The sequence below is a fragment of the Cheilinus undulatus genome, linkage group 17 (assembly GCF_018320785.1).
Source record: "Cheilinus undulatus linkage group 17, ASM1832078v1, whole genome shotgun sequence".
Taxonomy (NCBI): Eukaryota; Metazoa; Chordata; class Actinopteri; order Labriformes; family Labridae; genus Cheilinus; species Cheilinus undulatus.
Genome location: NC_054881.1, coordinates 1,032,883 through 1,280,382, shown reverse-complemented (window position 1 = coordinate 1,280,382; position 247,500 = coordinate 1,032,883). Strand labels below are relative to the sequence as shown.

Below are 247,500 nucleotides of genomic sequence, written 5' to 3'. Positions count from 1 at the left end.
AATTTAAAGTATCTTCTTGAAAATTTGATACATTTATTTTGGGAAATTTGGTTCAAATTTCTGGGGGAATTAGCTTTGAAACTTTTAGGTAATTTCATGAAAATTTTAGAAATTTATTTGTAAGTTTTAAAGGAGTTGCTTTGATTTTAATGAAAATTTGTGGAATGTATTTGAAATTTGGGGGGAACTGGGTTTGATTTTTTTGGGTGGTGGGCAGGTTTTTAATTTTTGGTTATTGTCTTAGAATGTTTGAACATTTATTTGTAGATTTTGGGAGACTGGATATAAATTTCTGGGGGAAATAGCCCTGTGTGTTATTATATAAGAGGAGGAACCTGAAGAATAATCATGGTAAATTGCAATCACAATGTTGGGTGAAAAAATCTCAGATTATTCTCCTAAATCTTTCAGCCCTAATAGCCAACAGGTGAAAGGTGAAATATCAGGTAAAGCAGGATAAATATGACTCAAACATGATATTATCTCTACCTTAAATCCAAGCAGAGTAGCAGCGATGGCGCTAACAGCTAGCAGGAACTTTCCAGAAATCTCCATCCAGTCTCTACAGAGTCCCACACGGAGGTCTCATCCATTCGGGACCGGGTCCAGGATCGCGTCAGTCCCGTATGGTCGGGGTCAGAAAGCTAACTGATGCTAGCGATGCTAACCATTATAAAGCATTTAATTAGCAGCTAAGCTGTTAGCGTCGCCACTCCCGTTAGCTTAGCGGCTACTACACCTCCATGACCAACGTCTGATTCAGACCCTGGTATGACGAAGAGCACAGTCACAGTTAGCATCCTCCTCCTCCACCGTGCGTTCACACCAAGCGCGAGTAAATTTAAATGTAAAGTCAATGTAAAGACGCGACTTGACGCCCCTTCGCCTCGGGCGGCGCGGATTGCGCGAATACGCGGCGCGTGACGCGATCGTTCGCGCTTGGTGTGTACGCACGGTCGGTCCGCTCCTCCTGCTCCTCTTCCTCACCTGCTATCAGTCACACAGGTGTTCCAGTGACGTCAGAACCAGTGCAGAGTAAAGGGATGAAATAAAGGAGCAGTCTGTGTTTTATCTTAGACATCTCCCTGATTAAAGAAGCCTGTAGTTCAAAGCTCTGAGGTAAATTGTGGCCATTTTAATCCTTCGTCAAGCTTTTCAGTAAATTTAAGATTTGAGGTCCTTTTAGTCATTTTCATGGTAAACATCAGCATGGGTATCTGACAAAAGGCCAGGGACGCTCATGGTAGGGGGAAATTTAATGAAGGGGCCCATGGAGGTCAGCAAACACATACTTCATCTTTCTTTCAGACAAAGACACATCATACGTAATCATTTTACCAAGGTGCTCCAAAATAAGAAGAAGATTATGGTGAGATACAACTTTTTATAATAATTATTCAGGTGCAAAAAGTGGAAATTCTGACTTAAATGTCAGAACGCCAACTTGTTTCTTCAGAAATCCGACTTCAATCTCAGAATACTTTGATCCCACAATTCCAGTTTTGATCTCTGAATTCCAACTTTACCTCAGAAATCTCTGACTTTGACCACAGAATTCTGACTTTGATCTCAGAACTCCAACAATATTTCTGAATTCTGACTTTGATCTTTTGTTTAAGATTTGGAAAAGACAGTTTGACCCATAACTTCTTTAAGTGGCTCTTAATTCTCCCCCTTAATTAGAGTGTGTTAGCCAGTCATTAAGTATTTATGCATTGGGGTTATATAACCTGCAGTATTAAAATTCCTCCAACAAGGCCTCTAGTTTTTGTTTTTCTGATCATTGAAGCTCCTAAAAATCAAAAACATTCAACAGAGTCGTCATAGTCGTCTGTGATGCTCAGCTGGGTCAGCGACAGGGTCCTGGTCCCTGAGTCTCTATGGGGGCCTGGGCATGGCAAAGCTTAAGAGCTCCTTTGTTTGGAGGACTATATTGATGAAAATCAGCTGAAGCTGTCCTTAAGTCTGTCATTTCCCACCTTTTAAACCAGTGCAGATCTGAAAACCACAGGTATCAGCAGCATCCCTCTGTTTCCATGGAGATGAGTGAGTGATGATGATGCGGTGATGTTTGTCTCAGTGTTTAATGTTGTTTCTCTGCTCCATGGTCTCATGTGTCAGACGTCTATATTCAGGGCTCTCCTCTCTGTTTATCTTGTGATGCGTTCAGGGGAGGAACATTGTGTGAACGATTCATCCAGCTGCATTTGTCATAACCGACCGTGAGTGCAGGCTAATGATCCAGGGGAAATTAATGAGTCCATAAAGGAGAGAAATCCTGCCTTCACACATGACGGCATCGTCTGACTTTGATAAACCGTCAAACAGCAGATAATCAGGAGGGGGGGTCATCAGTGCCTGACGTCTCGATGTACCCGCAGACACACGGAGGGTTCATGATGGTGCAGAGGAGGGCACCATGTTTTACTGCGATCACTATTATACTGCTGATCTGTTTATGTTATTGATGATTTATCAGCATTTGGACATCAACAACTAATAAACAGCACCAAGGAGGACAGGGACACAGTTATCACTGTAAAAATCAAAGCAGCCACTCCAGAACATTCCTCTCGTTGTCTTTAGACCATTTCTGTGTAGCTTTCTCTGGATGCTTCGGCTCATTGTGTACCTGTAAAATGAATCTTCTCTAAGCCGTAGTGTTGTGTTCTGAGATCTATTCCTTCCCAGGTCAGTAGGTGGCGCTGAGCTACTGTGTGTCACTGATGTTACCCAAGTGAAGAAGTGTTATGTTTTTTTGAGAGAAGCACCGAATAAAGAAAAAGATGAGAACGTGGTCCTCTGTCCGGTGGTTCTTCTACATGAGTTAATACAAATACATAACATGTAGTTCTCTGTCAGACTGAAGAAGAGTGTTCTCCAGGATTCATTTTACCCTCTACTTTTACAAGCCTTCCAGGGCCGGGTGCTGAGAAGCATCCTCACAGCACGATGCTGCTGAGAAGCATCCCCACGGCATCTTGTTTGATGGTCTCAAAGCTCCATCCTGGTCTCATCAGACCAAAGAACTTTCTTCCTCTTGACCATGGAGTCTCCCACAGTCCTTCTGGTGAACTCTAGTCCAGACTGAATCTGAGTTTTCTTCAACAGTGTCTTTCTCTTTGCCACTCTCCCATAAAGCTCTGACTGGTGAAGAACCCGGCGTGCTAAATAAAGACATGATAATGCAGTGTTTATGTAATATTGTAATGCTTAAAAAGGCGTGATTATGCAGTGTTTATTAGTGGAGATGCTGAGTAAGCATCCATGTCAGCCATTTTCTTTTTTCCGTACGTTTTTTGGACCCTATCTCCTCTTTCACTCTTTGAACTATACTCATCATTCTAATATCATCCTATTCAGCTCTTTTAGGGCATGATGGCTTTGACTTTTCTAATTTCTAACTTTTATCATTCTAAAATAAACTCTTCTCCCAAATTTTTCCCATTCAAATGAATGGGGCTTTTCATTAAAAAAAAAAAAAAAAAAAAAAAAGTACTTTTTAAACTCATAACTTTGACATTTCTTGGGCTATTTTCACTATTCTACTATGATACTCTTCAGCTTCTTGTGCTCTTTTCAGGTATTTATAATACTTTTTATACTATTTATACTTTTTTAACTATTTTGCTTTTTCTAAAACTAAAATAACATTATTTCAGATGGGCCAGCTCTTTAAATCCTCTTAAACTGTTTCAACTTCTAAGGCTTATAACTTTAGCTCACTTCCACATACAGACTTCATTTTTGATTTAAAACGTAGACAAACTCTTCAGCTATCTAGGACTGATTCACATTATTGATATCTTTTACCAGTTATTTATAATCACTGATCAAACTTCATGAATATCTGAGCTCTCTCAGACGTTTACAATGGGGTTAAATGGAGAGCCTTAGAGTGATGATGTCACACTTAGAGCACAGATGCTGTGTGAAGTAGAGGTTGAACTTCCCAAACAAACTGCTCTCCTGAAAAAAATATTTGGTCCACGGTTATAATATAAACAGCAAAACGTAGCCACACATCTCCTCTTGCTTACAAGAAAGATTTGAGGTCAACAGGATCAATGGTTTTGGCAAAGTGAGCTTCAAAGCGTGACCAGCATCCCTTCAGTTCCCCATCTGCAGCAATACAATTGTTGAATGAAGATTCCTGAGTGCGAGCTTTTGGAAACACTTTTTTAACTCGCTCTTGAACCATGGTTTTTCACTTCCCACTCATAAAAAATATATCACCGCGTTCAGCAACTTCTGCTGATTCTCACAATACCTTTGGTTTTCTGCTAGGTTTCACAAGTTCAGCTTAAATTAACTTTGTTTGAGTGCATGCTCTGGCCACTCAACTCAGTTTTCTGAGCTGTTTTTTACAGAAGCTTTCACAGGTGTTACTAATTAGCTTTGACCCCAGCTGTGACTGATTAGCTATGATGTCATACGGCATTGATCACCATAGCAACCTGAGAGTCTTTCAGACACACACAACACGTCACGCATCAACACTCTCTCAAACTGTCTCATACAAGTGGCTTTAATTTATCATTTTTAAAGCACTCACCTCAACAATATTATAAAACAGTGTGCTTTAGTGGAACTCTGGAGACAAAGGTCTAAATGGCTCTCTTTTTAATTTTTTTATGTACATTTTCACTAATCAGCTACTGCACTCTTCAGCTTTTATGCAATTTTCAACCATTTTGGCTTTTTAGATATTTTAAGCCTTTTAGCAATTTCTATGCTCTTTATATGCTATTTTTAGCTATTTTATTTTTATATGCTATTTAGCTACTTCATACTATTCCAACTATTTTGAGAGATTTTTTATTATATTTTCAGCTATTTTTCAGCTATTAAGCTATTTTATGCTATTTTCAGGAAATTTTTACTGCTATTTTCAGCTTTCTTTTTGTCTTTTTCAGCTATTTCAGCAGTTCTTCCACAGTTCAGCTCTCAGCATCCCCATGCAATTTCAGGTGAAATTCCAATTTATCTAGTCTATTATTATAATGCTAATAAAGGTGTGATAATGCAGTGTTTATCTATTATAATAATGCTAATAAAGGTGTGATAATGCAGTGTTTATCTATTACAATAATGCTAATAAAGGGGTGATAATGCAGTGTTTATCTATTATAATAATGCTAATAAAGGGGTGATAATGCAGTGTTTATCTATTATAATAATGCTAATAAAGGTGTAATAATGCAGTGTTTATCTATTATAATAATGCTAATAAAGGCGTGAATGCAGTGTTTATCTATTATAATAATGCTAATAAAGGCGTGATAATGCAGTGTTGATCTATTATAATAATGCTAATAAAGGCGTGATAATGCAGTGTTTATCTATTATAATAATGCTAATAAAGGTGTAATAATGCAGTGTTTATCTATTATAATAATGCTAATAAAGGTGTAATAATGCAGTGTTTATCTATTATAATAATGCTAATAAAGGGGTGATAATGCAGTGTTTATCTATTATAATAATGCTAATAAAGGGGTGATAATGCAGTGTTTATCTATTATAATAATGCTAATAAAGGGGTGATAATGCAGTGTTTATCTATTATAATAATGCTAATAAAGGGGTGATAATGCAGTGTTTATCTATTATAATAATGCTAATAAAGGTGTAATAATGCAGTGTTTATCTATTATAATAATGCTAATAAAGGTGTAATAATGCAGTGTTTATCTATTATAATAATGCTAATAAAGGTCTGATAATGCAGTGTTGATCTATCATAATAATGCTAATAAAGACGTGATAATGCAGTGTTTATCTATTATAATAATGCTAATAAAGGTGTGATAATGCAGTGTTTATCTATTATAATAATGCTAATAAAGGCGTGATAATGCAGTGTTTATCTATTATAATAATGCTAATAAAGGTGTAATAATGCAGTGTTTATCTATTATAATAATGCTAATAAAGGTGTGATAATGCAGTGTTTATCTATTATAATAATGCTAATAAAGGCGTGATAATGCAGTGTTTATCTATTATAATAATGCTAATAAAGGTGTGATAATGCAGTGTTGATCTATTATAATAATGCTAATAAAGGCGTGATAATGCAGTGTTTATCTATTATAATAATGCTAATAAAGGTGTAATAATGCAGTGTTGATCTATTATAATAATGCTAATAAAGGCGTGATAATGCAGTGTTTATCTATTATAATAATGCTAATAAAGGCGTGATAATGCAGTGTTTATCTATTATAATAATGCTAATAAAGGCGTGATAATGCAGTGTTTATCTATTATAATAATGCTAATAAAGGCGTGATAATGCAGTGTTGATCTATTATAATAATGCTAATAAAGGCGTGATAATGCAGTGTTTCCTTGGTATATATGCAGTGATGAGCATTCTGCAGGCCTCCTCCTCATCTCCATTGTTTTAATTTGATTAAAGGCCTGATGCTCTTTAGCACCGTTTTACTGTCCTCTCTCTTTATGACAGTCTGACGCTCTAACACCAGCCACTAGAGGAGGGGGTTCGGAGCAGTCAGCCCCCACCCAAATGAAGTCTAATCAGGCTTTGATTTCCAGGTCTGCACCATCTATTACTGCGCTGCCATTTCCTAAGTGTTTGCCCCCACCGCTGACCCTGCCACTTTATCTGCAGCCTTTTATTTGCAGAGTGCATGCTGTCCATATGTTAGCCTAATAGTTGCTATAATTCTTGAGCAACAGGCCTGGTGTTTTATAAGTGGTGAGGGGGAAGAGATGCATTTTAATAAAAGGCTGTAGCAGCACTCTAATGGGCTGACAGACACATATTTGCATAGAGATGAATTACTGCGGCCGCCTGACGTGACTTTTAAAATATGATTGAGGAGGTTATTATTGCTGCACTATGATTCGTGTTAACAGGTTATTTTAGCGCGGCTAGTGCTAATAAAATTCTGAACAAAAGACTGAGGTGATGAGGGCAGGCTTTTTCATTGCCAGAGTCTACTGAAGGTGCTCATTTTGTCATTACTTAGCCCCCGACCCCCAAACCCCTCCCCATCCAGAGGAGGCAGACTTTCACCTGCATCCATCCTGTAGGATACCGTGGTCCTCTAAAGACCCAGAACTAATCAGAGATCACATGGGCCCTGGATGGAGATGGAAGCTTAGAAAGTTAAACTTGTCAATAATTCTGCCTCTTTTTATAAAATCATGGTAACACATTTGTAAAAATACTTCAACTCTCCTCAACCAAATCATCAACGCCTCGTAAAGAGCTTTGGAACAATCTGAATCCTAATGCCTGTGGGTTGAAGCCTAAAGCCTAAAGCCTAAAGCCTAACTCCTAACTCCTGACTACTAAAGCCTAAAGCCTAACTCCTTACGCCTAACTCCTAAAGCCTAACTCCTAAACCCTAAAGCCTAAAGCCTAACTCCTAACTCCTAAAGCCTAAAGCCTAAAGCCTAACTCCTAGAGTGTAACTCCTAAAGCCTAAAACCTAACTCCTAAAGCCTAACTCCTAAAGCCCAAAGCCTAACTCCTAAAGCCTAAAGCCTAAAACCTAACTCCTAACTCCTAACTCCTAACTCCTAAATCCTAAAGCCTAACTCCTAAAGCCTAAAGCCTAACTCCTAAAGCCTAAAGCCTAAAACCTAACTCCTAACTCCTAACTCCTAAATCCTTAAGCCTAACTCCTAAAGCCTAAAGCCTAAAACCTAATTCCTAACTCCTAACTCCTAAATCCTAAAGCCTAACTCCTAAAGCCTTAAGTCTAAAACCTAACTCCTAACTCCTAACTCCTAAAGCCTAAAGCCTAACTTCTAGAGTGTAACTCCTAAAGCCTAAAACCTAAATCCTAAAGCCTAACTCCTAAAGCCCAAAGCCTAACTCCTAAAGCCTAAAGCCTAAAACCTAATTCCTAACTCCTAAATCCTAAAGCCTAACTCCTAAAGCCTAAAGTCTAAAACCTAACTCCTAACTCCTAACTCCTAAAGCCTAAAGCCTAACTCCTAAAGCCTAAAGCCTAAAACCTAACTCCTAACTCCTAAAGCCTAAAGCCTTACTCCTAAAGCCTAAAGCCTAACTCCTAAAGCCTAAAGCCTAACTCCTAAAGCCTAAAGCCTAAAACCTTATTCCTAACTCCTAACTCCTAACTCCTAAAGCCTAAAGCCTAACTCCTAAAGCCTAAAGCCTAACTCCTAAAGCCTAAAGCCTAAAACCTAACTCCTAACTCCTAACTCCTAAAGCCTAAAGCCTAACTCCTAAAGCCTAAAGCCTAAAACCTAACTCCTAACTCCTAACTCCTAAAGCCTTAAGCCTAACTCCTAAAGCCTAAAGCCTAACTCCTAAAGCCTAAAGCCTAAAACCTAACATCTAACTCCTAACTCCTAAAGCCTTAAGCCTAACTCCTAAAGCCTAAAGCCTAACTCCTAAAGCCTAAAGCCTAAAACCTAACTCCTAACTCCTAACTCCTAAAGCCTAAAGCCTAACTCCTAAAGCCTTAAGTCTAAAACCTAACTCCTAACTCCTAACTCCTAAAGCCTAAAGCCTAACTTCTAGAGTGTAACTCCTAAAGCCTAAAACCTAACTCCTAAAGCCTAACTCCTAAAGCCCAAAGCCTAACTCCTAAAGCCTAAAGCCTAAAACCTAATTCCTAACTCCTAACTCCTAAATCCTAAAGCCTAACTCCTAAAGCCTAAAGTCTAAAACCTATCTCCTAACTCCTAACTACTAAAGCCTAAAGCCTAACTCCTAAAGCCTAAAGCCTAAAACCTAACTCCTAACTCCTAAAGCCTAAAGCCTTACTCCTAAAGCCTAAAGCCTAACTCCTAAAGCCTAAAGCCTAACTCCTAAAGCCTAAAGCCTAAAACCTTATTCCTAACTCCTAACTCCTAACTCCTAAAGCCTAAAGCCTAACTCCTAAAGCCTAAAGCCTAACTCCTAAAGCCTAAAGCCTAAAACCTAACTCCTAACTCCTAACTCCTAAAGCCTAAAGCCTAACTCCTAAAGCCTAAAGCCTAAAACCTAACTCCTAACTCCTAACTCCTAAAGCCTTAAGCCTAACTCCTAAAGCCTAAAGCCTAACTCCTAAAGCCTAAAGCCTAAAACCTAACTCCTAACTCCTAACTCCTAAAGCCTTAAGCCTAACTCCTAAAGCCTGAAGCCTAACTCCTAAAGCCTAAAGCCTAAAACCTAACTCCTAACTCCTAACTCCTAAAGCCTAAAGCCTAACTCCTAAAGCCTCAGAACTCAGTGATGTTAGAATGTGATTTTCCAAAAGGTGGTCCCTGATCTGCTGATGAGACCTGAAACCATCTGTGGGCCTCTATGGTCAGCTTTGGCTCTGCTCAATATCTATCTCTCCAGGTCTTTCTGTCCTTTTGTTCTACAGTATGAAATACTCCTCACAGACTCAGACTTGGATGGTATTAAAACGTCATGGTTACAGAGATGTTAAACAGGAAAGCTGCTCTGTTAGCGGCGTAGACGTCCCATCATGCACCCTGTCTGGGATTATCTGTGGTATGTTGTTGCCGTGTTATTGTGAACACGTGTTGATAATCCAGCAGAGCAGCGAGGTGAGACATGATTAAAGGAGATTATCTCTGAATAAATACTCCACCGAGCCGAGGAGACCAAACATCTCTGCCTCCACATCATCATCATCACCATCATCGTCATCATCGTCCAACCACAGGAGAGATCAGCCTGCAGGTGAGACAAACACCTGCTCTAACACCCACAGCCTCCTCATGCTGTGAAGCTGCTGGAGCAGATCGACCAATCAGCAGACGTTATCCTCCAACCCAGAGAGGCTGATTATCAGACGGATGAAAGATGAATCCATGGCAAAAAAAAAAACCCCACAAACATAGAGTAGGAAGAGTAAAACACAGCGCAACGTTTAGATCTGGGAGAGGACAAAAATAAGACAAGAATATGATGCATCAAGCACAGAGAATAAAGCAGCAAATGTTTGGCATGAATCATGAAGCTGAAAGTCTGAAGAGTGGAGAGTAAAGCTAAAGTACAAACCTAAACGAAATACCAGACAAACAGGAAATTAAAAGTATGGAGTGTACATTATACAGGTGTAAATATAAAAGCACTGATGGTAGAGCTTAAAGCCCTCAGCAGATATACAACATTACACTTTAATCACACAGCAGAACCCACAGGAACACAAAGTCTAAACAATATTTACAGTCAAGCCAAGGACAGCGTAAAATGTTCAACTAAACAAAGAGCTGAATATAAAACCAAGTGTGAACTTTAAGAGTAATGCATGGACTGTAAATGTAAAATGATGTGTAATGCATGAAGTGTTAAAAACAGAACATGAAGCATAGAGTGTAAAGCATTGAGGGTGATTCTAAAGAGAGGAGCAGTAAGAGTTTCACATGTGTGTAAACAGGAAAACGTACGGCATAAAAATGTAAAGTGTAAAGTGAATTTCTTTATAGCTGTAAGCTTAAAGAGTAAAGCATGCAGGGTAAACATGAAGCATGTAGCATGATGTATGAAGTGTTTAGTGTGGGGTGTAAAAGGTAAAGGGTAGAGCGTAAAGAGGTGAGTGTTAAGTGTAAAACATGGAGTGTAAATCTTATGTGTAAAGAATTAGGTGAAAGGTGTAGAGTGTTGAGTGAAAAGCATAAAGCTCACAGCTTAGAGCCTAAATCTTGAGGCTGTAAAGATTAAAGTGTAAAGATTAAAGTTTAAAGATTGAAGTGTAAAGATTAAAGTGTAAAGATTAAAGTATAAAGATTGAAGTGTAAAGATTGAAGTATAAAGATTGAAGTGTAAAGATTGAAGTGTAAAGATTGAAGTGTAAAGATTAAAGTGTAAAGATTGAAGTGTAAAGATTGAAGTGTAAAGATTAAAGTGTAAAGATTGAAGTGTAAAGATTGAAGTGTAAAGATTAAAGTGTAAAGATTGAAGTGTAAAGACTGAAGTGTAAAGATTGAAGTGTAAAGATTGAAGTGTAAAGATTGAAGTGTAAAGATTGAAGTGTAAAGATTAAAGTATAAAGATTGAAGTGTAAAGATTAAAGTGTAAAGATTGAAGTGTTAAGATTGAAGTGTAAAGTTAAAGGTGTTAAGATTAAAGTATAGCAATTAAAGTTTCAGGTGTGAAGTGTGACATTCTGTGTGTAAGGCTTCAATCTTAAAATGTTAAGGGTAAAGCATGGTTTGTAAAGAGGACTGTAAAGCTTTATGTGTAAAGTCTAAAGCTTCAAGTGTTAGGCACAAAGTTTATTCATTCATTCTCACACTCCTGCTCCAACACTCTCACACTCCTGTTCTAACACTCTCACACTCCTGCTCTAACACTCTCACACTCCTGATCTAACACTCTCACACTCCCGCTGTTACACTCTCACACTCCTGCTCTTACACTCTCACACTCCCGCTGTTACACTCTCACACTCCTGCTCTAACACTCTCACATTCCTTCTCTAACACTCTCACACTCCTGATCTAACACTCTCACACTCCTGCTCCAACACTCTCACTCTCCTGATCTAACACTCTCACACTCCTGATCTAACACTCTCACACTCCTGATCTAACACTCTCACACTCCTGCTCTAACACTCTCACACTCCTGATCTAACACTCTCACACTCCTGCTCTAACACTCTCACACTCCTGCTCTAACACTGTCACACTCCTGCTCTAACCCTCTCACACTCCTGCTCCAACACTCTCACTCTCCTGATCTAACACTCTCACACTCCTGATCTAACACTGTCACACTCCTGCTCTAACCCTCTCACACTCCTGCTCCAACACACACTCCTGTTCAAACACTCTCACACTCCTGCTCTAACACTCTCACATTCCTGCTGTAACACTCTCACCCTCCTGCTCTAACACTCTCACACTCCTGCTCTAACACTCTCACACTCCTGCTGTAACACTCTCACACTCCTGCTCTAACACTCTAACACTCGTGCTCGAACACTCTCTCACTCCTGCTGTTACACTCTCACACTCCAGCTCCAGCACTCTCACTCTGCTCTAGCACTCTCACACTCCTGCTCTAACACTCTCACACTCCTGCTCTAACACTCTACACTCCTGCTCCAACACTCTCTCACTCCTGCTCTAACACTCTCACACTCCTGCTCTAACACCTCACACTCCTGCTCTAACACTCTTACACTCCTGCTCTTACACTCTCACACTCCTGCTCTAACACTCTCACACCCCTGCTCAAACACTCTCACACTCCTGCTCTAACACCTCACACTCCTGCTCTAACACTCTTACACTCCTGCTCTTACACTATCACACTCCTGCTCTAACTCTCTCACACACCTGCTCTAACACTCTCAAACTCCTGCTCTAACACTCTCACACTCCTGCTGTAACTCTCTCACACTCCTGCTCTAACACTCTCAAACTCCTGCTCTAACACTCTCACACTCCTGCTCTCACACTGTCACACTCCTGCTGTAACACTCTCACACTCCTGCTCTAACACTCTCACACTCCTGCTCTAACACTCTCACACTCCTGATCTAACACTCTCACACTCCCGCTGTTACACTCTCACACTCCTGCTCTAACACTCTCACACTCCTGCTCTAACACTCTCACACTCCTGCTCTAACACTCTCACACTCCTGATCTAACACTCTCACACTCCCGCTGTTACACTCTCACATTCCTTCTCTAACACTGTCACACTCCTGCTCTCACACTCTCACACTCCTGCTCTAACACTCTCACACTCCTGCTCTCACACTCCTGCTGTAACTCTCTCACACTCCTGCTCTAACTCTCTCACACTCCTGCTCTAACTCTCTCACACTCCTGCCGTAACTCTCTCACACTCCTGCTGTAACTCTCTCACACTCCTGCTCTAACACTCTCACACTCCTGCTGTAACTCTCTCACACTCCTGCTCTAACACTCTCACACTCCTGCTGTAACTCTCTCACACTCCTGCTGTAACTCTCTCACACTCCTGCTCTAACACTCTCACACTCCTGCTGTAACTCTCTCACACTCCTGATCTAACACTCTCACACTCCTGCTCTAACACTCTCACACTCCTGCTCTAACACTGTCACACTCCTGCTCTAACACTCTCACACTCCTGATCTAACACTCTCACACTCCTGCTCTAACACTCTCACACTCCTGCTCTAACACTCTCACACTCCTGATCTAACACTCTCACACTCCTGCTCTAACACTCTCACACTCCTGCTCTAACACTGTCACACTCCTGCTCTAACCCTCTCACACTCCTGCTCCAACACTCTCACTCTCCTGATCTAACACTCTCACACTCCTGATCTAACACTGTCACACTCCTGCTCTAACCCTCTCACACTCCTGCTCCAACACTCTCACACTCCTGCTCCAACACACACTCCTGTTCAAACACTCTCACACTCCTGCTCTAACACTCTCACATTCCTGCTGTAACACTCTCACCCTCCTGCTCTAACACTCTCACACTCCTGCTCTAACACTCTCACACTCCTGCTGTAACACTCTCACACTCCTGCTCTAACACTCTTACACTCCTGCTCCAACACTCTCTCACTCCTGCTGTTACACTCTCACACTCCAGCTCCAGCACTCTCACACTCTTGCTCTAGCACTCTCACACTCCTGCTCTAACACTCTCACACTCCTGCTCTAACACTCTTACACTCCTGCTCCAACACTCTCTCACTCCTGCTCTAACACTCTCACACTCCAGCTCTAACACCTCACACTCCTGCTCTAACACTCTTACACTCCTGCTCTTACACTCTCACACTCCTGCTCTAACACTCTCACACCCCTGCTCCAACACTCTCACACTCCTGCTCTAACACCTCACACTCCTGCTCTAACACTCTTACACTCCTGCTCTTACACTCTCACACTCCTGCTCTAACTCTCTCACACTCCTGCTGTAACACTCTCAAACTCCTGCTCCAACACTCTCACACTCCTGCTGTAACTCTCTCACACTCCTGCTCTAACACTCTCAAACTCCTGCTCTAACACTCTCACACTCCTGCTCTCACACTGTCACACTCCTGCTGTAACACTCTCACACTCCTGCTCTAACACTCTCACACTCCTGCTCTAACACTCTCACACTCCTGATCTAACACTCTCACACTCCCGCTGTTACACTCTCACACTCCTGCTCTAACACTCTCACACTCCTGCTCTAACACTCTCACACTCCTGCTCTAACACTCTCACACTCCTGCTCTAACACTCTCACACTCCTGATCTAACACTCTCACACTCCCGCTGTTACAATCTCACATTCCTTCTCTAACACTGTCACACTCCTGCTCTCACACTCTCACACTCCTGCTCTAACACTCTCACACTCCTGCTCTCACACTCCTGCTGTAACTCTCTCACACTCCTGCTCTAACTCTCTCACACTCCTGCTCTAACTCTCTCACACTCCTGCCGTAACTCTCTCACACTCCTGCTGTAACTCTCTCACACTCCTGCTCTAACACTCTCACACTCCTGCTGTAACTCTCTCACACTCCTGCTCTAACACTCTCACACTCCTGCTGTAACTCTCTCACACTCCTGCTGTAACTCTCTCACACTCCTGCTCTAACACTCTCACACTCCTGCTGTAACTCTCTCACACTCCTGCTGTAACTCTCTCACACTCCTGCTCTAACTCTCTCACACTCCTGCTCTAACACTCTCACACTCCTGCTGTAACTCTCTCACACTCCTGCTCTAACACTCTCACACTCCTGCTGTAACTCTCTCACACTCCTGCTGTAACTCTCTCACTCTTGTGTACGTCGCTGTGACGCTCTGGGAGCAGACAGAACAATTAGAGAGTCTTTTTCCTCCGACCCACCCAGGCTGACTATCAGACGGATGAATGACACTCAGAGGCAGCGTGCTGCGTTCAGGGCCCTCCTCACAATGATTCCACTCATCCATGAACGTGTGTGGAGTAGGAAGAGGCGCTGCTCACCATAATGAAGGGTCCCCGGCGGAGCTCCTTATCAGGGTCCTGCAGGAGGGCTGTTCACAGATAACACCCCCCACACACATGTCCTTGTTGTAATCTCTTGTAGTAACACGGCGAGCTGAGAGCCGTCAATGGGCTCTTTATAAAGACGAGCTAACGCTAACACATTAGTCACGCCGGAAAACAGGCGGCGAGGGCCGAGTCAACAGGTAGAGCTGAGAGACAACAGGTGGGACTGTGTGAGCGGTTATCACTGCAGATTATTTTAATCCCAGACACAGGGAGAGTGTAATCTCAGCGTGTTTCTCACACTGATAAAAACTTCACCTTTAATCCTTCAAAATAAAAGCCTCTGGTCTAATTTTACTGCTGTTTTATTCTGATACAACAATCTTTAAAACTCACTGTCCCACCATTAGAATAAAAGCGTCTGGTCTGATCTATCAGAGGTGTTTCTACAGAGGAGCTCGTACCGGAGCACACAGCAGGTGAACAGATGCTGCCGGGGCTCCCTGGGGGCCGTGTTCGGGGCTGGGGGCCATGTTGAACACACCTGGAACATAAATAGTGATGTTTCCTCACAGCTGGAGTCACTGAGAGCTCGTTACCTCGGCGCTGACGGCTGCAGATTACAGAGAGATTAAGCCTCTAACGATGATCATTACGGCTCTCTGCACCGACGCGTTGATCCTGCTGTGATTATCGTCAGAAATGAACACAGATATTCTTTTACCTACAGCCCTGACTTCATCTTAAACCACAGCTACCTCCTCATGGTCACACGCCACTGAAGGATAAAGAATTATGGAGGTCAAGATGAAGGGCTGGGTGACCTCAGCTGACAGCGTCCCCATTATTCTGAGCTAGGAGGTCTGGACTCTGAAGAATTCTGACCCCAGCATCCGGGATGACACACCCAACCAAAATCCTGAAATTTCTAAATTCTGGGATCAACTGGAGCACGCTGGTAGCAGTATTTTCCCCACCATACATTCCTATATATTCTTCATTTCCCTCGTGGTCACATGGATGAGGAGGAGGGAAAGAGGGAGATGACACGGCACCAGGAGGAGAGATTTCCTTCACTTCTCCTCACTCCAGAGCTTCTGAGCTTGTTTTATAAGTGCTAGATCCTCGTCTCTGTTCGAAATATTCTACTCTGACTTCTGTTAACAGAGTCAACACTACTGATCTCACAGCGCCACACTTCTACTGTCTTCTACTGTCCCGCCAAAATAAAAGCTATCCTATTTCTTACAAAGGGAAACTGAATTTGGGGTGCAGGTAGAAGAGCGGGTAAGTCGTCCTGCACACACGGAAGCAGGCAGAGCACCTGTGGCTCCTTACCTGCATGTCCCTCCCTGCTCTCCTCGCTGTCCTGTCCTCCCTGAATAAAGTCCAAAATATACGGAGCTACTTTATTTTAGCGGCCCTAATTACGAGTCATTTTAAACTAAATAGCTGTAATTATCTATGTATTTCTAAATATAGTAATAACAATAATTATTACCAAGTAATAACATGGTTTATCAGGAAAGTATTTACCCAGTATTAACGTATTAATTTACTAATTCCTTGTAATATTGTGGCAGTTCTCTGGTAACTAGGTGGTGTTTTACCCTAATCCTAATGATTCAGGAAGGACTCACTTTATCAGGCCAACATAAAGGAATACTGGGGAATTATCCAGCAGCTGATAATGAAAATATTTGGTAAAATACCACCTAATTATCAGAGAAATGCTGAAACCTCATAGATCCTGGTTTCAGACCTCACTGAAATAATCAATAATCAATACATACTCCGTAATCAACTACAAAGTCCTCCTCCTCACATACAAATCTCTCCATGCTCTGGCTCCCCAGTACTTTTCTGATCTCCTCCATCCATACACACCATCCCACAACCTTCCATCTTCAGACACCGGCCTACTTTCCATGCCCAAAACCAAACTCTGAACCTATGGAGACAGAGCCTTCAGTGCTGCAGCCCCCACCCTCTGGAACACTCTTCCTGCAGACATCCGTAGAGCTCCATCTCTGGACATTTTCAAAAAACGTCTCAAGCACCACCTGTTCACCACAGCCTACAGTCTTCACTAAACCACCCTCACACTCATCCTACCCTCACATAGTTTGTCCATGTCTATGAGTTCCTGTAAAGCATCCTTGGGTTTCTTAAAAGGTGCTATATAAATTCAAGATATTATTATTATTATTATTATTATTATTATTATTATTATTATTCAGTAATCAATATGTACTTAACCATCAAATACTCCGATCAATAATCAATAAACACTCCAATCAATAACTATCCAATACTCCAATTAATAATCAATAAATACTCCAATCAATAACTATCAATAACTTCAATCAATAATCAATAAATACTCCAATCAAAAACCATCAAATACTCTGATTGATAATCAATAAATACTCCAATCAATAACTATCAAATACTCTAATCAATAATCAATAAATCCATCTCTGACTGTATTTGATTCACAGATCAATAACTCTTAATTAAATGTCGGCGTGACACGTTTGTTTTAGAATGCAAAATGATCCGATTTAAACAGGATTAAAACTGTGATTAATTAAGATTAATTATGATTAAATTCCCTCATTAAGAGCTTCTGACAGCGTGGATGTATCGTTACATTTCAGATGTTTGAATCTTTTCCTCTAGTTCCTGTGTGCTCAGTTAGTTTAATCTGATTTTATCTGAACTCTACTGTCATCGTTTCTCATTTTACACTCAATAATTATATTTTTAAAATGATTTTATTAATATAAAAATATAATAATAATAATAATAATAATAATAATAACAATAATAATAATAATAATAATAGAAATAATAATAATAAATAAATAAATAAATAAATCCTTCCATTCAATTATCAGTCTTCTACGCTGGCCCAGTGTACAAATATTTTATGACTGACAAAAATTTGAAAAAATGTACCAAAAATATTTTACAATTTGCAAAAAACAAAATTCAAAAAAAAATTTTATTTTAAGAACGGTCAAATGTACATCACTGTATGCATACATATTCTATCTACCTGGAGACAGTGAAACATTTTTTATATATATATATTTTTCTGATTTTTTAAGAAGTCTAATATTTTGGTGTAGTGACGTGTTCTTTATGTCAGGATAAATCATTTTGAATCAAATATTCCTGGATTTGGTGGAATATTTTTTACAGTATTAAATATTTTAACATCATTTAGTTTAAAGTGTTGTCGTCTCATTTTCCTCTTTGAATTAAAAATGTTGAATCAAACATTTTTTTATGTCACAGACCTTCGAGCTGTTTATCCTGTAATATTAGAATAAATCTGTCCTTTTTAATTTCATTAGCATTAAAGATTCATTTCTGTTTTTGACAGAGAAAATATCATTGATATCAAATATTAAACATATTTATTCCACTAAAGCCGATTGAATGTAATCTCGATTCCTCCTGTTTTATTGAGTTTATTTGCTGACATTCTTCCAAAAAAAAGATTTTATTGTCTGTTAAATCATAAATAATCTTCTAACATTTTTCATAATAAAGGCCAGAAGGAGAGAAAAACTGTGTTCAGGGTTTTAATGTTCCAGACAGGAGATGAGGAGATCGTCGCTGCTCTGCAGCAGGAGAACATCTCTGAGGATGGACGTCAGCCCCTCAGGACCTCTGCTGCTGACAACAGAAGCTCCTGGATGGAGGGGGGGAGATAAATGTGCCGCTGGTGGCTGGAGTTTGTCCGCACACTGAGGCACATAGTGCGGACTAAACCTGCGCTAAAACAGCGGCAGAACCGGATCAGAACCGGATCAGAACCGTGTCAATCTGCGGATCTTCCGGTCGTTCATTAAATAAAAGTCGTTAATTCTCAGCAGTTAACTGATTCCGTGTTGAATGAGAAAAAACGAGCTAAACGTAATAAAGAGTCCAGGTGTGTTTATTAAATAAAAAGTGCATTAATCTCAGCTTTGATTTAACTCCTTAACTGTCTTTTGAGCAGACAGGAGTGTGTAGAAGAGTCCAGGTGTGTTTATTAAATAAAAGTGTGTTAATCTCAGCAGTTAACTGATTAACTGTGTTAATGAGCAGACAGGAGTGTGTAGAAGAGTCCAGGTGTGTTTATTAAATAAAAGTGAATTAATCATTAAAGACTAATTAACTAACTAATTAACTGTGTTAATGAGCAGACAGGAGTGTGTAGAAGAGTCCAGGTGTGTTTATTAAATAAAAGTGTGTTAATCTCAGCAGTTAACTGATTAACTGTGTTAATGAGCAGACAGGAGTGTGTAGAAGAGTCCAGGTGTGTTTATTAAATAAAAGTGTGTTAATCTCAGCAGTTAACTGATTAACTGTGTTAATGAGCAGACAGGAGTGTGTGGAAGAGTCCAGGTGTGTTTATTAAATAAAAGTGCATTAATCTCAGCAGTTAACTGATAAACTGTGTTAATGAGCAGACAGGAGTGTGTAGAAGAGTCCAGGTGTGTTTATTAAATAAAAGTGCGTTAATCTCAGCAGTTAACTGATTAACTGTGTTAATGAGCAGACAGGAGTGTGTAGAAGAGTCCAGGTGTGTTTATTAAATAAAAGTGCATTAATCTCAGCAGTTAACTGATTAACTGTGTTAATGAGCAGACAGGAGTGTGTAGAAGAGTCCAGGTGTGTTTATTAAATAAAAGTGTGTTAATCTCAGCAGTTAACTGATTAACTGTGTTAATGAGCAGACAGGAGTGTGTAGAAGAGTCCAGGTGTGTTTATTAAATAAAAGTGCATTAATCTCAGCAGTTAACTGATTAACTGTGTTAATGAGCAGACAGGAGTGTGTAGAAGAGTCCAGGTGTGTTTATTATATAAAAGTGTTAATCTCAGCAGTTAACTGATTAACTGTGTTAATGAGCAGACAGGAGTGTGTAGAAGAGTCCAGGTGTGTTTATTAAATAAAAGTGCATTAATCTCAGCAGTTAACTGATTAACTGTGTTAATGAGCAGACAGGAGTGTGTAGAAGAGTCCAGGTGTGTTTATTAAATAAAAGTGTGTTAATCTCAGCAGTTAACTGATTAACTGTGTTAATGAGCAGACAGGAGTGTGTGGAAGAGTCCAGGTGTGTTTATTAAATAAAAGTGCATTAATCTCAGCAGTTAACTGATAAACTGTGTTAATGAGCAGACAGGAGTGTGTAGAAGAGTCCAGGTGTGTTTATTAAATAAAAGTGCGTTAATCTCAGCAGTTAACTGATTAACTGTGTTAATGAGCAGACAGGAGTGTGTAGAAGAGTCCAGGTGTGTTTATTAAATAAAAGTGCGTTAATCTCAGCAGTTAACTGATTAACTGTGTTAATGAGCAGACAGGAGTGTGTAGAAGAGTCCAGGTGTGTTTATTAAATAAAAGTGCGTTAATCTCAGCAGTTAACTGATTAACTGTGTTAATGAGCAGACAGGAGTGTGTAGAAGAGTCCAGGTGAGTTTATTAAATAAAAGTGTGTTAATCTCAGCAGTTAACTAATTAACTGTGTTAATGAGCAGACAGGAGTGTGTAGAAGAGTCCAGGTGTGTTTATTAAATAAAAGTGCGTTAATCTCAGCAGTTAACTGATTAACTGTGTTAATGAGCAGACAGGAGTGTGTAGAAGAGTCCAGGTGTGTTTATTAAATAAAAGTGCGTTAATCTCAGCAGTTAACTGATTAACTGTGTTAATGAGCAGACAGGAGTGTGTAGAAGAGTCCAGGTGTGTTTATTAAATAAAAGTGTGTTAATCTCAGCAGTTAACTGATTAACTGTGTTAATGAGCAGACAGGAGTGTGTAGAAGAGTCCAGGTGTGTTTATTAAATAAAAGTGCATTAATCTCAGCAGTTAACTGATTAACTGTGTTAATGAGCAGACAGGAGTGTGTAGAAGAGTCCAGGTGTGTTTATTAAATAAAAGTGCATTAATCTCAGCAGTTAACTAATTAACTGTGTTAATGAGCAGACAGGAGTGTGTAGAAGAGTCCAGGTGTGTTTATTAAATAAAAGTGCGTTAATCTCAGCAGTTAACTGATTAACTGTGTTAATGAGCAGACAGGAGTGTGTAGAAGAGTCCAGGTGTGTTTATTAAATAAAAGTGCGTTAATCTCAGCAGTTAACTGATTAACTGTGTTAATGAGCAGACAGGAGTGTGTAGAAGAGTCCAGGTGTGTTTATTAAATAAAAGTGCATTAATCTCAGCAGTTAACTAATTAACTGTGTTAATGAGCAGACAGGAGTGTGTAGAAGAGTCCAGGTGTGTTTATTAAATAAAAGTGCGTTAATCTCAGCAGTTAACTGATTAACTGTGTTAATGAGCAGACAGGAGTGTGTAGAAGAGTCCAGGTGTGTTTATTAAATAAAAGTGCGTTAATCTCAGCAGTTAACTGATTAACTGTGTTAATGAGCAGACAGGAGTGTGTAGAAGAGTCCAGGTGTGTTTATTAAATAAAAGTGCATTAATCTCAGCAGTTAACTGATTAACTGTGTTAATGAGCAGACAGGAGTGTGTAGAAGAGTCCAGGTGTGTTTATTAAATAAAAGTGCGTTAATCTCAGCAGTTAACTGATTAACTGTGTTAATGAGCAGACAGGAGTGTGTAGAAGAGTCCAGGTGTGTTTATTAAATAAAAGTGTGTTAATCTCAGCAGTTAACTGATTAACTGTGTTAATGAGCAGACAGGAGTGTGTAGAAGAGTCCAGGTGTGTTTATTAAATAAAAGTGCATTAATCTCAGCAGTTAACTGATTAACTGTGTTAATGAGCAGACAGGAGTGTGTAGAAGAGTCCAGGTGTGTTTATTAAATAAAAGTGCATTAATCTCAGCAGTTAACTAATTAACTGTGTTAATGAGACAGAGTGTGTAGAAGAGTCCAGGTGTGTTTATTAAATAAAAGTGCGTTAATCTCTGACTTAACTGTGTTAATGAGCAGACAGGAGTGTGTAGAAGAGTCAGGTGTGTTTATTAAATAAAAGTCGTCAATCAGAAGAGTCCAGTGTTTATTAAATAAAAGTGCATTAATCTCAGCAGTTAACTAATTCAGTCCAGGTGTGTTTATTAAATAAAAGTGGTCAGAACTCCAGGTGTGTTTATTACAAAATAGTGCCTCAGCGGTTAACTGATTAAATGAGGACAGAGAGAGGTGAGCACAATAATAAGTCATAGACACGGCCATTAGAGCCAGCTGATAATAATTCATTACAGAGGGCAAAATTGATCTGAGGTTAATCAGAGGATCAGAAAGAGGGGGATGATGGAGCAGAGAAAACTGAGTGGAGCCCGAGATCAGATATTTATTAACATTTATTAATATTTCAGCAGCTCATTCTATTCACTCAGAGAGGAAGATCTTCTGCTGCTCTTCTTCTGGTCTCCAGAGCTTCAGCCTCAGGGTTCTGGAACCACACCTGAGGACAGAGCACGCGCGTGAGCACACACCTGGGCACGAGACACGGCCAGAGCCACCGTAGAGGGTCAAAATTCATCAGAGGGCAAAATTGATCCGAGGTTAATCAGAGGAAGAAAGAGGGGGATGATGGGAAAAAAAGGCCTAAAAACTGAGTGGAGCACGAGATCAGATATTTATTAACATTATATTAATATTTAAACACGAGCTCATTTATTCACTCAGAGAGGAAGATTTCTGCTGCAAAATAAAAACATTTAAATATGGAATAAATCAGAGAAACTTCAGCCTCAGACCGGAAATATCAACTCTGAAAAAAACAAAATAAAAACAAAATAAAACAAAAAAATAGAAACAAAATAAAAACAAAATAAAAACAAAATAAAACAAAAAAATAGAAACAAAATAAAAACAAAATAAAAACAAAATAAAAACAAAATAAAAACATGGCACGATTGTGATTTCTACAGAAATATCAGGATGTAAAAACAGCAGCAGAGAGGTCAATAATAATAATAATAATAATAATAATAATAATAATAATAATAATAATAATAGTAATAATAATAATAAAATCAAAGATCAGAAATAAGAATATGATCTGTTTCTACAGAGAAAATCTGCTGATTATTTACATTATTATTTAAACAATCATTTTAATAATTATTTAATTTATTAATCATGGTCATTTATCTCTCAGAGAGCTGTCTTCTTCTTCTTCTTCTTCTTCTTCTTCTTCTTCTGTTTTAATGTTTTTTATTTTCTTACTTTTTATTTATTTCAGTGATGAAGCGAGTTAGAAATAAAAATGTTTTATTGGTAATATTAAATTAAAATAATGTTTTTATTATTTCTGTAATAGTTTCAGAGATTTTATCATCAGAATTGAAGCGTTTTATGGACAGAGCTCAGATTTAACACCTTTAGACTCTTCTAAATAAACCTGCAGAAATATTTCACAAATCCTGGGACGACCACATTCTCTGGATAATTTTAGACAGAAATGAGAAAAACAAACGAAGCAGAAATCCACATCATGCTTCTGTAAATGACATAATAATAAATAATAATTATATAATGATAATAATAATAATAATAATAATAATAATTTAATAGTAATAATAATTATAATAAATGAATACAGACATGAACTGATCTTAATTTAAAAGTACTGAATCAAATCAAACACGTTTCTGTCATAGAAGTCAGGGCTGTGTTGACGGTAGAATTATAAATCTAAATCTGATTTTTCTCTGCAGAAACAAAAGTTTTAAAATGCTCAGAGAGTTCTAGAGATTTATGCCGAAACATCCAGAGTTAAAGCTGATTTATGGACAATTTTAAACTAAAATATGAAAAATACACAAAAATGAAATCCATGAATTAAAGAGAATTCCAGCAAAGTATTTTAAAATAAATCCTGTTTTGGGCTGAGTGAAAAAAGTGAAACATTACTGTAATGTCTTTATCACTGCTGCAACAACAAAAAGATTTTAGGTCTGAGAGAATAAAGTTTGGCTGATTTTGCTCTCAAATTTCTGCAGGATGACAGAAATAGTTAAATTTATTTTTATTCTGCAGAAATAGAAGCTGAAATGCACGAATACTGACACAGTGATGGATCCTTATCTTAAATAAATAAATAAAGTAATAATAATAATAATAATGTAATAATTTAATAATAATAATCATTTTATAATAATAAAATAATAATGATAATAATTTGATAATAATAATGATAATATTATAATAATTTAATAATAATAATAATAATAATAATAATAATAATACCAAATTTAATAATAATAATAATCATCATTAAAGATGAATTGTGGAGCTAAAATTCAGGAGAAGTGAAGCGTTTGAGGGTGAAGCTGTACTTCTGTGCGGATAAATCCATAAAAATATTAAATCTTATAAAAACTGAAGATTTAAAATCGCAGTCAGTGATAACGGTGTTTCTGTTGTTTTTGTTCTTTAACTCCTGCAGGATGACTAAAAATAAATAAATAAATAATAATGGCAAAGCTCTGATGATAAATCTGATCATTGAAGAGGATTTTTGACTCATTCAGGAAACAAATAAAAGAAGCAAAACTGTTCAAAAATCTGCTAGAAAGATTTTATCCTACAGAACATGAATTCTTAAAGCGTATTTTTACTCCTCACTGAAGAAGAAGGCGCTCGCTGCCGTCCGTTACCATGGAAACTGACTTAAATGTTGAAACTCTTCTCATAAATGAACCTTTAGGATTCTCTGCAGATCCAGATGTCTGAACTGAGCATGCTCAGAGAGCTTGTGTCACGGGGTCCCGGTCTCACCTTGACCTGGCTCTCGGTCATGCCCAGGCTGTAGGCCAGCCTCGCCCGCTCCGGTCCCGCCAGGTACTTGGTCTGCTCGAAGGTTTTCTCCAGGGCGAAGATCTGCTGGCCGGAGAAGGTGGGCCGGGTGTGTTTGCGTTTGCCGTCTTTGTCCAGCAGCACCGAGCTCTGGTCTGAAACAAGGGGGACAGGGGGGCACGGGTTAGACCGGACCAGGACCAGGTCTTCATCCTGACCCTGTATGTTTATTTCCTCCACACGCTGATAAACAGAGGGAAACAGCTCTGACCTCTGACCTGGCTGAATAAAGGTTAAAAACATGCAGGAAGAACTAACTGGGCAAAGTGGGGGTCCTAGCCCCTTCAGGGGCCATCATGGGGCCCTTGGGGGGTCCTGGAGACAGGAGCCAATCCCATCTGTCATCAGGTGAGAGGCGGAGCTACACCCAGCAATGACTGCAACAACCAGACACACTCACATCTACGGGCAATTTAGACTCAGTCCTGTTTTTAACTTTTAGACCACGCCCCCTTCTCCTGTGTAAACACAGCTACAGGTGTAGTGGTGGAGTCTGCTACCGTGTAATGTGATGACCCTGATCCGTCAGAGCGGGACGTTTCTACAGGACCAGCAGCAGACCATGGTCTAAACCTGCCTGATGAAGACCAGGGCCTGGTCTGGAGTGCTCCTCCTTCTGAGGGTCCATGTAGTACAAGGCCTCATCCTACCCCTCTATTCAACAGGAAGCAGGACACCCTAACACCAAACGTGACAACACGGGGGGTCGGACTAAGTGGGGGACTGGGTCTGAGCCCTCAAGTCACCAAGAATCGATCCTCCAGCAGGTTTCTGGACTGTAGGAGTCCTGAAGAGACCTGGAGAGCACACAAGCTCCACACAGGACCAGAACTCAGACCAGGGACCTTCCTGCTTCTCTCTTTTCTATTTCATTTTGTTTTATTTTACTTTATTTTATTTTATTTTATTTTATTTTATTTTACTTTATTTGATTTGATTTGATTTGATTTTACTTTATTTTATCTTATTTTATTTTACTTTATTAATTTTATTTTTTTACTTTATTTTATTTTATTTTGTTTTACTTTCTTTTATTTTATCTTATTTTATCTTATTTTATTTTACTTTATATAATTTTTATTTTATTTTATTTTATTTTATGTTATTTTACTTTATTTTCAGTTTTTACTGAGCTTTCACAAAAATAAAAATAAAGCTGCAGAGAGAACAGCGCTGGATTCACATCTAAAACGTTTGTTTTATTCCCCTGTGTCTGTATATACATATATATGTATAAATAAATATATATTTATATTTATCTCTATTTCTGCTATCGCTGCAGGAGTTAGTGTGCAGTAATGATCAGACGGGACGTCCTGTAGTCTGCAGCTCCAGTCTAATCCATGAATGCGGTCCTGACTCTGCAGGTTTTCAGTGAAAATCAGAGAATAAAGAGAGTTCAGGAGTTTTATCTACTCTGAACATTTAAATGTTAAAACATAAAAACAGATTTTACAGCGCTGCTTTAAAATGATTTCCTGAAATTAAAAGTTTTTCATGACTGAATCCAAAGCTTCCTCTCCAAAGGTCAGAGGTCAGAGGTCTCTGCAGACGTTTCTGTGATCACTGTCAGGGTTACAGACTCAGAGCTGGGATTATTACAGTCAGATTATTCTGCAGCACTAACACACACACATGCATTTATAAATATGCACACACACACAGGAGGAGTGTGTCAGTCTCTCTGGTAATAAACAGACTTTTTTCCTCTCTAGGTCTGCTCTGGTTCCTCCTGTGAGGCGTCAGCGTTAACCACTGCTCCACCGTGCAGCAGGAGAGGATATGATCTAATCCTGAACCAGCTGTGACATGACCGACAGGATGATAAAACATGAAACCAGAAGTCTGTGCAGGTTCTGGTTCATCCAGTCAGAGTCCCCCAGAGCTGGACCTTAAAGAGGAACCTGGATCTGGTCTAAGGACGTCTCAGACCATAGAGGGAAGATCTAAACCAGGACCAGGTCCAGCTAGCATCCCATCATTAAATCACAGAAGAAGACTCTAATAAAGCTAAAAACACACGAGCACTGATTTAAAGGTCTGGGGTCTGTGAGGCTGCTGGAGGTCTCTGCAGACCTGCAGCAGGTTTACCCTGGACTACATGATGATATTCATAATGAAATATAAATGCAGGGTGTGACAGAGGGCGTATGTTTACACTCTAAATATAAAAGACATCGCTGCAATTTAATCTGAGAATAAATCTCAGTCACTGACTCTTCACTAGTCTGGATTAAAACATTTAGATCTGATTACAAAAGACACCAACTCATCAATAACGGGGGTTTATTTTGATTATATTTATGTAAAATAATATAAAGATATGAACTTTATTTTTTATATTTGTAACAGATAATTATTGGTGTTTCTGTCTGCAGAGCCTCTTTCTAACTCTGAATCCTCCGAGGCCTGTTCAACAGTCTGCATGATTATTTATTCATAAATCTGCATTAAAAAACATCACTGATAGATTTACCCTCCTGGATGTCCGTCTCATTCAGACAGATAATTATTATAGTAAAAATGATAATAATAATAATAATAATAATAATAATGATAATAATAATGATAATAATAATAATGATAATAATAATGATAATAATGATAATAATAATAATGATAATAATGATAATAATAATAATGATAATAATGATAATAATAATAATAATGATAACAGTAATAATAATGATATGATAACAATAATAATAATGAAGCAGGAGTCGGTGCAGTGAAGGACCTCCATCTTGTGTTTGATTTCAGCGATCAATAACCTCAGAGTGATCGATCAGAACTGAAAATAAAAATAATCCAGTTTCAAACGTTCAGATTGTGACACTCCAGAGATCTGGATTCAAACTGAATTTAATGAAAAAATCTGTATGGACGTTTTAGACTTTTTAAAGGGACCATCAAAAACGGATCCACGGCCCACTTTAGGGTCCTGACCCACTGATTGAGAACGTCTAAATGAGGCCGTGATGCCTGACTTCACTTTAAAGAGTCTGAGGAGCTGCTGCTCTTCTATTTCAGACTGTACGGTAATTTAGGCAGATTTAGGAGTGGGCGGAGCTTAGAGGTAAAGAGTTCATGAGAGGGTTATTTAAGTTTATCATTTTATTTCTGAGTCATTTCCCTGGACTCTGACCGGAACATCAAAGGGTTCAGATTCAAACAGACCGGACCATTAAAGGGTTCAGATTCAAACAGACCGGACCATTAAAGGGTTCAGATTCAAACCTAAATGTGGAGAGCTGCCTGAGTCCAGCTGTAGATCGAGAGTTTTAGCTCCACCAACCCCAGAATGAGCTGTTACTGTCAGCTCCGAGCGAAGCTTTAATCCAGATTTAGAGCATTTCAACTCTGACCTCAGCAGCTCTCTGCTCCGCTCTGTTTATTTCTACATTAATTTAATTTAACCCCTAAAAGCCTGTTGTATCATATTTGATACACACTTTTATGATACCTCTGTGTAATCAATATTATCGATAAATGACTAAAAAAAAACTCCTGAATACAATCTGATAAATGATAAAAATACCCTCAGGTGGATTATCAGTTACCAAAAAACACCTACTGAAGAAAATGAGATACAAGAAGTATATATATATATATATACATATATATATATATATATATATACATATATATACATATACATATGTGTGTGTGTTTTAAATTTTATGGAAATGTGGATTTTTTCTTTTGGATTCAGTAGAAAGTGAAATAAACACTTCAGTTCCAAGAAATGAGAATTTTCTGGCTATAATTTGTGTTTCCAGGCTTTATCATCTGAACCCCTTCAGAGCTTATTATGGGATGTTTGACTGAAGCAGCGGTCCAGCATCAACTCTAAAACAGAATTATCAGATTAGATTATAATCCAGAGAATTACAGAAATACGAACAATAGGCTACCACGAAGACTCTAATAATAATAATGACAATTACTATCATTATTATCATTATTATTATTATTATTATTGTTATTATTATTATTATTATTATTGTTATTGTTATTATTATTATTATTATTATTATTATTATTATTATTATTGTTATTGTTATTATTATTATTATTATTATTATTATTATTATTATTGTTGTTATTATTATTGTTATGTTTTTTTCTCGACGTAATTTAACGGTTTCGGCCTTTAACGGTTTTCTGTCGTTCCGTTATTTTTAAAGTTGTTGCAGTGATTTCAGCAGTAAAGGCGGGAGCCAGCCTCACAGTTTTCTTATTTTTGTTGTTAACAGACCGATCTTTGTGGTCTGGATCTTCTACATTTGTGTTTGCATCCAGCAGTCATCGAAATCTTTATTTTTCAGGTACTTTGCCGTACCTCAGCTTTTATGGTGACTGAGTCTGTTTGGATTATTGAGTCTGTTTCTGAATGTGTAGTTTGAATGTTCATGTGCAGTTTCGTTGTATTTATGCAATGACAATAAAGGTTTCTATTCTTTTCTATTCTTTTCTATTTTCAGCTTCCGTTTATTCACAAAATCAAAACGTATCAAAAATAATCGATCCTGATTATTGGTAAAGCTCCTCTGTCAGACTTGGATTCTGCTGTTGATGTAAAAGCTTCATTTACTTGAATAAATCTGAATCTGTGATTTTATTTCTAACGGAAGCAGAAAAAAAAGCTGGAATGTTGGGACTAAAGATGGAAAAGCGGAGGAAGCAGCTCTGTCCGATCAAGAAATCAAAAAACACGACAAAATAAAATATTTACGGTAAAAACCGAGTTATTTTATATTCTTATTACCTGGAGTGTTCTCCACAGTCTCCATATCTTTATACTTTTCTACACCACTTCATACAGAAATATTGGTTTTAAATGTTGGAAGAATTTGAAAAATTAAAGGAACTTTAAAAAGAACGTTTTCCTTTAAAACTGAGCTGAAGACGTAACCGATATTTTTATGCAATTTAAACAAAAGTAAAGGCCTGATTACCGGAAACTAGAACCAATAATTATTCAATAATGATTTTAGTTAATTTATTTTAATTTTTAAAGCCTCTCTGGTTTTTATTAAACGATTTTTCTGACTTTATTTGCCGTTTTCGGCCCTTCGGAGTAAAACCAGAAACTTACATTTTTAAATGATCCTAAATCTTCCCGCGCTCTCGCAGATGTTTATTTCAGATAAATATGAATTTATTTGAATTATTTAAGAAGGTTCTGGACTGTCCCCCCTCCCTCCGTCCCGCACACACTCACGCGGCGAGCACGCGAACCGCGCGTCCCTCCACGTCGGGCTCTGCATCACTCCGGGCCAGAAGAGTCCGGGAGTCCTCCCGGGAAGCTCCGTCAGGGGCTTCGGGTACCGGGCCACGGCCACGGCGGCCCCGGGCCCGAAGTAGAGTCCCGGCGGAGGCGGCGGGCTGAGACTGCTGAAGCGGGGAAGGCTGGACAGGAGCCCCGCGGGGGACGAGGCGGCGGCGGCGGCGGCGACCACCGAGGCTGCGGCCGAGGAGGCGGCGGAGGGCCGGCTCAGGATGTCGTTAATCCCGTGGGGGGTGGCGGAGGAGCTCTGCTGGGGGGACGACAGCCCCACGGAGCTCTTTATGCCCGGGGACGAGGCCGCCATGCCGCCCGGGTTCGGAGAGGTGGTGGCCGGGGAGGTGGAGGAGGCGTGACCCGGGGAGGAGAGCGGGTAGGCCGGGTACAGAGGGGTCTTCATCTCCGTCATGGTGTGCAGGGCCGCTAAGGGAGGGGGGCTGAGGAGGAAGGCGCTCTGTCGGGACCCGTCCATCTGGCCCACCGCTAACATCCCAGACCGGAGAGGATGGGGTCTGACAGAGTCTCTGGGGGGGTCGGAGAGGGACCGGCTCTCTTCGAGGGTCTCTGCGGGTCAGACCGAGTCTTTACCGGACAGACCAACTTCCTGCGGGGCTCTCCGAGGGGCCCAGCTCCACACAGTCCGGACTAAAGATGGACCCTCTCCGCTCTGGACCTCAAGGCCATCTCATCCTGGAAGTTTCTTTCAAAATAAAAGTAAAAAATAAAATAAGATCTCCTTCAGGCGGAGGCTCCCTGTCCTGGTCTCTCAGGCTCCCTGTCCTGGTCTTTCAGGCTCCCTGTCCTGGTCTCTCAGGCTCTGTGTCCTGGTCTCTAAGGGTCTGTGTCCCGCTCCAGTCGGGGGTGTGTGGGTAAATCTCAGTGTGAGTCGGGGTCTTGGTCCTGTTCTGGGGTGCTGGTCCCGTCCCCTCCTCTCCTCTCTCAGAGATAATAAAGAAGATCAGCTCCTCGATGATCTAAAGTCCAAACTTTCAGAGAGCAGGAGGGCTGTCTCTCTCCTGATTGGCTGGCCTCTTAGTGATGTAAGAGTGTATAGATTTAGGGCAGCCTCCTGATTGGCTGACGGGCTCGGAGCATCAGGATGGGACCGAGAAGCTCCTCAGATGTTTGAGGGAGAGAAATAAACATGACGAGTGATTATCAGAGTTAATAAACCACCAACAGCCTGGATACATCCCATAATATTCACATAATAATTCAATAATAATTAAATGATAATAAAATAATAATTCAATAAAAAAATAAATGATAATAAAATAATAATTCAATAATAATAAAACAAATAATTAAAAAATAATAGTTTAATAATTAAATAATGCCAAATTGATAATTAAATAAAAATAAAGCAATAATTTAACAAAAATAAAACAATTATTAAATAATGACAAAATGATAATTAAATAATAATTAAATAAAAAATAACATAATAATTCATTAATAGAAATAATAGTTCAATTAAAAATTAAATAATAATTTAATATTAATAAAATAATCATAAAAATGATTGAATAATAATCAAATAACAATTGAATATTAATGCAAAGTTTTATTGGGGGGGGGGGTGTTTATCAGGATCCTGTTAACCTGGTTTAAAAAAATAAACTTCATTTTTTTAACTTTAAAGCTGCTGCTCTGATTTATCTATTATTTTTCATCCAATCAGATTCAGAGAATTATTTTATTCTAATCATGTTTAAAATAAAGATGCAGGATTTATTTTCCCTTGAACCGCTGCAGTAGAAGAGAGCATTTATCATAAAGAATATCTGATCAGTCAGGATCAGGACTGGTCCGTGGTTTTAAGCAGACTGGTCCTGAACCAGTTTAACTGGTCCTGATTTAGGCCCCTGAGCAGGAGGACTGATCTGGATCATGAATTTAATCACAACATGCTGAAATGAAGGTTTCTGTGGATCTGGGTCTGAGGAGGATTCTAAAGACCAGCAGAGAGGAGAACTCAAAGTGTGGGTCGAGGCCCACTGGTGGACCCCAGAGGAACTGTAGGTGGTCTTAAAGAGTCCATCTAAATATAATCCCTGGAAATGAAGAATAAATAATCCCATTAAAATGATGATAAACTCCAGATTACAGCAGGAAGTAAACACAGACGCTTTAAACCATAACACCTTTGATCTTTATTCTGTCTGACCGGTGTCATGGTTTAACTGGTGTCGGATTAACTGGTGATCACTGGTTCCAGATTTTCAGGATTTTTCTGGGAGCTCTTAGAGGTCCACGATCATGCCGGCGTGATTCATCATTGACTACTTAGTCACATGACCGCCTGAAAACAAAGACAGTTTACACCACAGTCACTTCCTGTAGAAGCATATTATAATTCATTTTTTAAAATGACAATATTCATTTAAAGAACAATTTTTAAAAATACATTAAAGTACTGTATTTTCAAATACAGTAATTTAAACTTGTCTTTTTTCTGTTGCCAATAAAATAGATTTTAAAAAAAGGAAATGAAATTTGAAAATAATAAGGCTTAGATGATATAAAGTTGAGTTAGAGCTGATGAGCGTGGTTTACATTTTCTGTTTTATTTTGACAGAACAGTGAAATATCCTGTGGCGCTCCAAGGGTTAACAGAGAGAAATATTAGAAATTAAAACCTCAGCGTCTGTGCAAACGTCAGAGAGAAACAGAATAAATGTCAGAGGCTCTTTACGTCATCTGTCTGCCTCCACCAACACTCCTGAAACTTCCTATTTATAAAATAAAATAGAGCCAAACACGTGAGCGTCATGTCCTGGATCTATGAGGGTTTATCAGCAGGATCAGAGGTCTGCAGGTCTCTGGTCTCCCCCCAGAGTACCGAGGTTTAGTAAAGTCTGCTTCAGGACACCCATCAACATCTCTGTGGTTTCTGAGGGTCTAGGGATCCTAAAGGGGGCCCCTGGCCCCTACAGGGGCCTCAGCACGGCTGGATGTGGCAGGTCCTGCACGATTCAGTAATTTGAGATTAAACTGGACAATAAAGCGACTGTGATTGTGATCTCATCCATAAACAGGTTCATTTATTTATTTATGAATTATAGGGGCCGGAGCATGACAGAACAAACAGACTCAGAGCAGTAGAGGCTGCAGGAGGAAGCTGAAGACTTTCAGAATAAAATCACCTGCACAGGTGAAGTGTGAGGCAGATGTGTGCAGATGATCTGAAATGTGATTGCTGCACATCTGCCCTCGGCCTGTTTATTCATTATTATCATTCATTTATTATTTTAATTTGTAGTGCTGGAGTGATCGCACAGATTTGGCAGGCGTGTTCCTGAGTGCCTGACATGCATCAGTGTTTCTGCACAGATGAGGAGCTTTAAACTCAGCGATGTTTCTGATTGGTTCAGATTTTAGTTTGTTTATTTCAGGATCCTTGGCCTTCAGATATGAAGGTGGATTAGAGACCTAAATACTGGACCTGTAGCTGTGAGGGGGGCTCTCAGGAACCCTCCGACCCCTCAACTAAAGGACCAGGACAGAAGGGAGACCAGGGTAAGGCGGCTCGCTCAGTTCTCTGAAGATTTCCTGTCATGAAAGACAAACACAGAGGCAGTGACCAGGGGCCCCGGGCTCCCAGGGGCCTCATTATAGGTGTGTTTATAATAAAAAGGACTTTGAATGGTTCAGGCCTGAGCTTCTGTTTGAAGTGTTTTTAGTTTCTCACTGATCTCAGGACAGGAAGTGTCTGATCAGTGAGAACATCAGCCTCACCTCTAAACTGGAATTCATTTTCTCCTCTCCAAAATCCAAAATATTCAGAGAAAATTCTTCTAAACATGATTTTAAATATCGCTTAAAAAGAGGCCAACATTTCTCCAACAGTCCTCAAATCTCCCAGAAGAACTTCTGATTATGAAGCCTAAACAGCGATCATTCTAGCAGCTGGTTTTAGTTTGAGTCACATTTTATTCCAGTTTTACTCCGAGCCTTTCTTCTCCTGCCTGTCTCTGACACCAGACCATGGTAGAAAGTTCCTGTCTAGCTCTTGCCTGTCTCTGGTACCAGACCATGGTAGAAAGTTCCTGTCTAGCTCTTGCCTGACTCTGGTACCAGACCATGGTAGAAAGTTCCTGTCTAGCTCTTGCCTGTCTCTGGTACCAGACCATGGTAGAAAGTTCCTGTCTAGCTCTTGCCTGACTCTGGTACCAGACCATGGTAGAAAGTTCCTGTCTAGCTCTTGCCTGTCTCTGGTACCAGACCATGGTAGAGAGTTCCTGTCTAGCTCTTGCCTGACTCTGGTACCAGACCATGGTAGAAAGTTCCTGTCTAGCTCTTGCCTGTCTCTGGCACCAGACCATGGTAGAGAGTTCCTGTCTAGCTCTTGCCTGTCTCTGGTACCAGACCATGGTGAAATGTTCCTGTCTAGCTCTTGCCTGACTCTGGTACCAGATCACGGTGGAATGTTCCTGTCTAGCTCTTGCCTGACTCTGGTACCAGACCACGGTGGAATGTTCCTGTCTAGCTCTTGCCTGACTCTGGTACCAGACCACGGTGGAATGTTCCTGTCTAGCTCTTGCCTGGCTCTGGTACCAGACCACGGTGGAATGTTCCTGTCTAGCTTTTGCCTGACTCTGGTACCAGACCATGGTGGAATGTTCCTGTCTACCTCTTGCCTGACTCTGGTACCAGACCACGGTGGAATGTTCCTGTCTAGCTCTTGCCTGTCTCTGGTACCAGACCACGGTGGAATGTTCCTGTCTACCTCTTTCCTGACTCTGGTACCAGACCACGGTGGAATGTTCCTGTCTAGCTCTTACCTGACTCTGGTACCAGACCACGGTGGAATGTTCCTGTCTAGCTCTTGCCTGGCTCTGGTACCAGACCACGGTGGAATGTTCCTGTCTAGCTTTTGCCTGACTCTGGTACCAGACCACGGTGGAATGTTCCTGTCTAGCTCTTGCCTGACTCTGGTACCAGACCACGGTGGAATGTTCCTGTCTAGCTCTTGCCTGGCTCTGGTACCAGACCACGGTGGAATGTTCCTGTCTAGCTTTTGCCTGACTCTGGTACCAGACCACGGTGGAATGTTCCTGTCTAGCTCTTGCCTGACTCTGGTACCAGACCACGGTGGAATGTTCCTGTCTAGCTCTTGCCTGGCTCTGGTACCAGACCACGGTGGAATGTTCCTGTCTAGCTGTTGCCTGACTCTGGTACCAGACCACGGTGGAATGTTCCTGTCTAGCTCTTGCCTGACTCTGGTACCAGACCACGGTGGAATGTTCCTGTCTAGCTCTTGCCTGGCTCTGGTACCAGACCACGGTGGAATGTTCCTGTCTAGCTTTTGCCTGACTCTGGTACCAGACCATGGTGGAATGTTCCTGTCTACCTCTTGCCTGACTCTGGTACCAGACCACGGTGGAATGTTCCTGTCTAGCTCTTGCCTGTCTCTGGTACCAGACCACGGTGGAATGTTCCTGTCTACCTCTTTCCTGACTCTGGTACCAGACCACGGTGGAATGTTCCTGTCTAGCTCTTACCTGACTCTGGTACCAGACCACGGTGGAATGTTCCTGTCTAGCTCTTGCCTGGCTCTGGTACCAGACCACGGTGGAATGTTCCTGTCTAGCTTTTGCCTGACTCTGGTACCAGACCACGGTGGAATGTTCCTGTCTAGCTCTTGCCTGACTCTGGTACCAGACCACGGTGGAATGTTCCTGTCTAGCTCTTGCCTGGCTCTGGTACCAGACCACGGTGGAATGTTCCTGTCTAGCTTTTGCCTGACTCTGGTACCAGACCATGGTGGAATGTTCCTGTCTACCTCTTGCCTGACTCTGGTACCAGACCACGGTGGAATGTTCCTGTCTACCTCTTGCCTGACTCTGGTACCAGACCACGGTGGAATGTTCCTGTCTAGCTCTTACCTGACTCTGGTACCAGACCACGGTGGAATGTTCCTGTCTAGCTCTTGCCTGGCTCTGGTACCAGACCACGGTGGAATGTTCCTGTCTAGCTTTTGCCTGACTCTGGTACCAGACCATGGTAGAATGTTCCTGTCTAGCCTGGGTTCCTTCTTTTCTACAGCATAGAGACACAGATGTGTTCTATCAGACAGATTTACCCAGAGAGGAGAAAAATCAGGGATTTAAATGTCTGAGAAAACTAAATTATGTTTTAGTCTAGTTTCAGTCATCCTGATGAAAACTAAGCTGACTTTTATAAAGATCTATTTTCTTTCTCATGGATAAAGGGCTGTGGATGAACATTCTCAGTTTTAACTGACGAAATCAAAACTACAGTCCAATAATAAAAACATCATAAATTTCATACAAACTCCTGAAAATATTAAAGCCATAAACCCCAAATATCACAGCTTATTCATTCTTAGAGAATCCTCAAAATGTACTAATACATCCTCCAAAACTCCATGAAGACGGAAACATCCAAACATGAAAAAATTCCCTGAAATTTCTGTGAAAATTCCTGAAGATTTCAAACAAACTCCAACCCAAAATTCCCCAAAAATATAGATAAATCTCCCACATTCCCATGAAAAAGCCACAACAAAAACCTTCCAAGAATTTTCTCCCCCCATTTACAAATCTCCTTTCTTTAAAAAATAACCGACCGTTTCCAGAAAATTCCCCAAGCAGCAAATAATCTGACATCTGTAGATAATTCCTAAACTTCATCCCAAAAATTCCAGCAGCAGAAACGATTCCTGACAGCTGACGTCCTCGTGTGTACGGTCTGAGGAGGAAATAAGAAAATAAATAAAACATCTAAATAGATTCTGAGGATCCAACTAGTCCTTGACGAGGGCCCCGGGTCCAGTACCCTTAAAGACCCCAGATATCCTCATACCAGTCTATGGTAGTCAGTAGACCCCTACAGTCAGGCTGGACCATGGACCTGGATCGCTGTGATAAAACAGATCAAGACATCTGATCAGAGTCTGATGAACACATCAGTCTCTGTCAGTCAGCATCTAGGTTTAGTTTTCTACCTGGACCAGAGACCGGCCCACATAGGAGTATGAATTCTGAGTCTAAGTTTAGGTCTGTGGATCTGGGATACTTCAGTCTCTGTGCCTGGTCTTATTTAGAGAGGGAGGCCTCATACTGGTCTGTACCTGGGCCCCCTAAATGACTAAAATAATCCATTTTTAATTCATGACCTCTATCCCGCTCAGTGACCCGCTGTAGTCCGGCTCTGACAGTTCTGGTTCTCTTCCTCTCAGTGGTTTTCCTCAGAGATGGTTTGAGGAGTCTGAACTCAGCAGGGGTCCGGGTTCTGTTCTGATGGTCATTATTCACTCACGGCTCTTTTTTTACGTTCTAGAGACAAATCTTGATTATTGACCCCATCATTGATGTTTACCTCACATCTGAAGACCTCTGTCCGGGCTTTGGGGCCCCTCAGTGCACCGGCTCTCCCTGTCCGGGCTTTGGGGCCCCTCGGTGCACCAGCCCTCCCTGTCCGGGCTTTGAGGCCCCTGCAGACGTAACCCTGAAGGTGAAACCCCGTCTCCACCTGCTCCGACCCTGCTGGATCTATGACAGCATTAATAACAGAATAATCTGAAGGTTTATTTCACCATCAGGATTCTGACTCCAGCCAAAGCTGAAGGTTTAAACTCTTTCTGCAGGATTGATGATTCAGAGGTGATACACAGTCGCCACCTGGTGGACGAGGGCAGAACTACAACCACAGATATGAAGGCAGGAAAATAAATAAGAAAATAAGATGATCAGTTATACATAAAATAAGTGAAAATATTAGGAAGTTAAGAGTTTAATTTCTGATATTTGATTTTTTTAAAGCAGGGGTTCATGTAAACGGTGAATAATGGGGGTCTAGACGGGGTTTGGGAGACCTGGTCTGGTCTGGCATCAGAGTTAGACTTCTATATTCACTGATAGCTAACATGATGGAGCCTGGGTCATTAACTCAGGTGTTTCAGTGAGGACTGTTAGAGCTGAGGAGAAGCTTCAAACTGATCTAAACACAGGACAGTCTGCTGATAACTCTTCTATTAACCCTTTAACTCATCTATTAACCCTTTAACTCATCTATTAACCCTTTAACTCATTAACCCTTTAACTCATCTACTAACCCTTTAACTCATCTATTAACCCATTAACTCATCTACTAACCCTTTAACTCATCTATTAACCCATTAACTCATCTATTAACTCTTTAACTCATCTATTAACCCATTAACTCATCTATTAACTCTTTAACTCATCTATTAACTCTTTAACTCATCTATTAACCCTTTAACTCATCTATTAACTCTTTAACTCATCTATTAACCCTTTAACTCATCTATTAACCCTTTAACTCATCTATTAACTCTTTAACTCATCTACTAACCCTTTAACTCATCTATTAACCCATTAACTCATCTATTAACTCTTTAACTCATCTATTAACCCATTAACTCATCTATTAACTCTTTAACTCATCTATTAACTCTTTAACTCATCTATTAACCCTTTAACTCATCTATTAACGCTTTAACTCATCTATTAACCCTTTAACTCATCTATTAACTCTTTAACTCATCTATTAACCCTTTAACTCATCTATTAACCCTTTAACTCATCTATTAACTCTTTAACTCATCTACTAACCCATTAACTCATCTATTAACTCTTTAACTCATCTATTAACCCATTAACTCATCTATTAACCCTTTAACTCATCTATCAACTCTTTAACTCATCTACTAACCCATTAACTCATCTATTAACCCTTTAACTCATCTATTAACCCATTAACTCATCTATTAACTCTTTAACTAACCTGAGGCTGCAGGTGAAAGGTGATTAAATGTTGGTACAGCTGTTTTTATTCACTTCATCTGAAATCTGTTTATTTTGTGAGAATAAAGAGAAAAGGTCCTTTACCAGACTAAAGCTCACTGCAGACATTTAAAGTTTAAAACCCTGAACTACAGAGGAACAGACTGTAGACTCTGTTCTCCTGTCAGAGGAATGTCTGACCCTTCATCTTCAGTTACAGGAATATTCAGCATCAGCTCTGATGGAGATAACCAGTCTCTCCTACACAGACGGATTACTTCTGCTCAGATAATCCATAACCAACAGACATTTACCAACACAGCTGCACTCACAGCAGCCGGCGCCCCCTGGTGGGCCTCTAGAGTATCGCACTGAGACTTCATTCATTTAGATTCCTTGAACACTGATAACCTCTGGCTCTGTTGTCTTCATTTGAAATATTCCCCCAGAAAACCCTAAAAAAGGGAAACTTCAACCTCAGAAATTATCCATTACAAGTCACATTCATCAATTTTTTACCCATCCTTGCACAGTCAGCTTTAACCGTCAATCTTTGTATATTTCCACTGCCCTTACTTGCATTTCCCCCTTTTGATACTTTTAATCCATTTGTGCTGCTCTTTAAGCCCAAGTTTGACACTTTTTTACCAGTTTTCGTCAGTCTTTTGTTCTCTTTGCCATTTGCGTTTTTTTCCCCTCTAAGGCCTCTTCTCTCTCGTTTAAGCTGCCTTTTCCATTGAATGACACTTTATTTCCCATTTTAGTCTCTTTTCACTCATTTTTAATTTTTTGACCATTTTTGCCCCCTGTGACTCATTTGTTATCCATTTTTACCACTTTTCCTCCATTTTCATTGTAAAGGTATTTTTCAACAGTTTGGCTCTCTGGCTGAGCGGGGTTAATCCTGCTCTAGCTCGTCCTTCAGCTGAGAGCAGACACTTTTAACCAGGACTGATCAATACATACAAATATTTATGATCTTAGCCCAGAATGATCAGATTATAATCTGATTAGGAGACATGAATGTAAACTGGAGTTAACAGAACCAGGACAACCAGGAGACGGATCATCCAGAGTCTGACTTTAGTTCCTGCTGCAGTTTTGACTTTAAAATTCATTTTCAGGTTTACAGTCAAACAGGGTTTACACGGGAATCCTAGTTGAATTTACTACCTTTTATACTACCCCGCGGCCACCCTGGTCAAATATCTGTCTTTTTAATCAGTCCTGAGTTTGAATTTTATAATTTACCTTCATAATCTCAAAAGTTCAGGGTTTTTCCCCCTTAAAAGTGAATTTAAAATGTTTTGAAAGGCCTAAACCCACCTTCATACATTACTTTGTTATTCAGAGTTCCTTCTAAACACTTTAAATCAAATTTAATACTTTTAAATCCTGAACTGAGAAAATATTAACACCAGATACCATTAATACCAAATTTGATGATTCTGCCTCATTTAACACCTCTACCAATAAACTCTAGTGACATCTGAGCAGGTCTGAGCTGTTTCTAAACACAGAAAAGATTAAATAAAAAAATTAAGTTAGAAATCTAGATTGATAGAGTCCAAGGTGTATTCTAAAATTTAAGACCTCTAAAAGGTAAAAATAAGACTTTTACGGTCTTGCTTTACATTTTAACCTTCAAAATAAAAGCCCATAAAGTAAAAAACCTGGAGAATTAAACATGCCACCACCTTATTGACTGTGATTCAGTGAACCGGTGTCATGGTTAAAATGGTGTTAGATTAACCAATGACACTCAGACATTCCTGGCTGCTCCCGTCATGATTGTAAGGATTGATCAGAGTTTTTAGAAATATTCTGTCCCTAGAGAGGATCAAATGATGCTGAGCACTCTGAGAATAAAGTCAGACCTCACTGGACACATGTGGATCCTGACTCTCTACGCAGAACCACGTATCGCTGAGTTTGTCAAACCAAACTTCATTAAAAGGTCTTAACCAGAGATTTCTCGCCTTTAGCCCGTATGCTGTGTGGTTTTCTCAGATCTGAGGTCTGCTGGAGTCCATTAAGGCTTCACTTCATCACCAGAGTCTTGATTCTCTAATCTAATCTTCAGTCCTGGTCTGAAGGCCTCTAACCCCAAAGTCTGCTGAACATTCTCCCAAAGTTTCTAGACTCTCAGAAAAACCTCTGATTGTTCTTAAACTGGTGTATGACCAGTCCCTCTAAGCTAAAGCTTTATCATCTTAACGCTCCTCCATCCCCTCACTGCTGTTCTTCACTTCCTGCCTTTACTCTGACATCATCAGGATCATGTGACTGCAAACCTCCTATGAATGATGTCTGATAGTGTAAATAAAGAGCGAGCAGACGTGCTATAATAACAACTTTGATGGTTTTATTGACGTTTCTACTCCCGTGCCATGAGCTTCTGCTTCTTCAGCTTCTTCTGTGAAACCTGAGGAGACAAACAGACCGTCATGAAGCCGCCACACGCCACACATCACAACATGAGAATCAGCCAGAGCTGCTCAGAGTTAACGTTTCTTTTCATGGTTCATCCAAAGGTGTCCTAAGCTGTCATCAGTGCAGCTCCGCGGTGCGTTCAGGGACATGAAAACAGAGTCGTACCTTCTTCTTCTGAGCCACCTCCTCCTCTGGTTTGGGGACGATCTGCTCCTTCTCCGTCAGGATCATCTCGATGTGACACGGAGAGCTCATGTACGGGTTGATGCGGCCGTGGGCGCGGTACGTACGCCTCCTCATCTTTGGCGCCTTGTTCACCTGGATGTGCTCGATGACCAGAGAGTCCACGTCCAGACCCTGAAAACCCGGACAGCAGAGACCCGGATCCATCAGACATTTTAAACTTTAGACTACATTTATATGAGAGTTCCCCTCTGCTGCTGGTAAGAATGAATGAGGGCTAACTAGCCACCAGCTAACAGGCTAGTGGTGCCTCTTTAACAGCTTTTCTCCCTCATGCTTTAGAAAGCTACACTCAGACTATTTAGACTATTGTGGAGTACTGGATAGACTGGAACGACAACTGGAGGGCTGGACTGGCCTGTACACAAAAGATAAGGACGGAATGTTGGATGGGCTTTAAAGGATGAAATGTTTAATAAACTTTAAAGGATGACATCATCATCAAAGGCAACGATAAAATAATTAACTTTAAAGGATGACATCATCATCAAAGGCAAAGATAAAATAATTAACTTTAAAGGATGACATCATCATTAAAGGCAAAGATAAAATAATTAACTTTAAAGGATGACATCATCATTAAAGGCAAAGATAAAATAATTAACTTTAAAGGATGACATCATCATCAAAGGCAACGATAAAATAATTAACTTTAAAGGATGACATCATCATCAAAGGCAAAGATAAAATAATTAACTTTAAAGGATGACATCATCATCAAAGGCAAAGATAAAATAATTAACTTTAAAGGATGACATCATCATTAAAGGCAAAGATAAAATAATTAACTTTAAAGGATGACATCATCATTAAAGGCAAAGATAAAATAATTAACTTTAAAGGATGACATCATCATTAAAGGCAAAGATAAAATAATTAACTTTAAAGGATGACATCATCATTAAAGGCAAAGATAAAATAATTAACTTTAAAGGATGACATCATCATCAAAGGCAAAGATAAAATAATTAACTTTAAAGGATGACATCATCATTAAAGGCAAAGATAAAATAATTAACTTTAAAGGATGACATCATCATTAAAGGCAAAGATAAAATAATTAACTTTAAAGGATGACATCATCATTAAAGGCAAAGATAAAATAATTAACTTTAAAGGATGACATCATCATTAAAGGCAAAGATGAAATGTTTTATAAACTTTAAAGGATGACATCATCATTAAAGACAAAAATGAAATGTTTAATTAACTTTAAAGGATGACATCATCATCAAAGGCAACGATAAAATAATTAACTTTAAAGGATGACATCATCATTAAAGGCAAAGATAAAATAATTAACTTTAAAGGATGACATCATCATTAAAGGCAAAGATGAAATGTTTAATAACCTTTAAAGGATGACATCATCATTAAAGGCAAAGATAAAATGTTTAACTTTAAAGGATGACATCAAAGGCAAAGTACAGAATGTTGTGAAGCTGGGGATGTTGCGGGCTCTTTCCCTCTTTTTGCAAAATAGGTCATAGTTGTCAACTTTTGGTAAAGTAGGTGGAACTGGCAGCTCCACCCACTTTCCCAAAAGTTGCCAACAAAGGATAGAAATCACAGGGAATAGATTGTTGGTATATCTGTGCCCTTATGATGAAACTGAAATAACTCAGTCTAAGACAACAAGTTACAGTGCAGTTGTGATGTGTTGTTTATGGATGAGCTGGTTCTGAGAGCTGGCTCCTTTAGTCAACGACGGGAGCCAGCTCCTGTTCAAGAAACAGTTTGTTCTTGAACAAACCCTGAACTTTTGAGTCTGTAAGGCATGCCAGTACTCTACACAACCAATCCAGTCCAGACAAAGATATTCCAGACCCCCTCCGTTTGCAGTCTGAGCTGTCAGATGTGGTTTCATTGAAATGTGTCTATAAAGCATTCAGGACTAGCCCTTAGTACCTGAATGATGAAAACAGACATAAATCTGTAGAGCTCTGCACATCAGAGCATCTGTGTTTAGATCCATGAACGTAAACCAGGATGAGTCACAGTGAAGAGGAGATCGCTCAGACTTGGTTTTATTTTCATGGTTAATACAAAGGTGTCCTAAATGGTCATCACTGCAATCTCCTTCAGTCTAACAGGATCATTCCTTCATTTAAAGACAGATTTATTCTCTTTCAGCAGGTGAAAGAACTGAAGCATGATTTAAAACTGCAAAAATAATCTCAGCCACATAAGCTACACTCTTAAAAACATCTACAGCCACTTAAAAACACCAAAACTGTAAAGGTCAAGGAGCTTGTTTCATTTTGAAAACAGACCCAGAACCCCCAAAGTCTGGACTCATCCCAAACAGACGATGCTGGGGGGGCGGTCTAAGAAACCAGTACAAGTCCTCAACGCCCCCGCCCTCTCCTCTACACAAATACTAACAGAACAAAGAAATGAAGAATCACTATGGTAAAGGTTGTCAGTCATACCTTGAGCTCAGCGTTGCTCTCGGCATTTTTGAGCATGTGCAGGAGGAACTCGGCGCTCTTCTTGGGCCAGCGTCCCTGCGTCCAGCCGAACTGTTTGGCCTGAAAACACAAACATTCTTTAAAAAGCGTGTTTCTGCTTTAAACGTTGAACACATGCTGTTAAAATACCGCTCAGATTCAAAGGTTTGTTTCATGTTTAATCTAAAGGTGTCCTAAGATGGTCATCACAGCAGCTCTGTCACTAACGTGATTGGTCAGAGTCCAAGCTCACCTGGGCACACCTGCCGACTCCTCCGTTGTAGCGGCGGAACGGGACACACTGGTGCTTGACGATCACGTCCCTCAGGTACTTGTTGGCCTTGCGGATGTGCATGCCTTTGATGGCCTGGGCTGTCTCACGGGTGTTCTGGTGAGGAAAACAAACGCACACTGAACATCAGCGGACAGGTTAAACAGACATTTAAAGGCTCGGAGGAAATGAAAATCAGGCGTTACAGCTGCTGGTTTTTAAAGGTTTACTGCACAAAGAACACACAAGAACAAACCAGAATCTCAGGGAGAAGCAGTGTTCATTTGGCAGCCATTTTTAATTTTAGTCTTAGTTTTACTCTTTAAATGACATGCATTTTAGTTTTAGTCACATTTTAGTCATCGCTACCCTTTTTAGTTTTAGTCCATTAAAGTCCTCACATTTTAGTCTTTACTTCTAGTCCAAGCATTTATTCTCTTGTCTAAATCTGGTACCAGATCATGGTAGTGTGTTCTCTGTCTAACCTGGGGTCCCTGCTTTCTACAGCTGAATAGATACAGATGTGTTTTTGACAGATTTACCCACATTTGAGAAATATCACAGATTTCATATGTCTGACGTAACCTACGTTAAATTTTAGTCTCGTTTTAGTCATCCTGATGAAAACTAAACTTAGCTTTCGTCAGTTTCAGTCATCACAGATCTATTTTTGTTAGTCTAGTTTTAGTCTCGGAAAAAAGGCTGTCTAACACTTTTAGTCATAGTTTTAGTCGATGAAATTAACACTGGGGTGTAGCAAACTCATTTTAAAACATCACCTCTAACCGGTTAGCTACAGTAGCTTTAGCTGCGTAGCTCTAGTGCTAACATTTAAATCCCCACAGCCTACCCAGACTTTCCCTGAGGCTCACCACATGGACCTTATCCCCACATTTATCATTTTATTGTTGACAGTTTGAATAATAGCGTACTAACAGGTCCCAGCTAGTGTTTAGGCTGCTTCTTATTACAGCAGCATGGCTGTTGTCATTAACGGGTGTACACAGAATCCAGACTAAAACTGCTGGTACGCCAAAACCCAGATTGGTGTGCAGCATATTTCTGATGTATTAAACGCTGTGTACACATTAACATCATGTTTCCTTTCTAAACTCTGACCCATCTGGTACTGTGTGCATGTAGATCCTCCTGTTCTGCCCTACTCGCCTACATTCAGCCTCAAACGCTCCTGAATGAAAATTTACATCAACAAGCCGGCAGACCAGATTTTTACATCCATGAACCCCGCCGGAGACTGGGGGGCAGAAAACCTGAGGTTGTTGTGAATAAAAGGACGGTTCAGACAGCGGGAACAGTCACAAACTAAAGAACAGATTATCACCATGGGGGCCAAATCCGGTCCGTGGTACTGTTGTACCAGACCAGACCATATTTCTATTGTAAGGGTCCTGCTGGTATGACGTCTGCAGAGTTACTGCAGTATATTCATGTATACTTAACCTTTAAAGGTGAAAAAATAAAAATACTTAGATCAAAAGTCAGGAATGCGGAACAGAAATCAATTTTGTTTTAATTTCACATTTTCAACTTTTCATCTCACAATCAAATTTATTGTTTGACTTTTCATATACTGACAGTTTAAATTTACAATTTTGACTTTTTACATCAAAATTCAACCTTTTAAATTCACAGTTGTGAGTTTAAAGTCACATTTGGACCTTTTCAGCTCCTAATTTTGATTTTTAATCCCACATTTTGACATTTTAGACTCACAATTCAAAACTTTAACTCATATTTTTACCTTTTTAACTCATGATTTTTAGTTTTATGTAACATTTCCATTCTTAATTGTCCAAACTTTAACTTTCTCATATGTCTGCCCTTTAAAATCATTATTTTGACTTCAAATTTTGTGTTTTGATCGATTGCACAAATACGTTTGACGTTCATCTCAGATTTTGAGACGTTTAACTTGTAATTTTGACTTTTTTTTTTTTTTTTAATCTGACCACCATCTATCATCAGTACTCAGTTAGTTTTCCCCATTTTTCTACTGGTGACAATGACGGTTTCTGGTTAAACGTCGACCCTGGTAGGTCCTCAGGTTAGTCCTGGATCCAGAATCTGGCCCCTGCTGTGACTGAGTTTGACACCTCTGCTTTAGAAGAATCTGAGTGATCACTAATGGATATTAATACACAGATATATTTAATATACATTTAAACTATTAATAAATAGAAGTTTGATCGGCGTACAATAGCATCATTTACTTTATTTTACATTCTGTTCAGCTCAGCCTGAATTTTGACTGATTATTATGATTATTTGGTAAGAAGGAGGAACTCAGTGACGAGAGGGCAGAGATGACTGAGGAGCAGACGTCTACTCTGATTACTCTGAGCATCGTAGAGAAATTTATTCAGACAGAAATCAGCCCAATAACCTAGAAAATATTCTCAGTACTGGCACTATAAGATACCGTTTCATGCTCACTGAATGAAGGAGAGTTTAATATTTAAATGCGCGACTATTTTTTAAATAAATATTTAAACATCTTCATGTTAGGAGGTAAAATATGGCTGACTGGTAGGGCTGAACCATTTGGGGAAATAATGTAACCGCAATTTTTTTACCCAATACTCCAACTGGGATTTCATACGCGATTATTTCTTAAGGTCCCCATCTCATGTATTTTCCAACAGAAACAAGCAATGAGTCGTTCTAAACTATTACCAACACAATATTAGTTTATACTAGGGCTGGAAAAGTCTGAAAAAAAAAATCTTGATGATTTTGACTCATTTTGTAAATTAAGTATGAACTGTTGTATTAGAGGGAATGTTAATCTTTTATTATTCTCATATTTAACAAGAAATACATTTAAAAAATGAAGAAAATAGGATTTTTTGTACACTATTCTAAAAATCCGCCACTGGAATGATTGCATATGTAACGCGTAAGTTTTGAACCGCTGTTTTAACTCAAATATCAAGTAAAACAAATATTGCACCTTCTGCGCTTTGAAAATTGCAGCAGGCCATATTGTGATTAAATCTAATTTGCGATTAATTGCCCAGCCCTACTGACTTTGTTCATAGTTGCACACATTTTACAGAGAAAATTCTCACTAGTTATTAAAACTAAAGAAAACTAATCCAACACATCTTAAAGGGAGATTTCAATCATTTTCAACTCATCACTATTTTGTAACACAAGAGCACAACTGGTAGCCAAAGCCTGCAGACAATGACAAAAACACATCAACGCTTTCTGGGTCCAAAATAAAATGCTTCCACTTTTTGACAGTGTTTACGTTAAAGCCAACATTGTTTTGTGGGTAATTTTTGCCATCTGTTCTGCTCTATAGCTCAGCTTTCATCCTTAAAGGAGCAATGCTCACTAAAATCACTGCAGGCTAATGCCACTACTACCGCCAGGTACCTCACATGGCTCTACTACAAAAACACTGAACTATCACTATCGATATTTCTGTACCCCTATACAGCAGAAATCTTATTCTAATCAAACTGATTGTTGGAGATGCTGTGGAAACAAAGAAGCAAACCATTTCCATACATTTTGGAGTTGCCCTGCTGTGGTCCCATTTTGGTTAAAAATTCATACGATATTAATCTTTATAACAAAAACTCCTTTGAGTTTTAGTTTCTTGTATCCGGCAGACCTAAGGGAACTTGAATGGAGGAAGGACAAGTATCTGTTAAGAATATTATTGGTGGCATGTAACCAGAAAATGGCTGAACGGGGAGATACCCAGTGTAAATGAATGGGCTGACCTGGTCCATAACATCTTTGTAATGGAAAGAATAACTTTTAGCTTGAGAACACAAAAACATGAGTTCACTGAAAACTGGGCAAAATGGATTACACACATCTCTACTTCCAGACTCTGTGTAAACTCTTCCTCTAAACATAACATAATTCCTCCTAGATCTTTGAATTTACTCTTTTTTCCAGTTTTTTTATTTATCTACTTTTTCCTTTTTTTGGGCTCCCCTTTCAAACCAGATCAAATCTGTTTGGTCTTCATGTTCTTGTTACCTGTTTGTGTGAAGTGACACCACATAGATTCGTATATTTTTTCTAATGTCATTTAAAACAATAAAAAAGAATTACAAAAAGAAATGTCACTTTAAATCCAAATTTAAAACATCAAAACTATAGGCGGAAAAACCTAGCATTTAAAGACCTGATATCTTTACAAACCTGAGTTTTTGCTTCATTGATTCGTCCACTAATCAGACCCTGCAGACTCGCTGGTTGAGCTCTGTGTAGAGTTTTATCACGCATCTTTACCCCCCGTCTATTCAGGAGCTACACACAGGGATCTACCAGTTTACCCTGCTCACTACCACAGCCTCATGTTTAATCTTGTTCTTTAATCCTGTTTCTACCAGTTTAACCTGCTCATTACCACAGCCTCATGTTTAATCTTGTTCTTTAATCCTGTTTCTACCAGTTTAACCTGCTCATTACCACAGCCTCGTGTTTAAAACCTCATCTTTAATCCTGTTTCTACCAGTTTAACCTGCTCATTACCACAGCCTCATGTTTAATCTTGTTCTTTAATCCTGTTTCTAACAGTTTGACCTGCTCATTACCACAGCCTCATGTTTAATCTTGTTCTTTAATCCTGTTTCTACCAGTTTACCCTGCTCATTACCACAGCCTCATGTTAAAAACCTCATCTTTAATCCTGTTTCTACCAGTTTAACCTGCTCATTACCACAGCCTCATGTTTAATCTTATTCTTTAATCCTGTTTCTACCAGTTTGACCTGCTCATTACCACAACCTCATGTTTAATCTTGTTCTTTAATCCTGTTTCTACCAGTTTAACCTGCTCATTACCACAGCCTCATGTTTAATCTTATTCTTTAATCCTGTTTCTACCAGTTTGACCTGCTCATTACCACAACCTCATGTTTAATCTTGTTCTTTAATCCTGTTTCTACCAGTTTAACCTGCTCATTACCACAGTCTCATGTTTAATCTTGTTTCTAACCGTTTTACCTGCTCATTACCACAGCCTCATGTTTAATCTTATTCTTTAATCCTGTTTCTACCAGTTTGACCTGCTCATTACCACAGCCTCATGTTTAATCTTATTCTTTAATCCTGTTTCTACCAGTTTGACCTGCTCATTACCACAACCTCATGTTTAATCTTGTTCTTTAATCCTGTTTCTACCAGTTTAACCTGCTCATTACCACAGCCTCATGTTTAATCTTGTTCTTTAATCCTGTTTCTACCAGTTTAACCTGCTCATTACCACAGCCTCATGTTTAATCTTGTTCTTTAATCCTGTTTCTACCAGTTTAACCTGCTCATTACCACAGCCTCATGTTTAATCTTGTTCTTTAATCCTGTTCCTACCAGTTTATCCTGCTCATTACCACAGCCTCATGTTTAATCTTGTTCTTTAATCTTGTTTATCAGGATCTTCTCCTACCTTGAAGTGAACCCGGAGGTTGGAGCCCCTCGACTTGCATGCTGAAATAAAACAGAGATGATCAATAACCTGATCAGCTGTTCATGCAGACAGGTTAACTTCAGGGCCAGGTGTTAGCTCGGGTGTTAGCTCAGGTGTTAAACCGGGTTGTTTTCATCATTTATCCAAAGGTGTCCTAAGGAGTCATCACTGCTAACATCACCAGCTTTAACACAGAAATAACCCGGGTTATTTCCGGGATTACTCACATTTGGTCGGGTTCTCAGGGTCGAGAGAGTAGCGGACCATTTTCAGAGATCTAGAGGAGAATAAAATCACCATAGAAAGAGAAACATGAGGATAAATGAGGGCAGGTTTACTGTTAAGGCTGCAGAGGCTACGTTAGCATTAGCTCCGGGTAGCTTTGGTTTTAGCACGGATTCATTAACAGCGACAGGCTGGACATTAACCCGAGATAAAAACTAACGTTAGAAACACATTAAACCCCACTACATGCAATAAAGAACCACTTCAAAGCTCTAATTTAGTCCAGAAACACCGTTAAACGGAGCCAACATGGCCGCCATGATGAAACAGCCACGAAACCGGCGTCTTCAGAAACATCACATTAACCTTAAATTACCGGCTCCATTTATTAAAATCTACACTGGGGTTAATGTTTAAATGATAACTTTTAAAATAAAGAAGGTTATAAAGCAGGATGGAGGAGATTTAACAGAGATTTTAGTCAGATTCTCCTCTTCATATGAGGATGAGCTCTCGTACCTCTGAGGCCGCGGAAGGAAGAGGAAGATCCGGGGACAGCGCCGCTCTTCTTCTGCTTCTCTTAAAGGTTACCGCCCCCTGCTGGTGAGGAGGACAGGCCTGCGCAGCTGCGCAGTAGTGTAATGGTGTGAGTTTGGACGGCAGGTGGCGCTGTTCGACGGCTCACAGCTCCTCCATGTTCAGCCGGGAAACATAATTCACCAGCGGTGTTTATTTAACGTCTGTTGTTTTATGTTTTATAGTTTTTTTTATTGTTGCTGAGGCGTTAGAATCTGTGACCCCTTTAATATTTCATGTTTTCATTGTTTTCATTAAAAACCACAGATACAGCCATTAAACACGAGGAACATGTCTATAATTACTGTTAAGCATTAAGGCAGTGATAGGCAAGGCAAGGCAGGTTTATTTGTATAGCACATTTCAGCAACAAGTTAATTCAAAGTGCTTCACACAGGTCATTAAAATACACTGACAAGAACCACTTCAAAGCTCTAATTTAGTCCAGAAACATTTTAAACGGAGCCAACAGCATGATGAAAAGGTGATTAAAAACATTAACCTTAAATTACCCACACAAGATAGACACATCCCTAGTGTCATTTGTCTGAACTTTATATGTATAAAATCCAAAAAAGATAAAAACACAGATACTTAACGTGATACTAAACGTGTGGCTCTTTTATGTCCTAATTTTAGATAATATTTACCCAGAAGGAAGAGGAAGATCCGGGAAACTCTTCTTCTGCTTCTCTTACCCATTTCAGCTACCTCGCTGGTGTTAAATACCACGCAGTTGTAATGGTGTGAGTTTGGACCAGGTGGCGCTGTTCGACGGCTCAGCTCCTCCATGTTGAAACATAATTTTGTGTTTCTTTAACGTCTGTTGTTTTATGTTTTATAGTTTTTTTATTGTTGCTGAGGCGTTAGAATCTGTGACCCCTTTAATATTTCATGTTTTCATTGTTTTCATTAAAAACCACAGATACAGCCATTAAACACGAGGAACATGTCTATAATTACTGTTAAGCATTAAGGCAGTGATAGGCAAGGCAAGGCAGGTTTATTTGTATAGCACATTTCAGCAACAAGTTAATTCAAAGTGCTTCACACAGGTCATTAAAATACACTGACAAGGGGAAAAAGAGACACAATGAAAACATTTTAAACAAAGCATGTAAAAGGTGATTAAAAACAGTAAATAAGACCCACACAAGATAGACACATCCCTAGTGTCATTTGTCTGAACTTTATATGTCCATTTTAGTCACTTTTCAATCATTTCTTGCCTTGTTTTTGCCACTTTTTGCCATTTTTTCCCACCTGTAACTCATTTTTTTCTAACTCCTCACCCAGTTTTGCTACTTTTTAACTCTTTTCCACTTTTTCTCCCCATTTTTGCCCCTTTCCTTCTATTTTTGCTGCTTTTTGACCATTTATGCAATCTTTATTTATTTTGTTTGCTACTTCAGGCCGTTTTTGCCACTTTTCCCCTCGTAGATTGTGGCTCTTGCAAAGGTATTTTTCAACAACTTGGCTCTTTGGTTGAGCAGGGTTGAGTAACACTGCATTAAGGCATGCATTAAGCTGTAAATTCGGGGCCCAGTGTGAATTGAACAGTTACAGAAATAGATTTTGATGAACCAGTAAAGTCCACAGGAGGGACCCTGGGAAATCTGGAAAGGTCTGGAAAACAGAAACTCCTATCCAGATCAGCCTACTTACTGCAAACATTAAGACAGAGGTCCCTCATCTTTTAAATTTATCACAGAAGATCAGTTTTCTTTTGAAGGTTTGCTACTTTGACACTACAGACATTTCTAAGACTTTGGTGAGAGCCATTACCCACAAATGGAGAAAACTGTGAACAGTGTCGAACCTTCCCAGGAGTGGCCGGCCTACCAAGATGACTCCAAGAGTGCTTGGACGGCTCATCCAGGACGTCCCAGAAGATCCCAGAACAGTTAAAGACCCTCGATGGAATGTTTATAAGCTTGACGGCATCATCTTCAAAGGCAAGGGTGGCATGTTGGTGAAGCTGGGGATGTTGGGGCCATTTTCTCTCCATTTTAGAGGAACAGTTGACCATAGTTGACAGCTTTAGGAAAAGTAGGTGGAGCTGGTGAGGAGCAAGGGTTTCCCTCGCTGCCAACAAAGGACAGTAAACATAAAGGGAAAGTTATTGAGGAGATTAGTGAACCTTTAAAGACATTTCTGATTGTAAATGTGGGTAAAAATCTGAAATAAAATGAGGAGCAGAGGCAGTAGGGTGGTACTAATGCCAGCAGTCGCTTTATTTGGTTTTTCTCATCATCCTGTGACATGTAGACAGCAGCTACATAGAAACCCCGTGTGCACCCTCACCGTGAGTCATGCACCACATTGCACTGTAAATAAAGTCAAAGCTGAGTGTCAACATATAAAAATAAAGATATTATTTACATCAGAAACAACACGGATCAGTATTTTCATCAAACAGTGAAACAGAGAGAGCACAGGGAGTGACGCGGACCTGATGTTCTTCATCTGTGGTTTAAATACACGCAGGGATGATGGCATGGAGATAAATATCTGTACACATCTCGCCCCCCTCGCTCGTCCTTGGCATTAAAAATCATCTGTTATCTTCACAACATCTTTACTATATCATGCTGCACCAAACGACTGTACAAGAAAGAAACAACCACCCCATTAAACAGAGCTGTGGCCGATATACCGGGCTGCAGAAGATATACCAGGCTGCAGACAATATACCGAGCTACAGACGGTATACAGAGCTGCAGATGATATACCGGGCTGCAGACAATATACTGGGCTGCAGACAACGCCCACTACGTCGTCTGCAGACAATAAACCAGGCTGCAGATGACGTACCGGGCTGCAGATGACGTACCGGGCTGCAGACAATGTACCAGGTTGCAGACAATGTACCGGGCTGCAGACGATGTACCGGGCTACAGATGATGTACCAGGCTGCAGACGATATACCGGACTGCAGACGATATAATGGGCTTCAGATGATATACAGACCTGCAGACGATATACTGGGTGGCAGACGATATACCGAGCTGCAGACGATATACCAGGCTAGAGACGATACACCAACCACGGACAATGTACTGGGCTGCAGACAATATACCAGGCTGCAGACGAAATACAGAGCTGCAGACGATATACCGGGCTGCAGACGATATACCGAGCTGCAGATGATATACCAAGCTGCAGATGATATACCGGGCTTCAGACGATATACTAAGCTGCAGACGATATACCGGGCTGCAGATGATATACCGGGCTGCAGACGATGTACCGGGCGGCAGATGTTGTACTGAGCTGCAGCTGTGTCATATTTAGCTTTAAAGGGCTCATTTAAAGGAAAAATGTCAGGGTGAATCATCATGTTTTTACCAAATTTAGCTCTTTTTCTGCTATCCCAGTATCATCAACATGTATAGATGTATAGTCGTCAGGAAAGAAAGGTTGTCATGACAACAGACTATTAAAGATTATTAAACACTTGTTTGACACCACAGCAACAAGAACAACTTCTGTGAAACCAAATATTGGTGAATTTTCATTTTCAGTGAATACATTTTGAATAAATTGCAAAAATATGTCGGCCACATTTTAGCAAAAGCTGAAGGATGAAGGTTCTTTGTGTTTATGTATCTCTTTATGGGAAGAACTGAGCAGGTTTCTGATCACAGCACAGCAGAGAAAATGTTAGTTTTCTTAAAAAAGGTGACCATATTTGGACATGCGGGCTGGGCTTAGCTAGCGCAAGGGTCCCTCTAATGAAGAAGTGACCATATTTGATATTGGGGCGGGGCTTAGCTAGTGCAAGGGTCCCTCTAATGAAGAAGTGACCATATTTTGACATGAGGGCGGGGCTTAGCCAGTCCAAAGGTTATTCTAATGAAGGAGTGACCATATTTTGACATGAGGGCGGGGCTTAGCCAGTCCAAGGGTTATTCTAATGAAGAAGTGACCATATTTGGATATGAGGGAGGGGCTTAGCCAGTCCAAGGGTCACTCTAATGAAGGAGTGACCATATTTTGACATGAGGGCAGGGCTTAGCCAGTCCAAAGGTTTTTCTAATGAAGGAGTGAATATTGGGACATGAGGGCGGGGCTTGGGAGAAGTCAGGGTAATTTTAATTCATGTTTGGCCACAATGGAGGATTTAAGTTGTAGCGGCCATATTAGGACAGGAAGGTCAGGCTAAAGAGGAAGAAGGGCAAGTTTGGTAATAGTAATGACCATATTTGGTCAAAAAGGCAGGATATGGTCAGTGTTTAGGAAGGAATAACTGTTTTTGGCATAGGAACAAAGAGAAGGTTTCACTTTTGTAGGAAGTGATCATAAAAGGGCAAGAGTTCCTCTCTAGCTCTGCCAGCAGTTTTGTACAACTTAGACAGCGTGCAAAGGTTAGTTTGGATTGCTAAAGCAAAGGTTTCCTTTTAATTGTCATAAATTGCCATTAAAGTCTTACACAAAGTCTAAATTGCACAAATTTGTTGGCAATGAAGTGCAATGTAGGAGGAGCTAAAGAATAACGGGCTCCCCTCCAGGTTTACACTCTTGGTAAAAGTTGCAAACACATTTCTGCAATTCAGACGTTCTTTCTGTGTGACTGAGGATGTGAATATTTAAATTTTTGACTGATTTTTGATGCTGTTGATGATAAAAATCAGAGATTTTATAATTATCAGACCCGTGGTTTTAAAAACATCAACATCCTGCAAAAGATGAGCGTGGAGCAAACATTCCCCCAGCCTAGTCAACATTTCTAAACACCTCACCAAACCCTCGGAGCCATTTTCAGCTGATGTATGAAGTGCATAAAGACGATGGAGAACCATCAGAACCTCAGAGATAAAGAGAAGAATAGAAGCACTCAGACTGAAGATGTCTGGAGATGTTTTTGTCTCCACAGGACAAAGAAACCCTGATTCATCTGAAGTCAAAGCGTCTGACACAGCCACAGCTCCGACATGTCCCAGCTCGCCTTTAAAGCACAGGCACAGACAAATATTTACACCAGCAAACATTTAAAGATCCTCTCTAGTCCCACACGTCGTCCTACTGCTGCTGGCAGCGTCCTCCTGCAGAGGCAGAGCTGGGGAGAGATGCTGCAGCCGGGTCGTCAAGATGCACAGGGTTAGACTTCGATACCGTTCCAGTAAACTGATCCTGGATCCTTTCATCAAGGACCCAGAGGACAGAGAGCTGCACAAGCATGTTTTCACTACTCCAGAGAAATTTAATGAAGGTTTCCTCTGCTGACGTGTGATTCCACTTGCGTGGAAGTTTAACATGAGCGTTAGCAGGTTTTTTTATCTGTGCATGAGAATGTTTCTACAATAAAGTTTTACGTGCACATTTGAGGTTAAGCAGAGAAGTGTACAGGGATTAAAGGCTCAAACTGTGAGGCTGAAAGGCAGGAGTGTTCTGGTGCACATGTACGTTTTTCCTCTGAGCACAGGAGACAGTCTCGTGATCCTCCTCACATGGTTTCCTGTGCTCATGAGAAAGTTCTGCATGACTTTAACACATTTTTATGTTCATAAGAGAGTTGTTCAATGCAACAGGAGGCAGAGACAGTTCTGCATGTGCACTGCTGAGATCTGCAGCTCATGTGAGGGTTTGACCTGGTTATTAAAGGGTCTGTATGCTCATGAGAAGTTTTTCATGCTCAGGAGAAAGTCCTGCATGTGCATCTGATCTGCCTAACAGAGATGGTGGACATGGTTCTGTTCAGGGAAGAAACTCTTTGTAAACATGCATACATGAACCCTACTTCCTTCCTCTGAGTATCAGAAACTTTCACATGTTCAAAGAATTGTGTTTGTGCTAATGTGTGAATTAATTTCCTCGGCCCCTGTCCTCTATACCGTATTAAACGGTATTGAAGAATAAACCAGTGACGACCCGGTACTGCAGAGCATTCCAGTCCAGTAAAGATCCTCTCCTGGTCCCAGAGATGCAGTGATGTGGCAGAAATGAGGCTGACAGTTAAACAGGTTTAAAAAGGTGTTTTTTTTTACAGTTCTCCTGAATTTGATTGGGGATTTATCCATCAGAGTTCTTTGAGATTTGAGCTACAGTATTCCAGAGTAAAAAAGTGGAGAAGTGTTGGAACATTAGAGCCATGAAATGAAGAGATGCTACTGAGTGGATCAGGCAGGAATTTGTGCTCATCAAAGTCCTTAAATACGGTTCATGACACGTCTGAGAGGCCCGGCAACCTGCAAGAGAAGAAACACCGAGGTCAGGATAATACTGCAAATATAAGACAGGATACGTGCTAATGCTTCTCATCATAATTTCAAAATAAAAGCTGGAGTCCCTGACATTAGTGCTAGGCAATTATCATCCATTTTTAGCTCCATGATGGTTTTAGCTTCCCAAAAGATAATCAGGATTAAAAAGTTCCCGTATTCTGCTCATTTTGATAAATGTTTGAGAGTAAATTATGATATCCTGACATTAAGGTAAAAATTTTGACTTTAATCTTAGAGTATTCCTCTTGTTGTCTCTAAACCATTTCTGTGCAGCTTTCTCTGGATGCTTCCAGGTTTGGCTGCTCAGAAGCATCCCCACAGCACAATGCTGCTGAGAAGCATCCCCACAGCACAATGCTGCTGAGAAGCATCCCCAGGTTATGATGCTGCTGAGAAGCATCCCCAAGGTATGATGCTGCTGAGAAGCATCCCCACAGTATGATGCTGCTGAGAAGCATCCCCAAGGTGTGATGCTGCTGAGAAGTATCTCCACAGTATGATGCTGCTGAGAAACATCCCCAAGGTATGATGCTGCTGAGAAGCATCTCCACAGTATGATGCTGCTGAGAAGCATCTCCACAGTATGATGCTGCTGAGAAGCATCTCCACAGTATGATGCTGCTGAGAAGCATCTCCACAGTATGATGCTGCTGAGAAGCATCCCCACAGCACAATGCTGCTGAGAAGCATCCCCACAGTACGATGCTGCTGAGAAGCATCCCCACAGCACAATGCTGCTGAGAAGCATCCCCACAGCACGATGCTGCTGAGAAGCATCCCCACAGCACGATGCTGCTGAGAGGCATCCCAAAAGGATGATGCTGCCACCACTGTGCTCCACAGTCACTTTAAATGGGTGAATATTTATGCATTCACTGATTTTACATTATATTGTACTAATATAAGGGTCAAACCTCCATGGGGCCCTGTAGTTGATAAGGAAAAATAATTTTGACTTGTTTAGAGCTTGTTGTTAAACAAAGTTTATCTCATTTTAGTAAATTATACTGAAATAAGTTTAAAAACAATAATCACTTTAATATTGAAGTGTAATAGTGGACTATTCTAATTCATGGATGGGCCCCTCAGCATCTCTTTAAAGGCAGATTGTGAGGAATGACATCAGCATGGACCAGAACCTCTGAGTCTGGTTCCTGGAGGCTGACAGCAGCTCTGGAGGTAAAGGGGACATGACCCAGCAGTAGTCAGGTGTACCTAATAAAGTGGCTGGTTAGCGTAGAGCAGACGTACCTGTGAGGCAGTGATCCCGTGAGCTGCAGGTTTGGGTTTTGGGGAGGAGGAGGAGGATGGTGAGGGAGGTGCAGCAGGAGGAAGAGGAGGAGGAAGAGGAGCAGATCACTTGAGGCAGGGGCTGAGCGCGGTGGGCGTGGGGGGGTAGACCAGGGCCACATTGACCCGCTCGGAGCCGTTCTTTGGACAGACGATCTCGGTCAGACCGTCGGGCCTCGGCTGGCTCAGCAGTTCACCTGGAACACAAACAGGAAGAGGAGGAGTCTGGTTAGAAAGGACGCCTTCAGAATGTCAACACGGACAGACGTGACTAACAGGAAGTAGATCTACTCTGTTAGACAGGATTCATGCTGGTCTGAACTCTGTAGAGAACACTAAAGAGGGAGAGGGAGCAGCTAAGCTGTATGAGGTCTGACCACTAGGGGGCAGTGTCTGCACACTAAGTCCTTCAATGCAGGTTACAGAGACAGCCAGCAGGGGGTGTCAGGTGTTCCTGTCATTCAGCAAGTAGAGAGGAAGACTTCCTGAGTAAATGATCAGGTGTTTTAGATATTTTAGTTTTCTGGATCAGTTTCACCGACTCTGAAGGAACACAGAGAAAAGAGGACGACTGAAGAAAGATCCAGAACCAGAAGCAGACCAGGGAACAGATCTGAGGCCATCCTGGTCCAGGACCATGACTGGGACCGTCCTGTTCCTGCTGTTCTGTTCCTCTTAGTTTTGGTCAGTCAAAGTTTTATTTCTTATTCTCAGGTTCCTCTAGAGCAGTGGTACTCAGCATGTGGCTCTTTAGTCTTCATCTGAAGTATTATTTCCTCAGAAAACTTTAAAAAAAGGGAAACTCTGACCTCACAAAGTCACATTAATCAGTTTTTTTTTCCCTACACTTACAGTTGGCTTTATATGTCAGCCTTAATTTTCAGACTGTATATTTCTATTGCCCATGTTTGCCATTTTTTTGCACCTTTATTGCCACTTTTATATCAGTTTTTACAGCTACAAGCCCATTTTTGCCACTTTTTGCACAATTTTTTGCACAAAAATCTAAAAGAAACTAAGTAAAAGATGAATTTGAAAAGGGTAGGTGAAATAAGCGAAGGCTTCAGCCTATACCTTTTCAGTCCTGTTTTGTTATTTGTTTTGTTGATTTTTTTTTGTTGTTGTTGTTGATTGTTTGGTGTTAATGCAGAAATAGCATTTACCCAACGTTTGTTCACTTATAAATTTTCACTTTATGTGTGTAATTCAGTCTTCATGTTTAAAGTTACCGAAATAAACTAAACTAAACTAACAATTTTGTCACTTGTTTTTGCCACTTTTTGCCCATTTTTGCCACTTTTATCCTGATTTTTGCTATTTGCAATTTCTTTACCCCTTTTTTGTAATTTTTTGGCACTTTATGCTATTGAATGCCGCTATTTTATTCACATTTTTGCCACTCTTTGGTGTTTTTTACCCATTTAAGTCACTTTTCCCTCTTTTTTTGCCACGTTGTTGCCGCTTTTTAACCTTTTTGCCACCTTTAACTTAGTTTTATTACCCCTTTAACCCATTTTTGCCACTGTTCACCTCATAGATCGTGGCTCTTGCAAAGGTATTTTTCAACATTTGGCTCTTTGGTTGAGTAACGCTGCTCTATTCTAACCTGCAGGTCGGTTTGTTCTACAGAGTGAAATCTATGATAACAGACAGCGTTCAATAACACTTTAGATAAATACTGTTCTAAAACATACTCAAAGTTTATAAATTCATTAACAAATTTCACTATAAATGGTAAATTGATAGTTCTCATGGTTCCTTCATAAAGGTCATAAAGCAGAGTCTGGACAAAGATCTACAGGACTGACTGGGCACACATCTGTCCTCAGCAGCCACGGTCAGTGGTGTCTCTTTGGTCCCGGCCTTGTCACCCCTGGTGGTCCGCCCAGGGACCAGCAGAGGATTTCAGGCCTTTGGGACATCACCAGCATGACCATGAGCTGGTGGAAACCCTACCACCCACTCAGACTGAACCCTTAGCTGTGCTGACTCTCCATATCCTCTGGCTCCGCCCTAAAGGTGTGGACTCCCCACACCCCTGATAACATGCAAGGACACCTAGAGAATGGCCCGGGTGATTTTAGTCTCTTAAATCTGTTGAATTACAAAGACTGACTAGAGAGGGAGTGGTTGGCTCCAGAGTCCCCTTCATGTGGGTCACTGTCAGACCGAGTATGTGCACTTAGAGGGTCAGTCAGCTGAACACGCTGACATGAACAGGATGAAACTGGTCCAAGAGCCCCCGGGGGCCAGCTGCCCACTTTACAGGACAGAAAAATAAAAATCTAGAAGCGTTCTTAAATAAAACAGACTGTAGCGGTCCTGCTAACACCCTGAGAGCAGACATCTGCCTGTGAGTCCAAACTGAGGGCCAACGGCCCGTGCAGCGTTCGTGGTGTTTCTCGTTTCCCGTGTTTGGTGCCAAAACATTGTTCCTGGCTTCGCCCCCTCACACACACTAGAGAGCACACACACCATGTCCTGTTTCCTCTATGCACAGGAAACATAAAAAAACACACTCAGTGACCTCTATTCTCCGTCCTTCCTCATCACAAAGAGAGGAATAAATCAGATTAATGTTTAATCCTCAAACTGCTGGGTCACTGCTGCTCTCCAGGATGTAGACACGTCCTAAACCAGGGAATATAGAGCTGGGACTGCCGGGACGTAGACCGATCCGACAGGCCGACAGCTGGAGAATGACGTTTATGACACACCTATAGTGAGAAATGAGACGGGTCTGTGACAGTTTAAAGACCAACGTTAACATCAAATATCTGGTTTATGTCCTTAAAAACACTCAGAGGAATAAAGTCACAGCTGATGTAGAGAAAAACACTGTAAATTTCTGTGCACCGGTGTTAAAAAGTAGAGTTAGCAAAAAAGAATGCAGATTAAGGCTTTATTTGAAAAATAATAAGTGAATATCTGTAAAAAAAAAAAAAAAAAATTCAGATCAGAAACAGGAACGGATACTTTCAATGCAAAATCTGCAGAATGTTTAACATGAATATTCTCTGATTATATCAGAACTCTAAGCTTTGACTCTGGTCAGGGTGGCTGCAGCTATTAGAGATTTAAATTGAAGAACTGTCCAGTTTGGGCTTTCTACAGCTTTTAGATGTAAGTATGAGTCTCTATCAGCTGTAAATATCAGTCTGTATCAGCTATAAATATCAGTCTGTATCAGCTATAAATATCAGTCTGTATCAGCTATAAATATCAGTCTGTATCAGCTATAAATATCAGTCTATATCAGCTGTAAATATCAGTCTGTATCAGCTATAAATATCAGTCTGTATCAGCTATAAATATCAGTCTGTATCAGCTATAAATATCAGTCTGTATCAGCTATAAATATCAGTCTGTATCAGCTGTAAATATCAGTCTATATCAGCTGTAAATATCAGTCTATATCAGCTGTAAATATCAGTCTGTATCAGCAGTAAATATCAGTCTGTATCAGCTGTAAATATCAGTCTATATCAGCTGTAAATATCAGTCTGTATCAGCTGTAAATATCAGTCTATATCAGCTATAAATATCAGTCTGTATCAGCTGTAAATATCAGTCTGTATCAGCTGTAAATATCAGTCTCTATCAGCTGTAAATATCAGTCTATATCAGCTATAAATATCAGTCTATATCAGCTGTAAATATCAGTCTGTATCAGCTATAAATATCAGTCTGTATCAGCTATAAATATCAGTCTGTATCAGCTATAAATATCAGTCTGTATCAGCTGTAAATATCAGTCTGTATCAGCTGTAAATATCAGTCTGTATCAGCTTTAAATATCAGTCTATATCAGCTATAAATATCAGTCTGTATCAGCTGTAAATATCAGTCTATATCAGCTGTAAATATCAGTCTATATCAGCTGTAAATATCAGTCTGTATCAGCTGTAAATATCAGTCTCTATCAGCTGTAAATATCAGTCTATATAAGCTGTAAATATCAGTCTATATAAGCTGTAAATATCAGTCTATATCAGCTGTAAATATCAGTCTATATCAGCTGTAAATGTCAGTCTATATCAGCTATTAATATCAGTCTATATCAGCTATTAATATCAGTCTATATCAGCTATAAATATCAGTCTTTATCAGCTGTAAATATCAGTCTGTATCAGCTGTAAATATCAGTCTATATCAGCTGTAAATATCAGTCTGTATCAGCTATAAATATCAGTCTGTATCAGCTGTAAATTTCAGTCTATATCGGCTGTAAATATCAGTCAGTATCAGCTGTAAATATTAGTCTATATCTGCTATAAATATCAGTCTGTATCAGCTGTAATTATCAGTCTATATCAGCTGTAAATATCAGTCTCTATCAGCTGTAAATATCAGTCTGTATCAGCTATAAATATCAGTCTATATCAGCTGTAAATATCAGTCTATATCAGCTGTAAATATCAGTCTATATCAGCTGTAAATATCAGTCTGTATCAGCTGTAAATATCAGTCTTTATCAGCTATAAATATCAGTCTATATCAGCTGTAAATAACAGTCTGTATCAGCTGTAAATATCAGTCTGTATCAGCTGTAAATATCAGTCTTTATCAGCTATAAATATCAGTCTATATCAGCTGTAAATATCAGTCTGTATCAGCTGTAAATATCAGTCTTTATCAGCTGTAAATATCAGTCTGTATCAGCTATAAATATCAGTCTTTATCAGCTATAAATATCAGTCTGTATCAGCTGTAAATATCAGTCTATATCAGCTGTAAATATCAGTCTATATCAGCTATAACTGTCAGTCTATATCAGCTGTAAATATCAGTCTATATCAGCTGTAAATATCAGTCTATATCAGCTATAACTGTCAGTCTATATCAGCTGTAAATATCAGTCTGTATCAGCTATAACTGTCAGTCTATATCAGCTGTAAATATCAGTCTATATGTCTGGCCTTCAGGATCAATACTGGGATCTGCTAAAATGAATTAGTAAATATTGCTGAATCAGACTTTGGCAGAACTCCAAACTCTCACACCCTAAACTGTAACAACGGAGTGATAAACTGGTATTTATGGTGTTTGAGGCTGCTGTAATCAGGAGAACGTCTGCACTCCAACTGAAACCATAAAACTGCAGATTAAATATATAAATATAGGTTTACAGTCTGATGATGGCCTGATCCACGTTTTCATATCAGTGCTTGGTCTGAAAACAGTGGTGTTGGTACATCCCTATCATTTTAACACCACTACATTTCTCCTGTATTATATCAGCAGAGTTAATCTGCATCATTCTGGAGTCAGCAACCATCAAACGTTTGTTCTAGACATGTTGAAGTCTCTCTGTCAGCGGCTCGGCCACAGCATGATCCACAGAGATGTGGGTTTCTGTCACACCCTCTGACCTGCTTCCACGCCCGTAAATAACACGATAACGTGCTGGAACATGACACAGACACGGCGGGGACAGTCTAAAGACTGAAACAGAAACCATCATGAACCCTGCAGAGGACTCTGTGTTTTTATCTCATCAATAATCAGCTCACACTGAACCGTCACAGATTATAGTCTCTGAAATCTAACCTCTAAAACCATCAGCAGGCATCTGTCTGTTTTAATCCCATCAATGCTGAATCCAAAGAATTATTAGTGATCAATAAATCTGGATTATGAAGTCTGCAGAGCCACTCAGATTTGTCTCTACTGCTGTCACTGAAGCAGAAATGTTCACTAAAGAAGAATCAGCAGCTCTGAGACGGTTACCTGGCTTCTTCTGAGCTGAAGGCCGGTGTGTGAAGTAGTAACATAAAATCATACAAACACTGAGAGAACATCACTGTCTGCTGCCACAGCTACACCCTGAAAACAGCTGACCATGGTGAAACAGAACCAGTACAGGCGCCATCCTGCCCTTGAAAGGAGACACTGTACCGCCAGATCATTTTAACCACACACATTTGACTGCTTCTGTTTCACAAAACCATGCATCGCTTCCAATCCCCATCTTTACCCCACCCACGTAGTCCAATTCTGATATGTCACATGGTCTCATCGAGGTGAAGGTCTAGAAATACATAACCCTGCAAGAAATATTTATGGCGCTGAGATCACCTCAACTGACACTAATTCATCATGAAGGAGCTGCCAATGCCTGCATAAAATGATCAGCCTATATCAGCTATGATTATCAGCCTAAATCGGCTGTAAATATCAGTCCATATTGGCTGTAAATATCAGTCTATATCGGCTGTAAATATCAGTCTATATCGGCTGTAAATATCAGTCTATATCGGCTGTAAATATCAGTCTATATCAGCTGTAAATATCAGTCTTTATCAGCTGTAAATATCAGTCTATATCAGCTGTAAATATCAGTCTATATCGGCTGTAAATATCAGTCTATATCAGCTGTAAATATCAGTCTATATCAGCTGTAAATATCAGTCTTTATCAGCTGTAAATATCAGTCTATATCAGCTGTAAATATCAGTCTATATCAGCTGTAAATATCAGTCTATATCGGCTGTAAATATCAGCCTATATCGGCTGTAAATATCAGCCTATATCGGCTGTAAATATCAGTCTATATCAGCTGTAAATATCAGTCTTTATCAGCTGTAAATATCAGTCTATATCAGCTGTAAATATCAGTCTATATCGGCTGTAAATATCAGTCTATATCAGCTGTAAATATGAGTCTATAGCAGCTGTAAATATCAGTCTATATCGGCTGTAAATATCAGTCTAAATCGGCTGTTTATATCAGTCTGTATCAGCTATAAATATCAGTCTATATCAGCTGTAAATATCAGCCTATTTCAGCTGTAAATATCAGTCTATATCAGCTGTAAATATCAGTCTATATCAGCTGTTAATATCAGTCTATATCAGCTGTAAATATCAGTCTATATCAGCTGTAAATATCAGTCTATATCAGCTGTAAATATCAGTCTATATCAGCTGTAAATATCAGTCTATATCAGCTGTAAATATCAGTCTATATCGGCTGTTCATATCAGTCTATATCGGCTGTAAATATCAGTCTATATCGGCTGTTAATATCAGTCTATATCGGCTGTAAATATCAGTCTATATCGGCTGTAAATATCAGTCTATATCGGCTGTAAATATCAGTCTATATCGGCTGTAAATATCAGTCTATATCGGCTGTAAATATCAGTCTATATCGGCTGTAAATATCAGTCTATATCGGCTGTAAATATCAGTCTATATCGGCTGTAAATATCAGTCTATATCGGCTGTAAATATCAGTCTATATTAGCTGTAAATACCAGTCTATATCAGCTGTTAATATCAGTCTATGTCAGCTGTAAATATCAGTCTATATCAGCTGTAAATATCAGTCTATATCAGCTCTAAATACCAGTCTATATCAGCTGTTAATATCAGTCTATGTCAGCTGTAAATATCAGTCTATATCAGCTGTAAATATCAGTCTATATCAGCTCTAAATACCAGTCTATATCAGCTGTAAATAACAGTCTATATCAGCTGTAAATACCAGTCTATATCAGCTGTAAATATCAGTCTATATCAGCTGTAAATATCAGTCTATATCAGCTGTAAATATCAGTCTATATCAGCTGTAAATATCAGTCTATATTAGCTGTAAATATCAGTCTATATCAGCTGTAAATATCAGTCTATATCAGCTCTAAATACCAGTCTATATCAGCTGTAAATAACAGTCTATATCAGCTGTAAATACCAGTCTATATCAGCTGTAAATATCAGTCTATATCAGCTGTAAATATCAGTCTATATCAGCTGTAAATATCAGTCTATATCAGCTGTAAATATCAGTCTATATTAGCTGTAAATATCAGTCTATATCAGCTGTAAATATCAGTCTATATTAGCTGTAAATATCAGTCTATATCAGCTGTAAATATCAGTCTATATTAGCTGTAAATATCAGTCTATATTAGCTGTAAATATCAGTCTATATCAGTTGTAAATATCAGAAAAAGAACCCTGACAGTGAAATGTGGTGATATTATCAGTGTTTCTGTAAAGATGAAATCATGAGCCATCAGACCTCAGATATCATCATGGTGTGGTCATTCTCTCAGCATAATGGATCTTTGTGATATCAATCAGATCTGGCGAGCTGTGAGGGATGTCTGAGTGAGTGTTAGCGCTGTGCTAAGCTTACGAGATCAGAGATGGAGTGAAGCTCAGCAGCATTAGCATCCACTCACACAGCCTCTCTGTGTCCGCAGCACTCAAACCATTAAGGTTATTGATCCTGAAGTGTTACTGTCAGAGTCCTGAGACATTTGGACAGCAGACCGTCTCCTTCAGTCAGAGATTGGCTCAGACTGTTCTCATGTTTCAGGTTTATATACCACAGATTTTAAAATGATAACCTCAGGGATATTTGAAGGATTTTTAGTGTTTAAAATACCAGAATATATGAGTCTTCAGTCATATTTTCATTTAGAAGCTGCTGCAGGCAGACAGCACAAAGACACTGGAACATTTCAGACCTTAAACCCAGTTGGACCATGATTTCCATGGTTTGGTGCTGACATGCAGGTTAGCTGACTGACCGTTGGACTTATTCTAACGTATTTATTGATGACTGCTGGATAAACGTTTAGTTCCTAACTGCAGAACAAACTGACCTTTAACAGGGATAATAAAGATGACCTGGAAAACATTAACCACAGAAAGAGCAATGACTGGATGGCATAAAAACACAAGAAACTCCACTGGCTCCCCATACCATACCGAATCCAATACAAGATCCTCCTCATCACCTACAAGTCCCTCCATAACCCGGCCCCTCCTTATCTCACCGATCTCCTTCAGCAGCACTGCCCCACCCGCCGCCTCAGATCAGCCAACACCAACCTCCTCACTCCCACCACCAGGACAAAGCACCGGACCTTGGGGGACCGAGCCTTCGCTGCAGCCGCCCCCACCCTATGGAACTCACTCCCACAAAACATCAGGAACTCAGACTCAATACAAAACTTCAAATCACTACTCAAAACTCACCTGTTCAAACTTGAATTTTCTTCAGCCCCTTTGCTCCTTTGTTTTGTTTTGTTTGTAAAGCGTCTTTGAGTGTCCAAAAAAGCGCTATGTAAGTGTGATGTATTATTATTATCATTATTATTATTAAATCTCTGATGGGATTCAACCACAAAGGTCCTGGACTCCCAGCACTGGGAAATCCATCCTCTCTGATTCAGACTCTAACTAACTGACTAAATCATGCAGGAACACTGTGATTTCTAATCCAGCCTCTCTGAAACATCTTTCTATGTCCTTACAGCCTGGTGGTTGCCTGAGGGTCCAAACCCAGGGCTTACACTCCTCATGAGGCTCAAAGAGGTTTAATGTTTTTATCAGACAGCCTCAGATGATCCTGGACTAAACTGAAACTGCAGAGATGCCCGGTCAGACAGAAGCACATTTCTCCTGATGAACCCAGGACTTTCCTGACTGCTCCGAGTTTCCTGCTGCTCTAAATCAGACGTGTTTTTCACTGAGCAGCAGCTGACGCTCAAACATCCAGCTGTGTGTCCTGAATTAGGTCAGAGCCCGGCTCCTCCTCCTCCTCCTCCTCCTCCTCCTCAAACAATAACCTCCAACAACCACACACTCGGACAGGAATGTGCTCCTCCCCCTCCTGGCCCAGGTAGAGGAGTCTTCACATTCCTCCTCCTCCTCTCCCTGGAGTTTTGGCGCTCCAGGAAGCGGAGACTGAGGAGTCCTGCAGGAAACTCTCAGTGGGACTTGTCAGGGAGCGTTCAGGGTCAGAGCTTTGTTCAACCACCGTTCCTAAAGTCAGACATCCGAGCTCACTTCCTGTTCAACGAGAGCGGAAAACTGAAGGACGGCTGGGCTACGAGGGAAACGGACTCACTGAGACCAGGGGCCACATGGACTTGGATCTAGAATGAAGAAATATGAAACCGTTGACATGGCAACAGGACAAATGTGACTCTGGGCAAAACCAGATCTCAGTGAATCCTGGTCAATCACAACAGCAGACAGCCACTGCTTTGTTTGAGACAAACTCCCCCGTCTGAATCGTACAAAACGCCTCGGTTGTCCCCGTGTTCCCTCCTCTTCAGTCACAGGTGTCTGAAAATGATCTACTGTCCATGATTTCATCAATCAGTGTGATCAGAAGGTCAGAGACGTCCTGATTATCGGTCAGGTTTTTAACAACAGAGAGAGAAAGCGCTGGTGAAATTGCACAAACATGTTGACAACATTTGGAACAATGTGTACGGGTAAAGGAGCAAAGTTTCTCTGATTTATGAGATCTGTTTTAACAGACGCTCTGGAAATTCATCTTTAGACCAAATCCTGTCTGGAGCCGATGCTGGCAATATTTCTGATACTTTAAAACACGTTACAAAAACTATAATATCTCTGTTTGAATTATCATCAAAACGAACAGAAGCCATGGGGCGCAGGTAGGAGCGCCCCATGTACACGGACGGCCCGGGTTCGAATCCAGCCTGAGACCATTTACCTGAGTCTCTCCCCCGCTCTCATCCCTGTTTCTGACTCTATCCACTGTCCTCCTCTATGGAATAAAAAGGCACAAAAATGCCCAAAATAAATCCTAAAAAATTAAATATATATATACAGAAGCTGTGAAAAGAAGGCATCAGTTCTCTAAAGAAATAATAATTAAATAATAAAATGACAAAATAATAAAATAGCAAAATTAAAAAACAACAAAATTATAAAATAACAAAATAAAAAAATATATTAATAATAAAATAATGAAACAGCATAATTACAAAATAACAAAATAATACAATAATAAAATTTAAAAAAATCAAAATCATAAAATAACAAAATAATTTTAAAAAATTATAATAAAATGACAGGGTTTTGGGACAGAAAGCAGGAGTTTGCTTGTAATATAAATAAAAACAATAAATCGTCTAGTACTGGGTGACTACCACTTCTGTTTTTGTTGGTGTGAAATCAGGATGATATTAAAGACGACCTTCCTCTGGATCTTCAGAGAGTGTAAAGAGGCGTTTTAGTCCATTTCTAAAGCTTTCACACACTAAATTCATGAAGTTTAGAGAAGTTTCTGGTCTGTTTCTCGTCAAACTAGAGACAGATACTAAAGCCAGCTGTGATTATCATCTCCTCCTTCTGCATCAGTCTTCATCCTGCAGCCTTTCTCCGTTTAAATATTTACAACCTTCAAAAATAGAAACGGTCACTGTGCAGAAACCTGCATGAGGAGACAGAACCACAGAAGAAGAAGAAGAAGAAGAAGAAGAAGAAGAAGAAGAAGAAGAAGAAGAAGAAGAAGAAGAAGAAGAAGAGGAGGAGGAGGATGCTGTCAGAATTTTCACTACATCAGTACCATGAGTTCTACGGTTCATAGAGGAGGCGTGTTGGAGAGGAGTAATCCATGCTAACCTGCAGATCTGAACCAGCAGATCTCAGCTGGTCCACCCTCAGGACTCAGACCAAGTCCTCAAAGAGGAACCAGGACCGAACTAACCCTCAAACACATTTACTGAACCGGTTTCTATGGGACCTCAGAGAGACCAAAAAACAGTCATGACTACAGAAGCCCAGAGAGGACATTTGACCTTTGACCTGACTGTTTCCTGTGAACACATGGACATTTGAGATTTTTCAGGAAACATCAGCTGTAGAGATTTTATCAGAGAGTGGAAGAGTTTAGGAACAGCAGCAACTCAGCCACTTTAATTCCTCTCCAGGCCACTCCCCCTACCCTGACCTCCATGCTCCAGGACCCACCTTTGGATCCCAACCCACCAGCTGAGAACCGGCAGCTCTAAACAGAGCGTCAGCAACATCTATGAGAAATACTGACAGGTGTGCAGGTGTTGGCTGGTTTTCTGATAATAAAATAAACAGATGTCTCTGTCCTGGGGGTCTGGTTTATCTTTGGTCCTGTAGTATCAGACTCTAGTCTGGTTTTTCTAGAACCACATGAACGTTTAAAGCCCTAAATGAAGAGCTGGTGCCTGTGAGAGCAGCGCCGCACTGAATCAGACGGAGAACAAAAGATCATACATGAGCTGAAATCAGCTTATGTGACGGAATCTGCTCTAATCTGTCAACCTGCTGCTCCCATCATGCACTGGGGCAGACATGGGGGGGGGGGTGTCTCCAAAGTCCTCCAGGTGATTCTTCTCCATTTCCATGGTTACGCCTCAAACAAAGAACACAAACGACTAATCCTGCTAGTAAATAAACAGGCTGCACAAACAGCTGACTTACTGTCGCCATGGCAACACGCTCATCCTGACTGCATCCCCCAAAGCATTGGCAACCACTCCACCGCTCTCATACTCTCTGTGCTGACATCATGTAGGGCTGACCACGGAAAAAAACCTGGGATGGTTTCTCCACAACACCGTGATTTATAATTAGATCAGCTCTGATCCTGGAGGAATGGTTGACCAGGAATAAAATATAACAGATTATAATCTTATCCTCAGCAGAGGGATGTTTGACCAGGAATAAAATATTCCAGATTATGTTCTGATCCTCAACAGAGGGATGTTTGACCAGGAACAAAAATATTACAGATTATAATCTGATCTTCGGTGGAGGAATGGTTGACCAGGAATAAAATATTCCAGATTATACTCTGATCCTCACTCGAGGAATGGTTGACCAGGAATAAAATATTCCAGATTATAATCTGATCCTCAGCAGAGGGATGTTTGACCAGAAATAAAAATATTACAGATTATAATCTGATCTTCGGTGGAGGAATGGTTGACCAGGAATAAAATATTCCAGATTATACTCTGATCCTCACTCGAGGAATGGTTGACCAGGAATAAAATATTCCAGATTATAATCTGATCCTCAGCAGAGGGATGTTTGACCAGAAATAAAAATATTACAGATTATAATCTGATCTTCGGTGGAGGAATGGTTGACCAGGAATAAAATATTCCAGATTATACTCTGATCCTCAGCAGAGGGATGTTTGACCAGGAATAAAATATTACAGATTATAATCTGATCCTCAGTGGAGGAATGGTTGACCAGGAATAAAATATTCCAGATTATAATCTTATCCTCAGCAGAGGGATGTTTGACCAGGAATAAAAATATTACAGATTATACTCTGATCCTCAGTGGGGGAATGGTTGACCAGGAATAAAATATAACAGATTATAATCTTATCCTCAGCAGAGGGATGTTTGACCAGGAATAAAAATATTACAGATTATACTCTGATCCTCAGTGGGGGAATGGTTGACCAGGAATAAAATATAACAGATTATAATCTTATCCTCAGCAGAGGGATGTTTGACCAGGAATAAAAATATTACAGATTATAATCTGATCTTCGGTGGAGGAATGGTTGACCAGGAATAAAATATTCCAGATTATACTCTGATCCTCAGCAGAGGGATGTTTGACCAGGAATAAATTATTCCAGATTATAATCTTATCCTCAGCAGAGGGATGGTTGACCAGGAATAAAAATATTCCAGATTATAATCTGATCCTCAGCAGAGGGATGATTGACCAGGAATAAAAATATTCCAGATTATAATCTGATCCTCAGTGGAGGAATGGTTGACCAGGAATAAAATATTCCAGATTATAATCTGATCCTCACTCGAGGAATGGTTGACCAGGAATAAAATATTCCAGATTATAATCTTATCCTCAGTCGAGGAATGGTTGACCAGGAATAAAATATTCCAGATTATAATCTGATCCTCAGCAGAGGGATGTTTGACCAGAAATAAAAATATTACAGATTATAATCTGATCTTCGGTGGAGGAATGGTTGACCAGGAATAAAATATTCCAGATTATACTCTGATCCTCAGCAGAGGGATGTTTGACCAGGAATAAAATATTCCAGATTTTAATCTGATCCTCAGTGGAGGAATGGTTGACCAGGAATAAAATATTCCAGATTATAATCTGATCCTCAGCAGAGGGATGTTTGACCAGGAATAAAATATTCCAGATTATAATCTGATCCTCAGCAGAGGGATGGTTGACCAGGAATAAAAATATTCCAGATTATAATCTGATCCTCAGCAGAGGGATGATTGACCAGGAATAAAAATATTCCAGATTATAATCTGATCCTCAGTGGAGGAATGGTTGACCAGGAATAAAATATTCCAGATTATAATCTTATCCTCAGCAGAGGGATGGTTGACCAGGAATAAAAATATTCCAGATTATAATCTGATCCTCAGCAGAGGGATGATTGACCAGGAATAAAAATATTCCAGATTATAATCTGATCCTCGGTGGAGGAATGGTTGACCAGGAATAAAATATTCCAGATTATAATCTGATCCTCAGCAGAGGGATGATTGACCAGGAATAAAAATATTCCAGATTATAATCTGATCCTCAGTGGAGGAATGGTTGACCAGGAATAAAATAATACAGATTATAATCTGATCCTCACTCGAGGAATGGTTGACCAGGAATAAAATATTCCAGATTATAATCTTATCCTCAGTCGAGGAATGGTTGACCAGGAATAAAATATTCCAGATTATAATCTGATCCTCAGCAGAGGGATGTTTGACCAGAAATAAAAATATTACAGATTATAATCTGATCTTCGGTGGAGGAATGGTTGACCAGGAATAAAATATTCCAGATTATACTCTGATCCTCAGCAGAGGGATGTTTGACCAGGAATAAAATATTCCAGATTTTAATCTGATCCTCAGTGGAGGAATGGTTGACCAGGAATAAAATATTCCAGATTATAATCTTATCCTCAGTGGAGGAACGGTTGACCAAGAATAAAATATTTCAGATTATAATCTGATCCTCAGCAGAGGGATGGTTGACCAGGAATAAAAATATTCCAGATTATAATCTGATCCTCAGCAGAGGGATGATTGACCAGGAATAAAAATATTCCAGATTATAATCTGATCCTCAGTGGAGGAATGGTTGACCAGGAATAAAATATTCCAGATTATAATCTTATCCTCAGCAGAGGGATGGTTGACCAGGAATAAAAATATTCCAGATTATAATCTGATCCTCAGCAGAGGGATGATTGACCAGGAATAAAAATATTCCAGATTATAATCTGATCCTCAGTGGAGGAATGGTTGACCAGGAATAAAATATTCCAGATTATAATCTGATCCTCAGCAGAGGGATGATTGACCAGGAATAAAAATATTACAGATTATAATCTGATCCTCAGTGGAGGAATGGTTGACCAGGAATAAAATAATACAGATTATAATCTGATCCTCACTCGAGGAATGGTTGACCAGGAATAAAATATTCCAGATTATACTCTGATCCTCACTCGAGGAATGGTTGACCAGGAATAAAATATTCCAGATTATAATCTGATCCTCAGCAGAGGGATGTTTGACCAGAAATAAAAATATTACAGATTATAATCTGATCTTCGGTGGAGGAATGGTTGACCAGGAATAAAATATTCCAGATTATACTCTGATCCTCAGCAGAGGGATGTTTGACCAGGAATAAAATATTCCAGATTTTAATCTGATCCTCAGTGGAGGAATGGTTGACCAGGAATAAAATATTCCAGATTATAATCTTATCCTCAGTGGAGGAACGGTTGACCAAGAATAAAATATTTCCAGATTTTGTCCTGATGGACTCAGCCTCCTGCACAGGGGAGGGCTTGTGAGGACCCCCTGCTGACACCTCTCAGAGGAGAGCTCCACTGTCGGTAGTTCTAGTGACTTCTGAACCCAGATTGATCTATCTGGGGATTTAATCTCAGTCTGAAATTATGACTCATTACCAGTCTAGATGTGGCTCTAGTGAGCATGCTCCTCAGCTCAGAGAGCCTCTGTCCTTCTTTAGACAGACTGAATGAGGATCAGTCATGAATGAGGATCAGTCATGAGTGAATCTGAGGAGAGTGATGGAGATGAACTCAGAGATGTATCTGTTTAACTCTTCTGTTCCCAGCCAGCCCACAGAGCCGACTCTAATCCTTCAGAACTCCATATTTATGAAAGGCAGTCTTCCATTTTGAATCCAGACACTGAATAAAAAGGCCTTCTGTCTTCTTTCCCTCTAATCTCTCCCACAGAGAGTTCTGGAACAGACGAGTGTTCGAGATAAGAACAGGATGTGTGAAATGGAGCAGAATCAGCCGACAGGAAGAAGCTCCAGGACTAGACCGAGGAAGCAGGAAGACCCCGAGATCCTGACCAGTCTGTGAAATCATGCCACACTGCACTGATATATCCACTATAGATTCTAGGGCTGGGCCAGACGGACCAATCACAGCAAACCCTGATGCTTAAATATCACTGGGCATGCTTCAAAATGTTCACGAATAACAAACCGAAGATTATAGCACATTCCAAACCTTTCCTTTGAAGATGATGTCATAAAACGCTAATAAAACATTCTATTCTGCCTTTAAAGAGTATATTACCACAGCTAATAACACATTCCATTCTCTGCCTTTGAAGATGACTCAGTGAATGCTTATAAAACATTCCATCCTTGCCTCTGAAGATGACCCAATGTAAGCTAATAAAACATTCCATCCTTGCCTCTGAAGATGACTTAATGTAAGCTAATAAACAGTCCATCCTCTGCCTTTGAAGATGGCTTAATGTAAGCTAATAAAACATTCCATCCTTGCCTCTGAAGATGATTTAATGAAAGCTAATAAACAGTCCATCCTCTGCCTTTGAAGATGACTTAATGTAAGCTAATAAAACATTTGATCCTTGCCTCCGAAGATGACTCAATGTAAGCTAATAAAACATGCCATCCTTGCCTCTGAAGATGACTCAATGTAAGCTAATAAAACATTCCATCCTTGCCTCTGAAGATGACTTAAATGAAGCTAATAAAATGTTCCATCCTCTGCCTTAAAAGATGACTTAATGAAAGCTAATAAAACATTCCAGCTTTTCCCTTTAGGACGAAGTCATAAAAGCTAAAATAAAACAATCCATTCTTGTCTCTGAAGATGACTTAATGGAAGCAAGTAAAACATTTCATCTTTGCCCTTGAGGACAAAGTCATAAAAGCTAAAATCAAAAACATTCCATTCTTGCCTTTGAAGATGATGTCAAAGCTTGGAAACATTCCATTCTGCTTTAAAAGAGGAAGTTATTGAAGCTTATAAAACATTCCATCCTCTGACTTTGAAGGTGTTGTCATCTAAGGCTACAAAACATTCCATCCTCTGACTTTGAAGGTGTTGTCTTCTAAGGCTATAAAACATTTCATCCTCTTCCTTTAAAGATGACATCATCAAAGCCTATAAAACATTCCATCCTCTTCCTTTAAAGATGACATCATCAAAGCCTACAAAACATTCCATCCTCTGACTTTGAAGGTGTTGTCATCTAAGGCTATTAAACACTCCATCCTTGCCTGTCAAGATGAACTCATCAACTCTTATAATAAAACATTCCAGTCATTCCAATCATGTCCCACTCCGGCATGATTTCTAACATGAACTCTGAGTGTGTTGCTCAGGGACAGCAGTGGCTGGGGTTTGAACCCCTGACTTTCCCACAGCTGTCAGATATCAAGCCGCTGTAGTATCAGTATGTATGCCTGCAGGCGTAGAGGGGGCGGAGCTTCATCCCCTGTAGTATTTCACAGTAAAACCCCTCCCACTGAGCTCTTGCCCGGCCCTCGCAGTCAGACAGAGGGATCCTCAGGAATGTGTGGCCTACTTCACCACAGAGGAAACACCAAAATAACTGAGACAGCTCTCACAGTCAGCAGATACCTGAGCTGATTCACACACAGGGGAGGGGGGGGCTGTTCCTGCAGAGGGGGGAGTGAGGCTGTCTGACAGAATTATTTAACTTCTGATCCAAAAATAGAAACTTTATTTTTAATTGTCAGAGCTGAGTCAGAGCAGCGGGATTCCCTCAAACGTCTGTCGCTGCTGCTGCTAACATCTGCTGAGTAATGAGATAAAGCGCTGAGTGGAGATTTTTCTCTCTCTAAAGCCGTCTGAGCTCAAATTTAAAAAAAGGCAGAGCCGCTGCAGCAGACGCATCCATCAGCTGTAAATATATCTATCAAAGGAGTCAGAGGAGTTTATAATAATCCCTCTGTAACCTGGATGAACCACAGCTGATCAGTGTTCACTCAACGATCAATCAGGGCTTCACTAACACAGTCAGACTATCCTAACGCAGCCTCGCCCTTCAGGTGGCGTCTTGCTTCAGGTAAGACAAGAAACATGATCCTGTTTGAGAAAGCGGATGTTTGAACAGCAGGATTAACATCAGCAGGAGCTGGAAGAAAAGTCCGGCTCTGAGACGGATCGATGAACAGAGAAACTTTCCATCAGACGTCTGAGATCAGACTTCAGGAATCCCCATCAGCGCTGGGAAATGACCGTGGCTGAAACTTTATCTTAAAACAGCAGGAAGGTTTCTGCAGACGAGGACGTACCCAGACATCCTGAAGAAGACCAAATAAAACCAAGGGAAGAAAATCAGCGACTGCATCAGAGAACCACGATGAGGGCTAAAGATCAAAATATTAACCCTCAGGCTTCACTTTCATTTACGACCCTTTAAAGCCATTCAGGACAAAAACGTCCACTTCCAACAAACTGCTATAAAAACTTAACAGATTCAAATTTTTTCTGCTTTTTCTTGCATAAATCTCTGAAACAACTTCAGCTGTGCTCAAAACTACCAAACATTCAATCATTTTGAGGATTTTAACCCTTTAAACGCCAGTTTGACTACTTAAAGTCAGTGTTGTTTTTTTTATGAAAAAAGTGAAATGTGAAATCCTCCTCAAACCAAATGTTGGATGGCTGGGGCATTATTTCTAAATCCAGCTTGGACATGTCAATGATTATCCAAAATACTGACTTTGATGCATTATTAGTTTCTGTGTAGCATCTGATTTCAAATTTACTACCCTTTCAAGTCATTAAGGACAAAAACGTCCCATTGACTCCCATTCAAACCACATTTTTAGATCTCATAGCCATTGCATGATTCTGTAATGTTGTGGTTTCATTTCTGAGAAAAATAGTCAAATTTGTCATTTTTACTGTTCTTCACATTTTTTCATAAAAAACAACGTTGACTTTAAGTAATCAAACTGGCATTTAAACGGTTAAAATCCTGAAAATTATTCATTATTCGATTGTTTTGATTAGAACTGAAGTTGATCCAAAAATTTGACCAAAAAAAGCAGAAAAAAATGAATCTGTTAAGTTTTTATAGCAGTTTTTTTGGAAGTGGACATTTTTGTCCTTAATGGCTTTAAAGGGTAGTAAATTTGTTTCACAGTGTTCCTCTGACCTATGAGAGCAATTTAAATTTGAATTTGAAAATTTACCAAGAAAGAAACTTTGTCACAAAAAATGAGGCCGTATGCACTAACACAGCCGACATGGTGAGCAGAGAAAGAGGAAAATTAGCCCAAATGGACAGAAATGTCCCTGGTGATGCCTGAGGGTTAAAGCAGATGTCCATTAATAAGAAGGTCTGCACAGCAGGAGCAGTCTGAATATTCAAGTCTTACTGTTTAAATCTAAAAACAGGAGAGGAGATGCAGCAGGATGCTCCTGGTCCGCCTTCACATCAGAAACATCGCTCTGCTAAAGCAGGAGTCCATCCTGCTACTGTGGGCGTGTTTATTATTCTAGAGACGCCTTCATCACCCCCTCCTCTTCATCCTCCTACAGCTCAGAGGATCACACGGACCGCTGCTGAGAGGAAACCATGGAGACGCCCAGGAGGATCATACTCCAGCGCCGTACGGGTCAGCGGGGCCGAGAGTGAGTGAATCCTGTGACTGAAGAATGAGTAAGTGGGCGGAGCTTTCTCTAGTCCCGCTCAGGTGGAGTCAGTAAATCCTGGTGTGTCACATGTGTGAGATAATGCAGCGGATTAGAGCGGTGATATAACAGACTCACAATCACACGTAAAGAGATGGCCACACAAGCACGTCCTCCTTCAGGTCCTCTACAGCCGCCAAACAACAGTTTACAAGCACAATTCCAAAAAAGATGGGACACTGTGTAAAAAATATTAGCTCAAAATAGTAGGGACAGGGCAACAAAGGGCTGGAAAAGTAAGAGGTACTAATAATAATAATAATAATAATAATAATAATAATAATATCTTGAATTTATATAGCACCTTTCAAGAAACCCAAGGACGCTTTACAGGAACTCATAGACATGGACAAACTATGTGAGGGGTAGGATGAGTGTGAGGGCTGGTTTAGTGAAGACTGTAGGCTGTGGTGAACAGGTGGTGCTTGAGACGTTTTTTGAAAATGTCCAGAGATGGAGCGCTACGGATGTCTGCAGGAAGAGTGTTCCAGAGGGTGGGGGCTGCAGCACTGAAGGCTCTGTCTCCATAGGTTCAGAGTTTGGTTTTGGGCATGGAAAGTAGGCCCGTGTCTGAAGATGGAAGGTCTCGGGATGGCGTGTATGGATGGAGGAGATCAGAAAGGTACTGCTGGATGACTTGGTATAAAAGGAGAGTTTTAGAGAGGCAGAGTCTCTCAGAGGTAAAGATGGGCAGAGGTTCAACCATCTGAGAAAAACTGAGTCTAAAAACAGGAATGATTCTGTAGTGAAATCCCTGCATGGGCTCAGGAACATTCCAGAAATCATCGTCTGTCAACACAGTTGGCCGTGCCATCCACCAATGACAGTCAAAGCTGGATCATGGAGAGAAGAAGCCATATGTGACCAGAAACAGCGTGGTCCGTCTTCTCTGGACCAAAGCTCATTTAACATGGACTGAGGAAACATGGAAAACTGTTCTGTGGTCAGAGGAAACATGGAAAACTGTTCTGTGGTCAGAGGAAATATGGAAAACTGTTCTGTGGTCAGAGGAAACATGGAAAACTGTTCTGTGGTCAGAGGAAACATGGAAAACTGTTCTGTGGTCAGAGGAAACATGGAAAACTGTTCTGTGGTCAGAGGAAACATGGAAAACTGTTCTGTGGTCAGAGGAATCATGGAAAACTGTTCTGTGGTCAGAGGAATCATGGAAAACTGTTCTGTGGTCAGAGGAATCATGGAAAACTGTTCTGTGGTCAGAAGAATCAGAGCTCATTTAACATGGACTGACCTGTCCCTACTTTTTTGAGATGTGCTGCTGCCATCAGATTCAAAATGAGCTCATATTTTCCCTGAAATGGTAAAATGTCTCAGTTGTTTCTCTTCTATTGTGATTTAAAAATGGGTTTAGGAGATCTGACAATCACTGACCTCTGTTGTTATTCATGTTTAAACAGTGTCCCAGCTTTTTTGGAACTGAGGCAGATATTGTTCTCTTTAATAATCATGCTGTCCTCTATGATCCTGTGATTTATCCTGATGTTTTCTCAGAGTAAACAGACGTGTCTGATCTCGTCTCGTTGGTCCTGCTCATCAGGACCAGCAGGATTTAACCCCGTCAGCGCCGGATTAGACCGGCCGTTACGCCAGATTGATCTGATGTTGTTGTTCCTGCTCTCTGCATGTCTCGTGATTTCAGATTTATGTTTCAGAGCGTTTGGCCGTCAAACTGGGATAGATCAGCTGATAGATGATAATCTGTCCTGAGGCAGAGACATGTGATCATCAGATTATTAGATCTGGATTATTCTCTGATTCATGGACCCTATAACCAGCAGGGTCCAAGACTGACCCACTTTCCAACCAGGCATGCACATTTCTGCTGTATTGTCTTATTCCTGCATTATTCCTGTCTTATTCCTGTGTTATTCCTGCATTACTCCTGCGTTATTCCTGCATTATTCCTGCATTATTCCTGTGTTCTTCCTGCATTATTCCTGTCTTATTCCTGCATTATTCCTGTCTTATTCCTGCATTATTCCCCCATTACTCCTGCGTTATTCCTGCATTATTCCTGTGTTATTCCTGCATTATTCCTGTCTTATTCCTGCATTATTCCTGCATTATTCCTGTCTTATTCCTGCATTATTTCTACATTATTCTCCCATTACTCCTGTCTTATTCCTGCATTATTCCCCCATTACTCCTGTTATTCCTGCATTATTCTTGCATTATTCCTGTCTTATTCCTGCATTATTCCCACATTGCTCCTGTGTTGATCTTGCATTATTCCTGCGTAATTCTTGTGTTATTCCTGCATTATTCCTGCATTACTTTTGTGTTATTCCTGCATTATTCCTGTCTTATTCCTGCATTACTCTTGTGTTATTCCTGCATTATTCCTGTCTTATTCCTGCATTATTCTTGTGTTATTCCAGTGTTATTCCTGCATTATTCCCTCATTATTCCTGCATCATTCTTGCATTAATCCTGTGTTATTCCTGTGTTATTCCTGCATTATTCCTGTCTTATTCTTGCATTATTCTTGTGTTATTCCAGTGTTATTCCTGCATTACTCCTGTGTTATTCCTGCATTATTCTTGTGTATTCCTGCATTATTCCTGTCTTATTCCTGCATTATTCCTGTCTTATTCCTGCATTTTTCCTGTCTTTTTCCTGCATTATTCTCATGTTATTCCAGTGTTATTCCTGCATTACTCCTGTGTTATTCCAGTGTTATTCCTGTCTTATTCTTGCATTATTCTTGTGTTATTCCAGTGTTATTCCTGCATTTCTCCTGTGTTATTCCTGCATTATTCTTGTGTTATTCCTGCATTATTCCTGTCTTATTCCTGCATTATTCCTGCATTATTCCTGTCTTATTCCTGCATTATTCCTGTCTTTTTCCTGCATTATTCCTGTCTTTTTCCTGCATTATTCCTGCATTATTCTTGTGTTATTCCAGTGTTATTCCTGCATTATTCCTGTCTTATTCCTGCATTATTCCTGCATTATTCTTGTGTTATTCCAGTGTTATTCCTGCATTATTCCTGTCTTATTCCTGCATTATTCCCCCATTATTCCTGCTACAGACTCAGCAGTATTCCGGACTGGTGTCGGTCCCTGGCGTCTCTTTAAAGCAGAAATGAACCATCAGATTAAACGTTAACGTATCAGCAGCATAGATCTGTGTTCATCTCAGCTGTTGAACATGATTTAATATCCGTCCGACGAGTTCTCGCCGCTCCCTGATGCTGCTCACGTTTAACCTGGGGCCAGATCTATGAGTGGGCGGGGCCTGAGACACCTGGGCTCCAGGTAGGTCTGCTGCTGGAGTGACTCGGCTGTAATCTGACTGATCCCGTAACGGGATTATCGAGGGCAGGGAGGCCGGCGAGAGCGAAAGTAAACACTCACACAAACGGCCTATAAATAACAGTGGCATTGATTAGCTCATCAATCGATCTGTTGATTGATAACGAGAGGGAAATCTGGGCTATCGTTTCTAAATGAATGAATCTGAAGGCTTTCCTCCATCCTCCTGTCCAAACAGTTCCTACACATCTCTGAAATTTAGACCTTAAAGTTTCCTCCAATCTCTGGGAAAAAGGAGACTACACTGGCATAGAGATGAGAAAAAGATGTTAAAGTACAAATTATCCATCGATACTGGCAGAAATGAACATTTCTGCTAATACTTCCAAACATCTTATCAGCCAGTTTAAAAACATGTCAGTTTCAGTCTACAGAGACCAGTCACAGCAGTGAATATCAGCCTGAGTCTGTTTCTGAGTCCAGGGTCTGAGGAGAGGAATGACCCCTGTCAGTTCTAAAGATGTCTAACATGGATTTCCTTCAGACCAGGATCTCTGCTGCTAGAGAAGACCTGATCCACTACAGGATGCATCCCGGTCTAAACACGATCCGTGCACAGAGAGCAATCTGTGTTTAGTCTGCAGCTGTGGAGCCTGCAGACTAAAATATCATGTCCATAAAAGGCCTGCAGAACCTCGGAGCTCTGGAACATGCTGCTGCTGTATTTTCAGACCGTTCTGACGGCCCGCACTCAGCCGAGGGGATCAGGACAGAAACGCAGAAACACGCCAACAGAGCCAGCAGAGGAGGAGGAGCTAAAACGCCTCAGAACAAAGATTTATTAACCATTCATGAGGAGAAATCACTGCAGGATGAATGTCAGGAGGCACCATGGTCCCTGAATGCAGGAATAAGAGCTGTAATGACTCCAGCTGCATCATGGGTAATGTAGTATCTGGAGGTTTTGTGCAGAAATGTGGGACACATCCACCTCTGCATCTCTCAGTCTGCATTCATATTTAACCAATGATTCTGCATGCATGATCCACGTTTCTCAATGTTCTTCATCTTAACCACTAAAAGCTGCAGAAAACTCCTGATGTTGACAACTTAATACAAAAACAGACAGCCTCTCTCTTTCAGCAGTATCTAAGCGTTGAAATGTTGACAACTTTATCGCTCTGATTCCAAGCACAGTCAGAGAGCCGTGAAATGAATCCAAATCTCTCTGTAGAGGAGGAAATTCCTGCTCGGCTGGCTGCAAACAGCGCCAGATAAAAAGCTGTTTTCTTTATTCGGCCCCCCAGGGAGAGAAAATCTGAAGCATTTCCTGATGTGGTCGATCGCCCGGGCACTAAACCCTCCCTCATTCTCTCTCTCTCTCTCTGTTATCAGGCTGCAGAAACAATCCTAGCCATGAAATGATTCACTAGGCATCAGTGCTATGATCACACCAGGAGGATGACATCACACCAAGAGGATTAGCGACGTCATCGCGGGCTCGTTAGAGCGCCAACTAGCCATCATTCCTGATACCAGTGATGTCACTTAAGCCTGATCCTATAGAAGCGGAATGTTTTAGACTTTTAACTGTGGCACCAACAGAAAGGAATGTTTTAGACTTTTAACTGTGACATCAACAGAAAGGAATGTTTTAGACTTTTAACTGTGACATCAACAGAAAGGAATGTTTTAGACTTTTAACTGTGACATCAACAGAAAGGAATGTTTTAGACTTTTAACTGTGACATCAACAGAAAGGAATGTTTTAGACTTTTAACTGTGACATCAACAGAAAGGAATGTTTTAGACTTTTAACTGTGACATCAACAGAAAGGAATGTTTTAGACTTTTAACTGTGGCACCAACAGGATGGAATGTTTTAGACTTTTAACTGTGGCACCAACAGAAAGGAATGTTTTAGACTTTTAACTGTGGCATCAACAGAACAGAATGTTTTCGACTTTTAACTGTGGCATCAACAGAAAGGAATGTTTTAGACTTTTAACTGTGGCATCAACAGAAAGGAATGTTTTAGACTTTTAACTGTGACATCAACAGAAAGGAATGTTTTAGACTTTTAACTGTGACATCAACAGAAAGGAATGTTTTAGACTTTTAACTGTGACATCAACAGAAAGGAATGTTTTAGACTTTTAACTGTGGCACCATCAGGATGGAATGTTTTAGACTTTTAACTGTGGCATCAACAGAACAGAATGTTTTAGACTTTTAACTGTGGCATCAACAGAAAGGAATGTTTTAGACTTTTAACTGTGGCATCAACAGAACAGAATGTTTTCGACTTTTAACTGTGGCATCAACAGAAAGGAATGTTTTAGACTTTTAACTGTGGCATCAACAGAAAGGAATGTTTTAGACTTTTAACTGTGGCATCAACAGAACAGAATGTTTTCGACTTTTAACTGTGGCATCAACAGAAAGGAATGTTTTAGACTTTTAACTGTGGCATCAACAGAAAGGAATGTTTTAGACTTTTAACTGTGGCATCAACAGAAAGGAATGTTTTCGACTTTTAACTGTGGCATCAACAGAAAGGAATGTTTTAGACTTTTAACTGTGGCATCAACAGAAAGGAATGTTTTAGACTTTTAACTGTGGCATCAACAGGATGGAATGTTTTAGACTTTTAACTGTGGCATCAACAGAACAGAATGTTTTCGACTTTTAACTGTGGCATCAACAGAAAGGAATGTTTTAGACTTTTAACTGTGGCACCAACAGAAAGGAATGTTTTAGACTTTTAACTGTGGCATCAACAGAACAGAATGTTTTCGACTTTTAACTGTGGCATCAACAGAAAGGAATGTTTTAGACTTTTAACTGTGGCATCAACAGAAAGGAATGTTTTAGACTTTTAACTGTGGCATCAACAGAAAGGTTTGTGTTAGACTTTTAACTGTGGCATCAACAGAAAGGAATGTTTTAGACTTTTAACTGTGGCATCAACAGAAAGGAATGTTTTAGACTTTTAACTGTGGCATCAACAGGATGGAATGTTTTAGACTTTTAACTGTGGCATCAACAGAACAGAATGTTTTAGACTTTTAACTGTGGCACCAACAGAAAGGAATGTTTTAGACTTTTAACTGTGACATCAACAGAGAGGAATGTTTTAGACTTTTAACTGTGGCATCAACAGAACAGAATGTTTTAGACATTTAACTGTGGCACCAACAGGATGGAATGTTTTAGACTTTTAACTGTGGCAACAACAGAAAGGAATGTTTTAGACTTTTAACTGTGACATCAACAGAAAGGAATGTTTTAGACTTTTAACTGTGACATCAACAGAAAGGAATGTTTTAGACTTTTAACTGTGGCATCAACAGAAAGGAATGTTTTAGACTTTTAACTGTGACATCAACAGAAAGGAATGTTTTAGACTTTTAACTGTGGCACCAACAGGATGGAATGTTTTAGACTTTTAACTGTGACATCAACAGAAAGGAATGTTTTAGACTTTTAACTGTGACATCAACAGAAAGGAATGTTTTAGACTTTTAACTGTGGCATCAACAGAAAGGAATGTTTTAGACTTTTAACTGTGGCATCAACAGAAAGGAATGTTTTAGACTTTTAACTGTGGCATCAACAGAACAGAATGTTTTAGACCTTTAACTGTGGCATCAACAGAAAGGAATGTTTTAGACTTTTAACTGTGGCACCAACAGAAAGGAATGTTTTAGACTTTTAACTGTGACATCAACAGAGAGGAATGTTTTAGACTTTTAACTGTGGCATCAACAGAACAGAATGTTTTAGACATTTAACTGTGGCACCAACAGGATGGAATGTTTTAGACTTTTAACTGTGGCAACAACAGAAAGGAATGTTTTAGACTTTTAACTGTGACATCAACAGAAAGGAATGTTTTAGACTTTTAACTGTGACATCAACAGAAAGGAATGTTTTAGACTTTTAACTGTGGCATCAACAGAAAGGAATGTTTTAGACTTTTAACTGTGACATCAACAGAAAGGAATGTTTTAGACTTTTAACTGTGGCACCAACAGGATGGAATGTTTTAGACTTTTAACTGTGACATCAACAGAAAGGAATGTTTTAGACTTTTAACTGTGACATCAACAGAAAGGAATGTTTTAGACTTTTAACTGTGACATCAACAGAAAGGAATGTTTTAGACTTTTAACTGTGGCATCAACAGAAAGGAATGTTTTAGACTTTTAACTGTGGCACCAACAGGATGGAATGTTTTAGACTTTTAACTGTGACATCAACAGAAAGGAATGTTTTAGACTTTTAACTGTGGCACCAACAGGATGGAATGTTTTAGACTTTTAACTGTGGCATCAACAGAACAGAATGTTTTCGACTTTTAACTGTGGCATCAACAGAAAGGAATGTTTTAGACTTTTAACTGTGGCACCAACAGAAAGGAATGTTTTAGACTTTTAACTGTGACATCAACAGAGAGGAATGTTTTAGACTTTTAACTGTGGCATCAACAGAACAGAATGTTTTAGACATTTAACTGTGGCACCAACAGGATGGAATGTTTTAGACTTTTAACTGTTGCATCAACAGGATGGAATGTTTAAGACTTTTAACTGTTGCATCAACAGGATGGAATGTTTTAGACTTTTAACTGTGGCATCAACAGAACAGAATGTTTTCGACTTTTAACTGTGGCATCAACAGGATGGAATGTTTTAGACTTTTAACTGTGGCATCAACAGAACAGAATGTTTTAGACCTTTAACTGTGGCATCAACAGAAAGGAATGTTTTAGACTTTTAACTGTGACATCAACAGAAAGGAATGTTTTAGACTTTTAACTGTGACATCAACAGAAAGGAATGTTTTAGACTTTTAACTGTGGCACCATCAGGATGGAATGTTTTAGACTTTTAACTGTGGCACCAACAGAAAGGAATGTTTTAGACTTTTAACTGTGGCATCAACAGAACAGAATGTTTTCGACTTTTAACTGTGGCATCAACAGAAAGGAATGTTTTAGACTTTTAACTGTGGCACCAACAGAAAGGAATGTTTTCGACTTTTAACTGTGGCATCAACAGAACAGAATGTTTTCGACTTTTAACTGTGGCATCAACAGAAAGGAATGTTTTAGACTTTTAACTGTGGCATCAACAGAAAGGAATGTTTTAGACTTTTAACTGTGGCATCAACAGAAAGGAATGTTTTAGACTTTTAACTGTGGCATCAACAGAAAGGAATGTTTTAGACTTTTAACTGTGACATCAACAGAAAGGAATGTTTTAGACTTTTAACTGTGGCATCAACAGAACAGAATGTTTTCGACTTTTAACTGTGGCATCAACAGAAAGGAATGTTTTAGACTTAACTGTGGCATCAACAGAAAGGAATGTTTTAGACTTTTAACTGTTGCATCAACAGAAAGGAATGTTTTAGACTTTTAACTGTGGCATCAACAGGATGGAATGTTTTAGACTTTTAACTGTGGCATCAACAGAAAGGAATGTTTTAGACTTTTAACTGTGGCATCAACAGAACAGAATGTTTTAGACCTTTAACTGTGGCATCAACAGAAAGGAATGTTTTAGACTTTTAACTGTGGCATCAACAGAAAGGAATGTTTTAGACTTTTAACTGTGACATCAACAGAGAGGAATGTTTTAGACTTTTAACTGTGGCATCAACAGAACAGAATGTTTTAGACTTTTAACTGTGGCACCAACAGGATGGAATGTTTTAGACTTTTAACTGTGGCATCAACAGAACAGAATGTTTTCGACTTTTAACTGTGGCATCAACAGAAAGGAATGTTTTAGACTTTTAACTGTGGCACCAACAGAAAGGAATGTTTTAGACTTTTAACTGTGACATCAACAGAGAGGAATGTTTTAGACTTTTAACTGTGGCATCAACAGAACAGAATGTTTTAGACATTTAACTGTGGCACCAACAGGATGGAATGTTTTAGACTTTTAACTGTTGCATCAACAGGATGGAATGTTTTAGACTTTTAACTGTTGCATCAACAGGATGGAATGTTTTAGACTTTTAACTGTGGCACCAACAGGATGGAATGTTTTAGACTTTTAACTGTGGCACCAACAGGATGGAATGTTTTAGACTTTTAACTGTGGCACCAACAGAAAGGAATGTTTTAGACTTTTAACTGTGGCATCAACAGGATGGAATGTTTTACAGACTTTAAAGAAATATACCTTTAAAGGCAAGGATGGAATGTTTTGTAAATTTGAAAGGAGGACATCATCTTCAAAAGCCAAGAGGGAATGTTTTGTATGCTTAAGAGCATGACATCATGTTAGAAGGCAAGGATGGAACGTTTTAGCTCATATATATATATATATGTTTCATATATTTTGCTTAAACATCCCTCTGGAGCTAAGGTTGACAACATGTTTGACGTTTCCTTCACCAGGTCCGTCACTTTTCTAAGAGTTGTCATCATAGGGGAAAGATTGGGGGTTAGTTAAAGGTTCTCAACTGGTGGGTCAGGACCCAAAGTGGGTCACAAACATGTGGAGCTGGGACAAAAATGCTGTAATGCAGTCTAATCTTTGAATTCTAATAAACTTCTAGTTAATTCTTCATCAGGTTCACTTAAGTGGTTAAAGATTTTGAATATTTGGTTTCTTATGAAGGAGGCAGTGGAAGGTCCTGAAGACAGACATGTTGGTGTAAACGACCTCTGACCTATCTGCTGCAGACTCTGCAGACTCCCGCTAAAATATGCAAACATCTATAAGAACATAAATGCTCCACCCAGGACTACAGCAGCATCTCTGACTCTTCATAAAACCAGTGCATTAGTCATTAAACTCTCTAAAGCTCCTCCAGACTTCCAGGAATGAAAATCTGCTGGGATAAACATTGAATCAACAGTTTTCATGTTTGATTTAAAATGTGGTCTAAAAATAAAGCCTAAATATTGTTTTCATCTCCACAGAAAGGCTGCAGACTGAAGAGCAGCGAGCAGAGACACTGACGGAGCGCCGGGTCGAAGAATAAATCAGGAAACAGCAGAGACATTGAGGAGGAATCAGCTGACAGTCAGGAGGAGCACAGGCATCCTCGGCTGATTTTACACTCACTCTCAGTCTTCCTCTGAACAGATAAACACTGAATTAATCTGCTCTCCTTCCTCACAGCGGCCTGACCTCAGGTCTGAAGGAAGGATCTGGATCATACACAGTTATCAGACCGCGTGTCCTAAAGCCAAACCAGAACTCTCTGACAGATCTCAGACTCTCTGACACCGGCTCAGATTTCATCGTTTCTGCACGCTCAGAAAAAACATCATATCACCATCATCAGCTGGAACCAGGACCAGGACTTCCTCTGGTGGGAGGGTCAATGTGCCCCCTCACAGATGTGTGCCTTTAAAAATGTGTGGTAAAAGTCCATACTGTGCTCTTACTTTGAAGGATTTACCTCAGAGTCTTCAGTTTTTAATCGTCTTGTGTTCCACCTCAGGTCCAGACTGTCCTGTTTCATTAAAATCGTGGGGTTGGGATTGAAAATGTTCAGAAATAAGGGGCGCCATTGGTGGATGAGGAGGAGGATCCAGACTCCAGTGAGAACCCCTGATCTGGATCATCACCCGTCCCCGACTCTCTGTGTGGCATTTAAACTAAAGAAATAATGAAATCTAGCGTTTGTTAAAGAGACTCAGGAGGAGGAAAACTTTATCTAAGCGTCTGTGTCGCTGCCTCGCCACGATGGCGGCCACGTGAAGGCCACGCTACTGGAAACCAGACCACTGATACTGGTTTCTGATCCAAAGCAGGACAGACAGACCACTTTAGGGTTTCAGAGTCAGACGGTCCTGCAGACAGACTCCCTGCTGATGGTTCTGTGTGACGAAGACGTCAGAATCTTTCCTTTTAAAACCCAGTTTAGCAGCTTTTGGCCTTTTTTATGGTTATGGTTTTATGGTTTTTGTCCATTTTTTGCCACTTCTTTTTGACATTTTTGTCACCGTTTTACTAGTTTTCACCCACATTGCCACTCTTTATCGCCGTTTTTTCCACCCGTTTCCTATTTTTCCTTCTTTATTTTCTTCCATCCTGGTGTTTTTGCTCATGATGGCCCGTCTCTGAAGTCTAACATTACTTTCCTGGTCCTCAGGTCAGAGCCCGTCCTCATTGTTAAGAATAAACCTCTCTAAACGGGTCTACCTGCTGTTAAAGGTCTAGATGGTTCTAAATGATGTTTGTTCTTTGCTCAAAGAGGTTCTGATCCAGGTTTATTACAAAACATGGTGATCACAGATTAGGTCTACTCTGGACCACGACTTTGCAGACCTCCATGGACCCCCCAGATCTCTGGGCCCCAGTACCCCCCCCCCCCCCCCCCCATGTGCGGCCTTGGTGGGAGTGCAGGTGTGCTTACCTGGGAAGGCGTGTGGGTTGCTGGACCCTCTCTTCAGGCACTTTGAACACAGGATCTCTACGGAGTAGTGCAGGCCGGGCCACTCCTGCAGAAGCACGTTCAGCTCCTCCACCAGCGGCGTCACGGCCTGCCACGCCGTCCAGATGTTGGGCAGGGAGGCGTGGCTGGCGATGGACAGCATCTCAGCCACAGGCTTCCCTTTGGCGGGCCGGTGTGTGATGACCACGGGGACTTTGCCTCTGTAGGCAAGGATCTGATGGCGTCCGTCGGAGCGCTGCACCACGTGGCTGTTGATCTGGACGCTGAAACGTGTGAACAGACCCGGGGGGAACAGAAAGGGAAAGCTGTACTGGATGTGCAGCTGCTCCATGGACAGGAAGTGGCTTAAAGGCTGAGGACTCGCCCCCGCCGCCGCCTCCGCCCGCGGCTCCTCACTGCTGACGTAGCTGGGGAACTTGTACCAGGCGGTGGCGCCGTTGAGCGGGCGGCTGCGGGGCTTGTTGATGCAGTAACAGACGCCCATCTTCTCCAGCAGCTCCATGATGAGCTGAAGGTCCTGCTGAGTCTCGATCAGCGGGCGCAGCAGCAGCCGGATCACGTTGGAGGGCAGGAGGCCGTGCTGCAGGAAGCCCTCCACGTGGTGCTGCAGGTGAGTCACCCTCAGGCTCTCCCCCTTCTCGTCCTCCATCGCCAGACTCACCCTCCCCTTGTCCCCCCGCTCGCCCTCAGAGAGCAGCCGGTCCAGCAGCGAGGACTCGTCCCGCTGGAAGAACACGTTGAGGATCCCGATGAAGCGCGGCAGGTTGTGGAACACGTACTCCTTCAGGGTGGGGCTGTCCTCGAAGTACAGCAGCTTCCCGCTCTCGTGCAGGTAGGACAGGGCGCTCTGCAGCCGGTCCTCGGTCAGACCCGCCTGCAGCCCCAGACGGGCCGAGTCCCACCACGACAGCCACAGGTCTTTGGGCTTAAAGTGCAGCTCCTCCAGCATGTGCCAGGACTTGGGCAGGACCCGGTGCAGGTTGGGGAAGATGTCCCTGTGGTCGGCCACCGACATGAGCTTCTCCCTGAGCCGCTGGACGTTCCTCTGGCTGTGGGTGCAGCTGACGGCCAGCAGGGGGGACAGGATCTGCAGACGCTGGTTCAGCATAAACTGCAGCTGGTTCTTCCTGCGCCTCAGGTTCCTGTCAGAGACGCCGTAGAAGAGGACATGGGGGCTGGAGGAGCGCACGCTGAAGCCCTGCTCCAGCGCCTGGTCCACCTGCAGAGAGTGAGGGGGGTCAAACCAGGACGCATGAGAACTGGGGATGGGGATCGATCATTACTATTGATAATAATACCCTCAATGGTACTCTTTATCAACCGGGACCCTTCAGGATTGCTAACAGTACTCCATCAATCCATGTTTACCAGGGCTGAGCCAGCGGTTCTCAACTGGTGGGTCAGGACCCAAACTAGGTTGCAAAGCTCTCGCCAGAGGGTCAGGGGAACACGTGGTCCAAAAGTCTGTTTACGGAAGCCCAAAGTGGACAAACCGTACATTTCTGCATGCATTTTTAGGTTTTCTGTGATGATGAGGAAATGTAAGTATTCATCTCTGTATTTCTGTTTACTGATCTCCTTTTTCTGTAGATAACTCTGCAGATTTTCTAAAGATATCAACAAAACTCCTCTAAAAATACCAAATGTACGTGCAGTCTTAGTAACTTTAGTGAAATAAGATGCATGCTTGTTCTTCTGTAATAATCTGACTGTTTCATCCTGTGTCTTCAGTGGAGAAATGTGAGTGGTTCTTAAATATTCAGGTCTCCTCAGCAGGCGTGTTGGGTCCTGATTCCTGACCAGGTGAGAACTACTGGTCTAATCTGAGTAGATCTGGAGTTAAGCAGGTCAAAGGTCATGATTCCAACAGATCTATTAGTTTCTTATCATATACAGCAGTGGTTCTCAACGTTGGGGTCGGGACCTCCATGGGGGTCGTGAGACGCTGAGAGGCGGTCATAAGATGCCCTAAAAAACCTACGAATATTTCTAAATTACACTGTTGCCTACACTAACTTTGCCCATTTAACACATTTCTGCCACTTTAAAACCATTTTTCCCATTTCAAACCCTTTCCAACTCTTTTTTTCTGCCTGTCAGCGTCACTTTACACCTGTTGTTGTTGCCTCTGTTGACCCATTATTTCCTCTATTAACCACTTTTTACCACACTTCACGCCCATTTTAACCACATTTCACTATTTGATATGCTCATTTTTGCCAGTTTAACCCATTTCTGCCCATTTTTCTCTTAACCAACCCTTTTTGCCAGTTTATATCAATTTTCTATCCCATTTCACCAAATTTTCCACCCATTTTTGCCACTTTAAAGTCATTTCATCCACTTTTTAATTCACCAATATCTATGCCTGTTTTTCTCCGCTTCATCAGATTTGCTCCACTTTTTGCTTATTTTTTTGCCAATTTTATCAAATTTTTGCCACTTCTAACCAATATCTGCTACTTTTAAATCCAGTTTCATTGCCTTTTCCACCAGTTTTTGCCATTATTAACCTATTCTAGCCATTTATTTTATTTCTGTTTTTAACAAAAGGGATTCAAACTCATTTTTAAGAAGGCTATCTACCACACAGATGAATAAAAATATGCTTTCTTCTTTGGTGAGAGTGGTTATTTTTCAGGTTAAAGCTCTCCCCTTTATCCCCTAACGGGCGGCCTTGTCTCCACATGACTATTCTACAACCTTCATGGCTGTTCAACCACCTTCAGGTCCAGTGGGGGTCCCTGGTCTCTGGCACCTTTATTTTGGGGGTCCTGGACTGAAAAGGCTGAGAACCGCTGGTCGAGCATGAATGCTTATTTAAGGAGCAGCGTTTCCTCTGAAACATGGCGCTCATTTTAACTTCGTTTTATTCTGCAGCTATCCGTCTCTAACGCCCTGAACTCTTCCTGCACACATGCAGAGCACAAAAATATAACTAACTTATAAAGCTACCTATAAACCTATAAACTAACTTAGACAGGTTGGATGACCCCATCTACCACACCCACCACCACAGCATCTACACCAGTGTTACTCAACCCTGCTCAACCAAAGACACACAGTTTTGAAACAAACTTTAGCAAGAGCCATGATCAAAGCGGTGAAAAGTGGCAAAAACAGGCTAAAGAGGAAAAAAAAACATTAGTTAAAGGTGGCAAAAATGGTCAAAAAGTGGCAAAAACAGGTTAAAGAGGTAACAAACATTAGTTAAAGGTGGCAAAAATGGTCAAAAAGTGGCAAAAACAGGTTAAAGAGGTAACAAACATTAGTTAAAGGTGGCAAAAATGGTCAAAAAGTGGCAAAAACAGGTTAAAGAGGTAACAAACATTAGTTAAAGGTGGCAAAAATGGTCAAAAAGTGGCAAAAACAGGTTAAAGAGGTAACAAACATTAGTTAAAGGTGGCAAAAATGGTCAAAAAGTGGCAAAAACAGGTTAAAGAGGTAACAAACATTAGTTAAAGGTGGCAAAAATGGTCAAAAAGTGGCAAAAACAGGTTAAAGAGGTAAAAAACATTAGTTAAAGGTGGCAAAAATGGTCAAAAAGTGGCAAAAACAGGTTAAAGAGGTAACAAACATTAGTTAAAGGTGGCAAAAATGGTCAAAAAGTGGCAAAAACAGGTTAAAGAGGTAACAAACATTAGTTAAAGGTGGCAAAAATGGTCAAAAAGTGGCAAAAACAGGCTAAAGAGGAAAAAAAAACATTAGTTAAAGGTGGCAAAAATGGTCAAAAAGTGGCAAAAACAGGTTAAAGAGGTAACAAACATTAGTTAAAGGTGGCAAAAATGGTTAAAAAGTGGCAAAAACAGGTTAAAGAGGTAAAAAAACATTAGTTAAAGGTGGCAAAAATGGTCAAAAAGTGGCAAAAACAGGTTAAAGAGGTAACAAACATTAGTTAAAGGTGGCAAAAATGGTCAAAAAGTGGCAAAAACAGGCTAAAGAGGAAAAAAACATTAGTTAAAGGTGGCAAAATGGTCAAAAAGTGGCAAAACAGGTTAAAGAGGTAACAAACATTAGTTAAAGGTGGCAAAATGGTCAAAAGTGGCAAAATGAGGTTAAAGAGGTAACAAACATTAGTTAAAGGTGGCAAAAATGGTCAAAATGTGGCAAAACAGGTTAAAGAGGTAACAACATTAATTAAAGGTGGCAAAAATGGCAAAAGTGGCAACAACAGGTTAAAGAGCTGTAACAAACATTAGTTAAAGGTGGCAAATATGGTCATAAAGTAGCAAAAACAGGTTAAAGAGGTAACAAACATTAGTTAAAGGTGGCAAAATGGTCAAAAGTGTGTGAAACAAACCCATTAAGAGGTAACAAACATTAGTTAAAGGTGGCAAAAATGGTCAAAAGAGGCAAAACAGGTTTCTGGAGGAATAAAATTAGTTAAAGGTGGCAAAATGGTCAAAAGTGGCAAAAACAGGTTAAAGAGGTAACAACATTAGTTAAAGGTGGCAAAATGGTCAAAAGTGGCAAAACAGGTTAAAGAGGAAAGAGGTAACAAACATTAGTTAAAGGTGGCAAAATGGTCATAAAGTAGCAAAACAGGTTAAAGAGGTAACAAACATTAGTTAAAGGTGGCAAAATGGTCAAAAGTGGCAAAAACAGGCTAAAGAGGTAACAAACATTAGTAGGGATGAGCAGCAGAGCTGAGGTGTGTCGACCCACATCTCCACAGTCTGGGACTGGACCCTGTCCTCATAGCTGGTCCCCCACAGCGGGCTTCATCAGAGACTAAGGCTGTTTACATTTCTAAACTGAATCTGGGAGACGGCCTGTCTCTTAAATTTCTAAATCCAGATCGAAAACCAGCTAGCTCTGAAAACCCTGACCCACCTGCCCCCGTCTATGAAAACCGCCCCGTCCTCACCTGCAGAGCCAGGCCCCTCAGACCCTCCATGTCCCTCTTCTCCTGCAGGCCGATCTGTCGGTGGATGTCCAGCGTCTTCTCCTCCAGCTCGTCCTCGCCGCACACGTCTGCGTGCGTGCCCACCAGACACACCACGGCGTGGGGCACCTTGGCCCCGAGGAGGTGCAGAAAGTACCCCACGTGGGTGTAGAAGTTTTTGGGTGAGTAGGTCTGGAGGTTGACCACCAGGACGTAGAGAGCACCGGGGGACAGGAAGAAGGGTTTGATGAGGTCGTAGTTTTGCTTCCCTGACAAATCATGAACCAGAAAGGTGAGACAGCGGTCGGCGTCCGCCACCCAGTGCGTCACTTCGATCCCCCGGTTTCCCTGCGGCCCTTTAAAGTCCTGCTGGGTGCTCACCAGGCTCCGCCTCAGGCGGGTTTTCCCTGCGTTCTTGGCCCCCATCAGGACCAGTTTGAGGCGTGGTTTCACGGCGAGCTGCGAGTGAGCGAGCTCCTTCTGATAGGCGGCGATGTACGGGATCCCCTTCATGCAGACCTCATACGGAGGCTGGATCAGAGGGTTGTCCTTCACCTTCCAGATGTTCACCTTGGACAGCTTTCCAAAGTCATCAGGAAGGATGGCGATCTGGTTCCCCTGCAGGACCAGCTCCTCCAGCTTCTCCAGCTCCACGATGGCGTCCGGCAGGTACGTGATGCGGTTGTTGTCCAGCCACAGGTTGGCGAGCGACACCAGCTGACCGATCTCCTCGGGGACGTGGGTGAGCTTGTTCCTGCTGAGGTACAGCTCCTCCAGGCCCGCGATGCTCAGGATCACCTGGGGGAAGTTCTCGAACTGGTTGGAGGACAGGTTGACCATTTTGAGTCTCTGTAGGCGACCGAAGGCGGCAGGGAGAATCCGGAGGTTGTTCCCGTCCAGCATCAGACTCTCCAGGTGAGTCAGCTGACAGAAGGACTCGGGTAAGGTGCTCATGTGCAGGCTGCTGAGCCACAGGATCTTCACGGACTGCAGCTTCTTGATGTCGGCCGGCAACACCTCGAACTTGTTCCCGGAGCAGTCCAGCTCCTCCAGCTCGCTCAGGGCCAGGATCTCCGCAGGGAACTGGTTCAGCTTGTTGTGATCCGCATCCAAAGTCCGCAGCCTGCCGAGGCTGGAGAAGGTCTTCGGCAGATCTCGTAGATCGTTGAAGCTGATGTCCAGTTCCTCCAGGAGCTGCAGAGCTCCGATGTGAGGCGGCAGGCTCTGGATCTTATTGTGGCTGATGCAGAGCTTCTTCAGCCCCTTCAGCTGGCCCACCCCCTCAGAGAGGCTCCTCAGGCAGTTGTGGCTCATGTCGAGCTCCACCAGCTGGCCCAGCTCAAACACCACCCAAGGAACCGCAGAGAACTTGTTCCTGCGGAGCACCAGGATGCGCAGGTTGTTCAGGGAGGATCCCAGCCCCTCCGGGAGCTCCTGCAGGGAGTTGTTCCCCAGGTTGAGCACCTCGATCTCCGCCATGTCCTCCGGCAGGATGATCTGGTTGTCTTTGGAGCACAGCGTGAGCTGGCGCAGGTTGCTCCGCAGCTTCCTGGAGCGGAGGGCGGCATCCCTCCACATCCTGGCCGTCTTTAGATTGTTCTCCTTGTCCTCCATGGCGGAGCCCCCCTCCTCCTCCTCCTCCTCCTGCTCCTTGTTTTCATGGAGAGTTTTCATGGAGACGCAGCGGCCAGCATGGTGGACGGTGTCCTTCACTAATCAGCGCTGTCCTCGGAGACAAAGGGAAGGTTCTCACGGTTTAACGGCGGCGGGAGGAGCGAGCGTGTCCACGGAGGCATCCTTTTCTCCTGCGCCACCTCGCACACAATGAAGCCCGAGCAGCGCGTCACACAGCCCGGCCTGACCCCCGACAGGAGCTCCGGAGCCGCGGGTTCGCTCTCTCCATCACGGGCGACGTCATCGCCTCGGCACGCCGGCCTACGGAGACATATTCCCGGGGTAAAAGTCCGACTTTGATCCGCCGAGCGTCTTCCTAGGAGCGGGCAGTGGAAGTGAGGCAGAGCCGCTCACACTGCGTCAGATCTCTGAGCCCTCCTCCGTGGATCTCCTCCCTTCCTCCCTTTCTCCTCCCTCCTGCTGCGTGGGGAAGAGTGGTGGGAAGTTCGGCTCAGTTTAGTGATCCGGATCATTTGGCTCAATAACAAGAACCGACTCTTTCAGATCCCAAAGGGCTCTTCACTTGGAACAAAGTACTGGGCAAGATGGAACAAAATAACTCATGTGCAGGCTGCTGAGCCACAGGATCTGCACGGACTGCAGCTTCTTGATGTCGGCCGGCAACACCTCGAACTTGTTCCCGGAGCAGTCCAGCTCCTCCAGCTCGCTCAGGGCCAGGATCTCCGCAGGGAACTGGTTCAGCTTGTTGTGATCCGCATCCACAGTCCGCAGCCTGCCGAGGCTGGAGAAGGTCTTCGGCAGATCTCGTAGATCGTTGAAGCTGATGTCCAGTTCCTCCAGGAGCTGCAGAGCTCCGATGTGAGGCGGCAGGCTCTGGATCTTATTGTGGCTGATGCAGAGCTCCGGCAGGATGATCTGGTTGTCTTTGGAGCACAGCGTGAGCTGGCGCAGGTTGCTCATTCCGCAGCTTCCTGGAGCGGAGGGCGGCATTAAAGCACTCCACATCCTGGCCGTCTTTAGATTGTTCTCCTTGTCCTCCATGGCGGAGCCCCCCTCCTCCTCCTCCTCCTCCTGCTCCTTGTTTTCATGGAGAGTTTTCATGGAGACGCAGCGGCCAGCATGGTGGACGGTGTCCTTCACTAATCAGCGCTGTCCTCGGAGACAAAGGGAAGGTTCTCACGGTTTAACGGCGGCGGGAGGAGCGAGCGTGTCCACGGAGGCATCCTTTTCTCCTGCGCCACCTCGCACACAATGAAGCCCGAGCAGCGCGTCACACAGCCCGGCCTGACCCCGACAGGAGTCCATCACGGGCGACGTCATCGCCCGGCACGCCGGCCTACGGAGACATATTTTGGCTCTTTCAGATCCCAAAGGGCTCTTCACTTGGAACAAAGTACTGGGCAAGATGGAACAAAATAAATAAATAAATAGATAAAAATCACATTTCCATATTTATTTATTTGGCCTAAATGTAAGGAAATTACATATTTCAGGACTGAAAACATTTAATGTTTGGGCTCAAAAATGGACCAAAAAGCACATACATCTATTTATTTATTCTTGTTTTATTTGCTGTAATAAATTTTCTACATATATACAGTGCTTAACAAATGTATTAGACCACCACCCAAAGTAAGGTTTCTGCCACAGCTGTCCTAAATTAACAGCATTGGTAATTACCAAAATCTTTTTTATGTTTCTGCAATGGTTAATACACCAATATGTAGAAGCTCTTTAACCCAAATGATATTTTTAATGCTAAAATAAAATAATTATTGTTATCCATGAATTTTCCAATTTACTGATTTACAAAAAAACTGAAAAAATAGTAAAGCACATGAATATTTCTTGATTAATATGTCAAATTATAGTTATTTACTGTCATTCCTGAACAGAAAAATGAGTTTTAGTGGTTGAATGATATGCTTGATTCATTTCTGACTTCTCAGAGAAGCCCAGTGAGCCGGCTCAAATTTGGGTAAATTCAGTTTGAAATTCCTCATTCCTGTTCAAAATGGTAAAACGTGGAGAGCTGACTGAAAATGAAAGAGTCCGCATTAAAGCACTTCATGATGCTGGATGGTCTCTGAGACAGATATGACAGGTGGTCTAATACATTTTTTAAATATATATATATATATATATATATATATATATATATATATATATATATATATATATACTTAACACAGAAAGTAAGGACATTTTTGTTTGGTAGATTATTTCTTTGTTGTAACCATGCTTCTTGGTAATAAATCTTATACCGTTGAAAGCCTATTTATTACCCTTTTAGATGGAGCCACATTTGTAAGGATCATGCATTTGTGGGATGAGCAGCAGAGCTGAGTATGTGGGTTGTGCCCATGAAAAATGTGCCAAATCTTCCCTGCCTCCACCACATCTAAAAACATCCAGAACATCCAGACTCAGAGTTTTTAGATGTATGATGCTGTGAATTAAACATGAAGGAGGGTTAATATGATATGTTTTTTTTCATGGACACAGTAAACATGTCCCTATTTTACTGAGCACTCCTAGAAAAAACCTGGAGGGAATCAGCGTGTAGTGAGATTGTAGTGACACATTATCCTGTAATTTAATCTATTAAATAATAAAAGGAAGAAAAGTCTCCTTTGGGTCATGCAACAGAGTCAGCTTTTTGAACCGACTCGTTCATGGACAACACATCTCTGCTGTGTGGATGTGAGGAGAAGTGAAAGTGTTTGTTCCTTTTTTAGTAAAAATATCTACAAAACAGCACAGAAACAGGAAAATAGATACTAAAAATCATTTATGACTCTATGAAGCGTTCAGTAGGACCATCCAGACTCACTGAAAACACAAACTCAGAAAATAAATAAACCAGTGTCTCACTGCAGAGAGGGTAAAATACCTTAGTAACATGTTTTAATGAGATTATTACAACACTGAAAACAGTCTGAAATGATTACAGAGAAATCTCGGTTTCCTTTCTTCTTCAGCCCAGTGAACATGAACAAGCGGAGGACTCTGTCTCCATCTACAGGACAAAACCAGTAAATGCAGAAAATTTTGATTTATTTTCCTTAAAAACACAAACGTGGAACCACAACAACATACAGCAGACAGAAAAGTATTCAGCCCATGGAGGATTTACTCTTTGGTGTTTTTTTCATAGTCAGTAAAATGTGTGTGTTTTTACAAAAGAAAAAAAAAAAAAACCCTCTTTAATGTCAAAGTGAAAACACATTTCTACAAAGTAATGTCATTAAATAAAAATCAGTCAGTGCATAAATATTTCTCCTTCAAGTCAGAATTAAATAGAGTCTCTTTTGTCTGCAGGTACAGATGAACATGAAGGTCTCCATGTTTCTGACCTCAGTCTGCGGGTACAGATGAACATGAAGGTCTCCATGTTCCTGACCTCAGTCTGAAGGTACAGATGAACATGAAGGTCTCCATGTTCCTGACCTCAGTCTGAAGGTACAGATGAACATGAAGGTCTCCATGTTCCTGACCTCAGTCTGCAGGTACAGATGAACATGAAGGTCTCCATGTTCCTGACCTCAGTCTGAAGGTACAGATGAACATGAAGGTCTCCATGTTCCTGACCTCAGTCTGCAGGTACAGATGAACATGAAGGTCTCCATGTTCCTGACCTCAGTCTGCAGGTACAGATGAACATGAAGGTCTCCATGTTCCTGACCCCAGTCTGAAGGTACAGATGAACATGAAGGTCTCCATGTTCCTGACCCCAGTCTGAAGGTACAGATGAACATGAAGGTCTCCATGTTCCTGACCTCAGTCTGCAGGTACAGATGAACATGAAGGTCTCCATGTTCCTGACCTCAGTCTGAAGGTACAGATGAACATGAAGGTCTCCATGTTCCTGACCTCAGTCTGCGGGTACAGATGAACATGAAGGTCTCCATGTTCCTGACCTCAGTCTGAAGGTACAGATGAACATGAAGGTCTCCATGTTCCTGACCTCAGTCTGCAGGTACAGATGAACATGAAGGTCTCCATGTTCCTGACCTCAGTCTGAAGGTACAGATGAACATGAAGGTCTCCATGTTCCTGACCCCAGTCTGCAGGTACAGATGAACATGAAGGTCTCCATGTTCCTGACCTCAGTCTGCAGGTACAGATGAACATGAAGGTCTCCATGTTCCTGACCTCAGTCTGAAGGTACAGATGAACATGAAGGTCTCCATGTTCCTGACCTCAGTCTGAAGGTACAGATGAACATGAAGGAATCTCTGCATGTAGAGAGAATCTTCAGAAATATAAGAATGCATTTACAGGCATATGTCAGCATATTGTCACAAACACCAGCTATGACGATGGATCTCCCTGGTCCCTCTCAGTACCCTCTCTCTGCTGCAGGGTGTAATAGCAGTCATTATCAGTGTTTGTCTGTGAATATCAGCTTGTAGAAAAAAAGGTTCCTGTTGTGCCAAACATGGACCTGACTGTGATGGAAGTGTCTCACATTACAGAATATATCTGATAAAACACAAATATGCACGTAACCACCTGTGCTGCATGTACTTGAATCGCACTTTAAGCCTTTTAAAATTAAATTTTCCTAAAAATGTTTGGATTTTTCCTGTAAAAAGATCACATTCTTCAACACTAGTAGCTGAACAGGGTAAAAACCAGAAAAAGATTTTAGGAAGGGAAGAAGGGAAGTGTCAAGGGATGAAGAGATGGAGGTAAGGGCTGAGGGATGAAGAGATGGAGGTAAGGTCTAGGGATGAAGGGATGTAGGTCAGGGTCTAGGGATGAAGGGATGTAGGTCAGGGTCTAAGGATGAAGGGATGTAGGTCAGGGTCTAGGGATGAAGGGATGTAGGTCAGGGTCTAGGGATGAAGGGATGTAGGTCAGGGTAAAGAGATGAAGGGATATAAAGTTCTTGGTGTACATATTACATATGAAAAACCTTGCATATCAATGAAGAGAATACAGAAAAATTTGAAGATAATTTAACAAGATGACGGGGGAGCAGAGCTTAGATGAGGAGCCCTTTTTAAGGCAAGCTCAAAGAGCAATCTGTTCCTCTACATCCTTTTAATGCCATGAAATTAACACTACCAAATTAAATAGTTCCTGGTTCAAATGGATTATTTTGTGGCCAATAACTATCTTACTTTTGGCAGGTAAATTCTGTTAACAAAAATGACTGTCTGATCCAATCTCTTATTTCAAAATAGGCAGATAAATCTTGAAAAACTTGACTACTTTTTTTTTTTGCTTGTCCTTGAACTCAAGAACTTTATATACAAAATGTTCTGAAATAGAAAAACCTACTTGAATTCTCACAGCCTTATCCCTGTCCACTAAAATAAAATAACTGCACAAAACTTTAAAATGTTGGACTTTATTCAGCAGCATTTCTGTAAAGACTTCACAAAAACTCAGACACACTGATCCCTGACAGGAGAACATGGATATGAACATTACAACAAAATGACATAAAAACATAAAATACATGGATCCTTCCTCTAAATCCACATTTACACCATGATGTGAGAGGATTAGTGTGAATCTAAAGTGTACAAATATGACAGTAAAATGTGCAAAGAGAAGTTCACCCAGCGTGCAGTGAAGGAGAACTCTTGAAATGAGACGGACAGTGAGAAATAAAGACTCAGTACTATACACTTAAAAATAACACTGATTACACCTTATGATTATACACAGTTAAAATCTCTATGCTGTTTCTAATGATCACATGTAAAGTCCTGCTCAGCTGTCAAAGAAAATCAGAGAAAAACTGTAGTAGAAAAGTGTGAACATGTCATCAGGAGGAGGGGCGGGGGAGATTTAAGGCAAAGACATAAAAAACAAAGATCTGTGACAATAAAATCCTCTAGTTATGGATCCAGACGTTAGAGTTTCTAGTGACAGTTTTTGTTCATGTTTTTATTCTCCTCTCAGTGGGGATAGTTGGTTTGATCAATGATAGATGCAGAGGTCACGTCTAGACACTAAAATCTGACTTTAAAATATCAGCGTGATGTCCAGTGGTCAGTGGAGGTGATGAGAAATATAGTTATGGTTTTAGAGCAGCTTTTTCTGTGTGATGACACACCTGGATGTGGACAGGTGAGGAGGACTAGTGGTGCTGTAATAACAGGGCTGATTTTCACAGCTACGTTTATATTTTTCTTTAAGGAAATCCCACTCAGAAAACAACAAACTGGCAGCGGCAGCACCTGAAGACACGACCGTCTGTCCTCTAATGTTGTGGATTAAAGTTAGAGTCATAAGTCCAGACCCTCCCTGATTCTGATTAGTCGGCTAGGGAGATTTTGACTCATTCTTTCAAAAGCAGAACCGTTTCCAGTTTTAACTCTCTCTTCTAAAGCCCTAACTTTATGCTCCGAGGTCCTAACTTTCTTCTCTGATGTTCTAACTTTCTGTTCTAATGTCCTAACTTTATGCTCTGATCTCACAACTTTCTAAGCTGATGTCCTAACCTTCAGTTCTAATATTCTATTACCAGTTCTAATGTTCTGTTTTCAAGTTCTAATGTTCTGTTTTCCAGTTGTAATGTTCTATTACCAGTTCTAATGTTCTGTTTTCCAGTTCTAATGTTTTGTTTTCCAGTTCTAATATTCTATTTTCCAGTTGTAATATTCTATTACCAGTTCTAATGTTCTATTTTCCAGTTCTAATGTTTTGTTTTCCAGTTCTAATATTCTATTTTCCAGTTGTAATATTCTATTACCAGTTTTAATGTTCTATTTTCAAGTTCTAATGTTCTGTTTTCCAGTTGTAATGTTCTATTACCAGTTCTAATGTTCTGTTTTCCAGTTCTAATGTTCTGTTTTCCAGTTCTAATGTTCTATTTTCCAGTTCTAATGTTCTGTTTTCCTGTTGTAATGTTCTATTACCAGTTCTAATGTTCTGTTTTCCAGTTCTAATGTTCTGTTTTCCAGTTCTAATGTTCTATTTTCCAGTTCTAATGTTCTGTTTTCCTGTTGTAATGTTCTATTACCAGTTCTAATGTTCTGTTTTCCAGTTCTAATGTTCTGTTTTCCAGTTCTAATGTTCTGTTTTCCAGTTGTAATGTTCTATTACCAGTTCTAATGTTCTGTTTTCCAGTTCTAATGTTCTGTTTTCCAGTTCTAATGTTCTATTTTCCAGTTCTAATGTTTTGTTTTCCAGTTCTAATATTCTATTTTCCAGTTCTAATATTCTATTACCAGTTTTAATGTTCTATTTTCAAGTTCTAATGTTCTGTTTTCCAGTTGTAATGTTCTATTACCAGTTCTAATGTTCTGTTTTCCAGTTCTAATGTTCTGTTTTCCAGTTCTAATGTTCTATTTTCCAGTTCTAATGTTCTGTTTTCCTGTTGTAATGTTCTATTACCAGTTCTAATGTTCTGTTTTCCAGTTCTAATGTTCTATATTCCAGTTCTAATGTTGTTTTCCAGTTCTAATGTTCTATTTTCCAGTTCTAATGTTCTATTTTCCAGTTCTAATGTTGTTTTCCAGTTCTAATGTTCTATTTTCCAGTTCATATGTTCTGTTTTCCAGTTCTAATGTTCTATTTTCCAGTTCTAATGTTGTTTTCCAGTTCTAATGTTCTATTTTCCAGTTCTAATGTTTTGTTTTCCAGTTCCAATATTCTATTTTCCAGTTCTAATGTTCTTTTTTCCAGTTCAAATGTTGTTTTCCAGTTCTAATGTTCTGTTTTCCAGTTCTAATGTTTTGTTTTCCAGTTCCAATGTTCTATTTTCCAGTTCTAATAATCTGTTTTCCAGTTGTAATGTTCTATTTTCCAGTTCTAATGTTGTTTTCCAGTTCTAATGTTCTGTTTTCCAGTTGTAATGTTCTATTACCAGTTCTAATGTTCTGTTTTCCAGTTCTCATGTTCTATTTTCCAGTTCTAATGTTGTTTTCCAGTTCTAATGTTGTTTTCCAGTTCTAATGTTCTGTTTTCTAGTTCATATGTTCTGTTTTCCAGTTCTAATGTTGTTTTCCAGTTCTAATGTTGTTTTCCAGTTCTAATGTTCTGTTTTCTAGTTCATATGTTCTATTTTCCAGTTCTAATGTTGTTTTCCAGTTCTAATGTTGTTTTCCAGTTCTAATGTTCTGTTTTCTAGTTCATATGTTCTATTTTCCAGTTCTAATGTTCTACTTTCCAGTTCTAATATTTTGTTTTCCAGTTCCAATATTCTATTTTCCAGTTCTAATATTCTATTACCAATTCTAATGTTCTATTTGCCAGTTCTAATGTTCTGTTTTCCAGTTGTAATGTTCTATTACCAGTTCTAATATTCTGTTTTCCAGTTCTTATGTTGTTTTCCAGTTCTAATGTTCTATTTGCCAGTTCTAATGTTCTGTTTTCCAGTTGTAATGTTCTATTACCAGTTCTAATATTCTGTTTTCCAGTTCTTATGTTGTTTTCCAGTTGTAATGTTCTATTTTCCAGTTCTAATGTTGTTTTCCAGTTCTAATGTTGTTTTCCAGTTCTAATGTTCTGTTTTCCAGTTCATATGTTCTATTTTCCAGTTCTAATGTTGTTTTCCAGTTCTAATGTTGTTTTCCAGTTCTAATGTTGTTTTCCAGTTCTAATGTTGTTTTCCAGTTCTAATGTTCTATTTGCCAGTTCTAATGTTCTGTTTGCCAGTTCTAATGTTCTGTTTTCCAGTTGTAATGTTCTATTACCAGTTCTAATATTCTGTTTTCCAGTTCTTATGTTGTTTTCCAGTTGTAATGTTCTATTTTCCAGTTCTAATGTTGTTTTCCAGTTCTAATGTTGTTTTCCAGTTCTAATGTTCTGTTTTCCAGTTCATATGTTCTATTTTCCAGTTCTAATGTTCTGTTTTCCAGTTGTAATGTTCTATTACCAGTTCTAATGTTCTATTTTCCAGTTCTAATGTTCTGTTTTCCAGTTGTAATGTTCTATTACCAGTTCTAATGTTCTATTTTCCAGTTCTAATGTTCTGTTTTCCAGTTCTAATGTTCTGTTTTCCAGTTCTAATGTTCTGTTACCAGTTCTAATGTTCTATTTTCCAGTTCATATGTTCTATTTTCCAGTTCTAATGTTCTATTACCAGTTCTAATGTTCTATTACCAGTTCTAATGTTCTATTACCAGTTCTAATGTTCTATTACCAGTTCTAATGTTCTATTTTCCAGTTCATATGTTCTATTTTCCAGTTCTAATGTTCTGTTTTCCAGTTGTAATGTTCTATTACCAGTTCTAATGTTCTATTTTCCAGTTCTAACGTTCCCTTTCAGACGATGAGCAGCTCAGAGGTATGTTTTCAGACCTGCTCTGATTCCTGTGCAGAGCGGATCAATACTGACGTTGGTTTTCAGTGACATAACCTGATCCTTATGTAAGGTTCAGATCTGTGTCAGACTGGATGTAAAGCTGAACTCTGATCTTTAACAGAGAAAGTTGTTTGTTGGGTGAAGCCGGTAGATGAAGATAAAATACAGCTGTAAACATTTCTGAGATGTTTTAGTCTCACAGACTTTAAATCGGGAAATCAGATGCTGCATATTTAATACTGCTTAGAAAGCATTTTACATTAAATTAAACTTTGAGTATTTATTTCTGCTGAAACTATCCTGGTGCTGTCCTGATCTTTTTGGCTCATATTGATTAATGATTATTTGACATTTTCACAGTTCCTCTGACCGCTCGGCCTACACCCATGTTTAAAGTGCAGCGTTGCTGAGGTCTACATTATTTACAGATTTTAATCATTTTTAGTTTTGTCATATTTTTAAATGTATGCTCTGTCTGTTGAAAACATGAAATCTTACAAATGAAAACATAAAGTCCACCTATCCTTGGCCCAGCTGTCCTTTAGCTGACCTTTGACCTCACAGACGTGTTAAAGAACTAAGAGGCGGCTTTTATTTTTTTGTATTAGTTTTAGACGTTTCTATCCATCGGCCAATAGAATAACAGATTCTACCGCTTTAACGGCATAATGTCATAAAAGTGTTAGTAGTGACATGTTCACACTTTCTACAGAAACTGAGAGCAGTGATGATCTTTATCTGTTAAAGATGAGTGATTATTGATTATTGATTGTTCAGCAGCAGGTAACACCAGGTAACCTTTAACAAACAGGAAGTAGTTTTGGTTTCCCTCTCAGCAGGACGGACGGTAAACGCTGCTAAAGTCTGAAGTTTGTTCGAGCAGCAGTCATTAAAAACCAAAAGTGCGTCTACTTCTTGACATGCTCAGTAGTACGGGCCGCTGTTCTCGTAACCTGCGTAACTCGGCCAATCAGGGAAGATCCCATGTGAGCATGTGGGACTGCCGTAGCGGTCGAAGTGAATCCCAAGGTCAAAGGAGTCCTTGCGGCGGCTGCAGGGGTCCCAGTGCTCCCTCTTCATGGACGACCACACGATCCGGTAGTTGTCCCCCTGGTTGCTGTCCCAGTACTCCGCCCCTCCCACCCGGTAGCAGATGGCGAACTCGACGCGCTCCACGGGGCCGAGCTGGTCCGGCAGAGACACGGTGAAGGAGAAGGTGTCGTAGTGCGAGCCGGGGTACGTGTCCTTCACGTACGCGCAGTCCACGTCCGTGTGGCTCTTCCAGGTGTCAAAGGTCACCCTCAGCTTCACGCTCTTCTCAAAGGAAACGTTCTTCACCTTCACGGTTCCCGCCAACGCCTTCTCCTTCAGCACGCAGTGCTCCAGGCACACCAGGTTCTGCTCCAGGTGCTGGCGGAAGCGCAGGTAGTCCGAGGACGGCTGCGTGAAGTCCAGAACCAGCTTGTCCTCCTCGGGGCTCAGACACAGAGACGAGCTGAACATCTCCTGGATGCTGACGGGGATGTCGATGGGGTCGTTGAACTGAGAGAAGATCTTCACCTTGGTCAGCGACAGGCCTCTGTGGTCGGCGAACGTCACCTGCTTCTTCTGTTTCCTGGAGTCTCTGCCGGACGGCCGACCGTCCTCGGGCTCGGCCTGATCCACGCGGCGAGGCCGCTGAAACCTCAGACAGGAGCTCAGAGTGGGTTTACACGAGTTAGGGGACGTCCTGTAGACAAAGTCGTCTTTGGACAGGTAGAGAGGTAACGCCATGTCGATCGGCATGGTGATCTCTGGACGCCAAACGCACAGGATGCTGAAAGAGAGAGAGGACGTAGAGATCCACTGTTAAGAGGTTTGAATAGAAAAACAGATTATATGAACCTGAATGTAGGGCTGAGGCGTTACCAGGATTTAAACCATGCCGGGATTCTAGTCAGGGTTTTAACAGTCATCGCTCAGATCTCACTGATCAGAGTCAGAGGAGTTTACAGCCGTCACATTTTATTTAAATTAGAAATCTAAAATCAAAGAGCGAGCTACTCCCATCGAAAAATCCTCTCTTGGCCTTAAAGACCTTCAGATTATTTAGGAATTAAGACAGAAACAACGAGCCATTATTTGGTTTCCCTTTCTATTTTTTTGTTTTCCAAATAAAGAGGAATGATTAAATAAAAATAAGATTTTCATTTTTTAACTTTGATGTTCTAAAAAAACAGTAAAAACCCAAAACTGGTGATGTAACATTCTTTTCTTCCTATTTGTGTGACCTGCTGTAAGTGTTGTGAAAAAAGAATAAGATAAAAAAAATAACTTTACAACTCTTTTTATGATAAATAAAAACATAAATAAACAGAAACAAAACAAAGAGAAATGGGAAACTATAACAGGAGAAATGGAAAAAAGACAAAAAAGTGGAAAACTACGACAAGGAGGAAAACAAAAATGGAAAATAAAAAGTCAATAAAAGGAAAATGGCAATTAAAAAGATGAAAAATTAAAAACAAGAAATGGAAAACAAAAACAAAAAGAAAGAAAAAGACAAAAATAAAAAAATAAAGAAGAAAAAAACAAAGCATACAAAAAATGAGATGGAAAACAAAAAAGAAAAAGAAAGAAAAAGACAAAGACATAAAAAATAAAGCAAAAAAAAAAAAGATAACGAAGGAAAACCAAAGGGAAAATGGAAAACAAAAAAGAGACAAAAATGACAGAAGTGGAAAATTCAAAAGTGACACAAGAAAAAAAAGACTGAAAAAAACCAAAAAGGAATGGAAAACAAAAAACAAAGAAATTAAAAACAAAGCAAAACAGAAAGAGATTTAAAAAAAAATAGAAATGGAAAACAACATCAAACAGAAGATAAAAACCCCTGAATGTCGTGGACCGCCTGGATGGCCAAGGACAGGTTCTTGTTCCCTGTTTTTAAAGGGTTCACAGGAAACGGCTCGTTTCTTGGTTTTGGATTTCCCATTTGACCTTCAAACATGCAGCCACGTGATAAAAACGTCTGAAACACACGGCCTCTGTGCAGTACCCACACCCTGATCCAGGGGGCAGTAGCGCTCCTGCCTGTTTTCTAACACATGAAGAAGAAGCGAACACAAAAACAGGAACGTTAGATTCACCAACACAAGACAGAACGAACCAGAACTACAGACCCCAACACTGAGGTTTAGGACCCCTCTGAACCGTGACCCCCCTATGCAGGACTTTGGCAGCATCTTTAGACCATGAAGACCAGAATCTGGTCCTGTACCAGGAGTCTCCCCCAGCTTTAGCTGGTCTGGTTCCAAACAGACCCTGAGGATGTTTGAGTCTAAAGTTTAGATCCTGGTACCAGGATAAACGTCAGCGGTTAGTTAACTAACAGGAGAGATTATGAACATTAACGCTGATGTATGATGGATGAAGGTCGTTCACTGACGCCGTCTGTCTTTGAGAAGTTTAAGGGTTAAATGTCAAATACAGCTGTTACCACGGCGACGACACTGCAGGTTAGACCTGAATAATAAAAGACGGCTATCTTTGTCTCCACATGCATCACATGATTCACACTCACAAATATTCAGGTCACATTATCTAAACGGCATCACGACCATATAAGGGATTTACTTCCTGATTCAAGTATCAACAGAGCACAGCGCCCCCCTCAGGCCACACTGGAACCAAAATACCACCAGAACTTTCCAGTGGAGCTCTCAGACAACCTTTGAGTCTCTGTTTATACGTCACGTGAACAAAAACAGGCACCGGTCTGGTAGGGCAGGGTTACCTAAACTGTCATTAAACCTCCACAGATCATCTAAACGTCACAGAAACAGCAGAACAACTCTGGCTAAAACACCTCATATCACTTTTGGATTATTTTTTTACTTGTTTTTATTTGTTCTGTTCATAAAAGGAAGATTAAAGGACACAACTCTGACTATAACATTCTACACAAAATTCAATTTAACATAATAACTCAGTGTTACTCAACCAAAGAGCCAAACTGTTGAAAAATACATTTGCAAGAGCCACAATCTAAGAGGTGAAAGTGTCAATAAAATAAGTTAAAGGCGGCAAAAGTGGTCAAAAAGCAGCAAACACTGGGAAAAAGAATGTTACACACCAACTGTTCCTTTCTTTGATCTTCCTTTTATGATCAAAACACAAAATTTAATTTAAAAAAAGGCAACCAACACTCCTTAATGTGGAGATTTATGTTAAATGATGATTTTAAAACCATGATTGAAGACAGAATGTATGACAGGATATCAGGGGAACTATACAAAAACATAAATAAATAAATGGAGAGGATTCATCAGTTAAAAAAAAAAATTCTACAGCATAATAATGTTGGATTTTAAAAAGAAACCAAACTCAGAGTTTTTAAAAAAAATTGCAAATGTATAAAGAAAAAACTAAGTTTCCAAGTTTAAAAAGTCAAAACTTTTAGCATAATAAACTCAAAAATGTAATGTTTTTAAAGTCATAAATTCATGGCAGTATAGAGTTAGAAGCGAACTAAAACAGTGGTTGGATAACCCCAGTTTACAGAAATATCTCCTCTAAGCCCCAGTGATAATGATATTTATTTAAATCTGGCCTAAAATTAGAGCTAATTCATCACTGATCAGTCTCTGTAAGAACTAGAATTTATCAGCCTCATATTTATTTATTTTAATAAAATAAATAAATATGAGGCTGATCTGTAAGAACTAGAATTCATCAGCCTCATATTTATTTATTTTAATAAAATAAATAAATATGAGGCTGATCTGTAAGAACTAGAATTCATCAGCCTCATATTTATTTATTTTAATAAAATAAAATAAATAAATATTAGGCTGATCTGTAAGAACTAGAATTTATCAGCCTTATATTTATTTTATTTTATTAAAATAAATAAATATGAGGCTGATCTGTAAGAACTAGAATTCATCAGCCTTATATTTATTTTATTTTATTAAAATAAATAAATATGAGGCTGATCTGTAAGAACTAGAATTCATCAGCCTCATATTTTTTATTTTAATAAAATAAAATAAATAAATATGAGGCTGATCTGTAAGAACTAGAATTTATCAGCCTCATATTTATTTATTTTATTAAAATAAATAAATATGAGGCTGATCTGTAAGAACTAGAATTTATCAGCCTCATATTTATTTATTTTATTAAAATAAATAAATATGAGGCTGATCTGTAAGAACTAGAATTTATCAGCCTCATATTTATTTATTTTATTAAAATAAATAAATATGAGGCTGATCTGTAAGAACTAGAATTTATCAGCCTCATATCCTCCTGAGACCCACATTAGAGGACATCTCTGCATTTTCACTTTCCTACAACACAGTAACACTTTCTGCTATTCCAACTTTAGAGGTATTTGTCCAGAATTTTTATAAAAGTTTAAAGTTAATTTTAGGTACTTTTATGGGAATTTAAAGAATTTATTAGTAAAAATTTGGGGATTTGATTGGAAATGTGTGTAGGGGATATTCTTTGAAATTTTCCTAATTTTTATGGAACTTTTAGGGAATTTGCTTGGATTATGGAGGGAACATGTTTGGAATTTTTCCTGGAAAATGTGGATGGAATTTATTTGTACATTTCTGTTTTATTTGATTGGAAATTTTTGGGCAATTTTCTTGATTTTTTTCAGGAATTTTATGTGATTTTATGTGAAAACTTTATGTAAATCTTTAGGCCTTTTCAGAAAACATAACTGAAACATTTGGGGAATATTTGAGGAGATTTGGGGAGAATTTGGAAAGAATTTTTAAATTTTACAGATTTTTTTTTTTTTTTTTTGTAATTCAGGGAATTTTTTTATGTTTTGAGAATCCTTCATTATTTTAAAGGGAATTTTTCCGGGATCTCCAGAACTTTTGGTGAAAATTTAGTTTATACCTGGCCTTAAATTGTTAAGGCCAGTTATCAGGTCCATTATCAGAAAAAGGAGTTTACTGTATTTCTCTGCATGACTAATGCCATTTCTACCGACTGAACCACCTCCTATCAACTAGGGCTGAACGATCTAGGAAAATAATCTAATTGAGATTTTTTTCACCCAACATTGCGATTGCAATTTAACGTGATTATTCTTCAGGTTCCTCATCTTATAAACCATTCTAGATTATAACACACAAAGAAATTTATATCCAATCTCCCAAAATCTAAGACAAACTTCTAAGACAATGACTAAAAATTAAAAACCTGCCCACCACCCAAAAAATCAAATTAAATTCCCCAAAAATTAAAAATAAATTCCTCAAATTTTTATAAAATCAAATCAACCCCCACCCCCCCAAAAAAAACAACTTCTTAAAAATTTACAAATAAATTTCTCAAATTTTCTTGAAATTACCTGAAAGTTTTAAAGCTAATTCCCCCAGAAATTTGAAACAAATTTCCCAAAATTGACAAATAAATTAGTCAAATTTTCAAGGAGATACTTTAAACTTTTAAAGCAACCCCCCCCCTCCCAAATTCAAATCAAATTTCTAAGAATATCAAAATAAATTTCTCAAATTTCTGCAAAAATATCTAAAAATTTCAAAGCAAAAATCTAACAAATGTATTTTTGCAATTATTTGTCCTTAATTGCAAATTTGATATGAATTGTATTGAAAGGAGTGATGACTTTATGGATTTCTTATTTTGAAGCAGACAAAAATGTACAAAAACAAGGAAAGTAGGAACTTTTGTCAATGACTCTAGAAAATATGGACACTTGAATGTTTGCATTATTTACACCTCTGCTTAAAAAAATGTATTCAACTGGTATTTAAAAACACATTTCAGGTCACAGAGGTATTGCACCCTCTGAGATTTGAAAATTACAGTGGGTCTCATTGTGATTTAAGCTACATTTGGATTAATTGTCCAGCCCTACTATCAACTGGTCAAACACTCAAAATGTACACAGTTTTAAAAATCTATATTTTGAGTCTGTTCCTCTGTAAGGTAAGCCTGTTGCCTTCATTTGCAGACATGATTTTTTGGTAAAAACCATCCTGATCAAAGACAAGACTGAATAATAGTCAGATCATCTGACTGATAAACCACAAACAGGTGAAACTAAAAATGAATTTCAGATAAACGCTCAGGTTTTAGGAGGATTTCTGCCTGACAACCTTCAGCTGGAGAGGTTTTTACATTTAATCAGCTATTTTAGACTTTATCTACTACATTAAGTCTATTAAAGTAAAATAAACTATTTTATTATAAGTTAGGTTTAGTTTTTTCTTTATTTTCAGGGTTATCTTAATTAAATAATCTTAATCATCTTTATTTAATACCTGCTAAAGTTCCTCAGATTTATAATCATCTTTATTTAATACCTGCTAAAGTTCCTCAGATTTATAATAATATTTAATACCTGCTAAAGTTCCTCAGATTTATAATAATATTTATTTAATACCTGCTAAAGTTCCTCAGATTTATAATAATATTTAATACCTGCTAAAGTTCCTCAGATTTATAATAATATTTATTTAATACCTGCTAAAGTTCCTCAGATTTATAATAATATTTAATACCTGCTAAAGTTCCTCAGATTTATAATAATATTTAATACCTGCTAAAGTTCCTCAGATTTATAATAATATTTATTTTATACCTGCTAAAGTTCCTCAGATTTATAATAATATTTATTTAATACCTGCTAAAGTTCCTCAGATTTATAATAATATTTAATACCTGCTAAAGTTCCTCAGATTTATAATCATCTTTATTTTATACCTGCTAAAGTTCCTCAGATTTATAATAATATTTATTTTATACCTGCTAAAGTTCCTCAGATTTATAATAATATTTATTTTATACCTGCTAAAGTTCCTCAGATTTATAATCATCTTTATTTTATACCTGCTAAAGTTCCTCAGATTTATAATCATATTTAATACCTGCTAAAGTTCCTCAGATTTATAATAATATTTATTTTATACCCGCTAAAGTTCCTCAGATTTATAATAATATTTATTTTATACCTGCTAAAGTTCCTCAGATTTATAATAATATTTAATACCTGCTAAAGTTCCTCAGATTTATAATCATATTTAATACCTGCTAAAGTTCCTCAGATTTATAATCATATTTAATACCTGCTAAAGTTCCTCAGATTTATAATCATCTTTATTTTATACCTGCTAAAGTTCCTCAGATTTATAATCATATTTAATACCTGCTAAAGTTCCTCAGATTTATAATAATATTTATTTTATACCTGCTAAAGTTCCTCAGATTTATAATAATATTTAATACCTGCTAAAGTTCCTCAGATTTATAATCATATTTATTTAATACCTGCTAAAGTTCCTCAGATTTATAATCATATTTATTTAATACCTGCTAAAGTTCCTCAGATTTATAATCATCTTTATTTTATACCTGCTAAAGTTCCTCAGATTTATAATCATATTTATTTTATACCTGCTAAAGTTCCTCAGATTTATAATCATATTTATTTTATACCTGCTAAAGTTCCTCAGATTTATAATAATATTTATTTTATACCTGCTAAAGTTCCTCAGATTTATAATCATATTTATTTTATACCTGCTAAAGTTCCTCAGATTTATAATAATATTTATTTTATACCTGCTAAAGTTCCTCAGATTTATAATAATATTTATTTAATACCTGCTAAAGTTCCTCAGATTTATAATCATATTTATTTAATACCTGCTAAAGTTCCTCAGATTTATAATAATATTTATTTAATACCTGCTAAAGTTCCTCAGATTTATAATCATATTTATTTAATACCTGCTAAAGTTCCCCTGGTTTCTCCTCGGCTGATAACACGGAAGTGGCTCCTCGTGTCCGCTCAGATTTATAATAAAAAATGCGGGTTCAGATTTATAATAATATTTATTTTACCCACCTGTCCATGTTGCCTGGTTTTACTCTTTAGACCTGGTTTTACTCTTTAGACCTGGTTTTACTCTTTAGACCTGGTTTTACTCTTTAGACCTGGTCCTACCGTCTGGTTTTAGTTTTTAGTTTCTGTCCTGACTCCATGGACCAGCTCCTAACTTGGATTCTGGACGTTTCTAAATCCTCCTCTGATCCCGGCGGACTTACCTGAACAAAGACCCGGTCTGAGCCGCTCCTCTCGGTCCTCGGTAGCCCCCTCTTGATGCGGACTCAGCAGACTTTAGTGGACTTGGTCTGGGTTCAGCTCCTCTATCATCTCCTGAAGTTCCAGATTTAGGTCCATCCAGGTCTGCCGCTCGCGCTCCTCTCCGGAGAACCAAACAAATGGCTCATCTCCCTCTCGCGGCTTCAAAGAGCCACACGGCCTTCACGTGAACAGCAGCAGGCAGCCAATCAGAGGGCGCGCTGACGGAGTGATCGTGGGTCATTAGGGTCTTTGGACGGGATGGACCTGTCTGTGCGCGAGGAGACGTGTTCCATGTGCAGGTACCTTCTAATGGGGTCGTGTTTACAGAGTCCACATGGGGGGACCACATGGATCCAGACCTCCTGGTTCACTGAAGACCAGCGGTAGAAGAATGTTAGAATGAGTTCACCTAAAACTCCAGAACATTCCTCTCATGTTGAGTTTTAGGTGAACTGGACTCGGCCACTACAAGATCAGGGGTTCTCAGATGGTGTGCCAGGGCCCACTAGTGAGCCTTGGGGATCTGGCTGGACCCCTGAAGACCCAGAGACTGTTCCCTCCCCAGCTGTGATTTACTGATATCAGAGTGTGTGTGTGTGTGTGCGTGTGTGTGTGTGTGCGTGTGTGTGTGTGTGTTGGACCAGTAGCATTTGTGCTAGCATCCTGGCTAACAGCTACCTCATTAGCCAGATACTGTTGGGTTGAAATTGGTGTTAATAATATTTATTTTATACCTGCTAAAGTTCCTCAGATTTATAATAATATTTATTTTATACCTGCTAAAGTTCCTCAGATTTATAATCATATTTATTTAATACCTGCTAAAGTTCCTCAGATTTATAATAATATTTATTTAATACCTGCTAAAGTTCCTCAGATTTATAATCATCTTTATTTTATACCTGCTAAAGTTCCTCAGATTTATAATCATATTTATTTTATACCTGCTAAAGTTCCTCAGATTTATAATCATCTTTATTTTATACCTGCTAAAGTTCCTCAGATTTATAATCATCTTTATTTTATACCTGCTAAAGTTCCTCAGATTTATAATCATATTTATTTAATACCTGCTAAAGTTCCTCAGATTTATAATAATATTTATTTAAACCTGCAAGTTGCCTCAGATTTATAATCATATTTACCAATTTTACCACGATTTATACAACATTATTTAATACCCTTTTTGGCCACTTTATAATAATATTTATTTTAACACCTCAGATTTATAATCATATTTCAACCTGTTTTTGCCACTTTTAATACATGTTTGGCCATTTATACCAATTGTTTCCCAGATTTTTAATCTATTGTCTTGCCACCATTTGCCCAGATTTTTGCCATGTTTTACCTGCATCACTTTATAACTATTTTTGCCCACTTTTGCCACGCCCTGATAGCTCTCCTCTTTACCCCTAACCCTACCCTGGTCTTTGGTTGTCTCTAAAGTGGTATAGATTTGATGGTAGAGGACTTCCTGGTTCATGGTTCCTGGTCTTTGGTTGTCTCTGAGTGGTATAGATGATGGTAGAGGACTTCCTGGTTCATGGTTCCTGGTCTTTGGTTGTCTCTGAGTGGTATAGATGATGGTAGAGGACTTTTCATGGTTCCTGGTCTTTGGTTGTCTCTGAGTGATATAGATGATGGTAGAGGACTTCCTGCTTCATGGTTCCTGGTCTTTGGTTGTCTCTGAGTGATATTTTATAATCATATTTATGGTAGAGGACTTCCTGGTTCATGGTTCCTGGTCTTTGGTTGTCTCTGAGTGATATAGATGATGGTAGAGGACTTCCTGGTTCATGGTTCCTGGTCTTTGGTTAGATTTATAATCATATTTATTTAATACCTGCTAAAGTTCCTCAGATTTATAATAATATTTATTTAATACCTGCTAAAGTTCCTCAGATTTATAATAATATTTATTTTATACCTGCTAAAGTTCCTCAGATTTATAATCATATTTATTTAATACCTGCTAAAGTTCCTCAGATTTATAATCATATTTATTTAATACCTGCTAAAGTTCCTCAGATTTATAATAATATTTATTTAATACCTGCTAAAGTTCCTCAGATTTATAATAATATTTATTTAATACCTGCTAAAGTTCCTCAGATTTATAATCATATTTATTTAATACCTGCTAAAGTTCCTCAGATTTATAATAATATTTATTTAATACCTGCTAAAGTTCCTCAGATTTATAATCATATTTATTTAATACCTGCTAAAGTTCCTCAGATTTATAATAATATTTATTTAATAAAGTTCAGATTTATAATCATCTTTATTTAATACCTGCTAAAGTTCCTCAGATTTATAATAATATTTATTTAATACCTGCTAAAGTTCCTCAGATTTATAATAATATTTATTTAATACTTAAAGTTCCTCAGATTTATAATAATATTTATTTTATACCTGCTAAAGTTCCTCAGATTTATAATCATATTTATTTAATACCTAAAGTTCCTCAGATTTATAATAATATTTATTTAATAACCTAAAAGTTCCTCAGATTTATAATCATCTTTATTTAATACAATCATATTTATTTAATACCTGCTAAAGTTCCTCAGATTTATAATCATCTTTATTTTATACCTGCTAAAGTCCCTCAGATTTATAATCATATTTATTTAATACCTGCTAAAGTTCCTCAGATTTATAATAATATTTATTTAATACCTGCTAAAGTTCCTCAGATTTATAATCATATTTATTTAATACCTGCTAAAGTTCCTCAGATTTATAATCATCTTTATTTTATACCTGCTAAAGTTCCTCAGATTTATAATCATATTTATTTAATACCTGCTAAAGTTCCTCAGATTTATAATCATCTTTATTTTATACCTGCTAAAGTTCCTCAGATTTATAATCATATTTATTTAATACCTGCTAAAGTTCCTCAGATTTATAATCATATTTATTTAATACCTGCTAAAGTTCCCCTGGTTTCTCCTCGGCTGATAACACGGAAGTGGCTCCTCGTGTCCGCTGTAAAAAATGCGGGTTCAGGTAAAAACGAACACACCCACCTGTCCATGTTGCCTGGTTTTACTCTTTAGACCTGGTTTTACTCTTTAGACCTGGTTTTACTCTTTAGACCTGGTCCTACCGTCTGGTTTTAGTTTTTAGTTTCTGTCCTGACTCCATGGACCAGCTCCTAACTTGGATTCTGGACGTTTCTAAATCCTCCTCTGATCCCGGCGGACTTACCTGAACAAAGACCCGGTCTGAGCCGCTCCTCTCGGTCCTCGGTAGCCCCCTCTTGATGCGGACTCAGCAGACTTTAGTGGACTTGGTCTGGGTTCAGCTCCTCTATCATCTCCGAAGGTTCCAGAAGGTCCATCCAGGTCTGCCGCTCGCGCTCCTCTCCGGAGAACCAAACAAATGGCTCATCTCCCTCTCGCGGCTTCAAAGAGCCACACGGCCTTCACGTGAACAGCAGCAGGCAGCCAATCAGAGGGCGCGCTGACGGAGTGATCGTGGGTCATTAGGGTCTTTGGACGGGATGGACCTGTCTGTGCGCGAGGAGACGTGTTCCATGTGCAGGTACCTTCTAATGGGGTCGTGTTTACAGAGTCCACATGGGGGGACCACATGGATCCAGACCTCCTGGTTCACTGAAGACCAGCGGTAGAAGAATGTTAGAATGAGTTCACCTAAAACTCCAGAACATTCCTCTCATGTTGAGTTTTAGGTGAACTGGACTCGGCCACTACAAGATCAGGGGTTCTCAGATGGTGTGCCAGGGCCCACTAGTGAGCCTTGGGGATCTGGCTGGACCCCTGAAGACCCAGAGACTGTTCCCTCCCCAGCTGTGATTTACTGATATCAGAGTGTGTGTGTGTGTGTGCGTGTGTGTGTGCGTGTGTGTGTGTGTGCGTGTGTGTGTGTGTGTTGGACCAGTAGCATTGGTGCTAGCATCCTGGCTAACAGCTACCTCATTAGCCAGCTACTGTTGGGTTGAAATTGGTGTTAAAATTATGAATTCATGCTACTTTTAACCAAGTGAACCATTTTTTCTACTCATTTTGCCACTAATTTGACAACTTAAACACATTTTGCTGCTTTTTTGCAATTTTACAACTTTTTCAAAATACTTTTTATCCATTTGTGCAACTTATTTTTTGGAACTTTTTGCCACATTTAACCAATTTTGCTTCCTTTTTTGCTGTTTTTGCCTACTTTTGCTATTATTTGGACATTTTTTTGCCATATTTTTCACCACTTTTAACCCCTTTTTACCACCATATAGCAACATTGAACCCTCTTTGCCACTTTTCTTCCACTTGTAACCTATTTTGCCACCTTTTTGACAATTTTCACTCACTTTGCCTTTGTCTGGCCGCTTTTTAACCCAATTTGCCCATGTTCTAAATCACTTTTTACCAATTTTACCACGTTTTTACAACATTGAACCCTTTTTGGCCACTTGTAACCCATTTTTAACACCTTTTTGACACTTTCAACCTGTTTTTGCCACTTTTAATACATGTTTTGGCCATTTATGCCAATTGTTTCCCATTTTTGACTTTGTCTTGCCACCATTTGCCCAATTTTGCCATGTTTTAGCATCACTTTTAACTATTTTTTGCCCACTTTTGCCACGCCCTGATAGCTCTCCTCTTTACCCCTAACCCTACCCTGGTCTTTGGTTGTCTCTGAGTGGTATAGATGATGGTAGAGGACTTCCTGGTTCATGGTTCCTGGTCTTTGGTTGTCTCTGAGTGGTATAGATGATGGTAGAGGACTTCCTGGTTCATGGTTCCTGGTCTTTGGTTGTCTCTGAGTGGTATAGATGATGGTAGAGGACTTCCTGGTTCATGGTTCCTGGTCTTTGGTTGTCTCTGAGTGATATAGATGATGGTAGAGGACTTCCTGGTTCATGGTTCCTGGTCTTTGGTTGTCTCTGAGTGATATAGATGATGGTAGAGGACTTCCTGCTTCATGGTTCCTGGTCTTTGGTTGTCTTTGAGTGGTATAGATGATGGTAGAGGACTTTCTGGTTCATGGTTCCTGGTCTTTGGTTGTCTCTGAGTGATATAGATGATGGTAGAGGACTTCCTGGTTCATGGTTCCTGGTCTTTGGTTGTCTCTGAGTGATATAGATGATGGTAGAGGACTTCCTGGTTCATGGTTCCTGGTCTTTGGTTGTCTCTGAGTGATATAGATGATGGTAGAGGACTTCCTGGTTCATGGTTCCTGGTCTTTGGTTGTCTTTGAGTGATATAGATGATGGTAGAGGACTTCCTGGTTCATGGTTCCTGGTCTTTGGTTGTCTTTGAGTGATATAGATGATGGTAGAGGACTTCCTGCTTCATGGTTCCTGGTCTTTGGTTGTCTTTGAGTGATATAGATGATGGTAGAGGACTTTTTGCTTCATGGTTCCTGGTCTTTGGTTGTCTTTGAGTGGTATAGATGTTTAACATTAAAGTCTGACAGAAATAAAAGAAACCTGCAGTGGATGAAGAACACTTTCACATGTTTTTTAGTTTAATTTAAACAGAATTTTAAGTTTCCGCAGTGCAGTTTAACTTAACCTTAACTGAGTTAATATAACCTAAACCCTGTTTCTAAACTAATCCTGTGTCTTTTCAGGGATTATTACTTAATTGTAAAGTAATCAGTTTCCTCTAATTCAGGGATGTCAAAGTCAATCTCAGCAGGGGCTGGATTCTGAATTTGGGTCTAACCTGAGAGCCTGACAGGATCCACATTTAACCATAAACTCTAAACCTTATTTTCAACAGTAATGATTTATGGGGGGATTAGCACTGATGATAAAAGATTTTGAGATTGAAAGAAGTCAAAATGATAAGTTTAAAGGATCTGAGATAGTCAAACTTATTAGTTAAAAAGGTCAAAACACAAAATGAAATGTCAAAAATAATGATTTACAAAAGGAAAATATGAAAAAAAAAGTCAGAATTATGTTTTAAAGGTCAAAATATGGGATTAAAAGTCCAAGTTAGGAGTTGAAAAGGTCAAATCATGACATAAAACTAAAAAGTTTTAGTAGAAATTTTAAATATGACTTAATATACTAAGTCAGAGTTCTAGATCAAAGTCAGAATTCTGAGATCAAAGTCAGAATTCTGAGATCAAAGTCAGAATTCTGAGATCAATGTCAGAATCCTGAGATCAAAGTTAGAATTCTGAGATCAAAGTCAGAATTCTAAAATAGAAGTCAGAATTCCGAGATCAATGTCAGAATCCTGAGATCAAACCCAGAATTCTGAGATCAAAGTCAGAATTCTGAGATTAAAGTCAGAATTCTGAGATTAAAGTCAGAATTCTGAGATCAAAGGCAGAATTCTGAGATCAAAGGCAGAATTCTAGATTAAAGTCAGAATCCTGAGATCAAAGTTAGAATTCTGAGATTAAAGTCAGAATTCTAAAATAGAAGTCAGAATTCTGAGATCAAAGGCAGAATTCTAGATTAAAGTCAGAATCCTGAGATCAAAGTTAGAATTCTGAGATTAAAGTCAGAATTCTGAGATTAAAGTCAGAATTCTGAGATCAAAGGCAGAATTCTAGATTAAAGTCAGAATCCTGAGATCAAAGTTAGAATTCTGAGATTAAAGTCAGAATTCTAAAATAGAAGTCAGAATTCTGAGATCAAAGGCAGAATTCTAGATTAAAGTCAGAATCCTGAGATCAAAGTTAGAATTCTGAGATTAAAGTCAGAATTCTGAGATTAAAGTCAGAATTCTGAGATCAAAGGCAGAATTCTAGATTAAAGTCAGAATCCTGAGATCAAAGTTAGAATTCTGAGATTAAAGTCAGAATTCTAAAATAGAAGTCAGAATTCTGAGATCAAAGGCAGAATTCTAGATTAAAGTCAGAATCCTGAGATCAAAGTTAGAATTCTGAGATTGAAGTCAGAATTCTAAAATAGAAGTCAGAATTTCGAGATCAATGTCAGAATCCTGAGATCAAACCCAGAATTCTGAGATCAAAGTCAGAATTCTGAGATCAAATGCAGAATTCTGAGATTAAAATCAGAATTCTAAAATAGAAGTCAGAATTCTGAGATTAAAGTCAAAATTCTGAGATCAAAGTCAGAATTCTAAGATTAAAGTCAGAATTCTGAGATCAAAGTCAAAATTCTGAGATCAAAGTCAGAATTCTAGATTAAAGTCAGAATTCTGCGATCAAAGGCAGAATTCTAGATTAAAGTCAGAATCCTGAGATCAAAGTTAGAATTCTGAGATTAAAGTCAGAATTCTAAAATAGAAGTCAGAATTCTGAGATCAAAGGCAGAATTCTAGATTAAAGTCAGAATCCTGAGATCAAAGTTAGAATTCTGAGATTAAAGTCAGAATTCTAAAATAGAAGTCAGAATTCCGAGATCAATGTCAGAATCCTGAGATCAAATGCAGAATTCTGAGATTAAAATCAGAATTCTAAAATAAAAGTCAGAATTCTGAGATTAAAGTCAAAATTCTGAGATCAAAGGCAGAATTCTAAGATTAAAGTCAGAATTCTGAGATCAAAGTCAAAATTCTGAGATCAAAGTCAGAATTCTAGATTAAAGTCAGAATTCTGAGATCAAAGGCAGAATTCTAGATTAAAGTCAGAATCCTGAGATCAAAGTTAGAATTCTGAGATCAAAGTCAGAATTCTAAAATAGAAGTCAGAATTCCGAGATCAATGTCAGAATCCTGAGATCAAACCCAGAATTCTGAGATCAAAGTCAGAATTCTGAGATCAAATGCAGAATTCTGAGATTAAAATCAGAATTCTAAAATAAAAGTCAGAATTCTGAGATCAAAGTCAAAATTCTGAGATCAAAGTCAGAATTCTAAGATTAAAGTCAGAATTCTGAGATCAAAGTCAGAATTCTAGATTAAAGTCAGAATTCTGAGATCAAAGGCAGAATTCTAGATTAAAGTCAGAATCCTGAGATCAAAGTTAGAATTCTGAGATTAAAGTCAGAATTCCAAAATAGAAGTCAGAATTCTGAGATCAATGTCAGAATCCTGAGATCAAACCCAGAATTCTTAAATAAAAGTCAGAATTCTGAGATTAAAGTCAAAATTCTGAGATCAAAGTCAGAATTCTAGATTAAAGTCAGAATTCTGAGATCAAAGGCAGAATTCTAGATTAAAGTCAGAATTCTGAGATCAAAGGCAGAATTCTAGATTAAAGTCAGAATTCTGAGATTAAAGTCAAAATTCTGAGATCAAAGTCAGAATTCTAGATTAAAGTCAGAATTCTGAGATCAAAGGCAGAATTCTAGATTAAAGTCAGAATTCTGAGATTAAAGTCAAAATTCTGAGATCAAAGTCAGAATTCTAGATTAAAGTCAGAATTCTGAGATCAAAGGCAGAATTCTGTAACCTTGCAAAGCAGATGGATACGCCCGTTTCCCTGTTTTTCACTTGCGAATCCATCTTGTTAAGCTCCCGTCTGAACCGTTAGGGCCTTGTTAGCCAGTGACAGGACCAATCAGCAATGAGGGGCAGTACTTTCAGGCACGGCAGTGTCGTGACGTAAACAAGCAGCAGCAAGAGCTGGTGCAGTTATGGAGGAAGAGATTAACGTGGATGCTGCGAAAGCGCCAGTTTTATCAGAACTTGATGACATGTCTTCGTGAAAAGAAGAACAAAGATCAGCAGTGAGTTGTTTTCTTTCGAGTACTGACATGTCTGTAGTCGCCATGTTTCGCGTTAATCCTTGGTAGCAGCGCAAGTGCCGCTCGATAGCTGCTAAGTCATGTGTTTTGTTGCTCTGATTGGCCCGTGGAAATGTGACCGACAGGACGTTCATCCAATCACACTCCGAGTTTTTTTCAAATCCTCTGCCTTTTCTCAAACGTTTCCTATTGAAGCTTTCCCGTGTCAGGTTAAGAATTCTAAGATCAAAGTCAGAATTCTGAAATCAAAGTCAGAATTCTGAGATCAATGAATGTGTGTTGGATCAGTAGCATTGGTGCTAGCATCCTGGCTAACAGTTAGCCCATTAGCAAGCTATTATATAGTTGAAATTGGTGTTCAAATTATTAATTCATGCTACTTTTAACAGAGTTAACCAATTTTTCTACTAATTTTGTCACTAATTTGACTACTTGAACCATTTTTGCTGCTTTTTGTGCAATTTTGCAACTTTTTAAAAATACTTTTTACCCATTTTTGCAACATTTTTTGAACTTTTTGCCACATTTAACCCATTTTGCTACCCTTTTTGCTGGTTTTTGCCTACTTTTGCTATTATTTGGACATTTTTTGCCATATTTTTCACCATTTTTAACCCCTTCTTACTACCTCTTAGCAACTTTAACCCTTTTGCCACTTTTCTGCCACTTGTAACCTATTTTGCCACCCAGATTTGTAGGTCAAAGTCAGAATCCTGAGATCAAAGTCATAATTCTAGATCAAAGTCTGAATTCTGAGATTGAAGTCCATATCCTAAAATCAAAGTCAGAATTTTGAGATCAAAGTCAGAATTCTGAGATCAAAGTCAGAATTCTGAAATCAAAGTCAGAATTCTTAGATTAAAGTCAGAATTCAAGATTTAAGTCAGAACTCTGGGATTAAAATTGGATTCCTCAGGTTCAAGGTCGTTTAAAAATATCCTTGTGAGCACAATTTAGCTGATTTTCAACCCGTTGACGTGATTGGTCAGTTGTTCTTGGCCTAAAGCGATCCAGAGTATCTACAGACCTTCTGATGGATGTTTCTGAGGGTTTGTTTGACTGTTGATGTTTTCAGTCACGTCTGTCTTTATGATCTGCTCTCTTCGCTGCTGCGCTTCGGTTCATGGCTGTTAATCATTATTAGAACAGTCGTAATGCTGTGTGGTACTCGTGGTTGTGCTCTGACAGAAAAAAACAAAGAATGATGATCGTGGATCATGATAGATGGACTGGACGTGCACAGACACCGTGTCCTCAGGAAGATCGGATCAGCTGATCTGATCCTGGATGTGTGACCAAGCTGAAGGTACAAACTGTGACAGATGAAAACATGAAGCACAAATAGAGGCAGAGATAAATGAGCCTTTATTGACAGGAACAGACAGAAGCTTTGATGGAACCAGAATGAGAACTAACCATTTTTATGTCTTTATCATCTTTATGTTGGAACAAAGACCTGCCGTCAGGCACACTCGTGTGCTTTGCCACTCCATTTGAGAACCACTGAATTATATTATAGCTTGGTTCTTGGATGGAAAATATACGACTAAAATAAGAAAACAGTCACGTGTTTTACACCCAGTTTTCCCATGACAACAGGTCATTTTTGCCCTTGCTATCATGGAAAAATCTGCTTTGTTGCTGCACAGAGGAGGAGGTAAAAGAGTGGAAACAACATTTAAATGACAACTCAGTTCATGACAGTTAGGGCTGATGGCCATAGATGAACCACAGACTGATGGGTGGGCCGTTGCATGGTGAGATCCAGGCTCAGGTCTTTAACGGGGATGTATCGTTATAGTGGTCTGAAGGCCGGTCTCTTGGTATGATAATCCCACAAATGGATGTTAGCGTTCATGTAAACAGGGTCTCTAAAGTTCCTCTGTGCTGCTGTAACTCAAACCTGTTTGAACTCAGAGACCAGTATAAACCACCTGATGACCCTCTGACATGAAGACCTGATGACCCGCTGACATGAAGACCTGATGACCCGTGAGGCCCTGGAGCTTCAGATGATAGAGTTCTCTGTGGTGTATTTTTGTCCTGAAGCTCAGAGACGTTTATGGAACAGCAGGAATTCACAGAGCTGAGAGACGGAGCAGGAAGAACCGATTATATCAGGATATGTTTCTGTAATCCAGAAGATTTAGTGGGCAGATTTTTACAGGACCATTTTCCCCTCCATTGTTGCCAAATTGTACGCCATGGTTGGCAACTTTGATCAACATCAGTTCTGATCAAAACAATCAAATATGGAACAATTTCCAGGATTTTAACCCTTTAAATGCCAGTTTGATTACAGGATGGTCATATTTTTCTAAAAAAACATACAAAACAGTAATTATTTTCCAGTAAACTAATGTTGGGGGGGTGGGGGGTGTGTTTTAAAATCAGTCCTGGGTATGTCAAACATTATCCAAAACATTGACTTTGGTGCATTTTTAATTTTTGTGTAACATCTGATTTCAAATTTACTACCCTTTCGAGTCATTAAGGACAAAAACGTCCCATTGACTCCCATTCAAACCACATTTTTAGATCTTTAAGTAATCAAATTAGCATTTAAAGGGTTAAAATCCTCAAAATGATTGAATGTTTGGTAGTTTTGACCACAGCTGAAGTTGTTTAAGAGATTTATGGAAAAAAAAGCAGAAAAAATATGAATCTGTTAAGTTTTTATAGCAGTTTTTTGGAAGTGGGCGTTTTTGTCCTTAACGGCTTTAAAGGGTAGTAAATGAAAGTGATTTCTGAGGGTTCAACTGAACATAATTATGTTGACAACTATGAAAACAGAGAAAACGCAGATGGACTTTTTTCAGTATCTCTTTTTCCAGTATTGTAGGTTTAAATTTTGATGACCGTATTTCCTAGATGTTTGTTCAGACAAAAGTTCCACTATTACTAGATTAAGAAGATAATAATGATAATTAAAACAGTATTTTTTGACAAAGAAAGTCATCAGGAGCCATGCTGACAGTCCTGAGTACGGTATTTTCCAAGCATAGAAACCGAATATCTGCTGGTTCTGATATTCGTTAGCATATCTGTCAGAGCTGAATAACTGGACTTATTTAGACATTCACAGACTAAAAGATGAACTGATACTGAACTGAAACTGTAAAAACATCCAGGTCTTTGTCCAGGTCTTTATCCGGTCACTAGTCCCTCTCTGATCGAGCCTCAGCGTGGCCGCCGTTATGTAAGAGCGCTGAAAGTCTGTTTTGGCCTCCACTGACCTGGAGGCTAAAATAGACCAGAGCGGGTTTCTGTCTGATCATGTAAATATTTGTTCAGGAGGGAGAGGGATGAAGTTCAGAGGAGAAAGACCTGGTTTCAGGACTACCACGAAGACCCTGTCCCTGACTGCACCAGCTGGCCTCAGATTCAGGACTGTGCTCGTCCCGATGGTCTCAGGTGAATCATTAATCACAGGTCGGTCGGACTGGATCTTGTTTTTGACGGCGAGCTCATATCTGAACGTTCTGGATGCTCTGAGAGAGCAAAGGTTGGAGAAGTTCTCCTGGGTGGAGTTTTAATAGCGCCACATAGACGTAGGTTTTTAGAGAGTAGGGCCGTCATCACGTCGGGATTTAACATGAGTCCAGTGAAACCATGAGAATGAAGTCTGTTTGGTACCAGAGGACAGCCTTTGTCTACAGGGGGCCTCAGAAACACTTCACATGTACCCTAGACCAGCGGTTCTCACAGGGTGTGGCAGGACTCACCAGTGTGCCTTAAGGCAGGTCTGGGGGTGCCGTGGGAATTTGTACAATCCGTTATTACTACAACTTTACATCAAGTACAGTAGCCAGGCCTGCCCACAGATCTGGACCCCTGAAAAACCCCAGAGACTGGGTCCTAACCAGTTGGGATTTGTTGATGATATCAGTGTGTGTGTTGGATCAGTAGCACTGGTGCTAGCATCCTGGCTAACAGCTACCTCATTAAGCGCTGGAAAGCATGGCGAGCTAATTTTGGGTTGATCTGATTGGTTCTTTAACAGCTTAAACCATTTTGATGCTATATTGCATTTCTGCCACCTCTTTCTACCACTTTTTGGCCACATTTAACCCATTTTTACAACCGTTTTGCCACTTCTGTTTCGCTATTGTTTGGCCATTTTTTAGTCCTTCTTAATCTCTTTTAATCCCGTTTTACCACCTTAGTGCAAATTTAACCCTTTTTGCCACTTTTTCTGCCAATGTGATCTATTTTACCACCTTTATGACACTTTCAACCCATTTATGCCACCTTTTTGCCAATTCTCACCCACTTTTGCCTTTGTTTGCCCAATTTTGCCCTTTTTCTTTAATCTTTTTTCACCCATTTTTACCACTTTTTCCAATATTTAACTCTCTAAGGCCACTTGTAACCCCTCTCTGCCACTATCTGGACGCCTTCAACAAGCTTTTGCCAATTTTAACCCATTTATGGCCACTTTTTAAAACCAATTTTCACCCATCCTGACTTTGCTTTGCCACCTTTTGCCATCTCCATGATCCCCAGTTGGTCCCCTGAAAGCTCTCCCCTTTATCCCCCTCACAGGCCACCGTGACTGTAACTTTGTTTAAAGTCTGTTTTGTATTGATTTGAATATGGTGTGCCATGAGATTTTAGCGTAACCTTAGGTGTGCCTTTGGTGAAAAAAGTTTGAAAACCACTGATCTAGAATTATCATGAGCATGCAGATGCAGAGCTATCCCTGCATCAGTTTGTGCTTCATGGGGAGAAATGCATTAAAGGGATGTTAAGGTCTGCACCACCACAATGCATTTCATGCATTTTCTTAGTAATTCTATTGCTGCATAAATCCTTTAGCAGCCACAGGGATGTAAAATGTTCCTTTTCTTATTACTTTTTCACGGAGTTGACTGAAGATTTTCTCATTTTTAGGGGACCTTGACAGAAAGAGGGTGCAGAAAGGCTGCCACAGTGTGTGAGAAGACAGACCGTCACCAGGTAATTCAACACCAGTTAAACCATGACACCGGTCTGTACTTCAGACAAACTAAAGAATGAAAAGGTGACAACAGAGTATTTTATGATCATTCAAAACACAGATTCATGTTTTAAAATAATGCTTATGGGGCCCTGCGATTGACTGGCGACCAGTCCAGGGTGTACCCCGCCTCTCGCCAAATGACAGCTGGGATAGGCTCCATCCACCCCCCCCCCCCTCCCCCCCAGCCCTGAACGGAATAAGGGGTATAGAAAATGGATGGATGGATGGATGCTTACGGGTTTAAGTTAATATAAGAGACTCCACAGCCGTCTGCGCTGCCTCAGGGCCGACCAAGCTTTGGGAGGAAGAGGGATGATGGGAAGGAGATATCAACAGGAATTCTTCTGCTGACAGCAAACTCAAACAGATTAATTTATTTTTGCAACTAATGAGGCTGATAGCAAACAGGTCAGTAACATGACTGGGTATAAAGGGAGCATTTTAGAGAGGCAGAGTCTTTCAGAAGTAAAGATGGGCAGAAGTTCACCAATCTGTGAAAAACTGAGTCTAAAAATGTGGAACAATTTAAGAAAAATGGTCCTCAAGACTTTGAATCTCCTCCATCTATAGTCCATAATATCATCAACAGATTCAGAGAATCTGGAGAAACCTCTGAGAACAAGGGACAAGACTGAAGGGGCCCTCAGGGGCCCTCAGGGGCCACTGCATTAAAAACAGTCATGATTCTGTAGTGAAATCACTGCATGGGCTCAGGAACATTCCAGAAATCATCGTCTGTCAACACAGTTGGCCGTGCCATCCACCAATGACAGTTAAAGCTGATCATGGAGAGAAGAAGCCATATGTGACCAGGATCCAGAAACACCGTGGTCCGTCTTCTCTGGAGCAAAGCTCATTTAACATGGACTGAGGAAACATGGAAAACTGTTCTGTGGTCAGAGGAACCATGGAAAACTGTTCTGTGGTCAGAGGAAACATGGAAAACTGTTCTGTGGTCAGAGGAAACATGGAAAACTGTTCTGTGGTCAGAGGAAAGCACAGACGCCGTGTCCTGTGGACTAAAGAGGATCTGGAGCATTCAGCTGGTTCTCCTGGCTCAGCTCTAAAGCCTGCATCTCTGATGGTATGGGGTTGCATTAGTGCCTATGGCGTGGGCAGCTCTAACATCTGGAGAGGAACTGGAAAGTAGAGAGAGCTTTTAGAGACGCATTACTCAACCCTGCTCAACCAAGGAGCCAAACTGTTGAAAAATACTACTACAAGAGCCACAATCTAAGAGGTGAAAACTGGCAAAAATGGGTTGACTGGCAATAAATTAAGTTTAAGCTGACATTAAAGGTCTAAAGGCATTAAAAAGGGTCAAAATGGGTGAAAAGTGACAAAAATGGGGATAATAAGTAGCAGATATGAGTTAGAAGTGAAAAAAGTAAGTAACAGGTGGCAAAAACAGTCAAAAAGCTGCAAAAATGGATGGAAATGGGCAAAAAGCAGCAAAGGGTGACAAAAATGGGCAAAAAGTGACATTTAATGGAAGCTTGAATGGGCAAAAATGGTAAATAAAAAAATGAGGGGGAAATGCAAATAGAAAAAAGCAGAATAAAAGAGGCGAAAACTGGCAGAAAGTGGCAAAAAGAAGCAGCAAAAATGGGCTATAAACAGCAAAAATTGCTTAAAAATGGCAAAAAAAAAAACTGCAAATAAGGGCAATGAAAATATAAACAGACAAAAAATAGAGGTTGAAAATTAAGGTTGACAATTAAAGCCTTCTGATCAATGTTACCTTTATCGGATAATTTCTGGGGTCAAAGCTTCTCTGATTTAAGGTTTTCTGGGGTATAATATTTAGAACTAAGACATAAAAGAGCCACATGAGGCTCAAGAGCCCATCCAGACAACGTCTCTGTCAGGAACGATGCTAAACCACATACCACATCCATCACAACAGCATGGCTTCACAGGACAAGAGTGAGGGTCTGCAGTCCAGGCCTTTAGCAGCCAGAATCCTACATCAGACAAGAATGGGACAACATTCCTCTCCGATCAATTTTTGAGATGTGTTGCTGCCATCAAACTCAAAATGAGTTACTGTTTTTCCTGAAATGTTTAAAAGTCTCAGTTTAAAATCTGATATAATGTTTATGTTGTATTGTGAATTAAGTATTAGTTTATGAGATTAGACAGTCGCTGTCTTCTGTGTGTATTTACATTTTAAACGGTGTCCCAGCTTTTTTGGAACTAGTGTAAGATTGAATGTATTGAGACAAAAGTACGCAGGTGAAATGGAGGTACTGTGGTGGCGCTGTTGATCCACTAGAGGGCAGTATTATTCTTCCTTCATATCAGTGAAGCAGGTCTGGACCACACGCCCTACCGCGCATGCTCGTAGGCTGTGTCGGGTTAGCTGTGACGCCATCCTCCTCCCGGTAGAAAAAAACCAGGATGTGAGTGATGTTTCTAACGATCCAGCCAGGAAACGGAGGGTTTTCTCTGACAAACACGGAGGAATATAATCTCACGGTGTTCCTCAGAGATTGTTGAACGGATTTTATTCCTCAGAAATCAACGAAAACACGGTAATAAACCCCGGTAAGCGCGGACACGTCATGACGTTTGTGCTGTTATTGTGTTAGCCAGTGTTTGCTAGCTGTAATATGAACGCAACCTAGAGATGGTAGATAGGGCTGTTATTAGAGGGTTATTTTACCCATTTAAAGCTTTAATTTAATGATTAGTGTGTGTAAATGAGGGCTCAGCTGTCTGTGTGTGTGTGGTCACACTAACATCAGTCACATTACAGCACATGACCAATAATGACATTTAAACAGGGCGGCTACAGCAGGCAGCAGGCTTCATTTAAACTCTGTTTATCCATCATTATGTCTCATTATTATTTACTACACCAACCAGGACCACTGTAGTGGGTTAAAGGGTTATTCCACCGATCTGGGGACACGTCACGAGGTTACTGACAGCTGTTTGACAGATACGGTGGCCCAGAGGGGGCTAATTTCTAGAAAAATCTCCAGTTAAATGATCTCAGAAGGACTGGACAGTCTTCAAACATCAGAAAAGGAAGTCAGGGGATTGTTAAGAAGAAGGATCCAAGGAGAGGAAAAACATTCATACACTTTATTGTACTTCGTTTCCACTAAACCGGACATATTGGTGATTTTATTTAACTCTAGGTTTATTAATCCGGTTATAATGCTGGATGGTTACAGAAGGATGAACAGCTGTTCACAGAAATGACCAAAATCACTACAACACCAGTGCAAGGAGCCTAAAGATAAATGCAAGTAGTCACACCATAAATGCAATTAGCCACAACTTGAATGTAAGTAGCCACAATGTAACTGCAGATACTCAGAGTGTGAACATAAGTAGTCACAGTGTACATTTAAATAGCAACAACATGTATGTTAAAAGCAACAACATAAATGCAGGTAGACACAAAATAAATGTAAGTAGCCACACAAAATAAATGTAAGTAGCCACAACATGAATGTAAGTAGCCACAACTTGAATGTAAGTAGCCACAATGTAACTGCAGATACTCAGAGTGTGAACATAAGTAGTCACAGTGTACATTTAAATAGCAACAACATGTATGTTAAAAGCAACAACATAAATGCAGGTAGACACAACATGAATGTAAGTAGCCACAACTTGAATGTAAGTAGCCACAATGTAACTGCAGATACTCAGAGTGTGAACATAAGTAGTCACAGTGTACATTTAAATAGCAACAACATGTATGTTAAAAGCAACAACATAAATGCAGGTAGACACAACATGAATGTGAGTAGCCACAACATGAATTTAAGTAGCCACACAAAATAAATGTAAGTAGCCACAACATGAATGTAAGTAGCCACAATAAAAATGTAAGTAGCCACAACATGAATGTAAGTAGCCACACAAAATAAATGTAAGTAGCCACAAAAAAAATGTAAGTTGCCACAACATGAATGTAAGTAGCCACACAAAATAAATGTAAGTAGCCACAACATGAATGTAAGTAGCCACAACATGAATGTAAGTATTCACAATAAAAATGTAAGTAGCCACAAGATAAATGTAAGTAGCCACAACATGAATGTAAGTAGCCACAATAAAAATGTAAGTAGCTACAATGTGAATGTAAGTAGCCACAATGTAAATGTATATAGCCACAACATAATTGCAGTAGTTCAAACACAGTTACAACCACCTACAACACCAATGCAGGTTGCAGCAACAAAAATGCAGATGGCAGTAACCTGGTTGAAAATGGCTGTAAGAAAAATGTGAGTATTTGTTACACAAATAAAAGTCGTTTCAACATGAAACCAAATCACTGCAACAGAAATGCAAGCAGATTGGCCACTGTGGCCTCCTGTGATAACTCCATGACTTTAGATCTTTAGAAAAGCCTTTAATGGTATCTAACTGGTGACAGGACCATTTCAACAATGTCTAAATTCCACAGCAACAAAAATAGAAGTTGTAGGCTCCTGATTCTAGGTAATTTCTTTTTTTTTATTTGCAAAATTGCAGACAGATTTTCTGCACAGAAACACTGGTGATGTTTGGTTCTGTTGGCAAAGTTAAGTCCGTTTTTATTTTTATTGTCAGATTTTTCTTGATAATGCTGAATAGCCAGTCCATGTGGTCCAGAGCTACAGTATGAGCTACAGTATGAGCTACCTCCTGGTTTATATGACATCTCTTTGACATAACTCCAGTCATGAAAGTCCAGTTCTCCCTCTATAGCTGTGATAACTGGTTTGTCCTGCTCCATCTCTGCCTGAATAAAAACACAAAGAGCCTTTCATGGCTACCGGGTCGGCGTGCTTCAGTGAGCTCTGTCTTTAATGAGTCTGTGAAATAAAGGTCCTGTTCTCATGTAGAGCAGCAGTAATTAGAGGTCTGTGTTAGCGGTCTTCATCTCTGCTGTCTGAGCCAACATCATTTCAAGTTTCAGGCCTCCTGTCTAAACTTTAGTCTTCTCAGTCCGCCTGTGCCGTATCTACGCCGTAGCTCACTGATCAGTCAGGTTCACATCCTTCACCCACTGCTGCTGTGATTCTGATTTAAACAGAGCTCAGTTTTGATGTTTTCTGAACTTTACATGGGTTAACTACATTCATTTATTATTCTAAGATTAGTTTTCAGGGTTTTGCCTGTATTTAGAGACCTGGAGATGCATGGACCAGACAGCGCTGGGAGCAGGAACCAATCCTGTGACCCGTGTAGGGGTGGGAATTGATAAGATTTTATCGATATTGATGCCGTTGTCAATTCTTCTTATCAATTTGATTCTTTATCGATTCCCTTATCCATTCCTTCCTGTGAATTTTCTTTTTGGACTGCCAAAAATGTTAAACATCAAGTGTTTGGGAGGAGAAAATGCTAAAAGAGACAAAAAACCTCTTTTTTGTTGGATATGTCTCGGTTAAGACAAACTGCTCTCTGGAGCTTTAATCTGTGAACTTGAATTAGAATTCAGTACTACTGCTCATTTTCTTTAAAAGACGAAACTTTAAGATAAATTTAAAGCTGATCTCTGGATTCTAGATCTCCAGAGATATCAAATTACATTGAACCTTTGCAAAATTAACAGTTCTTGGTCAAAAAGAAGCATGTCATGGATCAGACATCAGTGTTTGACAGACATTTTCATTTCCCTGTGTGTGTCATTTTTGGAGAAATGAAGCCACATTTGTGACTGCTGTAGTCTGTGTTTGTGACAGGTCAATAGTAATGGATGGTAATACAGTACTACTGTATCCTGGGGAACTAAAAATAGCCACGGTGTTGCTTTGATTACCATCATGAAGACGGTGCTGTGGAATTAGCGCACATTAATAATAAATTCCTCGAGAATTTATGTATATTTCCACCCTCAGCACCTCTGCCTGTGTGTGATGACGCTTTAAAAGTGATGACTGAACTCCCGTTAATCATGTCGGGACAGTTCTGCAAAAGATGAACGCTCGCACATATACCGTCGCACAGGTACTCGCGCTATGGCGCAAGCACGGGCGGTTCTGGCGCCGCCCTAGTCTTCTCTAAAGTCAAACTGTTAACCGTGCCCCGCTGGCTCTAGTGTGATCTAAGACATCAGTGATGACAAATTATTACGCACACCCGTCCTGCTGCAGACATGCCAGGTACAACAGAAGCCACTGAGGGGTTTTAAAACATTTAAACTTATCTTTACCCATTTAATGTGAAATAGAGATGAGATTATTCACTGCTTTGTGCACTTTATCCCTGCCCTGATTTAACCAGTTTTACTTAAATAATTTACTTCTCCCGCTCCTGTAAACGTCTCCTTATGAACATGTTTTATTTTAGACTTGAAGCATTTTGATAAAGGGTTAGATGAAGCGCTGCAGAGACGTGCGCTCCACTCGCTTATACATGCACCCCGACAAGAGCTTGTAAAAATGTGTTTTTAAACACCTTGCGGCGACACTGTACAGCCCAGTAAATGTTTATTTTCTCAGCTTCTCTGTTTAGCTGACTGCCTCATGTGTTTTATGGCACGCGGAGGTGAGGCACTGATAAGGGAATCATTTGGGTAAAGTGTAAATGATGTCGATTGATCGAGCCAATTGGAACCAGTTTTCAACGGGAACCGGGTCTCAGTTCCCACCCGTAGACCGGTGTGTTGAGGACTCCAGCCTCTGTAGACGGGCGCCTGCTCTACCCACTGAGCTACACCAATGCCAGACTAAATGCAGTCATAATTTGTGTGTAAATAGGTGTGAAATCACACATCTAGCGGCTTCACTACATTAGACAAGAGAGAGACATACATCTGAGTGTCGTCTGCATAGAATGATAGTTTCTCTATTTTTTTGTCATTATCCTGCTGAGCAGAGATTGAATAAAGTGTTCTCAGTATGGGGCCTCTGGAACTCCAGATGAAAGGAAAAACTCATATTTATCACCAAGGTTTTACATTTATTTTCTGCATAAAGCCCAGTTCAGACTAGAGCGTCGCTATGCACCAGGCTGAAACTTGAAACTGCTTGTGATTGGTTGCTCTATATTGTTCAAAACGACCTCCCAGTTCACACCCCTGGGACTGCATCATTTCCACAGCAGCTATTGTCACATTTACTCAATTTAGGGAGATTTATCTCTAAAGTTAATGTGCAGGCAATCTCTCTCTGCATGGGGTCTACCCTGACACGCAAGATGGATTAGTTTCACACATCCATCTGGTACACCTCTCATAGACAGCGTTTGGGAAAGGGCAGAGGATTTGAAAAAAAACTCAGAGTGGGATTGGATAAACGTTCTGTCTGTCACATCTTTACGGGCCAATCAGAGCAACAAAACATGTGATGTAGCCGCCATGGAGTAAACTCCATGTAGAACTGCATAACGGTAACCATGGCGACTGTAGACATGTCAGTACTCGACTTTTGTGGTTTTTGAAAAGAAAACAACTCACTGCTGTTCTTTGTTCTTCTTTTAACGAAGAAATGTCGTCAAGTTCTGATAAAACTGGCGCTTTAGCAGCGTCCACGCTAATCTCTTCCTCCATATCTGCACCGGCCTCTTGTTGCTGCTTGCTTATGTCACGACTCCGCCGCGTCTGAAAGTACTGCCCCTCGTCGCTGATTGGTCCTGTCACTTTCTAACCGGGCTCAAACGGTTCAGACGGGAGCTTTTAAGATGGATTCGCCAGTGAGAAACACGGAAACGGGCGTATCCATCTGCTTTGTAAGGTTACATGGGGTCAGTATTACACATGAAAATGCACAGGCTTTGCTAGCTCAGGCTTGCTTTGACTTTATCTAATGAGACTGGCATTTCAAACCTTTCAAAATGGGATTAATGTTTCACCTTTGACATTTGTCTGCTGTCCTGTAATCAGCTGAAACGTAGGCGACGGCTACATTCAAGCTGCAAAGGCTTGGCTCAGACGAGGGGTAGACTAGGTGTCGGCCTGGCTGATTACTGATGCAGATGTTTGGCGTTTAGCCGATGATTGGTATTAGCTTTTCATTTTTCAGATCATTGGCCAAAATCATCAGTCAGATGCACAACTAAAAACCAGTCCAGGACCATCTACGGGGTGTTGTCCAGATGGATGTGAAATACATCCCTCCCTATGAGAATACTAAACTGTTGCCTCAGCGTGTCTGGTCTTTTTCTCTGGGTCTGGCCTTAGTTTGGCCCACATTACCACAGGTGTAAACGTGCTCACCTGGAGCTGCTCGTTGCAGGTTCCTGTCGGCGGCTGAGAGGAGGGCGGCAGGATGAGTGGGGCGGCTCTGGGGATCGAGATCGTGGTGGTGTTCTTCCTGGCTCTGTTCCTGCTGCACCGCTATGGAGACTTCAAGAAGCAGCAGCGCATGGTGCTGTTCGGCACGCTGCTGGCCTGGTACCTGTGCTTCCTCATCGTCTTCATTTTACCTCTGGACGTCAGCACGGTCAGTAGAAGAAGGCGTTTGAACGCCATGATTATGGCACTGGACAGAAGCCTGAATGTGTTTGTGTCCTTTTCTTACAGACCATCTACAAGCAGTGTAAGATAGACCATGAGGAGCATGCCATTCCTAGTGTCACCCCGCTGCCATCCAATCACACGGCTGCAAACACATCCGTCAAGCCCACTAAGAGGTATGTGCACTCCCTTAACAGACAGCAGTGTTTCTGTTATTTTTATTAAGAAATATCTGTAGAAACTGAAACTTTAACCTACAAAACAAATCAAAGATAAAAATGTCCAAATATTTGAACAGTACATAATTTAACTAAAACTAGTACCTGGTGGTGAAAAGTTCCCAGTTCTCAGCAGTGAAAGTCCAGTGTGGGTCAAGAAGCTGCAGGGTGTTTTCTGTAGTGATTTTTTTTACAGGGCTTTACTATGAGGCTTAATGACCTAGACCAGTGGTTCTCAAATGCTGTGGCAGGGCACACTGGTGTGCCTTAAGGCAGGTCTAGGTGTGCCGTGGGAGCTTGTACAACCATACGTTATTACTACAACTTTATGTCAAGTACTGTAACCAGGCCTGCCCACAGATCTGGACCCCTGAAAAACCCCAGAGACTGTTCCCTCCACAGCTGTGATTTATTAAAGATATCAGTGTGTGTGTGTTGGATCAGTAGCAGTGGTGCTAGCATCCTGGCTAACAGTTACCTCATTAAGGGGTGCAGGTGGCCGAGTGGTTAAGGCCTGCCCCATGTACGCAGACGGCCCGGGTTCGAATCCGGCCTGAGGCCCTTTACTGCATGTCTCTCCCCTGCTCTCGGCCTTGTTTCTGACTCTATCCACTGTCCTCCTCTATCAAATAAAGGCACAAAAAAATGCCCAAAAAATAAACCTAAAGAAAAAGAACAGTTACCTCAATAAGACCTGAAGCGTGGCAAGCTATTTTGGGTTGAAATTGGTGTTGAAATTATTAATTCATGATATTTTTAACCAAGTTAACCAATTTTTTTTACCCATTTTTGCCACTTCTTTTGACAACTTAAACCATTTGGCTGCTTTTTTTTTTTTTTTTTTTTTTTTAGCATTTTTGGCACTTCTTATTACTACTTTGACCCATTTTTGCTACCTTTCTGCCACTTTTCGCCCAATTTTGCTATTGTGTGGCCATTTTTCCCATTTCTTTTAACCCATTTTTACCACCTTTTTACAACATTGAACCCTTTTTTGCTACTTTTCTGCCACTTGTGATCAATTTTGCCACCTTTTTGACACTTTTAATCCATTTATGACACTTTTGCCAAATTTTGGCTCACTTTGCCTTTATTTGACCACTTTTTTTGCTCAATTTTTCCCTTTTTATCACTTTTAACCCATTTTTACCACCTTTTTACAACATTTAATCCTTTTAGGTTTACTTGTAACCCATTTTTACCACTATTTTGACACTTCTACAAGTTTTTGACAATTTCAACCCATTGTTTGGCAACTCTTACCAATTTTTGCCCATTTCTGAGTCTGTTTTGCCACTTTCTGCCTAATTTTGCCATGTTTTTTTCATCACTTTTAACCCATTTTTGCCACCTTTTGCCATCTCCATGATCCCCAGTTGGCTGGGACCCAGAAAGCTCTCCCCTTTATCTCCTCTCACAGGCCACCTTGACTGTAACACTATTCAAAAAGTCTAGTTTGTATCGATTTGAATATGGTGTGCCATGAGATTTTGGTGTAACCTTAGGTGTGCCTTGGGGGAAAAAGTTTGAAAACCACTGATCTATACCTTTAGCTCCCAAAATGTTATCAGCTGTTATTTGTGTGTCAGGATGGTCAGAACATTTGTGCAAAGTTTGTGGAAAATCCCTTAAAGTGTTGTAAAGATATTGTTTTCACGTGAACATCCTGGAAAGCAACTGGTGAACAAAAGGCCCAATCAGTTCATTCCAGGGTAAAGGGGAACATTTGAGCAGAACTTGATGAAAATGATCAGTTAATTAAACATAATGCCAGTGTAGATGCATAAAAATGCAGAACTGCACCATCATTTATTTATACAAGTATATCAAATAAGCACTGCATCTTTACTTCTACATAATCTCAGGGTATTCTGATGCAGGGTTTTTAGGTTTATAAAGATAAAGGCGGTGCAGAGGACTAACCAAACCCTACCATACTGTTTCCCTCACTGCTAAAATCTGTTAAAATTTCTAACAAAATTTAGATCAGTGGTTTTCAAACTTTTTTCACCGAGAGCACACCTAAGGTTAAGGCAAAATCTCAAGACACACCATATTCATATCAGTACAAAATAGACTTTTTAAATAATTTTAACAGTCAAGGTGGACCATAAAGGGAGATAAAGGGGAGAGGTTTCTGGGGTCCAGCCAACTGGGGGTCGCAGAAGTGGGCAAAAGGTGGCTGAAAGGGGAAAAAAGGGTTAAAAGTGGCAAAACAGGTGGAAAGTGACCAATGGGTGGCAAAAATGGGTAACAAGTGGCCACAAAGGGTCAGATGTTATAAAAAGGTGGTAAAATGGGTTAAAGTGATTTAAAAAATGGGCAAAATTGGGCAAAAAGTGGCCAGACAAAGGCAAAGTGAGTGAAAACTGGCAAAAATCTGGCAAAAAATAGTTAAAGTGATAATAAAAAAAAATGCAGAATTGGACAAAAAGTGGTAAGACAAAATGGAGTCAAAATGGACATAAATTGGCACAAGGGGCCAAAAAAAGGGTTAAAAGTGTCAAAAACTTGTAGAAGTATCAAAAAGGTAGCAAAACGGGTTACAAGTCACCAAAAAAGGGTTAAATGTTGTAAAAAGGTGGTAGAATGGGTTAAAAGTGATTTAAAAAAATTGGGAAAATTGGGCCAAAAGTGGCTAAAATGGGTTGAAAGTGTCAAAAAGGTGGAAAAATAGATTACAAGTGGAATAAAAGTGGCAAAAAAGGATTACAGTCGTGAAAGGTGGTAAAAATGGATAACAAGTGGCCACAAAGGGTTAAATGTTTTTAAAAGGTGGTAAAATTGGTTGCAAGTGGCAGAGGGAAAAAAAAGGGTTTAGAAGTGATGAAAAAAATGGCAAAAAAATGTCCAAATAATAGCAAAAGTAGGCAAAAATGTAAAAAAAAGTTGCAAAAATGGGCCAAAATTGTTAAAAAGACTTGAAAAATTGCCAAAAACCAGCAAAAATAGTTTAAGTTGTCAAAATAAGTGGCAAATGGGTAGAAAAATACTTGGTTACAAGTAGCATGAGATAATAATTTCAACACCAATTTCACCTCAACGTCCCCGTCCTTTCACAATAAAACATCTCCAGGTCACTAAACTGTTGGTGGGTAAATGAAATCACAAGAAACAAAGAAAGACACCGGCGTTTATTTGCCAAGTACAGATCTTCCTCCATCAGTGAAAAGTTCCAGCAGCAGACGTTGAAATGTTGGTGAAGCTGGGGACGTCTGGGCCTTTTTGCCAGATAGTAGGCCATAGTTGGCAAGTTTTGGAAAAGTGGGTGGAGCTGGTGAGGAGCGAACCCTCGCTCCTCACCAGCTCCACCCACTTTTCCAAAACTTGCCAACAAAGGACAGTCGATCCCCAAGACTTCTGGGAATTAATTTTTTTGATGATCCTTCAGTGTACCGACGCCGTGCTACAAGCCGTGGAGCTACATCCCTGATGGCATCATGCCCGTGTTCTGGAGGGTGGTCTACTGGACGTCCCAGTGCCTCACATGGTCAGTTTGAGTCCACATGAACCCAGAAGTGTTTTTTCATACATAAATCTATCACCAACACTATCCATCGTGTGTTTTCAGGCTGCTGCTGCCCTTCATGCAGTCGTACGCTCGTTCAGGAGGCTTCTCCATCACCGGGAAGATCAAAACGGCCCTGATAGAGAACGCCATTTACTACGGGACATACCTGCTCATCTTTGGCTCTCTGCTCATATACGTGGCTGTTCATCCTGCTTGGCAACTCTCCTGGTAAGTGGACCAACAGTAAGATCAGAGATTTCTGATTTTGATAGTGTCTTGTTGCTTTCTCTTCATGTCTGGGTTGTTGTTTTCAGGTACGAGCTCCAGACCATCGGGATCACGGCGGCCAACACCTGGGGTCTCTTCCTGCTGGTCCTCCTGCTCGGTTACGGTCTGGTGGAAATCCCTCGCTCCTACTGGAACGCTTCCCGGCACGGACACTTACTCATCAAGACGTACTTCAAGGCGTCCAAGCTGATGACGGAGAAAGCTGACGCAGAGGAGAACCTGGAGGACGTCATGGAGGTAGGAGTCAGGGGGACTCCTTGTGTTTGAGGTTCAGCTCGTTTTATTTTTCTGACTGTCAGCTTTGGTTTCCTGCAGGAGGTGAGAAAAGTCAGTGAATCCATCAAGTATAACCATCCACTGAGGAAGTACATCGATACGATCCTCAGAAAGGTAAGTGGAGGAGAAGCAGACAGCACTCAGAGATGTGGTTTATGATCAGACTGATTGACCTGACCCGCTCCCTCAGTGCCCGGTGGACTACCAGGAGAAGATGGGCAGGAACATGGACGACTACGAGGACTTTGATGATAAACAGAACACCTATCCCAGCGAGAGGAGCCTGGTGAAGCTCCACAAACAGGTGAGGGGGAACAAAGGATGCCTTGGTAGTAAATAAAGGAAGGAGATCACAAATACAATACAAGCAGCATATGTAGGGATGAGTACTGAAGTCCAGTCCCAACATGTATATCTACTAGGATTTAATACAACAAGGATTTTAGTGCTTCATTTCAGCTCCCCACAACCCCAACTTGACGCCACACCACTCCAGATGAAGAACACAAAATATGATACACAATTAACCCTCAGGAGATCCTTAAAAATTCAACTTCATTTGTTCCTTCTGGCAGAAATCAGCCACCTCCCCAAAACTGCTGTAAAAATATAATATATTCATATTTTTTTCCACTTTGAACGAGTCAAACTTGTAAAACTGCATCAGTCTGAAATATACATATCAAATAAAAATGATATTTTGGAAATTTTAACCTTTCAAAGCAGTGATTCCCAACCTTTTTTACTCAGGGCCCCCCTACTCACATGGATGAAAGCTAAGCCCCCCTCGGATCACTTGGAAAAAAGTACACATCATTTGAAATTGTTTTTATTGACAAAATCCCAACATAACAGACCTATGTAGACTTGTTCTTGACAGAAGATCTATATCCAAACTATCTATTATTATGACAGTGCATTAGGACCACTCTTGGAAAAAAGACTAAAATCAAGAAAAAAAAATCAAGTTTAAAAAATTATTTCATTTTTTTAAAAATTACATTTTTCTGACTTTAAAAGCAGTAAATGTCCCAGATCCCCGGATAAGAATTTTTTAAGATTATAAACCCCAAAAGTCAAAATCTGACCACTGTTTTCAGTTTGGTTTCTTGTTAATTTTTGAGGTAACACTGTTGTAAAATTAGGATTTATAAAAACTTTTAACCTAAAAACAAAATTGAGTTTCTAATGTCAATTTAAGACTTTTTAAATTCTGAAATTTAGATTTTTTTTCTTGTAAATTTGTGACTTTTGAAACTCCGAAATGTTGTAAATATAAGACTTTATAATCTCAAAAATTTTGACATTCTTGATTAGAAATCCACTGATTCTTCTTATATTTTAATCTTTTAGGTTGGCCCCTATACTCTATTGTACGTGAGGTTTGTTAACATGATTTTCTTTAAATGAACATCTAATTTTGACCCCAGGTTGAGAACCACTGGTTTAAAGGCCAGTATGGTTCTAAAACCCCCTCTATTTTTTCATTGAAAAAAAACCTAAAATCTAAAATAATTTCCAAAATAAACATTTCAATTAGTAATTTCTAATTATTAATATAAGGCCCTAAGATGGAATAATGATTGGCAGCAGCACTGATTTTCATGCATTTTAATTTTTTTTTCTGTAGTTTCAGATTTAAAGAAAAACTCACAGTTTTGTTCCTTCGGGCAGAAATCAGCCACCTCCCCAAAACTGCTGTAAAAATATGATACGTTAGTATTTTTTCTACTTTAAATGAGTCAATGTTGTAAAACTACTTCAGCCTATATGAAATAATGATGATACTTTGGAAATTTTAACCCTTTAAAGGCCAGTACGGTTCCATAACCCCACTGTTTTTCATAAAAAAAACCCTCTACTGCTATAAACTGCTGTAACATGTTTTTATTATTGAATAAACACAGAGTGTGTGTGAAGATGGACATGAAAGAGACACATACACGCACACACACACACCATTTTCCAACATCAAAAGTGACACACCCTAACATTTCAGCAGCAGTGTACCCTTTTAGAAAACAGTAAAAAGTGTGAGATTTTGTTGCACGCTTAGATTGGGGAAAAAGTAGCAGCATGGTTGACTAATGTAAAAATTAAAAACCTAAGGCCAGTAGTACAAAATTAAATCTTAATATCAAGGAATGCATTAGTTTAAGTTAAGATAAATGTGGGATCAAAAATGTCATTTTCAATGGTTTTCAATGGGGCCGTTTTTGTTCTTAGGAACAAATGTGTTGGTTTTTTCATAGCTTAGCCATTTTAGGCTAATTTAACAAAAATTAAAATAATATCCTCTGGCATATTTAAGCTTTATTCATTCAACACAGTTAGGAGTAAGTATGTTGCTCAGTTTGAAATTCAGAGTTCCTTTGCTCTTAAAAACTGTCTGCTCTGAGATTGTCAAAATTGGATGTACAAATATATATTTTTATTGAATCATCATTAGCAATACAATGTATTGAGGCCAACCTTACACATTTTTTTCTTATTTTTTAAGCAGAAAAGTCAACATTTTAGGGGGAAAATGAGATTATGAAGTTGTTATTTACAAGAAAAAAACTCAGAATTTCAGTTTGAAGTGTACTTGCAGTTTACAGTTTTATAAAGTCTTGAATTTTGACAATAGAAACTCGAAAATGTCAAAATTTTAAAATCCTACATTTTCAGTTGTGTGAGGCCACAAATTTACAAGAAACCAAACTAAAAATAGTGGTCGGATTTTTGACTTCATAATCTCCAAAACGCTACATATTGGTTCACTTACATTCACAACTTTTAAAGTATAATATGTCTAATTTTTCCTTGCTAATTATTGACTTTTTAAACTTGAGAATTTACAGATTTTTCTTAAACAAATCCTCTTTATTGTTGTTTTCAAGAGAGGTCACAATACACTCATAATAATGGATAGTTTCTACAACACTTTTGGCATGAATACGTGTGTGTTGGCCTATTCTGTTCTGATTTTGTCGATGTAAATTGACTGGAATTTTTCCAAGTGGGTGCTGGGAGGGCTTAGCTTTTCTTAGACCTTAGTAGAGGGGGCCCTAAGGAAAAGGTTGGGAACCACTGTTCTATCCCATCTGGCCTGGTAACACCAATGCATTTCTCTGGAGGAGCTGCAAATGGGTTCAGATGAGGAATTTCTGAGTTGAGTTCCTTAATCTGCTGCCATTGCAGCCCAACCCTAGACAGACCTGAGGAAAGATCTGGATCTATATCTCCTGTTTGCTGGAACATGTCTGCAGCAGTTGCAGGAACCTAACCCTCCAGTGAGAAGTTCAAAGCTGCTTACACAACTTTGTAGTGTTAAAACCTTTGCTGCCACGTTTTAAACCGGCTGCATTCGAGGAACAGAACTGTGCCTGAAACGGGATTAAGTGGATTACAGAGGAGTCAAGCCGGGTTTTACACTCCCAGACTGTAGAAGTTAATGAGTTTTAGTCAGACAGCGTCAGGACGAAAGAATAACGGGACCCTGAGACGTGGTCCAGCTGCAGAACAGAGGGTCCAAAACTGGGCCTTATGGGACACCATAGATAAACTGAGCAAAAGGTTAAAGGGTGTCAGACTGACCAACAGAGGGCGCTGTAATGCTGATTTTAACCAGAGTGTTTTTTAAGAAGTTGCTTTGATTTTTGTGTGTTTATATGAAAATTTGAGGAATTAATTTCTAATTTTTTGGGAATTTGATAAGATTTTTTGGGTGGTGGGGCAGGTTTTTAACTTTTAGTTATTTTCTTAGACTTTTCAGTCCAAGCCGTGCCCTGTTATCGTTTACATTCAAGGCTCCTGGATACCTGACCAGCACAGGCATGAACTTCCACATGGTGTTGTGTATTTCAGTGCTGAATTATGCATTTGTCTGTATCCAGGTGATTTACGCGGTTCAAAGACACAACAGGACCCGTGTCCAGTGGCAGATCCTCCTGCAGCAGGCCATCCACCTGGAGGACGTGGCCAAGAATGAGACCAGTTCCACCCACCAGTTTGTCCACAGCTTCCCATCATCTGAGCCTGCCGGCTGGTTCAGCAGATACGTGTACACGCCGACTGTAGGTGAGCCAATCAGACACGAGCATCACACGGAGACAGCCGACTGTAGGTGAGCCTATCAGACACGAGCATCACACGGAGACAGCCGACTGTAGGTGAGCCAATCAAACACGAGCATCACACGGAGACAGCCGACTGTAGGTGAGCCAATCAGACACGAGCATCACACGGAGACAGCCGACTGTAGGTGAGCCAATCAGACACGAGCATCACACGGAGACAGCCGACTGTAGGTGAGCCAATCAGACACGAGCATCACACGGAGACAGCTAATTGTAGGTGAGCCAATCAGACGCGAGCATCACACGGAGACAGCCGACTGTAGGTGAGCCAATCAGACGCGAGCATCACACGGAGACAGCCGACTGTAGGTGAGCCAATCAAACACGAGCATCACACGGAGACAGCCGACTGTAGGTGAGCCAATCAGACACGAGCATCACACAGAGGCAGCCATCAGGATACATGAGTTCTAACACGCTAACATGTTTTCATTTGGGCTGGAACTAGAACAGTCGGACCTGGTCTTGATCCAGTACTATCAGTCTGACCTGATCCAGTACTCTCAGTCTGTCCTGGTCCTGATCCAGTACTGTCCCATGTGTTTACAGAGTGGTACTGGGAGTGTCTCCTGAAGCGCTGGTTTTACCGGCTGCTCTCCGTGGTCCTGACGTTGTTCAGCGTGGCCGTGGTTTGGTCTGAGTGCACCTTCTTCAGCACCCGGCCCGTCCTCTCTCTCTTCGCCGTGTTCATCCAGCTGGCCGAGCGAGACTACAACTACCTGTACATCGAGGTGAGGCTCAGCAGTGATGAGGAAAAACCAGTTCTGGGTCCAGTTGATCTGACTGGTATGTGCTGACACTCCTCTCCACCAGATGGCGTGCTTCATCACCATCTTCTTCCTGTGTACCTGTGTGTACTCCACGGTGTTCCGTATCCGGGTGTTTAACTACTACTACCTGGCCTCACACCACCAGACCGACGCCTACAGCCTCCAGTTCAGTGGCATGTGAGTCAGACCAGTTTTATTTGAGACCACAGACCCAGAACCCAGGATTAGATGAAACATGAACATGTAAAGCACAATAAGGTCCTAGGAATCTAAAGATGTGAGGAGCCCAGAGAGTGTCTGTGGAAGAACATTTAAAGGGTTATCTGATGCAGACCGTGTCTCTTTGACCCACAGGCTGTTTTGTCGTCTGACCCCTCCTCTGTGTCTGAACTTCCTGGGTCTGATCCACATGGACTCTGCCATCTCCCACCAGCAGAAGGAGCAGACCGCCTACACCTCCGTGAGTCTCTGCTGTTCAGGATGTTAGATACTTGGATGCCAGGTTTTTAGTGACTCAGTCCTGATGTTTTAATGACTGAAATGCCCTGCTGCAGCTGATCTGACAGTCCTGTTTCTCCTCCTCAGATCATGGGCTCCATGCGTGTCCTGTCCTTCATTGCTAATGGTTTTTACATCTACTACCCCATGCTGATCGTCATCCTCTGCTTCGCCACCTACTTCAGGTCAGTCCCACCTACGTTTATAGGACGCTTTACCTGTCACTGATTCAGTTACTCAGCATTTTCCCCACTGTCCACTTATAATGCATTTTTAAAAATACAACCAAAATTCCAAAAAAGTTGGGATGCCTTGTTAAACGTGAAACAGAATGACAGAGCCACATCGACTACTGTGTAGCATCCTTTCTTCTTTTGGTCTTGCTGAAATAGTCGCAGCCTTCCCTGACAGAGACGTGGTGTGGATGGGCTCTTGGGCCTCATGTGGCTCTTTTATGTCTTGTTCTAAATATTATACCCCAGAAAACCTTAAATCAGAGAAGCTTTGACCCCAGAAATGATCCGATAAAGGCAACATTGATCAGAAGGCTTTAATTGTCAAACTTAATTTTCAACCTTTATTTTTGTCTGTATATATTTTCATTGCCCTTATTTGCAATTTTTTGCCACCTTTAATAATTTTTTGCTGTTTTTAGCCCATTTTTGCTGCTTCTTTTTGCCACTTCCTGCCACTTTCTGCCTCTTTTATTCTGCTTTTTTCTCTTTGCGTTTTCCCCCTCATTTTCTTTACCATTTTTGCCCATTCAAGCTGCCTTTTGCCATTAAATGTCACTTTTTTGCCCATTTTTGTCACTCTTTGCTGCTTTTTGACTATTTTTGCCACCTGTAACTCACTTTTTGTCACTTCTCACCAATATCTGCTACTTATTATCCCCATTTTTGTCAATTTTCACACATTTTGACACTGTTTTTAACACCTTTAGACCTTTATTGTCAGCTTAAACTTAATTTATTGCCAATTTAACCCATTTTTGCCAGTTTTCACCTCTTAGATTGTGGCTCTTGTAGTAGTATTTTTCAACAGTTTGGCTCCTTGGTTGAGCAGGGTTGAGTAATGCGTCTCTAAAAGCTCTCTCTACTTTCCAGTTCCTCTCCAGATGTTAGAGCTGCCCACGCCATAGGCACTAATGCAACCCCATACCATCAGAGATGCAGGCTTTAGACCTGATCCAGGAGAACCAGCTGGATGCCCCCTCTCCTCTTTAGTCCACAGGACACGATGTCTGTGGTTTCCTCTGACCACAGAACAGTTTTCCATGTTTCCTCTGACCACAGAACAGTTTTCCATGTTTCCTCTGACCACAGAACAGTTTTCCATGTTTCCTCAGTCCATGTTAAATGAGCTTTGGTCCAGAGAAGACGGACCACTGTGTTTCTGGATCCTGTCCACATCTGGCTTCTTCTCTCCATGATCCAGCTTTAACTGTCATTGGTGGATGGCACGGCCAACTTTGTTGACAGACGATGATTTCTGGAATGTTCCTGAGCCCATGCAGTGATTTCACTACAGAATCATGACTGTTTTTAATGCAGTGGCCCCTGAGGGCCCCTGAGGGCCCTTCAGCCTTGTCCCTTGCTCTCAGAGATTTCTCCAGATTCTCTGAATCTGTTGATGATATTATGGACTGTAGATGGAGGAGATTCAGAGTCTGAGGAACATTTTTCTTAAATTGTTCCACATTTTTAGACTCAGTTTTTCCCAGGTTGGTGAACCTCTGCCCATCTTTACTTCTGAGAGACTCTGCCTCTCTAAAATGCTCCTTTTATACCCAGTCATGTTACTGACCTGGTGATAACTGATGAATTATTGATGAGTGAATAAATCATGGCTTTATGAGTTTTGACATGTGTTAGTTGCCGTAGCTCTAGAATATTCTCAGTGATACCTAACGGCTTGTGCTGGACTCTTTCCTCAGCCTGGGAACTCGCTGCCTGAACCTTCTGGGCTTCCAGCAGTTCATGGGCGACAGTGAAATGACCTCTGACCTCATTGACGAGGGCAAGGAGCTGATCAGACGAGGTAACAGCGGTGTGATCAGAAACAGGATGACAGCGTGTGTTAAAGACGAGGTTAAAGTTTGAGTCTGGGCTAATGATTAGTGTTTGTTTTACAGAGAAGAGGAAACGGCAGAGGATCGAAGACGGAGAGAACAGACGACGGGTGAGTCACTCCTCCTGGACCTGATCTGATCTCTGTCTCAGACATTACTAACAGAGCGAAGATAACAGAAATACTAAAGACTCTAAAGATTTAAAAATGCATGGTCAGCCTTAACAGAACACACAGAGGAGGTTTAAAAGCACTGAGTCTGAGGAGTTTATCTGTGCAGGAGTGGAAGGAGCGTTATGGAAACCCGAGGGAGGACTACGCGGCGAGGAACAGGAGCAGCCATGAAATGAAGGAGACCAGCTACTCCGACACGGTGACGCCCAGAGACAACAGACGTGAGTGCTCCCCTCTCTGAGGTTTACCGCAGATATATCAGTAAAATGACTGTATTTTATACCAGAGTAACAGTGAAACGACTGTTTTATACCAGAGTAACAGTGAGATGACTGTTTTATACCAGAGTAACAGTGAGATGACTGTTTTATACCAGAGTAACAGTGAAACGACTGTTTTATACCAGAGTAACAGTGAGACGACTGTTTTATACCAGAGTAACAGTGAGATGACTGTTTTATACCAGAGTAACAGTGAGATGACTGTTTTATACCAGAGTAACAGTGAAACGACTGTTTTATACCAGAGTAACAGTGAAACGACTGTTTTATACCAGAGTAACAGTGAAACGACTGTTTTATACCAGAGTAACAGTGAGACGACTGTTTTATACCAGAGTAACAGTGAAACGACTGTTTTATACCAGAGTAACAGTGAGACGACTGTTTTATACCAGAGTAACAGTGAGACGACTGTTTTATACCAGAGTAACAGTGAAACGACTGTTTTATACCAGAGTAACAGTGAGACGACTGTTTTATACCAGAGTAACAGTGAGACGACTGTTTTATACCAGATTAACAGTGAACGACTGTTTTATACCAGAGTAACAGTGAGACGACTGTTTTATACCAGAGTAACAGTGAGACGACTGTTTTATACCAGAGTAACAGTGAGACGACTGTTTTATACCAGAGTAACAGTGAGACGACTGTTTTATACCAGAGTAACAGTGAGACGACTGTTTTATACCAGAGTAACAGTGAAACGACTGTTTTATACCAGAGTAACAGTGAGACGACTGTTTTATACCAGAGTAACAGTGAGACGACTGTTTTATACCAGAGTAACAGTGAGACGACTGTTTTATACCAGAGTAACAGTGAGACGACTGTTTTATACCAGAGTAACAGTGAAACGACTGTTTTATACCAGAGTAACAGTGAAACGACTGTTTTATACCAGAGTAACAGTGAGACGACTGTTTTATACCAGAGTAACAGTGAGACGACTGTTTTATACCAGAGTAACAGTGAGACGACTGTTTTATACCAGAGTAACAGTGAGACGACTGTTTTATACCAGAGTAACAGTGAGACGACTGTTTTATACCAGAGTAACAGTGAAACGACTGTTTTATACCAGAGTAACAGTGAGACGACTGTTTTATACCAGAGTAACAGTGAGACGACTGTTTTATACCAGAGTAACAGTGAGACGACTGTTTTATACCAGAGTAACAGTGAGACGACTGTTTTATACCAGAGTAACAGTGAAACGACTGTTTTATACCAGAGTAACAGTGAAACGACTGTATTTCATACCAGAATAATAGTAATTGATGGTAACGGGTAAACTCTGTGTTGAACAGAAGCCAAGTACTCTCGTTCAGGAAGTCGAGCAGAGAGGGACTGCATTGAGCTGCTGCAGGACGCCGAACCTTTAGACTTCAACGCTGATTCTCTGACAGACGACCCTCTGGACTCTGAGTCAGGACGGTAAAGACCACGTTAATGTTTTTAAGAAAATCTGAGTGGATTTTAATGCAAGGATTAAATAAAGTAGAATACCCTGGTCCTATTGATGATGGTTAAATCAGGGTTTTTTAGATGTTGGGTGTTAGAATACCTGTCCCAGTGGTTCTCAAATGGTGTGGCAAGGCGAGGGAAGTCGAGGTGTGCTCTGGGGATCTGGCTGAATGAATGTTCCCTCCCCAGCTGTGATTTATTGATGGTATCAGTGTGTTGGATCAGTAGCATTGGTGCTAGCATCCTGGTTAACAGTGACCTGAGTTAAAATTGGTGTTAAAATTATGAATTCATGCTATTTCTAACCAGGTTAACCAGTTTTTCTACTCATTTTGTCACTTATTTGACAACTTAAACAATTTTTGCTGTTTTTTGCAATTTTACAACTTTTAGAAATACTTTTTACCCATTTTTGCAACTTTTTGCCACATTTAACCAAATTTGCTACCTTTTTGCTGTTTTTTGCCTACTTTTGCTATTATTTACAGTGCCAACTTTATACCAGGGTATCATTGTTGGATCAGTAGCATTTGCTAGCATCCTGGTTAACAGTGACCTGAGTTAAAATTGGTGTTAAAATTATGAATTCATGCTATTTCTAACCAGGTTAACCAGTTTTTCTACTCATTTTGTCACTTATTTGACAACTTAAACAATTTTTGCTGTTTTTTGCAATTTTACAACTTTTAGAAATACTTTTTACCCATTTTTGCAACTTTTTGCCACATTTAACCAAATTTGCTACCTTTTTGCTGTTTTTTGCCTACTTTTGCTATTATTTGGACATTTTTTGCCAATTTTTTCCTTACTTTTAACCCCTTTTTACCACCTTTTAGCAACTTTAACCCTCTTTGCCACTTTTCTGCCACTGTAACCCATTTTTGCCACCTTTTTGCCACCTTCAAAATGTTTTAACCTTTTAAACCCATTTTTGCCCCCTTATACCAATTGTTATCCATTTTGACTTTGTCTTGCCACTTTTTGCCCAATTTTGCCATGTTTTTTTTTTTTCCAACATTTAATCCTTTTTTACGCTTTTATCCCATTTTTGCTTTTTTGCTGGTTTTTGCCTACTTTTGCTATTATTTGGACATTTTTGCCAGTTTTTTCATCTCTGTTAACCCCTTTTTTCCACCTTTTAGCAATTTTAACCCTCTTTGCCACTTTTCTGCCTCTTGTGACCTATTTTGCCACCTTTTTGCCAGTTTTCACTCACTTTTCCTTTGTCTTTTTTATCCATTTTGGCCACCTTTTTTAACACTTTCAAACTGTTTTTGCCTCTATTAACCCATTTTTTGGCCCCTTATGCCAGTTGTTACCTATAGTTGACTTTGTCTTGCCACCTTTTGCCACCCCCAGTTGTCTGGGCCCCAGAACCCTCTCCCCTTTATCCGCCCTTATAGACCACCGTCACTGTTATAATATTAAAAGTCTATTTTGTGTTGATTTAAATATGGTGTGCAGTGAGATTTTGACTTAGCCTTAGGTGTGTCTTGGGTGAATAAAGTTTGAAAACCACTGACCGATCCTGTCCTGTGGGAATAACAAAGTTCTATCTTTATTCTAGTCTGGCGTTAATGTCTGCCGTCTACTTTGTGTTTCGGTCTCTCAGACACGCTGGAGGGCGCTACCTGTCCATGTCGTCGTCCCGGAGCCGAATATTTGACGACGTCTGACGGGGAGAAGGAGAATGAAGGAGATCCATGAACTGGAACACAAATGAACATTTAAAGGAAGTGAATGTACCACATGACCTCCATCTCCTGGGATGCATGGTAATTTAAAAACAAGGTTACCTGTTCCAGTGAAGTTCTGTCACCTGGAAGTATCTCCATAATCACGTCTGCACCAGGGTTCCTGTCCAGCTGCAGAAAAATGAAGGAATATTAAAGCTAAACCCTTGAATGAGTCCCTGCATGTCCTAAAGGCAGGGGGCGCTCTAACTGTCTGAGCATGCTCCAAACACGAGTCACACCCAGCTGCATGTTGCCACTTTAATGACAGGTACATGAAGGACGGTTATTTATGTATTTTATTCTTCTTAGTTTAAACCCAGACTTATTTATTTCACTGTCATCAATGAAACACTGACTTATTATTTTGATTTAAACCCAGTCAGTCTGATCTCTGAAGACCTGGATCTAGTCTTTGTTAAATTAGAACTACTGAGAGCTCCATCCATCCATATTCCTGTTTATCTGCGGTCAGCTCACATAGGCAGCAGGTCAGCTCAGTCCACCCAGCAATGACTGAGTCCTGCTGCAGGATCCTAACGAGCTGTATGATCCTCCAGGGAGTTCTGGGCTCCACCCAGCTGGACGTACCTGGAGGACCTCCACATGGAGGTGATGAAGAGACCTGATACCCTAACCACATTAACAGGGTGTGTGCTCTCTATATCTGACAGATAAGAAGAACTTTTACCCTCCAGAGTCTCAGAGACTTTCTGACACTGAAGTATGACACGTGTGTCTGTAACGGGCTGTTTCATGTGTGGAAGGAGAAGAGAGAGAAAATAGAGAATTGGTTTTATCTCATACAAACATACTCAATCTGGCATATAAACACTGAGTGGCTAGTAACTCTGCAAAACCATTAACCACCGTGGCTGGTGAGCAAAAAACCTATTCAGTCAGGAACACTCGTCATACATTTTACCTTTTTATTGCAAAATGGATCTACAGTTTTACTTGACGCAGAAGGCTCTGCTCTAAAGATGCTCCCTGGGTTAGTCAGCAGCATGCTCTGACTTTCCATGACTAGAAACCTCCATATGGAGAATCAATCTAGGGTGTAACAAGCTTTAACCCTTAGAGCTCACAGCTGTTTTTTCACCATCATGTCTCGTCTGGACCTTTTCTCTTAAAAACCTTGTAAAACATCAACCTTGTGGTTCACAGTCAAGTTCTATACATCCTTTTTTCAGGACTACCTGGGCTTTAAGAATATATCTACTACAGTAATGTCACTACATTTTTGAAAAAGTTACAGGACTCAAACAAAATAAAAAAACAAAGCTGAATTTGAAACTCAAAGATTTTTTTATTGATAACACACAGTAAACAATAGTGACAAAGCATTTTCTTTGCACAGACTTGTTCTCCATTTCTTGGGGACAAAACAGTGAAAAAATAAACATTCTGTGACTAAAGGCTTCCAGAATATCTACATATATACAAACAAGTCCAGGCGCTTTTTTGCAGTTAGACTCATTTGTGCCGTTCCTTTAAGCAGTAGAGATGCAACTGGTCAACCCAGAATACACTGCATGTAAAACATTGCCCTTGACAAATATGGCGCTACCCTCCGAAGAAAGCCAAAGAATATGATCGAAAATGGTTAAAATGGACAAAAAGATGCTTATTATCTGATCTAACACCGTGGATTTAATCTTTAAAGATCCTGAAAAGTCACAGAAGTTCTGGGCTCACTAGAACGGCATCCTTAAAGGGCTACGGAGACATCAGGAGAAGCAAACAAATGGCAAAATGGTCAGCTTTCAGAGGAAAAAAAGAGGGTCTGTGACTTATGGTTCAAAACTTCATAACGCTTTTTCTAAACTGTGTCACTTCTTGTTGTATATGACAGTGCTGTTCTCAGACACCTCGGGAAGTCAGTCAAGTTCCAGGCTCACTATTAAATGTTCTGTGGGAGCGAAGAACGCATCAAGAACATATTTAGAAAGGCACAAAACAGAGCTTTCACAGGAAAAAACAAGTAAGGGTCTACAACTTACAGTGCAGAAGTTACCAAACAATTTACAAAGGGGTGTGCCTGCAGCAAAGATCCATGCCACCTGAGCTCAAAGGGTTAGTCTATAAAGGAGGAGGCTGGGGTGGAGGAGGGAAAGCTTTAGTCTATAAAGGAGGGGGCTGGGGTGGAGGAATGAGTTTTAGTCTATAAAGGAGGGGGCTTGGGTGGAGGAGGTGAAGTTTTAGTCTATAGAGGAGGAGGCTGGGGTGGAGGAGGGAAAGCTTTAGTCTATAAAGGAGGAGGCTGGGGTGGAGGAGGTGAAGTTTTAGTCTATAGAGGAGGAGGCTTGGGTGGAGGAGGGAAAGCTTTAGTCTATAAAGGAGGAGGCTGGGGTTGGGGAGGTGAAGCTTTAGTCTATAAAGGAGGAGGCTGGGGTGGAGGAGGGAAAGCTTTAGTCTATAAAGGAGGAGGCTGGGGTGGAGGAGGGAAAGCTTTAGTCTATAAAGGAGGAGGCTGGGGTGGAGGAGGTGAAGCTTTGCTAACAGCAGCAGAGTGGTGCATCAGCATTAATGAGAAATACGTCATATTTAAATACACTGCTGTGTTCAGAGAGAGAGCTGTGATTGGCTGTGGGAGCTGGGAGGGGATAATTAGGATCAGCTGGCCATCAGCAGATCACAGTTGGGCGTTTGACTACGGTGTCCTGCATGAACTAACGCTGAGCTTAACATGTCAGTCCGTGCATGTATGTATAAACTGACAGTTTAGAAACAAAACAGTCGAAGGAGTCTAAACCTTTCAGCTCAGATTCATTCATCATTCATCTATTAATCTACACTCCTGCTGTGTGAAACAGGTCGTTTTTGAAGGCTCTGGCACTTTTTGGTTCAGTTTGTTATGTAAAAGATTTTGTTATTTAGAAGATGTGATATTGAAAATATTCTGGCAGCCTCAGCTTCTATAGCGCCACTTAACATCCAAATACAGTTTTCATCAGAACTGACATTACACATGTCCAGCTCTAAATATAAAGAAAACACATGTTTCTGTGTGAGTCTTAAATTCAGCAGGATAGAGAGGAGAATTAAAAAGATAACTTACTCAACACAAGTTTCTCTGGACCAAGATTGGTTATGATTGCTTAAAATGTGTAGGAAAGGCGTGAAAACTCTGTTTCAACACTTTCAAAAAAGCTGGAAATAAAAACATCTCAAAAGTTTGGGCTTAAATGCACATTCTTATATCACTCTGAGATCCAGGACTTCACCGTAGACCTTCAGGCTCAATCCTGTTCCTCACTTTCACCCCACTTCTCAAATTCAAGGGTCCTCCTTGAGTCTAGAACCGGACTATAGGAGGTACCGGTGGAATAATCTTAGAAAAGGGACGACTCTGGGAAACCTGATTGTAGTCGTCTACAGCAGCGGTTCACAACCTTTTCCCCTCAGACCCCCCACTCATGTCTAAGAGAAGCAAAGACCCCCAGGAACCACTTAGAAAAATTAAACATCAATTTTAACTGTTTTCATTGACAAATCACAAAATAACAGACCTCTAGACACGTATTTTAATTATTTTAACAGAAGATCTATCTATAAATACTCCATCATTATGACGGCGTTTTAGGGACTCTAGAAAAAAAGGGGATCCATGAATTTTCTAAAAAAAAAAAATCTCAGAATCCTCAAGTTTGAATGGCTGTTAATTTACAAGAAAAAAGTCTTTATCAGTTGTAAATGAACATGAATCAGACTGTAGAGTTTTGAGACTATAAAGTTGAAAATCCAGCTGTTTCTTGTAAATTTGAGACTGTACATTGTTGTAAATTTATGATCACAAAAACTGGACTTTTTTGAGTTTCTAGTGTCTTAATTAAACCTAGTACATCTATTTCTAATCGGGGTTTTAGAAACGTATTTAAATCTAATTTTGACAGCGTCACAGCAGACAGTCTTGCACACCCTCTGAGATCTCTGGCGCCCCCTATGGGTGACCTGAGCCCAGGATGGGAACAACCAGACTGCAGCATTTATCAAACAGAAAACAATGTCAGAAATTTCTACCGTGGTCCTTTTAAGACCAAGAGTACCATAATGTAGTCCTAGACCTTCACCCCGCCCCTACATTCAACAAAAACCAGGACTCTCCACCTCTGCATGGGGGGTAGGAGGGAAGGCCAGGGTTGTTTTGGGACTGAGCACCAGTCCTTGATAATTAGAGAACCATTACTCTGTACTGGTAGCTGTGGTGTTGGGGATCTGCTGGCCGGTTCAGCTGAGCTCTTTAGTAACTGTCTCCATCACGCCCCCTCCTGGCCATGTCATGTATCTGTATATACTGTACCATATCTTTTGTATTATATGGGCTAATTATTGATGCACAGGAGAATTAAAGTGACTTTGTATTTATTGTGTTTCCTGGTAACTCTTCCTCACACTGTATTTCTGAGTCTCATCTACTGCTGATTCTGGTTTGTGAGTATTTATGGTCCTTTATGATCTCGGCACACTTTAATGGAGAAATCATTAGTTATTTACTGTAGTCAGGTATTCAGAGAAAATAATGTTTTATTCTGCTGCCAGTGTTGTGTCAATAAAAACCATGAGTTACAAATGCTGTAGTTCTGTAGTTAATCCTGAATTAACTCTTTCCCTCCCTTAAATAGAACCTGTCTGACAAAGAGAAGCAGGCCTAAAGACCTCCAACACACCATGGAACCATCTAAAGCAGGGGTGTCAAACTCAAGGCCCGGGGGCCAAATCCGAACCATGGTACAGTTTTACCCGGCCTGCAGGATCATGTCATATTTTTATTGTAATTGTCCCACCAGTATGAGGTCTGCAGATTTCCTCCAGTATAAAAATCTAAATTTGACCATGTTGGTCTGAAATATCCTTGTTAAGTCCAAATTTGAAAAAGGAAAGAAAAAAATGATGCGTTTAAAAGCCAAGAAGGTAGGATTTTTTTTTTCATGTCAAATTTTCATTCTGCATCTCAACATTAGACGTTAAACTTATGATTTTGGCTTTTAATTTCATATTATGACCTTTTAGAAGGACATTTTGAAATTTTAAGTGACCTTTTCAACTCATGATTTTGAATTTTATCTCACATTTTGTCCTTTTCAACTCCTAACCCAGACTTTAAATCTTGTATTTTGCCCTTTAAAAACTCAGTTAAAAATTTAGAACCCATGATTTGAGTTTAATCTAATATTTTTACCTTTAAACTCATTATTCAAAATTGTATCTCATATTTAGACTTTTAAAACGTGTTTAGGCTTTTATCTCCTGTTTTTTTTTCCTTTTAAACTCATGATTTAAATTGTTTTTCTCATATGTTTAACTTCAAACTCAGAATTGTGTTTTTTTAATATCATTTTGACCTTTTAAACTGATTATTTTGACTTCTATATCTTATTTTTTACCTTTTCAACTATTCAACTTTTCAACTAAATTTTATTTTGTATTTTGATGTTTAAAACTTGTGTTTTGTATATAAAACTTGTGATTTTACATTTCTATTTAATATTTTTGCCTTTTGAAAACTGAATTTTAATTTCATGCTTTGACTTTTTTAACTATGTTTGTCTTTTTAGCTCTGATTTTGTGACTTTAAATGTATAATTTTGACTTTTGTTGATGTCAGAATCATCCATCTTCAGTTCTTTTTTCCATATTTCATTAGTGGTGAAAATTATGTTGACAGTTTCTGGTTAAATCTTGACCCTGTTAGGCCCTCAGGTTGGACCTAAATTCAGGATCCGGCCCCTGCTGTGGTTGAGTTTGACTGCCCTGATCTAAAGTAATTCAAGAACAGATGAGAAACGGAGTCATGACTCCAGCAAACCACGGTGAGAGTCATTACCCACAAACCAAGAAAACTGTGAACAGTGGTGAACCTTCCCAGGAGTGACTGACCTACCAACATGACTCCAAGAGAACATGGATGACTTATCAGGAGGTCCCAGAAGAACCCAGAACAACATCTAAAGACCTGCAGGCCTTACTGATTCAGTTAAGGTCAGAGTTCATGATTCAACAATCAGAAAGAGACTGGGCAACAACGGCATCATGGGAGAGTTCCAAGGCCAAAACCACAGCTGACCAAAAAGAACACAACGGCTCGTCTCACAATTGACTGAAAACATCCTGATGATCCTCGAGACTTCTGGGAAAATATCCAGAGGACTGACCAGACAGAAGTTCTGGAAGTCAAACACAGCAGAAGGACATGAGACCAACAGCCACACATGGTGGTGGTCGGCCGGCCACTCCTGGGAAGATTCACTGCTGTTGCAAGTTTTCTCCATTTGTGGGTAATGGCTCTCAGCGTGGCTGGCTGGAGTCCTAAAGCCTTAGAAAAGGTCGGCCACTCCTGGGGAGGTTCACTACTCTTGTATATGCCAACAGTCTTCCCCTTCTGTTGACCTATGCTCTACTTTTGGGCATAAACTGATAGTTTGATGGTCTGAAACATTCAAGTGTGACAAGTATGAAAAAAGGAATCAGAAAGGAGGACAACAGTTTATCACAGCACTGTCTACAAGAATCAGGATGGTAGGATTTTCTCTGCAAACTATTCTAAAACAACACTTTTCCTTTCACTTTCCTCTTCAGATAAAGAGGTCACATGATTTCAGAGAGACTGGGGGTCTTCTTAGAATCAGTGAAACAAAGTAAAAGGGTGGAGACGTGTTCTGTCAGATGAAGTATTCTGTTCTAAAAGTAACACTGGTTTACAATGGAGGTCAGGGAAACAACAAACAGTGTTTTTATTACTTCACAGCAGGTTATAAAGAGAATCATGTCCGTTTATGTCTGGGCCATTTCTGTGAAATCATGTGACCTCTGATCGCCCGCCCTCTGCTCATATAAACGCTGCTCTCTCTCTCCTCACCATCAGAGATCTTCAGAGACTGAGAGCTGAACACCAGGTAAGAACTCTCATTTTATAAAACTATATTTACGGTTTGTGACACAGTAACACCAGATGTAATATGAATGAGAATAACGTTGGAGGTTAAATTATTTTTAAACCAAATGAAGATTGTGTTCTGAATTTAAGTCAAAATCCATCAACCTCCAGAGTCCTGAGCTTCTGTCTGAATGTGTTTTAGTCTGTCCCTCTTCTCTGGGATCAGTAGGACCTGATCAGTCTAAAACCTCAGTCTTGTTTTTAACAAGTAGTTTAGACCAAACACAAGCTCCACATATCTCCTGAAGGTCAGCATAAGTCTCCCTTCATGGCAATAGCTTCATTTTAAAATGCACTAATTTTAAGTACATATTTTAAACATAAGTAAAATGTGCAATCTAACATCATTTTAAAATGTTATTTATTTTCTGGGAGGCATCCTGTGACCCCCTCTGTGTCTTGCGGCCCCCTGGGGGACCCGCCCCCAGGGGGAACTCAGGAGTTAAGCTACAAGAATAAAGTTTAATTTGTGAGCAGCAGGGTCCGTTTCTATTTTCATGTTTCTATCATCACATTCAACAGAAATCTACCTGATACCACCCTTAACCTCCTAAGACCCTCACGCATGTGAGGACATTACACTTTTGATTTCCTACATCAGAATAATTTCTTCCATTTGAATTTTCACATACTTGTAGTTGAGTAATTTGCTTAAAATGTTGGGATATTATGCAGAGAAATTTACAGGGAAATTATATTGAATTTGCTTGGATTTTTCTAGCATTTTCACTGATTTCTTTCTTTTTTGCAGTATATTTTATTACATTTCAGAGAATTTCACTGGAACTTTTGGGGAAATTTTGCTTTGAATTTGTTTTTGTAACTTTCATGGGAGATTAGGAAATTTGTTTGGATGTTTGGGGGAACTTGCTTAAAAGTTTAGGAATTTTCATGTAAATTTCAAGGAGTTTATTATTTGGATATTTGGAATTTTCATAGAAATGTGGGAAACTTATTTGTTAATGTTTGTAGGGGGGTCCTTTAAATTTTTAAAAATAATTTCATGGAAATTTTAGGGAATTTGCTGGGATTTCTCCAGTATTGTCAGTGAAATTTTGATGATATGTTTTAATAATCTGCATTCAACATTTTGGGGAAAATTTGCTTTAAATTTTTTGGGTCATTTTTATGGGATTTTAGGAAATTTTGCTGGATGTTAGTGAAATTTGTTTTGAATTTTCATGGATATTAATGCTTGGAACTTTGACAGGGATTATTTTTTATGGGGGAGAGTGATTTAATGGAAATTTAAGGGAATTGATAAGAATGTTGGGGGGGGGTTTGCTTTGAAATTTGATGGCATTTTTAATGTAAAATTCTGAAATGTATTGGTTAATATTTGGGAATTTTGGGGTGGTGGTCTCCTTTGGAATCTTTATAATTTTTCTGTTTTTTCATTCACATGGAATTTTAGGGAATGTATTCATACATTAAGAAAATTGAAGAGATTTTCTTGAAATTTTTCAAGAATTTCCATGAAATGTTGGGGGAAATTTTATGCTTTATGATCAGGTTTTTCAGCTCAGGCCTCAGGTAGTTGAATATTTGGTCCTTTTGAGAAAACTTTAGGGTCCTGGTTTCTGTAAAGGCCTGGCCTAAATCTCTGAGAGGCTGTTTGACTTGAACTTGGTGAAAGCTGATGCTGTCTTTAGCATTTATCTCTCTCTGTCCCTCATGGATCCATCTGTTCTGTCAGAGCTCTCGTTTTAGTGAAGCAGTTTAAAATGCTCACTGTCTCTTTAACTCTCCATACACAGATCCAGAAATCTCCGTCCTCCATCTCCTGAAGAGACATCACCATAGCAATGTGAGTAACACTGGAACCTTCTCTGGTAGAAACCTCTTTTCTATGTCATGTTAAGACACACCCAACATGCTGCTTGATGTGTTTGTGTTTTCACATCTCATTCAGAAAGTTTTCAGATGTCCTTCATGGTTTTCAGTCTGACGCCACAGAATTAAACAGATTTTATGTAAATTTATCAAAGACAAAAACTGAAACCTCTCACTGACATCTGTATTCAGAGCCTTTCCTCAGCTCTTGGTTGAGGCTCCTTTAGCAGTAATTAGCCTCCAGGCTTTCTCAATATGAACCAACAAGTGTTCACATCTGGACCGGGAATTTTCCCCCATTCTAGACTCCAGTCAAGGTGTAGAAACATCTCAGCAAAGACCAGAGACATGGAGGAGCTGGATTTACTGTGCTGTTGGACAGGCTCTGAATACTAAATAATGTTCAAGAGACAGATTATATGACAAACATATGTAAATACATGCAATACATAACTTCATAGATTTCATCCTGAGTGGCAGGCAGTCAGCTTGGAGGAATAAAAGGAGGTCAATACCAAGAGAAACACTTAATTCATCTAGCGCTGAGGCTTATTATGGATATCATAAATACATCCCCCAAAATAATTGGGACAGTGAGGCTAATTCCTTTATTTTTGCTGTAGACTGAAAACATTTGGGTTTGACACAAAAAAAGATGAATATGAGACAAGAGATCAACAATTCAGCTTTTATTTCCGGGTGTTTACATCTGGATCTGATACACAGCTTAGGAGATAGCTCTATTTGTAACAGAACACCACATTTTTAAGTGAGCAAAACTATTAGCAAAACAGATTAAAGTGAAAAAATCGACTGACTTCATATTTAGTTGTAAATCCTTTGCTTGCAGTAACTGCACCAATCCTGTGACCCACTGACATCACCAAACTTTAGCATTCTTCTTCTGTGGTGCTTTTCAAAGCGTTCATCACAGCCTCTTTCAGTTTGTTTTGGAGGGTGACTCCCTTCAATCTCCTCTTTAGCAGGTGAAATGCTCTATAGGGTTTAGGTCTGGAGATTGATTTGGCCAGTCTAAATCCATCCACTTGTTTCCCCTGATGAACTCCTTTGTTGTTTTGGCAGTGTGTTGCTGCATGATAAAGAATCTCCCAATCAGTTTGGTTGAATCTTTCCTTAAATTGGCAGACAAAATGTTTCTGAGTTCATTTTTCTGCTACCATCATGTGTTACATCATAAATGAACATTAATGAGCCCGTTCCAGAAGAAGCCATGCAAGCCCAAGCCATGACATTACCTCCACTGTGTTTCACAGATGAGTTTGTATGTTTGGGATCATCAGCAGATCCTTTCTTTCTCCAAACTTTAGTCTTTCCATCACTTTAGTAAAGGTTCATCTTTATCTCATCAGTCCATAAAGTCCACAAGGTTGGTGATCCCTTCACTCCTGTCCTCTGAGGGTCATTGATGATGTCACTAACAGTAGATGGTGATCCCTTCACTCCTGTCCTCTGAGGGTCATTGATGATGTCACTAACAGTAGATGGTGATACCTTCACTCCTGTCCTCTGGAGGTCGTTGATGATGTCACTTACAGTAGATGGTGATACCTTCACTCCTGTCCTCTGGAGGTCGTTGATGATGTCACTTACAGTAGATGGTGATACCTTCACTCCTGTCCTCTGGAGGTTGTTGATGATGTCACTAACAGTAGATGGTGATCCCTTCACTCCTGTCCTCTGAGGGTCATTGATGATGTCACTAACAGTAGATGGTGATCCCTTCACTCCTGTCCTCTGGAGGTCGTTGCTGATGTCACTAACAGTAGATGGTGATACCTTCACTCCTGTCCTCTGGAGGTCGTTGATGATGTCACTAACAGTAGATGGTGATACCTTCACTCCTGTCCTCTGAGGGTCGTTGATGATGTCACTAACAGTAGATGGTGATACCTTCACTCCTGTCCTCTGGAGGTCGTTGATGATGTCACTAACAGTAGATGGTGATACCTTCACTCCTGTCCTCTGAGGGTCGTTGATGATGTCACTAACAGTAGATGGTGATACCTTCACTCCTGTCCTCTGGAGGTCGTTGCTGATGTCACTAACAGTAGATGGTGATACCTTCACTCCTGTCCTCTGGAGGTCGTTGCTGATGTCACTAACAGTAGATGGTGATACCTTCACTCCTGTCCTCTGGAGGTCGTTGATGATGTCACTAACAGTAGATGGTGATACCTTCACTCCTGTCCTCTGAGGGTCGTTGATGATGTCACTAACAGTAGATGGTGATACCTTCACTCCTGTCCTCTGGAGGTTGTTGATGATGTCACTAACAGTAGATGGTGATACCTTCACACTCTTCACTTCCTGTTACAGAGGAATGTATCTGCCATTTGCTTTATTGTGAGATTCTAAGAGCTGTCATTAACATACTCCATTAGAAACTCTGAGTCTGAGTTCATTAATTGATTTCATGTCTTTGTCTCTCTACAGGTACAATTCAAACAGGTTTCACCACATCAAGTGCAAACAGCTGATCAGTCAAGGATCTCCTGAGGTCTACCAGCTGACACCACCAAAGGAGACTATTGGGACTCTAACCAGAATAACTCTGGGTGAAAGAAATGTAAAAGAGACAAACAAAACCATCTTACTTGTTGGTGAAACAGGAACAGGAAAATCTACTCTGATCAACGCTCTGGTCAATTACGCCATGGGAGTGAGGTGGGAAGATGATATCTGGTTTAAGATTGTAGAGGAGAGAAGCAATAGGCAGTCAGAGAAACAGGAGAAAGATGAAGGTCAGTGTGTAAGTCAGACCTCAGAAGTGATCGTGTACCAGATCTTTGGTTTTGAGGATAAAACTCTGCCCTTCTCTCTGACCATCATCGATACTCCAGGATATGGAGATACTAGAGGGGCTAAACAAGATGAAAAAGTGAGCAAAAGTTTACTAGACTTGTTTCGCTCAGAGGGAGGAGTCCATGAGATTAATGTGGTGGGTCTGGTAGTGAAAGCCAGTGACAACCGTCTGAGTGACCGGGTGAGGTACATCTATGATTCTGTGATGTCTCTGTTTGGGAAAGACCTGGAGGAGAACATCGTCTCCCTCGTCACACACTCAGACGGAATGATTCCTAAGAATGTTCTGAAAGCTCTCGAGGTGGCAAACATCAAGTGTGCCAAAGATGAAAAGGATCAGCCGATCTACTTCCTGTTTAATAACTGCCTTGATGAAAAAAGGACAGAAGACACCAGAGAAGACCTTGAATATATATATAAAAAGACAATGAAAGGATTGAGACAGTTTGGAGAATTTCTGGATGAAAAATCCCCCCGAATGTTGGAGGGAACGGTGACCGTTCTGAAGGACAGAATCACTCTGGAAGCCTGCATCAAAAATCTGAAGGAAAGAATCGAGTTTATCGAACCAAAGCAGAGAGAAATCCAACAGGTGCAGGAGGCTCTGAGGAGACATGAACAAGAGAAGAAGAAGAACGAGAACTTCTATGAAACATTTGATGAGCCCTACAAAGACAAGGAATACTTCAACGGTTGGAGGAAGGGCGATCAATTTGAAGGAGTCATCTGCTGTTTAGTGTGTGAGGAGAACTGTCATGATCCATGTGAGCGCGTCTCTAAACCAGGCAGCTGTAAGGTCATGAAGAGAGGTCGCTGTGCCGTCTGCACCAATAAATGTCCTGTATCGGCTCATGTTAAAGAACAGTGGAGGTACGTGATCAAGACGAGGAAGGTTCAGAGGACTCTTCAAGATGTGAAGAAGAGGTTTGACATGAGTCAAGCAGAATGTGAGAAAACAGCGAGCCAGTTAGAAACCCTTCAGAAGAAAATGAATAAACTCCAAGAGGAAAAACATCGTTGGCTGGAGGATGCCTACCAACATATTCTCTCTCTGGAGCAGATCGCCCTGAACACCAAATCACTGTCCACTCACATCCACCTGAAGTTCCTGATTGAGAAGATGAAGGAGAAAGGAGACACAGAGAAGGTCAGGAGACTGGAGGAGATACAGAAACGAGAGGATGAGGGAACCAGAGCAGGACTGAGCTACATGGGTCGGTTCACAGCTGCTGCTGGAGCGGTAATAGATATGTTCACGAAGTAAGATCAAGGATCAAGGATATCTTTAGGATCCCAGAGGGGCCTCAAAGCCAGAAGAACCCTACAAACCATTCCTCAACTAGAGGCAAAAAGTTCAGACAATAAGACACATTTCAACCCATATTTTTTGCCCTTTTTAATTCTAATGCACCACCTTTTGTAACCATTTTGCCAGATACTAGCCATTGTGCCCCTTCCTGAACCCTTTCCACCAGTGTTTCTGCCCATTTTGCTTGTCTTAGCCCATTATGGCCCATTTTTTCACCCTCTTCACCACTTTTAAGTATTTTTTGTGACATTAAAGTTTTCATTTATGTGTGAATCAAGAATAAAATGTTTTTCTAGTAAAGTGTGATTTGATTTGATTAAACTGCAGGCTGGAATTATTCTAAAACCTAAAACTAAAATCATAAACACTATCTAAACATATTTTCCTGCTGATGAAGTGTGAAGAAGTGTTAATTATTTACCCTCCCATGTCCTAGCAGCCTCATATGAAGACATTTTAGGGCCAGGTTAATGTAGCTGAGCTTAGACCTGTTAGCCTCATTCATGCACGCTTTGTCTGCCACCTAGTGGTCAAAAAGCACATTAAAATAATCAGTGTTCACTGGAGATGATGGATGGAGACTATTTTAACTTAAATGCTCTACAGCTCTAACCCTCTCAGCACAAAACTGTTCAAGATGTAAAAACTCCTCGTATTTTATGATATAAACGTGTTTATTAATGTTTGGTCATGCTTGTAGTTTGATATGGCTGCAAATTTAAAAACGTTACCAACAGTAACGAGCGACACCACCGCTAAACAGGAAGTAGTGGTATGAGGACACTGGGACTAAAGGAAATATAGCCTGGGCAGACTTTGGAAAGAAACCAACAGTTAACACATTAAAGTGACTCTGAATGCTGATTACATGTACTACACATTTAGTCTACACTGATTTTTATCAGTATGGGAGACATTTCCAGGGGAGATTTTATTTTCACACAGCCATGTTCAAAAACATGTTCCTGTAGACTAAAAGGACATTTAGGAGGTATGGTTTATTATTTACTTTAGATTATGTGGCACAGCCTTGTTTAGGTGTTTAAATAAAGTTATAAATGGGCCGTTTCTCCAAAATGTTTACTATGTGGTCTAAAAAAGTGTTTTAATCCTGCATATTTAGCTATGATGTCAGGAAACAGTTATATTTCAGATCATTCTCAGCCACATTTATATTAAATACTCATTTATGAGCCTGAATCTGAACCTCTACATTTCTGTACATGAGAATAACACTGTCACAATTTCTGCACATTTTTCTGTTGCATTATTCAAACATAACACTTGGATATATTTAAAAATCATTATGAAAACACACTGATAAACTTTATGGATTTCTCTCTCCTGTAATGCTGCTGTCACCATTAAATGTGTGCTGACATAAATTTCAATTTATTTAGGATAGCCCCTTGAGATGCAGCATCTCGTTTTCGAGGGGTCCCAACACAGATACAGAAAACAACACAAAACATACATTATAATAATCCACCACAAACATAAAACACACTGCTCTACCACTTCCACAGCCCCCACATCCCACCCACCCCATCACCAGCTCATAAAAATAGTGCTCACACACATACACATAACCCCATTGCAATACAGTACAACATCAGGAACAACAGAATACCACAACAGTTTTAAAGTAACAAAACAAATAAAACACAAAGACAATATCAAAAACATGAACTGCTTGTTCGTAGGGGGGGAATAAATTTGATCTTTAAATAAAAAAAGAGGTGATGGACTTTAAAGAGGAAGGAAGGCTAGTCCAATCAGATGGGGCTTTGAACTTGAATGACCTGCGACCTATTTCTTTATGGATTTTTGGGACTGTGAAGAATGGATAGGTCATATGTCTAAGAGGATATGGAGCTGTAAACTGAACCAGGGGCTGTTTTAAGTATGGTGGAACATGCAAGTGGATAGATTTAAAAAGAAACAAGACCCAATGAAACTGACGCCTGGATTTAGGATGGAGCCAACTGAGGGCCTCGTACATGAGGCAGTGGTGAGTTCTGAATGGACCTCTCAAGACAAATCTGCATAAAGAGTTATTTAAAATATTGAGAGGTTGGAGGATAGAGTCAGTGGTGTTTTGGTAAATAACATCAGCATAACTGAGTATGGGAAGCAACAGCTGTGTAATAATTATTTTCCTGACTTGAAATGAAAAACACTGGATTGATCGGTAGAGGGAACCCAGACAGCCTTAAATTCTTTTACAAATGTAATCCATATGCAGTTTAAAAGTAAGTTCAGGGTCCATCCAAAGACCAGGGTATTTAAATACATTAACTCTCTCTAGTGGAGTTCCATCACTAAAATTAACAAGCAGCTCAGGTGAGTGTGATAAACCATGTTTTGTACCAAACACCATAGAGCATGATTTTTTTCATATTAAGAACAAGCCTGTTGTCATTGAACCAGTGTCTGACAGTGTTAAAGTCTTGTTGCAAGCTATACTGGATTTGTGATCTATCAGGATTGGAGTGGTAAATAACAGAGTCATCAGCATAAAGATGAACGTGACAGGTTGCGCACAATTGAGGTAAACCATTAATAAAAATGGCAAAAAGAAGTGGACTTAATATAGAACCTTGAGGAACACCTGTATCAACTAACATTCGACTAGATTGACAACCATGGACATAAACATATTGATGCCTACTGTGAAGACAAGAGTTGAACCAGAGGACAGCATTCTGATTCAGTCCAAAATGATGGAGTTTGTCAAGGAGCAGATAATGGTCAACCATGCCGAAGGCCTCGGAAAGATCAATGAAAATTGCACCTGTAAGTTGGCCAGTGTCAAACGCAGAAAACAAATCATTTGTGAATTAAGAAGAGCTGTAGTTGTTGAGAAATTAGGTCCAAAGCCAGACTGGTATGGGGATAAAATGTTAGCTTGAGTGACATAATGAAATAATTGATGAAAATTAAGTTTTTCAAAGATTTTTGCAATTACAGAGATTATAGAAATGGGTCTATAATTATTTACATCTGTTGGGTCTCCACCTTTGAAGAGAGGAACAACTCGAGCGCACTTCCATATGGAGGGAAAACAATGTGTGGACAGGGAAAGATTAAATAAATCAGCCAAAGGAGCTTTTACTGCTTTTGTTAAGAATATTATTCAGGTGACTCCAGAATTGCTGGGGGCTATGGAAATTTGGGGAAAATTTGTCATTATAGAAAACAGATTTAGCATTCCTTGACTTGGTTTTACATTGATTTCTTAAAAGTCTATATGTTTCCCAGTCGTTGGACTGTTTGGATGAGCGATATTTCGCCCAAGCCATATCCCTCTCCTTGAAGAGGCTTATACGATCAGAGTTTATCCAGGGTAGGTGTGAACCTTTAACCCTAATGGTTCTCATGGGAGCATGTGTATTCATTACATTAGCCACTTCACAACAAAAAAAGTCACAAGCATCATCAACATAGGGGATTAATTAAAATCTGTCCCAATTAATATTGATCAGATCACATATGAAGAGATCTAAGTTCATCTTTTTGCACTGCCTAAATTCAATATATTTAGGGGGAGAACAAGGAATCTTAATTTTCCAAACACAGTATATAAGACAATGATCGCTAAATCAGTCAGACATTACACCAGATTTGATTATCCTTTCAGAATTTGTAACCAGTTTCCAGTCTAATAAAGATGAAGATCGAGGGTTAACTCTAGTAGGTTCCCTGAATAACTGGGTGAGGTTTGCACCATTAAATAAGTGCCTATCATTTGTAGAGGATTGGCTAAGCCAGTTACTATTAAAATCACCCAAAATAATCAATTCATTATGTTTCTCTAAAGAGTCAATAGTTGACAAAATACACTTGGTAGAGTCAGCTGGGGCTGAGGGAGGTCTGTATATATTACCAATAGTTCATATTTTGTTTTCCTGAAAGATGATACTGGTAAAAAGACATTCCAAATTAACTGGTTTGACATTAGGAGTGATACATTTTGAGTTAAGATGAGAAGCAACATAAGTTGCCACACTGCCACCTTTGGAGCCCCATCAGCTCTATAAAGCACAAAGTTATCTATCATTAACTCATTATCCAGAATTCTATCGTGCAGCCACATCTCAGACAGAGTAATAATATGTGGCTCATAGATTTTGACCCAAGTACGGATAAGATCAATTTTTGGTGCAAGGCTCCTAATATTAAGATGAATGATCTTTAGACCTTTTATGTGATCAACTGTACCTTATATAAAGAGCAGGAGTAAGGGAAATGGGTGAATGTGGGGGGACAGAGAGAGCAGGAACAGATGGGACAACCACACACACACGCACACACACACACACAGACGAACAAGGAAGACGGACAGAGTGACACACACATACACGAACAGAATAAAAATAAAAATAGAAAAAAAAAGAAAAAAGAAAAATAAGAGGCAGATTAACCAACAGAGGACAAATAGCCACAGGCTCAGGTTGCATGAAAAATTAACATTTTCTTAAGAAAAGGGCCATCAAAGCATCGCCAGCCAAACAACAAAGATCTGCAGAGCATATAATGCACAGAAATTAACTACAGACAAACAAAATATATGACGCAGTCAGTAGGGTAAATTCTTTAAGCATTGTAGTTTGCCAGATTTACCCACTGTGGAGAAATATCATGGATTTTGATTGTTTGACAGAAACTTAATCATGTTTTAGTCTGGTTTTGGTCATCTTGACAAAAATAAACTAACTTTCAGTCAGTTTTAGTCATCAAAGATCTATTTTTGGCTGGTCTCAGTCTTTCTCATGGAAAAAAAGGCTGTGGATGAACATTGTTAGGGTGTACAACATGGTAATGTTATAAAATATAACACAAACTACTTACATGTGGTTGTGGTGTCATATTTTGGTGTCGCTCTGAAAACATGCCTTGTCTGTAGCTAGGATCGTAGTGTTTACGGTTTCTTCTTCTTCGTCTTCTGTTTAATGGCGGTTGGCAAACAACTTGTAGGTGCATTACCGCCACCTTCTGGACTGGAGTGTGGAACAGAATGTACTACATTCTACACTCTATTTATAAGGCCTGTTGCTTCTAAAAACCTAAAAACCGCCCCAAACACAACATCCCCTGAATTCCTCCTCAGTAATTCTGTTACATTAAATGGTATTTTATTTCTATGGAATGCTGCTCTGAGTGTATGTCTCTGCGCTTGATACTTTGGACATTGGAAGAGGATATGCTCCACTGTTTCTCCAGACCCACAATGTTCACAATTTCCCGTCTCATGTTTATGTATTAAGAATAATGTGCTATTTAAACCTGTATGACCAAATCTCATGCGTGATATGATGTCTTCCTCCTTGCTACTCCTGTGGCTTATTCTCATTTCTCCAACCTTCTTTTGTACAATATAAAACTGACGACCTCTACTCTCTCTGTCCCATTGCTTCTGCCATTTCTGCTTCATCTCTAATTTGACTAAACTTCTAATCTCTGCTTTACTGTGTGTCACAGCCATTGATAGACCTCTACTTCTGCTGCCTTTATTCCCTGCAACATGTGTGATATCTCCAATATTATATCTTGTCTTGTGTCTGATTGACTATATTGAATACTGATCAGTGCACTACTGGAATCTGATGCTATCAGCACTTTACTTGGTCTGACTTCTTGCACCCAGTGCAATGCCATATAAATGGCCAGTAGCTCTCCTGTGTATACTGCTAACTCATTGCTGATTCTTCTATTTATTACAATATTTAAATCTGGAACTGCAAATGCTATGCCTACCCTGTTTTGCTCCGATTCGGATGCATCTGTGTATCCTTTAGTATACTGACTGTATTTACTATTTATATATTTGTTTACTTCATTCACACTCACACTCACTCTTTTTCCTTTTTCTCTCTTTAGTAAACTTAAATCAACATTTGCCTCTTCCAGTGTCCAAGGTGGGACAACAGAGAGCGGAACTGTTTTACTCATATTTATATCAGCTATCCTACTCTCTTTAACCCGCTTTTCGATTGTCCATCCAAAACTTTGAATCTTTCTTTTTTCTTTCTCTTGGCTTGGTTTAAGTATATTCTGAGCTGGGTGGCTTTCTCCATGTCCTCTCAACTGTGCCCAATATGTCAGTGCTATTTGTTCTCTTCTGATCTCTAGAGGCATTTCACCCATCTCCACTTGTAGAGCTGACACTGGAGTGCTTTTCTTTGCACCACAACACATTGATCCACTTGATACTGTATGCTATCTAGTTTTTTAAGCATAGTTTTTGATGCGGATTCATACACTACACACCCATAATCTAACAGTGATCTGATTAATCCAATGTATACAGTTTTCAGTGATGCTCTGTGTGCTCCCCAATCTCTTCCTTTCAGACATCGAACAACATTCAGTATTTTTTTAGCAATTTGCTGCTAATTTTTCAATATGTACCTTCCAAGTAATCCTTTTGTCAAACCAAATCCCTAAATACTTAAAACAATCCACTATTTCTAGATTTTGCCCATATAATTTAAGATTGACTTGGTTTTGTATTTTCTTTTTGGTAAATACAACCACTTTTGTTTTGTTAACTGAAAATCTAAAGCCCCACTTCAGTGCCCAAGCTTCTACCTTTCCAATAGCCTCCTGCAATTTCCCAACAATATAAGAGATATTCCACCCCCTTTTCCACAGAGCCACGTCATCTGCAAATAAAACACCAATAGAACTGCATACATTACTAAATATGTTGTTTATAATGACTGAAAATAAAGACGGACCAATTATACTACCTTGTGGTGTTCCGTTCTCAACTGTATAGTTTTCACTTAGGTTTTTACCCACTCTTACTGATATTTCCCTATTGGTAAGAAAGTTTTTCATCCATTTAAATATTTTTCCTCTTATTCCCATATGATATAATTGAATAAGCACCCCATCTTTCCACATCATATCATATGCTTTTTCCACATCAAAGAACACAGCCACTATACTTTCTTTATTTACTTGGGCTCTCCTTATCTCATGTTCTAAACATAAAGCTGGATCTACCGTGCTTCTTCCTTTCCTAAATCCACTTTGGTAACTTTTTAGTTCTTCCCTTGTTTCTAAATAATAATTCAACCTTTCATTAATCATGTTTTCCATAGTTTTGCCAACATGAGATGTTAAGGCTATTGGCCTGTAGCTCTCTGGCAAACTCGAGTCCTTACCTGGTTTACAAACAGGAACTATTATAGATTCTTTCCATTGATTAGGTAAGTTCCCCTCTTCCCATACCTTATTGTATAACTTCAGTAATACCTCTTTACCTTGAACACTAAGGTTATCTAACATACAATAGTTTATTTTATCTTTTCCTGGAGTTGTTTTCCAAGCTTTTTTAAGTGCATTATTTAGTTCTGTCATTGAAAACTCTACATTTATAACATTTCCGTATTCTTCTTCACCTTGTAATGCTTCAGTGTTTTCCACTACTGTTTTTTCCCTGCCTTCTTTCTCTTTAATACTCAAATTTTCTGAGCTGTGCACCTTAACAAAAGTTTGTGCCATTAGTTCTGCTTTTTCCTTATCTTCTATTATATAGTTGCTTCCATTTTTCAATACTTGATATCCATATTCCTTCCTATTACCTGACATTCTTTTGATCATACCCCACACTCTATCCAGTGGTGTACTCCTACCTAGTGACTCACAGTACTTTCTCCAATACTCTCTTTTTGCTCTTCTTATTACCTTCCTTACCGTTGCCTGCTGTTTCTTATAATTTATTAGATTCTGAAGGCTAAGGACTTTTTTTCAGTACCTTAAAGGACTTGTTTCAGGCTTTTATTGCCTCTGTACAATCACTTGTCCACCATGGTACTAACTTTTTCTTCTTTATATTCCCACTACTTTTTGGAATTGATTCCTTTGCTGCTTCAACAACGCTTTTACAAATTTCTTTATTCAAATCATTAACTGACTGATTTAAATGAATCACTCTCATTTTATCCTCACTCAGTACTCTGAACTTATCCCAGTTTGCTCCCTCAAACTTCCATCTCCCCTCTCCCTTGTTCTGATCCATGACACTGTTGATTTCTATATTTACACTTATCGGGTAGTGATCACTTCCCACTGTGCTCCTCTTTAAGACCTCCCAATTACGTTTCCCTGCCAGAGATTGTGAGACTAGAGTGAGATCTATTGATGATTCTGTGCCCCTCGCTAAATTCACCCTTGTGCCTACACCATTGTTCAAACATACCAAACCTTTGTCATCCAATATTTCCTCTATTACTTCCCCATTTGAGTCATCCTGGTCCCCCCACACTGTGCATTGAAATCCCCACACCAGACTATTTTCCCTCTCCAATCATCAAGAATACCTTCCATTTCTTCCTTTTTTAATTGTTTACATGGATTATAAAAATTCATTACTTTTATGCATCCCTCTTTTGTCCAGACCTCTATAACTACTACCTCTAGTTCTTGTGGTGCTGTTATTTGTCTATATTTCACACCTTGGTTGATAAATATTGCACATCCCCCACCATTTCCATGTGTTCTGTCCTTTCGAATGCTAGAATATCCACTTATAACAATGTCCAAGCTTGGCTTGAGCCACGTCTCTTGTATACAAATAAGATCTGGTTGCTCCTTTAACTCACTGACATATTTTTTAAACTCTTGTCCGTTTGCTGAGACTTCTAGCATTCCATTGGAGTATGTTATATGGCATGTTTGGACTGTTGCTTATTGATGTCCCTTCTCCCTGACTAAGGTCTGCTTGTATTTTTTCCCAGGATAATTCCTTCATGTCCAGAAACTTCACTGCTGCCTTCACTATTATTTTGATTTTTTCTGTTTTAGTTTTTGCTTGATCTGAGCAGTTTATGACATACGCAAGGAAGAGTATTAGTTTGTCTGATGAAAGACCTGACTGTTGGTTTGACACTCTTGGTTTCTTCGCTTCCTCCATCTCTTCCACACTTTTCCCTTTGCTCACTATCTTCACTGCTTCTGCATATGTCACTCTTTGCTCTGACTTGTTGAATTTCAATAGCCTGCTTCCTCATTACACAACCTCCGTAAGCTGCTGTATGGCTTCCCCCACAGTTACAACATTTAACTGGGTTGTTGTCCCCACATTCTCCATACAGATGCTCCCCCCCACATCTCCCACACCTCTGCTTTCCCCTACACACTGTAGCGGTATGGCCATATCTTTGGCATTCGTAACACCTGACTGGGGGTTGAACATATGCTCTCACATTGAAGCTCATGTACAATTGACCTTTGAATTCTAACATCACTGACATGCTGTCAACTTTCTCACCATTCCTGAATGCCTGGAGGTGCCTGATTCCGCTCACTGTTTCCCCCTTAATCATTTTTTTAAGTTCTTCCAAGCTTTCTCCCAAGGGTATGCCTGTAATCACTCCTCTGACACCGCTCCTCCTCCCAACAACTTTCCTCTCCGCTACTTCTTTTTTACATACTCTTTGTAGCTTGAGTGCTTTATCTCTCTGTCCTGCGTTCTTACATTTCAAAAACAGGCTACCATCTCTTAGAACTTTAGCTTCATCAATATCTCCAAGTTCTTTCCTCAAGCTATTTGTTAGCGTGATCAGACTCACTGATGATACCTCTTGCCCTGTTTTGAATTTCAGAATTACCTTGTATTCTTCAGTCACATGTTTTTTCCTTGTATCACATCTCTCCGCATCATCTGTTCGGTATCATTTACTAGTTGCCTTTCCTCTGTCTTTGGACTGTTGTCCATACCTGCATGTCTTCCTCATCAGACCCGCCACCACTGCTGCTTTCCATTCTGTTCCAGTCACAGCCCAGATTATGCCAAACACCACCGATCCGCCTAAACAAAAATCCAACGCATATACAAAGTATCAGTCGGTCCAAACAATTTTCACCACGTTCTTCTCTGTTCTCTTCTTCTTTACCACCTTGTTGCAGGGCGCAGACATCGGATGTTTCGTGTTTACGGTTTGTTTCCCCTCCTTCTTCTTCTTCGTTGGTCATTAGACGTAGTTCCGGGATGCTGCAATCTAATTGGAGCCAAAGCAACCAATCAGAGTTCAACACCCCTCAAGTTCTCTAATTGGTTGACTTTGTGGCACATTTGTAACACTGTGCACAACTTGAGCGAGCGCAAAGGGGAAGTTGAGCACATACACAATAGGCAGATTGACAGAGAGGGAGAGATGGTTTGAGCAGGGGCGCTGCTGTCTGCCTGAAGAATCTGTGAGCATAGGAAGAAACTGAGTGCAGAATAGGTTTTTGATTGCTCAACCTAAAGTTTTTCTTCGCTAAATTTTATTTTTTCCTTGAAATATGGTTAGTGTGCTCACACAATTTATTTTCCTGTGCTCAAAATTTCCCATTGAATTGAGGCACAAATATATATATAGGGCCTAAGTACACGAAGGAGCACAAGCGCGGGAATGTGACGTAGCATGAAGTGACAACAAAAGGACCCACCCCAGAGCAGAGGCAGCAGCTGCACACTACAGACAGCATGATTTTTCAAGAGAGAGAAATATATAGTTTGTCTCATTGTATTTCAACAAGTTACTAAGATTTTATAAGAGCTGAAGAATTTAACTTCGCACAGCTCTACGATCTCGTTCTAATGGATCACAGTCCAGTCCACATTTCTGACCAGTTTCTGGCAAAGTCAGGCCTTAACGACTGTAAGAGGTTTTTTGGTTTGTAAAATAAAGCTTCTTCCCTTGTTTTAGTCACAAACAGCAGCTCACACAGGGCTGTACAGTGAGACATATATGTCGCAAATGCTACAAGAAAATTGTTTTGTGCTAAGAGGTTTTCACTCCTCATCGCACAGGTGCGATGAGGAGTGACAGAGGTCCATGCATGCCAGGCACGCAGATAAGACTTTAGGTTTGACTTGTTGCCATAAAAGCATCACTCCACTTTGATTTGAAACTTGAAATTCATGCCCAGTTCATTTATTTTATATTTCTGGTAGATTTTAATTCAAGCAGAATGTTTTTTCCTGGCCATGCGTAATCCTCTGCGTCACACTGCTGTCTGTCTGTCCGTGTCGTATCGGACCTGTATGCTACATTCAGACGCGTGATGGCTTGTTAACCACACAACAGCTACAATATTAGTGAAGAGAAAATGCATCGTTTTATGCATTAACCTTTAATCAGAAGTTAGCGCACACTGAGCACTCTGTCCTCTCACTAATGGCTAACTTCCTGTGGCCATGCGTGTGTAATTGGAGAGGACGAGGCTAACGGAGAAATAAGCTAGCAGATACTCATTTTTAACATCATCTAGCCTATGTGCCTTAAAAACTTGGGATTAGAGCAGCGCTCCTCTTCAACATACCGACCACGTTTTGCTGATAGAGTTTTTGTTTTACTTGCCATTTAACTCCAATAGTAGGCTACTGTTGTTATCATTACACTGTTAGAGAGAAAAGAAGGATCTGTTCATTTACATTAGCTCTATAAATATCAGACCCCAGTGTGACAGTACAACATGGACCAGACTCTAACAGTGTTTGATGAATTTATAATAGTGATAGACATGGTTTTTTTATTACTCTGAGTATCAGTAAATACAGTTGAGACCAGAAGTTTACATACACTATATAAAAAGGCACATAAACTTTTTTTTTCTCACCGTCTAACATTAAATCAGATTAAACTTTTCCTGTTTTTGGTCAGTTAGGATTACCAAAATTATTTCTATTTGCTAAATGCCAGAATAATGAGAAAATTTTTATGACTTCCTTCAAAGTCAGAAGTTTACATACACTAAGATTACTATGCCTTTAAACAATCTGGGAAAGCCCAGATGATGATGTCATGTCTTTGGAAGCCTCTGATAGGTTTATTGACAACATTTGAGTTAATTAGAGGCACACCTGTGGATGTATTTTAAGGCACACCTGAAACACACTGCTTCTTTGTGTAACATCATGGGGAAATCAAAACAAATCAGCCAAGATATCAGGAAGAGAATTGTGGACTTGCACAAGTCTGGTTCATCCTTGGGTGCAATTTCCAGATGCCTGAAGGTGCCACGTTCATCTGTTCAAACAATTATACTCAAGTATAAACACCATGGGAATGTCCAGCCATCATACCGCTCAGGAAGGAGACGGGTTCTGTGTCCCAGAGATGAACGTGCTTTGGTCCGAAAAGTGCATCTCAACCCAAGAACAAAAGCTAAAGACCTTGTGAAGATGCTGCTGAAGCTGGTAAGAGTGTGTCATTATCAACAGTCAAACGAGTCCTGTACCCACATGGGCTGAAAGGCCACTCTCCCAGGAGAGACCAAAAACAGGAAAAGTTTAAACTGATTTAAAGTTAGACAGTGAGAAAAAAAAAGTTTATGTGCCTTTTTATATAGTGTATGTAAACTTCTGGTTTCAACTGTATATAAGGGGTGTCCAAACTATGGCCCATGGGCCAACTGTGGCCCTTGGTCCTTTTGAATTGGCCTGCAAGAAATCCATCAAAAAGACCCACATAACAACATAAAACTTTACTCTATTTCTTACCTTGACTGCACAATACTGGGGTTTATACAATATGGGAATATTTACAAATTAAACGTAACCGATCAATATAAATATATAAATGCACAGACCTAACACTTCAGTCCTTGAAACACAGTTTAATGATGAACAAATAAACAGACTTCAGTCTCTAGAATACACTAATGTTTGAGTAAATAGGATGGACACAGAAAAAGAAAACGTCCTGCCAAAAGTAAAAAAAAAATGATGAATACAAACAAAAGGATTCCAGCAGCCAATAGCAGCATGAATGGAGCTCATCTTCTCCTCTGTCTGATCTCAAGGTCTGATCTCTAAATCACATTGTTATAATCATCCTCAAGCACCAAAGCTTCTATCAGCATCTCTCTTCTCTGTGATTGGCTGTTTGCTTTGGTAGACATTAATAAGAGCTGTAATTTAGGCTGTGTTGGTTTTGTTTTTCAACTACATTCACTTACTAAGCATATATTTTGGTTACATGTTGGTTTTAGAGCTATAAGGAACATTTTATGTTCTGTGCTACAAGATTGTCAACCTCTGTAGCACCAGCGCTATGGGCAAAAAAAGCTAACGTACAGCGCTGTCACAGGACAACAAATACCTTTCATCCTCCGTGCATAAAGGAGAGTGCCAAATATGTGGACAAGTGTGTGTTGGTTAATCTCACAGCTGATTTAACCTCTCTTATTAAAAAAACATAATGCCAAACTATCATCCACTGAATTAACTTATCTCTAATTCTAGTTCATGTCACCAAGAAGTTAAATTTGGATCTTTTTGCTGACGTTTGGAAGGAGCGTCATTTATTAATCCTGAGGCGCATTCACCTCCAGCTCTGATCAGATGGTTAAAATTGTTCGGTGCAGCACTGAAAGGCATCCAAACACAGAGAAAAGGCTCAGTTTAGGGCGCGTAAAAGAATTCCACGGGGATTCAGATAGTATAAGGACAAGCAGAAGAGCAGCTGTAGGGGCTCATACGAGTAAAAAATTCGGGGTTTCATTCATCACAAGTGTTTGGAATTCTGATCAGGTTCCAGATTATATGCTGTGATCGATAATTCTCCACTATGAACAGCTTTTTCTCTCTCTCTCTCCTCACTGGCCTCTGTATAGTTCATGTAGCCGCTGATGTCAGGTGTCAGCTGAAATAACTCCACTGTCAGATCAGATATCGTATAAATCTGTTGCTATTTTACAGCCTAAAAAACAACGCTTGAATATACTGAGTCATCAACTCCTATAAAGTCACCAACGGTGGATGCTTCGCGTGATGATGTCGGCACGTGATGTATCGGTGCTCAGGCCTGGATGCGCTGAGCAGTGTGAGTGCGGGCCAAAGGAGGACAGGGGAGGGTGTAAACTGGGCTTCAGCATGGTTAGAATACGGCACGGTACGGATGGCCTAGTGTGAGTACACCTTAGTCAGAGTTTTAGTTGAGGAAGTTAAAACTACATTGGAGCTAATGTCTCTGCTATTTCACAGGAAAACCTCCTCCAGGTTTGACCACATCACCTTCAAACATCTGGTCCACTCAGGATCTCCTGCTGTCTACCAGCTGACACCAAAGAAGGAGAAATTTGGGACTCTAAAGAGAATAACTCTGGGTTGGAAAAATGAACAAAAAAACAAAACCATCTTAATAGTTGGTGGAACAGGAAGTGGAAAATCTACTCTGATCAACGCTCTGGTCAACTACGCCATGGGAGTGGAGTGGGAGGACAACGTCTGGTTTCAGATCGTTGAGGAGAAGAAGAAATCTCAAGCTGAAAGTCAGACCTCAGATGTGATCGTGTACCAGATCTGTGATTTTGAAGGTAAAACTCTGCCCTACTCTCTGACCATCATCGATACTCCAGGATACGGAGACACCAGAGGGACAGATCTAGATGACAGAGTCAGTCAAAGACTGTTAGACCTGTTCCGCTCAGAGGACGGAGTTCATGAGATTAATGTGGTGGGTCTGGTGCTGAAAGCTACTGAGAATCGACTGGATGACAGAATGAGGTACATCTTTGATTCAGTGGTGTCTCTGTTTGGAAAAGACATGGAGAACAACATTGTTGCCCTCATGACACACTCAGATGGAGAGACACCTGAAAATGCTCTGGAAGCTCTTGAAGCTGCAAACATCAGGTATGCCACAGATGAAAATAATCAGCCAGTCCACTTCCTGTTTAATAACCGCCAAAATAAAGAAAGGAAGGGAAAGGAAAGACCCCTGAAATATGCATACGAAACATCAATGGATGGAATGAGAGAGTTCTTCCACTTTCTGGATCAAACTGAACCCCAGAAACTGGAGACAACAGTGGATGTTCTGAATGAACGAGTCAGACTCAAATCCTGCATCCAGAACCAACAAGAGAGAGTCGAGTTGATTGAACTAAAACAGAAAGAAATCCAACAGACTGAGGAAGCCCTCAAGAAGAGTGAAGATGAAATGAAGAGCAACGAGAACTTCACTGTAGAAGTTGATGAGCCCTACAAAGAGAAAGAACCCATCAGAGGTGGGATGTGGGGATTGTTATTTTATGAAGGAGCTGTGTGCTGTACTAAATGTGAGGAAAACTGCCATTACCCTGGATGTATAATAGCCTGGTATCCCAGTACCTGTGAGGTCATGAGAAGAGGCCGATGTACTTCATGCAGAGGGAAATGTCCTGAGGCTAATCATGTGAAAGAAGAGTGGAGGTATGTGACCAAGACAAGAAAAGTTCAGCAGACCCTTCAAGATGTGAAAAAGAAGTATGAAAGCAGTAAAGCAGACTGTGAGAAGACTACCAGCCTTCTGGGGGATCTGGAGAAGATAAAGCAAGAACTTCAGAGAGACAAAGATCAGTGTTTAGAAGAGTCCTTCCAGCACATCCTCAACCTGGAGAAGATGGCTCTGAAGGTTGATTCACTGTCCACTCACGTCCATCTGGACTTCCTGATTGAGAAGATGAAGGAGAGAGGAGACACAGAGAAGGTCCAGAAACTGGAGGAGATGAAGGCTCGACTGGATGAAGGAGCCAGAGCAGGCCTGAGGTACAAAATGTCAGCAGCTAGAAAAGCATTCAAAGGATTGATGGTACCCAGTAAGTGAACCTGATTCCCATTAACAGCCAGCTGTGGAGAAGCCAAGGTGTCCACTGCTGAATCAAACTTTAAAAATCACAAACAGTAACTGCAGATCTATCAGCCTGATTTTAACAAAGAGAAAACTTTGATTTCATCTCTTCAGTAATCAGTGTCTACTATTGTAATAACTGCTCTTGTTGATTCTGTCTCTTTATTTTAGTCTCATTAGCTAAACTCAGCTCATGTTATTATAGTTGATCCTGTTTTGGCGCCTCCTGGTGTTTAATGATGAGTACAACAGCTCTCTGTCTCACCTTTAACTCAAACTAAAATGTCCATGGTTTCTGTTTGAATCAGTCTAAAGCTGGATCCACATCAGGGACCCAGACCTGGATCTGAGCACACCTGACCTCCACAGTCCAAAGTGAACTAGAACTACACAATCATGTCTAATGTGACTAATGCTCTGATTCACTCCTGATGTTGACTGAAGGATCATTATGAGTTCATCACATTCATCATCTTCATCAGTTTGTCCTGAAGATTGAACAGAATTAAACTCAGACATTAGCTAGAAATATTCTGGATTATAGCTGAATCAGATCTTCATTTTAACAATCATCAAATCACATGTATTTTCATTTATATCCTAGTTTTCTTCATGCTGTGATTATTTTCATGTACAATCATTTTCATCCATGTTGTTCCTCTGGTTGAAAACTTTTTGCTTTTTTCATGTGGAATCAAATCAGGATGATGTATTAAATCAGTAATAAATGCTTTCCTTAAAATCAGTTTGTTCAGTGTTTTTATTTGATTATCAGGATGTTGAACGTGTTTAAGTCTCTGTTTGACTTTATTCAGAAATATTTTTCTAACTCAGACATTTTCACTTTATTCTGACAATAAAATCAGACACAGATGAACAGAGAAAGACCTAACCAGGGCTGCTTTCATAAATGTGGCAAAGATCAGCATATAGGTCTTTACCATAGATCTAAAATCAATCACAGAGAGTGAACCAATCATTGTGAAGCATCTCTGCACAGAGAACTACAGGACAGACCAGGATATAATCTAAATCTACAAATAGCCAACAGTCCTCCATCAGAACCCAGACTCCTTCCATCCCAATATCTGAACATGTCTCCAGGTGAGCTTAGAAAAGTCAAATAGATCCTCACTGTTGGTGGCATATCTGTTAAATGTTTTATGGAAACTTTTTCCATGTAAAATGTGTGTAAAACTTAATAGTTTTACATGTTAAAGCTTTTCAAACATGAGTTGTAACATTATAAAATAGTAGAGCTGTGAAAAAATATCGATATAGCAATATATTGCAATACTTTTACATCCAATATAATATCGATACTTCAACTCTTAATATCCATTTTTGTAAAAAAAAAAAAAAAATCATATTTTAGCTGAGTTGTCGGTATAATATGACTTCCGCACCTTTCCTTGCAACATTAGTTTAATGTCACAGTAGTTTCAGTGGCCAACTTGATGCACTTTATGTTTTCAAGTGTATGTATGTTTGTAACACGGCATTTTACTTTCTGTATTTCACAAACAATAAAATGGGAAAGTTGTTTTCAATCAAATAGTTTTGACTCAATTTGTCCTTTCAATGATGAGCTGTATGTACATATACATCATCTCTATATTTTTCTTAGTTAACTGTGTAGAATATCACAATATCATGATATCTCAATATATTGTGATACTATCGTATCGTGACCAAAGTATCGTGATGCGTATTGTATCGTGAGGTTCTTGCCAATACTCACCCATATAAAATAGTTTCTACTTTAACAAACTGGTTTGAAATTGAAGATAACATGAACCTGCATATTTAAATTAATCAGATTAGACTGAGTTAAAGAAAGCCAAGCTTTCTCAGAAGTGACATTAAAGTGTGCTTTAAGGCCTAATCTGAAATCTACATCAAATAATGTAATGCTGTTTAAACAACGTTACTCTATCAGTGTGAGGAACTACAGTCGCTTATTTACTGTCAGGAAGACTAAAGATGAACTGAAAAACACCAGGAGTGATGTAAAAAAAGAAAATCTGAATTATTACTGTAACTTCATTCAAGTTCCACCAGCCACATATTCAACTATTGTGTTGTATTTTAATAGACATTTGTAATGATAGTGAGGAAAACTCTCACCTCCAGTAAATCAGCTGTTGTCTTCTCCTTCCTGTCATGGACCTTCCTCCTTTCTTGGCTGATGAGGTTTGTTGTCCTGGTGCCTGCCACAGGTGGGGCTGATTCACACTAAAAACCTGAAATCACATGAAAAGAAATCAATGATGGATTATTTAAAATATGTTGTTATTCATTACTGGTGGAAGCACACTTTACAGAAGGATGAAGCACCAAACTTCTACCTCCAGCAGAAAGCTACCGTGTTTAATTCCAGTGTGATAGAAGCTTGCTCTTCATACAGCAGAGAGAAGTTCTAGAAAAAACAGAAAAACATAGAAATCAACATTTAAAAGTCTCTGCTCTGAGCTTTACTGCTGGGAGGAAATGAATAATAAACATTTAAAAACATCAACATACACGTATGTCTTATAAAATTAGAATATCATTAAAAAGTTCTATATTTTTTGTCACTCTTTTCTGAAAGGTAAACCCATATATTATATAGACTCATTACACACAGAGTGAAATATTTCAGCCTTTATTTCTTGAAAAGTTGATGATTATGGCTTACAGAAAGGAAAACCCACAATTCAGTGTCTCAGAAAATTAGAATATTACATAAGATCAATGAAAAAAGGACATTTTCAACAGAAATGTCAGGCTTCTGAAAAGTATGTTCATTTCTATGCATCAGTACTTGGTTGGACCTCCTTTTGCATGAATTACTGCATCAGTGCGGCGTGGCATGGAGGCGATCAGCCTGTGGCACTGCTCAGGTGTAATGAAGCCCAGGTTGCTCTGATAGCGGCCTTCAGGTCATCTGCATTGTTGGGTCTGGTGTCTCTCATCTTCCATAGATTCTCTATGGGGTTCAGGTCAGAGTCACAGTAACTCCATGGTCTAGGATTGGTCTGTAGTCCATGTCTAGGATTGGTCTGTAGTCCATGTCTAGGATTGGTCTGTAGTCCATGTCTAGGATTGGTCTGTAGGCCATGTCTAGGATTGGTCTGTAGTCCATGTCTAGGACTGGTCTGTAGTCCATGTCTAGGACTGGTCTTTTTTCCATGTCTAGGATTGGTCTGTAGTCCATGTCTAGGATTGGTCTGTAGTCCAGGTCCAGGATTGGTCTGTAGCCCATGTTAAGGTTTGGTCTGTAGTCCATGTCTAGGATTGGTCTGCAGTCCACTGTAGTCCATGTCTAGGATTGGTCTGCAGTCCAGGACTAGGATTAGTCTGTAGTCCAGGACTAGGATTGGTCTGTAGTCCATTTCTAGCGTTGGTCTGTAGTCCATGCCAAGGATTGGTCTATAGTCCATGTCAAGGTTTGGTGTGTAGCCCATGTCTAGGATTGGTCTGTAGTCCATGTCTAGTATTGGTCTGTAGTCTATGTCTAGGACTGGTCTTTAGTTCATGTCTAGGATTGGTCTGTAGTACAGGTCTAAGATTGGTCAGTAGTCCATGTCTATGGTTGGTCTGTAGTCCATTTCTAGCGTTGGTCTGTAGTCCATGCCAAGGATTGGTCTGTAGTCCATGTCTAGGATTGGTCTGTAGTCCATGTCTAGGATTGGTCTGTAGTCCATGTCTAGGATTGGTCTGTAGTCCAGGTCTAGGATTGGTCTGTAGTCCATGTCTAGGATTGGTCTGTAGTCCAGGTCTAGGATTGGTCTGTAGTCCATGTCTAGGATTGGTCTGTAGTCCATGTCTAGGATTGGTCTGTAGTCCAGGTCTAGGATTGGTCTGTAGTCCAGGTCTAGGATTGGTCTGTAGTCCATGTCTAGGATTGGTCTGTAGTCCATGTCTAGGATTGGTCTGTAGTCCATGTCTAGGATTGGTCTGTAGTCCATGTCTAGGATTGGTCTGTAGTCCATGTCTAGGATTGGTCTGTAGTCCATGTCTAGGATTGGTCTGTGCTCCAGGTCTAGGATTGGTCTGTAGTCCAGGTCTAGGATTGGTCTGTAGTCTATGTCTAGGATTGGTCTGTGGTCCATGTCTAGGATTGGTCTGTGGTCCAGGTCTAGGATTGGTCTGTAGTCCATGTCTAGGATTGGTCTGTAGTCCAGGTCTAGGATCCTCATTTGACTCCTTGTGAAGCTCCCCCAGATTCTTGAATGGTTTTTTCTCTCCAGTCCTCTCCAGGCTGTGGTTCGCCCTCATGCTGGTGCTCCTTTTCCTTCCTCACTTTTTCCTTCCACTCAACTTTCTCTGAATCTGCTTGGATACAGCACTCTGTGAACAAACAGCTTCTTTAGCAATGACCTTTGACCTTACCCTCCTTGTGGAGGGTGTCAGTGACTGTCTTCTGGACATCTGTCCAGTCTGCAGTCCTCCCCATGATTGTGGAGCTACTGACCCAGACTGAGACCATTTAAAGGCTCAGGAAACCTTTGGTTAGGGTGTGACTCCATGACTTTACAATATTCAACTTCTTCACAATATTCTAATTTTCTGAGACAGAATTTTGGATTTTCCTATCTGTAAGCCATAATCATCAACATTTCAAGGAATAAAGGCTGAAATATTTCACTCTTTGTGTAACAAGTCTATATAATATGGTTTTCACTTTCAGAAAAGTGACAACAAATATTGAATGTTTTCATGATATTCTAATTTTTTTAGATGCACTTGTATGTTCCTGCTAATAAAATGTGTGAAGAAGTGATCAATATTTACCCTCCTATGTCCCATGTTCTTTGCATCTTTCCTCTTAATGTAGCTAAGCTTAGACCTGTTAGCCTCATTCATGAATGCTTGTCTGCCATCTAGTGGTCAAAAAAGCACATTACAATAATCAGTGGAAATTGGAGATGGAGCCTATTCTAACAAAAATGCTCTACAGCTCTAACCCTCTCAGCACAAAACTGTTCAAGATGCAAAAACTCCTCAAATGTTATGATATAAAAGTGTTAATGTTTGGTCATGCTTGTAGTTTGATATGGATATGTATGTTTAAGGCTGAAGTAGTTTTAAAAGACTGACTCGTTTAAAGTGCAAAAATATATTTATATAATTTATTTTGTCTTGGACTGAGCCACTTTAAGAGAGTGGATTTAATCAACAGTTTTAGAGAGTAATCAAGATTATTTTCATAGAAAATTATTTATTAAACCTGGTGCTGTTATTTATAGAACTGTTAACTGCTGAAGTGTTTCTGTAATAGAGAGGTCACATAACTTCAGAGATACCAGGGGTCTTCTTACCAGTCAAACAGAAAGTAAAAGGATGGAGCAGTGTTCTGTCAGATAAGGTTATATAAAACTTGATCAAAATTGCAATTTCTGCAAAAATTGCATGGGGATGCTGAGAGCTGAAAAAGTCAAAAGGCCCAAAAATAGCTGAAAATAGCATAAAAATAGCATAAAAGTAGCTGAAAATGGCATTAAAATAGCTAAACAAAAGTATAAAAGTATCTCAAAGTAGCCCAAAACAGCTAAAATAGCACAAGGATAGCTGAAAATAGATGAGAAGTGCATTCAATAGCTGAAAAAGCATGGAAATAGCTGAACATTGGGAAAATAGCTGAAAATAGAATAAAAGCTGAAGATTGAGAGATGCCTTTGCAAGAGCCACAATCTAATGAGTGAATCAAAACCAGTTTGAAATACAATAACAATAAGTTAAAGGTGACAAAACGGGTCAATAAGCAACAAAAATGGGCAGAAACGGGTGAGAATGGGGAAAAGTGGAAACCGGGTCAGAAAGAAGCAAAAACTGGGTGAGAAGTGACAAAAAATGAGTTATAGGTGACATAAAATGGTCCAAATGTGGCAAAAAATGGGTGAAAAGCCCATCTGAAATAATTTCATTTTAGCTTTAGAAAAAGTAAAATAGTTGAAAAAGTATAAATAGTATTGAAAGTATTATAAATGGGAAGCACGTGGTCTAGTGCTTTGCCTCCCCATGCTCGCAGGGGGCCCGGGTTCAAATCCGGCCTGAGACCCTTCACCGCATGTCACTCCCCCACTGTAGTCCCTGTTTCTGACTCTATCCACTGTCCTCCTCTTAATAATAAAGGCACAAAAATGCCCCAAAATAAATCTTGAAAAAGTATTACAAATAGCTGAAGAAAACACAAGAAGCTAAAGAGTATGATAGTAGAATAGTGAAAAATAGCCAAGGAATGTCAAAGTTATGAGGAGTTGAAGAAAGTGCAGATTTGTGAAATTTTGCCATCTGTTTAACATTGTTAAAGTTAAATATTTCAAAAATGATAGAAGTCAGAAATGAGAAAAGTCATAGCAGTCGAATGACAAAGAAATTGAAATTTTTAAAAGGTGTCAATACAACAAAGTATGAAGGAGGAGATAGCTGGCACGGAGGAAGAAAAAAATAAATGATGACTCAGCATCCTCACTAATAATACAATAAACATTACATTCATTTACACTGGAGGTCAGGGAAACAGCCAACAGTGTTCTCATTACTCTATTATGAAGAGAATCATGTCTCAACTACTTTTAAAAGACTGACTCGTTTAAAGTGGGAAAATATATCAATATATATTATATTTTTACAGCAGTGTTTTGTCTTTTGTCTTAGACTGAGCCACTTTAACAGAGTGGATTTAATTCAACAGTTTTAGAGAGTAATCAAGATTATTTTCATAGAAAATTATTTATTAAACCTGGTGCTGTTATTTATAGAACTGTTAACTGCTGAAGTGTTTCTGTAATAGGTCACATAACTTCAGAGATACCAGGGGTCTTCTTACCAGTCAAACAGAAAGTAAAAGGATGGAGCAGTGTTCTGTCAGATAAGGTTATATAAAACTTGATCAAAATTGCAATTTCTGCAAAAATTGCATGGGGATGCTGAGAGCTGAAAAAGTCAAAAGGCCCAAAAATAGCTGAAAATAGCATAAAAATAGCACTAAAGTAGCTGAAAATGGCATTAAAATAGCTAAACAAAAGTATAAAAGTATCTCAAAGTAGCCCAAAACAGCTAAAATAGCACAAGATTAGCTGAAAATAGATGAAAAGTGCATTCAATAGCTGAAAAAGCATGGAAATAGCTGAAAATAGTGGGAAAATAGCTGAAAATAGAATAAAAGCTGAAGATTGAGAAATGCCTTTGCAAGAGCCACAATCTAATGAGTGAATCAAAAACTGTTTGAAATACAATAACAATAAGTTAAAGGTGACAAAACGGGTCAATAAGCAACAAAAATGGGCAGAAACGGGTGAGAATGGGGAAAAGTGGAAACCGGGTCAGAAAGAAGCAAAAACTGGGTGAGAAGTGACAAAAAATGAGTTATAGGTGACATAAAATGGTCCAAATGTGGCAAAAAATGGGTGAAAAGCCCATCTGAAATAATTTCATTTTAGCTTTAGAAAAAGTAAAATAGTTGAAAAAGTATAAATAGTATTGAAAGTATTATAAATGGGAAGCACGTGGTCTAGTGCTTTGAGGCACTCCCCCATGCTCGCAGGGGGCCCGGGTTCAAATCCGGCCTGAGACCCTTCACCGCATGTCACTCCCCCACTGTAGTCCCTGTTTCTGACTCTATCCACTGTCCTCCTCTTAATAATAAAGGCACAAAAATGCCCCAAAATAAATCTTGAAAAAGTATTACAAATAGCTGAAAAAAACACAAGAAGCTAAAGAGTATGATAGTAGAATAGTGAAAAATAGCCAAGGAATGTCAAAGTTATGAGGAGTTGAAGAAAGTGTAGATTTGTAAAATTTTGCCATCTGTTTAACATTGTTAAAGTTAAATATTTCAAAAATGATAGAAGTCAGAAATGAGAAAAGTCATAGCAGTCGAATGACAAAGAAATTGAAATTTTTAAAAGGTGTCAATACAACAAAGTATGAAGGAGGAGATAGCTGGCACGGAGGAAGAAAAAATAAATGATGACTCAGCATCCTCACTAATAATACAATAAACATTACATTCATTTACACTGGAGGTCAGGGAAACAGCCAACAGTGTTCTCATTACTCTATTATGAAGAGAATCATGTCTCAACTACATTTAAAAGACTGACTCGTTTAAAGTGGGAAAATATATCAATATATATTATATTTTTACAGCAGTGTTTTGTCTTTTGTCTTAGACTGAGCCACTTTAACAGAGTGGATTTAATTCAACAGTTTTAGAGAGTAATCAAGATTATTTTCATAGAAAATTATTTATTAAACCTGGTGCTGTTATTTATAGAACTGTTAACTGCTGAAGTGTTTCTGTAATAGAGAGGTCACATAACTTCAGAGATACCAGGGGTCTTCTTACCAGTCAAACAGAAAGTAAAAGGATGGAGCAGTGTTCTGTCAGATAAGGTTATATAGAATAATATAATGATAAACATTACAGTTATTTATACTGGAGGTCAGGGAAACAGCCAACAGTGATCTCATTACTGTTATGAAGAGAACCATGTCTGTCCGTTTCTGAGACGTTTCTGTGAAGTCATGTGACCTCTGATCGCCCGCCCTCTGCTCATATAAACCCTGCTCTCTCCCTCTCCACCATCAGAGATCTTCAGAGACTGAGAGCTGAACATCAGGTAAGAACTCTGAACCAGAATACATGAGACTGTAGTTTTTCTGTTCTAGTATTACGGAGTAAATCATCATTACCTGGATTATTCTAACTAGGTATCTGCCTGTTCCAGCCTTCTATACAACCCTCAGTGTGTGTGCTTTTAGATGCATTTGTTCTGATCCTTTCTCTTATTAGTGGGGATGATGAGTAAGCATCCACACTACTGATATTCGTATCGGCCATTTTCTTTTTACTGTACTTTTTTGGGACCCTATCTCTCTTTTCACTCTTTTCACTCTTTGATCCCTTGATGTTGGCTCTTCCTATCATTGTGAAACAGAACTCACCAAGCGTTGGATTGTTCACCCACTAGTAGTGAACGTGACCTGGGATTAGACCATTGTGAGACAGGTTAGTTTTACCCTACTGATGATGTGTTGTTGCAATAGTAATTTGAGCTATACTCTACATTCTATCATTCTATTCAGCTCTTTCAGGACATGATGGCTCTGACTTTTCTTATTTATAACTTTTATAGTTTTAAAAACATTTAACTTTTCTGCAAAATGTTTCCCCTTCAAATGAATGGGGCATCAACACTCCTTTTAACTGTCACATACTGTATAAATGGCTTTAATTTTTAGAGCACTCATCTTAACAATGTTATAAAACGATGTGACTAAGTATAAATCTTAAGACATAATTCTAAATGGCTGTCTTTTTAAATGTTTTTTTGTTTGTTTGTTTTACATTTTTCACTAATCAGGTATTGCACTCTTCAGCTCCAATTCAATGTTCAACCATTTTTATGCTTTTAAGCTATTTTTAAGTTTTTTTGCTATTTTATGCTATTTTCAGCAGTTCTTCCACAGTTCAGCTCTCAGCATCCACATGCCATTTCAGCTGAAATTGTATTTTTATCTAGTCTTAAAATATTTTCCCAGAAAGCCTCTAAAAAGGGAAACTTTATTACCCTTTCTTCACCCATTTTTACTACTTTTCACCCATTTAAGCTTTCTTTTGCCATTAAATACCACCTTTTTTCTACTTTTTTACCTCTTTTAACTTGTTTTTTCAACTTTTTAACCATTTCTTGCCACTTTTACCCTATTTTACCCCTTTTCACCAGTTTTTCTCCCAGTTTTCACCAATTTAAGCTAGCTTGTCGTCAAATACCAATTTTTTACTAGTTTTGCACATTTTAGCCACTTGTCATTGCCTTTTTGCCACTATGTCCCATTTTTTTCCCTTTTCACCACTTTTCACCCATTTTAGCTACTTTTGCTACTAAATACCACTTGTTTCCCATTTTCTGCCCATTTTTGCCACTCTTGACTGCTTTTTGCCTATTTTAGTCACCCATTTTTTGCCAATTTGCACCATTTTATGTCACCTGTAAGTCATTTTTTTGTTCACCTCTCACCCATTTTTTTCTTCTTTGCCTCTTTCCTCCCCATTCTCTGCCCTTATAGGTTTATTTTGGGGCATTTTGTGCATTTATTTGATAGAAGAGAGGACAGTGGATAGAGTCGAAAACAGGGAAGAGAGCAGGGGAGAGACATGTGGTACAGGGCCTCAGGCCAGATTCGAACCGGGGGTGCCCGCGTACGTGGGACGCACGCCTTACCCATTCTGCCACCTGCACCCCGATTCTTACCCCTTTTAACCCATTTTTGCGGATTTTTGACAATTTTTGCCACCTTTAACTTATTGTTGTACTTCAAGCTGTTTTTGGTTCACGGCTTAGATTGTGGCTCTTGCAAAGGTATTTTTCAACAATTTGGCTCTTTAGTGAAGCAGGTTTGAGTAACACTGCTGTGAACAATATCTCCACTATCTTTAGCACAATCTCGAACCTTCAGGCTACTCTGTCAAGGCAGTGTTCAATTTTTTTGTTTACTAAGTTCTATATTATTTTTTCTTTGCAAATCAGGTATTGCAGTCTTTGGCTTTAATGCTTTTTTCAGCTTTTTTTTTGACTATTATCATCCTTTTTTTTGCTATTTTCAGCCAATTTTATGCTTTTTCAGTAAATGGATACCATTCCAGCTACTTTTAAGTTATTTACAGCTAATTTTATGCTATTTTAAGGCTACTTTCAGCTATTTCTATCCTTTTTAGCCACTGAATGGCATTTTCAGCATTTTTATGACATTATATGCTATTTTTATGCTATTTTACATTTACATTTTACATCTACAGCAGTTCTTCGACAATTCAGCTCTGAGCATCCCGACGCAATTTCAGCTGAAACTGCATTTTGATCTAGTTTGTGCTGCTTTTTTTAAGTTTTTTTTTTTTTATGTCGTCACTGACATGTGTCCCTCTGTTTCTATAAAAACTACTGTCTCAGTGTGACGGTCTGAATCCTGGTCCAGACCAGTCCCTGCTGACCTTTAGCATTGTTTGATAGTTTTCATGTGGAGTGTTTGTTAGAGGTGGTCAGACTGGAGGACAGCGTTTCTTCTTTAAGGATTTTACAAAACTATCATATCACACAGAGGATAATCACTTCTTTTACTTTCCTACAGAGAGCCCACACGCTGACCAATCCCTGAGCTCCAGTCAAGACGTAACCATGGCAACGTGAGTTAAACTGATAAGCCATTACAGACATGTCTGACACACCTGAGCAGGTAAATGGACATTACAACAACATGAATGAACATGGAGATGGGAGATTATAAAGGGTTAAAGCAAACTCTTCTTGGGGGGGTCATGATAGAGGGCTGTGTTGCAGTTTCCTGTTTAAATATATTCTACTTTATCAGCAAAGACTCTAAAGAATCTCAGACATCCAGGACAAGGTTACTCTAAATTTAACCCTTGGTTGGAATTACTGGAATTATTTTAGATTCTATAAAACATTTAGCCCTGCATCCAGAAGATTTCTTCAGTTCTGACATGAGCCAACCTGAAGAAACATTTTTCCTGATGGGTTTGGCCAATTAACCCATTGCTCAGCCACGCCCCCTAAGCCCACTGGGACAACAAAATCAGCCCACTACCAAAGTTAGCTGTAATGGTTTTTAGGATGTAGTGAGTCACTGCAAGCTTTCATACCAGCAACATCAGTTTGTTGGTGAAATTGTGGCTGTTTGTTTTTTAACATTTTTCATTTTTTTCTAAGTTTTGCTCCTGGTGAGCACAAATCTGACCAATCAGAACACTCTTCATTGGTAGAAGAGTTCTGAGGCAGACAGAGGACCAAAACCTTCTCCTCTTGTCTGTAGCATTACCGAGTTGTTTTAGTCTTTACTCTGACATGTGGAGCCTGGTGAAGGAGAGAAATGGACCACATGCACAGCTGGAGCTGTTTACTACCAAACAGGACTTTATATTTACCAAGAAAGGGGCAGATCCACTAAAGAACAGCTGGACCTTTCTGTTTTTTAACTGTGCACATGGGAAAAAGAACGTCTGATTACCACAGCACTTTCAAAGGGGAAAGCCACACAAACTGAACACAAAGTGCACACAAACTGCTCAGCAGAATAACACCTTTAAAAACTCATCAGGATACATTATGAAGGGAAGATTCAGCCAGAGACATGACGGATGTAAGTGAACATGTAAAGCAATCACCAATAATGACATATAAATGGATAGAAGCAAGTATTAAAGAGCTGTGAGATGCAGAGATCCTGACCTCCAGTTCATCTCTGCTTCACAAATGTTTACTCCTTTCTCAAAGTCACAGTCAGCATCAAAGCACCAGAATCTGTGGGCTATACAATAAACTAGATTCATGAACCATACCAATTCCTTTAACAACAATATTTTTAAAAATAAACAAAACTTTCAAAGGTGTTTCGGGGGATCTATCTCACAGGTAACTCCAAGGAAGGACCTGGATCACATGAATCACTCAGTGTAGTTTAATAAGGAGTGGAGAGCTAAAGTTTCCACACGTACGCCTTCTTCATCAGAATCAAACAGTAGTAGTAGTTTGAAAAATGTAAATACCTTCCTCATTACAGAGCTTACAGGTCTGCAACAACAGCTGTTTCCAGGAAGAGCATTATTCACCATGAAACAGGAAGTATTTTTTCAGTGATTAGTTTCATATGGGTATTGTTTCTGGGCGTGGCTAAATTGCTCGGCAACATATTTAATAGGACTGTAACAATAACTTTATTTAAATGATCACAGTCAACAATCAAAGTGTTGATTAAAATATTTCAGAATTTTAATGTGTTGTGTTAAAATGGCATCACTTGGCATGGGGTAGAGTTTTATGTCATACCCAGACAGTTAATAAGCTTTACTAACACTTGGCTGAATTCTTCTCTGATAATAATCTGATGATTAACAGAAACAATGAGGAGAAATGTTCAACTACTGTTTTCCAAGATGTAGATGAGACCCTGGTAATCCAAAAAGAGATCTTTGTTGTAAAAACTCAGACGAAACCAACGTTCAGTCTTCTGTTGTTTGACATGAAAGTAAAAAACCTTGGCTTTCAGACGTTCATTTCATCCAGGATACAGTCATGCACAAAAGTACTGGCACCCCAGGAATTTTCTGAGAAAATACACCATTTCTCCCAGAAATTGTTACAGTTACAAATGTTGTTGGTATACACACGTTTATTTCCTTATGTGCACTGGAACAACAGAAAAAAAAACAGAAGAAAAAAGCCTAAATTCACATAATTTTACACAAATCTCAAAAATGGGCCGGACAACATTATTAGCACCATTTTAAAATTGTGAGTAAATCAGAATCAGAATCATTTTATTGTCATTGTACAACGTATTTTTTTTTTTTTTTTTTTTTTTTTTTTTGCAGTTTGATTCAGTGCTGGAACAGTTTCTCATTTAATATTAAAGCTGCTCTGGGATAGGTGCTATTTTTATTCTGCTAGTTTTGGTTCTTATTGTCCTGAACCGTCTTGCTGAGGGTAGCAGTTGGAACAGGTGATGTGCTGGGTGGCATGAGTCCTTCAGGATGACCAGGGCCTTCCTGTGGCAGTAGGACCTGAACAGCTCCTCTAAGGAGAGGAGAGCACAGCCTGTGATTTTCTGTGCTGTGTAGATGACCCTCTGGAGAGCTGTCTTCTCCTGAGCAGTGTTTTAGTCAACAAATATTCAAATACATTTTAGGCTAGTTTTAGTCCATAAAAAGTTCACATTTTAGTCAAAACTTTAAGTCCAAGCTTTTATTCTCCTGCCTAAATCTGGTACCAAATCATGGAAGTGTTTTCTAAGCGCCCTGCCAAACCTGGAGCCCTGCTTTCTACTGCTGAGAGGCAGAATAGCTACAGATGCACTGCACTTTAGCATGTCTGACAAAAAATAAAGTATGTTTTAGTCTGGTTTTGGTCATCTTGACAAAAAAAAAAAAATATACATATATATATATATTTATATATATATATATAGATAGATAGATAGATAGATAGATATATTTATATCTATCTATCTATCTATCTATATATATATATATATACATATATGTATGTATATATATATATATATATATATATATATATATATATATATATATATAAATCTTTTTTTTTTTTTTTTTTTTAGTCACTACATTGGAGCTAATGTCTCTGCTCTTTCACAGGAAAACCTCCTCCAGGTTTGACCACATCACCTTCAAAAGTCCGGTCCACTCAGGATCTCCTGCCTTCTACCAGCTGACACCAAAGAAGGAGAATATTGGGACTCTAAAGAGAATAACTCTGGGTGAAAAAAATACACAAAAACTAAACAAAACCATCTTAATAGTTGGTGAAACAGGAACAGGAAAATCTACTCTGATCAACGCTCTGGTCAACTACGCCATGGGAGTGGAGTGGGAGGACAACGTCTGGTTTCAGATCGTTGATGAGGAGGAGAAATCTCAAACTGAAAGTCAGACCTCAGATGTGATCGTGTACCAGATCTTTGGTTTTGAAGGTAAAACTCTGCCCTACTCTCTGACCATCATCGATACTCCAGGATACGGAGACACCAGAGGGGTAGATCTAGATGACAGAGTCAGTCAAAGACTGTTAGACCTGTTCCGCTCAGAGGACGGAGTTCATGAGATTAATGTGGTGGGTCTGGTGCTGAAAGCTACTGAGAATCGACTGAGTGACCGGGTGAGGTACATCTTTGATTCAGTGGTGTCTCTGTTTGGAAAAGACATGGAGAACAAGATCGTCTCTCTCATGACACACTCAGATGGAACAACACCTGAAAATGCTCTGAAAGCTCTTGAAACTGCAAACATCAGGTATGCCACAGATGAAGAGAATCAGCCAGTCCACTTCCTCTTTAACAACCTCCAAAATAAAGAAAGGAAGGGAAAGGAAAGACCCCTGAAATATGCATATGAAACATCAATGGATGGAATAAGAATGTTCTTCCACTTTCTGGATCAAACTGAACCCCAGAAGCTGGAGACAACAGTGGATGTTCTGAATGAGCGAGTCAGACTCAAAGCCTGCATCCAGAACCAACAAGAGAGAGTCGAGTTGATTGAACTACAGCAGAAAGAAATCCATCAGACTGAGGAAGCCCTCAAGAAGCACGAAGAAAACTTGAAGACCATCAGTGTCATAGTTCAGCTGAGTCATCAAAATCAGAAAAATATCCAAGAAGCCCAGGAGGCTCTGCAGAAATATGAAGAAGAGATGAAGAAGAACAAGAACTTCAGCAAAGAAGTTGACGAGCCCTACAAAGACAAAGAACCCATCAGTGGTGGGATGTGGGGATTGTTTTTTTATGAGGGAGCTACGTGCTGTACTAAATGTGAGGAAAACTGCCATTACCCTGAATGTACAATGGCCTGGTATCCCAGGGACTGTGAGGTCATGAAAAAAGGCAAATGTACTTCATGCAGAGGGAAATGTCCTGTGTCTGATCATGTGAAAAAAGAGTGGAGGTATGTGACCAAGACAAGAAAAGTTCAGAAGACCCTAGAAGACATGAAGGAGAAGTATTTAGGAGGCATGAGAGAACATGAAAGGGCAAAAACCCGTTTGAAAGGGCTTGAAAAAGATCAAACCAGTATGGGAGATGTGGAGGAGAAGTTTACAGAGATGAAAGTAGAGCAAGATGACACAACAAGAATGCTGGAAGCCCTCAAAGAGGAAATGGAAAAACATCAGAGAGACAAAGATCAGTGCTTAGAAGAGTCCTTCCAGCACATCGTCAACCTGGAGCAGATCGCTCTGAATGTTGATTCACTGTCCACTCACGTCCATCTGGACTTCCTGATTGAGAAGATGAAGGAGAGAGGAGACACAGAGAAGGTCCAGAAACTGGAGGAGATGAAGGCTCGACTGGATGAAGGAGCCAGAGCAGGCCTGAGGTACAAACTGGCAGCAGCTAGAAAAGAAGCTGAGAAAGCAGTGAAAGGATTGATGGGGTGGAGTAAGTGAACCTGATTCCCATTATCAGCCAGCTGTGGAGAAGCCAAGGTGTCCACTGCTGAATCAAACTTTAAAAATCACAAAATGTAACTGCTTACTCAGATAATATAGCTTTGAAGTTTTTATTCTACTCAGATAATAAAGCTTTGAAGTTTTTATTCTACTCAGATAATAAAGCTTTGAAGTTTTTATTCTACTCAGATAATATAGCTTTGAAGTTTTTATTCTACTCAGATAATAAAGCTTTGAAGTTTTTCTTCTACTCAGATAATATATTGATATGAATGCTCACACATTCACTGATCATTTAGAGTATGACACATATGGTTAACATACAGATATACTGTATATTTAGCCAGATGACATAACAACAAGTCAGAATAATACTACACACTTATGTCTAATGTGACTAATGCTCTGATTCACTCCTGATGTTGACTGAAGGATCATTATGAGTTCATCACATTCATCATCTTCATCAGTTTGTCCTGAAGATTGAACAGAATTAAACTCAGACATTAGCTAGAAATATTCTGGATTATAGCTGAATCAGATCTTCATTTTAACAATCATCAAATCACATGTATTTTCATTTATATCCTAGTTTTCTTCATGCTGTGATTATTTTCATGTACAATCATTTTCATCCATGTTGTTCCTCTGGTTGAAAACTTTTTGCTTTTTTCATGTGGAATCAAATCAGGATGATGTATTAAATCAGTAATAAATGCTTTCCTTAAAATCAGTTTGTTCAGTGTTTTTATTTGATTATCAGGATGTTGAACGTGTTTAAGTCTCTGTTTGACTTTATTCAGAAATATTTTTCTAACTCAGACATTTTCACTTTATTCTGACAATAAAATCAGACACAGATGAACAGAGAAAGACCTAACCAGGGCTGCTTTCATAAATGTGGCAAAGATCAGCATATAGGTCTTTACCATAGATCTAAAATCAATAACAGAGAGTGAACCAATCATTGTGAAGCATCTCTGCACAGAGAACTACAGGACAGACCAGGATATAATCTAAATCTACAAATAGCCAACAGTCCTCCATCAGAACCCAGACTCCTTCCATCCTAATATCTGAACATGTCTCCAGGTGAGCTTAGAAAAGTCAAATAGATCCTCACTGTTGGTGGCATATCTGTTAAATGTTTTATGGAAACTTTTTCCATGTAAAATGTGTGTAAAACTTAATAGTTTTACATGTTAAAGCTTTTCAAACATGAGTTGTAACATTATAAAATAGTAGAGCTGTGAAAAAATATCGATATAGCAATATATTGCAATACTTTTACATCCAATATAATATCGATACTTCAACTCTTAATATCCATTTTTGTAAAAAAAAAAAAAAAAAAAATCATATTTTAGCTGAGTTGTCGGTAAAATATGACTTCCGTACCTTTCCTTGCAACATTAGTTTAATGTCACAGTAGTTTCAGTGGCCAACTTGATGCACTTTATGTTTTCAAGTGTATGTATGTTTGTAACACGGCATTTTACTTTCTGTATTTCACAAACAATAAAATGGGAAAGTTGTTTTCAATCAAATAGTTTTGACTCAATTTGTCCTTTCAATGATGAGCTGTATGTACATATACATCATCTCTATATTTTTCTTAGTTAACTGTGTAGAATATCACAATATCATGATATCTCAATATATTGTGATACTATCGTATCGTGACCAAAGTATCGTGATGCGTATTGTATCGTGAGGTTCTTGCCAATACTCACCCATATAAAATAGTTTCTACTTTAACAAACTGGTTTGAAATTGAAGATAACATGAACCTGCATATTTAAATTAATCAGATTAGACTGAGTTAAAGAAAGCCAAGCTTTCTCAGAAGTGACATTAAAGTGTGCTTTAAGGCCTAATCTGAAATCTACATCAAATAATGTAATGCTGTTTAAACAACGTTACTCTATCAGTGTAAGGAACTACAGTCGCTTATTTACTGTCAGGAAGACTAGAGATGAACTGAAAAACACCAGGAGTGATGTAAAAAAAGAAAATCTGAATTATTACTGTAACTTCATTCAAGTTCCACCAGCCACATATTCAACTATTGTGTTGTATTTTAATAGACATTTGTAATGATAGTGAGGAAAACTCTCACCTCCAGTAAATCGGCTGTTGTCTTCTCCTTCCTGTCATGGACCTTCCTCCTTTCTTGGCTGATGAGGTTTGTTGTCCTGGTGCCTGCCACAGGTGGGGCTGATTCACACTAAAAACCTGAAATCACATGAAAAGAAATCGATGATGGATTATTTAAAACATGTTGTTATTCATTACTGGTGGAAGCAAACTTTACAGAAGGATGAAGCACCAAACTTCTACCTCCAGCAGAAAGCTACCGTGTTTAATTCCAGTGTGATAGAAGCTTGCTCTTCATACAGCAGAGAGAAGTTCTAGAAAAAACAGAAAAACATAGAAATCAACATTTAAAAGTCTCTGCTCTGAGCTTTACTGCTGGGAGGAAATGAATAATAAACATTTAAAAACATCAACGTGTAGTCATTCAAACTGAATCTGCAGAATTGATATAAATGTGTAAAGTGAATGACAGTAGATAGTTTTAATCTGATTAAATTAGCTCCTCTATTTTGGAGTACAGTTAAAACCATCTAAAACATTCCTTCAGTCTGCCGTGCTCTGAGGAGTCTCAGACTCTGGAGAGGTGTGATGATGGAGGGAGATCCTCCTCTCTGATGAACTGCAGACCAGATCTGGTTTCCACCGTGGTTCTTGCTGGATGGTTTAGGTGGGACTGTTTAACCTCTGGTAGGATAGGAGAGTCTGCTAGCACAGCTCGTCCTCTTCATCATAACAGAAACCTGAGGGAGGGAGAAAATATGAAGAACAGGTTAGATTATCAGCAACAATCCTTCTTCTGTGGCTGGACTACCAAGAGTTACAACAACAGAATTAAACAGAGATTATTTTACCAAAGCAGCTCATTCAGCAGGGTGCAGCAGGGCAAACAAACTGAGCTTCATTTCACTGACTAAACAGTTCAACAATCATTGAGTTCATGGGAAATCACAAATGTGATCCTAGAGAAAAATTGGACAGAGAAATACAAACACAAACATGAAATGACTGTTGAATGTTTGACCTTAAAATCATGTTTATTTGACCCCTGCTCCATCAGCTGAGTCTCTCACTGCTTTATGTCCTTCTGGGCACCTGTAGCTTAATGACACAAACACAGACAGAAAACAGTTTGGGACTTTATTTCTACGTTTTCAGTCACTTGAGGTGTGAATAATATCAAACATCTATCACTAGTTATTTCATAGACAGGACCCCTTCACTGAAAACAGAGCTCTGCTATCAAACTAACCTGTTTTTACCAACTGAGATGAAATATCAGAGACATTACATGTTCATGCTGAGGAATTTAACACCAGCTGAATAGAAAAGTCTTCATAACTGGGCCAAACCGAGTCTTTCCTTCAGACTGACAGGATTATTTTAATGCTGCCTTATAAATCAATCAGTATATAACTGGAGTAGTTAGCAGCTTTTGAAGTCAAACTCCACTGTTTTCAGATCAGCAGCTTCATTTGAACGGACTTTAACGTCTAAAATAACCACAGAGTTGTTCCACAGTGGAAACAGTTTTTAAAGACATGCAGGGTTCAAGTGGTTTCATGGAAGTCCATGCTAGGCTAGCTTAAAACGTTCCACAATCAAAGTTTCACTGTGTCAGAAAAAAGGTAGAAAAAACCCAAACAAATGCACTGAGTAAAAATATTCAGATGTAGAGAAGCTTTCTCTGACCTCTGTAGCTCCAGGATAGTCAGATAGTCCTCCAGAATGTGAAGATATGAAGCTGACCCGTGGAACGATTATATCCGGCCCACCAGATCATATTAGTATTCTAACTGTCCCACCAGCCTGAGGTCTGCAGATTTACTCCAGTATAAAAATGTAAACTTCAACTTGATTATTCAAAATATTAAGACATAAAAATCTGAAACAGTAAAGAGTAAGAAAGATTTCAGAAAAAGTCCAGAATGTGGGGAAAGAAATCAATTTGTATTTTATTTCATATTTTGAATTTTGCATCTCAAGATTACGACTCAAACTTATGATTCTGACTTTCATTTCATTCTTTGACCTTTTCAACTCAGAACTTGGACTTTATGTCACATTTTTATCTTTTAGATTCACAATTTTAAATTTTAAGTCATATTTTGACCCTCCTTACTTCGGCTTTTTTAGTCCCATATTTTGACTTTTAAACTCATGATTTCAATTTTTTTCTCATATTTTGACATTTTTAATAACTAGTTTTTACTTTTTATACCATATTTTGACATTTTACACTCCCAATTTTAAATTTGAGTCATATTTGTAACTTTTTAACTCCTAATTTTGAATTCTAGCTCATATTTTGCCATTTTTATCTCCTACTTTTTGGCTTTTTAATCCCACATTTTGAACTATCGGTCTCACAATTTAAAATCTTAAGTCATATTTTGACTCTTAAAGTCATGATTTCCAAATTTATGTCATATTTTCACCTTTCAAACTTATGATTTAATTTCTCCTCATATATTTGCTCTTTAAAAACTTTATTTTTCTATTTCTAATATCATGTTCTGATTTTTTGAACAAATAAGTTAGAATTTTTATCTCAGATTTGAGCCTTTAAAGTTATTATTTTTACTTCTTGAGTTTCCAAATGATTTATCATCAGTGCTGTTTTTCATATTTTACTCCTGGTGAAAATGAGGTTGACAGTTCTGGTTCAGTGTTGACCCTGTTAGGTCCTCAGGTTAGACCTGAATCCAGAATCCGGCCCCTGCTGAGACTGAGTCTGACACCCCTGCTTTATGTCAACCAAACACATAAATGTAGTTTAAAAGGAACGACTGACAAATTTACATTGACTTTAATAAAAATAATATTTAAACCTAACAGAAGCATCTATGTTAACTTACCTGAAAATACCAAATATTATTAAGGTGAACATTTCCTTTATTTTTTAGTGTACTTAATAAAAACAAACGTCTATTTCCTGTGGATTTACAGTGGACTCTTTCTTTAAAATGAAAAAGGATAATGAGAAACACATAGAAAATATTTTAAAAATAAAAACAAATGAAATAGTTAATTCTGAAGCTAATTTATAACAATTTGAAGCCACAACCCCATTTTAAAGTGTTTTTCTTTAGAGTATTAAAGTCTAACTCTAATATCTGCATTAATATGAATCTAAATCCACATTAATGAGTTGAACCAACAGTTATTAAACACTGCTGTATTAAAACAGAAAGATTTGAGGCTCTAACAGTTCAATATTAATAATAAAGAGACAAGAGCATCTCCATACCTGCATTAGCAGAGGAATCCATGAGCTGGAAACTGACGTCACCAACGAGGAGTGGCGGGAATTTCAACTGACAAAGAAGCTAGCATTAGCTGTTAGCATCAGGACAAAACTGATCAGTAAGTGAATTTAACGGACTCAAAAGTCTCCAGAACTGATGGCAGAGAGGTCGGACATTATATAGAACAGAACACATCAGCATGGCTTCATATTAATCACAATTAACAACTTTTAGAGACATTTATCAGCGGAGAGCGGCTATCTATTAACCTACCTCTGACCAGGCTACAGACATCTGACCAGAGCGCGCACCGCTCGTGCACGTCACGCGCACGCGCGTCTCTCCATCGTTCCGTCCACACACAGACATAGAAACCTAAAAATACCCAGGTAGGAGAAACCTGAGACACTTTTACTGGATTTATCTGTGAGAAAGTTTCATCCAGACCTTCAAATTATTTTATTTTTCATGAACAGAATCTAACCAGTTGTCCTGATTATGAAGGAAATCAAGGAATGAATTAAATGTGGAACAGAAAAGCTAAAAATAAGTCACAGAATGATTTAATCTAAATAATCATGCTGTAGTGGATCCTAACTCTGTGATATTAAAGGGATATTTCAGGATTTTTGAAGTTGGGTCATATGAGGTGCTTGACTATATTAGTAGCATTAGCCTCCAGTGATTTCTGTGTAATCTGATCCTGTTGTTATTATGAACTCGGAGAGAGCCGGCGCATTGCGGCTGTAGATGGGAACGTTTTGTCTGCGTAAATTAACGAGTTTTATGATAAAATGGGCCAAGAAAACATGTTGGCTTGCCTGTGTGCTGTGTCGAAAACGTACACAGTGCTTCATTTCTCCCAAAACCCCCCTCTGTGTCAGGTACTAATTTACGATGCAGCTTACTCCATTCTGTATCCTTCCGCCTCCGAACACTGTTTACATGGGACCAAAATGACAACAACTCAATAAAAACACATGAAGAAGAATTTAAACTGTTATAAATGTGTAGAACAGAAAAGCTCTCAGGTCATTACACCAGTCCTGGGGTTATTTATTTATTAAAGCATGTCATCTTTTTATTTCCTACATATTCTACATCTGTTTTTATTCTTTTTAAAGGTCAAAATAAGAATCATGTTGGAAATATCAAACATTTATGGATAATATCAGACACTATCAACAATGTCTACGTATAATATTCCAGAAATAAAAACATTTCTCAGCTACAACAGTTGATATTTCTACTTTGAATAAAATTCAGTTTAACATGTTAAAAATCATCATTCTGTTTTTATTTACATTTTACACAATGTCCCAACTTTTTTAAAAAACAGACTTTTAGAAAAAAAGAAACAAAGGAGAGCTGACCTGGTTCAAGCTGAGCATGTGGACTCAGTCTTTGGGTCCTAGGTCTTTCTGGTCTTTCTGTCCTCTGGTGAGGTCTGGATGTGGACTGATGGTCAGAGACTGGACTCTCTGTCTCTCTGGTCCATCTTCAGGTGTCGTTGTTAGACTGTGTGTCTGAATCTGACGGGCAACCATGGGAAAGCTCAGCTGCTTTTAGACACCCAGGTCTGATCCAGCTCACCGGGGTCAGCTGGGAGGATACTTGGAGAGATGGGCCATGGTCCTGGAGCAGGTCTGGAGAGATGGGCCATGGTCCTGGAGCAGGTCTGGAGAGATGGGGCATGGTCCTGGAGCAGGTCTGGAGAGATGGGGCATGGTCCTGGAGCAGGTCTGGAGAGATGGGGCATGGTCCTGGAGCAGGTCTGGAGAGATGGGCCATGGTCCTGGAGCAGGTCTGGAGAGATGGGGTAGGTCCTGGAGCAGGTCTGGAGGATGGCCATCATACTGGTGTGTCACAGCTAGACCACTGGTCTGTACAGGCCTGGTCTGAGAACTGTCTGGTCCTGGTAAAGGCCTAGTGAATGTGTCCCTCAGGTCAGCAGGTTCTAGTCTCTCCTCTAACGAGTCTTTGATCCTGGCTCTGATGACACTTCAGAGATGACTGAGAGTCCGTCACAGAGTTCATGCTGTGGTAATGAGCCATCTCCTCATGTTCTCTTTATTTTGAAGGTCCTGGATGACGATCTGGGTCAGACACCATTGGCCTTTACATAAAGTTCACTTTATTGAAGGCTTAATGGTAGAAATACTCTAAATCAGTGGTTCTCAACCTTTTTGAGTCACGACACCCAATTTTACATGCACTGGTGTCCGCCACACCCAGTCCTTGGAAAATATTTGAGGATCCACCACACTGGAACGGTCCTCTGGCAGCAGTCCATGAAGACGGCCGTCCTTGGCTTTGACTAACAGCATCAGTGTTTTCTAACCATCAGAGAAACAGAAAGTAAAAGGAGGGAGTGCTGTTCTGTTAAATATGATAAGGTTATATCAGGTCAGCCACCTCTATCTTCCCTCCACACTGGTCAGCTTCAGTTCTGGTTGGTAGGAAGAAACCAGATAAAAAAGGCCATGGTCTCTGATCAGAAGCACCAGTTTCATCTGAGCAAGGACAAAATTAAGTTTTCAGCCTTTTTGGCTATCGTTATTAATTACTGTTGAGATTATTATTGATGCTGCTAGAAAGTTCTTGGATGTTGTTGGAGTAAGTGGAGAGGAGGTGCAGGGGCTAGTGGGAGAAGCCCTCAGGCCATCTTAGTGCATAGACCAGACTTAGTGCATGGGACTAGACAACCACAACAGGAAGATCACACAAGACAAGACTGGGCAGACAGGACAAGACTACACAAGCAGGATAATGCAAATAGTCTGAAGCTTAAAATACATGCTGCATATTGTGAAACATGTGGCTTGTTATCAAAAGTGGGACGCAAAGATGATTGGTAATGGTAAGACGGAAGAGAAGCAGGAATAAAAGAAGAATCAGCCAATACAAAAAGAACATTGCATGGGCAAAAGCAGATAAATAGACATAAATAAATACATATAACAAAGAGAATTTCTACATATCAACACACATTTCAGTTCATAAATTCAGGTATTATTACACTCATATGTAAAAGTTGCAGGAACACAGAGGAATCATTCTTGGAGGTAATGCAACAAGGGGGACAATTTTTCTCAAATGATGGGATATTGTTTTTATGGAAATTAATTTTTCCAGATTTGAGTGGTCTGTCAGTAAACTGAACCAATGGGTAATGGATATTTTAGCTCGGTCTTTCCAGTTTAAGAGTATGACTCATTTTTCAATAGTTAATGATATTAATATTGTAATAAATTGAGGGTTTCAGAAGGTGTGGCAGGAATTTACTGCCACTGAGTCAGAGCCGTCAAATAAGCACAGGATGCAATTTACAAAACGCAGTGAGCAATCTTTATTTACACGGTAAAAAAATGACACAATTCATAAAAATAGGCAAGCAACTGTAATGGGAGACCTCCTCTACCTGCCGAGACACCCCCAAAAGGGCTTCTACGGTTACGCACTACAAACATTTCAACACAGGGCCAGACTCCTGGTTTAAGGCACACCAATGAACACGGCATGCTGTCACCCTCTACTGGAGGCACTGCAATTTACACACATGGCTTGTTCATACAGCAACTCACACATGACGTCACCACTCAAGGTAAAAACCCTCCGGCTGCTCTGCACAGGTTACAGTGTATTCCCCCACTAGACTTTTAACCTACCTATGATCAATAGCGTTTTAAACCACACACACATAAAGCTACAATATAAAATGTTAAGAAATACTTAGCTCGCCCAGCTGGCGAGACACCCCCCCCCCCCCCCCCCGGGGTCTTCGCTTAAAACGCCGTCCAACTCCCCGGGGAAGTGGCTTCGCTAGACGGCGTGGACGGAGCTCAGCTGGCATGTGATGGGGCTCAAGGTGAGGAGTGATGGCGGCCACAGCACTCTCTACACCCGGCCCTGACTATCTACAGGAGGCATCAAACCTCCCCTCCTTCGTCGCCGGCAGCCCTAAACAGCTACGAACGACACCCTCCCGCCCGTAGAGTGCCGAGCCGCCGCGACGGGTGCTCCAACATTGAGTGCCTGGACACACTAGCTTTTTTTCTACAACCCAGAGTCTCTCCTCCTCCCTGCAATCAGGCACACCTGTGCCAGCTCAGTCAATCAGTCCCAGTGTTCATTCACATCACAATATGAATGGTTTATAGGGATTTGGAATGGTTAATGATGAGATGTCACCAAGTAGTGCAGTAGTGTGGCAGAGAGAGATGGAGGCTGAGGATCTCAGACAGCCCGCTCACGACCTCCCACCAAAAGTTTTGGATGTATGAGCAGATCCAGAGTGCATGAAAGTAGTCGTCGATTGTGGTTGGACAGTGGGAACATGTGTTGGTTTTGCTGAAGCCCATTCAGAAGAGTTTGTGAGTGGTAATGTGTGATCTGTGGAGGACTTTGTTCTGTATTAGTTGGAGTTTGGAGTTAACGGACATAGAGAAGGTTTTGTTGCATATGGTTTTCCAGTTGAAATCTGTAGGGATGTTGCTGATGTCTGTGGTCCATTTATCTGCGGGGATTGATGTTAGGTCTGTGGAAGTCAGGATTTTGTAAATCTGGGATAGGGTCTTTTTGGGTTTTAGAGACTGTAGTTTACAGTAGAGGAGGGGAGTGTGGTCATTGTAGATTGTGGTGTTGATGTTTTTGTTGATGTTTTTTCTCTTGAATTTAGTCAAAGGTCATGAGCAGGCCGTCACTGAATAGTTGTCCCAGGCTGGTTACTCCTCTCTCTTTCTAGATTAGGAAGATGAACGGATTGTTATTGATGTGAAACATGGGGTTTTGCCAGTGTGGTGTATGGAGACATGGTGAGAAGGTGTAATTGAGAAATTGATTGGATTTCCACCATGCAGAAAGAACTGTGTTGATTGTGGTGTTATTTTTGTAGCAGCTATGAGTAGTGATGGATTTATCTGTGGATGGGAGGGTATGAATTTCCAGGTCTTGCGTTAAACTGTTCTCTATATCTAACCAGGGTGGATTGCTGTTGTCTGTCCGTTGTTTGATGTACAGCGGTTGGTGTGAGAGGAAATAGTAAAGAAAATGTGGAGCTCCAAGTCCTCCATATTGTTGGTGGTTTTTGATTTTTCCAGTAAGAGGAAGTGACTGCAGTGTTGAGAGAAGAGAACCAGCCTGGGGCTGGGGTGACAGAGGTCAAGGTAAACAGGTAGTTGATTGGTAGGAGAATTTACATTTTAACTGTGGAGATTCGGCCGATCAAGGATATGGGTAATTTGTTCCATCTTTCCAGACTGTCTTTTATTTCTTGAAGCGAGGGGATGTGATTGAACTTAAATTATTTGTTTAAATTTGATGATATATGGATTCCAAGGTATGTGATAGATTTAGAGATCATTATTCTTGTCAGGAGGGGATCCTCAGCCTGCAGATATCCTGCATAATAATGGATGGTTTAAACATAGATCTGTTGTCAAGAGCAAGTGTATGTAAGCCTGTTAAGAACATTCTCTATGAAAACAGTTCACACTTACAGTCACGGACGAAAGTATTGGCACCCCTGGAATTTTTCCAGAAAATACACCATTTCCCTAAGAAATTGTTGCATTTACAAATGTTTTTGGTATACGTGTGTTTATTTCCTTTATGTGCATTGGAACAACACAAAAAAACAGAAGAAAAAAGACAAAATTGACATAATTTTACACAAAACTCAGACATGGGCCAGACAAAAGATTGCGCTGCTGTGTATGGCCTGTCGTCTACCTCTGCTCCGTGTTTTGATTTTATTGCTATTGTTGTCACTCTTTGTCAAGAATGTGTCACCCATACTGATGTATGATCGCCAGACGCTTCTCAATATCCGTGATTCTGTGATCAAACCTAACATCTATCGCTCTGGTGGACACTCAAAGACGCTACCACCTTTCCTGACGTCTGTTCCCCACTACCTGTGGCATGTTCCTACCCCGCTTTCTCGCAAGAGCCGCCACAGAAAGCGTGGAAAATGGAGCGGGGTGCTCGTCAGATTGAAATCCAACCTGGCCGGGCTCCCAGCATGTGATCCTCGCTGCCTCACAGAGTTTCCCCAGGACTTTGTTCTGCGACAGTCCTCAGAGGTGCGCTGGCTCCGATCAGCTGTTCCAGATGCTGGCTACAACTATCCCAGCTGCCTGCGGCGTGTCAGCTTCTGCAGACGAGGCTCTGTGAGGGAGAATCTCCGCCAGGTTCCTCGTGCTCCCCCGCAACCTGAGCTCACACCGTTGCGCATAGCTTTGATTAATACACGGTCGCTCACAAATAAAACTTTTATTCTAAAAGACTTCTACTCAACATACGTGCTGGATTTCCTCTTGTTGACGGAAACGTGGATTAAGCCTGGTGACGACAGCGCGTTCACGGAGCTCCTCCCCCCTCGGTGCTCCTTCCTCAGCTCTCCACGGGCATCTGGTCGAGGGGGTGGAGTCGCCTCAGTCTTCAAGGACAGCATCAAATGCAAACTTCTACATGTAAACACTTACAACTGTTTTGAAGCACAATTGTTTTCATTGGAGCTTGTCTGTCCTGGTTCATTTGCTGTTGTATACCGTCCACCTAAATATAACAAGGACTTTATTCAGGAATTTTCTTAGTTTTTAGCTGAGGTGGTCCCAAAATATGAACAGATCCTGATCTGTGGGGATTTTAACATCCATGTTTGTTGTCAGTCTGATCCACTGGCCACTGATTTTAAACGTCTTTTAGCATCTTTTGATTTAACACAGTCTGTTGATGGTCCTACACACAATGCTGGGCATACATTGGACCTAACTATTTCTCATAGGCTTTCTGTCTCCCTCGAGGAAATATGTGTGATGCCCATCTCAGACCATCTGCTCATTATCTTTCAAGTTCTGGCCCCACCATCAGTCAGCAGGCCTCCTGCCCCAGCCCCTTGCCGTCGTATTATTACTTCATCCACAGCTGAGGAGTTTGCTGCTGCTTTTATGGACTCGCAGTTTCCTGCTCTAAACGATACTGCCCTCTCAGAGAGCCCAGATAGCTTTGTGTCATCTTTTTATGCTACCTGTTCTGGAATCCTGGACAACATTGCCCCATTTAAGCGCAGGTCCGCCAAACAAAGGGCAGATCCTTGGTTAGATGACTCTTGCCGGGCCCTTAGACAGCGCTGTAGGCAGGCAGAACGACGCTGGAAAAAGGACAAATTACATGTATCCCTGGAGATACTGAGGGACAGTCTTACTCAGTATCAGAGGGCCGTGAAAGAGGCAAAATCTAAATATCTGTCCAATATTATTTCCAGCAATGGACATTGCCCACGTGTGCTGTTCAGTACTATTAATTCTGTCTTAAATCCTCACAGCTCTCTACTGTCTGATGCCACTGTTTCCACCTGTGAGGATTTTCTGCACTTTTTTGTTGATAGGTGGTGTCTGTGCGGCAACTCACCAGCTGCAGCATCAGCCCAGATCTGCCTGTTGCTGCCATGCACTCTGCAGTGTTTGACCACTTCGAACCAGTCTCACTTCTGTTCCTCACAGATATGGTCAAACATATGAGAGCAACAAACTGCCCCTTGGACATTGTTCCCTCAAAACTATTGAAACAGGTGTTTGCCACGGTAGGGCCTTCGATCCTTGTTTAAATCAATGCTTCTTTGACCTCTGGATGTGTCCCAGATGCTTTTAAACATGCAGTAGTGAGACCCTTGCTTAAAAAACCAAATCTTGATTTTACTGTTTTATCCAATTTTAGACCTGTTTTTAATATGTCTTTTATTTCCAAAGTTCTTGAAAAAATAGTTTTTACACAACTACAAGTGTTTTTAGAATATAACTCTATTCTTGAGAAATTCCAGTCCGGGTTCAGGTCCCGACATAGCACAGAGTCTGCACTGTTAAAAGTCTACAATGATATTGCCCTATCTGTTGATGCCAAGCGCCCTGCTCTTTTAGTACTGCTAGACCTAACTGCGGCATTTGATACAGTCAACCACTCTGTCCTTTTATCTCGTCTAAGAGACTATGTTGGCATTTGTGGGTCTGCACTTAAATGGTTTGAATCATATTTGAACAACAGAACTTTCTCTGTGATGATTGATGACCTCTCCTCTTCTGCTGCCTTGCTGTTCTGTGGAGTGCCCCAGGGCTCCATTCTGGGTCCTATGTTGTTTTCTCTGTATATGTTGCCACTGGGATCAATCATTGCAAGGCACAACTTAGCGTTTCACTGCTATGCAGATGATCTGCAGCTTTATCTGCCTGTGCTCCCAAACAAAGGCGATGCTCTTAAATCCCTGACTGATTGCATCTCTGATATTAAGCTGTGGTTACAACAAAATTTCCTCCACTTGAATGAGGGAAAAACTGAATATATCTTGTTTGGTGATGCAGCACTTTCTGACTCTAGTCTTTTAAATTCAGAGCTCAAGTCAACTGTTAAAAACCTTGGGGTAGTATTTGACAGTAATTTTAGATTTGACAAACAGATTGACAGCGTGGTCAGAGCTAGTTTTTATCAGTTACGTCTTTTAGCCAAAGTAAAGCCCTTTTTAAATCGCACTGACTTGGAAAAAAACAATTAACGCTTTTATCAGCTCTAAAATTGATTACTGCAATGCACTTTATGTTGGTGTCTCCCAGTCCTCTCTCAGTCGCCTCCAGCTGGTGCAGAACGCTGCAGCATGTTTTTGAACAAACACCTCTAGACGTCAGCACATCACCCCTGTCCTTTACGCTCTCCACTGGCTTCCAGTTTCCTTTAGGATTGATTTTAAAATTTTACTTTTCGTTTTTAAAGCTCTTAATGGCCTTGCCCCCTCATATCTGTGTGAACTTTTGTCTGTCCGCAACCCAAACAGGGCCTTGAGGTCAGCCAACCAGCTCTTGCTGGAAGTGCCCAGAGCCAGATATAAACACTGGGGAGACCGGGCCTTCTCTGTGGCAGGTCCCAGACTTTGGAATAAGCTACCCCCGGACATGAGAACCATAACTGACTTTGGCCTTTTTAAATCCAGACTTAAAACCTATTTTTTCAAACTGGCTTTTAACATTCAGACGTGACACATTACTTGTATTTGTTTTATTGTAGTTTTTATTGGTTTTATATTGTTTTATATTGTTTTAGTATTCCTACTGTTTTGATTTTATTGGAAAGCATTTTAGTCACTCTATGTGTTGTAAAAGGCTCTACAAATAAAAGTTGATTGATTGATTGATTGATTGAAAATGATTGTCCCCCTTTCAAAACTGTGGGTAAATCATTTTATTTCCAGCATGTGATGCTCATTTAAACTCACCTGTGGCAGTAACAGGTGCGGGCAATCTAGAAATCACACCTGAAGCCAGTTAGAATGTCTAAAAGTTGACTCAACCTTTGTGTTGTGTGTCTGTGTGTGTCACATCAAGCATGGAGAAGAGAAAGAAGAGCCCAGAATTGTCTGAGGACTTAAGGAGCAAAATAGTAGAAAAATATGAACAATCTCAAGGTTAAAGACCATCTCCAGAGATCCTGAAATCCCTTTGTCCGCTGTGTGTAATATAATCAAGAAGTTTATAACCATGGAGCTGTGGCTAATCTCCCTGGACGTGGACGAAAGAGAAAAACTGACAAAAGAATGCAACGCAGGATAGTTGGAATGGTGGATAAACATCCTCAGTCAACTTCCACACAGATTCAGGCTGTCCTGCAGACTCAGGGTGCAAAAGTGTCAGCTGGGACAGGAGACCCAGGAGAACCCCACTGCTGACAAAGAGACATAAAAAAGCAAGACTGGAGTTTGCAAAAATGGACCTGAGTAAGCTTCAATTCTTCTGGGAGAACATTTAGTGGACAGATGAGACTAAGGTAGAGCTTTTTGGAAAAGCACGTCATTCTACTGTTTACAGAAAACAGAATGAGGCCTACAAAGAAAAGAACACAGTACCTACAGTCAAACATGGAGGAGCTTCAAGGATGTTTTTCGGTTGTTTTGCTGCCTCTGGCACTGGGTGCCTTGACTGTGTGCACTGATCCCAGGTCAGGTGAAATAGGGCTGAGATCAGGTTTTGTGAACAGGTTGCTGTTTTAAATCCATGAACAGTCATGTTGAACGTATATTCAATGAATAATCCAGTCTTGTAGATTCATCATCAGTGGATTCTAAAAACATTAAAATCTATAAAACTGTCATATGTCACAAGGTCAGCATATTTTTTCCTCATCTGTTGAGATTACCTGCAGGTAAATTCTCTTTCTAAAGTAGCTAATTAACCCTTTAGTGTGCAAACATGCAGCACTCATTAAATGGTACCTGCATCTATTATTGGATCATTTCTCTTTATAAACATTACAGCAGCCTTTAGATGAGTCGTTGGTTGTATTGATTGAGCAAATCCAGCCCCCTACCCTAAATGAGTTTGAGACCCCGGCCCTAGAACATCTGGGCATGCTTCTGATGAGACGAGGGATGGTCTCCTGAGGGATATCCTCCCAGACCTGGATCAGGACATCAGTCAGCTCCTGGGCAGTCTGTAATTTGACATGTTGGCGGTGGATGGAACGAGACATGATGTCCCTGAGTTGCTGGATTGGATTCAGGTCTGGGGAACGGGCAGGTCGGTCCGTAGCATTAATGCCTTCATCATGCAGGAACTGCTGACACACTCCAGCCACATGAGGCCAAACAATGTCACACATTAGAAGAAACCCAGGGCCCACTGCACCAGCATTTGGTGCTGGGCTGTGAGCACAGGCCCCACTTGTGGGCGTCAGGCCCTCCTACCATCCTTATGGAGTTTCTGACAGTTTGAGCAGAAACATGCACATTAGCGTCCTGCTGGAGGTCATTTTTAGGGCTCTGGCAGTGCTCCTCCTGTTCCTCCTTGCACAGAGGAGCAGATAGCGGTCCTGCTGCTGGGTTGTTGACCTCCTACACCCCGTCCACCTCTCTCCTGGTGTACTCACTTGTCTCCTGGTATCTCCTCCCCGCTCTTGACAGTGTACTGGGAGACCCAACAAACCTTCTTGCTACGGCATGCATGGATGTTTTATTGTTGATGAGCTACACTACCTGAGCAACTTCTGTGGGTTGCAGATAATGCCTCATGCTACCACTAGTGGTGAGGGCACTGGAAAAAAGAAAAAGTAACCAAAAATCATCCAGAAAGGATGAGGAGAGGGAAATGGTCTGTGTCCACCACCTCCAGAACCATTCCTTCATAGGGTTGTCTTGCTAATTGCCTCTCCTCTCCACCTGTTGTCTGTCCCTCTTACACAACAGCAGGTGAAACTGATTCACCAACAGTGCTGCTTCCTAACTGGACAGGTTGATATCCTGGAAGTGCGATTGACGTGGAGTTACATTCTGATGATTATGTGTTCCCTTTTTTGAGCAGTGTATTTTGTTGAAGAGAAGGAAGACAGAGCACATTGGATTGTGGGTAATTCCTGGGACCAGAGGATACATGTGTGCATCCTTTAAAATTCTCTATTGGAAGGACTCGGTCCTTGGAAAGTTTCTGAGGATCCACCACACTGGAACGGTCCTCTGGCAGCAGTCCATAAAGACGGCCATCTGAGGATCCTTCCTTGGCTTTGACTAACAGCATCAGTGTTTTCTAACCATCAGAGAAACAGAAAGTAAAAGGAGGGAGTGCTGTTCTGTTAAATATGATAAGGTTATATCAGGTCAGCCACCTCTATCTTCCCTCCACACTGGTCAGCTTCAGTTCTGGTTGGTAGGAAGAAACCAGATAAAAAAGGCCATGGTCTCTGATCAGAAGCACCAGTTTCATCTGAGCAAGGACAAAATGAAGTTTTCAGCCTTTTTGGCTATCGTTATTAATTACTGTTGAGATTATTATTGATGCTGCTAGAAAGTTCTTGGATGTTGTTGGAGTAAGTGGAGAGGAGGTGCAGGGGCTAGTGGGAGAAGTGGCCATCAGCTAAAGAAATAAATGCTTTAACTCTGTCAGAATATTCACATTTCTACTGTGCTCTACTGTTTTACTTATAATACTCATTACTTCTGATTTTAATGCCTGAAACCTCTTTAGATTAGTTGAAAAATAATTATAAAAAAAATGTTAGACCTTATATTCTGTCATTCAAGTCTTTATAATACTTGTTAAAAGCCTTAATTTCAGCTTATTTATTTTGTTTAACACCTTTATTTGTGCTTATGCATTTTGGAACATGATAATATAAATGTGATATATAATGCATACCTATTACCATGTGAAAAAAGAAAAAGAAAAGAAAGATATAAAGAATAACAAAAATAAATTTAAAAAAATCAAATGAACGAAAATATATATATTTTTTTAATTTAAATTTCTTTATCCAGACAAACCTCATCGAGATCAAGAATCTCATTTACAAGAGTGTTCTGGCAAAGACAGGCAGAAGCATACACAAATAGAACAGGACGTTACATGACAAGACTAAGGCCGGCCACACACTAGACGATTTTTTTAATCAGAAACGATTTTAAAACCCTGGGAGACCACAGACTTTAGGACAATTTCCAAAGATTTTTCATCTTTAATCCTCTGAGCACACACTAGACGCCTCAGCCAGACTGCCAGATCACTGGAGACCACACACCTGCTGACGACCTTGCGTGATCATGTGACTTTAGAAAAAAATAAGATAAAAAAAACACTGATGTCTGTTGATACTGTCATGCTGTCTCTCAACAACGGGCTGTCCTGGCGTGAGTTACAGGTGCACAAAGAACGAAGTCACCCACTCACACTTAAAGACCCCTGCATCTGTTAGGCATTTAGGTAGGGCCCCTCTACCGAACAGAGAGATTGTTGTTTCTTGGGGCCACATTGACATATGAGCCTTAGCACACATACAGGCAAATTCTCATCTGGAGCTTATTGTCTCAAGAACATCATGTACTAGCTACATTTAAAGTTAAGAATAGTTCAATTAAAAACATACTAACAGGTTGTGAGCGGTGAAGTACATATGATTCGTCTGGTGATGCTACCGGTGTGCTCGCTCTCATTGGTTGTTGTGGGTACTCCGTCAGCGGCACTATGACCTAGAATCATAAATATTAAAAATGCTTGATATTTACAATTCAGGGTCTGGGAGGCTACGACGCGATTTGGAGCAGTAAATGAATCATGATGACTCCACACACATGCAGACTACTCAGACAAGGCTCCAGTCGGTATACGCCACCACCATAGTCAGGGGAGTAAAATCTTGGCTAAAATCGGGCTTAAAATCCTGTAGTGTGTGGCCGGCCTTAGTCGATGAGATTTAGGCCCAATCCCATTTCTCCCCTTAACCCTCAATCTTACCCTCAAGCTCAACCCTCAGTCTTAACTCAACCCTCAAAACCAAGTGTAAGGGCCATCTGGTGACTTAGAAATGGGACACTCCTTAATAGCAGTTACAATTGCAGACTGTAGAGGGCAGTAATGTGCCAAAACAGTGTAGTTTGTCCATTCAAAGGAAGAAGAAGAAGGAGAACGTGTTAATATTCAACCAAATAACATGTATTAGGGTCAATGACAAGACGTGTCCATTTTGGTGTCTGAATCACATTTTTAATATTGAAATAAATACTGTAATGGACTCAGTTGTTGTTAAGTTGTTCTTTTGATGAAACAGATTCTGTTATGGCTGTTACTGAGTTTTCCATAATGTCAGTGAACGCATCATGTTGGGCAATGTTCGTGAGAAACCGAATACCTGTCTGTTATGAGATTCAGGCTTGTGATTGGTTGAGAGCACATGCAGGGGAGGTGCGTGTGTTCGGGGTATGTGTGCATCTCTCGGTTTGGGTGTGTGTGTCTGGGGATGAGAGTTTTCGGCTGCATGCTAGTTTTGAAGTTGAGGCTGCAGATTTGTTGTGTTGGCGTTGGCTACGGCCCACAGTAGTCTGTGTAAAGCTAGAAAATAAAGCCTGACAAACGGTAAGACGTCTCGTGGCTGATTTAAGACAGAGAACAGTACAATACTTTAAAACTAAAAGTACATTAAATGATTTCATTCCCACCCTCTTTTTTGATTACTAGTAGAATATATTATGAGTGATAGAAATCTGAGGATCTATGGAGCTCAAAACTGTCAAAATGTCATTCGGGAAAACTGCCCGCACCTAAAATCAAGGTGCAAAAATGCTCCAAAAACATTTAAAATCTTAATGAAACTTTAAATTTATCCTTTGGGCATAATTGTGTGGTTGTTTAGAAGTATAAACATATTGTGCGAATACTCCTCTTCATTTCATTTTTATGTGTGAAATACTTTTGTCCCAACTTTGGGATTGACGTATGGCAACTGTAGTGTAATTTATCATGTTTAAATTGGTATGAAATTACATCTTTAAACACTGAAAAGTAAAACATTTTGATTTAATTTAATTGTAAACATAGTAGCCTAACATTATCCACATTATCTCCACAACTCAGTGTAAATCTAACTGCACTGGTAACCGCTCCATCACTCTGATACCTTACTCTCTTTCTTGCTAGAAACTCCTCCCTCACTGATGGATCTTGGTTCTTCTTGGCCCTAAACCTTGCAGCTCTCTCCTTGCCATCTAGGACACCATTTTCCTTAAAATGTCAAAGTTGTAATTTTAAAGATTGATAAAGCATTCTAACTGCTAATAATTGATAAAAAATACGAAAATAATTATGACCATGTTAATATCTCCTTTGGTGGACATACAAAGACAAAAAAAATGCCTTAAAATATAAAAACATGTTTTAATATTGAATTAATATGTTTAATGTGTTATCAATAAGATATAATACATTCTTTTTGCAAAGATGCTTTAAAAAAAGTTATCAAAACAATAAAATTACACGTGTCGCTTGAGCTAACAAATGGCATGGTGGGATAACAGTAAGAAAATCATGAATAACAAAACTGTTACCCCGAATGACAAAAAAACAACTTCTGCTTATTTAACAGGCAGTTACTTAGCCACCTTTAAAAGACTACTACCTTGATCTTAAACATTTTAGTGTCATCTTTCACATTTAATATGCGAAACTGAAATAAAACAAAAGTATTGATGTGTTTTTAGTGTTGTCCAGTATGACACACAATTTTGTGACACATTGTATCAGTCCTAGTATAGATTTTTCCAGTAAAAGGAAGTAACTGTAGTGTTGAGGGAAAGAGAACCAGCCTGGGGTTGGGGTGACAGAGGTCAAGGTAAACAGGTAGTTGATTGGTGGGAGAATTTGCATTTTAACTGTGGAGATTTGGCCGATCAAGGATATGGGTAATTTGTTCCATCTTTCCAGACTGTCTTTATTTCTTGAAGCGAGGGGATGTGATTGAACTTTAATTATTTGTTTAAATTTGATGATATATGGATTCCAAGGTATGTGATAGATTTAGAGATCGTTATTCTTGTCAGGAGGGGATCCTCAGCCCCAGCATCCCATTGTGGTTTGTTTATAGGCAGAATCTTGGACTTTGACCAGTTGATGGAGTAGCCAGATACCTTACTGTAACTGTTTATCAGATTATGGACTGATGGAAGTGAAGGTGGGAGGGGTTTGTAGATGAGATGTAACAACACAACACTCTACAGGAGATGTAGAGTAAAACGTCATCAGCATACAGACTGAATTTGTGGTGGTATTATTTGGTTTGGATGCCTGAAATATGGTCATATCATTGGATGGAAGCTGCCAGGGGTTCAATGAAAAGTGAAAAGAGCAGTGGAGATGGTGGGCATCCTTGTTGAGTACCTCTGAGGAGTTGAAATGGTTTTGATATTAGTCCGGTGGTTATGACAGATGCAGTGGGTGTGTTGTACAGAGTTTATATGTTAAATATGATAAGGTTATATCAGGTCAGCCACCTCTATCTTCCCTCCACACTGGTCAGCTTCAGTTCTGGTTGGTAGGAAGAAACCAGATAAAAAAGGCCATGGTCTCTGATCAGAAGCACCAGTTTCATCTGAGCAAGGACAAAATGAAGTTTTCAGCCTTTTTGGCTATCGTTATTAATTACTGTTGAGATTATTATTGATGCTGCTAGAAAGTTCTTGGATGTTGTTGGAGTAAGTGGAGAGGAGGTGCAGGGGCTAGTGGGAGAAGCCCTCAGGCCATCTCAAAGCTAAAGAAATAAATGCTTTAACTCTGTCAGAATATTCACATTTCTACTGTGCTCTATTGTCTCACCACTTTCACCATGATGAGAATGACTGTAGTTTTATATGAAGTTAGAGCTATTTCCTCTCACACTGACACAACACTGATTAATGTGAAGTCTACATTAATAAGACTTTCTAATACTTTTTAAAAGCATAATTTTGGCTAAATTGATTTATCAGCAATGAATCCTTTCTAAGAGCCTGCAGACATCCTGCATAATAATGGATGGTTTAAACATAGATCTGTTGTCAAGAGCAAGTGTAAGTAAGCCTGTTAAGAACATTCTCTATGAAAACAGTTTAAACTTATGTGAAATTTTTCAAAGTGGTTTTTGGGGGCTTAGCATGTCTTAGATAGATGATTGTTGAAATAATAATCATTTATTTTGTTTCATTACTCCTCAACTGTTATGAAGAGAATCAAGTCTGAGATGTTTCTGTGAAGTCATGTGACCTCTGATCGCCCGCCCTCTGCTCATATAAACCCTGCTCTCTCTCTCTCTCCAGCATCAGAGATCTTCAGAGACTGAGAGCTGAACATCAGGTAAGAACTCTGAACCAGAATACATGAGACTGTAGAGTTTTCTGTTCTAGTATGACAGAGTAAATCATCATTACCTGGATTATCTGCCTGTTCCAGCCTTCTTTACAACCCTCAGTGTGTGTGCTTTTAGATGCATTTGTTCTGATCCTTTCTCTTATTTGTGCTGCTTTTTTAAATGTTTTTTAAACGTCAGATGGATTTATCTAGGGCCGTGTTGTTGTGAACGTCAGTTCTATATCAGCTCTTTGATATCAGTGGTGAGATCTGGATCCTGTTTGAGAGATTTGTTTGTTTTTATTAACAGAATAGGGCTGATTTTTATTTCTCTATTACAGAAATACCATGAACTAAGGACTAGTGTTTGATGCCTGCTGGTAAAATCAAAGTTTTCTAAATGTAATGATCAGAGTCCTTTTACCCACCATTTCAGTCACGTTTGATGTCAAATAATCCTCCTGTTACAGTGATCAGAGGGGGAGGGGCTGAGAGAGGATGGGTTATTAGAACTATCACCTGAGAGTGATGTCCAGGTACAGCCTGTTAGTGGGAAATCATCTACCTTAATAACCTTTAAACTGATTTTACAAAGACGGCATCCTGATGGGAGGAAGTGTAGACCCTCACAGAGGATGAGGTGTTTAACAGAGTTCTGTTTAAGGTGAGGGGGGCTGCTTAAAGGAGACACTATTTACTAACAGTGGACCCGTGGACCCCCTGTGAAGTATGTTTCACTCGTGGACCCCCCGTGAAGTATGTTTCACCTGTGAAGTATGTTTCACTCGTGCACCCCCCGTGAAGTATGTTTCACTTGTGAACCCCCGGTGAAGTATGTTTCACTCGTGCACACACACACACACACACACACACACACACCCCCCGTGAAGTATGTCTCACTCATGTACCCCCTAGACTGCCCAAAGCTTTTTTGGATGAAGAGAAAGACATTAAACAGCGCTGTGACAGATGTCTGATTTATCTAATTTTCTAGCTGATAAACATTTACAGATTGAAAATGTATTTTTTTCAGACATTTTAAATGTTTAAAATGCATGACTAAATTCAAGGCAGATCTCATCACTGAATGTGGGTATTCACACTCATGTAGGGAAAACTGTGAGTGGACAGCATAAAAATGTTTAAAACCATCAGTGTGTAAAAACTTCTCTTTTTAATTGGAAATAAAATCATAGAGGTAGAAAAAACTACAAAACCTGTAAAAAATTGAATTAATTATAAAAAGACAGAGGGCTGCACGGTGGTGCAGTGGTTAGTGCTGTTGCCTCACAGCAAGAAGGTTCCTGGTTTGATTCCTGGTCAGGGCCTTTCTGTGCAGAGTTTGCATGTTCTCGTTGTGCATGTGTGGGTTAATGGGTGACATGCTCGTTAGGTTAATTGGTGACTCTAAATTGCCCTTGAGTGTGCCTGGTTATCTGTTTTTATGTTATCCCAGCCCTGTGATTGTGATTGGCTGGTGACCAGTCCAGGATGTACCCCTCCTCTCAGTATCATCATTAAGACACATTTACAGCTTTCTAACAATTTAAGACTGTGATAGTTGACTATAATGCGTACTAATAAAACATTGCATGTTGTCCATGCACATTAACACATTGTGGCCACCTCTGCACATCCCTTAGCCACCCCTCGGCCACCTCAGTGATACATTTCTAGAACCACCAGTCCTCCTCTCTAATACCACCTGATGTTTGTCCTCTCCTCATATCTGTGCATCAGTGCCTGTGGTTTACGTAGCCTGGTAGAGAGGGAGACAGGCAGCAGGCAGCCCCACATGGCCATGTTAATGTAAAAGCTCTACTCCCACAGCTGGAGCTGTTTCTAAACTAACGGGACTTTAGTCCAATCAAATATCTAACAACAGCGTCTCCTCTGAGCTCAGACACACCACTTCTAGATGCTCCGGATCAACCAGCTCACTGAAATGACTCCTCTGACCAGTCTGGAACACAAACAGGAGAGCCAATCAGTGCGCTGTAGAGGAGTTAACTCCTCCCACAGTAACCTCAGCTGTGCCCTTATTACTATTATTAATAATATTTAACATCAAATGAATGAAGTCGGTCCCTCATCTGAGCAAGCGTGGCTGGCACAGTGAAACTAAACAGCACTGACCTCCTAACTCTGCATAAAACTGCTGTTATCCAAAGAGCAGAGAAGAGAGAGGGAGAAACCTCCTTTAATCTAACGCTACCATATCTCTGCCTGTTTATCAGAGGACAGAGGAAACACACCGCAGACATTCACAGCACAAATTTTCTTTTTTTAATGTAAATAATAAACTCACAAAATTGGTCGCTGCTGATGTGCATAGAAGGCGCTATTTTTCTGAAATAGCCTGCATATATTTTAAAACCTCATGTACCCCTCTTTGAGAACCATTGTACTAAAGTATCTGACCTCCTTCTGGGTTTTCTGACATTTACCAATGAAGAGAGAGCTAGCTATGGTTAAGTATGTTTAACTCATCGTTTTAATGATTTAACACTCTGCTGAATACCTCAGTAACGTCCCGTCTGTGTTTGTGTTTACCTGCAGGTCTGATGCAGGTGTTTGGATGAAACCAACTCAGGAGTGCAGGGGTGTACCTTTTTAAGGTATAGTTACCACAGCAGTAACTATATTAATGACCAAAACTACACATCACTCAGAATGATGACTGAGAAATGACATGAAGACATCTGCAGTGTCTTCACCAGTTAAATGCATTATCAGTGGCGGCCCCTGGTGTAGCAACTAGCTCAGATGTAGCTGTAGTAGAGCAGCAGTTTGATCAGACCTGGACAAAGAACCAGACTGAAAGATTAACTGGTAGAAAAAATGTTTTTGCTCTTCTCTCGATCAGAGTGATCAAGACTTAAAGTGTAGCTGAACCCTCAGGCTCTCTCTTTTAGCTGAAATGTGTACTGGAATTACCTTCAACGTTTAAGCACAAAGTTTTAAATCTGATATTTTGTGCATAGGTACTACCTCTAAAGGTAAAACCAGGCTACTGCAGCTGATTTTCTGTTGAGTTGGTTCAGTCTGACTTCAGCCAAAACTGTATTGTTGTTGTTGATGTGAGACTCATTTGAACCATGAGTGAAGTTATCCACTGAGTACGAGCTCCTGTCAGGGACTTCAGCTGTTCCTAAAGGACTCCTAGTCCATGTTCTTCATCATTTTTAATGCCTTATTATGAGGTCGACTTTCTGCTTTATTCTTCAGAGAAGACCTGCTTCACCACAGATTCTCTGAAGTTCCTAGAGCTCTGTCAGACTGTCAGATATTAAACATTTTAAAGGTTAGTTTAACTAACTGAGGACCAATAGACATGTTTAAAGTGTTAGATTGAACTCTGGATGAGTTTAGTTAACACTGTCTGTGTATTTGACTTTAATATAGAGGTGTGACTTGTTCTCTTGTTGTTGCAAAAATAGGATCAGGATTGAATGCCTGTAAGTAAACTTTAAATAAGATAGTTTTATTCTTACTAGAGTGGGTTTAGCTTTTTAGTCACTAACTTGTTATCAAAATCTAAAGGAAGAAGCTCCAGTAGTGACTATCTGAAAGCAGGAACATCTGTGTGCTATAGCAGAGGGACAGTAGTCCTTAGACCAGCTATAGCCGGGCTGTAGCCTGTTGCAGGCTGAGACTAAAAGAGCACTGAGTCCTTCCTGAGTGAAGATGTTTAACCAGCTGACTGAGAGTCATGTGATCACCACTGGTGTTTGTGTCTCCACAGAAAGGACCATAACCAACATCACTGTCTGGGTCTGATCCAAGAAAAACCATGTCAGGACTTTTGGGTGGGAGAAGACGGAGCCATGAGCTGCCTCCTGACCTGTCTCGACTGAGGAAAAATTTTGATAAGCATGCAGCTTCATTTACCCATAATTTAGAGAAAAATTACAACAGGGTGAAATCTATTGCATCTGAATTTCAGAAAATAGCTGGTGAAGCAAGGGAGACGCTGACGACAGTTGCCAACACCACTACAGGGGGACTGGTAGCTGGAGGAGTGGGACTGGGGGCTGCTGCAGTTGGACTTGGAGTTCTTCTAGCTCCGTTCACTGGAGGGGCAAGCGTAGCTGCTGCAGCAGTTCTAGCAGGAGGAGCAGTAGGTGCAGGAGGGTTTGGTGTTGCTCTTTTTTCTAAACTGTCTGAACAAATAATCAAAAATCTTAGAGGAAAGAAAGTGAAAAGCTTAGGGAGTGAATTCATTCAGTTGGCTGAACAGCTGAGGACGGACATAGAAGAAATGCAGGGATGCTGTAAAAAGTTGGAGATTTCAGCTCAAATTCAGGCTGAACTCTCGCTCTCTGAGTCATGGCTGTTTCAGAGGATTCATGGAAAAGTGACCCAGCAGAAACTGATATTATCTGCTGATCTGATATTAGCTCTGCTGGAGTTGGTAGACACACATATGATCCTCATTAACACTATTGTCAAGTACACTCTGGAAACTGAAGACAGACAAAACCTCATCAACTCTGTCTACAGGTTAGCTGATCAGAGCCAGAGGTTCACTGAGGAGTGCAACACAATGAAGCAGAAACTAGGGTATGTTTGTCCACTGTGACAGTAATGACTGTATATCCACCTCTCTGTCAGCTGCTTCCACGCCTGGATCATTTGGAGAGGATGTTCTGAAACAAAACGGCCTTCCCTCAGACGTTAACACAACAAGAACAACACAAGAGAGCCAGGATCACTTAGAGGACGTGATCTTGGATCGCTTTCATTTGGAGCATCCATCCATTTTCTATACTGCTGGGGGTTGTGGGGGAACAGAGCCTATCCCAGCTGTGTGGCTGGGTGAGAGCCAATCACAGGGCTGACACATAGAGACAGACAACCAGGCACGCTCACACTCACACCCACAGACAATTTAGAGTCACTAATTAACCTAAAGAGCATGTTTTTGGTGGTGGGAGGGACAGAGAGAACCCTCCCATGCACAGGGAGAACATGCAAACTCCTCACAGAAAGGCCCTGACTGGGAATCAACAGTGAGAACACACTCAAGGCAGCAAACGCAGCAGGTTGCCTTTAAGGTGTAATGTTTGAGTGAGGACGTGAACATCTTTACTGTGACTCTGTGTAGTTTACTGGTGACAGACGTGGAGTTCTCAGCTGCTCTCACAGAATATGACAAATTCAACTCTGGAAAAACAAAACAGGAAGTACTCAGAACTCAAGCTTTGACTGTCCTGAATGAGAGCAGACACTTTGAACAGACTGACTGAGATATTCTGAAGAAGAGGATGAAAATGGCAGAATTATTTTGAATTTACCGACTGTATTCAGGCATTCATCTGCAGAGGACTGGGCTGATAACAGCAGACGTTCCTAGACACAGCTACCTGAATGGAAGAGGAATTTCTTGTGTGTCACCAAAAATGAGAATTTTGGAGATCTTTCTGAGCGCTCACAGACAACACTGTACTCTGTATGAACCTAAATACATTTGTCTTTAAAGAAGCTGAATGAACTCTGCTTGGGTCGTCTGCTGTGAATAATTATGCTCCTGAATGTTTTTGCTCCAGCCTGTATATGAGAGTGTCAGCAAGCAAAGGGCCATACGGTGTACATCTCCTTTTACCATGTGATCGTATCGATTTGTTGAAGGAGATAAACACATTTAACCATGAAATAAAAATTCACTAAAACAATGTATACCCCGTGTAGTAACATCTTAGAAACCACATAGATAAACATGAGCCTTTTTCTGTGTGTTAGTTTTATGAACAAAAATCTCAAAATTCTATACAAAGGCTTTACAGTATACTTAAAAAGGCTAAAGGCTTTCTCCAGAGATGAGGACTCCAGTCACACTTAAGTCGCACACATCAGCAACTTGAGACTCCACTCGGACTTGTGATTTGGGACTCGTGCACAACTTGGGTTTTTATTTTAGCCACCATGATCTCCTGGGTCCCTGTTACTCTTTCCCCTGCCAGAAACCCAGTGAAGTAATGTAAATTTCTATGTATTGATCCATCCTGCCTGCCTGCAGGAGTGACCTTGTGCCCGTCATAACAAACAACTGCTTATTTATTTCTTTCCACAAATGTATTTAATTTCCTTACACTTATTATTTTTTTATGAATGTCCATACCGCACACCAATCCATAACTAAACATCCATTTCGAGCTCATCCCACAACCAGGGTTAGGTCACTTCCTCTTTCATTCTCCTCACCTGATGGGCACACAGGTGGCACGGCTGGATGGCATCAAAGGTAACGCACAGCGACTTCTTACTTTCTAGAAACTTCAGCGGCGAGTGTTATTTCTTTGTTTACTTTAATAAAATGTGCAGAGTTGATTTAAAACTCCCACTAAATGCGTTAGTTCCTCCGTGGGACTTGCAGAGATTTCTTTGCCAAACCTCATTAAGAACAATGCTAACTTAAGCTAGGCGCGGCTGCACGCTGTTTGTATGTATGTTTGTTATGCTTATTATCATTGATTGATCGGTATATTTCTTAGTGTGTTCTCTTGTAATGATCCCTTTGCTTTCTTTGATAATGAATAGTAATTGTTTTTATTTTACTGACCCCTTTCTTTTAGGTCAGCCTCCCCCATCCATCCATCCAGAGCCATTGAGAGAGAGTTACGACACGTTTTTATCTCGCAGCAGCGCGGTCACGTGGTTCACGTAGCTCCAAATAGTTCCCAACATACCAGAGCTGTCAGTCTGTTTGAATGAGTTTGAGACCGCAGCAACGAGAGATTTCAGTAAATATTAGCTTTTAATCCACAGTGATTGTTACTTTGATTATCATATTTATCATATCTATTGTATATAATTACAACTTTTAGTAATAGATGCCATTTTAGTGATCAAATACAGGATTGTTGAGTTTTACAATGATACATTTTGGGGGGAATAGGGATTACATGGACAGTAGCAACTAGTTTTGTTGCTGCTAATATATAAGGGGCAATTTTCAATGACTATAAATGCACAATGTGTACTCATTATGAATCTGACCACACCTATAATAGTATTTTTTTATGTGATATAGAGACAGGATGAAACATTTTGTCTGTTAACATTCTGAGGGAACAGCAAATACATTAGTTGTCAGAACTAATAATAATAATACTAATAACTTTATTTGTATAGCACTTTTAAAAACATGGGTTTACAAAGTGCATGCTTTTGCATTGACAAGTGCAAAAGCAAACAGAAAACAAAGCAAAAAACCCAAGACACGAAGACATAATGTGACAGGCAGACAACATCAGCAGAATTCAACACTTAAAAAGAACTAACCAAAAATATGGATGAGATAATAATTCATCAACATCAATATAAACAAAGCCTAGACGTCATGAGATGCCATGCGAACTAAGACATCACAGACGTCAATCAGAGTGCAGACAGGAGCCATACTGCTCAACTAAGACATCATGAACATCATCAGGATGCAGGAAAGACAGACATCAGTACCATAAAGCGATAGGAACCCAGGCAATGCAGGAACCCAGCTACACAGGCTGAGACCGAGGACCAAAATTAAAGACGTGGGACATTAAAAGACAGAAAGGAGTGAAAACAAAACAGGGGATAAACAAGAAAAGGCAGTAAAATGTAATTAAGAGGGCAAAAACAGATAGTAGAGCAAGGTAAAACAAGCTCTAAAACTGTAAAAGCAGTAAAATTGACCAATATTATAACAGAGGTAAACAAAAGGGAAGCAATAAAAATATAAAAGCAATAAAGTGAGGAAGACAGTAACGATTAAAGACAGCTAAGAGGCAAGGAAATAAGATTAGGTTGACAGGGAGTAAAAGTGAGATTAAGAGGAAATTAAACGAAGATATGTAAGAATCTGTGAGAACATAAAAACTAAATAATAATAACAAGAAGACGACATCACATAAAAGCAAGTCTATAAGAATGAGTTTTAGGAAGTGATTTAAAAGATGTCAATGATTCTGCATGCCTTATCTCCTCGGGTAGGTCGTTCCAAAGTCGAGGGGCTCTGATGGAGAAGGCCCTGTCACCCTTAGATTTGAGCCCCGACTTTGGGACGACCAGGAGGTTCCCCCCCGAGGATCTGAGGCTGCGGGCTGGGACAAAATGTACCTGTACACAGAGAGAATGGTACAAAGACAAATTTAAATCCTAAATTCCTTCTAAAGTCACTTTACCAGTAAAATAAAAACAGAGTCAAAGCTGCAGTAAACACAAGACATTTATTAATACTTAATAGTTTTTCATTACATGTTAAAGTTTTTTCAAACATGAGCTGTAACAGCTATAAAAATAGGATCTATTTCTTACAAACTTGTTTTGGCATTAAAGATAACATCCACCTGCAGAATGGAGAAAAGAACACTACTGGCTGTGCGGTCAGGTGATAGGAATCCAGGAAGCCTGCTGGAAAGCCAAGAGAAGAAGTATACTGGTCATGTGACACATGACACCATCCCATCCAGTCCGCTAAAACCCAAACATGGAGGCGACTGTGAAAGAGAGCAGCAAAGTTAGTTTCTACTTTTCATACAACAGTATTTTTTTTTAACCAAGAAATATAACTTGTTTGTTTTATACTTTTCTTTAATATTTTACTTTTAACAAAACATTTTTATTTCAGCTGTGTTTTGATTTTAACTGTTTTAATAAATAACCATACATCGTTTATCTGTACACATTCTTCTCAATTATTTGTTCTAAAATTATCAAAATATTTAAAGAGCAGAGAGTCAGAGGTTGGGGTGGAAAAATCATTCATTTGTTGTTATTGAGGTAAAAAGTTTAATTAATCATGATTTTGATTTTTGCCATAATAACCCAGCCCTTACATATAACGCCTGTTACATCTCCAAAACCACTCAATGACCTAACAATACACTTAGTAAGTGAATATACTTTAAAAACTGCCTGCATTACAGCCTTTCATTTATAGCAACAACACAAAAAAACGCCCTTTCTGTCACTGATCTGCCCTTCATCAGGACAAGAATGACTCTGCAGCAGAGAGGGGGGACACTGACGGATCATCCAACATTCAAAGAATCAGGGCAAACTGCAGGAAGCCGTCCAACTTTGTAGGAGTGTTGGTGATGAAGATTATTGAGCAGTATGTTTAGTTAAGTGGACGATGAGATGGAGCAGGTAGTTGAGCAAATAAGAGCCGTTCAGGCTGCTTTTGCTGCTGTTGTCCTTTAGAAATTTTATATCAGTATTGGCTACAGTAAGTTTGTAATTATCAGCATATCCTGCACCCCTAGTCAAAACTAAGAGTATAATTATTATATAGATTAGTGTATAGTAGTACAATATAGCACAAGCTTCATGTTCTAATGTGAGCCTTATTTCATTTTATTTCATTATTTTACCATCAGGTCATTAAATCTGGACCACGGGCCACAGTTTGGACACCACTGGTAAAATTTAATGATACCCAGGTAAACAGGGAGCTATTTCTGACACTGTAAGACATTCAATATAAACTATAAGAGAGAACATGTATTCAGTTTAATTAAACTGGGTCTATACTGTCACCCTCGTTCCTCAGCTAAACAAAATATAATAACTAAAGATAAACTTTGTATGCTAAAGAGCACAGACGTCTGGAATTATTTTGAGGTTAACGTGGACAAACTTACATCTGGTTATGCTAACTACGAACTAACAAGTGCTGCTCATATTAGCTAACAGCATTTGGAGCTACGTATTATTTTTAGATAAACATTAACTAAAGCTGTCTATATATAATACCTATGTTGCCTAGGCTAACGAGACGTCAGCTCATGAGATAAAATAAATTAAAGCTGCAAGCAGCATTGGACGGGTCCTCTGTCTGTCGCACGTCCCTCATGCCCGTTTGACCTCCACTTTGAGGGTTTCATCCCTTTTCGACCCTTTGACCTGCTCAAAGTTAGACTGAGGTGTGTCCCTGCAGCTCTGTCAGGAGCCTCAGCCTTTATAATGGGTGTGTAGTACGCATTCCATTTTCCCGCCTTCAGTGAGTCACATGACCAGCTGCACGGTAAGCTTATTGTAATGTTCAAAAAACCTGCATCTGTAAGACACACAAACACACACTCATGCGCGCTTCGCGCGCTAACACACACGCAAATGTACCATCTCTCCCATTCACTTCATATGGGATATATGTGTGGCTGTCTTTGGCGACTGACGTTGCCAAAGACTTTATGGGGGACTGTATGTGGATGAGAAGCCACCCACAGTCCCACCATCCCGTTACAGCATTGTTTAAATGGGCTGCTTTACTGGAACAGCTCCATGTGTGTGCGTGATCAGAGCTCATTAAGGGGCTTCCCCTGGTTGCCATGGTAACTAAGGCCTGCATTCCGGGTGCTTTCATCTGTCAATCAGTGGATGACATCATCACTAACTGCTCTCTTGATCAGGAGTGAAATTGACTGAAATCTTTTTGAATCTCACCTCACAGATGCCACAATTTTGACCAAATCTCTCTAAAAATAAGATAGTTTTGTAGTAAATTTTGTCAGGAATCCATCCATATCATTTTTAAAGCTGTAGGACCTTTGGTTTTTTGTGTAGAGGCCCAACTGCCACAGCTTATGCAGAGCCCTCCCTGCTGCCCCCATTCATTTGAATGGGAGCAGCAGGGAGGGCTTCTTTGGGGTTGACCAACTTTGAGGGCTTGGTTTTCGGAAACCGTTTGAGAAACAACAAATTCCTTCAGAACTTTTGATCAGCATGGCCTAGAGTGTCTTCTCTGCGAGTTTCAAGCCGATACGATTTACGGCCTAGGACAAGATACATTTTGTTCGGAGCCCTTTTTTCCTGGAAAATTTTATTTTGAAAGGTAAATTGCTGGCTTCCTGTTTGAGATAGGTTAGGGTGTCAGCACGTGGTTTGTGGGTCTCGACGAGACGAGCGTTTCAAAGTTGGTTTGATCTCTCTACGACATTCTTACTGGCCGTGAGGGCTGTTTTAGTGTGCCTTAGGTGGCGCTAGAGAGCACATTTTGGCATGTTTGGGTTTATTTATTTTTTTTATCAAATTTTTTCGCCGAATCTGAGGTGTGTGCCAATTTTGGTGAGTTTTTCTAGCTCCTGCTAGAAGGGGTCCTCGGACCCTTAAAAAAAAACAAAAAAAAAAAACAAACATAAAACCGAATGAAAACAGACTTTCTCCTGTACATTTCAATGGACGTCCAGGAAGCAGATGTCCGAGACTGTATTGAATGGCTATACACACTCTGATTGGCTCATTGCATTTGAGGGTGGGACTTATCCATAGATCCCACCCTCAAAAGCAATGAGCCAATCACAGCTTGTGATGACATCAAAGCCACGGAATGTGATGACATCACAGGATCAAAGCCAGAAATTCTATAAGGCAGAGCTGCTGTAGTGTTCGGTTAGAATTGAGACTACAAGTTCAATAATTACACAAATATTTGTAGAAAAAATAGGAAAAAATGTCTTCAAAAGTGCAGGAAGAGGAAATTTGCAGACGTGCTCCAACAATGCAGGCATTAGCTCGTCAGGTGCGACATTTGACCGGCTTTAAAAGCTTTGCCGAGAAAAAAATTAATGAACTAAAAGGGACTGTAGAAATAGTACAGCAGCAAAAAGCAGAACTCCACAAAAAGAATTTGGAGTTGACTTACAAAAATACATTTCTCATTACAAAGGTGAAAGAAATGCAAGTTGTGCAGGAGAAACTTAAAGCATCCCAACAGACCACCACAATTTTAAAAGAAGACCTGAAAAAAGCTAGAACAGCAGAACATAACGCAACACAACAATTAAATCAACAAAAAATCGAGAATGAGGCTTTGAAGAAAAAGATTTTGCAATTAGAGACTTCAGTAGTTCACCATTCAGGCAAAGAGGAAGAACTGAACGCTGAAACGAAAGGGTTGGCCGATGAAAATCTAAATCTAAAGGAAAAAATCAAAATTCAAGATACATATTTACGCAAATATTCAAATGCCCTTAATAAGAGCATGGCAGAGAAAGAAAGGCTTGAAAGGGGTGAAAAATCGGCCACTCAGGAAGCCTACCTTAAAGACAGTGAGGTAGGCAACCTCAGAATGATTCTTAAAGACGAAGAGACCAAAATGAAAAGGCTGATTGCTGACAATCAGTCTCTCAGTCATGCCATCAAAGAGAACAATGAACAGACTCTCAAAGACAAGGACACCATAAGTGAGCAGAGAAAAGAAATTCAGAAGCTGAAGGCCACTATCACAGACCTGACGTCAGTGTGCGAGGCAGAAAAATCACTGCAGGAAAAGTTTAAAAAACAACTTGTATCTGCTAACAATCAGTTGGAATCCCTTAAAATCAAGCTGGCACAGTCAGAGTCAGCGCGGATCAATCTTCAAACGAAATCTGACGCGCAGCTGCTCCGGGCCGAGAAAGACTTGCAAAACGTGCTTTCAGAAAAAGAGCAACTGGAACAAAGAGTAATTCACTACCAAAGGGAAATCAGGGATTATCAAAATAAGGCCAGTAACTCTAAACTGGAATCAGAAAAGCGTGAAAAGCAAGTCAAAAAACTTTTGGATGACAACGGCTATCTGACGTGGCGAAACGCCAAGCTTGAAAGAGAGTCTGTCACCATGGCAAGGCAAATGAAGCTAACCATTTGCACGCTGGCAAAGACGAGGAGAGACAAAGTAAGGGCTATGAAGGGACCTGTGTCAGAATACCTCCAGGTGATTAGTGAACAACCGATGCAGTACTTAAGATTTGCGGCAAGACAACAGCAGGACAATGAAAACAAGACGACCAAGGAGTTTGAAGGTCTTTCGCAGGATGAGGCTACGAGGCTATTACAGAGGATCAAGCAGTACCAAAATAAGATCAGGGATCTGGAGAAAAACCTGGAGATGGAAAAAAGGATGAGTAAGATGTACCAAGATAACATTGCGGATTTGAATAAGGAGAAACAAAAATTGGGAGCTGAACTTAGGAAGTATAAATTGGAGAGTTGGGAGAAGTCAAAATCTTTGCCTCCTATTAAAAAGAGAGACCCTAACCCTAACCCCAACACCAACCCTCATAAAGACCAATCATGGCACCCTCATAACACTGTTAATGGATCACCAGAAACTCATTTTCAAACCAGGCCAGCTCTGCCAAAGCAGCCCGTTGTACCCCCAATTAAGAGGGAAATTGAGTGTGCTGGCACCGGAATCACTCTCGGATCAAAACAAGAAAATTTAATTCTCGGGGTCGCTGCTGAGGGAGACCCTAACCCTAACGCCAACACCAACCCCCATAAAGACCAATCATGGCACCCTCATAACACTGTTAATGGATCAACAGAAACTCGTTTCCATACCAGGCCAGTCCTGCCAAAGCAGCCTGTCATACCCTCAATTAAGAGTGAAATTGAGTGTCCTGGCACTGGAATCACTCTCAAAAAGAAACCGAAAAAATAAATTCTCAGGGGCGCTGTTGAGGGAGCAATGGAGTAAGGTGCATTTGGCAAAGCACCATGGGACAACCTTTCAAAAGTATTTTTTCGGCACAGTTTGAAAGAGAATTTATTGGTGACCCATTCTGAATTTGTATCTTATAAGGGGAAGTCCAAAAAGGTCAGTGTATTTTCTGGCAGATTCATTTCCTGCTTGAAACCAGACAAAACAAGGCTGGGTTAAAGCCTAGCACTATATACAGTCATGGACGAAAGTATTGGCACCTTTGAAACTTTTACAGAAAATACACCATTTCTCCCAGAAATTGCTGCAATTACAAATGTTTTCGGTACACATGTTTATTTCCTTTATGTGCATTGGATCAACACAAAAAAAACAGAAGAAAAAGCCAAAATGGACATAATATTACACAAAACTCAAAAAATGGGCCGGAAAATGCTGTAATAATTCATCCATGGCTGTAATCGAGAAGTTTATAAGCCATGGAACTGTGGAGGAGGACAGAGGAGAAAAACTGACAAAAGAATGCAACACAGAAGCTGGAATGGTGGATAAACATCTTCAGTCAACTTCCACACAGATTCAGGCTGTCCTGCAGACTCAGGGTGCAAAAGTGTCAGCTGGGACCATACGTGGTCATCTGAATGAGATGAAGCGCTATGGCAGGAGACCCAGGAGAACCCCACTGCTGACAAAGAGACAGAAAAAAGCCAGACTGGAGTTTGCAAACATGGACCTGAGTAAGCCTCAATTCTTCTGGGAGAACATTTTAGCCGTGTTTCCATTAGGGGGTCCGGTTTGATTCAGTTCGGTTTGGTCTGGTTTGGTACGCTAAACCCCAAAATAGTTAGCGTTTCCACAGACACCCGTGCTCTCACTTGGGTGGGCGGGGCTGTGAAAGCATGTAAAGTCACAGACAACGCGAGTCAGCTGTTCCAGCTGCAGAGTTATAGAAAGGATGAGTGACAGAAATCATTCGGGAATAAGCAGTAAACAGCTTTATTTCAGCTGAAAGCTAATATATCTAGTCTAGAACAGTTTATACGACTAAATCTGAAAGTTTAGAGCTGTAGTGTGAGAATTCACCGTATTAAAAATAAAGTAAAAGTTCAGCTGGTGTTAAAATCAAGCTAGATTAAGTCAGAAATCTGGGGTGTGCTGATCTGGTTTTAAAATAGTCTGCAGCTTGAAGTTTTACGAACCCATTCCACAACCACAAAGCGATGTTTTCACAGTTTATCTAATGTAAGACGTAGATTAATAACTAGTTACAGATGAGAGTGAACTGTTCTAAGGCTTCATATTCACAAAACGTCTGCTTTAATTTGGTGTCTCATCCATCGCGGATGGATCAGACTGATGTGAGCCTTCAGGCTCTGCTTTGTGTTCTTAAAATCATCCAGATAAACATCAGGAAACTTGATTTGAGGCCAGATACCAATATCCATAGACTAGGAAACAGTTTGGATCTCCGTCGAGTCCAAATATTTCCCATTTAGGCAGATATTGGTCCATTTTTCTCCTGTTTTTGCCCGCTTCTCGCAGCAGACTTCCGTCTTTGAAGCCCAGAGGCGAGCAGCTGAGTCGCGCGCTGACGTGACGTCAGTGCAGCCCCTATTGTTGTGTGTGTAGCTCCACCTTTTTGGTACGGTTAGGTAAGATTGGCACCCCTACGGAAGGGTGCCGAAAAGTGGGATGGTACGGGTCGGTTTTTTGGGACCCTTTCTCTATGGAAACACCAAAAAAAGCGTGCCGTCCCGAACTGAGCCGGACCGCTCCGTGGAAATGACCTATAAGCTAAAAGTTCTAACTTAGACGCTGGAGGAAACTTTAAACTTTTGCCTGAGAAATCGCTTACTCACTGAAACCGACACTGAACTTAACGACAGCGACTCCAGGGATCGGCGCTTTTATTCATCTGCCTCGGTCGGAAACGAGGCTAGTATGCCGCAAGGTTCCCCCCGTGCGTCGGAGAAATAAGGCAGCCTCTCACCAGCTGGATGCGTACAGCAACAAGCAGGAGAGGACGTGGGCGTATAGGGAGGTCCCGTGGAGGCCGTCCAGTTCCAGAGTGTGACTGGAAGCACTGTTATTTATTTTACAATAAAATAACATTTGTAATACAAATTTCAGATGTCTTTTATGTCATTGAAGGCAAAATTATAACATTCAAATCACTGTTCTGCTTGACAGACTCTCTTTCACAAAAAGGCATTTTTCTCAGCTTTCTAGAAAAAAGTGGTCTTTTTGGTGAAACTAGCCTCTATTCAACTTCAGATAAATCAAGAACGGAACAAGCTAAAAACAAACGTTTTGTAGAGAGTTTCTTCTTTCATTTGAGCTATTTGGTGTTTTCAGAATCGTAGTACAAAATATTCTGTGGGTCTTGAAAGATGACTCAAAATGGTCAAAAACGCTGGCACAAGGCACTTCCCATTTTGTAAAAGGGCTGGCACTCAATGAGTTAAGATCAAGTAAAACACCCACGTTTTGACAAGTTTCACGTGATGTTACGTTATCTCAACATGTGATCCGTGTTTGTGTGTGGGTCACTGATGACGCATATCGCAATAATCATCATAAAATACCAGTGTGGTGTCAAGCGACTAAAAAAACCTGTTAAAATGAGGGCAGACGAAGCTGCAGTCTGAACACAGTACAGCACACCTGAATGAGTAATCTTACTGAGAGACGCAGCACCTGCAGACTTCCTCTGCTCTCTCTTACGCGCGATCCTCCATCGCGCACACCCGACAATAATAACACACGGATTAAAAGAAAATTAAAGTTTTCATTTAGATTTGGCACTATAGAGCCACTGGCGACTAGGGAGCCATGGGCTGAGTATCTCTCCTCAATACATTAAGCAGTGAGTAACATAACGCTGTGGTGCTTTCCTAAATTATTTAGGGTCTGAGGACCTCTTGTATCTGCTCCGTTTCTTTCTTCTTCTTCTTCTTCACAGCAAATTTTGCAGTGTTAAATCAACACTTAAAGAGTTAAATTTAACACTGTGTCCAAGTGTATTTGGTCCTAACCAGAATTGGTGTTAAATTAACTCTTTCCACAGTGTTAAAATTTCAGAGTAAAATTAACTAAAAATTGAGTAAAAAATGAACACTGGCTAATACTGTACAGTGTTAACAGAACTTACCACTACATGTTAATCAACTCTGAAGAGTGTAAAAATGACTCCCAGTTGTGTTGGTTATCTATTCTTCTGCAATAACAAATCAACTCTGTCAGTGGTAATTCAACTCCCATAGTGTTAAATATAACACCTATGCTGAGTTTATATAGTTCTCCAATAGTGATACATCATAGCATTTAAGTATTACTTTTAAACACATGAAGGTGTTTTTTAACACCTTAGTAAGATCATTCTTATCTGATGTGTTTCAGCAGATTGATTAATATCGTAATCAATAATTGCCTAAGTGTTTTACTCAGGCAATTTAACAAGGCTGTTACATAATAGTGACCTATGGTACGCAGTGAAAGCTTACACTTTGCTCACTTATGCAGACCCTGTTGCTCTACACATACACTACACTTTGCGGCCACAGGCAGGAAGTCACTTACTCAGGAAACAATGTCACTCACGGTGGAAAGTTTAAAAACTTAAAAATCTTCAACAATCCACCAGAAACATGAACAACGGACTTCAAGCAATGATTACTGTACAATAGGCATCATCTAAACACATCCAAACACAGTTTAAAACATCTAAAACACAAATAAACATTCTGCATGGGGGCATCATGGGAAAATTAGTCAAATTTTGAGATGAAAGTAGGCAGTGCTTACATCAATTGACTCTCTGACAGTGTTGATGGGATCAACACTGTCAGACAACTCCAACACTGAAGGCCACTTAACTCAGGGTGGAGTTAAAATTACACTTAGGGAGTTAAATCAACCTAACTCTGAGAAATTAACACTCCAGTTTTTACTGTGTTCTTCTAATTATTATACCCACGCCTCCTTGAACCTTAATTTGACCCCTAAACACGCTCAAAAACTCACCAAAATTGGCACACACCTCAGAATCGGCGATAAATTTGATAAAATGAAAAAACTAAGCCCAAACATGCCAAAATGTTTTTTCCAGGAAAAAAAGGGCTCCGAACAAAATGTATCTTCTCCTACGCTGTAAATCGTATCAGCTTGAACGGCACAGAGAAGACACACTAGGCCATGCTGTACAAGAATTCTTAGGGAATTTGTTGTTTCTCAAACGGTTTCTGAATGACAAGCCCTCAAAGTTGGTCAACCCAGAAGAAGCCCTCCCTGCTGCTCCCATTCAAATGAATGGGGGCAGCAGGGAGGGCTCTGCATAAGCTGTATAAGCTGTGGCCTCTACACAAAAAACCAAAGGTCCTACAGCTTTAAAAATGATATGGATGGATTCCTGATAAAATTTACTACAAAAATATCTTAGTTTTAGAGAGATTTGGTAAAAATTGTGGCATCTGTGAGGTGAGATTCAAAAAAATTTCAGTCAGTTTCACTCCTGATCAAGAGAGCAGTTAGTGATGATGTCATCCACTGATTGACAGATGAAAGCACCCGGAATGCAGGCCTTAGTTACCATGGCAACCAGGGGAAGCCCCTTAATGAGCTCTGATCACACACACACATGGAGCTGTTCCAATAAAGCAGCCCATTTAAACAAAGCTGTAACAGGATGGTGGGACTGTGGGTGGATCTGTCTAAAGACTGGCGGGCTACCCAAATACCCTTTTACGCAGCACCAATGGCCACCCTTCCTTCTTCCTCGTCTTCATTCATGCTGCATAACAATGACACACAAACGCGACGCTCACGCACACACCTACTCTGAAACACACGCTAACATGTTGGTAGTGCAGACTGCAGACTTCAGTCTGTTGAGTTTCAGAATACCTAAACTCTTTTCTCCTGCATTCAAGCTCCTCTCTGACCACAGAGGATCAGCATCAGCTGTTTGAGTGTGTGTGTGTGTGTGCGCGCTATAGTTAATTAAGTGGACAAATTGCCAGAATACACACCACACTACAAGGACATTTCGTATTATGAGGACAGGCCCAATGTCCCGATAATACAAACCGTGTAGAAGTGTTTCTAAAGGTTATAAAAGCTCAAATCCAAAGTTTTAGCAAAAGTCCTTTTAGTACACAAAACACGGAAATTGTGTATTTTCTGTGTATCGTGAGAGCTCCCCCACTGGTGGGACCTTGTAATTACACCTGCTCATGAATAATTCACACTGTGTATAATTCAGAGCTTCTGATTGGCTGATGACAGGAAGTCCCCATAATGTGGGATTTTGTCAATGTTTGTGTATTAGCCTAAATTCACCACAGGATTCTGAGCTGTTTACTACACCCAGATTCCCACAACTCTGTTTAGTTTTTTGACAAACTATAGTAATTTTAGATGTTTTTTTTTTCCTCCCACTCTTTCTGATTTTGAGGCTTTAAAAATTACTGATTTACATGAAACTGGAACAAAAACTCTAAAAAATGTGAGCTAAAGGCTTCAACAAAACTCAGCTTGAGGAATTTTTCTACCTTTTGCTGAAAGAAAGTTTAACCTAGACTTATTTATTTCCTCTTAATGTGATCTATAGATCTATTTTACTGAAAGGTCAGTATTAACTCAGGTACATCATGATACATTGTCATTACATTGGTTAGAAGGTCAGATGGTTGCTATGGGGATTTTTGTTGTCTGCCATGAAACAGAAGTAGCCTTTTTCTGAGGCTTGATATTAAGAACCATGAAACCTGGCAAAAAAAAATTACTGGCATGCTAAAGTGATTATGAATTTTTTTAGGTGGGTGTGGCCTATTGGCTCAGTGGTGGCCCGATAATATTTAGAATTCAGCCCCAACAGCAGGTTCAATGTAAGTTTGAGCTTAATGAGCTGTCTGACTCGGCCCCTCCCAGGAAATGGATGTGGCTTAATGGATGTGCTGTGGAGGAGGACGGGCTTTCAAGTGGTGGGGGCCAACCAAACCTGGGGGCGGGACTAACTCCCCACATGACATCATGAGGGGAAAAATCTGAAAACGGCTTGTTTCAGCGCACATTTTCTAACCACAGAGAAGGGTGGGGGGTAATTTTTCTGATTCTTGGGGGAACTGTAGACAGGCCAGGGTCAGGTATTTTTGTTAGAAAATCCTGAAAAAGTTAATTTTACAATAATACGTGACCTTTAACTTTCTCTTCCATTAATTGATTTCAGTTTCCCTAACTTAACATTCCTTTCTGTAACTAAACTTTCCTTGCCTTATCTTTTCTAATCTAAACTTTTCTGAACTGGCAAAATGGGTTAACAAAGGCGGAGAACTTGGCAGACGTGGGTAAAACTTGCAAAAATGGGCATAACAAATAGTCAACCATACTTTAAATGGGCAAAAATTGATGCCAAAAGGGGTGAAAATAGGCTGATGTCCATAATAATGGGTCAACAAAGACAACTATAGGTAGGAAGCAGCAAAAATTTGTTTGGAAGTGGGAAAACAGTCAGAAAAAAGTCTTGGAAACGGACTAAAAATGACAAAAATGGGTTAAATTTAGCAAAAATTGGTGGGGAAACGTGATAAAAATGAGTGGCAAATAATAGTGACAAAGTTGGGTGGGATTAAACATTTAAAAAATATTGTTTGTTATTTTTGAGGCATCTGGCGACCCCCTCTAAGTGTTTTGTGACCCCAAATGGGGTCCCGACCCCCACGTTGAGAACTACGGATTGGACATGTAGGATTAAATTAAACATTGCATTTAATTGGAAGACTTGAAACAGGTATGAGTGAAGAGAAGAGTGCTGACATGGACCTGTAACTGTGAGACACTAAACTAGCAGGAAAACTGAAGAAAGACCTTAGGAGATGTGGAGTACAGACGTTTACACTTACAGATATATGAAGTAATGACAGAAGTATGTCTAAAGCTTCGGTTGAGTTTTTAAAAGAAACTGGATTAGTCAACAGAATATACTTTATTTATTTATTTATTTGTTCTCCAAACTTCCTTAGTTATTCATGATGTATTTTGTACCTAGAACAAGAAGCTCTGGTTCACACTCCAGGACTGTAGGTGGCGGTAATGCACATTAACGATGGTTGACACCCGCCATTAAACTACAAGAAGAAGAAGAAAGAAGAGGCTGATGGGCTCTGGAGATCGGCGGCGTGGGTGATGTGGTTAATTTGAAATTTCTGTTGAATTTATGGTTAAAACCTATCCTAACTCATCTGAAAATCCAGTTGATGACCTCGAACTGAAAATCCGTCCGTTGGTGGAAAAGTTTGAGGTGGACAGAACTGAGGACAATGGGGAAGTCTTCGAAGAAAACAACGGCAGGTAGGCACAACTGTGTTGTGAATGGACCAGAGTGGGGAGATACTGATGGATCAGATGAGAGTGAGGAAATGGAGATTACTCGAAGTAGTCGTAAATCAAAGGATAGAGGAGAGGGTGAACCTACTGAGGCAGTGGTTAAGAAATTCAGGAGTGTTCGGGGCGACGAGGAAGGAGGTTTGGGAAGGAGACAGGCAGGATCTGAATTTTAAATCATTTTGCGTTTTGGAGAGGCAAATGGAGTTTTGTCAATGAGTCCGGTAAGGCTAACCATGATTTTGAAAAACCAGGTAGGGGATAAACAGATGGCAAAGGTCCTGAAAGATGGAAACTTGTTGATTTGTTGTAGCAACGAAGAGCAGAGAATGTGTGCAGTAAGGTTAACGGAAATCAGACGGTTTAAAGTGGTAAGTGTGAGTTGTATTGACAACAGAACTAAGTGGATTAAAGGAGTGATTTGGGGAGTGCCTGTTGGTGTACATATAGATGAAATCATTGCCAATGTAAAAGGAGGAGCGGTGAAAGCTGCATGGCGACTGCAGGTTACCAGGGAGAAAGTGAGGAAGGAGAGTGAAGGCATTGTACTGGAGTTTGATGAAGAAGTTCTCCCTACAAAAGTAACACTTGGCTTCATGAGCCATAATGTCAGGGAGTACATCCCTAAGCCAATGAGGTGTTATAACTGTTAAAGGTTTGGTCACACAGCCAAGACATGTAAAGGTAAGAGGAGATGTGCCTGATGTGGTGAAGATCATGACTATGAGCAGTGTAGTCATACACAACTGAAATGTTGTAACTGTGGTGGTAACCATAGCGTTGCATACGGAGGGTGTGAGGTAATGAAGAAGCAAATGGAAATCCAACAGGTTAAAGTTCAGGAGAAAGTCTCCTATGCAGAAGCAGTTAAAATGGTGAATATGAAAAGAGGAAATGATGGAAGAGGAAGAGCAGGAAATGCAGTCTCAAGCAACCCAGACTCAATCAATGACAATAAAATGTTGGTGGACTTAAAGAAATTGGTAACATTCATAGCTGGAGCCATAAATGCGACCATGGATGTTAAGTCAAAAACTGAGAGAATCCAGACCATAGTAAAAGTGGCAGTCCATCACTTTGAGTTGAGTGAGATGACTTGGGAAGAGGTGAGGGATGACCTCAGTGCTCATGCTAGTCAGGAGCAGGTATGGGTTGGCTAACCTTGATAATGTTGTTAATACTACAATGGAATGCAAGAAGTTTGTTAGCAAATGGACAAGAATTTAAAAAGTTTGTTGATGATTTAACTTGTAAAGCACTAGGTAGTAACCGAAAGAACGAGATCACAGATACAGGCAGCTGAAATGAGTTTCATCCACAGGGTGTCGGGGCTCTCCCTTAGAGATAGGGTGAGAAGCTCGGCCATCCGGGAGAGACTCGGAGTAGAGCCGCTGCTCCTCTGCGTTGAGAGGAGCCAGATGAGGTGGCTCGGGCATCTGGTCCGGATGCCTCCTGGACACCTCCCTGGAGAGGTGTTCCTGGTCTCTCAGGACATGCTGGAGAGACTACGTTGCTCGGCTGGCCTGTGAACGCCTTGGGATCCCCCAGGAAGAGCTGGATGAAGTGGCCTGAGAGAGGGAAGTCTGGGCTTCCCTGCTTAGGCTGCTGACCCCATGAACCGATCTCGGATAGGCGGAAGAAGATGGATGGATGAATGGATATTATCTGTGTACAAGAAACATGGCTTAGACCTATCCTAGATTTCAGGATACAGGGGTACAATTCTATTAGATGTGACAGGAGAGATGGAGGAGGGGGAGGTTGTGCAACATTTGTTCGAGAAGGAATTGCCTTTCGAGAAATAGGAATAGAAATGAACATGAATTTGTAACTGTAGAAACGTGGACAGAGGAAGGGGAATTTATGATTATTATTATAATCCATGTAAAAAAACTGGATCTAAACATGTTTACACAAATAGAAGGGCTAGATGGCAACAGGGTGCTTATATGTGGGGACTTTAATGCACATGGCACATTATGGGGAGGAATAAAAACAGATGTAAACGGTGAGGTAATAGAAGAGCTTCTGGATGAAAGGAACTGGCAGAAAAATGTGAATGGGATGTATTTGAGGAATCTTCAGTTGGCAGTGACCACTTTCCAATTTTTTGTAAAATGAGATTTAAAAAGAGTAAGAGCCAAGTGAATGTCATGGGGAAATGGATGTTTGCCAATGCTAACTGGGAATTGTTTAAATATATAAGTGAGAATGAAATACATGAAGTTGATTTAAATGAAAGCATAGAGGAAATTGAGAGTGTGATTAAAACTGTGTTAATAGAAGCAGCCCATAAGGCAATTCCTAAAAGTAAAGGAAAAATGAAGAGAACAGCAGTTCCTTGGTGGACTGAAGAGTGTGCTAATGCAATTTAAAAAAGGAATAAAACTCTGAAAATACTAAAACAAACCCATACCTTCTAAAACGTATTAAATTATAAACAAGCCCAGGCAAAGGTCAGGAAAATCATCCGCCAAGCAAAAAGAGCAAGTTGGAAGAAATTCTGTAATAAAATAGGAAGAACAACTCCTATAAGTGACATATGGAATATGATAAAGAGTATGAGAGGAATCCGGAGGGAGAGACAATATCCAGAGTTAAAGAGTGGGATAGAAACAGCAATCTGTGATGGAGAGAAAGCCGAGATGACTGCAAAAGCACTTGTGAAAATACTTAGTTCTAAAAACTTGAGCGAAAAAGGGGAAGAAATCAACAAGATCAGAAAACCCTGGTGCTCTTGGGAGGAAAAATAACTTCGACAGTGTAATGGATGCTCCCTATACAATGGAAGAAATGCAAAGGGCCATATTAAGATCAGGTGAATCCTCCCCAGGAAAGGATGATATATGTTATGTCAAGCATCTTGGTGCTGTGGCAAGTGAAAACTTGCTTGGATTATATAATAGAATATGGGGCGAAGGGATATTACCATCTGGGTGGAAATAAGCGGTTATTATTCCTATCAGGAAACCTGGTAAAGGTGGGTCAAACCCAGTGAATTACTGGAGAGGTGTGATGATGGAGGGAGATCCTCCTCTCTGATGAACTGCAGACCAGATCTGGTTTCCACCGTGGTTCTTGCTGGATGGTTTAGGTGGGACTGTTTAACCTCTGGTAGGATAGGAGAGTCTGCTAGCACAGCTCGTCCTCTTCATCATAACAGAAACCTGAGGGAGGGAGAAAATATGAAGAACAGGTTAGACTATCAGCAACAATCCTTCTTCTGTGGCTGGACTATTTTAATATTTATTTTAATATTTCTTTCCTTCAGACTGACAGGATTATTTTAATGCTGCCTTATAAATCAATCAGTATATAACTGGAGTAGTTAGCAGCTTTTGAAGTCACACTCCACTGTTTTCAGATCAGCAGCTTCATTTGAACGGACTTTAACGTCTAAAATAACCACAGAGTTGTTCCACAGTGGAAACAGTTTTTAAAGACATGCAGGGTTCAAGTGGTTTCATGGAAGTCCATGCTAGGCTAGCTTAAAACGTTCCACTATCAAAGTAATAATACTAATAATAAATTTATTTATAAAGTGCTTTCAGGCAAAGTGCTGTACATAGAGATAAAATCAACTTGACAATAAAAACATCAGAGAATCCACATATACAAACATACTGAGACAACACAAATGGACATCAGTAAAACAATTTAAGACTCATATGTAACAGTAAACAAGTGGGTCTTCAGCTTTGCTTTAAATACATTGATGGAAGATGCCTGCCTGATTTCAACAGGTAGACTGTTTCATAATGTTGGTGCACGGAAAGAAAAAGCCCGTTCCCCAACCATCTTTTTTTGGTCCTTTGGGACGCTAAGAAGCCCAGTACCCTGAGAACGCAAGGCATGAGTAGGGACATATGGGTTTACCAAATTTGATAGGTAAGAAGGGGCAATGCCATTTACAATTTTATATGTTAGCAGCAGCACCTTAAAGTCTGCTCTAACATGAACAGGTAGCCAGTGAAGAGAGGCCAGAAAGTTTCACTGTGTCAGAAAAAAGGTAGAAAAAACCCAAACAAATGCACTGAGTAAAAATATTCAGATGTAGAGAAGCTTTCTCTGACCTCTGTAGCTCCAGGATAGTCAGATAGTCCTCCAGAATGTGAAGATATGAAGCTGACCCGTGGAACGATTATATCCGGCCCACCAGATCATATTAGTATTCTAACTGTCCCACCAGCCTGAGGTCTGCAGATTTACTCCAGTATAAAAATGTAAACTTCAACTTGATTATTCAAAATATTAAGACATAAAAATCTGAAACAGTAAAGAGTAAGAAAGATTTCAGAAAAGTCCAGAATGTGGGGAAAGAAATTAATTTGTGTTTTATTTCATATTTTGAATTTTGCATCTCAAGATTACGACTCAAACTTATGATTCTGACTTTCATTTCATTCTTTGACCTTTTCAACTCAGAACTTGGACTTTATGTCACATTTTTATCTTTTAGATTCACAATTTTAAATTTTAAGTCATATTTTGACCTTTTCAACTCCTTACTTTGGCTTTTTAATCCTATATTTTGACTTTTAAGCACACGCTTTTAATTTTTTTCTCATATTTTGACATTTTAAATAACTAGTTTTTACTTTTTATACCATTTTTGACATTTTACACTCTCAATTTTGAATTTGAGTCATATTTGTAACTTTTTAACTCCTCATTTTGAATTCTAGCTCATATTTTGCCATTTTTATCTCCTAATTTTTGGCTTTTTAATCCCACATTTTGAACTATCGGTCTCACAATTTAAAATCTTAAGTCATATTTTGACTCTTAAAGTCATGATTTCCAAATTTATGTCATATTTTCACCTTTCAAACTTATGATTTAATTTTCTCCTCATATATTTGCTCTTTAAAAACTTTATTTTTCTATTTCTAATATCATGTTCTGATTTTTTGAACAAATAAGTTAGAATTTTTATCTCAGATTAGAGCCTTTAAAGTGAACATTTTTACTTTTTGAGTTTCCAAATGATTTATCATCAGTGCTGTTTTTCATATTTTACTCCTGGTGAAAATGAGGTTGACAGTTCTGGTTCAGTGTTGACCCTGTTAGGTCCTCAGGTTAGACCTGAATCCAGAATCCGGCCCCTGCTGAGACTGAGTCTGACACCCCTGCTTTATGTCAACCAAACACATAAATGTAGTTTAAAAGGAACGACTGACAAATTTACATTGACTTTAATAAAAATAATATTTAAACCTAACAGAAGCATCTATGTTAACTTACCTGAAAATACCAAATATTATTAAGGTGAACATTTCCTTTATTTTTTAGTGTACTTAATAAAAACAAACGTCTATTTCCTGTGGATTTACAGTGGACTCTTTCTTTAAAATGAAAAAGGATAATGAGAAACACATAGAAAATATTTTAAAAATAAAAACAAATGAAATAGTTAATTCTGAAGCTAATTTATAACAATTTGAAGCCACAACCCCATTTTAAAGTGTTTTTCTTTAGAGTATTAAAGTCTAACTCTAATATCTGCATTAATATGAATCTAAATCCACATTAATGAGTTGAACCAACAGTTATTAAACACTGCTGTATTAAAACAGAAAGATTTGAGGCTCTAACAGTTCAATATTAATAATAAAGAGACAAGAGCATCTCCATACCTGCATTAGCAGAGGAATCCATGAGCTGGAAACTGACGTCACCAACGAGGAGTGGCGGGAATTTCAACTGACAAAGAAGCTAGCATTAGCTGTTAGCATCAGGACAAAACTGATCAGTAAGTGAATTTAACGGACTCAAAAGTCTCCAGAACTGATGGCAGAGAGGTCGGACATTATATAGAACAGAACACATCAGCATGGCTTCATATTAATCACAATTAACAACTTTTAGAGACATTTATCAGTGGAGAGCGGCTATCTATTAACCTACCTCTGACCAGGCTACAGACATCTGACCAGAGCGCGCACCGCTCGTGCACGTCACGCGCACGCGCGTCTCTCCATCGTTCCGTCCACACACAGACATAGAAACCTAAAAATACCCAGGTAGGAGAAACCTGAGACACTTTTACTGGATTTATCTGTGAGAAAGTTTCATCCAGACCTTCAAATTATTTTATTTTTCATGAACAGAATCTAACCAGTTGTCCTGATTATGAAGGAAATCAAGGAATGAATTAAATGTGGAACAGAAAAGCTAAAAATAAGTCACAGAATGATTTAATCTAAATAATCATGCTGTAGTGGATCCTAACTCTGTGATATTAACAGTGTGTTGCTGTGTGCAGTTCCTGCTCTTGTCCAGCAGGTGGTGCTGTCGGTGTGGACCAAAGTCTCACTAAGCTGGACTGAACACACAAAAACTATTAATGCAGATTTCAGAGCAGGGACCAAAATGACAACAACTCAATAAAAACACATGAAGAAGAATTTAAACTGTTATAAATGTGTAGAACAGAAAAGCTCTCAGGTCATTACACCAGTCCTGGGGTTATTTATTTATTAAAGCATGTCATCTTTTTATTTCCTACATATTCTACATCTGTTTTTATTCTTTTTAAAGGGAAAAATAAGAATGATGTTGAACATATCAAACATTTATGGATAATATCAGACACTATCAACCATGTCTACGTATAATATTCCAGAAATAAAAACATTTCTCAGCTACAACAGTTGATATGTCTTTGTGTTACATTCAGTTAAACATTTATTAACATTTTACCAAATGTCCCAACTTTTTTGGAAAACAGTCTTTAAATCAAAGACCCAAAGTAGACCCCCTGTCTGTCTTCATCCCATCTGACCCATGGATGACCCTCTGACACTGATCAGCTGACTGACTGATGGTGTCTATTAAAGCTCCCATAGGAGGGAGTAACACCCACTCTAATCCAGAGTAGGGTTAGGGTTAGCCCTAACCCTAACCCTAACCCTTACCCCTGCTCCTCCTGCTACTGCTCCTCCTGCTCCTGCTCCTCCTGCTACTGCTCCTACTGCTCCTCCTGCTCCTGCTGCTCCTTCTATCGCTCCTTTTGCTCCTACTGCTGCCCCTATTGGTCCTCCTACTGATGATCCTATTGCACCTCCTCTTATGGCTCCTAATACTGCTCCTGCTGCTATTGCACCTCCCATTGCTGCAACTATTGCTACTGTTGTTTCTCCCCTAACTGCTGCTCCTACTGATAATTCTATGGCTCCTCCTTTTGCTTTTTCTATTGCTCTGACTATTGCTCTTCTAATGGCTTCTACTCTTCCTGCTACTGTCGTGCCTCCTATTGCTCCTGCTATTGCTGCTCCTATTGCTCCTGCTATTGCTGCTCCTATAGCTGCTCCTATAGCTGCTCCTTTTGCTGCTCCCTGTATTTCCTCCACTACAGCCTGCTCCTGCAGTAAACAGAGCTACTACTAAGACTACAGAGATCTGGAGTATCAGTGCTCCAGTAAGCCTTTCACTGATCCCTCCTGTAGCTCTGGCTCTAATTCTTCTTATTTCATGGCTGATGTTCCCAAGCGTGCGTGCCGTCTCCTCCATGGCAGGTCTCTGTCTGTTGAACTCCTTGATGAATGAAGCTGAATGTGCAGCCACATTAAGGGCCAGTTCTTGGCTCCTTCTTTTAGTGACGATGGCCGTGCTGCGGGAGTTTATCCTCTCTGATGATGGCAGTGATCTCTGAGTGAGGTTCAGGTTTCAATCAGACTCCTCTGGAATAAAATCAGGAGAAGCTTTACAGACATCTTCATGACATTTTTCAGTCATCATAAATAAACATTCGTTTTTTAAGCTCATCATCATCATCATCATCATCATTATCAAACCAAAGGGCTGTACCTCTGACTCTTCAGGGTAGAAAAACTCCAACCGCTACTGTACCTACAGCTGCTACTGTAGCTACAGCAGCTACTGTAGCTACAGCTGCTACTGTAGCTACAGCTGCTACTGTAGCTACAGCTGTGTCGTTTCTCCTCCTCCAATCAGAGCAGCCGAGGTAAACACTCTGAAACTTGTCAGGAAGTTCTGTCAGTTAAAAACCTGAGTCCAGTGTAGGAATCTGGACAGGGTTAAAGCTGGTTAGTTACCTGAACATGCAGGTAGACGGTGTTGGGAGTTCATGAGCAGAGAAATGAGCTGAGCTGTGATCTCACTGATGGACTGTGAGCCTTCAGGCTTTTATTGATGCTGTTAAATGGTTAATCTCTTATATATATCTGCACAGCACGCCTTTTTTAAATGACAGTCCCAGTAGTGGTGTGTGCAGAAGTGTGTATAGTTTCAATGAATGTACTCTTAAGAAGTGGGTATATCTTCATTTTACTGTGGGTATACTATATGGAGACATAAATAAGTGGGTATACTCCATACCTGGATATGCCATGCCCTACAGCACTGCTGAGACACAAACGGGCCTGAAAAAGTAAACAGAATTTAAAAAGTATATAT

At 39.9% G+C, this 247,500-nt stretch overlaps 7 protein-coding genes, 3 long non-coding RNA genes and 4 other non-coding genes across 26 annotated transcripts; 5 read left to right on the top strand and 9 right to left on the bottom strand.

The window, feature by feature from the left end:
* Positions 1-22,287: 22,287 nt before the first annotated feature.
* On the bottom strand, positions 22,288-30,535 carry nkx6.1 (NK6 homeobox 1). The gene is made up of 3 exons (XM_041811057.1): positions 29,983-30,535; positions 24,681-24,853; positions 22,288-22,359 (listed from the first exon to the last, which is right to left on the bottom strand). Exons 1-3 carry the CDS (start codon positions 30,533-30,535, stop codon positions 22,288-22,290), a joined length of 798 nt encoding a protein of 265 aa, XP_041666991.1.
* Positions 30,536-41,159: 10,624 nt separating this feature from the next.
* On the bottom strand, positions 41,160-50,498 carry rpl17 (ribosomal protein L17). The gene is made up of 7 exons (XM_041811226.1): positions 50,409-50,498; positions 49,892-49,941; positions 49,644-49,684; positions 44,196-44,330; positions 43,925-44,023; positions 41,415-41,606; positions 41,160-41,241 (listed from the first exon to the last, which is right to left on the bottom strand). The coding sequence occupies exons 2-7, from the start codon at positions 49,929-49,931 to the stop codon at positions 41,194-41,196; spliced, it is 555 nt and encodes a 184-aa protein (XP_041667160.1). The 5' UTR covers positions 49,932-49,941; positions 50,409-50,498; the 3' UTR covers positions 41,160-41,193.
* On the bottom strand, positions 41,310-41,375 carry LOC121525726. The gene has a single exon (XR_005993264.1). It is a non-coding gene; the product is annotated as a small nucleolar RNA SNORD58 (small nucleolar RNA).
* LOC121525716 lies at positions 43,503-43,567 on the bottom strand. Its single transcript, XR_005993256.1, has one exon. It is a non-coding gene; the product is annotated as a small nucleolar RNA SNORD58 (small nucleolar RNA).
* Positions 44,091-44,157, bottom strand: LOC121525715. Its single transcript, XR_005993255.1, has one exon. It is a non-coding gene; the product is annotated as a small nucleolar RNA SNORD58 (small nucleolar RNA).
* Positions 49,769-49,838, bottom strand: LOC121525717. The gene has a single exon (XR_005993257.1). It is a non-coding gene; the product is annotated as a small nucleolar RNA SNORD58 (small nucleolar RNA).
* A 2,182-nt stretch (positions 50,499-52,680) lies between the features above and the next one.
* Positions 52,681-96,394, bottom strand: mfhas1 (malignant fibrous histiocytoma amplified sequence 1). The gene is made up of 4 exons (XM_041810659.1): positions 94,348-96,394; positions 89,442-90,699; positions 57,941-58,176; positions 52,681-56,653 (listed from the first exon to the last, which is right to left on the bottom strand). The coding sequence occupies exons 1-3, from the start codon at positions 96,037-96,039 to the stop codon at positions 58,046-58,048; spliced, it is 3,081 nt and encodes a 1,026-aa protein (XP_041666593.1). The 5' UTR covers positions 96,040-96,394; the 3' UTR covers positions 52,681-56,653; positions 57,941-58,045.
* Positions 96,395-101,343: 4,949 nt separating this feature from the next.
* ppp1r3b (protein phosphatase 1, regulatory subunit 3B) lies at positions 101,344-117,790 on the bottom strand. 2 transcript variants are annotated; one of them, XM_041810409.1, is made up of 2 exons: positions 117,609-117,790; positions 101,344-107,084 (listed from the first exon to the last, which is right to left on the bottom strand). In XM_041810409.1, exon 2 carries the CDS (start codon positions 107,051-107,053, stop codon positions 106,193-106,195), a length of 861 nt encoding a protein of 286 aa, XP_041666343.1. In that variant the 5' UTR covers positions 107,054-107,084; positions 117,609-117,790; the 3' UTR covers positions 101,344-106,192. The 2 variants fall into 2 exon arrangements, with proteins under 2 accessions (XP_041666343.1, XP_041666342.1); XM_041810408.1 differs by lacking the exon at positions 117,609-117,790 and adding an exon at positions 114,347-114,475.
* On the top strand, positions 114,667-153,042 carry lmbrd2b (LMBR1 domain containing 2b). Of its 4 annotated transcripts, none has more exons than XM_041810405.1 (19): positions 114,667-114,685; positions 127,927-127,992; positions 136,222-136,428; positions 136,509-136,618; positions 140,052-140,150; positions 140,232-140,399; positions 140,486-140,696; positions 140,775-140,849; positions 140,926-141,039; positions 144,614-144,797; positions 145,406-145,587; positions 145,670-145,803; positions 145,981-146,086; positions 146,212-146,309; positions 148,061-148,164; positions 148,259-148,305; positions 148,475-148,589; positions 149,960-150,086; positions 151,729-153,042. In XM_041810405.1, exons 3-19 carry the CDS (start codon positions 136,255-136,257, stop codon positions 151,790-151,792), a joined length of 2,112 nt encoding a protein of 703 aa, XP_041666339.1. In that variant the 5' UTR covers positions 114,667-114,685; positions 127,927-127,992; positions 136,222-136,254; the 3' UTR covers positions 151,793-153,042. The 4 variants fall into 4 exon arrangements, with proteins under 4 accessions (XP_041666339.1, XP_041666341.1, XP_041666338.1 ...); XM_041810407.1 differs by lacking the exon at positions 114,667-114,685 and adding an exon at positions 117,909-117,944; XM_041810404.1 differs by lacking the exons at positions 114,667-114,685; positions 127,927-127,992 and adding an exon at positions 130,405-130,569.
* Positions 153,043-156,418: 3,376 nt separating this feature from the next.
* Positions 156,419-165,067, top strand: LOC121524848. The gene is made up of 4 exons (XM_041810371.1): positions 156,419-156,580; positions 158,429-158,745; positions 160,544-160,593; positions 163,074-165,067. Coding segments are annotated over exons 3-4 (1,635 nt in total). The 5' UTR covers positions 156,419-156,580; positions 158,429-158,745; positions 160,544-160,591; the 3' UTR covers positions 164,707-165,067.
* A 17,428-nt stretch (positions 165,068-182,495) lies between these two features.
* LOC121524849 lies at positions 182,496-203,988 on the bottom strand. 3 transcript variants are annotated; one of them, XR_005993173.1, is made up of 6 exons: positions 203,046-203,988; positions 199,279-199,386; positions 198,688-199,167; positions 198,450-198,565; positions 182,711-182,781; positions 182,496-182,605 (listed from the first exon to the last, which is right to left on the bottom strand). It is a non-coding gene; the product is annotated as an uncharacterized LOC121524849 (long non-coding RNA). The 3 variants fall into 3 exon arrangements; XR_005993172.1 differs by having other exon boundaries at positions 182,728-182,781; XR_005993174.1 differs by lacking the exons at positions 199,279-199,386; positions 203,046-203,988 and having other exon boundaries at positions 182,728-182,781; positions 198,688-199,193.
* LOC121524847 lies at positions 188,948-197,406 on the top strand. Of its 2 annotated transcripts, XM_041810369.1 has the most exons (4): positions 188,948-188,971; positions 189,290-189,360; positions 191,481-191,535; positions 194,524-197,404. In XM_041810369.1, exons 3-4 carry the CDS (start codon positions 191,528-191,530, stop codon positions 196,325-196,327), a joined length of 1,812 nt encoding a protein of 603 aa, XP_041666303.1. In that variant the 5' UTR covers positions 188,948-188,971; positions 189,290-189,360; positions 191,481-191,527; the 3' UTR covers positions 196,328-197,404. The 2 variants fall into 2 exon arrangements, with proteins under 2 accessions (XP_041666303.1, XP_041666304.1); XM_041810370.1 differs by lacking the exon at positions 188,948-188,971 and having other exon boundaries at positions 189,316-189,360; positions 194,524-197,406.
* A 14,283-nt stretch (positions 203,989-218,271) lies between the features above and the next one.
* LOC121525702 lies at positions 218,272-223,171 on the top strand. Its single transcript, XR_005993253.1, has 3 exons — positions 218,272-218,300; positions 220,854-220,912; positions 222,040-223,171. It is a non-coding gene; the product is annotated as an uncharacterized LOC121525702 (long non-coding RNA).
* Positions 223,172-223,174: 3 nt separating this feature from the next.
* Positions 223,175-243,393, top strand: LOC121525701. 6 transcript variants are annotated; one of them, XR_005993251.1, is made up of 4 exons: positions 223,175-224,538; positions 224,870-226,794; positions 227,267-227,719; positions 238,748-243,393. It is a non-coding gene; the product is annotated as an uncharacterized LOC121525701 (long non-coding RNA). The 6 variants fall into 6 exon arrangements; XR_005993252.1 differs by having other exon boundaries at positions 223,175-225,037; positions 226,631-226,794; XR_005993247.1 differs by having other exon boundaries at positions 223,175-225,037; positions 226,614-226,794.
* The last annotated feature ends 4,107 nt before the right edge of the window (positions 243,394-247,500 follow it).

What these genes read in the sequence shown, in the direction of transcription:
- mfhas1 (XM_041810659.1), bottom strand. Translation starts at nt 96,039, where the DNA reads ATGAAAACTCTCCATGAAAACAAGGAGCAGGAGGAGGAGGAGGAGGAG. An exon ending in TGAGGGGCCTGGCTCTGCAG is followed by an intron (nt 90,700 to 94,347) that starts GTGAGGACGGGG and finishes CACTCTCTGCAG; the next exon opens with GTGGACCAGGCGCTGGAGCA. An exon ending in CAACCCACACGCCTTCCCAG is followed by an intron (nt 58,177 to 89,441) that starts GTAAGCACACCT and finishes TTTGTGTTCCAG; the next exon opens with GTGAACTGCTGAGCCAGCCG.
- nkx6.1 (XM_041811057.1), bottom strand. Translation starts at nt 30,535, where the DNA reads ATGTTAGCGGTGGGCCAGATGGACGGGTCCCGACAGAGCGCCTTCCTC. An exon ending in GCGGTTCGCGTGCTCGCCGC is followed by an intron (nt 24,854 to 29,982) that starts GTGAGTGTGTGC and finishes CCCTTGTTTCAG; the next exon opens with ACCAGAGCTCGGTGCTGCTG. An exon ending in TGACCGAGAGCCAGGTCAAG is followed by an intron (nt 22,360 to 24,680) that starts GTGAGACCGGGA and finishes CTCTGTCCTCAG; the next exon opens with GTGTGGTTCCAGAACCCTGA.
- ppp1r3b (XM_041810409.1), bottom strand. Translation starts at nt 107,053, where the DNA reads ATGCCGATCGACATGGCGTTACCTCTCTACCTGTCCAAAGACGACTTT.
- lmbrd2b (XM_041810405.1), top strand. Translation starts at nt 136,255, where the DNA reads ATGAGTGGGGCGGCTCTGGGGATCGAGATCGTGGTGGTGTTCTTCCTG. An exon ending in TGGTGAAGCTCCACAAACAG is followed by an intron (nt 141,040 to 144,613) that starts GTGAGGGGGAAC and finishes GTCTGTATCCAG; the next exon opens with GTGATTTACGCGGTTCAAAG. An exon ending in CAAGGAGCTGATCAGACGAG is followed by an intron (nt 148,165 to 148,258) that starts GTAACAGCGGTG and finishes TTTGTTTTACAG; the next exon opens with AGAAGAGGAAACGGCAGAGG.
- rpl17 (XM_041811226.1), bottom strand. Translation starts at nt 49,931, where the DNA reads ATGGTCCGCTACTCTCTCGACCCTGAGAACCCGACCAAAT. An exon ending in ACCTCCGGGTTCACTTCAAG is followed by an intron (nt 44,331 to 49,643) that starts GTAGGAGAAGAT and finishes TTTCCTCACCAG; the next exon opens with AACACCCGTGAGACAGCCCA. An exon ending in AGAGCAACGCTGAGCTCAAG is followed by an intron (nt 41,607 to 43,924) that starts GTATGACTGACA and finishes CCGGGTTTTCAG; the next exon opens with GGTCTGGACGTGGACTCTCT.